At 41.4% G+C, this 249,446-nt stretch overlaps 1 protein-coding gene across 8 annotated transcripts; it reads right to left on the reverse strand.

Moving 5' to 3' along the window:
- Positions 1-107,641: 107,641 nt before the first annotated feature.
- CHD7 (chromodomain helicase DNA binding protein 7) lies at positions 107,642-240,916 on the reverse strand. 8 transcript variants are annotated; one of them, XM_068188001.1, is made up of 39 exons: positions 240,054-240,527; positions 237,887-237,990; positions 197,234-199,094; positions 166,859-167,280; positions 157,569-157,707; positions 154,071-154,208; positions 152,923-152,988; positions 148,030-148,085; positions 146,556-146,670; positions 145,108-145,191; positions 144,010-144,147; positions 143,792-143,913; positions 143,112-143,355; positions 138,161-138,337; positions 136,701-136,844; positions 134,188-134,443; positions 129,446-129,656; positions 128,773-128,968; positions 128,376-128,543; positions 127,558-127,737; positions 127,234-127,344; positions 126,932-127,137; positions 125,827-126,026; positions 125,076-125,235; positions 121,910-121,999; positions 121,218-121,321; positions 119,719-119,848; positions 119,368-119,440; positions 119,095-119,149; positions 118,149-118,377; positions 117,772-117,980; positions 116,954-117,631; positions 116,396-116,556; positions 114,545-114,772; positions 113,875-114,318; positions 113,097-113,318; positions 112,549-112,689; positions 111,970-112,074; positions 107,642-111,182 (listed from the first exon to the last, which is right to left on the reverse strand). In XM_068188001.1, the coding sequence occupies exons 3-39, from the start codon at positions 198,917-198,919 to the stop codon at positions 110,229-110,231; spliced, it is 9,042 nt and encodes a 3,013-aa protein (XP_068044102.1). In that variant the 5' UTR covers positions 198,920-199,094; positions 237,887-237,990; positions 240,054-240,527; the 3' UTR covers positions 107,642-110,228. The 8 variants fall into 8 exon arrangements, with proteins under 8 accessions (XP_068044102.1, XP_068044146.1, XP_068044161.1 ...); XM_068188045.1 differs by having other exon boundaries at positions 116,396-116,553; positions 240,054-240,509; XM_068188060.1 differs by having other exon boundaries at positions 112,549-112,656; positions 240,054-240,509.
- Positions 240,917-249,446: the final 8,530 nt, after the last annotated feature.

The following is a 249,446-nucleotide window of genomic DNA, read 5'->3' on the forward strand; positions in this document are numbered from 1 at the left end:
CCCCATAACAGTAAATAATTTCTTCCTAATATCTAACCTAAACCTACCCTCTTTCAGTTTAAAGCCATTGCTCTTTCTTCTATCACTTATAAAATGTCCCTCTCCGGCTCTCTTGTAGCCTCTTTAGGTACTGGAAGATGCTACAAGTTCTCCCTGGAGCCTTCTCTTCTCCAGGCTGAACAACCCCACCTCTCAGCCTGTCTTCATATGACAGGTGCTGCAGCACTCTGACCTTCTTCTTTGCCCTCATCTAGACTTGCTCCAGAAAGGTTCATGTCCTTAGATTCTTAAGATGGGGGCCCCAGAGCTAGATTCCAGGTGGGGTCTCATGAGAGCGATCTAGAAAGGCAGAATCACCTCCCTCGACTTGCACATTTCTTTGATACAGCCCAGGAAAGGGTTGACTTTCTGGGGCATAGATAGATAGATATAGATGATATAGATATAGATATAGATAGATATAGATATAGATATAGATATAGATATATTAGATATAGATATAGATATAGATATAGACATAGATGGTATAGATATAGAAGTAGACCGACTTAAAGAGTTCAGCCCACAACAGTCTTGTCATCCACATCTCTTGTTCTTCTCCACAAGAAAGGATATTTTGAAGCCATACAAGTTCAGAGAAGAGATATACTGGCATGAATAAGCTACGGTGTAGAGCTGGAAACAAAAGCAGGAAGACTGAGGGATGCAGGGCTGCTGAAATTATCTTTTTCACCAAAATTACAGCCTCATGACAGGGAGAGGAGAGGAGAGGAGAGGAGAGGAGAGGAGAGGAGAGGAGAGGAGAGGAGAGGAGAGGAGAGGAGAGGAGAGGAGAGGAGAGGAGAGGAGAGGAGAGGAGAGGAGAGGAGAGGAGAGGAGAGGAGAGGAGAGGAGAGGAGACTGCAGTCATCATGTGAGCAAGCACAATGGAGCTCTATTCTCCCAGAGCTAAGCAGACCATTATGGTGCTGTCCTTGAACATTTTGTCCTGCACCATCTTTAAATGGACACACTTCCTGCAATATTACATGGAGCTGACTGGGAACCTCCTTGTGTTCAACATTTTAAAGGTAGCATGGAAAAATACATACAAAAATGTTGTAACTGTCTGGGAGAGGTAGGGGGAAAGGAGGGAGAGAAGGAAAGAATGGTGAGGGAAGGGAGAAAATGCATTCGTATAATACTACATGTGCCTATGCTGCTAGCAAACATCGACATTAGGCTTCCATGGTTTATTAATATAAAATGCTCAATTAAAAAAAAAAAATAGAAGATATAGAAGTTGATATTGTACAGTAAATGAATGTGAGCAGGAGAAAAAAAACCACCCAAATGAAAATTCAGGGGCTAAATACCCCATCCCACTTTATAGAACATACAGCAGAGTAAGCCTCGGAAATATTCCTTAGGCTATAAAATTACACAAAGGACTAGAGTGTCCCATTTTTCTTTTTAATTTAAAGAAAATAGCCAGAGCCATTGAAGAGAGGGAATTGACCTTTTTGGGTCTCTCACTTTCTCAGAGACGTTTCTGGTCAATCAAGCCCGTACATCATTCCTGGAAGAATGACTGCAGCCTCCACACTTCTGGCCTCTACCCTGGAAGCCATTGCTTATATTTCCATTATCACACTGTACGTTAGACCTGTCCACAGCCTTCCTCAATGGTGAAAGGTCAGAAGTCTGCCAGACTTAGATATTGGCATATAATCTTCAATAAGTTAGACAGAAACTTCAAAATCCATATTGCTGAGTGATGGGACATGTCATTCCCCCTTTATGCTTCTTTTCAAGGGGTTACAGACAGTTTGGACTGTGCAGCTTTACAATCCATCCATTTTAAAAACAATTAAAATAATATAGAGTTGAATTTTTTTGTTTTAAGGACCACAGCTTGTAGGAGTGTTGAGTGTGAATGGCTCCTTCCCATATAACACAGCATGCAGTACCCTCCTGGGGTGGTGACCACAGCCACTGAGTATCCCTGCTTTGTAGGTGTGCCTCACTTTCCTGACACTGGGAATGGGAAGAGACAATGGGTTCCTGCTTGGGATCAAGGAAACACTGCAAAGCTGCCCAAGCTGCTCACAGATGTGACTATCCCCAAGATGATCAGGGAGACATTTCCTAGTGCTGGCTGTGCCTCAGGTTATAAATCATTTCCATTTTCCTTTGCTAAGGGTTTTTTTTTTCCCCTTTCTCGGGGGGAAGATAAGCTCCCCTGTGAGGGTGGCACAGCTCAATAAGAAAAAAGCCTCCCTCCAAATCCTCCGGGATCTTGGGTATGCTAAAGGGCTGCACTTAGCCTCGGCTCTCAGAGCAACAAGGGTGCTTCAGAGCCAAGGCTGTGCCTAGCTGGGGGGCAGGCAATTATCCACCAGGAAATATGATGGGGGAGACGCCACACACACGCGCACAGAGTGACAATGCGGGCCTGCTCTCCAGAAGTGCAGAACACTTGTGAGGCAGCGGACACTCTAACCAGGAGTAAAGAGCATTCAGTATTTTAGCAGAGTTGCTAAGCATCCCCAGAATCCGTGTGGGGGTTTCTACCTGTGGTCGGAGTCTCGGTTACCCTGAGATCCCCTTACACATAATTAAGATAAATCACAGAGAAATATACAAAGATGCATAATTCACCCTCTCTTCGACTGATTTAAGTGTATCCCTGCAGGGAACTACACCCATTTAACTAAAATCAAGTTAGAAATCAATTTAGTTACATTAGTGCATTTTCAGTATGGAATAGCCCTTAATTTGAATGGGAATAAAGACCCACTATGGGCCGATTGATTCTGTTAGGTGAAGGAAAAGCTTTTATACTCAATATAGCTGCAAACAAAATCTGTTTCAGAATGCTGCAGGATATTATATATAGGAAACATGGGGTTCTATGGGTATAGGCTTGGCTTTTTTTTGCACAGCTCTGAACACCTTCATTCCTCCTGTGAGTTCAGGCATTCCCACACAGAGTCATCCCAGAAAACCCTGGAAAGGGGAGCAGTTTACCTTCCAAGAACCATGGGGTGGTACTTTCAGTGGCAGAATGTGTGAGGGATCAGAAAGGTCTTTCCAATTTAATGTGTGAGCTCAGGAGACACAGGAGAAAGGAAAAGCCTGGCCTCCAGGAGCATTCAGGGGGAAAATGACACACACTGGCAGGGAAAGGAGTCAGGATGAGAAATCCCATCTCAGCTTGCGGTGTGCAGGCACAAGGACTGAGCATAGCATTACAGGTTGAAGGGAGGGAGCAGATCTGTTTGCATCCAGCAGGACCTGGCAGGGAGCAGGTGTCATGCATGGAACAGCTTGAGCAGCACACATCCCCAGAAGGAGGGTTGAAATACCCCTTCAGCTGGCTCACTTTCCTCCAAGGCACAGAGGAGGCTACTGGGTGCACTGGGGGAGCCTGGGAACACCAAATGGTCCTGAGGGCCTGTTTGCAGCCACCTCTAGCTAACACAATTCTGGCCTACGTCTGCTGTCCGAAGCAGACCCCACAGTGGTTGCATCCCATGGGATTTCCATTTGACCCCATTGCCTTCCCACATCTCTGTGTGTGAGGGAGAGATCAGGCAAAGGAGAGGGAACAGTAATCGGGGGTTTCCAGCAACAGTGATCTGCTCATCCCAACTGCTTAATTTTCACAAGTGTAATTTCCTAGACCTCTGAAGATATAGCTTGCTAATCTTGCCCCCACTATCCAGCTCTTGACCTTCAAACATGGTCCTGGGAACAATGTTATCAAAGATATATGAAGTAAGACTCTAGGTGGCACTTCAGGCTGCATAACTGTGACCTTGTCTATCAAGACATGCAGCATTTAAATCACAAGTTTAATCAGGTAATCCTTAGGCAATCAGGGTGATCAGCAAAAGTGTGTTAGCACTGTGTAGTCCCTGCAGCAATTTCCAGTATATGTTTCCAGTGTATCCAGAACTATAGCTTAGTTCCACTTCACTGGAAGAAATCAAGAGAAATCTCAGTCAAGAAAACCAAACTACTCACTGGAATAAATCAGATACAGCCCCATGGAGCTCTTGCAAGATCACAAGTTTGTCACCTATGCAGAAGCAAGAAACCTAAACATATCTATAAGCCTCAAATACTAGAGATGAATGCTATAGTAAAACCACAGGCAATTCAGCACTCCAATACCTGCCGAAGGGGTACACAGGCTGTATATTTTATTTCTGTTCAAATTGCTCTATTTTCTTCGCATTTCATCAGAACAGAGCTAGCAGTATTTACTTCTCCCCCTAAGCCCCAGTGACTAGTCAGTGGGTGCCTTGGACATGTGCTTACTTAACAATTTACTAAGAATGAAGAAACAGAGCAGCAGTGAAGCATGCTCCAGCATGTTTTTTGGAATCAGGGACCAAATGCCAATGCATTTCTCAGTGGACATCTGAAGGTGCTTTCCACACCACAATTATCTAATGGCAAAGCTGCCAAAGAAGGATTCTGCCTTTTCTCACCCACAGCTATTTGTTACTCTCCCTCCTCCTTCCCATTTATCACTCCTAAGTGTGTTCATACCCTTTAAACTAAATGAGTGAAATAGCTGGTATTAGCAAAACCAGAAAAACCCTTCTGGTCTGTTTTAGAGGACACCAGAAATAGCTGCCTTAATGTAACTGTGTCAGGGGACAGGAAACTGCAGTAGGGAAAGGAGCAGAGAGGAAATGCATTGGGAAGGACAAGGACCTCTTCCAACTGTTTTCTTCCTACAGAAGCACTAATGATGATTAGCAGGCAGCTGTCTGTACTAACTGGACAAAAAAAAAAAAATTGTCTGCTCCTTCCTAGCTTCTCTTCACTGGATCTGTGTTAAACTAACTCACAATTCAGTATCATGAAATCCCACAGAGTGTCTGGAAAAGGGCACAGAAGACATGTAGGTCTCCCTATGCATGGGGTCTTTTGTCTGCTGCAGCACTTCTCCAGGCCCTCCAATGCAATACAGCCCATGCCTCACCACCCTTCCCATGCCTCATTACCCTTCCCATGCCTCATACAAGGCCCCCAGGAGTGTTCATGTACCTGGGAGGGGAAAGCCTAGTCCTTTTGCCTCCAGGCTTCACTAGCAAGCAGCAAATCTGGGGCAGCTGCTGCAGGAGGATTATTACACCTTCTCCCAGTGGGCCAGTCCTTCCCCATTGGCTGTTGAACAGGCAGTAGGCAGTTGTCAGCTGCAGACAAAAGCAAAAACAATAAGAAGAGGAATCCCAGCCAACTTGTTGAGGATTTATAAAATGAGGGTCAAGTTTTGCCAAACTTCTTTTCTTTCATGGTGAAACTAGTGAACCCAATTCAGAGTGGTCCCCACAACAAGCTTTTCTCTATTCTCTCCTAGGGAGAAGGAGCATAACCCATCAAAGCTGACATCTCCATGCACAGGTTAGATATTCCCAGGTATATAGAGGTATGAATATACAGAGTAGAAGCAGAAAAAAAGCAATGACGTTTTCATTTTTTATCAAGTTCTCTCCATCTGAGTCCAGCTTGCCATAGCTGCAGAAGTCTTGAATAGTCATGGTACTGGCCAAAGTGAATTCACCTTTCAGGAGAGGGAACATCAATCAGTCCTGCCCTCCCCGCCTTAGCCTCTCTTTTTCAACAGCACCAGAACATTTCACCATTATTTTATTGCTCATTACCCTCAGTTTATTGCTCTCACAGTCTAACCACAGTTTGCCCCTAAGGAAGGTTATAGTGAAGGCCTACGTCACCCTTTGAGCAAAGCTATGGGGCAAAATCCACGACAGCTCCAATAGGCATTTTGGTCTCTAATTCCCAGGGAGGGTCAGGAAGGCTGATGTTCAGTAACACTGATGCATGCTCTGTGTGACATGCTTGTGGTCCTACAGATCATGTGCACTTTCTCACAGTGAAGTCCCAGCACTCTGGGGTCCCTTGGCCAGGTTTCTTCCAGAGAGTAGGAGCCAGAGGGGATGGAATGTCACTGGTGTCACTCTGCCCACTTGGGAAGCAAGGCAACCATCACTGATATCGGCTGAAGGATGGAGGACAACAGGTTCCCAGGATGGGCTCTGGCCACCAAGGGAGGACCACACCAATGCCCTGTTGATAAGACAGCCTGGCACTGCACAGTGTGCCCAACACTGAGAGTAGGGAGATGTCATTCTAGGGAAGAGGGGAGAAAGACAGACTAAATATGACAGGTATGAGATAGTAGTTGTAGCACTGAATCCTGCTTCACAGTGCTGGGTTGGTACAATACCCTGCTCCTACCATTGGTACCTACAGAACAGCCCTTCCTTTAAACCTATTATTGCTATTGTTTTTCTGAGCATGAGTGAGAGACTCAAACTACAGTTTTTATACTTGTTTTTATATATATGGAAGGTGTAACCTAAAAAAACTGGGGGATTTTGTCCTCTGGGCCAGCTCTGGACAGTCATGTCATAATGAGGAACACCATAAATGTCAGTTTGCCTTAGAAGACACTCATCAGGGATTTAGGTTCACCATCCGCAAACAGTATTATCTCCTGTGCCATAATCAGCCTGAAGGAGGAATGGATTCCTAGGACCTTTGGCATTTCGAGTGAAGTAAAGTTACACAATTAAACTCCAGTTAGGAAATATCCATAACTTACCAACAGGGGAGAGCAGTTAAGAGCATTACCAGCTGTCAGCACCTGGGAAACTAAATTAAATGGCCAGAGCACTGAGATATGAAAACTGAAGGAAAAATCACATGTGCCTACTTTCTTTACGGCTGCAATGTCATAGGTCATATGTTGTGCTAACCTGTAAGAAATAATAGGAACTTGGAGATAAAATATAGCTCCAAATGTGAACTGGGGCATGGCATACAAGAAGTTAAGCAAGAACGAACAGATTACTAGTATTCTGAAGTATAAAAGCACTGTCTCAGACACTTCTCTATCTGCTCTTAGTAGCTTCATAAACCAAACCAGCTGTTGGAAACAACACTATTAGATTTTTAAAGACATCAATTTCCTTGGCTGTAAATAGAAATACAATTTCTTTAAACTAAAACTATTCTTCCATGTAAATTTGTTTGGGGTTTTTTAAAAAATTGAACTAGTAACATATGTAATGACAGCTTTCCAGGGACATGTGATGCTTATACAGAGATTCCTGAAAAATCTTATAAATTTATCATTCCTTTCCTGACTATCAAATTATCTGAGCAACGTAAGACAAAACAGAAAATTAAGAAACCACAACTAAAGTAATTTGGGTGGGCTTTATGTGGGAGGAGCTGTGGCCTCACACATAGGAAAGGAGATCTCTTAAACCAGGTTTGTGAAATGGGGATAAGCAGTAGCAATAGGGACTGTTTCAACCTGAATTGGTGGAGAAAGAGGATGAAAGCATTGAAGTATCTCCTGACTGAGAAACTGAGGATCCATAACCACCTCCCATCCTTCCATGCAATGGAGCTGCTTGTGTTCTCCAACAGCAGCAGGTATGGGGCACCAACTATCACATGTGCAGAGGGGTTGTAGCATCACTGTGTGGCATCAACAGCCTGATTTGGAGGGTCGGTGCAGGACAGAAGCTTGGCATCATCCAACAAGAGGGGGTGGGAAGAGTGCAGGAATAGGTTTGGGGAAGGACAGCAGTAGCAGGGAAGAGGCTAGAGGGAGCTGGGGTCAAGTGTGGTGGGAATTAAGAGTCTGGCTAGAAGCAGGAAATGTTCACACTTCTCAGAAAGCTTTACAATCACTGCTAATGAAATAGCAACCCCCAAAATACTTTTGATCCTATTAATTTTTCAAAGGCATCTATCTGAGCAGCAGCTCCTGTCTCAGGGTGCTCCTGTGGAGCAATGGGCAGAGTGTGCCTGTGGCCTGAGAGGAGCACAGCGATGCTCTCAGCCAGCTCTCGCCAGCCACAGGTACCAGCCTGTCTAATGAGGCTCTCCATCACTCCCTTTCCTGCTGGCTGCACACTGTGGGTGGAACTGGCATGGATGCCTTCACCAAAATGCTTGCCTCATATCAGGGAGGTGCACCCATTTGTAACTCCACTCCTCTGGCTCCGCAGGTGCCTCTGGCCACACGCCATGTTGAGGGCGAGGAAGTGACAATGCTTGTGATAGAGCCTCTAAGGGAATGCTGACTCACCCCATCCAGAGGTTGCAAGAAACACCCAGAGGTCTCTCTCAGTGACTTGCTGCAGATGGGGAAATGTAGGCAAGAAGCACAATAGCTCACCAGCCTGCCATGGCTTTGAAACACCATGGCCTTGCACAAAATTGCTAAAACTAATATAGCAATTAAAAACCTCTGCACAGTGAGAGTCTGGTTCTGCAAATAGACAAATGAGTGGCAGTGGTGGCAATGACAAATGTTGCCTGGTAATCCATTTTCTCCATGCTACGTAATGGTAGCATCTATAAAGAAATAGTAGAGGAAAGGGAGGGAAGTACAGGAAATCCATTACTGCCATAAAAGAAAGGAAACAGAACAGGAGCCTGGACCCAAATCTGGGTCATCCTGGATTCCTGACCTCCTGCCAGGGTAAGATATTAGAAACCAATACCAGGGGTGGAGCGGTAACTGCGTCAGTGACTCATTCCCTTGGGAAAAGCAGAGCCATCCAGACAACTGGCACAGCATCTCACTGCGTGCGTGGCCTCAGAGAGCTCGCCCATCATGTAAGCAGCTGGCAAACTTCCTACAATGAACAAAAAATGCAGATCATTTAGCCTGGCTACCTGAGCGTTATCCCTATTATTGTCTCATAGAAATGGAAACAGAGTCATCCTGATGAGACTTTTATCCAAAAAAGCATGCAGTATTACGTGAGATATCCAGGAAATGGAAGTCCAGATGGAAAGAGATTAGGAATTGCTCTTTAAGTCATTTAAAATCACAGCTGACCTTATTATTCGGTGTTCAAGCAGGAGAGAGAACTCTGAGACAGGACAACATTCAGGCTTTCTCCTTCCCCTGCCTATCCTGCGGCTGCCCATACACGATTCTGGTCATGTGCTGTGTTCTCACAGTTCCCACACAATCCCACCCTTGTGCTCCCAACTCGGGGATGAGGAAGCTGTTTATCACACAGCATTCCATTTGTCACATTCGTTTCAGGCAACGATAATACCCAGTTGCAAGTAGCACATTTTACTGCAGCAAATATTGCAGCAGTTCTTCTCCAGATGGGGAAATGAAGGTTTAGAGGGGGAAAAAGGCTTTCTTTTGGCCCTCTAGTGAGTCACTGATCTTCCAATTTCCAGTGTAAATTTAAACATCACTCCCTAGGTTTGCTTTTAGATTTAGCTTGCCAATATATTCCTCTGAAGTCCATACATGAGAATTGTGCCTAACACCCACATCTAGAAATGTATTTTTCTTGCTGGGAGAAGACAAGTTGGGAAGGGGACTTATGCCTTGGTACTGCAGTTGATCACTCAAAAACCTGTATACTTTCAGCTTTTATCTAATCAGATTTTAATAGAATGTACATAGAACTGAATCCAATCTATCTATTTGTTAAAGTTGACAAATTTTTAGCATCAGCAATAGAGAAGCCCATGCACCACCATCTTTCCCAAACTGGGAATTTTGCAGCCTGATCCATGCAGCTTGCCTTCCTGTGCCTCACATGTCTCAAAGAAAAAGTTTTGCCTGTAACTGCCTCTCTGAACACCAGTGGGGAAGGTCTTTGTTGTGGTAGGCAATATTCCTCCTGCACATCTTTTCTTTCTCCTCCGATCCTTTATTCTGTACTGCTAGCCATAGGCAATGCCATAGAGATGCATCTTGACATTGAGTGTTATAGGGGATGATACTTGAGACAGAGTTCCTTCAGAGTTCAAGGCTGGCTTGCTATGTGTTTTGTTTGCTCCTTGAACCTTCTTAAAGCCACAGCTGGGAATTTTAATAGCTTTCCCAGCTGTCTGTCTGTGATGGGGGGAAACCCAATGTGACTAAAGGCGTGGTATGACTGTGCTTCACTCCAAAGTAAAATAAAAACACCTTCCTGAAAGCAGATCTGTATTTTGGATTTGAAACTATACAGCTGCCAAGATAAGCTACTGTTTAATTTTGGTGGCACCTAGTAGTTGTGTAGTGTGTCCTCCATCTGACCCATACCAAAATGGGTCAATTAAAGAGGGCTGCTGTAGAAAGACCCTCCCAGTTTTGCTCCAGGCTCCTGGGAATACAGCACATTTTCACCACCCATGGCATTGCTTCATATTTCCCCTACTTCCCAAAAGTGCTCATGAGCCCTGACTGGCAGGCTTAGCCAGTGCTTCACTGCTCCTGCTTCCACTGAATGTTGACATGCTCTAAGTGTCCAGGGTTTGATGCTACAGTCTGCTGCAATATTATTATTACTGTGGATAGGACACTTATTAGTATTTTACTAAGACTTTATTTTCTTGGTTCATCATAGCAAACAAACGGTGTGATCCATGGCAGTTTCCATTTCAAGGTCTCTGCAGCTCTACTGCAGAATGCCATCATCCACACCTCTGATCCCTGAGAGTCCTGTTAGCGCATCTTGTTGGCAGCAGAAGTATTCTTCCACTGCAGGTTTGATCCAAAACAGCATATTCCACCATCTGCAGCTACCTGCTGGTGTCCAAGACGTAGTGAGGTGGTTGCTTTCTTTATCCAATAGCATTCGCCAATATTTATCTCTGGCACCAAGCGCTGAGGCTATTTTTGCTCCTGCCAAGGCGGGTTAACGTGTCTTTCGTTACAGGCACTTGGTGGTGAGCAGTTTGTCATACTCGCAAGAGGTCGCCAGGCTTAGGCAAACGCAGCATTTGCCCGTGTGGAGGAGGGTGGCCCCCAGGTCAAGCACCTGGAGGGGGGCGCAGCACCTGCAGCACTGACACCGCCTCTCTCCATGCAGCGTAGCGGCTGCTGCTCCCCCCTCGCCCTTAGTGCCGTGGTTACACAGGTGCCATCCTGGCCAAATCTCTGTTTCAAGATGAAATATATCTGGAAAACATCCCAGTCATTTGAAAATATCTCGATAACCTTTCAGCAGTCTAGTCTCTGCTCTGACTCTTCATGGGCCAGCTTTTCTGCTTTACCTATCCCAACTCAAGTCATATTCAGGTTAGTTGTTAATATTTTTTTTTTCTATCTGGTATCTTACTCTGGAGAGTATTTATTCCCTTTTTACTTGTTTTCTTTTACAATTTTTTTCCCTCCTTCCACCTCCAAAACACAAGCTGAAGAAACACTCTGTCTTTGCTGTGGTTGTGAATTGGTGTGCACTTGCCTTCTATATAGCCACATGTCTCCCAACACCAGGATGAGCTGTTCAAGAACCCTCACAACAGCTACTGTTTCTTTCAAGTATACCACAAATTCCTTTTTTTTTTAATAAATTATCTGTTAACAAAAGAATCTGCCAGTTTCTTTGGCAGCAGTATTCTGATATATGTATGACTTAAATTCATCTATGTTCTTTGATTAGATTCTTTACTTATGTTTTATTTACCAAAGAGGAAAGCTTACAATATGTTGTGATTTCTTCTAGATCTTATATGAGTCCTACTGATGTGCCTGAAAGCCACTGCAGTATGTCTATGACTGGTACTAGAGTGGTTGTTACTGGTTTTGTTTCCCTCCCTTTTCATCTCATTTTCCCACTGTCCAGAAAGAATCTAGTTTATATATTTGTTCCTTTTCATACCTATCCTCTCAAATATGGGAATTTTGGATAATGTTCTTGGTCTTTCTTCCTCCTTCCTATCCCTTTTCCTTGTAAATAAGCATGATCACAGCCATCATTTCTGACTACCCAGATAGAGGAATCAGATCACCCCTGAAATTGTGCTCTCCATGAAAAGGAGATGAAAAGCAAAACAAGCAGAGATGACCTGGAAAAAAGAAAATGGAAGAACCATGGACTGCTGCCAGCAGCTCTGCTGAGGATTCAGCCTGCTTGCCAGCAACTGAAAAACTGCTCACCATTGAAGGTGACTAAACCTAGGACACGGTTTCAATGTCTGCCAAAATCAACAGTGGGCCAGAAGATGGCATATAGTGATTGCTGGACTTGTCTTCCAGTTCTGAAGACTGGCCAGTTCCCAGTCCTGTGCCTCAGTTTCCTGTTTCTGGAATGGGTAGAGCTGCTAAATTTTGTTACAAAAAGCAGAACACCCTTTATGTATGCCAGGAAATTAGCAAACACAGCAGCAGGAAGGGATCAATAGAACAGATCATAATGATGAAAGAACTAAACAAAATGTCTCTTCCTTCAAAAGCCTCATGCACAGCCAAGGCTGGAGGCTGGCAGAAATCTATGAAAAAATCCCTCTCCATAAAAAGTACAAAGTATTCAAATTATTTGCATTTTATCAGTAAGTGCAAATAAGTGATAGGAAACAGGTCCAGTTTCTGTCCGGTAACCCTTGCCTCTTGCCTTTCCCCAGAAGAATAGAAGAGTGTAAAGCTCTTCTATGAGGATAGTTTACAGGGGTGACACTGAACCCAAGATCCTGGCCTGGACTCCTTCTTGGGAATGTGCAACTTCCTCCCCTTCCTTGCCAGTCACCATGTCCTTTATTGGACCTAGTCTCAAGAACATGCAGATCCCTATTTATCAAGCTACTTCCCAGCTGTGTCTAAGCATATTTTGATGAATTAATTCATAGGACATTAAAAACTGTAACTATATAGAAAGGAACATAGCCCAAAATACATTTAGCAGTCTAAACAGACTGTACTGTGCAACATGGACTTTTGGTTCTACAGAGGGATATTTGCTTCCATCTCCAGCTGTTTAAAAACTAACCTTGTTTACTGCATTAAAAATTGTTCCTTTCACCCCCGTGCTTGCACACGAGGAGCAGCAGGACCACAGAGCACCCTGCTGCATTCACACACAAGACCACATCTGACCTTTACCTTAGCATACTCATGACCAGACGTGGCTCCAAATGTGGCTTTGCTGGCTTCACATCACACAGGTAGGGATCCAAGATCTGGCCAGATCCAAGGAGAACAGATCATGGATCAAAACCTCTTTCCAAGGTGCTGTACAAGCACTGGAAAGAAAGAGGACCTTGAGCCTAAAGAATAGGTAAGACACGTAAAACAAGAGATTTCAGCAACATGAATGTTCCCTAGATATTTCCACACGCTGTTTTATAAATTAAGACTTTTAACAAGCATTGAATCAAAAATGGTACCTCAGGCAGATGAGCCAAAGAATAGGCAAAGGCTAGTAAGAAGAATGAGTATTTTATCTTCCAGAGAGAAGATTCTTCTTCTGACCAAAGAACAAGATCAAACTGGTTTAATCACAGAATATATACTCTAGGCTAAAAAGCTGATTTAGTGTACCTAGAAAGAGGACAATTATTTAAGTACACCCAATTACTGTGTTCATAATAAAGTATCTTTATTTAAGATGATAAAAGACAGGCAATGCCCCAAGGCATGTTTCCTCTGAAACTCAATCCATGCGCATGTTCAAACTTACAGGTGCAATGATCCCCTTGCTTCCATGTAGTGAATGAATTTTGGGCAACAATTAGCCCTCATAGGGTTACTGCTATTGCATTTTCTTGCCATTTGAAACATTCAGTATTGGGATTACTTTCTACCTATTAAGTCTATACAACTTCTTCCATTCACTAGGTGTTTTTTTATTAAGTCATTAACCTTTTCAGTAAATTCTTTGAAAATCAGTTCCTTACAGTACTTTGGATTGGTTTTCTGGAAGTGGTAGATCCCAGTTTATGTCAGGGTCAGCACAGACAAGCAGAGTAGCTTCCAGAAAAATTAATTTGCAGTATTTTGTGTGCAGCTCAGAGCAGAAGAGTAAAAATGAAGTGAAGGCACTCACAATGACATACATGCTCATGAGAACCAAGATTCTGGGAATACCTGTTATATTTCTTCTTATGAATACTTTAAAAATTAAAATCTTCTTTATATATTCCTTTTCTCCCACTCTCAAGAACAGCTACCATCACAGATACTTTCTTTAGAAAGTTTATATTTGACTCTTCATTTCCAGAACAAAGCCTTTGGCCTCAGTTGTCCAGGCATCAGCACATGTGCATTGGTCACAATAGACTGAGCAGGATTGTGCACATGTAGAAAGCTATTTTTAGCTATTTACTTATGCAGCTTTTTTCAGGTTGATAGAAATTATTTCCTCCCAAAGAAAGAAATGCTTCTGATGGACATTCTATGTCTATCTTCTTGTGAGAGTAGTGTCTATGCTTCCTCAAACAAGTAGCTTTTTACATAGCTGAGGTTGACTTACTAGAAAAGATCATGTAGTGATCAGTGGTGCAGACCACGTTTCAAGAAAACATACTTACAGAAAGAGAGAAAATAGTGTGTTGCTACCATTGTCATCTGTGAAAATTTTTGCCTGTACCTCTTGTCCAGTTTTGGATTTAGTTTCTAATCCCCTTAACAGGCTTTCCCAAATCCTGAGTAGTTTAAACTATTACTTAATATGTTCTTTGCTAGAAGGATTTTCTGCCTGTGTCTATGTACATTATAATATGTATGCACATACACATAACATTATTATTCCCTTAGTGGCAATTAAGCAGCATAATCCACCTCAAAGATATTTACAACAATTTAAACTTCCCTGAATCAAGGAGTTTAGAGGATTTGAGATGAGATTTAAGCAGTTACTGAGAGGATAAATTTTACTATTCCTGTGCACTGTAGCACTATTTGACTTTAAGACTAGAGAACGGAGAGTTAGGAAGTGATTGAAGCACAGAAGGAAATGAATCAAAAGTTGAATACAAATCACAAGCCCAGAATAATTTGTTTGTTGAGAACTTTTAACTTTCATGTTTAGAGAAGGGTAGACAGCTGGCTCCTTGAACAAATCAACCGCCTTGCCATCTCCTTTCGTTGGTAAATTGGGGACAGTCGGTGAGTGTGTGTGTATTCCCACACCACCTCCAGCACCCTGCACATCTGTGTTGTGAGCAGGCACAGTGGGTCTGGCTTAAACTGAAAGCTCTGGTATCTTCAGTAACATATGGCATGTTCTGGGAAAGAGGGCACAAACTAGCACTGAATATTCAAGCCACACTGGATTTATCAAAGGAAAAAAGCACCCAAAGATAAAAATTTGGCCATGCTAAGGAAGGACTGAACTCATAGAGATTGAACAGCGCAGCTGTTTGATTTTTCCAATGTCTATGTAGTGAATCAGCACACCAGGATTGTTTATGGGCACACCCTGACTTGTATTTATATCAACACATTTATGCTTTTCACTCTCAGACTCCTCAGCTGAAACAGTGTTTGGCTGAAAGTGTCTGAAGAAAAGCTCATCCAAGGTATTTATCTCTTGCACAATCTGTGGGGTCAGTTCCTCCAGTCTACCTTGTCAATGGAATAAGACTAAACTCTCTGAAGCTACCCCTCTTCTGTATGTAACACCTGAGATATTGTCTATTTTCCCTCTCTCTCTGCCAGTGAGAAGTTACCACTAAAAAGTGATAAATAGGGAAAAATTATTTTTGCCACCTGGTGAAGTAAATATACATCCCACATAATTCCCCAATAAATTCCTTGTATTACTCTCAGAGGGCAATTTTCCCCCCAAATTTATTTTTTCATGAGTAGTATCTTGTATACAACAATACATCAAACCTTCCTGTCACACCCCAGGCGTCAGCTCCTATTATCCACTCCAGAGGAGAGCAGCAGAGTCAGAGCAGGAAATGGAGCTCTCTGAGGGTGTGGACTTTCCAAGCTGCCAATCTCCCAACTGTGACTTTGCCCAGCAGCCCAAGGGCAGCCTTGCCTGCAGTCCATGCAGTAGCCCCATAAAGATGTGGTTCTGCTCCCTTCCCCATGCAAGGCTCTGGCAAACTCGGGAGCAGCAAAAACCCACCCTCTGCACAGTCAATTTTGCATTGCTAATGAGAGCATGCAGCAAAATCTTCTTTCTGAACGGATGTTTCCTTCCCTTTCTAAGAAACATCTCCTAACATATCTGTGTTTACTGCTTACTAGAGAGAAGGGAGGAATAGGAAAATGCATGTAGAAGACATGAGGATGGAGAGGCCAAACACAAGGAAGCCTTGTATCATAAGTGTCATATCATGTGTTTATGTCAGCTTCACTTCCTGGAGATGTACACTTGGTCATGGATGGCACAAGCTCCCTGTGGTCTCCAAATGGCAACAAGAATTTCTCATTACAACTCCTCCTAGTGACTGTGGCTACTTCACTTAGAAAAGAGAATCATTGAGGAACAATCTATTTGCAAAACTTGTAGAAGTTCTAACTGTGTTTGTGGTGTTTTTCCTCTTAAAAAATACTAATTATTTCAAACTACCTTGAAGTGCCTGCAGCAGTGCCATGAGACAGTGAAATGCCCCATTCACATACCAGAAGGAGAAACAATCTTTTGGATATGGCAGTGGATTTCATGCCTGAAGTGCTCAGAAGTTTATTGCATTTTCTGGGGAGTGGGGATGGAAATTACAAAAATTATTATAAATAGCTTGCCATAGCCCATCTACAGATTTCACCTGCTGACATGCTTTAGTGGGCAGACACTAATACCACCCTTGGGAGGAAGAAGGAAACCAGCGCTGGGACGGGAAGGGGTTAGGCAAGATTTAAGTGAGTGTACAGGAAGCAATAAAGGTTGTGGAGATTTAGCTGGGTTCTGGTGAGTGTTTGATTGAATCCTTGGTTAGGGAACAAACTTGACAACATTCTCTGTTTTTGCTGTAGGAACAACTGTTCACTTGTCTAAATCCTGCCCTCAGCACTGATATATATCAGCCTTCAATTTACTCTCACTTCCATTCGAATCACAGTATGAATCAAGCACATCGCCCTTGCTACTATGCAGATGGTGTGCAGAAAAGACTATACAGTTTGTTGTAAGGATTTTTAATTTTTTTTATTTTATTTTAATTAGGCCTGATTTATTCTTCCATTTCCTGCCTAGGGTGAATTTAACACAGGTGGTGTCTTCCAGGGAAGGGCAGGGGATTTGGGTGAAACCTCAAAGCTGCCTGAACACGCTGTGCTCTTGGCTGCCAAGCTGAGCCCGCGTTTTACAAGCCCAAGTTTGGCAGAGAGCGATGCCAACGGGACCAGCCCCGGGAAGAGCTCTGGGAGCTCAGCCCCGGCGGCCAGCAGGGGAGCCGGGCCAGCCGTGTCTCAGCAGCCCGAGCCAGCTTCAGGTGCCAGAGTAGATCAGATCAGAGGCCCAGCTCGCCTGAAATCCTGCCTCTTCTGCTCGCCTGAAATCCGGCCTCTTCTGCTTGCCAAGAACACATGCAGAAGAACCACCCCCCGCAAAGGAAAAATGCCCATCCAAAAACATGTTCAGCAGTCCAGTTTCACTGCAAGAGGGAAGTACTCACTGTCACAAGCCCTGAAGCAGAGATCTGAGTTATTAAAATAATATTACATTAAATTATGAGTTTATAGATTAACTTTTACCCTGGATAGTTTAACTGCAGATGTAGGCAGTATTGATTGCAATGTCTAACATTTGTTAATCCTACTGAGCTTTTTACCTCGGTATTTTCTCAAGCCTATGGCAGAGACACTGTCTTAAAAAAGCATTTGCTGGTTTAGATTTAAACCTGTTGCTTTTATTTCTGGATCTCTTTGTGATATTTATTACAAAGGAGGGTGCATAGGAGTGACCATATGACCCCTTCGTACCATCTGTTATTTTATATACTGCAGTGACATCCCTTCCTTGCCACCTTCCACTACTCAATCGTCCATATCTTCATCTCAAAGTGCTTCCATACCTCTTCATCACAGGTTTTGTTGCTCTTCTCTGGACGTAAAAATATGTCAGCCATATAATCTTTTATGAGGTGAAGCTACCCTTACCTAAAAACAGCATTCTAGCTGAGGACATGCCATTGATCTTTCCATTAAAAGGCATTGTAATTCTCACAGCACTATCCTTTATGCCTTCCTTAATAGGAGGATAACCTGATTCTGGGAACCTATTCCCAGGGAGCAGCTAGCTGGAAAGAGGTTCAGGTTCTCTGAGTTTTGACCAGAACTTTTAATGATGTGGCAAAGCCCAAAGCTATGTCTGTCGGCAAGGTCACCTTTGCCATGCACACGTGTAAGGCTCTGTCCCACTGCCTCCACCCTGCTCCATGGGAATTTTGGATGCCAGGCACGGCCTTTGTTTGCCTGCTCAAAATAAAGTGCTGAGCACCACTGTTGGCTGGGCATTGTCCCCTGTGCTGTGGAGGTGGCTGCAGTGCAGGAACAAGCAATAGCAGCAGTTCCAGGGGGCCCAGGGCAAAGGTGGAGGTCATGACCTCTTGTGTATCATTAGGCAATTAGCCAGAGCCCTCTCTAACCTCTCAGAACACAGGGCCCTGGGCAAACTGTCCTCCCCTAGCCAGCCATGGCTGACCCTCTCTATCTGTAGCCACACCGGGAGGGTTTTGACACCCTCTTAGATATTCTTCTGTTCTGCATATGAACAACACTATTATATGCTTTTCTATCTGCATCTTGCAAAGTCGCCAGATTTTGAGGCACTGGAAGATGACCTTTTTCAAGGAATTTCATAGAACTGGCACTCTCAGAGCTGCTATAGAAACCGGCTGGGTATTTATAGGTTTTGTCCAAGGTGCTGTCCCATCTCAGGATCCTGCTGTCTGTATCTAATATTAAATGTTTTTGCCCAAAGGGGCTTAGAAAACAGTGGCCAGAACCATGTGTGAAATGAGAAGATACAGAAGGGAAAGATTTAAGGATTTATACATAATTGAACCTAGCCAACTCAGCTAAGCACACCCCATTGAGGTAATTCCTGACTCCCTTGAAAATCTACCCAGATTTGGTCATAATAAAACAGGCAAATCTCAAAATGCCTTTTTCTAATTTTAATTCTCTTCACATTTGCAACCTCAGTCCAAGAAGTTATGTGCCCAGGTACAGCTGGTATGTTTCTGACTGTACATTCAAAGGCTAGGTGGTCTGAATATGCCATTTCTGAGAGAGTGGGGCTTTCTTCTACTGTAATTGACACCTGTCAATGTCCTTTGCATGAGACAGTGAAAACAAAGGAAAGGGAGGATAAAAGGAAAGATAAAGGAAGGAAAGAAGGAAAGAGGAGTCAGTCTGACAGAAGAGGAGAAATCAGAACACCAGATGTATGTTACATGTATAGTATTTTATTAGATTACCCTGGAAGCAATGGTGTAATTTTGTGTATGGCAGCACAGGCCCTTCCCTCTCAAGGCTATGGCAAGAGAGAGAAAAGATGGTCTTGTTGTTAAGGTAGTGACACAGAATTCAGGAGATCTGGCTCCCATTCTTGGCTCTGACACAAACCTTGTGTAAATCACTTAATCTCTCTGTGCCTCTGTTTCCCATCTGTGAAAGAGAGATAACACATCCTTTTTCTCACCCCAGTCTGTCTTGTCTATTTAGATTATCTGCTTTTCTGGGCAGAGAAAGCTTCTTACTGCATGGGCTTGGGTTTTCACTTTGTCCTCAGCACTTTTTTGCTGGATCTTTTAAGACCAGAGGGAACCAGAGCAATCATCTGGTCAGAACCCCTTATACAAGACAAGTCCTGGGAGCTCCCAGAATTAATTCCTGTTTCAGGAGCTGACACTGACAAAAGCACAGACGTTAGGAGAAATATATATGAATGTATGTATGTGTGTGTGTGTGTGTGTGTGTGTGTGTGTATGTGTGTGTGTGTAATTTAAAAAAAGAAAAAATCCCGAAATCCAATGTAGTCTTTTATAAACAACTATCAGGAAGCTTCACTGATAAAAAGTGGTGCTTTATTACTTGCTTAGTTTTGTCTAGACTCTTTTCTCACTACTATAAAGATGCTTTTACCAGCAGCTGTTATCTGTGCTGAATTCAAGAGCTCTCCCTAATCAATGTGTATGTACTTATGGTGGGACATATTTTCCCTAACTTTTACTATGCCTGTAACCCAACCTAGCTGTCCCAGTGGTGGAAGAACCTGAATACAGGAATTCATGCCAAAGATCTTGGATAACTCTCTTGAAATAGGATACAATGGCCTCTGAATGGGTCTGTGTTGTCTTTCTTGTGCATGGACCTTGGATTATCTTATTATTAACTTATTATCCCTATTTGCACACTTAGGATAATTTTGGAGCAGTTACATGATGTTCCTCACTCTTGACACAGCGTTCCTCTGCAGAATTTATACTTGAGATTATTGCACTTCATGATGAGAGCACAATTGGGATTGTAACTCGACTTCAGCTGCGATTGTTGCTCCTGCTAATGTGTATTCAACCCCTCCTTTCTCCATCATCACTATACATCAATAATTGGTGACATCCAGTGAGATGACAATAATTGGTGACATCCAGTGAGATGAGTAGATTTGAAATATTTTCAAGAGAGAAAAGAATTCTATTTTGAATTTTTCTAACCTGGACAAGCTCTAACCATTGAGTAATTGAATAAAAGACCTTTTCCTGTGGTCATATGCTAAAGAAAGGCTGCATCTGCTTTTGCATTTTGTGCACAGACTGATCCTTGAAGTGTGCAATAAGCACACTCCTTGGATCAAGCTCTGTACGGGAAACAGATAGACAAATGTATAGTTATGACATTGGTACTGAACCGCTCAACCTTGTCAGGATTGAGGTGTCTTCTGGGAGTGCACAAAAGCAGAACCTCAGTTGCCTTGGAAACTTCTCCAGCTGAAAACCAAGGAGATTAAGGCAGTTCTGGGCAGCCACCGAGCTGAGCTTTCACAACTGCCATTTTAGATTCAGATGCCTAAACTCCTCCTAACTTCTCTCTTAAACCACAGTTTACAGAGACAGCCTCCATTTGAATAATCAAAATGTCAAGCCAGACAAATGCATTACAGAAGACTAAACCTCTTATATATCAAAACCACGAATTAAATCACCCCATTTGAAATCAGATTTTAAATTATATCAAGATAGTTTGACAAGAACCATCCTGATTGTCTTTAATTATATCACCTTTTTTAAAATTCCTTATTACTCAAGGTCCCTATCAGCCATTCCATTATTTTGCCTGGGATCGAAGGCAAGCTGACAGGCCTATAATTACTCGGGTCACTGCATTTACCTTTTTTAAATATTGGTACAACATTAGCTTTCTTGTAGTCCTCTGGAACATCCCCAATGCTCCATGGCTTGTTAAAAATCAAAATTAATGGTCTGTAGTGCTACTAGACTATCGATCTTAAAATCTTGGATGTAAATTATCCAGACCTACTAATTTTAATGTATCTAACTTTAATATCTGCTGTTTAACACATTCCCTTAGTTACTGCTAGAATGAAAAGCATTTCATCATCATTCTGTCCTGAATCATCTGGCTTTTCCCCAAATACCGAACAGAAGTATTGATTGAACACCCCTGTCCTTTCTGCATTATTATTGAGAATTTTACCAGCTAATAAATGATTAATACCATATCTAGGACATGTTTTATGCCCGAAATCCTGTAAAATTTCCTTTTGTTCTGTTTAAGCATTTCTACTTGTCTTGGGTTTTTTTCCCCTACTAAATTTTCTGGTGCTTGGTATATGCTCCCTTTCTCATTTTCCTGTTTACACATTTACTCCCCTGGTTTAGGGACTCATACCAGTTCTTTGTTTTATGAAACTGACCCTTTGGAAGGCAACATGGATGTATTTGTGCCCATTAAACTGAAAGGAGGATAAAGGACCTGTCTTTGCCTTTCTTCATCTAAACCCTTTTGAAACTTGGCCTCAGACACAAGTCTATTGTATCCAAGTCTGCCTTTCTTTGCATTCTTGGAATGAACCATTATTTTGTTAAGTGAATGAATTGGTATTTAGCCTGTGATCCAAAACTTCAGCTGATTAATGCTGTTGAAGAATTTTCTGACATTACAGGAAGAAATGAAGTGAAATTGTGGTCTTCCTAAAACTTCAAGCACGTACTGCTGACACATGTAGAAACGTTTCGGAACCAACAAACAGCAGCAGATACTCTTTATGTTTCCACTGAGGAGGCTCATACTCTCCTCTTGCAAAATCTCAGGATTCTTCTTCTAAGTGAGCAATGGACCTCAAACAACTTCCTACAATGCAGGGCATGTGCCATGCAGATGAGCAGCTTTGATTTTATGCAATAATGAGCAGCAATGCTTACGTAGACATGCCTTATTTTTTAAGCACTTCACAGGAAAATAAGATAGATGACTTTTTTTTTGCTCAATCCAGTATTTGAGCATTACAATTAGTCGTGAGTTAGGAGGAAAAGAGAATTTTCTAGAGGGAGGTAGCAAATTTTGTGTTGGACTTTGGGTAGCTCCCTTAATGTCCTTACTATGTAAGTACTTTAATAATCTTTATCATGGCATATCTGGACCAGACAATACACTGGAAGCAAACTGCATTGCTCCTTTCAAGTCACCATTCACATCACTGAGATGCATCACTAATTATTTTCCTTAAATAAGGCTGATTTTCTTGCATAATCATCTCCCAAAGGATTAGGATTGCTCTATGCTTCCATGGAAAGAAACCAGCACTTGGTCCCACTAGTACCTGCAGTGCTGATGAAGGGCGTCATTTCTTTCTCTTCATTAAAGCTACAAAAGCTGAGGTGCAATGTATGAGACTACATACTGCTAGCAAGAGGAGTGAGAACTGAAGGTGACAAGGTTCCAACAACTGCAAAAAGGATGCAAAAGTGAAAAAGAAATAGCACTTATTCAGAGAAGTTTGGAGGCATAGAGAAAGCTCCACTCTTGGCCTTTCCAGATGCATGAAGTATGGGAATTTCCACAGTGTGACTGATCTCACCACCTTCCACCCTGCAAAAGCAAGTCCTAGCGCAAGCTTACTATGGAGATGAAAATGGCTGTTGTGTAAGTAGCTGCAACTAATAAATTCAAAGCAAGGCAATACCATTTGTAATAAAATAAAATAGCAAAAATAATTTACACTTCTAGAGTAGCATTAGGAACAATAAACAAGTTGCAGAAGCTCTTTGGAGGCTCACAACTGTTCAAACAAAAGCTCAACACCACTGAACTTAAAGGGAGTGTTCATTTATGAACTTACACAAAGAGCAAAACGAACTTCTGCTGACAATACTTTGTTGTTTAAAATGGCAAATACACGGAAAGAAGAACAAGTCTGACGTTCCAGAGAGGTGTTAGGGCATGCCCACTTGTATCCAGATGCAAAGCTGGGGCCTTATCAGAAAACTCTTCAAGGCAGACACATTTCTTACTTAACCACTTTAAAAGACGCCAGCATGTTGAAGTTGCAGTCATTTCTGAAAATGAATGAAGAATTTGTTAAAGCACAAATTAAGGAAATAAAAACTAGGAATCACAGCTTCCTAATGTGTAGGAAACCTCATTTATAGGCAAGTGCTGGAAGGAAAAGGTTGGTAGCTTGCCTAATTTTAGAGTTGAGGGGCCTGCAGATGCTGACAGTGGTACATCTGCTTTGCTTGTCTTCTGATGGACAGGAATCAACTCCAGTCCAGTAGCTCTGTAGGCACAAGTCCAAGGTAATAATCTCAAAGTGGCACAGCTGTGGTTCTTGATCAGTTCAAGAGTGTTTTGCACTCATGATCAGCAACAAGACCCGACAGCCAAGGGGACTTCCAAATAATCTAAGTTCCCAGCTGTGGCAATAACCAGATCATCAAAGGATGATTAAGAAAATATTGCTTGGTTGCCTTGGGAACCCGACAAATGCCCAGACTTGTTCCCTTTGGTAACAGAGTAGGGTGATAAGTCCTTGTTTCTTCCCTCCTGTGAAGCGTTCCCAGAGCTCCTGCCTCATGAGTTATGTGGGATGGGATGTGTCTTGCAGGTTTTGGAGAGATGAGCATTTCAGTGCATGGTTTGTGTAATCAGAACTTTGATTACAACCTTGCAATAAGTGCGCTAAGAAGAGGGATATGGTTGTTTGTGTTTGGCACCACAAGAATGCAGCTCCTTCAGTGCTGGCCCACATGTGGCTACCTTGGTGTGTGGGTGAAGAAGAGGTGGGATTGCCTGCACCCATCAGGGCAGATGACGTTGGATGACTCAAAAGCAGATGTCGGATTTGAACCCCCTATATCTGACTCACAGAAATATCCTTTAACCACCAGCCACTTCTCAGAAAATGTGCCTGAATAAAATATTCAAACTGTATTCTTAGAATGGGGCGGGGGAAGAAAAAAAAGCAGAAGAATCTATTTTAAGAGAAACCTCAGGGCTCACCTGAAGGACCCTACCAAAGTTCAAAGAAACTCCCAGGTTTAAACAGCTCTAATCAGACCAGCAGCATCTGAACACAGGCAGACAAATAATCCCTTATCCAGGTATAAATAAGACTTGCATAAGTTCACTGTCTTGCACTTATTTCTCATTAATGTGAAAATTGCTTCTACTAAACTACCCAAATCAGAAAAACACAACACATGCATAGAAAGAAAGGGTCCAAAAATTCAATCCTACAGCTGTTGTAACCACTTAAACATTTCAACAGTGTTTATAAATGTATGCCAAACTGGAATTATTTCTCTCATAATATTATGATTAGTACAGTAAAGAACTGCAGTTTCAAAAATAATTGTGCAGCATCACTCATAAAGGAATATTATGCAAAGAACATTTGCCCTAATGTTTTGGTCCAAAGATTTCAGTAATGACAGTAGAAATCCAAACATTGACAGTAGTCTAATTTCTCTGATGTTATCTAACCGAGAGATACCATAACATTCCTCTGTCACAAATCATCATCAAGACACTTCAGAAATTACAGTAGTGTGGTTAGCTCTTTCCATTTTTGCATAAATTCTTCACAGACTTGAAGTGTAAGATCTGTAAAACAAGAAGCATTTCTTTAAAATTTATATTGACACCTAAAATAAAAACATCTTAGTAAGACTTCCAGCAACACCTTAACATATTCCATTAAAAAGAAAGGGGAAAAAAAACCCTAAATTAAGTGGAAAGCAAAGCGAAAATATTCTCTTAAGAAAAAAAAAAGTTATATATCAATAGTTCCAACAGAGAATAACAAATGCAGATTTAGGAAGACTGAGAAGAGGAAGTTTATTTATACTGACTGGGGAATATAAGAATGACAAGCAGAATACATACCTCAAGACATCAGAAATCCAAAAATTTGCTGCCCACTGTTGAAAAGGCAATCTCCAGCTCACCAAAGACTACCTTAGGTGTGCTCTGCAGGATGACATTTCTGACATTTAAGGAAACATCTTCTAAATATAAAACAGTAGGTGACAGAAAGTACAAATAATTTGAGCCTTCATATGAAAATCAACAAAATGCAGACCCACAAGACTGGTTGAATTTCTAAATATTTTCTAATCTCATTAATTCCTCATCAGTCTCAAAGGCAAAAGATTACCAACACTCAAGCTGAACAAGACTGATCTAAGTGATATTCAACAGGGATTCAGCATACTCTCTCCTTGAGTTTGATTTATGGCTGGTCATCTTTGCTTTAATGCCCTAGAAGTCTCTCCTACATAATATATGTTATCAAGGTTGAGTAAATTACAAAAGAAGCATCATGCATAATTCTAATTCTCTTCTCGCAACAGGATGTTTATTTCCTGTTTCACGATAGCAAAAAGGATTTCCAGTTATCATATTACAGCAATTTACAAAAAATGCCTGTAGGCAGGAAGTTCATGAAGAGTGAAACTGGCTCATAACTAGGTTAGCACATGTGAATGGACTCTGAAATGTAAATTTATCTTGTGAAAAAAAAAAAAGAAAATAAAAGAAAAAAAAGTAACATCAACAAATACACCCAGGTATTAAATGAACCAAAGGTCAGAGTGGCAAGATTAGTGCCTAGAACAAGAGGTCCCTGGTTGGGGATGGAACATCCAGACACCCATTGTGAAAGTAATTACAATAAAGCTAAACCAATCTTTTAAATAAATAACTCTTTGTGTCCTAAGGAATAAAGAGAAAAGACCTCATCTTTCAGTCTCTGACTTTTCATCAGCCCCTTTGGGCAGAACTGGATCCTCACTCTGACCTCCTGCAGATGCTCATGCACGTGCCTGAGGCTGTCTGAGAACAGGGTTTGGCCTCTGGTGGACTTCAAGTGAAGTTATGTGCATGCAGAGAAAATTCAGACTTGCAGAGAGGCTGCAAACTTACAGAAAACATAAGCCCCGGGAAAAATGAGTGGTCTGAAAACATTGCATACACTCTTCAGAAGATGCAACCTGAAGACTTGTTCTTTGAAGGTGAGATGGCACCCAGGGAAATGTCCTGGAGCTTAAATAGCCTGCTCCCTTTGGAAGGTTCAGTGTGGAGGGGTGGTGGGTGCTCGAAGAATGCTCTTCCTGCTCTGTACTTGGTAACGACCCAAACAGAGGCATAACAATCCTAAATTCCTTTAGTGTGTGGAAAGCCAGAGCCCACATCACCTTCTTTGTTGTCTCTTTCCTTCCCACCTCCATCCCACCATGTCCCTAGATGGTAGGTGTGGGCCCTGCTGAAAGCCGTTTTCCAGGGCTGCTGCAGTACCATGTAGAGTGTCCCTCTGGACTTCTGTGATGTATGTGGGTGCTGTAAGCAGCCACCTGCAGTCTGGCCTCCTCTCTTACTAGGTTCTGCCCTGGACAAACAGCACTCCCTCACTGAGAAAGAAATTATCATCAGGAAATCAAATTCCTCAAGCTTCAAGCGCATGTTCAAAAGAAACATTAATTAGCTGTGTGAAGGAAGGATGGATGCTCTGGTCCATTGTAGGCATACATGTAATTTGAAGGTGCAGTGCAACATCACAGATGCCATTAATTAAAAGAGCAGCCATTCTCTGAACTTTGAGCTCCTATTTCTTTTAACTGTATGAAACCCACTTGGCATGTGGCTTACAGATCAGGGTACTTGCCATTCTAATGATTATACCAGGCCATCAACATTTCCACAGAATTCTCTAGGAACACATGCCTGGGAAACTACAGGGGAGTGTTTAGCAGGTACGAACAAAGCCTCAAAGATAATTCACTAGAACCAGGGAGGCATCCATCTTTCAATAGGATGAAATTAAATACAGAGCAAATGTCACTAAAACAATCTCATCCTTTTCAGAAGTTGGTCCTCAGCTGTTACCAACTGAGAGAATTGCACCATTTTGCAAAGAGCAACCTCAGACCCAGCTGGGTATCTGGCTAAAGATTGCAACATATTAAGTACAAGTCAGAGAATTGGAAATAAATTCCTCTCACTGAAAGTGGTGTAAACCTGGAGTAATACCACTGATGTCAGCTGAGTAACACAGACTGCCACCACTGAGCTTTAAAGAACTTGATATTTGATCTCATTCTTTTTCATGAATTCACCTTAGAAGCCCATCAGGCATAGTCAGATCTTTTGTCTTTGCTATGCTGCTATTGCTGTAATTAATCTTTTTCCAACTACCCTATTGGCAATTTCCCTAATGCACACATCCTCCCTCTCTCTCCCTCCCTCTCCATCTCTTTCTCGTCCAATTCCTCGCTGCTGTGCACTTCCTCCCTCACCAGCCTTTTGGGAACATACCATCTTTTCTCTTAGCCTGTGAGCCAGATTGTCCTTAAACTCTTCCTATCAAGGTACAGAAGTATTTTACTCAGACGTATCTGTGCCCTGAATATGGGCTTGGTTATTGAAATGGTGATATAAATTAAACCTTCACATTAACATTAGTACTAATGTAGCTACTTGGCAGTGTGGGTTTAAGTAAAATCTTGTTAATACACTTTAAGTTCTGACCAGAGGGGTACATGTTATTATAGTAAATAATCTCTATTTTTTTCTATCTTAAAAACTTAAAGAAAGTAACTCATTTTGAGTCACACAAATTATTTGAAACTACAAATAATTTCTTAGTATATTTTTAGCTATCAAATTGAAGCTTATTTCAAAGCAAAATATTTTCAAGCAAATAAAATCAAGATGGGTTTTTTCTAAAAAAAAAAAAGAGATGAAAAATAATTTTCTAAAAAATACTGAGGTGAAAATTCTGACCAGTAAAACAAAATCGGCATCTGAAATGTAATTTTAATTATCCCAAACAAACAGGTTCATTTGGAAAAACATCTTTCAAATATTCTGCTCTGGGGGGAAAACAGTCCTTCAATTCTGGTTTGCTTTTATCATGTGTGGTAGGCAAAGCAAGGACTGGGGGCTTTTGCCTGGACTGGTGGGTCAGTGAACTCCTGAGAGGGAAGTGAGTGTGGCCAAGTGACACCTGCTCACCACTGCCTTGTGCTCTCACAGGTGCTGGAGTCTGGGGGACTTGCCTGCCACTTGTCCTTGCCCATTGAACCTTTTGCTTCTATTAGCAGTTGCCCTCCCTATATGAAAATGGCAGGGGTGTCTGTGCTTGTACAACCCACTCAGTTTCACAATCTATTGATTATGTGATTCTTCACCAAAATAAAAAGGCAGGAAATTTAAATGAAAACTTTTAATAAATTCTCATCATAGTAATAGTGTACAGACAGATTGATATGTATACTACAGCACTTTCCAAATTGCTTTTTTCCCTTACCAAGCAACCCCTTTGCTGCCCCTGTGATGACAGGTGAAGTCTCTAATTGCCTCTATCAGGCCTGTGAACCATCTAAACTGTCCTCTTCCTGAAGCAAACCCCCCATCCCTTCTTGATCCATGTGTCATGCCATGCACTGCACACCCTAACAGTACGAATAACATTACAGACACGGAGGTGGAACTGAACAGGCAGCACATCTCACCCACACAGGTGCACACTCCCTGGACACTGAGGTGACTGCAACCATTTTTTTCCAGGTGCTCTTTCTTCCAGGTCCATCTTTACAAGCCAACAGAAAATGTGGTCACTTGTCATTTGAATAGCAGGAAGGCAGACATTCCATTGCCATTCATGTTACTGTGGGATAACACTGATCCTCATGACTAGAAAGGTTTACTCCAGAAGATTTCACACCCTGCTTTCTGTAATGGGCACATCCCACATGGATGTTGGTGGTTGTCCAAAGACTGGATAATGGCCAAGTAGTATTTTCATAACTTTCAATTCTCACTCACAGTCAATGAACATAATCCTGCCTCTGATGTTCCCAGCACAATTTCTATTTCTTCAGTGGTAAGAGTGACTTTGGTGGAAAAAGCAGCAAAGCTGCTCTTCTATTACCCCACCACTGACATCTGGTTTGAAAATGATAGTCCAGACAGAAACAGATTTGGAATAGTGTGGCATACATTACAGACAATGATGGAAATTTACCTCAGGACTTCCTGAGGGTCTCAGGTCTGAACTGTCCTAGTGCTGAACCCCTTGCACACTTTCTTGGAGCTCCTGGCCCTCCTAGATCCATAGGACAGGCCTTTTTGAGACATTTTGTCCTTGTGCTTCTGTTCTGCTCTCAGTGACTGTTGCATAAGGACTCTGAAACCCTCATGGCCTTAAGTTAGAGGCCCCCAAGTGATCTGTATGATCCCCTCATCAGTGTGTGAGATCACCCTCTGAACATCACCAGAAAGTTCTATACCTTGTCCCATGTTACCTTGCCATTCCCAGCCTCACACCAGCTTTGGTCTCCCTATCTCATAATCCTTGGGTCTGCTGAAGGCAGTGATAGGATGTTTTCTTCCTGTAGTGTCAGCCCTGCCTGCGTTTGCTCAGCAGTTCCCCACAGAGGAGCAGGCAGTCACCGTTAGAACCACAGTATGATAGCGTTCAAAGGTGTGCTTCAGCTTTTCAGAAGTCAAAGTACTGTGACAGTACTTTGTGACGTCACTAAATAGGTATAACTCAAAAGAAGTATAGCAGAGTGGGCACATGCAAACAAGCTTGAATGTCCAGACCCAGGTAAACCCTGTGGTAAAGGGTCAGTGATGCTTTTCCTGCCTTCTATTTGCCTCTTCCCTGCTTTCCAAGTTTCACTCATTTACCAACTGTGCACCTCTCTTTAAATTATTTCTGTCCAGTGTTGACTTGTTACACTGAATGATTTTTTTTTTTTCCGAGCCTGTTAGGGAGATGCAGAGGCTGCCTTCATTCAGATTGTTCAACAATCTCATCCATAACCTCTTCCTAACAGGTGTTCAACACATCCCATTAGGATACATTTATCCTGAAGCTTCCTTACTGCTTTAAACAAAACCTCATATTCCCTGTGCCTTCCCTTTCTCCTCCCTTTGATCCATCCTTTTTTAAGCTTTGTTTGTGCTATTAATAATCGAGAGTTCAGCGCTGTCAGCACATTCAACACAGCAGAGAACAAAGGGCAGAAAACAGCCCCACCCAAAATGAGTTTACAGCCTAATGAAGGCAAACAAAACCCTCCACTTGGCTGGCTGCACAGGGTGGCAGGCTGAATGGGAACTCCTGGGCTAGGATGGGGCGGGGGGGGGAGGAGGGGGATGTCCTTCAAAAACCACAATTTTAAGTGGACAAGAGCCTGCTTATTCACAAAAGAAAAGAGTTTAAGGGGAAAGTTCCTGAAAGTGAAAATGAAAGCCTGATGAAGCAATTTTTGGGCAAAGGGATGCCAGACAGATGGAGATAGGGAGATGGGTGGGTGCAAAATGTAAGTGAGGAGAGATATGCAGCCTAAATAGCTAATCAGTAAGAGGGCAAAGGCACCCAGACACCCTGCGAAGACACACTCATAAAGAACCAGGGACAGATGGAGCCAGAGCTGTGCAGAGCCTTTGAAGGAGCAGATAAGCAGGTTGAATTTAATGGGGGAATGTGAGAGGTTGTAACTGAAGAGCTGAGGACACAGAGGATCATTAAGAATTTGCAAGGAGTATTGAGCACTGCATGAGGAGCTTGGAAAATCTCCTGCATTTGAAGGTTTTAAGGACAAGTTAGATAAACATCTGTTGGGAATGCTGTAGATGTGGCTGATCCTGCCCTGGAGCAAGTGATGGGTCCGATGACCTTTTGAGCTCCCTTCCTTTTTCTGTGTGGGTGTGGTAGGCCAGGAAGATAATTTGCCAGATGGTAAATACATTTTTGCCCAGATTGCGGCTGAATAAGGAGTACTGATTTGAGGGACGAGGGAGTCCCAGGCTGTACCACTGTGCAAAGGTATCACATGAAAGCTGGAGAGGAGGAGAAAGAATTAGGTTACTGCAGTCTTTTCTGCTGAGCATCAGCCAAGTGTATCAATGGGAGTGAATGAAAGAAAAGAGGAGATGAAAAATGGGTCAAAGATTGCAAGTGTAAATTCAGTTGTGTTCGATATGATGAAATCGTTCCTATAAAAACTATTGTATTGTTGAATGCCACTGTGTATTCACTCACAAGGCCATAAGTATGTCTTTCCCAGACTAGCTATAATAGAGATCCTCATGTCTCTACTCTAAACAGACAATGCCAATGAGGTCAGCAGAAGCAAGGAGAAGCACTCTACTCCAGCTAGTCTGCAGGTGAAGTAGAAAGGCAAGGAGAGTCAGCGGCAAAACAAAGAATTGGAGATTAGAACACACACACACATGCGAGACACTGAGATGGCAGCAAGACAGGGTTTAAAGCAGGGCACAAAAATATATGCTTTTGTAATAGGGAGACCCTCTTTATTGGCCAGACCAACTGTACTAAAGCAAGCTGAATGAAACTTTTGGTTTAAACAACAATTCAGTGTTGTGGAGAAAATATTTTCTACATTCTCAAAATGGCTCTGAAAGGAGCTCAAAGACTGCATCCAAAATGAGGAGGGAATTGAGGTAGTGGAAAGGCATGGAGGCACTGTGGTTTTATTTTATTAACCTTACCTAGATTCCCAAGCCTCTTGTACTATTTAGAAAAGATGAGTCAAATGTTAGACACTCTAGCAAGCTCTATGTGTGTGTACATACGCAGAGAAATTTTTACATTGAGTCCTTGAAGAAACAAAATGTAAACCAGATGAAAACCGGTATTCCTGTAGTGGGATACAAGGAGACATAACAACTACTGAGAACTGGGCAGAGAAAGTACCAGAGCTAGACTATTAGACTGAGGATTCCCTCCTGGTGTCAGGCATGAGGTTTGCTTCTGAAATGCGGGGTAAATGCTCAAAGCCAGGAGCAGGGTTTAGCCCAGGGCTTAGTTCCAGTAAGATAAGGCCTTTGGGCCTCCAGAGTCTGAGCACTATCCTAACCATCTGGTGAGAGTCCTGTTATGTCACTCTTGCAGTTCACACTGGTAATGGAGAAGGAAAATAAAAGAAATAATTAGAATACAGTTGATATAAAGCTGAGTTTGAGTTGACGAGTAGATCACAGCAATGTCAGAGCAATGGAGGAAGACTAGAAACAGAATGGGCAGGCAGTGGGTCAAGGACAAGGAGATGGCCAGGAGAGCTATCAGCAAGGACAGGGGAATGGGTTGCCAAGGGATTACCAGGCAATGAAAAAAAGAACAGGCTACAGACAGAGCGAAAATAACAAAGACTCACTGAATGATTAGTCATAAATGAAAGGCTGAAAAGGAGGGAAGCACACTCAACGATATATGAGGTGAAAATAATCAATGAGAAATTGATTATTTGAGTTATCATTGGTGACTTGGTAGTCACAGACTGAGGAAGATGAAAATAGCGAGAAGCCATGGCAGCAGCCAGAAAAGGTCATACTGACCTTGACCACCACCTTGTTAGTTGATAAAGATGCCTCATTTCAACCCCATAGCAAAGTAATGGATGGAAGATTCAAGGGAAGTCATGTGCACTTTCACAAGGTTTGAAGTCAAAAGTAGATAGAGGTTATTGAGGAAGAAAAATCTAGATTAGATTTTAAAATAAGAGATGAGGGGTAGGTCAGATGACAGAGGGAAAAGAAATTTACATGTTGGGAAAGTAAACTGTCTGTGACCTGGAAGACAGGGATGAACTCAACTCTTTCAGGTCTTTGTTCATGGTTATGTATGCTATCTCTTAGCATTTCTAAAACTGAAAACATCTCCCCTCAGAAGTAGTGGCAACATTTAGAGGCTACTGAACTAATGACAGGAGAACTCTATGCTATCAAGAGAACTCAGGGAGATTGCTACTGAAAAGAGGCTCCTGGCTCAACCAGGCAGCCACCGGCCAGAACTCTGCTGCTAGAGAACAAGCACCATTTAGGTGCTCAGCTTCCACATCCCATCTGCATAGCTTCAATAAAGTGTCCAAAGTCCATCCAGATGGCTTTGAAACAGCATCAAAATTATGTCTCCTCTCTCTATTTTATTACAAAGGAAGCAAGGATCACAGCTTTCTGACAGTGACTCACCACCCATACCTGCATGTTATTTCAGCTAGTTTTTCTGCCTCCAATTTGCCCAGCAGTAGGTATAATACAGTGCTAATCTCACTGAAAACCAGTAGGAATTCTCATCCAGCCTAAAAGTCACAGACCTCACTTTTCCATGCACCAGAAGAAAATCTGCTATCTTTTCTGTGTGAGTGTGTGTGTATATATGTGTGTGTATATATAGATATATATGCATGAATCATAAGTGATCTATCATCATTAATTCATTAGATATTCATTGTAATTGCCCTGCTTGTGATGAATTAATTTGTCATTAATTTAGATGTCACGTGTACAGTACTTTTGCAAGGATTGCCATATGATTCAACCTTAATTAATCTACCTCTGAAGCAAAATGCTAACAATCAATTCACATTACTGGGATGCTTAGGCTGTCAGCAGGAGCATGTTTATTATGATTATTATTATTTATGGACACAAGGAAGAAGACATTACAATATTTGCAATCATCTATATGTTCCATACAGTAGGATATTTTAGTCCCAGCATAGCTATATATCTGCATGGCCTTCCTTAGCCAATTTGTCTAATCGATTTGTGAATATCCTTATCTTTAAAGATGTCACCTTGTATTTACAATCATTGCCAGGTCATTATCCATAAAGATGCCTCAACTAATTTTTTTCTTCAGTAATGAATCCTATTACTTAGCCACTGTACACCAGAATCTCTTTTCACTCTCTTATAGTCCTTTTTGGGGGTGGAAGAATTTATAAGGATGTATCAAAGGTTTAAAAACAATCCATGAGATATTTGTATTCCAGAATGGGTCTGTGAATAATGAAGTGACACTCAATTTAGAGAAGGCTTTATTACTAAAGAAGGAAATCTTATTTCAATCACATCTTGATTCAGTTGAACTCCAGTTCAGTTTTCTCAGTGCTGTAGTAAGAACACCAAGTACAAACATTGATTACAGTAAGATACACGGAAGCATCAAAAAAGAACAAGCAATATTTCTGTTTAAATGCACCTTGTCCCTCACCATAAGAGATCACAAAAGCTATCAAAATGGGAGCCTTTTAGAATAGGTAAGAACTATGAACTCTATTTAAATTAAATGTAAATAAGTAAAACCAAAGTGAAGCTACAATACATAAAGAATGTACTGCAGGAAACAATGAGATATGGAATTTCTGCTTTATATAGGCTTCCATATTATTCTTAAAATGATTTTGGATACATCATTATTCCTTGTACCCCTCTTGGTTCTTCAATTTCCAGATCCTGGGAACAGTATACTTATGCCTGCTGAGTTCTTTTTTCATAAGTTTTGTTTCCATTTTCCTCTGATGCAATGTTGCACTTTGTGTAAAGGCAGTGAATAGTTTATTGTAAAATAGAGGATTAATATTAATGCACACTCGTAACAGCTTTTATCAGGAATAGAGTGTGAGCCTCCTTGAAAGATTTTTTTGTCCTTTTCTTGAGGTATGACAGTATGATGTATATGATCTATCATGCTCATTTCCTTCACGCATTCTTAGCCCTACTGGAGCAGCCTCGGAGTGATGGTAATCTTATGAAAACTCAAAATGATTTGTTTATTACTGAAGGTTTATTTAAGGCTGTCACCATGACCTATATCCATTAGTAACCTCAAGAATTCTTAAAGGGACACAGGTCCCATTACCTGCTATTTTCAGCTGTACTCCATGATAGCAGAAAGCTAAGGCTGTTGCTTCTAAGAGCTTTTGATAAATTATATTGCTATCCTTCCCTCCCCATCAACCTTCTGTGTTCTATAGATGTCTTGCTTGGAAAAATGTTTAATCCCTCCCATATCACTCAAGCAGGACATATAGGGGCATTGAAAGAAGGGAAATGAGGTAGCAACATCCATGTATTCCAGTGTATTGGCTTTCAGCAATTTGACTCCACAGGCGAATTGTTTTGAATAAAAAAGAGCAGGAGCCCAGATTTACTCAGAGGACATGATGACCTAGCTCAGCACCAAGGTCCACTACGTACATGGCCTTGACATTTACAAGTCTACACCCCAGCTCGCTTATAGATGAGCCACCTAAGGTACCCCCTTTCTCCCAAGAGGGCTGTGCAGCCACCAGAAGAGCCACTGTCCTGCCTCCCTAAGCTGGTCTGCCAGGCCCAGAGTATGGTCACACGAGGGCTTTGTGCAGCAAAGGTGGAAGAGAAAATGGCAGATTTCCTCACCATCTCTAGGCTTCATATTTAGTACCTTAATTGTCATACAGAAAAGTATAAATACTTTCTCACATTGTTTTGAACAATTACATCCCATTTCCCCAGAAGAAGCCCTAAGTTATGATGCCTCGCCACTGCAGTCAGTCCTGTCAAAGACATTATACTTTGCATTTCACTTACATTCAGGTGAGAGCCAGGGCTACATTCTGACTAGCTACTATGTGATCCTTCTGGCATACCTTTAGGCTGAATGACTGTTCCAGTTCATGACATCTGAGGTGCAAGTGAGGCAACAGCTTCAGGTTTTGGCAGAAAAGAGCAGGCACTAACCCCAGAGAGGACCTGCAACCATGAGTTCTGGGTAGTGAGAAGTGGCCACCCCCTATGTGAGCATAGTCAGGAGCTATTTAGGATCTTCACTAAGGATGGTCATGGATGGGGCTATCTTATACCACAGATATATTATATGCAACTGTACTACAGCAAAGTGATGTGGCTGCCACCTGCCCTGTGCTGAGTATTTTCGCTATTCTGGGAGTAAAAGACTTGGGTTTAGGCTCTCTTCAGCCTCAGAGGCACTAAACCCATGTCCCAAGTAAAAACCCTGTCCCCTAAACTGTGACAAGACAATCTAGACAATCTATCCCAAGCCTGCAGCATGGGAACAGTAGGGTTTTCTCCTAGCATTCAGACTCAGTGTTAGGGAATTCCAGAAAGAAACCCCAGTTATAAACACACAGGATCAGAGGATGACTGAGTAAGGGACTTCAGGAAGTCTCTCATCTCAGCTATGAGATCAGAATAGATTGGCCATGGCCTTGTCCATTCTGGTTTTGAGACCCTCCAAAGATGGAGATTACAGCCTCTGAGTGACCACTGCTTGGCTCTCATAATGGGGTAAAAGGTTTATCTTATACCCACCTGACACTCCTTTATGTCACCTCTTGACCTCCTGGCTTCCTGACTTGACCTCCAGGTTCTCTGTGGAGAACCTGGATTTGTCTCCTCAATAACATCCCTCACGGTTACTGTCAGGCTTCTAGGAAGGACAGTTTTGCTCCTTATGTTCTGACTCAGTCCACAGCAGTCAGGGTCCTCTGAAGTAACCATAGATTTTTCAGTCTGTGTCATTAGGTAGGGGACTCAGACCTCAACCACCTTAGTGTGCACAGTGATCCAACTTTGAAAGAAAGACAAGAAAACTGGAAAGTGCTGTCACACCAGGTATGCCATGGTGTGGTGTCTATTATGCCCTTCTAATCCTCAGTCCTCATAAAAGTGATGATAACTTTCTTGCCATGCCCTTGTGGTAGGAAATTATGTAAAAGATGGGCACTAGCAAAGATTGTCATAGTCACAGTCTTTGGCACACCTAGCTTTTCATAATTCTCCATAAATGACTCCTAAGTGGAATGCACAGATTCATCTAATACAAGGGTGACCATCTACACAGAGCAAACACTTCTGAGCACATAGGGAAATCGGAAAACTTCCAGGTTAAGATTAGGCAAAATCTACTGGCATTTTCCACAGATTCACACCTGTAGCTTCCTGTTCAGCATGCTGATTTCTGTATTTCCTATTCTCAGGCATCTAATTCTTCTGCACTAGATAAGCAAGTCTGTCATCTCACCTGGGCTAGGTTTTCCCCAGGATGATAGGACATAAAAGAGAGAAGGTTTACTGTATGAGTTCACCCTGAGAATGTAGTTCAAAATTACAGGGTTTACCTCCACAGCCCAGACTATCTCAATTAGCACATATGCTCTTCCTGTCTGGCTAAATCAACTTATTCCCCTCAGAGATCCCATCTCTTGTCTTTTCTCTCTGAAATCTCCAGGTTTATTTTACCTTATTCATGGACCTGGCTACATTGAGCTCTCCATAAATCTGCTGAGGAGTTAAAGAAATACTATTAAGGTATATTTAATATTCTAGCATGGGAGAAAATAAAATCCTTCTTCTCCTGTCTTCTTTCCTGTAGAGGGAGAGAAAAATCTGCTGCCCTCTTGTAATCTGGCTTCACACAATGCAACTCTTTACCTTTGAGTCCTGGTATAAGGGTTGAGATCACAGGCTTGAATCATCCCTTAGCTTGGTTTGTGAACTTGTATGTCTCATAGAAGACAGGCATGAACAGGCCTGTGACACAAAGTTAATCTCCAGAGTCAAGAGGCTGGATCATTTGAAGTCTGTAGGCTGTAAAGCTGCACATAAGGAAAGTACACACAAAGTAACTCTTTACAGTGATAGTGCAGGGTTACAGATAGACTTGATAATCTTAAAGGTTTCTTCCAGCCTTGATTCTGTGAATGTCATCCATGCATCCAGCTCAAAACATGGCACTGCATCCAAGTGGCAGAGGTAACCTGGCCAAAGATACCGATATCCTAGAATTCACCTTAGCTGATCAGCTAGCGAAGAAATGCAAACCCAGTAACTGGAAGGATCAAGGTACCTGACTCTCATTGCCCTAAGAGTTAGGAATGCCCACAACATGACTTAAAGCCCAAGCTTCAAAGTACCTTTGGGTGTAGAGGTCCCTGGATACTGGTGGTCAGCAAAGCAAACCACATAGGTTTAGGACTACAGGCCTGTGGCAACACTCTGTAGCTATGCAGAACTATATAATATCAGCAACAGCTAGGCCAAAGAAATTCATACACAATTACAAGCTTTATCCACACCCTTACAAATATTTTGTGTAGGTGTATAAAACAGAGTTATTGTAAAATTCAAGGTGGTAATTAAAAGAAAATCTTTTAGAGAACATTTTTATGTAAGAATTTTTTTTTTTTTTTGTGTTAAGACAAAATTTAACACAGGCTAATGTAATTACTGTGCTAATAAGGTGCATTGGTGGAGTATACAATTAAAACTAGCCCCTACAAATGTTTAAATGCGACAATGATATCAATAAATAACGAGAAGTGGAGCTACTTTCAAATAAATTACTATTTTAGTCATACCAAATTCAGGACCCAAGGGTACAAAGACAAAAATAAGGACTCCTCTATGCTGTGTCTTCAAAATCTCCATTCTTTCTGATTATAAGGGTATGATGGCCCATATGGTGAGAAATGATTTTTAAAGTTTGCAGATTTCACCCTTCAACTGTTGGGAAACATGTTTTCTTTAGCAGCATGGCAAATTGAGGCATCATTTGAAATACTTACTGGGTAAGGAAACTTAGACTCACTTTTAGTCATACGAAAGCGGCCCTTCTTTGGGACACTACAATTCCAATCACAGCAAATGGCCCACAAGGACCATCTGTTGCTCTGTTGAAATGCCTGAATAAGAGGGTGAAAGAAGAGGAGATAGCTGATAAATTAGACCTCTCCTGAAACATCTATGTGCATAAATGTTACATCTAAAATAGCTTCATGCTGTCAAAGGAGGATCAGCAACTCTTCTGGTACGGCTTGGTGAAGCACGGGTGGAAACTTCTAATGGAGTGCTGTGTTTCAAAGAAAATTTAAAGTCCAGATAGGTTGTTAGGAATGCTACATAGAGCTGCTTGTCTTTGGACTACCTTTCTATAAGCTGCGACTTAGCTGGGCTGCAAATAAATTGCTTGTGTAGATGAAGAAATCACAGTGTGAAATCGTATGCCTGGTGCTATGCAGGAGGTCAGAGCAGATGAACACAACAGCCTTTCTGGCCTAACAATCTATGGAGTCTACCAAATCTTGTAGGAGGTAGTCTCTATGCAGACAAGAAACATAAAAAATCACCTACGTAGTTACAGTAACAATATATGAAAAATGGGGAATCTAAAACAGCGTGAATTAATCAGAGGTCATTTTTTATTTACTGAACCATGTATATATGTGTAGGTGGCAGAGGTAAATTAAACTGATCCTTAGATTCAATCACCTACCAGCTTTGTCCAGACTATAGAGATTATTCCATCTAATTCCTTTATATTCATATATTTTGGAACAAAACTCAAACAGCTACATTGGTGGGTACTATCACAGAAAGGCCCTTCCAAACCACCAGCATCTGCCTCTAAACATTAACTGGCTTGCTCACAACTGAAATGCACACGAGAAAGATTGGCACCTGCTAATGAAAGTATTGCTTCCCGGCTATGTTGGGTAAACACCAGTTTGATTAAATCATTTTGGGTTTAATAAAGAAGAATGGGTTAGGGTTAGGAGAAACACTGCAGAAGTGGCTGGATCCCCATCAGGTGCAAGGGACATGAATATACATATATATTGATACATATATTTTTACGTGTGTGTGTGTGTGTGTGTGTGTGTGTGTGTGAGTGTGTATGGACTCTCCAGTGCATGTTTTTGTCTGCCGTGTGCTCGCCGGAGCCCTCGGCGGCCGCGGGCAGCGCCGGGGCCGGGCCGGGGGACGCGGGTCCGTGGTGCCGGTGTCAGAGCGGGGACCCGGAGCGGGGCCAGGTGGGTTCCCCCGCTGTGCCCGAACCCCAGTCTCGCTGGTCCGGGCAGAAAGCGGGGCGGCAGCCGGCAGATGGAGCACAAGGCCAGAAACCGGGCTGGGGAATGCGCTGGGGGGAAGGGGGGAGCTGCAAAACTACCCGGCCCTTTGATTCATAAAATACATAAATCCTCCGGGATGAATAATAACAGGAAAAAGCAGTGACTGTGCGCTTCCCACGAGACGAAAATACTCAAAAGTCCCAGCACCCACACAGTGACTGCCTGTCTTCAGTCTGGAATTCATGTTTGGACGGCAGTTCCGCAGGGTGATCGTCGAGATTCGCGCACCTTCTCAGTGCTCCTGTATCTGTTTCACTCGCCTTCGTGGAAAAGTGTGCTCCCATCACCACCCTGCAAATTAACAGCATAGAATGCCGTGACTGCTGCTTGGTGTTGTAAGACCTACCATGCACGGTCAATGAAAAAGATTATAAAGTCCACAAAGTAGAATAGTTCTGGTTTTTAAAAGAGCATAAAAGAAAAAAAAAATTCATTTTCAGAAGCCCTTGAAAAAAGTTGTTATATAAATGGCCCACAGGCAGAGACAAAGCCCTGAATTTCAAAGTCCTATAATTCTCACAGAAGCTTCATCATCATTGTCACAGCTGACGTACAACATTGATTTTTGTGCTATTATCCAGACCAGCCAGGATATAATGTGTGAACATCTACCACCTATTTTTCCACTGGCTTTTATTTCTAATGTGCCCCAGACTCTGAGCAAATGTGAATCTGAGCCCCTTAGTTCAGTCAAATTTATTATCCTTAAGGGAGGGGGACCAAAATCACAATTGTAAGTGCTCCCTCCACTCACACACGCATGCACGCACACACACACTAGATGTGCTGTCTGTGCACCACTCCCCTATTGTTTTCACTGTAACTGATTTTGGCACCAGCTCTTTAGCACTTTGGAAGGGCCTTCATTAGCACTGGGACACTGTCCAAAAGGAATCCAGAAAAATCAACACATGGCTGCTCTTGTTCTCATGATAAATGACAGCTTTGGCTGAAAAACAACAACAGTAAGGAAGCAAAACAAAACCCAAAAAGCAACAAGGGTAGCCATAATGTGAATAGGAGAAGTCAGACATGACTAACTCAGCCTGGATGAGGGAACGAGCTTGGCTAGGAGGGGGCAGGGGAATTCCTCCCTGGGTGCTGTATTAAAAAAGTGGTTTGGTTTGGCCTTTACGCTGACATGGGGGGTTCATTCTCGGAGGGGAGCGGAAAAACACTGCCAGACCAGACCACACCACTTCGATGACGTGAAGTAAAGGGCACCAGCACAGTGTGCTAAGGAAAATAAAATGTCTGCCATCCTCATGAGGAGAAAGAGGAACCCATATCCCTGCGTAAAGCAAAGCTTACAAATGCAGAGAATGTGTTAGGCTGCCGTATTAACCCATTTATTCCCCAATGGCTGTGTTTACACTCAAATCCTGAAGTGCTTACTCAGGCAAAACTCCCAGTTGACCTAGTCCTGAAGGCTTTAATCAGGAAGTATGCCCAATGACTTCAATGGGAGCTTTGTCTCAATAACTATTCAGGATATGGCCCATAGGGATCTTGAAACTAGAACTAATTGAATTTCTTGCACGACATGCCTTTTCCCTTGAAAAGAACCCCTTTTATCCAAAAACAATTCTTTGCAAAATGCATCAGTCATTTTTCTTTATTATTGGAAATTTTCTATCATATTTTACCAGAATGCTCTCAAATGTCTTACTTTGTACAGTTTAAAAAAAAAAGAGAAAGAAACTAAAAGCTGGGGGAAAACCAAATCCTTATGTCCTTATGGACATCTTTACTTTGTAGCCAAGGAAAAAAAAAAAACAAAAACAAGGAAATAGCTTTGAAACAATGTTGGTGAAAACTGTGGAAAACGCTAGGGAATGTCACAAGAAAAAGTAAAGTCCATTTTTAAAGCAAGGAAATATTACTTACTGAGTTTGTTTTGTTGCTATTGCTAAAAATGCATTCCTTGCATTTTGATTTCTTATATTAAGAACTACGGTACACTACCAGTGAATACACATGTTTGCATATGTAGTTATCTTAAATCACCACAGACAATTTTTAACTCATTTTGTAGCCTCTAAAAACAAAATGTCAGCCCTGACCTGTGAAGTCTTCCATACACTTAAGCATAGGAGCTATAGAGGGTGCTTTAAGTTGTACAAAATTCAACAAATATTTTAGAACAGACTGACATTCAGAACAGAAGATGGCTGTGGAAATAAGCACCATAAAGAAAATGTTAAGGCAAAAATCCACAAATATGTGAAAAAATGTACAAACCCACCCTAACTGGGACAAAATTCCCCTGGACTGCCAAAAAAGTAGTGTTTGTGCCTTTATTTTAAAGTCTGAGAATAGCCTGCTTTTCCAAAAATGTATTTCAGGGTCTGGAGTCCCATTCAAGAAAGTTTTAAAATACATTTTGATCTTATCTTTTCAAATAAGAACATCTTTTGAATTTCATGGGGGAAAGAAACAAAAGAACAAGTTGAAAATCTGCTGCATATAAACCAAAGTAACATTTTCCAAAAATCCTCCTTGAGCTCTGCACACCACGTATCTCATCCCAACTTGGCACACATCAGATGGCTGGTCAACAGCGACCCATGAGAATACACACAAGACCCTCACACATCAGCTGCATTACAACTTGTTCATTACCACGCACAGCATCCCACATTGATCATGAATATATATCATTAGGAAACAGGCTGTACACTGATGAGAAGGAGTTTGGAAATTGTCCTGCTTGAAATTCACATGAGAAGTACATTTCTGATAGATGCTTAGGCTGTTGACTTAATATGGCTAAAAGCTAAGCAAGTATTATATTGGAACTTGCACCTGGATCTCTATCCATTCAAAAATATTTAGAGACAAGTCCTACTAACTGATTTTTATTTTGCTACAAAGTGAAAGGCCTGATGAGATTTGCTGAAAAATCCCCTCCGGTCTCTGAATTTAAATCAAGCTTGGGTCAGGCATTTGTTCTGAAACAACGTGAAACAGCACACTTCAGTGTTTTCAGATGAGCTTCATGTAAAGCTAGATCTCTGTAGAGCTACAATTCAAACAAAAATTCAGGGACACTAGTAGACTTGAGTTTATGCTTTCCCATATCTCCCTTGTGAAGCTAAATCACTGGGAACAGTCAGTTGAGTGACTTCTAAATTCCCCTTCACACCCACCCAATTAAAGTTTTATCATATGGGTTGATCCTGTGATATAAAACACAAGCGTGTTTTAATGCAATTTGAAGTCACAGGCAGCCTTCTGGGAGAAGGGCAGATGCCTGATGTACCTTAAGCTGATGTATTGGATGCTGTTTTTTCCTGCTTTATGCCATTAGTACACTTGTTCACCATCTCCCCTACCACACTGCCATCAGGGAGATCTAAGCTTGGCAGCAGGCTGGGATCCCTGCCTCTAAGCTGAAAGAGGTTGAGCTATTTGCAGAAATAATGCTTTCCAGACGTACTAAACAGCACTCATCTTTCCAGATGGAGGGGCATTAGTGTTGCTTCCAGCCATCTCTTCACCTTCTGGTGTACTTGCCACTCCTCCTGTATGCACCACGAGCCTTATGCTTCAAATACCTCTCCTGCATGCAGAAAAACTCTGCGAGCTGCCTGCACCTTGCAGCCCTTGGAGCCAGCTGGAGGAAGCATATAGCCCATCCCGTTTTAGCGTGGGACTCCTGTCAGATGGGAAATGGGACAGGAGGGAAATGGGAAATGGGGGGCTCTGAAAGGAGCCAGAAGTTCAAGGGCCCTTTTTTTTCTCACGTGATCTGTATTCCTACTTAAAGGATTTAAAAAGGAGAGGATTTGGCAGGTAGACGATCTGCTGAAGAGAAGCATTGATAGCAGCCAAGCTAAAGGGGAGGGGAGAGAGAGAAAGTCAGTGATGAAGAGGTAACGGCCCCACTGCTAAACTAAAGCTTTTAATGGTCCCACAAGACCTGCAGACTGTCTGGTCCAACGACTAACGGCTAAGAGCCAAGCCTTGAACATGCAGATCTTGGATCTGTGGCACACCAAGCTACATCAACCCTGACGAGGTCATCTGGATCACATGAATGCTTCAAGTCAAACAGCTGAAAAAAAATTTATTTTTTCTTTTTTTTCTTTCTTTTTTTGTTCTTCATGTGAATCCCCAGTGGAAGAAATCCACCGAACAAGCATGTTGATTTTGGCAAAGGCACACACAGTCACTCTGTTCTAAAGATGAGCTGACACGTGCAGATTCACAGATTAGCCATTTCTAAAGGTTAATTAAATATTGCCATTGTTTTCCAAGCTATTAATGTATGTTATTCTATTTTTCTCTGTTAAAGAACATCTGGGTTTTGGAGTTAAAAAATATGCAACCCTTCGTCCCCCTTCGAAAAAGGTCTTAAAAAATACACACAGAGTGTCTCCTTTCAAAATATGGCATGACCGTCTTCAGAGTCACATTACAAAGTTGATAAAAAAAATCTTTGAAAAAATATTGGGAAAAATGTTCTTCCATAGATCAAAACATTTGATGTGCATTCTCGTCTACCGAGCGTGTCTCAGAACCAGCTCACACAGTAAATGAGCTGTAGAAGAGGCTCTTGGTATTAGTCAGCCCGTCGCTATTTGTTGAAGTTACTCAAAGTGATTATATTCAGATATGTTCCTGCTCCATCCTTTGGTGCCAGGATGTATAACAGGCAGTTTTGTTTACAGTGCTGGCACTGCTGGGTAAATTAAGTGGATCTGCACAGTTTTCCTTATCCCTGTCCTGTGTCCCACCTCAGCAGTTTGGACTCAGTTTGTGAACAGACTTGAGGTGAAAGGAAGAATGAGTAGGATTAAGAGAATGGAGGTACACAAACACTGATTTAGTAGAGTTTTCTTGGCAGGGATGTAAATGACTACAGAAGACTCAAGTCAGTCCTACCCAAGTGATCAAGCTTGGCAGCAGAAGCAAAGGAAAGCTGAGCATTGCTTGCAGCTTTACTCTGCTGTTCCCATGATACGTGAGACAGACCAGGTTCATTCCTTGCACCAAAACTCCTTCATTACATCTCCATGCCTCCACATCTCTATGTGCTAGGCAGTCTGAAAAACCAACATGATAACATTTTGCACAGATAATAATAATTGCTCAAGTTGCACATAAAAAAGGGAATTCAATCTATTACCTTCTGTGCCTCCATTTACCTTTCTGTTGAGAAATGACAGTCACATGCAGGTAATTCACGGTTGTGTCAGAAAGTTCAAGCTATTAATGCAAAAAAGTGCTTGAAAATTCTTAGTTCTAAGAAACACAGAAACATAAAATATTTTTCTCAGGATGAGAATGTGATTTGTCATATTCCATGGCTACTTCTCATCAACTAGGCTTTGAGCTTCAACTCATGCTGTCTGTAATAATCAAAGTCCCTTGCAAATCCTAAAGAGATTAACCCCCTCTCTTCCTGATTCTGGCTCCAACTCTGTTCAGGTCCCAGTCACCACCTAGGGTACAGTTTTGACAACTTATGAATTAACTAAACCTGCTGATGCTACAAATCAAAGATCAATGATGATCTAACTCACACTCTTCTGCATGACCTTATCATCTTTGCAGCCAAGCTGTAGTAGTACCTGATCCCTTTTTCACCCCTGCTCTAGAATGTCAAACTGTGATGGATCACTTCCCCTGCTTACCTTGCCACATTAGCAAGAGATGAAGGGAACTCTGTACTGTCTTCTGCATTCCTCTATAGGGATCAAGGGCCAGAAAAGCAAGGGCATAGAACTCATGGTGGGAGGTAGCCCTGGCTTGGAGCAAGACCAACCAGCATTTGCAGTGTGTCTGCCATATCCTGTGCTGCCATGGACTCAGCGACCTGTACTCTACACCACCAGGTGCAGTTGGTTTCCCTACTGCCCAGTGCTATTACATTCCTGCTGGGATCACAACAGTCAGATGAAATGAGAATAACCCTTTTATTTATTTCTGTTGTGTTCTTCTTGGAAGAATTGACAATTCCTTCTAACAAGCATTTCATTCGTTGACAAAATGTTATCCGTATTGCAGTCCCTCTTCTGACCTGCAAGTTAGTAAACAATAAATCTTAATTACACTTAAATGCTAGAAATTTGCAATGAATGGGGCCACATTAGTCAGTTGTGAATTGGTCCTGACTCCTGCCTCTGCTTTGGCTGGAGATGCAGCTGCAGGAATACATAAATTAGTTTTTTATTTGTTTGTGCCAGTACAATCAGTTGTAGTTGTTTCTTAAGAGCATTTCCAGTATTAGTGGGCTTACTGGCATTCATCCTATTAACATCTCTGATGCAGGTGCCATCTGGAAAGTTTTATTTTAAAAGACTTTTAGTATTGTACTTAGGTTAATAAGAAAGCATTATTTTTAAATATCGCGGCAGTTTTCCAGAGCGCAGCTCAGTCTCATGACATCTGCTCAGTGGATACTTGTTACCTTTGGGTTTATTGAAAGAAACCCTCTGAATAACCTTTTTGTTAGCAATCTGCTTTATAGGCCCTGCAATGGAATAGCGCTGGAGTGCAAATGGAGTTGCTAGCAGAGGGGATTTTCTATGCCGTAACAAGCTCTTTGGTATTCCAGCACTTACATGTCATAACGTTCAATAAAATCACACAGACCTCCTCCCCACTTCCCTCTTTGTGAGATTCTGCCATCTTTATTCAAGAACTGGAGTTCAGTTGACAGACCAGCCAAGCTCCATGGATGTCGTGCAGTTCCCCCTCTGGAAATGGGGGTCTAGGGCAGATTTCACCACGGTGGCACAGGCAAATCTATCGTGTACTGTTTTAAACACTTCAATGAGGCCAGTCTTAAGTGACTGCTCCTACTGTTTGGGAGCACTGACAAATTACACCAAATGAGTAATGACTCATTCGCAATAAATTAAAAGAATCACCGACTCCATTTCCAAATTTCACCCATTCCGATATTTAGCCTTCAACAGGAAAATGATTCAATGGAAATCCTGTTGGTGAACAAAAGAGTTTCATTTATACTGAGCAAAATGAGTGCCATTGCCAGAAAAAACCCTCATACCCTTCATGAAATTCACCTTTATTAGTAGCTGACAGAGTATGGCTGGCAACCCAAACTAGCTATTCAGCAAATCCCATTAATGAAACCAGAGCAGAAACATTTTTTACAAAATCATCAGCTGAAGCTTGTGCTCCTGTTTGGAGACATCATTCTCAATATATGAAGTCAAATTTTGCAGAGTAAAGAGCAAGAAAGCTGCAACCATACACCAAAGTGAAGGAATTGAAATGGTCTTTTCCTATGAAACAGTGGGGTAAGAACTAAGTGTCACTCAAAGACTTAATCAGGGCCAAAACTTCTGACTGGGTTGGTTCTGGTGTGGCCCCACAGAAATCAAAGCAAAAAAAGTGCAGAGGCTGAGCTGGTTCACAATCCTTATGTGTTTTTTCTGCAATTCACTGTAATTTCTATTCTGGTATAAGGCCTGGATCTTTTTAAATATGGTTGAGTAAAAATTAAAGAAATAATATTCTCAGAAGCTGTTTCAGGTCTTCTGTAAGCACTAGGAAAATGTAGTGATTCTAACTGAATGAAATGGAAACTCTAGATTTGTGAGTGTTCCTAGCATACAAACTGCAGAAATCAAATATAACCTTAGGAGGCTCCTAAAGGTGCACCATCTATACTAAAACAGCAAATAGTACAGGAGTCGCCATTGGACAGACCACCAAAATAACCAGGTTCTGCTTCAGCTTCAGTCAAAGAACACAGACTGAAGTCATAAAAATTGTCTTTGGGAGTGGCAGTGGATAGTTTTCTAGCCAAACCTTGGATTTAGGTTCATTTCTAAAAAAGGCAAAGTTTAGTTAATCTTGGAAGAAAGAAGATCACCAGTCAGCTGACACCAGTGTGATGCTGTCATTCTTTTATATAGTTCTTTTCTTCTGGTGCCATACCTGACTTTATGGATAATTTGCAAGATAAAAGTTTATTGACAAAGTCTAGAAGAGAGAGTTGAGTTCAGCGTTGATGGTTTAGACAATAGCTGCTAGAAAGATGGATTTCAAAGTGAGGTAACAAACAAGTGATATAAGAACGATTACAGGAGATATTTTAGAAGTCTTGGGAACAGTAATTCTGGATGCAAAACCAAAATGTTGTCTCTAGCCACTGGGCAAGAGCACTCAGAAAAGATCAAGAATAACTAAAAGAGCAGGTGGAATATGCAAATCAGTTCAAACAGATGAATAAAGGCAGATCGTTTTAAATAGAGAGAAATACCTTTGGTAGCAAGGTCATATCAATCACTTTTGTACTGCCTGTAAGGAAAACTTTCTCCACTTGGACAACTATATTCCCTCTCATGCTTTTCCACATAGTGTCAGGATCCCTACAGATGTAGGGATCTGTGTCTCCAAGTGCTACTCAGCCAAGCAACAGCAGTGTCATCAGGTGCAGTTATTCTAGGTCTGCACAGAGTATCTGGCTGCAGGACAGGGAGATCAGGTCCAGGCAGTCCAGGAGCTGGATCAGAGCTGATGACCATCTGTACTAAGTCTGTCAGCCAAAACTGTCTTGGCCAGTACAGACCTGGAGAATGATCATGTCTTTGTCTCTTTTTGATCTTTCAGATTACCCTGGGAATCAGTGGAGCTACTGGAAAGGCACAATACAGGGCTCAGAAGGAGAAAAACAATCTGATAAAAATCCTGGACTTGAGCCTCCTTGGATCAGAAGATCTTATTCTTGGAAGCAAGCAAATCTGTTCTGGAGCCTTCCCACTGTTGCCTCAATATATAAAAGTTAGTATTTACTACTTATGGATTGCCTCTTCAGGTGGATTCTGCATTTTTTTCAGGCTCTCGAAGATTAAGGACCGTTTGGATGCTCCTGGTAGATGTCATCCAGGCCTGATTGTGAAGCCTTCATGGAAATGGTCTCTCATAATATAACTCAGTCACAACTCTGTGAAGTGTCATCCTGCTGAGGTTTGAGATCAGAATGCTCTTCAGGCCACTTTTCTATCTCCGACCTCCAGGAAATTTGTATCTAATTTCATAACATAGTTCTTGGGCCAAAGTTCTCTGACTACAAAGGTCATAAAAAATTAGTGGCAAAATGTTAGTGATGCAGCTGTGATTAAAGTCCTTATCAAGGAAAAGCTTTCCCATGTACTTTTATGTTCAAGCCACCAAACCAGTTCTGCAACAACATGTGGCACTGAGAGTTTCCTGTATATCAGATGTCTTATCTGAGAAAAGACTGACTTGACTCAGAGCTAATGAGGCTGCAGACTAAGTCCATAAGGCAAATTCACATATATTAGGCTGGCATGAGATCTAGTAATAGGGTGTTGGAATAATTTTGATACCCACAGGAATTGAAGCACTTGTAATAAAGGAAATATGCCAACAAGGAACTAAGATTTTACTGATCTGGAGGTAGTCATTAGCCCCATAGGCTGAGAAAGAATTAGCAAAAGCTAATAGGATGCAGAGAGATGTGCATATTTATGTGATCTGAATGCCATGCCTTCTTAGATGGGTACTTGCCACTGCTGGGAATTTTATAACAATATTTTTGTTTATGAGGGGGCCAAATAGCAGGGGGTTTTACATACAATCATTTGACCTGCCTCCAATCTACTCTGCTCTTTCTTGTTTTCTTGTCTCTCAGTCAAGAACTGACAAATCTGGCACTCAGTACAAACAGCAGATGGGACAGCTCCCAGTTTTTGTTTCAATGTCACCAATAGTCATCAAAGGTGAGGAAACTAAGCAAGAACCACAAACACGCACCCATTCTTTATTCTTTACTAACTACACAGAGACACATACAGCTCAGGGCTGCTGCTGTTTAGTAAAATCCACACGCGAGTATAGACACAGTAAAGTAAGATCCACTCTCCTACAGACCTGAAAAGCAGCAGCATGTTTACAGCTGCTCCTCAAGTTTCTTGGGGGAGGAGAGGTGAGAGGAGAGGTGAGAGGGACAAGTTCTGACCTGCTCCAGGAACAGGGGCTGGAGGTGGTTCACAGGGACACTGACAAGGCAAGGTGGAAAGAGGGAAGGAACAAATGAATGCATTTCCAAATGCAGAGCAGTTTCTGCCAAAAGCAAATCCATTAGCAAGAATCCTTTGAAGAAAATGTGTAGGTAAGAACCATTACCACTCCTGGGAGATAAAGCATTGGCATTGAATATTTACTCTAAATAGAAATGTGTTCCTATATTCCTGACATGGTAAAACAAGCCTAGGACTCCATCTCACTTATTATCCCCCACTGTTATTCCCTCTTTTCTTATGCTCACCCAGCTGTGGGGAAAAAAAAAAAAAAAAAACCCTAACAACTCTATTAATGGAAAACATCTTTACTCCAGTGGAACAAAGAGGGGTGCACTGTCCCTGAACTTAGCTCTGAGGGATTGAAGAATGCAGGTAATTTCCAGCTGTCCAACACCCATCTAAGTTTCTTTCAGTCTGGGTGTCACAGTGGTGACACCACAGTGACCTTCACCCTGGCACCACTTCTGAGCTGTTCTCCGTGTATTAACAGTGGTTTTTGATACAGGATCAAATGCTAATGATCCCACCTAGAGTATGCCAGTACCACCTAACTCTACCAGAAATATATCCAAAGTTACAGGCTCTGACTGCAGATCCCAGTGATCCTTCTGAGTGAATTTGAGTGCCAGCCTGAGTTCCCACCATATCTTCAGACTACAAGTCTGTAGGCACATGTCTGCATGGCTGGAGCATGTCCTCCAAAGGATGCTGAGATTCAAATATCAGGTAGGCACTTGGTCTCAGACTGTCCACAAGACATCTGCAAATAGAGCAGGTGGACATGGTACAGCACGGGCCATATTTATGGAACCACATATATTTATTTTTCACAGTCCTCTGAAACTGCCTAGTCCAAAGGAAGACCCATCAGTGCTCATCTCAAAGTGTTTATTTAGCACTAAGTCTCAGTTTATTTTAGCTCTTCATCTGCAAATTTGCTACAGCACACCACATAAAACACCTTTTCTCCTTTGCAGCTTTTTTCCCCTAGGCTGACCTCGAGATGTGTAGATAGGGGAAATGGTGGCAGAGGAACAACGCTGTGCTTATCCGCTTCCTGCTGCTGACAGGTCTGTATGGGTTTACCTAAGGCTTGACCCCTATCTCTCCTGCACAGCTGCCCCAGCAGATGCTGTGCCCATCATGGAGATGTGCTACTCATCAAGATAAAAGGAATAAGAATCTATCTCAAAGCACTTAGGTATGATTAAATAAAGGAGGCCATTTCCTGTGCTGCTAATCTGGTGCCTTTCAAAATCACTAACTTCACTTTTTTTTTTAAGTTACATCTTTTAATTCTCCTGGGTCTCCTCTATAGTTCTCCTCCTCCTTCCTGGGAAGGGGTGATCCACTTCATGATACGAGAGTGGCTCACGGGGCTGATTAAACTGAACTCTGTGCAACACAAACAGCAATTTTTCATGTACAAAATGAAAGAATTGTACTGCTCTCTCTTTTGAGTTTTGCCTGGGTCAGGATACCCAATTAACCTGCAGGCTCTTGTACTGGCAGCTACCTGCTCTTCACTTTGAAATCAAGTCACTCTCCTGTTTTGGGAGCTCTGCTGCTCTGGAAGTCTTCCTGTCCTTTAATATGACAGAACAAAGCTGAAGTATCTACTGTGGAAAAGTGAAAAAAACAGACTCATTCAATATGGCCTCTTACTTTTTGTTTGAGTATTGCAGTCTAAAGTTCAATAACATCTTAACTGCTTGGCCACTAAGAGACAAGGTATTTTAGGACTCTAATATCTGATGAGTATGTACAAAGTCAAGTAAACCTCTAGGTTGTATCTTCCTACAAACAAGAAACCTCCATACTTGTCTGGGTTTTGGTTTTTTTTGGTTTTTTTTTTTTTTTTGTATGTATCATTCACACAAACTCAATCAGATTACAGACTTTGCTGGGCTTTCATCATCAAATACCAGATGCTACATACAATTTCCTATGGAAAGCTCTAATGTTTGGTAGTCCTTTCTTCTTTTTTACTAAAACACCTCAGAATTTGCATATTTATCAACATGCAAGCATGTGAGAGTGAAGCAGTGATTGTGACTAAGCTGACTGTCATCTGCAATAGCCACACCAAATGTGAGGAAGGACTGCATAGGCAGTGAAGTCCAATCTGTTCTAGGCATAATACAACCCCAAAGCTACAACCATGGGGCTTGACACTTGAAGTGCAACAGACGTCTGACTGCAGTGAAGGCATCCCTTGCCTTTGCTTTGGAGTGCTGATCTGTGCATGTGTCTGCTGAGCAAAGACATAGGCAAAAAAAGGGTTGACTGTATCTGACAAAGTGTCAGATGCAGGGAGCATGTGCTACATAGAGCACAATCCCTACCTCCACCTCAGCCTAGATGGGAATGTGACTGCCATAACTTGTTCAGATCCCATATTTACTGTGACCTACTTAGGGTCACCACTAGTATGTGGGTAGTTAAAATCTACAGAAACCATATGCAACTGATATTTCTCTGCTGCAAAGTTTAGCACAGAACACAGTTATTTACACATTGAGCCTGACTTTCCCTTACCTTATGCCATGAACAGCCTTTTACATTTGTGCAAAAGAGTGATAAACTACCATCAAGTCAGCATGGTAATAAAAGGTGCAAGAAAATGGAGATTGAGATTGCTGACTCACAGAGATCTGTGTCTTTCAAAATTATTTTCTTCTCTATAAATACAGACTTTTAGCCAGAGCTAATTAATGATTTGAAGCTGGAGATTTGGGAAACAAAGGATCAGCTAAACCAGTGTTCTTTTCTCTTCCTCCATCAGACTCTACTCAGTGTGATTTCAAAATACATGCAGTGCTTTGGAGTGGACATTTTTGCCCCAGCCTTTAAATTTGCACAGATTGTAAGGCTGTGCCATATCTTGAAATGCAGTTGTATGTGTGAGAATATCCTGCACTGGCTGCATGGAAGCTGATTGCTAAATCTTCCAGGAACCTTAGTTTTTCTGCAGCCCAGAGCTTCTCATCATTAGAATTCCCCAGGTTTCCACCTCCTTCCTCGACAGCCATCTGTCCTGTCCACACTCCAGCTGCAGTCAGACATCCCTCACCACTTACACCTGATCTTTTGACTCTACGCACCTGAAACAATTCTCGCTCAATCTATCAAGCAATATACATTTCGACAATCAGGGAAGCTCTTCCAAAAGCTATGAACAAATTGCCCAGTTTAAAATCACCACTCCCTTTCCATGATATCCCAGGCAGGGTTAAAATGGAGGGGAAGATTTATTTGAGGAAGAAAATTCCAGTGCCTTTCAATACTACAGTGCATCCTGATGGAATAGTGTTTGTGAAAGTTTGTACTTCTCTGACAGTTGTTCTTTTGATACTTGATGCTTGCTGTTGGGATATTCTTATGGAATCATAGAATCATTAAGGTTGGAAAAGACTTTAAAGATCATAGAGTCTAACCTTTGAACAGCACGACATCAACTAAACTAAAGCACTAAGTGCCATTTCCACTGCCATTTCCAGTCACCTCTTAAACACTTTCAGGGATTCCACCACTTCCCTAGAAAGTTTGTTCCAACACTTAGCCACTGTTTTGGTGGGCAAAGTTAGCAGATCAGAGTTTAACATGCAAAGGAAGGTGGTGTTTATGCAGAAGGGCATTGCAGAAAAAGAGACCAGCATGAGGAGTGCTCACATGGCCATCACAGAGTCACTGAATAGTTGTGGAATGTAAGACTTGGAGAAGAAGCTGCTGTGATTTGAGCCTACCTTATTTCAAAGCCTAAGGACCTTATAATATGTCTTTTTTTTCCCCCCTCTTCTTTCCACCTTTGTTTTCCATATTAAAATGCATGCTAGATTATTTTCAGTATTTTGCCCACAAAACCCCATCCAACTTCTTTTTTGATGCAATCCTCTTTAAACCCTTCCAAACAGCAGTCTTTGGTTAGTTTATAGCTCAGTTAGGCTAGAATGAGCTGTTCTGTATCAGCAGGAAATCTGTTACAAGACAGATGCCAGCATGATTACAAGAGATGAGTAAACCTCAAAAGGCCTAAGATCTGGTTGGGTTTCCATGAAGCCGAACCTCTGGGGATAATTTCTTCCTGCTGGAGAATATGGTTTTGGAAACAACAAGAACAGGGAGTATTGTTTTTAGTGCTATTTTCTGCTCCTGGTTTTAGGCCAAATTTGAGAGTACAGAGGTGTTCAATTACTTTAACGAAGAAATAAAACAGCTTTTCAGCCTGGAGATAGATTTGCCTGTGGTTTGCTTTCCATACTCAATTTTAATTTTATCATTGAACAAGATGGCCTACCTCTAGAAGTCTGTTGCATCATAGACATATCAGAGCATGCCAAATTGAGAAAATCTGACTCCTTATACAAGTTTGGTCACTGCCCCAGCAGCCACAGTTTCTATTACACACTTTCTATTAATAATTTTTTTTTGCTCTCTATTAATTTTTTTTTCCTTTTTCAGTAAAGGACAGTGTCTGTTATTAATTCCTGTTAAACTGCCATCAACTTCCATGGAGCAACTCCAGATTTGCATTGGTTGTCATTAAGTGCTGTTACCAAGTTCTTAGTAGTAACCTAATTAAAATTAGTTTTGCTAATGTTACTCCTCATTTTTTTTCCAGTCAAATAAAAGAAATCATAAAGAAGATTTCTTTAGTGGTCAGCCTGGAGAGCATGCATCTGCCTCTCAGATCTTTCCTCTCTCCACCTTTCTTGCGCCCAGTCTTCCCTCATCAGTCCCTCTCACACACATTGTTATGTAGTAACGGGGTCAGTAGGAAACATAGAGTTCAGCACTATAGAAGTGGAAACAGAAAGCAGCCATGGGCAATTAACCAGGGCTGTGACTGCTTATGTTTGGTTCCTGCTTCCATTTCTGTTTCCATGGAAATGGACATCAGATCATTGGAAATAAAGTAAATTTTCTACTTCTCCTCACCTTCATATCAGCCGAGCTATACAATCCAAATAAATCTAAACTTATCTAATTAAATGTGAATTTAGAAATATTTTCATTTCATTGAAATAGATTGACAAAAGCAGCATTGCTTTTGAAATAGTCAGATGCTGTTGGCTGTCCTTTGGGAAAGGAGTAGGTAAGTTTGCCCAGCCCTTTTTGCTTTGTAAGGTATGGAAACATGCAAACATCCATCTTACCCCTTGCTCTGTGCTCCTGCCTGCCCATTAATATTGTTGTGCTGAACAGTACTCATCACTTGCCCATTAGGGGTCATTTAAGCATAAATGAACCCCCTTACAGAAACTGTGTGGGTTAAAGACCTCTTCTTTGTCTGGCTGCTGAGGCTTTGAGGTTCATTTGTATTGCAGAGCAGCTGCATAAAAAAGGTTCAAGCCCACCTTTAAAGGTCATATGGTCTCAGAGGAGAAGCTTTGACCTAGAAGGGTTTCCCAGGTGAAAAGCTCAGGGTTTGGGAACAAAGAAAAAAAGTGAGTTTAAAGCTTTCACATGTGTGTTCACTCAGAAATATAAGACCTGTGTCTTTTGTGAACAAACATATTGGAGACGGAGTGCTTCATTTCTCCTCTAGAAGTGAAGATGATCTGCAAATCTGCCACACCTGTAAAGGAGTAACAATAATTTTCAGTTGGGCTTCTAAGAGAATAGATCAGTCGCACAAAATCTCAAGTGCCAGCTTCAGCAGAAATGTCCCATGTCACAAATCCATATTTGCCCAGAAATAGCAATTGCTTTTACTGGTCAGACAATGAAGGCTTACTTTTGCCATCATACTTTTCATACTTCATGCATGCTTCCTACTTTTTTCTCAAAGAAGCTCTCTAATTCTGTTAAACCCAAGGAACTAATGAAAACTTCCTGAGACAAAAGAGTACAAAATAACAACTCTGCTTGAATTGGCATCACACTTTGCAATTTGCAGTGATTGAAAATAGAAATATTACAGTATTAATGCAAACTCAGTGCCAATAAATTACTTGTTTTCTAATGAGGTTCATTTTACGGCAGGAAGAGGGAAAAGCTGGCTTCCCCAGCACCTACCAAAGTGTTAATTTCTGAAGTCCAGTAACAAGAAGAGTAAGAAAGCAAGCAATCAAAGTGAATCTATATAGGATGGTAGATTTAAACTGTTTAATTACTGTAGCTGTAGCTGGCTATTGCTAATGTATGGATCACAAAAGCGTCACTCCTGCAGAAATCAGTCATGCGAGGGAGATCAGGAATTACAGATACTTCACCAATGTGAGGGATTTGGTCTGGTTCTTTAAAGTGATTTCCTCCAGTGACAAAAGCCTCATGCCTGATACAAATGCAGAGTATGTGACAAATTTACTTTAAAGAAAAGCAGCCTGTAACCTAATCATAGTCAGTCCTAAAATATACTTTTTTAAATGGTTTGTATCAAACTGTTCAGTCATGTAGATTTTTTAAAATTTAAATCCACCTCTGTCATATGGATAAATTATAGAAGCAGCTTTGTCAGATGCCAGCATGTCTTGGGGAAGTGGAGAAAGCCAGATAAAGGGTACTTGAATGTAGTCAACAGTATAAGGTTCAATTTTTCCTCTCTAACCAGAAGGCAAGCTTCAAACTCTTTTTCTGCTATAATCCCAATCATGGCTGCCATCATGAACATGAACACAATCTCCTGGACTGAGCTATCTGTATGAGTTTCTTGCCCCCAAAGGCATTGCGCATGCATTTAAAACATAAAACAAACACACAGACCATTAAAACTGCTATGATCACCCACAAAACAACATGGATTGGGATCTAACTTCACATCACTGGAGTCACTCTTAAGGCACTGGAAAATTAGAGCATTACAGAGTGTATGGAGAAGCCCATTAAGTATTACTTTGGTTTGCACAGAAAGGCAGGGACCAAGGTGCAAAATATTTAAGGAGCAGATTAAAAGAAAAAAAATAGCTGGAATTGTGGGTTGCAGTCTAGCTTACAGTAGAAGGTTTTCACGGACAGGACTTCCTAGGAGTGATGTAATACATGCTGATGAATAAGTAGGTACAGGTCATATTTATTCAAAAACTCTCATAAAGTTATACAAGACAATTTTTTTTCAGACAAAACTGCATCTATACTTTAGCTTTTTCTTCAGCAGTTTAAAAAAATGATAATACCCTCAATCACTGTTACATTCAAGCCCCTAGTTTTAGATCTTGTCTAATTGTCATTTTGTAGATTAGATCCCCAGAGACCCTTCTGCTATTGGTTTTGTTCATATCTTAGGAGACTTTTTTCAAGTAATAAGAAAGATTTAAAGTAGATGTCTCTTAAATGATAATAAATACCTGGAGAAGAATGAGAAAATACATTAAAGCTGAATCACTGTTGTGTCACACCAATTTTCCTCTTTTACTCCCAAGATTCCACTTAAATCAATGAAGTTACAGTTACTTAAAGCTGTAGGACTACATAAGTGAACCAGGTACACCACACTGCAATGACTAGAACTTGCTGGCAGACTTGCTTGGAATCAAATATGTCCCCTTAAATTTCCTTCTATTTTCACAATCTTGTAGCAGCAAAGCAAAACAAGAAGTACACTGTGCAGTCAAAACAAAATCTTTTTCCTCTGGTCTAAGTATTTAGCCAATACAGTATCACAGAAACATTGATTCCTGTTCCCCGCCTTAGAATCCTCCTCATAGTTTCATCCAGAACCAAAGACCCAGCACAATCTCTTCTTTTATGGCTAAGAAAATGCTAGGAGAATCGTTATCCCTGGGAAAGATTTCTCTGATGGACGAGGAAGGACTGTTCATTAGTGTCATGAATGATGCTGCCTCCTTTTTATGCAACTTGCATTCACTGATGCTGGCACTGTCAGAGCCTCCAACTGTGTGCACAATTCAGTTCATCGAACAAGGCAGCATCCTTTCCAGATACACTCAACGTGCGGTATTATGGTTGGGAAATTCATTCCACAGAGGAAAAACATGAATTATTTCAATTCTCACCAAAAAAAAAAAAAAAAAAAAGGATACAGTCTGTGCCTTCTTTTTCCATGCTATTAGAAAGATTATCAGAAAAAAATAAACACAGCAATTGCTCAAGGTCCCACACAAAAAAAAAACAAGGACTGCAGGCCACTCCATACACAGTGCTGAGCAACTGCTCTTGTTTACTTTTAAGATGTAAAATAACATTTTTTCAATTATTATTTTTGAATAATTATTCTGAGCTGACAGAGCAATTTTGCAAAATTTTGAGCAAGAAAATCAGCCCCAAATGTTCACAGTTTTACGTATACTCTGTTTTCAGCTCCTCCAGTTCAGCCATTTCCTTTTGGTGTATTTAGTGTGGCAATGACACACCAATTTGTCTGCAGGGAATGGCTGCCTATCACTGATGCTGAATGTAGGTAGAGGCCAGTCCCACGCTCCTGAGTCACCTGCAGAGCTCAAGGTGCATGAACAAATTACATCTGGTCCCTAAGCATCAAGGACCAGATCCAAAAAACAGAGCTACAACACGTGTCTCTGTATGTGCCTTGGTGCCTGCCATACGAGAGAGCCTGGAGTTAACGGCAGGGAAGCAGATACATCTACTCTGAGAAGCAGAGAGCCCTGCAGAGATAATAGCTCACATCCCAGAAGCTGGGTAGGTGCTTTACATCAGTAATGCTGACACAGGGCAAAAAGCCCAGTTTTTTCCTTAGGGATGACACAGTACCCTCCCAGCATGGTGCCTGGTTCCCATTTGGCCAGGAATCTGCTGTTCAGGACAGGCAGGGCTTGGGGATGGGTTGGTTTCTGTATTCCCTTCACCCTCGCCTTCTCCAGAAGATAAGGAAAATGTGCAGCTGGGGCATAGAATTTTTGAGACAGCAGCATTTGGCCCTGATCCACAGAGCTCCATGCATTCACTTTAAAAGCATTGGACTGAACAAGGAGCAAACATAGCTTACCTCCAGGAAAATCCTGAGGATGTGGGATAGGAGTACAGCTAAAGTACCTCTCCTCTCCAGAGCTTAGTTATTTTACTCTGTATTTTCTCATTTTGGATGCCCCTTTCAGAAAGATGTCTCTTTCCTGCAGAACTGAGCAGTGACACAGAGGGTGTTCAGAAAAAAAAACCCCATGTCACTGAAATCCTCCATCTTTTGCAACAGTTGAATAGTCCCACCCAAAGTGCTTTGCCTCCTCTTCTGCCTGATGATATTTGCTTCTCTGTGTGGAGAACTCTCAGTCTTCTCTATTGGTAAGGCATTCAAGGTGAAAAAAACACCCTTCTCTTCTTTACAAAGCAGTCATGCCTCATAGGAAATATATACCTATGTATATTTGTTAGCTAAAGTAGACAAAACATGAAAAGAAAGAAAAAAACCTTTGGCCTACTGGCCAAAGAAGGATCAGATCTGGCAGAGCACAGCAGGCAGACACGAAGTGTCCTTGTGAGACTGAGCCCTGCAACAAGATAAGTGGATGAACACACTGTTCATCGTTTCTAATCCAACTTAAATGTCAGATAAGTACCCTGCTGCACAGCCTGGTCAAGGCAGAAGCACTGGTTAGGCATGCTCCAAAATGGCATTAGATGCCTTAGGAACTTTAATGGCAAAGCCTGAAGGACTTGCATGGTCTAAGTGCCTCTAAGGCCGTACAGGATCTGAACATGAATTTCAGGGAGCTTAACACTCCGATCCCTTATTTCATTCCAGTTTTAGTTTTATGATGCCTAATTTTCCTCCTTTTTCTGGTGCAAGATGGTGCTACACCTGGGATGGAGAATTTATACAGAGGCACATTCCCCAGCCTTTTCTCACAGGGAGTCTTACTGAAAAGAGGAGGAATATCTGATAAACCACTTGAGAACCACCTGATAACGACTTCTTGGGGTCCTTTGAGACAGCTGCCAGCTTTAAAAAACAAACAAACAATCCAATGAAAACGCATGGGACCAACAGAGTGGACTGGAATGTGGAGCATTAATTTTTCCATTATCAGCCATCAAGGTAAAGGGAAGGAAGGGAATAAATTATATGCCTGAAACATTTGTATGGAAACTTTTCCAAGCTAGATAAAAATTCAATTATTTATTACTCCAGGAAATACTCTAACATCAACCAGTGACCCCTGGCTGGTGTCAATGCTTCCCCAAAAGGATTGCCATTCAGAAAGCTTTATGATTACCACATAAAGTTTAATCAGTGCATTAAAAATAAATTAAAGATTTGCTAATTGTAATGTAATTAGCTTAATATAATTACATTGCTCAGTGACTGAGAATTTTATTGTTATTGTGAGATCTTTTCTCATCTGGGGGGCCTGAAGTTAAGTGGCACGATATTGACAACCGTTTTTTCCCTTAATAGTCAGTTTCAGGAATGGTCTGAATTTTTTACCTGAATCTTGCAATTTATCACAATCAGTATCATCACAAATTACAGAAAGCATCCAGTTACATGATAACTTCTAAATGAAGTGTCTGTAACCAGGGCAGTAGCAGCCTCGGCTGTTAATTTGTCATATTTCATAGCCAGCCTGACACCCTGTCCAATTTGCTTGTAAGCTTTATCACAAAGACAGCTATGAGCTGCCTCTGACTCTGAGCAGGATGGGGGAGACGGACAGAAATTCAGCAGCAGCAGCTTTGCTCTTCTTCAGGTTCCCTGTTTTTGCATACAATCCAGATGCAAAATAAACACCCCTATGTCTTTATGATGTTTGTTTTCTCCATTAAAATCTCTCCCTTCTTTTCCTTGCTCCCCCCTTCCTCATTAAGACAACCAATTTTTTTCTTTAAGACTCCCTGCTGACCATAATTCAATGGTTATAGTAATTCATTAGCCATTAGAGGAGTTATAAGAAATAAGAGGGATAACAGTAACGAGCATCATTACCTATCTCACACAGGCTCTCAATTTCAATACAAAGCATGTCCTCCTCTCAAAATGACCTGCAAGTTTATCCTTTTGGGCAGAAGTTTTGCAGCACTATAAAAATGGCCATGAATATCCCTTCAGGATATTGGTCTCTCCTCTCCTGTTATCTTCCAGATGCTCTGAAGCCCTCAATCAATTTGCATTGATTTAAGTAACATCATTCAATACATATTATCAATCTGATCTGAAGGGAATTGTGTGAAGAGCAGGTCTTCTTTTCTGTTCCTGACATGCCAAACACAACACAAGATGCTACAAAACACCAAAAAAAAAATTGTTTCTAATAGACCAACAGGTGTTAAAAGATGCCTGGACTTACAAAATGCAAGAAACCACATTTTCATTTGTCTAACACTTTAAAGTCAGGTTGGCCAACTTGGAGTGCAGAGCAAATGTTAATTTGGATGAATTTTGTTGATAGTATTGGATCCAGGAATAATTTTTAAGATCCTGCTCTGAGTGCCTGCAACACCAACCACTTCATACAATATCAGGGTACAACCAATACCAGCCTGACATCCTTGGGTTTTTCTGCATAATGAAAAATAAGCCTCTCCTTGAGACAGGAGATATTATTCTCCCTTCTACACTTGCTCCATCAATACCTGTCCTTCTCATCCTGTTGCTGGATGCCCAGCTGTGCTTTTGGGCTATGGACTCCACCAGAATATCTAGCAGACAGGCTCTGTGGAGAGCCTGTCTGCTAGATATTCTGGTGGACCTCTCCCGCCTCTAGGTGGTTTTGCAGATCTGTCCCCTATTACACTGGCAACCAAGAGAGAATGAGTAAGAAATTAGAAGAGAGAATTCCAGTGTTTACAGCTGAGCTTCCAGAGGGGCTATAAAACCTCTCATGCTGTTGGGGAGTCAAGGATAAACAGAGAGCTTGTGGTATCTGCAGTTAAAATGAGGAATTTGAGAATGGGGACTGCCCAAGGACACAGATGCTAAAAGGAGTCAGAAGAATGACAGGACAGAGAAGAATCAAATAAGGTAGGAATCAATCAAGAAAAGCCACAACTGTAAAAATGGCAGAAAGAAGATAAAAATTTAGAGAAATTTTCAAGTTTGAAGGAAATTATTTGAACCAAGTGACCATATGTCAGTCTCCTGAGGTTTTGCCTTTCATGTTGAACTGCAAGCCCACTGATTCTGTAGGATGCAGTCTTCAGCACACGGCTACCACTGTGAGTGAGTCATTTGGTACAGTTCCTGTGGCAAGAATCCCAAATGTGTCAGGCCTGGACTAAAAAGCAAGATGGAGAATGAACACACCTGAAGGCACATTTGGCACTTTAATTCTGAGCAGATATCACTTCTAATTATAGCTAGCCTTATGCCAGCTTACTACCGTTCAAGCGCTTGTGGGTTCGCACATCGAGTGCCAGATTTAATCCATTCAAGGTAAAGCGCAAGAGAACCAATTGCATTTTGCATGCCTTCTACCTGAATGATTTGCTTTGTTGTTCCCAGTTTGCAGTTTGACTTGAAGATTTGCACCCCTCTGGTTAGTTCTGGTTGGCTTCTCTGCAGCCACAGGGGCATATTTTTCAGCTGAATGAAGCCCAGCTGGCAGGCTCAATTTGCCCCACCAATGAGTCATATCTTTCTCTAATTTCACCTGCATGAGCGAATTGCAGCTTCCTCTCCTAATTCCTTGAGTTCAAAATTCTTCCTGCAAAAAGAAGGCTCAAGCCCACCCTAGCACACTGAGCCGTAACCCTGCTTGGCTGGAGGACAGTGGCAAAGCTGAAGAGACACCCACTAGTGAACATTACATAAACAGTAAGTTTAGTTAGGGGAAGCCTTTCCCAGTCTGATCCTGTATCAGATTTTGATATTATATGGTGCCTAGTGCTTCACAAGGACCAATGTTCAGGACCCCACAAGGAAATGTTGTTTTCCAGCATGATTTAGGGCTTGGAGCAGAGGGAAGGTTTAATACAATCATGCATCAGTTTCCTTTCCAAACAGCACTGTGAAACACAGAACAGAAGGAGGATTGCCTCTTCACCCCATAAATCCACTTAAGCTTGGATTATGAGCCATATTCACCCAATTTTTGCTGGGAGCTTAAGGTAGCACCATGCTTCTGTTGCTCTGAGGGATGCTGGGAAGCTGGGGTGGGATTCAGGAGGCTCCAAATTTCCAGAAGTGCAATGGCCACATTCTTAGATGTGCAGAGGTCAAACAGTGTAAGATCAGCTACACTCTATGTATGGAAATGGATGAAGTGCACCAAGAGCAGGCAGAAGGGTTTGTTTTAGTAAATAGTAGCCTTCAGAGCATGTGTTTTTTAGCAGCGCTGCCACACTGAGTTGACAAAGAAATAAAAGGGAATACTTCCCCACACACAAATCTATATTGATCCAAATATGGATCTTGTTTCAGTTTAGAGAACAACTAGCACTGATGCTGTCAAACAGACCCATCTGGAATTATTTCAGAAGCTCCATTTTCCACCTTTATGCACAAAGAGAGAGAGAAATTGAGAAAGGAGAGAAAATAAAGGAAGGAGGGGAGGAGAAAATAGAAAGAGGAAAAGAAAAAGAAAAGGAGAGGAAAAGGGAAAGGGAAATAAAAGGAAAAAGAAATAGACCATGGCCAGTGGCAGGCTGTGTGAAACCTCTGCAGACATCACCTGCTCCGAGCACTGTCCTTCCCTCACTCATCCCTAATGAGCGAGTTCAGTTGTGCAAGGTAGTTCCTAATTACCTCTCTCTCCGGTTTCTCTCTTTCCCCCCTGAGAATGGCCTTTCCAAGAACTTACTTCACATGCACACACCTGGTACTGTGAGATAGGGAGCCTCACCATGGATACCAGCCCCCCATCCCCAGCCGGACCCACACTCTTGGGATTCGAGCAACTATCTCCAGGAGCTGTAAACTCCAGATGTGCCTTACCCACTGCCTGGAGACACCACATGCGAATGCTGCTCACAACTAAAATTCTGCACTCACACACACACACACACACACACACACAAACTGGCTATGCAGATCAAGCTCTGAGAAATGAAATAAAGCAAAATGGTAATCTTAATCTTCCCTTTAATATCCTACCCTGTGCCAGATAAGAGCAGCTGTGCTCACACAATGTGTCCAACTGGACATGATAAATAGCCTGGGAGAAAAGAAAAATACACACAGACACACAAATATATATGTGCATACACACATGCTCTAAGGAATTTAAAATATGTTTGTTCACAGAAGTGGTGGCCTCCAGCTCACAGCTTCCTCGATTAAGAAAAGGGTTTATTAGAAATAAAAATGGCCTGCCAGGGTTGGAATTGTACACAAAATCATAGAGTAAATATCTGCATGGGTAGCCTCAAGGGTTAACCTTACCAATGCACAAATACTGACTGGCTCTCCTCCTGTTACCGTGTAAATGCTGATTGGAAGGAAGAGAGCATTCTAGGTCAGTATGTCCTTTACATTGTAAATAGCTTGACAGGGGCTAATAACTCCTCTGCCCATGGCACCAATAATTTATTATATATTCCTGGGCACCACATGCAATTTTTTTATTTATACAAGTATAATTGGTTGGTTTGATTTTAAAGAGGTGAAACAGGACAATCTGGGTCAAGAAACATACTTAAGCCAGAGGATGCCAAAGACTCCAGTCTCCCAGTCTTAACCTGTGGTGGAGAATAGCATCCTGGTTGTTGGTCCCTGCACTGCTGCCAGGACTTTACATGGCAGCTGGGCATCCGCTGGGTCCGCACAGCTGACTTCTTACAGGGATCCAAAGGGTGCATGTATGGCTACCCACTCATGCTGCAAAGCAATCCCAGCTGATTTGAGCAATTCTTCATTAATTGCTCATGACATGACTGTGAAACTAACAGATTTCAAGTTTCTTTCCAGACTGGTCACTGCTCTGCAGCCTGCTGCCGAGGGAGCCGTGCCCCAGAGCAGCCTGCCTGCTCCTGCCTCCACTGCACTGCATTTCACACCGATGAGGTAATTCCACTGCAGATGAGGTAACCCTGCGAGTTGCCCAGCAGCTAGGAGAGGCTACCATATGATTCCTCATGTAAACACGCAGCACGGTCCCCCCGGACGAGAGCTGACAGCTGCGCTCTACCGATGCCGAGCTGGTGGCCAGCAGCGGCCCCGGGGAGCCCCCAGCCTGCGGGGCCTTCGCGCCTCAGTGGAAGCTGCCAGGCGCTGGCCACGCGTGTGCCACACACTCGTCACAAACACGCCGGGCAACACTCGGCTTCCACTGTCTGACAGGGGACCCTGCTCCTCTGGCACTCCTGCAGCCAGGTTCACCATTCACATGGCTCTTTGTCTTCCCACACCAGGGTTTCAGAACGCGTGTGCCTTCTCACACCCCGGTGAGGAGGTGCATCTCTTCGGAACAAGTTCCTGCTGCGGCTGCAGGCGTTAGATCTGGGGGAAATCCCTCCTCCCCTTGCACAGGAGGTGCAGGGGAGAGGGCGGGCAAGGGTACTGCAGGGTGCCAGCGTGGGGAGATGCCCTGGCAATCCCCAATGGTTTGGTGTGCAAGCACTGCCGTTTTGTGCGAGTGCACTTTGCACAGGTGATGTTCCTAGAAAGTCCCCTAATTTGCAAACAGCATGAAAAATTACTTTTGTGGTTAGGCAGTGTCAATGGCTGCAACCCTCTTCCACCTCCAAGTGTACTATCAGAGGATCTGTAGGCCTCTGCTCACCCCGCTGGCAAAAAGCTAAAGCCGAAGCCCCCAAACCCAACAGCTTGTCATCAGAGTATGGAATCATTGCCATTTACAGTTCTTTACTAGCCAAGGAACCCTACTAGCTCTTCTGTGTTAAGTATTCCCAGTGCTGTTTCCTACCTGGGTGGTAGGCAAAGCAGACCTGTGTGATGAATGTGTGAGGAGAAGGAGAAATTCACAAGGAAAAGAGACCAGGACACAAGCTTGTCAACTCCCTAAGCTCATCTGCACCCTGCTCAGTGCCAGGAGTTTTCAAAGCCTCCTTGTGACTGACAGGGCAGCTGGGATTCAATCATACCACACCTTCCAGTAACTACCTGTGTCTCCATGGTCTCTACTTAACCACAAAAACTGTATTTGAGAAGATTGTTTTAACAAACTTCCTCTCAGCAGTGGCAGTCACTGATCTGGAAATCTGTTCTGGGCAGATCTCAATCCAAACTGCATGTGACAAGTGACCCAGAAAAACCCTGAGGACTAACATGTCATTAGATGTAGGAAAGCAGCTAGGATGAACAACATCTCCTGTTCCATTCCCTGGTTACAAACCTCAGGTCCCCTGGTCTGTCCAGTCTGGGGGAGGTCTAAACAAGCACTTCTGGTAAGTAAAACATGCCTCTACCAAGCACCCAAAGGAAGATGTTACCTTCCACCCTGGGGGTATGAGGATCAAGGAGCTCCTGGCAAGAGGGAAGGGCTTTCCATCACCCTCTGATGAGTTTATTTTGCTAGAAATGGGAACTACTATGTGCAAACCCTGGAGGAAGTCAAGTCTCTCTTTCCCCTACCTCCCAGAGCAGATGCTTACACAAGTAACAGGTCAAAATGAATTACTGTTATAACTGGAACATATGAAAGGACACAAATCCATTACTGCTGGAGCTGAGCTCACCTCACTTTGCAAGGCCTGAGGTCAGGAATCTTCCCTCTACTCTGAGCTCACAAGATGCCAGAGGGACAGACAGATCTCCTAAAGTCCACCCAAAAGGGATTCAAAGTGGGGCCATCATATTCCCATCCCCTCCAGCCTGGAAAGCCAGCAAGCTCTGCACCAGCAAAAGTGCATCACAGCCCCAAGGAACTGTGTAGTGGGACATGTGTTGGACTCCAGACACCACAGCTAGATTTTTAAAAGATGTGGCTAACTTTATAAGCTCTAGCAGTTGCTGTCATGCATAATAAGATACAGTTGATAATTTCTTTGCCTCATGCTGTAGCTGGATCATCTGCTATGGATGACTTTCCCCTTCTATAGGGAAAAGCAAAATGCATCAGGTTTTCTATGTCCCTCTCTCAGTCTGGGTGCCAGTCACTGTTCAGTGAACACCAAGCCTGGCAGAGTCAGAACTTCCCTCTGCTTCAAAGGCACCTGTGAACAGCAGATGGCAGGGGCCTAGGGCATGCCTGCCATGGCAGACCCCAGCTCCTTGTCTGCATGCCACCCACACCTTTCAGATGTGCACTGGTTTAAAAGGCAACACATAGCCACCTCAAGGTAGCCTGAGGGGCTTGAGCTCTCCCTGACCAGTATGTGAGCAGCTCTGTCGGGGTCGGGTTGGCAAGACCCCAACAGTATGAAAGTCCTTTTTCCCTAGCCCAGCAGCCAAAGAAAAGGTCTGGAAGGTGTGAAGCTGAGTTTTCAAGTTGTTTATTTCTTCTTATCTAAAATATTTTCTCTCTGACCTGCTGAGGTCCACCTAGTACAGAAGCCATGGCAGTCTGCCCTGAGCCCTGGGCGTCTCCCACATTATACACTCAAAATCACGTGCACCATGTTTACAGTTCCCGTACCAATACCTAAAATCTATGTTGGACAGTGTGTCCCTATTCTAGATCAACAGAAAAGTGTCACTATCACACAGAGGCATGGAGGACAAGAAGAAGGAAGAAAAGGCTAGGGCACGCCAGATTCCTCCATATTGTATCCCTGAATTACATTCTAAAAAACCCCAAAATTCTACTTTTTTACCCTGTGTCAATTCCCTTATTACACTACTCAAACCCTTTAGGCTTGTAATTCCTCATATAAGGTTGACAGCCTCTCCCATGGGCTAAAATCGAAGCCACAGGTGTTTTTGACTTGTTGCCAAGGCCCCTGAGCCCCCTGCTAGGGTCTTGAGACATCCAGAGCAGCCAAAGGGATGCTCTGGACTACGACACAGCTCAGGTGGGATTCATTTCTCTGACCCCTGCTTTCAGTGTAAATTTTACCTTCCAAGCTTGTCATTCCCCCTCACAGTTTGGGGGACAAGCAGGCATCCTGTGGGCACAGCCATCTCAGAAATGGTTACAGCCCAGGATGAACCACCCTTCAAAGGTGCCATAAAGGGACTCTAAGGTCATTAGCTAAGGTCATTGCCAGAGGAAGCCATGTGTTTGGTCAGACCAGATCTACCCTTTGAACCTGCTTGGCAGCCAGGTTGGCACCCCCAGCACTGCCCATGTGGAACAGGTCCTCAGCCCCAGGGCACAGATCCCAAACCTTTGCTGCTCTGCCTTGGGACGCAGCTTCCCCTCTGAAGGCCTGAATACAGGTGCTGTAAGGCAGGCAGGGCATTAATTATGGCAGAAACTGATGGAGAACCAGCAGGAAAAGAGTTAAGAGAGCCAGGGCTTGTTGCTATCCAGGAACCCAGGCTACCTCACCTCCCAGGATAACCATCAGCCAGACCTTTCTCAAGCCTTTTCTGGCAAGCTTAGTTGTCAGAAAACCACCTGTTACTTGGGAGAGATTCAAATGCATAATGAATTTAAAAAGCATATTGTGTGTTACTATCTAGCCCCCAGACAGATGTGTTATTTAAGTGTGGGTATGATCTGTGCTGTTAATTTTAAACAACATATGATCAAAGATCATGTCTGGCTTTGTGCTTTGCTTCCTTTCAGGTTCTGGCTTGTGTGTCCATGCCAGACAGTTGTGGTTTCTGTCATATGGCAGGAAGAGCTTATTTTACATGTTGCCTAAATTTATATTTTATTGCACATTAAAGCAGCTCATTGGAATTAAGTTATCACATTGTTTATAATGGTAAGCGAATCGTGGCTGTGGAAAAGAGTGTACCACACAAAGGGATTTTTTAGACACACGTATTCCCTACACTCAGGACTTTCAGCCATTTTAAAGACAACAGCAGAGTGAAGAGCAAGACTGAAATATATAAACCACATCACCACTCCTATGGGAAGGCTGGAAACTGTTGGAAATGGCAGTACTGCCAACCAATCAGTCCAGAAGCACCAGTTAGGCCCTTGGCAGACAGGGAGACATGCTTAACAGATCATGAGATTTTTTTTAAAAAAATAATACAGTTGAGGTTCTTTTATTTGATTCTCAGCCTGAGCCTTCAGGCTTTGCTGCCCAGCTAGAATAGCTCGACATTTGCCCTGGATGAGTAGCTAAGTAAATAAACTGACCAAAATAAGGAAGAGCAGCCCTGTGTGATTGTTCAGCTCCACCTCAGAGGCAATGCTTGAAGATGTCAAGTAAAGCAACAGGAGCTCTGGCACACTCAGAATGGTAGAGGGGTAAATTTCTTAGTGTATGCCTAACTACACTGCTTTCCAAAAAACACGACACAATTTTGGGCAGATGTAAAACACAGCAAAAAAAGTCATCCTTGCTGATCAAGAATCACTGTGCAGGATAGGGGTTTCATCACCAGCATTTGAGGATACAGAGATAATATCAGTTCAGACTTTCTGGATAAACATATGAAGCGAGATTCATCATAAGAGAACTGAAAGTGAGAGTACTGGTTTAAAATCAGTAAACAGTGAGCCAGACCCAGCCCTCATCTGCACCAAGGTAAGTGCAATGCTGCTGCCATTGCAAGCAGAGGGGCAGTGAGCAGACACTGCCAGTTGCCCACCTCAGAAATGTGTTGGGTTTCCAGCCCTTCTTTCACTAAGAGAAGGCAAGCAAAACTTCTGCCAGGCTACAGACAGCTGCTAGCCTTTGACCACCCTGCTGGGGAAGCAATAATCCTCTGACACACAAGTTACTCAGGTTCATTACAGGAATCAGTCATCTCTTCTGCCCAGGTGTGCTGGGAGTACTGCTCTGACTAAAGGCTAGAGGCATTCTGCCCCTGCTCCACCTGGGCCAGGGATTTTGGCCCAGATTTCCTTCCCAGCCTTTTCATCTGCTAAGAAACTGTTCTTTCTTTGTTGCAGGGTTTCAGCTCTGCCCACTTCAGGTGCAGAGGAGGCCTCACGGTCCCCCAACACCAATGTGCTCCCAATCCCACACAGATGCATGAACAGGGCCAGCCACTGGCTGCCACTGTCCCTGTGAGATGCAGGCCAGCCCTCAATCTCAGCTGTCACAGCAATAAATAAAGCTAAAAGACATGAACTCTCCCCTTCCAAGGTTGTATTAAGAGTGGCTTCAGCCAGCCAGCCAGCCTTCAGCTGAAGTGCTACTGTTCTCCAGCCACTTTCCACCCATCCTCCCTGCTGGGGAGAAAACATCGCCCTAAAACCTCTCTATGGAGGAGACCCAGAGAGTAGCACTCTGGGTGCCAGGCTGAAATGCTGTGCGGAGGCACAGAGGTGAAGCCGTGAGCATGGGTTAAAGGGATTGCACTGTGCTGCTTTAACATAGAATAATCCTGCTCTGGGGCTGCTACTGTTTGAAGACCTGAAAACACCCTCATCCACAGCACTGAACAGGAGACTGTAAGGGGTAACAAGGGATTGTTTGAACAGGAGAGTATAAGGGGTAAGAAGGGATTGTTTGAGAGATGATACCAGAGCTGAGGAGAGGATTTTAAAGAGCACAAACTCATTTCATATGGCTGAGTGCTGGCGACACTAGGAGAAATTCAGTGGATTATGTTGCACCAGAGGTCAGAATATAATTGTCCCTTCTGGCCTTTAAAACCTGTGAATGTATAGAGGAACCTTGAAATGACCAGATTCCTCAGGAATTTGATTCCTGGGGTTTATTTATTTATTTTCTTACCAGCTGCCAGACACAGCATGCTCCTAGACAAATAAGGAGGTGGTAGCTATGGGGTGGGTATATCAGTAGTGCTAATCTTTTGTGGGGTTTCCTTGTAGAATATCTATCTGCCTCAGATGAGACAAGGTTAAGGGATATAAGACAGTTTCATCTTAAAATACTAAGAACCACACTGCTGTTTCAGATGTGACTGCATGTTAGGGAGAACTAAATAACTTGGGAGCACAAATATTCTCCTAGATTTTTTTTAAATAGAACTTTCCCAGCCCCCATATTAAATTGCTCTCTGTTGTCCTTGCAAAGGGCCAAAGATCTAAAGATAGCTCCACTAATTGCTGCTTCCCTTTGTCCCTTAGCTCTAGAGATTCCCAACTTCTATATTATTACTTCATCATTTTAATTGCGCAAGAAGCTTTTCACAGAATTAATTAGAATAAAATAATACTAATACAAGAATAAACAGTTATTAGTATCTAGGTAGCACCATTTTTAAAGCAGGTACTTTGTGAAAGACTATTAGTCAACACTTCTGTGTGCACATGCTCATGCTGGGCAGCCTCATCCTGCAAACCAGGGACACACCCTGTGACCTGCACTCACACCAAGGAGCCGTACCTCTGCTGAGACATGCACTAAAGAAAGGACAGAAAAGTAAGTAAATGGGGGCTGTTCCAGCTCTGAAACAGGAAGAGAAAGCCAAGAAAGTTTAAGATGATTTACAGCCACTGTTGCCTTCTCCACAACCCTGGAGGTACAGGACCCAATCTACTCTATAACTGATATCCACATGGGGAAGCAACTTGGAAACAGCTGACCCTCTGATATTACACAAAGACATTCAGCAGACCAATTTACCAGTGTCATTCATTTGCACCTTTCAACTTAATGATACCTTACAGGGAAGAAAAATTCAAATTAAAAATTGAAGCTATTAATATATCTTGGAAAATGGTAACGGAACAAGATTAAGACCAATAGGAGGCCACTAATCTTGGCATACTTCTGATTTTGTACCCTTTAAATAACTGTAATACCTTGTTCAAATTCCAACATAAATAGGATTTTTCTATGAGGGTATTTGTGCTCCTGCTGCATCAAAAGCCATATTATATTTTACAAGTCCTAGAGCTGAGAATCCTCACTCCCAAAATAGACCTACTCACCAGATGATATTAACACAGCTGACAAAATAACATTACATTGAAAAATACATCTGTAGAAAGTGAAATAGAAAAGCAGAAGAACTTTTCTCCTACAAGTTTTTGAAGGGTTCAAGGGGCTTGCAAGGTAAGTAGAATGCATTTTACAACCTTCTAGCACAGATACTGTATATTGCAAGGTAACCATGTTCGCTTCCTTCTGTACTTCTGCCTTCCTGGTGACTACTAACAGGCAGACTCAGATGTACATAACAAGCATCAGTCAAGAACAGGCAGCAGGAGGGAACTGCTCCCAACCACCTAACTGCATCTTTAAATTTCTCTTCTCCCTGTCCTCCATTATATCTGTCTGCCTGTCTTTGTGAATGCCTGTTTCCCTGGAGGGAGGAGGGGACCCAAACAAACCCTGAAGAAATCCCAAATTTCCTTGGTAGGGGGAAAAAAAATCTATTCTCTGGAGATCAAACCTTCAGTGAATCATTTTCCACTGCTCTGACATGTCAAATACTCCAGTGATTCACCAGTCATGGAACTCTGATTCACCTGTAATAAACAGGGCTGATTGCTTCCCAGAAGCACTGGGGTTTGCATCATTCTCTAAAGGTTCCACTTCCTCCACACAGCTTCTCACCTCCCTGCCACACACCAAAGCCACAGCAGCAGCCAGGGCAGTGACAGGGAGCAAGAAATCCAGACTACTGGTTTTAGATCAAGGGGACAGGAGGGAAGACAGTCTTGAATAAATGAATGGCACAAGGAAAAATTAGGAGGGCCCATGGATCTTCCCTTGTTCCTGTTTAAGCATGAAAATGGGAAGGACAGAAAAGAAGGGACAGAAGGAGTTTGGTATTTATTTGTGGCTCTCATTGGGTTCATCTCCCTGCCAGCACAGGCCAGAGTTTCTCCAAGAGGGAGCACCAGAAATAGAACTGGCATTACATGTAATGAGCTTTTTGGTGGCATATTCATTAAGCTTGTAGAAAGGGTAAAGAAAGGCAGGAAGCTAAGTCTTGGAAAGGGTCCAACTGGACCCTTTTGACTCATTAAAGGAGGGAGTAAAATGAACCATGCCCCAGGGCAATCGTAAAAGGATAAGTAGGAAAGCAGGAAAGGGTCAATTCATTAAGGACTGTGGGACCCCAGCAGTCCCTGGCTGGGCAGTGTGGGGATAAGGCCACGGGATGGCTGGGGCATGATGGAGCCCAGCACCAGGGATGTCCACTTGCCCTTGGCATGCTGGAGGAGCCATTGGTGCTTTGTTCTGACTGAGTCCCAAAAGGCAGCAGTGCGGGGATCTCAGAAAGCCCTTGCTCCCCACAGTTGCCATGAGTTCCCCATCCACCACCATCAACAGCTTTCCTGCCTCCATCTCTGGCTTGGACTGGCCTTCCTGCCTGCCAAAGGGAGGGGGAAGGGGAAAAAGTCATGCAGACCCTCCCGAGTCTTGCAGGGACAGGGGGAGGGAGGAGGAGGCAACTCAATTGAGCAGCTTCACGGGGGGCCCCAGATTTTCTCAAACCAGTCACGCCAGCTGCAGCCCAGCCATGATGAGAAAGGAAAGGAGACAGTGCGGCAACGGCTCCTACGACCCCGAGGGAGGAGGAGGAGGAGGCGGCCCAGGCTGCTAAACTGACACCAGGCAAAAGTTGGCCACGTTTTCCCCCAGCCACGGAGGAATAGCGCAGGCAAGTCAGATGTGACCGTGCTACAGGAGCCAGGAGAAAATAAAAACAAGTGACAGCTGACTCTTGAGGACTTTTGTAGGGGGTGAAGGGGGGAGAGAGGGCGAGGAGGGAGGGGGAGACCTACAAATACTGGGGGAAGGGCAGAGCGCAGCCCAGGAGCCTTCTGCAGCAGCAGATGGAGAGGGAAGCTACCGCTGATTCCTGCAGAGTCAGGGAAGGAGAGAGACAGCATTGCACCGAGGTGATCACATGAATAGGGAATGAAGGCGCAGAACAAAGAAGGGGTTTTGGGGAGAGGGAGCAGGAATTTTTCACAGGACCCCCAGAGCTGGGGCGTCCCAGTGCAGTGCCCTGGGGTGCTGCGGTGGGGGCAGACCTGCAGGGGAGCTTGGGCACGGCCAGCTGAGGCTGCTGGAGGACGGTCAGTGTGAGCGGAGGAGCAATAGAGGAGACATTCGTGCAGTTACTGTGGGCTGAAGCTCACTAATACCCGACAGAAGAGCTAATTCCCAGATCAGGACGCAAGCACATGGTGGAAAGTCTAAATTCCCTTGCTCTGGGCTCCTCTAACCTGCTGCAGGATGAAGCCGCGGAGGCTGTGAGTAAGTGCTGCCTGTCTTTCTGCTGGTCCTGAGGTCCCCGATGTGCCGGCAATGATTGTTATGACAGTCATTCTGGATGTGATTGGCACCTCCTGGTTAGATCAAGGTCACTGTTAGAACACATCTTTTCATTAAAATGGCTGAGAGCCTATCAATGACCACAGGCCATGGCTAATTAAGGGAGGACCCAACACCCCCACAGGAGTCAGTAATCAGGGCTGATGCTGAGCCACCCACCAGAAAGGGAGCCGGCAGAGCAATCCTTTCGTGCAGGGAGGACATACTCACCCCCGGCATGCTGGGCCACCCACCATCCTCACTGCTGCCACACCTGAGCAACAGCATCACCTCCTGTCGCACAGCTCACAGGAGCATCCTGGGCACCTGCAGATGGCCCTTGTGCCCAGCTACGTTATGGATCCTTGAAAGGGGAAGGATGGACGACAGTAGACTCCTTACAGTGCAATCAAGTGCACATTTGAGAGACAAAGACCCATAAACAAGCTTTAGATTTGAAGAAAATACTTTTACAAAAATGTCGAATTATCACCACAGTGTAATAATAACTAATTCCTGGGACAGCATGAGGTTGTCTCTGTGCAGACCTTAGCAAACATGACAAGGTCTTCTTAGGAAAGGACATGATGGGAGTAGGTTCACACTTCTAGGATAGATTTGCAGCTCAAACTCCAACACAGGTGGGATGCAATACACTGACCAAGGAATTATTTGGTGTCAAACGCTATGGTGAAGCCATACACTGCCGGAGATTCTACATAATTTGGATAGTACCTCCCCATGGTCTTAGTTTGGCTAAATAGCTTATCAAAAAGTGTCAGTTTCTTCTCCAACTAAAAAAAAAAACAACAACAACAAAAAAAAACCCTAAAAAAACTAAAAAATATATATTTTTTGAAAATTGAGGGAAAACATTTTATTCCAAAGGCTGCTGCCTCTTTCAGTTCTGTGTCACAGCATTTCCGTCCAGATTCTTTCCTAGGGCTCTCTTATTTATTTTCCCACTACTGAACGATAGTGGAACAGTTCCTCATCATGGGAAAATGGGCCTCTGGGCTGCCTCCAGACTGCCACGAATAATATCTATTTACTTTTACTATCAAGACAAGCCATACTGCCTTGTGTTCTCTTGCTGCCAAATTCCTCCCAGTTCAACACTATTTGTACCTTACAGACAGGTTGTGCTAATCTCAAGCGAGCTGTGTGAGCTTCTTGCAATGCAGTTCCACACAAGTCTGTTTGATGATGAGTTTTCCCCGATTTTGGCAAAATATTTCCCCTTTATGTCCAGCTCAGAATGAAAAGATGTTTTGGAATTACTGCCACGTCCAGGTGTGCCTTCCTTGTTTTGTGTCTGTGGAGGCCCAGCCCAACTTCCATCTAGAGATAAAAGAGAACTAATTGGAATTTGGCAATAGGACAAGGGGGAATGGCTTTAAAGTGACAGAGGGCAGGTTTAGATTAGATATTAGGAAAAAAATTCTTCACTGTTAAGGTGGTGAAACACTGGACCAGGGTGTCCGGAGAAGTTGTGGATGCCCCATCCCTGGGAGTGTTCAAGGTCAGGTTGGATGAGGCCTTGAGAAACCTGGTCTAGTGGAAGGCTCTTGTCAGGGGCATTCAAACTGGGTGATCTTTAAAGTCCTTTCCAACCCAAACCATTCTATGATTCTATATGAAGCCTATTCTCTGTGATTCTATGGTGTCACACATTTCTGGCCCCCTGAATATGGGAAAGAATTTTTACTTCCTAAACACCATCTGATATACCTTCAACAGGTTCCTGGTAGAGAAGGAGAGGGAAGCTCAATCCCCTTCCCCTGCGCCCAATAAACAAATGTTTTTTCAGCCTTCCCTTCAGTTTCTCCCAGCCACTGTGGTTTACAGTTTCCATATCAGGTCCTGCACCTGAAGATATTTTTGTAGAATATCCAGTCCAGTTGGGGTCTGACCTCGTTGCTTCACACAAGGTTAATAACGATAACAGTGATGTTTAATTTTGACTGTGATTGTGGGTGAATGGCAAAAGACACAGCAGGGACTTACTCCCTTGCTCGGGAGATGTGCTTTCCAATACAACTTATTAAAAGTGTGTTTTAAAGAATCTTTTTTTAATTGCTTTGTAAAGAAGGTAAGCCATGTGTAATTCAGTTGGAATCTCACTCTGATCTATAACTACCTAATCCAGGCCAGGACTTCAAGAAACCCATTACAGTGACACTAGGCACCTACTGTGAGAGCCAGTCTGGGAGCTAGACAGCTAGGAAAAACTACAGCTTTGGTCTGTGTCCAGCAGCCTAAATAAAAAGTTTCCTTTCCATGCTTTGCATTCATCACAAAAGAGCACTAGCTATCTCTTTTATACAGTAAATATGCACTGCCACAGAAACATATCACAGTAAAGTCACACTGGTAAAAGCTCATGCATAGAATGTTAAAAATGAGGTATTGTAATTATGTTATCTCAGATGAATTTCTCCTTTTTAATGACACGTGATATTCATGCAGAAATGTCAATCCCAAGCATACAAAGAGTATTTGTTGCTTTCTCCTGTCCATTGTTAAAGCATCATAGAGTTGGCTTTCGAAAAATGGAGTTGGCTTTAGAAAAATAGAGTTGGCTTTAGAAAAAATTATTTTGGTATAAATGTATATATTCATGCATATAAGTGTGTGTATAGAATTGTGATTGTTTATTTACTTTTCATTGTCCTTTTGCACTTTGATGATGTTTTATGTTCTTTTCAGAAAGGTGTCAATGCTAAAACTGAGATTTTTCTGTTATTCACGAGACTCCAGAGGCTTGGGCTTAAGTAAAGTGCCAAATGTTATGAGTTCATGATGAGGTACAACCTTAGTAATATTTTACAAGATAAATTATATATACTAAGCCAGCAAAGCAAGAAATACTTTGAAAACACAACTCACCTGAAATGCCTCTGTGTTACCATTGCTAGGAATTGAACAGCTGCATCTTCTGACTTCAGTATTAACAGTGCTTTTCTAATAGTTTGCTATGCACTCAATCTTTTTGATGCTATTTAAAAAAAGAGAGAAAGAGAGCAAACTGAGCATTGAAGTTCAGCAGTCTCAGAGGGGAATACAGTGGGGAGTAGCGAATTTTGAGCAGTGCTAATTCCCATGCTGCTAATTGGACAGAGGCCATTTCCTGCACGCTGAAGTCAAACAGGACAGGAGCATATGGGCTTTCAGAGAGAGAGCTGGGTCTTTGCAATGGATAAGAAAACACACACTAAAAAACCACCCTAGAAGCCCCACAGAATATTGGTGATTGCAGAGAAATTACAGACAAATTACAAACTTAAAAGCTATATGCACAGATGCTGCTCCTATTGCTTCTGGGAGAACTGTGCCTTTGAAGAGATAGTACTTGTTCCTTGGGGATATGCTATTTTCAGTGCCCAGTATTATCCCTTGGCCTTACTGTTAAAGGGAATAGGGTTTGATTTGTTTTCTTTATTATTTTTAAATTTTTTTTCACTTTATCTGCATTTCTTATAGGTTTCAATGGCAGGATGAGATCTTCATTGGTAAGCTTTCCTGAGAGAAGCCAGTGTAGTTCTCATGGGCTGGAGGGTTGCAAGCTCTGTAATGTTGCAGAGGGGACAGACCTGCCCTACAAGGCTGAAAGTCTCAGACTCCATGTCAGTCAGCCACAGTTTTTTATTAATCTGGGTCATATTCAGCTAAGCAAAACATTTATTATCAATCAAAACAGTATCAGGACAAGTATCAAACATTACCTGCTCTTCTTTAAACATGTTAAATCCAAGCACAAAAGACTTGAAAAATTATTTTAGGACAGGCATAAGGAGGTAATGCTTCAGGGATGTGACAGAGCTGGGTTCCTAGGAGTGAGAGGGATGCTCTAGCAGGAGATGCTGACTGGCTCACTTCCCTGCATCTTCCTGCAAAGAAACTGGTGTAGGGCAGGGTCAGAAACAGGGCACTAACTAAACATTGTTCCGATCCATTGTGGCAAGGATGTGATGGTCCAAAAGAGTTGATTTTCTTCTATTAGCTGCTAATCAAAGACGCCCCTTTTACTTCGTTTGACAGTTTATTCTGCCTACAGCAGTCTCTCCTACACAACACCCTGCCAAATACAGATGCACAGAAGGTGCTGTGCAGGGACTGAGCATGGAAAATATCAGCTGCCAGAGTGGGGGGTTTAAAAAGTCAACGGCCACGGAACAGAGGGACACAATGGCTCTCATGATGGAGCCAGTCACAACGGGCAGCACAAAGCAGCAGCATCCCTATTAGAGGAGTGAACCTGCTGCATCTCCATCCAGCTTCTGCCTGCAGCCGCAGCTGCCGGCTGACCGCCTGGTTTAGCTGCTGCTGGGTCTCCCTCAGTGGCTGTCACACCTGCTCTGCCCTCCCTTGGAAAGCTGCCAGAGGAGAGAGCAGACAAAGGACGAGCAGCACAGCTGGAGCTGCTGGAAGCTGCACGCTACCCGGGTTGGTTTAGCGCTCGCTCAACACCCCTCTGCCGTAGGAAGCCTCTTTCCTGCCGCTGAGTTCGGCTCTTCAAGCTCCCTCGTGCTTATCCCTTGCCGTCGTTTTTAAGGCATTACTGCAGAATTCCTTTGTGGTTTTCGGTATTATTATCGCTGTTTCTCACTGGTTTAGCCGCTGCAGACGATACATCTTCATTGCTGGCTGTGCCCACAAAGCACATTTAGGTGGCCTGCCTGGTGCCCGCACTTGTTTCAATGGCCCAGGACAGCAGGGCCCTGCTGGAGCACATGGGCACCAGAGCAGCAGAGAAGGGGTTAATAAAGGGTTTAATACCAAGAGGCCACACAGCAAAGCCCAAGTTAAGGCCAGCTGCACCCCTCCCCCCGGCCTCCATGCTGCTGCAGGAGCCCTGGCAGGGATGCAGCACTCAAGTGCTTCTTTTCCCACTTCCCTCCTGCCCCACTTCTGTGATGTAAAGCAATCCTTTTGTTTCCTCTTTAAGACATTAGCCTCAGGGGCCATTACAGGGAAAAAAAGGTAGCTGGGGCTCTTTTATCTGAAGGAATCCATTAGGAGTGGGGGTCTTTTCCTTCCTGCATGCCCAGGGAGCAACTCCTGCCTTTGCACTGCTCCAGGGACATCTCGTTGCTTCATGGTCACCTCCTCCCTGCCCCATGGCCATCTCCTCCCTGTTCCAGGGACATCACATCACTGCTCCAAGGACATCTCCTCACTGCTCCATGGCCTCCTCCTTGCAGTTTATGGCCAGCTGCTCATCGCAATCCAAAAATGGGTCAAAGAGTGTCACTATGCAGAAAGGATGAGTCTGCTGTTCAGAGCCCCCTGAAAGGAGAGGCTGAAAGGAGGAGGAGGACGTGTTTTTAAATACACCCCAGTGTAACAGATTGGCTTTCTCTTTGCTGACATTTTGGGTGACTGAGGGGTATTTAGTGCTCTGGCACGTTTTTGTGGCTATAGAAAGCAGAAACTCATTCTTGCTCTGTTTATTCTTGCACTGAAAGCAGCAGGCCCTGTGCACTTGCAAGATTCCAGGACCTGAGGCTTTAAATAAAACCCCTGATATTATGATACTCTTAATAAACTTGAAACCACTGAAATAATAATAAAGAAATGGAAAAAAAAAAAGAAAAAAAAGGGAAACTAATTAGGTAGTGGGGGGGAGGAGTTCTTTTTGAGCATACCCTTTGCACTTCCCCAAATCAGGAATCACAGAACAAACATTTGTGCTGTGCAGGCCACCAGGACCCACAGGGACCTACCTTAGGCTAATATAAATTGCCTGAGTTCCAGGAAAGCATTAACAACAGATAGGAGCCTGCTCCAACCTCACCGGAGACCAAGCAGCCGTGGTCAGCCCAGAGCCAAAGCAAGCCCGACAGCCCAACTGGGTGTATTTACCCAGGCTTGGTGCTAACTGCTAACACCATTATGTGGCTTTACCGCAGATAGGAGCTGGCTTGCACGGCAGTGATTCAGAAGACAAGCAGGGCGAGGACACCAAAATAATCCTAGTTAAATACAGTGTTCAGCACAAAAGATGCAGATTAGGGTAGAAAAGGTGCCAGCGTGCTTTGCTCCTGTTTAAGTTGTGAGATATTGGATGCGTTTGAAAGGCCTTACTCAGCACCTGCCTGTATCCATGGAAGGGGAAGCACCTCTGTAAACCTTCCCCATAGGCACAATCGTGATGGGAACCACCGAATAGTTAAAAATAGAGGGAACAAATGAGAGCAGCTGCCAGACCCATGGTGGGAGTATGTGTGTGAGCAGAAATACATGAGAGCCCTCAGCCAGAGCTGGTGGGAGCAGGAGCGTTACCATGTCTCCTTGTCAGAGTCATCGGGGAGAGAAATGCCAGTGGGCTGACAGCAGGAGATCACCTCCCTAGGCCCTGCCCTGTCCTGCCCTGCCTTATGGTGGCTTTAGGAGGGAGGTGGAGGGTGAGGGAAGGAAGGAAGTACAGGCTTCCCTCTCCAGTTTTGTTATTTAGAAAATGTGGGGTCATGGGGAAAGCCATAGGGGGGGATTCACACTTTGCTCTTCAAAAATCAGTGTTTGTACATTCCTTGAACCAAAATATTTCAAGATCACCCAACAGGCCCAGAGAATAAAAAATAAATGTAGGAGGACTCCTGCCAGCGAGCACCCATGGGAAGGCCGGTGTCTCTGCTGCTGCCCATTCTGACAGGTCTCCCTCTGCTGTATCGAAAACGTCCTCCCCATTCGCCATATGTCACACATACCCTCCCTGGACTCACCAACACAATTATGCTGGGCCTCAGCACAGCCAGGGGACAACATCACTTTCCCATCAGTTCAGCGCTGTTGTCGGTGGCTGGGGACATGAATGACCCTCAGCGAGTTCTGTCACAGCCAGCAGAGAGTGGGAACAGGGTTGAGTCCAGTTACTCGAGGCAAGACAAGTGGAAACACAAAGGTACAGCAGGAACAGCACTGGTGTGAAAAATATTTAAACGTGTATGATATTGTAGAAGCGACCTCTTTTGCTATGATGATCCTAGTTCAGCACAGGCTAGTGCCACAAAACAAGTGAAGATGTGTGTTGTCTGCTGGTAGGACAGCACATGAGCACTGACCTAAGCAGCCCCTCTGGTAGGGCTCAGGCACCAGGATCCACAGCTCAGGTCTGGTGTCCCGCTGTGCAAACTCATCAGCAAAGTGTCTACACTAATCTAAGCAAGTGTACACAGGGTCCTACAGCAGGTATGTATTTTGTATTAGGGTTTTGTGCCAAGGAATAAGATGCAGGAAGAGGGAGGTGGGTGCCTCACACACCCCAGCTGCAACAACAGCCTGGTGGGAGGCGAGCACCAGCGAGCATGCAGGCCTCAGGACAGGCCCTGAGCACATCCAGTGATGCCTGCGAAGATGTGTTAAAAGCAGCCTGATTTCCAAGCCTGGGCATACCCCTGCAGATTTCCTTCAAGGAAGGAAAGTGACTAGCAAGCCCATAGCTGCCCATTAACATGACATCCTGGCTGCACATTTCTCAGGGCTGTGCTGCCAGCCCCTCAGCACTTCAGGGTGCCGTGGCTAAGCATGACTCCACCAGGCCATGAAGTGGGTGTCTTCTGTCTGCTGGCATGGCAGAAGCTCACTGATCAGCCACGGAGCTACATCTGGTGCTGCAGGTAGTGTAGGTGTCTTGCTCATCCTAGGCTGATGTTCCCAGCAAGGCTGGTGAGCAAACAGAGGTTTATTGCCTCCAGTCAGGGAGGACGGCTGCTCAGGCCTGCCCGGCATTGTGCTCAGCCATGTAACTATGTGCTCCTCGAACCATGCAAGTCAGGCTGATAAGAGCCAGGGAGAACTGCAAGGGATTTTGAAGAGAGTTAATACAAATAAAACAGGTAATCTTTAGGAGAATTGCAAAAAAGGCTTGTCTTTCTCTACCTGGAGAGTTATTGCTGACACCAAGAAACTGTCCTAGCAAAGAGCTCCCATAAGACATTAGAGGAATGTGATGGAAACCCCACCATTTGAGATGTGATTGACTGGACAAAACATTGAAAATATGACGGCTCCAAAGCTGCCAGAAAAATACATCAGAGCTGATCTCATCTATGACAAGTGTATTATGTACTTACGGATGGATCTATACAATACCCCACATCTGACCTGGGGTCACAGGCATAAAACAGTGGGAGTCACTATAAACACACTTATAATTATTTGAGAAATTCTTCTCTTCCTTCCATTCATTAAAGAATACTATTTTGTTTCTCTTTCCACTACTTTACTCACAAAGAATTTGAACCTCAACAGATTAGAGTTTGCAGAACTTTGTGGGGTTTGGAAAAGACTTTAAAATTCAAGCCACTTACTGGAGGAATCTGCTATGCCAAGATGTGGAGAAAATGTACTCCTTATCTTTGGGAATCGCTTCTACATCTCATTGGTGTGCAAACAATAAACAACACTAAGGGTGATGTTTCTGACAGTCCTTGCAGCCTCATGAGCAGGATTTATGCTGGGTGCCCGTTACACATTGCTGTCACAGTCCTGTTGCTTCATGTGCAATATACTCAATCTTGGGAAGGTACACCTGGCATTTTTACCGAACACTGCTCTGTGCAGAGGCCGTATGAAGATGATGCTGTGTGAAGAGATAAGAGAACTTTTTTCATCTGCTTCCTGCCCCAGTTACAAGCATTTCCTGGGGCAGAGACCAGACATACTGGGAAAAAGTTAGCCTAACTGATGGGCTTGCACACCTTGGCAAGTAGAAAATAACTAATACACAGAATTTTTTTAACCCAGCATGTTTTAACCTGTTTGGGTGTCAGCTCTGGAATCTGACCTTGGGTGCTCCCAACCCTCACAAGAACATTGTACTCTTTCTGCAGTGATGCCCTCAGCTGCAAGTGCCCAGGGCTGAGGTGGCCTGCGAGAGGCAGGTGGGCTTTCCTCAGCCCTTCCTCAGCCACTTCACCCTTGCACTCACAGAGGCAGGAAAGTTGCTGCCAGTCTAATCTCCAGGCATTGCAGCAGCTGGGGCTGGACTGCTTTGACCTAGACTTTGTGTCATTCTTTTCTCCTGCACTGGGGAATGGCTCTCTGGGGCCTTCGACATTTGCTGCCTCTTGCCCAGGCTGCAATACTAATTATTGGAGCTGGCATGGGTTCAAGAAGGGACTACAATATTTTATTGTGCCAGTGCTGGTTTTCTGAAACCTACCCTAGAGGCTAGGAGGATGGATGGATAGGGAAGAAGTAGGTAGACATGGTTTTCCATAACTCTGTAGCATGGGCGGGGGGGGGCTCCCATTCCCAAGGGTGTTGCAGCCAAAGTGCCAGTCTCCAATAGGAAGAGCATTTTGCTTGCACTTGGAAAGTGGCTGTGTGAGGGGAACACATCACTATGAAAGGGGGAGAAGATGTTTTCCTTGGCTTGGCTGGGGAGGGCTGGAGGCAGGATTGGGAGGAAATCCTCCTGTCAGGCAGAAAAGTAGGCAAGGGAGGGAGATAGGAAAACCAGGAAAGTTCTTACAGGAAGGCAACATCAACAGGCAAGCAGCACAACAGAGGTCACCTGTTGGAAAAGCTCCAGGAAGGTTCCCACTTATTCAGGGAGTCAAGAATGTGTTGAGTAAAAGTCTATTAGGAAATTAATCTAGTGGGCTGAATGGGAGGTGCTTGCCTCCATCTTACCCTCAAAAATACTTTAGATAGTGTCTCACAGCTACTGCCCTGAAAGGCCAAGAAACCCATTGCAAATTGCTGTATGATCCCCAGGACAGCACTGCCCTCAGCCAGGAGTGATTTGTCAGCAGACGGGGAATGGTGGTGACAGGAGCCACGGACTCCTTCCTAATTCAAGAAGGAAGGGTTTTCCTAGCAGGAGGTTGACAAACCCAGCAAACAACCCAACAGCACACCACTGAGGCTGTGTCAGTCCGCAGTCTCCCATCCCACACTCACACATCTTGGGGACAGAGTCCTCATCTTTTGTGGGTGTTTTCTCAGCCCTAACCAGGTAAAACCTGAGGGACACATGAGATGGACCCATAAAGTCCATTGCTGGGATGAAAGTGGCTGCATCCATGAGATGCAGAAGAAGGAGGGCTGGGGCTATAACAGCTCATCCCATGAACACCACTGCAAACACCACACCAGAGGATTAAAGTCTCCATTAGATGGTTTCCCAAGGCTTTACAGATCAGCTATAAAACTGTGTATTGGGACAAATGTTGGCAGCATGGGAACAAAGTTGTGGCATCATTTTTCCTCTGCAGATTTGCCTCAGCCATTTCTCAGCCTGCACCCTGTCAAGAACTGAGCTGGAGTGATGACATTTGAGAACTGTATGGCCAAAAAAACCTACATGTGCAAGGAGAAGTAGAAAAGCATCCAGTGCAGGATCGGCATTACTGAGGTGTCTTGTGCCTCTGGGATTGCTCCGTGCTGAAAGAAGGCAATAAATAACAGTGACTGATGGCAGTAGCAGCATGCCCTGTGCAGGGGGCTCTGTGGAGGATACCAGCGGGATCTGCAGGCACAGGGTCCTGAAGGCAGGAGGGTGGCTTGAGGTGCCCAGGTGGTGCCCAGCCACACACTCTGTGGGCAGGCACTACCGCCTCTCACAGAAGCAAATTAATGCTTCCCCTCCCTCCCTCCTTCCCTCCTTCTCTGCTTCCCACCCGCTCCTCACACCACCCCAGTGGCCACCGGCGAGGGAGCCCGGGGGGCGCCCGGTGGCTCAGGGACACAGGTGCCTGTCACCTGCTCCCGGCGCCAGCTGGGGTAGAGGAGGATGGGGCCAGCAGCCTGGTCTCCCTCATGCCCTTTTCCTGCCTGACTGGGGGAGAGTCTGAAGCCTGCAAGAGGGGAAGTCACTTTGTAAAAACCACAACCATTTGCAAGGCGTATCAGGTGGAGGATTTGAAATTGCTTGAAATGTTTTTTTTTTTTTAATGGGGAGGGGGAGGGGGAGGGAGAGGGAGAGGGAGAGGGAGAGGAAGCAGAACTGCAGTGTTCCAGGTGGGAAGCAACAGCACAGCAGCCCTAGGTTCAGCACACTGCACTGGCAGGAGATGAACCAACCTGCCAAGGCCACATGGTGACATCACCACAGCGGTTTGCACCCTCTGACATCCCCTGGGCTGCAGGGTCCCCACCGCCCCCAAAGCCATGTCACGTCCAACAGTGCCCCAGCACAGGGGCAAGCAGGGCTTCCTGTCCCTGTAATCCATGGTGGGCTTGGAAACCAACACCTCACTGGCACTTCCCCAGCCTCCTGCTTCTCCCTGTCAAACTTCAGCTTCTTTCCCTTGAAATTGAGTTAAGGGAGGCCTGGGCTTTTCCTTTTGCACAGATGAGGTGGGGGGTGCTGCGGGGGAGGGGTTGCTATAATTGGATCACTCGCTGTGTGACTAATCACAGTGCCGGTAACCACAGTGACTGTGGTTTTAACCTTACTTGGTCATTCCCAAGCCACCGGATGACCCAGCCATCTGCAGCAGGGCAGGCAGCCATGGCGTGGGGCTGGGGCATGCACCCCACACCCTCACTGCCAGCCTGTGCGTGGGTGGGGCGGGGGTGGTGGGACATTGGCACCAGTCCTTTCGCCATCTCTGTGCTGGTGGCCTTCTGGACAGGTGTGGGTAGGTTGGGAGCGTGGCCACAGAGCAGACAGGTCTGGGAGCTTGTGGTTGGGATGGGCTTCAGCCAAAAAATCCAGCTCCAGATGTGAAATTGGAGTGTTCCCCAGAGGAGGTGCTCAGGCTTGGCACAGAGACAAAACCATAGCTCTGCACTTCTGTGTTTGGATGTGACTGGTGACATCCATCCTTGCTGCAGAGGTGGCATCTGACTGCCCTCAACTTGCCCTGGTGCATCTATTTCTGGCAAGGGAGAAACAGCTAGATTATGGATGGTAGATCAGATTAAGTTTGATTCTTATTCATTTGAGTAAGAACAATCCCTAAAAGCCATTATTAACCTCTTTACCTTTAATTACCCAGCCAATTGCTGGGCATCCTGGCAGTCTTGCTTTTACCAGGCGACCTGGTGAACCTGAATACGGATAGGGGCAGCACTGTGTGGGCTGCCACTGTTTGTTGGGAAGCAGAGCTACAGCGAGGTGTGTCAGGGCACTCACCTTTCTCTGTAACAAATACAGGGCAGCGAGGTGAGGCCAGGGCACCCCCACCTGCCCCGTGCAAACACAGCCGCACGGGAGAGCCGGGCGGCTGCTGCCACCGTCTCTCCTTTTGAGCCCTGTGTTCAGTTTCTCCAAAGGAGGATGGAAGGAAGCAACAAATGGGAAGGAAACGGGTCTGGATTGGTGAAATCCAAAACCGGATCGGTAAGAAAAACATCATAAATTATGGATCCTCTGGAGCCGCTGGCAGCCTGTCACTGTGCATGATCTGTCTCCATTGTACTTTTCTGTGTGGGTGAAACTGTTGTAAACTAACACAGGGCGAGCTTTTTCTGCTGAGGATCGTTGCCCACTGCTGGAAGAGCCCTCTGCCTTCCAGCACAAACAGGCCATTGCAAACCAAATGTTTCGTGTAACCGATAGCGGCCCCAGCGGATAGGCAAGCCCTTGAAGAGGGTGAAGGGGAATGAGGCTTTCAGCTGATCCTGCTCACTGGAGCTTAGCACCGGTGGACGCGCCAGCTGCAAGGACGGGGACGAGCAGCCTGGGCCAGCACAAGGCTGTCCATTGTTTCCCAATGGCTGCTGGAAAAGACAACCGGATAAGGGGAGACGAGTAGCAGCACTGCAGTGCAGGACACCCATGCTGGGGAGCCAAGGGGCTCTGTCCCGACCCCAAACCCTGGCTCCCAGAGACGGTGTGGGGGGCACATGGGGAGCATCCAGTGTATGGTCCTCCCAGAGCAGCAGGGGTTACGGGTTGTGGGGAGGGGGATTTTCAGCCCCCCAGCTGCATCAGCCTGTCTCAGATACCAGATGCAAGCGGGCAGGGGGAGGAGGGGAACGGGAGCAGAGAACGAACTCAAGGTCAAATAGCGAGGGGAGGGGAAGGAAGAGGAGGTGGCGGCGAGGGGAGGAAGGGTGTCCCCCACGCGGGTGGAGAATCGCTCTTTATCCACCCTCCTTTGCCCTTTCCACACACCAACCACAGAGACAGCCTCTCATTAGGATATTTATGAACACACACACAAATGGGAGGCTGAGGGGAGGCAAAAAAAAAAAAAAAAAAAAAAAACACCATCAACCACCCAACCCTATTTTGCTCATTCTTTCTTCAAAGAGCAGATGTGCTGTGGCCTGCAAACCGAGAAGGACACTCCCTTGCTGTTAGCTAATTTAGGCTGACATGTTAGGGTTTTGTGGTTCGAAACAAGAAGTTTAGTAATCAGCCACTAACATTAACCAACACCTCTCACACAACCACCCGCACTGGGCTCAAGCATCCTTATACGTAATGGGGAGAAAAAAAAAAAAATTTTTTTTTTTCCCATTGCATCAGACAGTGCTGTGGTACTGCCGGCAAGTCCCTGGCCACAGGAGCTGATCCAGCCGCCCGCTCTCACGGAAGCCCAAACAGCAGCAGTGGCAAGGAAAAGGCTTTCATATCGCCCTGGTGCTCGCCAAATGTGTGCCACCCCCATGGATTCAAAGAAATAAGTCTTTCTAGCAGGTTTATATAATTTTAATGGGTCTTGTCTCTCCTTTTAAGCCACTTTTCTGTTTGTTTTCTCTATTTCTGGCCATGGTTCAGCAGCTCATCAGAAGGTGGGCTAGTCCCTCATTGAAGATTCAAATGCACTTCTCTGCCAAATTGACCTGCTGTTATCCCTCCTTTCAGCTACTGTAACCAACACCGCACAAACAATGAATTATGAGATTAGAGTTACAGAAAAATGGCCTCATTCTGCAGATGTTGTGTCTGGAACCGGCTGCTGCGGACTCATGTTTGTTGTGTCATCTTCTTCGCTTCCCTCCCCTCCTTCTCCTCCTCACAGTCCCACCTTCACCAGGTGATGGTGGGAGCCAGGGACCCTGTTATGCAAAGGGTTAGTTAACATCTTCCAACTCTGATACACACCCCCAAAAAAGAAGGAAAAAGGGAAAATGAGTGAGAGAGAAAAACATCATCGATAAGAGAATAGCCGTTGTACAGGCAGACAGGCAAATAATTGAACTGGAATTTAAAAAGCCATAGCAGAATTATTTTAAGACATATTGGAGTTTCACATGGAAGCTGCATGGAGGGGACAGCACAATGCAGGGAGGCTGGAGAGGGCACATAGGGTTCCTTTGTTGTGTGGGTGTGTTTTGGGAGAGGTGGGGGTGTGCATGTGTATGTGTGTGAGTGCACACGTGTGTGTGGGGATGTCACACACGTGTGGTGGAGCTGGCACGCTGCCGTCGGTGGCTTGGCATCGCAGCACCTGTGGACTGAAAGCCCCACGCCATGGCAGCATCAGAATACAGCCCTGCAGCCTCCAAGTACATTTGCTACCTGAGGAGCTTCAGGGTGCTCTGGTTGGTTTTTTGGGATTTTTTTTCCCACAGTGGATCCAAATTTTCAGGTTAAAAAGTGGTGCTTTTAAAGGACATTTGGGGAAAAGAAAATATAACAAAATAAAACAAACACCTTAAACTCCCAATGCTGCTGAGAGTTTTGCTGTTGACTACAGCTGGGAAAGGAATTTGCCCAGCAAGCCAATGACTGATGTGGATTGAGCCTGGCAGATACACTTCATCATTCTTCTTTTTCCCACTATGCAAGGATTACACAGCTCAATAATTATATCTTATGTGCAATTTTTAATTCACATTAGGGAGTGATGAATGGAAATAAAAGCTTCCTGCATGCCGAAGGACCCAAGTTATGCTCTTGGTTAGTGGTGGGACAGCTTTGTTTCAAAGTCAGTTGGAGCTATTTGCCAATTTCATCATATTTTTAGGTGAATACCTTTGACAAATAAAAGAAAAATTCACCAGCATTTAATTTGGAATTTTCAAATAAAAGTATCTACAATTTTCAAAATGAAAAAAACTCAATTCTGTGTTTTAAAATTATGTTTCACTTTGAAAATTATTTATGTTTAAGGACTTTACAAGGCAAAACAAAATGAACTTATCTTCTTTGGAGTAAAATTAATCTTTAGCTATTTCCTGTGTTGCTGAGCATTTTTCCCAGTTTAATGAAACCTTTTTGTGTTGTTGTTTTTGTTAAATTTATGTAAGACAGAGCGATGGGTGCCCCAGCCCACCTGGCTGGCTCCCCCAAAGGAGAAGGAGAAGGAGGTATCACTGCAAGGGAAAGTAATTGTCCACATGGTGACAATAACTGTGAGTTCATCAGGATGCAGCCAGGTATCTCTATGAAATCACAGGTCAGGCATCATGGAAGTGGGATGAGTGCAGTGAGGCCAGGAGAGGGAGGAGGGCCACCAAACCTCCCCTTCCTCCACTACTCACTACCCAGTCTGGGTATCCCAGCCTGCATGGAACATCCCCTCTTCCTCTCCAGAAAGAGCCAGGAGGTCATCTTGCACCAGGAATCTGGGAGTTTCTGCATTAAAGAGCAGATGGCTCCTTTCCCCAAAGTGGGGCAGTCCCCATGTCCTCCAGAGAAGACACAAGTGTGTCTCTGAATTGCCTCGGGTTGCATCCATCCTTCTGCTGCCCCCCATGGGCACCGTCTCTGGCACGCTGTGGTGCTGCCGTGTGCCTTTTTAGTAACTGGGACTGCTGTGACACTCCAGAGGATGAGAAAGCACAAGACAGGGACAGGAAAGCGGCTGCAAGAAGAAGCCCCATGGAGATGCTGCATCTGCTCCATCTCTTTCTTTTCTGCTGGTATTTTAATCTCTCAGCAAAAACGAACAGCAAGTTGCAGGGTTTGGCTTGATCTTTTGTGTTTTCTGCAGATTTCTCAGCCTATCATCACATCCTGTTGTGCTCCAGGCAATGTGTACTTCTGGGCTTTGTTTGACACCAGGCTGCACAGGCTGGAGCTATAGGTAGGCTCTGGTATATTAAGAATAGGTAGTGCTCCTTGAGGGGAAACACTGTTTTCTGAGAAGCTGCAGTGCTGTTAGCCAGCAGGTTCAAGATCCTCTTCTCCCTGTGTCTCTGATCTCAACTTCTCAACAGCATCAGTTCTCTTTCCACTCAATGCTTTTGCCCATTGTTTTTATTTCTATTTTTTTTTTAAGGCAAACTCATATTGACATTCTCATCCCAGTCCTGTGCTGGTAAGACAGGTTATAAGCATCAGTCTCCCTATTAGCAAATTCAACTAATAATATGACAAAGCAACATTTGATAAACACCAGTTATTAAGACTCAACAGTGACAGAAAAGGACATTAGATTCCAGCAGCCTGAGGTCCTTATCCCCTCTTTAGTTCCTTTGTCTGTATTCACAGCAAGTGTTTTCTTCTGTGCCATTGAGAGGTTTTGTATCCTCCAGTCCATTTGCTCTGGACATTTCAGTAGAGCTTAAGCTTATGTGTTTCAGTGGAGTTTGAAATGATGCTGAGAGGCAGCCCAGGAGAAAAAGATGGGGAGGAAAAAAAGTAGAAAGGTGCTCAGAAGCTGAATATGTTCACAGTTGTATGGTAGCTGCTCGCCAGCCCATTAATCTGGTATTGCCATGTCTATACAGAAAGAATTACTTCCGTTTTCTTGGAATTTGGATTGTTCCACAGAGATTTATGAGGTTGTGTTATGGCTGAACAAAATCTATTTGGTTTCATTTGAAATATTCAGGTCAAATAGTTGCATTTGGTTAAACCCCTCTGTAAGAATGAAAAAGGAGGCTGGATTTCTGGTTGCATTCCTGCTTTTTTTCCCCTCCTCCACCCCTTCAAACAACAAGTCGCTCATGAGGAAAGCTCGAGCAAGAAAACCTAGAATTAATTTGAGAAAGTTACAGGGAACGATAAAAAGGTCTAGTAATGGAAATTGCATTAACTTGAGTGCTCAAATCCACTATTAATCGCAATCCCCATGCTAAGAAGCCGCCATTTGGTGCTACGATCCTCTCAGCAATACCCACTGATAGGTCAGAGGGGTCATTCCCAGCAAGGGGGCTGCTGTGGTCACAAGTGTTTTGACCGAACGGTGCCGGGGCTGCTGTGGTCACAAGTGTTTCGACCGAACGGTGCTGGGGCTGCCATGCCATCACCTCGACTCTGTCTGCTTTGTGCTGTAGCTGTTTTCCTTCATTCAGGTAATAGATAAGCATTCAGGCACCTGGCAGCATCCATTGCTTGATTTTATATCTATTTTTTAAAAAAATCTGCATTTGAGTTACAGCTCTAACCTTTGCAGCAGCACCTTTTTTAACCCTTTTCAGAATCACCCCATGGCTCACACATGGCATCTCTGCTATTTGGTATTCTGTCTCTTGGTTGCTACCCATATGCATTTTAATCTCTCACTGCTCATATTGTCCTTATATAGATGCCATACCAAACTCCTCCCCATCAACTACAGCAGTGAACACCTGTTCTCACATCATTAACTTTATGTGCTTAAATTCTTCAAGAATATCACTCCTGTCCTGTAGCACTACTGCGTGTTGAACCCTGATGGATAATCTGTAAAATCTGCAAAATAGCTTCAAGGATATAATACAGAGGATTCTCCATCCAGATTCACCTGCTGGTTCCCAAACATGCCATTTTAATTTGTAATATATATGCTTGTCTGTTTGGGAATAAGTTTATTAAGCATCTGAGGTAAAAAAAAAAATAAAAAAAGAACCCCAGTTTATCCATCCATTATTCTTCCACTCAACTGGTGGTAAATCAACAGCCTTAATAAAGTGTTGAATTTTCCAAATGAACAAAAACTACTTCAGAACTCCTGGAGGACAGCACAAAAGTCTTTCCAAATCTCCATACAGCCAGCATCAACTTCATCACCTTCAAGGCTCCCAAATTTTTTTTTACTTGGGTGGCAATTTGCGCAGGAACACCTTGATGTGCAGCCTGGTTCTTGCTTGTCCCTCATCTGACATATCTGCTTCCTGTCAACAGCAGTATCACAGATCCTGGGGCCAGTCCCCTCCCTCCCTCCTTCCCTCCCTCCTCTTTCCTGAGCCTTCCCCAGGAGGTGCCGAGTGGGCTCTCTCCACGTGACGGGAGCAGCTGCACTCCTGCTCAGCCCCCCTCACTCCCCCTGTGTTGCAGCTGCAGCCCATCCTGCCTACAAAGGACGAGGAGCTAACTTTTTGTGGCATATGCTGTTACAGTCGGCTTTGCTGCATCTTTTGTCTGGATTTGTTGTCTTCAAAATAGCTGAAGCCTCTTTGCTTTCTCAGCATTCACTGAGCCTGAGCATTCAGCCAGCATATGCATTAGTATTTTGTCTTTGTAAGCACTCGTGGCTGCTGTGAATGTGGCCGGGAGTTGTTAGATCTGGGACATCCTGGCACCCTCTTCCCTTCTCTCACATCACAAACTGGTGCTTCCTGCTCACAGAACTGACCTCAGTCAGCCATCTGCTTGACTACCATCCCATCCCATCCCATCCCATCCCATCCCATCCCATCCCATCCCATCCCATCCCATCCCATCCCATCCCATCCCATCCCATCCCCAGGTCATCACCAGGGGCTTGCACCTTCGCCTTTGTTGTGCTGGGGTCCCTGTTCATCCCTCCAGACCTATGTGATGATTAGTGACCTGAGATGCTTTCCTTCCCAGCATCTCCCTGAGCTTTGCCTTTGCAGTGTTGCAAGGACTCCATGGTCAGCAAGAGCAAACCTTTTTCCTCTCCTTCCATCTGCAATGTTCCCTGAAAGGTTTAGGAAGACTTGCTCAAGAATTATTTAGGAATGACAGATGTGCCTTCTTCACAGCCTGATGTGCAGGGAGGTTTTCCCATGATGTAAAGGTCACCTTTACAAAGAGGACTGGTGCTGGGCAGCCCTCTGGCATGTTCAACAGCCTCCCAGGGTTTTGGGCATGTGGGTGTCAGGGCGCTCACCAGGAGTCCTGAAAGCAGCACGCCACCTGAGTTGTGCACACAGGGGGTTTTGAAAAGCTTCCAAAACCACAGAACTCACTGTGACTTCTGGTGAGAGTATCTGCAAATGTGATCCCAAATTCTCTATGACCTCAGGTATTTTTTAGAGTACATAGAAAAATATTGTCCTTTTCTAAACTTCCACAGTATTCCAAAATGCAACTCTTGCTTTTCTCAGATCTGTCTTTAAAGCCAGAGGGAGTGGGAAGGCTTCCTTACACCCACAGACAAATGTGGCTCATGCGTAGGAAAAGAGAGACTTTACAAAATAACACCAAAACACCTCATGTGGTGTTGTCACATATGAGAATACAAACACAGCTTTGGTGCAAAACTGTTTTATGCCAGGGAGTCTGGAAGTAGATGGTGTAGATAAATGAGTTTCAGAGGTGGTTAAGTATGTGCATATTAGGTGAGAAGTCTTATGCTCAGGAGAACCTTACAGTGATGCATTTCACATGTTGGCAGCTGCAAAAATCACGAATGTGCATTTAAAAACAGGAATTGGAGGAAACTATTTTTTTTTCCTTCATGCATGGAGAAAATGAAACATTTTTCACTCAAACTTTTTCTGATGCCTCGTTTATTCTGCATACTCTGTGCATAATACCAGTCTTATTAACCTCTGCCTCCTGCACTCACCCATCAAGTACAATAAAATGGCTCCTCTGATGTCCTTGGTCTGCAGGGAGTTTCCAGAAATGGCATCTGTGCTGACATTGAAATAATCTGCAGTCTGAGGCAAGTATGCAAGTTATTGACGAGGCTGCCTGGCAGTGGCGGTCAGCTCTGTGAACTGCTCTGTTCTTGTTTACTTAAAATCCTTTTCCTTCCTCTCTTTATTTGAGAACACAGTATGGCATGCCACAATGCTATCTCATAGCAGTCCCACACACAGAAGGGCTGGCCAGGGACCGTGGCCCGATATTCATAGTGTCACAGAGGATTCATTGCTCTCTGCTCCTCCACCAGAAGCTGTGGGCTTTCAGTGCCTCTGAAAATCTGGTTTCTGCTCTTGGTCTCCTGGCATCGGTCCCACAACAGGGTCACAGTGAGAGCAGATTATACCCACCACATGACAAGAGTCAATTCCTACTGACTCCAGGTAGCCGGCACTGCCACCGTTTCAATCAGTGTGCTGGTAATTAAAAATTGGTCAAGATCCAGCCACTTCCACCTGATACATTGGGCAAAAGCGTCTGGATGAGATGGACGAAGGGGTCCCGAGGCACAGATGGCTTTTCACAGGTCCCGCACAGCCTCCGCGGGGAGCTGGAGCCCTGTGGAGGCTGTGCACAGCTCAGCCCGTCTCTTCCAGCAGCCTGCAGGGTAGGAATGAACCCAAAAAACTGCACACTGGGGACCGCACCACAGTGAGGGACTGCATGGACTAGAGCAGAGCAGGACACAAGCAGGCATGTAGGCAGCAGCAAAAAGTCATGGGGCTGAATTTGGCCATCCTTCAGTTGATACAGACCACAGAAAGAACAGCTCTATCTCATAGTAACTCCCTGCACTTTTCAGAACAACAATAAACATGTACTTATACAAAGACATCAGCATGAGACTTTTCTCTGATAGCACTTATAGTCTGCTATGGCTGAGAAATACAGAGCATAAAGTTAAATAGTATCTGGCCTCTCAGCACACCCCTAACTGCTCCCCAGTTATCCCTTACAGAAAGAGGTACAAAGCCAAAACAGGGAGCCACTGTTGCCCAGATCCTGTACAGCCACTTCCAGCCTGTCAAAAACTACAGCTCAGTCACAGCATATTGAGATAAACCTGGTGCTCCAGCTTTGAGCCTTTGATCTTCAGCTGGTTTGCAAAGAGAGAAAGAAGAAAAAGGTTAATCACAAACAGCTGATGGAGACGTTGCTGGTCAGAGAGAAAAATGGCAGATTCCCCTATAACCACACACCTCCCAGAACAGGAGCTTTCACCAGAAAGCAGTTGCCTCCCCATTGCAGGAAATGGCTGCATGACAGGTATTTCCAGAAAGACAAGCAGATTAAACTAGTTTTCCACTTAACTTGAGCATTGGCTCATTAGGGATACCAAGGAAGGATATTCCTTGGTAGGAGCTCACAGCTGTAGTGAGTGTTTATAACACGTGCTGTGTGATTTTTCCAGCTAAGCTGCAATTTCAGTTTCTACCCTGAGGGTTACTCCCAGAGAAGTTAAAAGGGATGCTGAAAGGTCTCTAAGTACCAAATGTCTGCGTGTTTCCCCTGGATCTTATCCCTTTTTTGCATAGGCTCATACACCTCTGGGTAAACGCAGCAGCCTGGCCCTCACTGCTCCTTCCATTAGCTCTTGGCTCAGCCAGCCTGGCCAAACCTGTGCTGGGTGGCATGTCAGGGCTGTCTTCTTTACCATGAAACCTTTCACCAGTGCCTGTGCCACGGCTTTTTCTCCATTATATCCTTTTGGGGAAATGGTGACATTTGGAGCTTAGTGGCCTTACAAGAAAAGTGAGGGTCACCCTTGTTCCCAGCATGGTGCCCAGCTGCCAGCATCAGCTGGTCCACTCATGGCGGAGAGGGGGGAAAGCTCTGCTCACTCCAGTGCTCACTAAAAATCCTGTAATGAGGAGAAAACCTGGACTTTGCTCCAGGCTCAGGCCTTTCCTGGTTCCATCTCAGTTTGCCGCTGAGATAGGCAGCACTGGGCGAAACAAAGAGGGAGCAAGAGCAGCTGCGGGAAGATTTCCAGAGAATAAATATTTCTATTATTTCCCAGCCTGACTGGAAGCATTCATGGGCTGTGAGGGGATGGTTACTCCCTCCACTGCCTCACTTATCTCAGCCGCTCTAGGTGGTGGTTGCAGCAAATGGCACGCTTGCGAGATAACAGCGGCTTTAAAGGGCTGCTGCCTCGCAGGGAAAGGGAGATGCTGACTCAGCTGCTGGAAAAATCAAGCAAAACATGGAAAAGGCACAAAAGTTTGTTCACAGCCAGAAGAGGAGAAAATAAGGGAGGGATTCTGAGAATAGGAAGACGCTGAATTCAGGGTGCATCCGCTGGCGAGGGGAGGGGGGAAGCCGGGCCAGCCAACAATGGAGCAAAACAAAACAACACAAAGGCAGGAAATGCAGAAGTTCAGGTTCACACCAAAGTTCAGGTTCACACAGTGTAGCTGGGGCAGCTGCCCCACACACGGCAGAAGTACAGCAGCTCCTGTGGCCACTGCACCCCACAACTTGGCTGTGCCCACCTGGGGTTTTGGTGGGGGGCTGTCTGCACACACTTTGGTGGTGTTGGTTTTGTTTTTGTTTTAAATAAGCATGTAACACCTAGTGAGAGGGCTGTGGAGCTAAGCTGGTGCTGTGAATGGCACAGCATACAAAGTACCTACACAAAGATGGTTTTATAGTACACTGGAGAAGCAGACTGTTTTATTCAAAGACAAAAATGATTAAAACATCAAAACAGTGGATGTCCCCTGTGACTTCTGCTTTCTGAAGATTTGTTAACTCACTAGACAAGATTTGCAGTCCAGCTACTTTAGTTCTGATGAAATAACCAGACTAGTGTATAAGGTGAAATCTACAATATTGTGCATATTCAGTGCTCATATTTCTACAAGCTTTTAGGGAGGTAACATTAAGTACCAAAGCAGGGCCATATCGGCAGTTAATTTTCACTCACTACTAATTCTGTGTGGGGCTTTGCTATGATGTTCATAGTAAATAATATTTACCGAGGCCTCTTAACCAGACAGTCTTCACAGTTTTATTTCCATTGCAGAAACCAGCATCTCTGGACACTGAGCAAGGAAGCAGAGAAATGGCTGCTGGCATAAGGGACAAAACCACATGAAGCTCAGCTTGGTTAACAGGTGTAGTTAGAACCAAAGATAAAATTGTTGATGTAGACTTCCAAACAAAACATATATGGGAACTGAACTCATCTGCATGGCTGGGGGCTGAGCTTCGAATAACTGCTCTTGGCCCTTGAACACAGTGACAGTGGTTCCCAGGGCCACGCTTTGTGAAAGCTCTCCAGTCAGCAGAGAGGAAAGGACGCTGGATGCCCTCAGCCCACCGGGACCCACTCTTGTAGAGTGGCATCACCCTGCCAGAGAAGTGGGTTACAGCTCTCAGAGACTGAGCAGGGGAGGGCTGGTTTCCATCCCGGGGATTCTGTCTGTCCTTTTGGAGATGCCGTTGCCAGTTTTTGGGGCCGCATGCAGCTCGCAGCTGAGCCCCCCCGCCCGGCTCTGCTGCTGCCAGAGCAGCTGAGCTCATTAGCATGCAAAGGAAACGAAACTGCAGCTCCCGCTCTGCTTTGGGTGCAAAGCAGGGCACCAAAGAGCCACGTAGGAGACACGCAGATAGATCCCTGTGCGACTCAGACCGCCGTAGGAAAGCAGGAAGCTGTGACCATTTCTCATGGGGAGGCACCATTTGCCGAAGAGACCCTGGCAAGAGAGAGATGCTTTGCTCCCGTTTGGCGCCTGCACTGCCACTGGAAGAGGGGGGGTAGAGCCCTGTGGAGGCGACCCTCTCACTGCAGCCAAGCAGCCAAAGTCCTCTGGGCAGCCGGGGGTCTTATCCAGTGTCTGTAAATCTCCACATAAATTTATGGCACTATAAAAAAGTTTAAAAAAAAGGAAGAGGCTTCTGTTCTGCAAGGAAAGGAAGTGGTGGGGAAAGGAGTAGAGACAGGCTTAATTTGTGCAGTAGCCTGGAAAGAGTCCATAGGGAGTTTAAAAAGCAATTGTATTTTGGATCCTGAAATTAAGCAGCAAGCCGCTCGCTGTTTGGCTGAGGGTGAAGTGGTCAAATGTCATGACATGTGAGGGAAAACAGCAGCTTTCCATCCCCTGTGGGAGTGCTGGAGTGAGGGGTTTGGATGGGGAGGGAGGGTTACTGCACCAGAGGAATAAAAAGAAAAACGAAACAAAAAAAAAAAAAAAAACCAACAACAAAAAAGAGGACAGGAAGGCATGGACGGAAATTTCAGCAGAAGGCCCAAGCCTACCACAGCAGCAACACACACAGAGGCTCTAACGTGGCTGGAGAAAGGAAGAGGATGCATGGGGCAGAGGGGGAAGGGTGAAGGGGAAGGAGGGCTGAGGATTATAAACCACTGTCAGCTTAATTTCATTCCCCAGGAAAATAAACTATTTGTAGGCACATAGATGAGAAGATGAGATTCAGCCAAGACAGGTTTGTTAAGAACATATTGCATCAAATCAAATTAATTTCCTTGTGTGGTAAAGTAATAGGCTTTGTGGATATACTTGAGGTTAGCAAGGCTTTTTGACAGAGTCTTCCAAACATCCTCCTAAGCAAATTGGGGAAGCACGCTCTAACTCGAACTCCTGCAACAGAACGGAAAGTCAATTTGGAAACTGTATGAAAGGATTTAGTTTATAGTTAAAAGCAGATTCTTCGAGGTCTCTCCCAGGACCTGGTAAAAACAGCGTTCAGCAAGGAACAGAGATCACGCCTTCATGGGGATGCTTAAAATATTTTGAACAGCAGTGTTCATTTCATGTTTGAAAAAGCTCTTCATTCAAAATAATGTAGTGGAGAGGTATCCATGCAATCTGATGAGAAGAAGAACAACACTGGAATCAGGCAGAAATAAGACATGGAGGGTGACCAGCCAGGGGAGCACTGAGAGGACATTCTGGGAAGCAGGATGACAAGGTGATCAAACAAGGATCACAAGGCGATCACAAAATGTCAGGACATCATGGCAAAAGAGGAGAGCTGGTTAACAGGAGGTGTGAATGGGAAGAGCTGAAGTCCCAGATGAAGCAACCTGGCTACATGAACAGTCCTGGCCCAAACAGGGGGCAGTGCCAGGACAGGCCTGAAGACTCACTAAGGGAGAAGTCTGGAAGGGACAACCTGTAGAGAGAGACTGGGCCAACCATGGATCATTCTGAAGACAAAAGACTGAGGGGAAACACAGATAATTTCCAAACTAGAAAATGCTGTTGCCAAGGAAAAACAATTGTTTGGTTCTCAGAGAGCAAGAGCAACACAAATAGCAAAAACTACAGCAAGGAGAGTAAGGTAAAATGCAAGGGAAGCACAGCACGGTTTGTGGGATCTCTGTCTCTCAAGATCTTTAAAAATAGGTTAAGTGAATATGAACAGAAGAGCATGAAGGGTGGTTGGCCCTCTTTTAGGACATTGGGTTGGTTAAACCTCCAAAGGCCCCTGCCAGGCCAATGAGAGGTCAACACACTTTGACATAGTAGTGAAACAAAAGGGTTGAGCACAAGCCCTTCAATAAGAACTCCAGGTATGCAGTCTAATAGCTCAGTAGGATGCTTTAGGTTATTTTGTTTAGGACCTGGATGCTGTAAGACAAGAATCTATAGTCAGGAATAGTTTTACTTCTACCTTCAATATGGTTGAATTTTCAACCTGGGTTTCCAGCTCCCTCTGCCATCTTCTGCAACTTTCAATAAAAAGTTTATATCACCCATTTTTATTGGCTTTTTCTCTACTTCCTGGTCAGTTGCTCTGTGAAATGCCTAAGAGAGCCTGGCCCCTTTAAAGTCACACACAAACATGTAAGGGCTCAAACAGCTTTTCCTGCACCCATAGGCACCACTGCCAACACTCAGGTCAACATATCCTATTATCTTCATGTTTTGCTTTGCTGACATTTATAAATGCCATTGCTTAGTTAAAGAAAATTTTATTGGGCTAGGAAAGCATGATATGGTGATGTTCATTACTGATACAACTTCTCCTTTCATTCATCATAGCCATAATTAATTTTCTAGCATGGATATAGGCTGAGATTTAAAGCCATCCTTGTGAAATGAATTAGCCCCTTTTCTCATCTTATTTGGAGTTCCCTATTGTGAATATACTCCAAGTGTAATAGAGAAGCAATTTATGAGAATGAAATCTCATCTGTGTCCTATTCTTTGCCCTCTCTGTGGTGATTTTATTATGCCAGGGTGCCTCTTGCCATTTGTTTAGAGGCCGGGCTGCATTTGTTATTATAAGTTCAACAGGTTGTTTCACATAGATTAATGCACAGCAGGGAGCAGAGGCAGACCTTGGATGTGTGACTTCAAACAGTCAAAGCATGCAGTTGGGGTCTGTAGTTGAGGAATGTTGCTGCATGTAACATCCAGCACCAAGAAAATCCTCAGTGAAGGCCCACAGCGGTCCAAAACTCAAATCCCATTAAGCCACAGATCAGTCCTGGAGGAAGAGGTGGACACCGCAACTTGTGGGCATGAAGCTTGACCTGACCCTGGCACCAGCACACTATCATGCCCAGTCAGGTGCATTCACACAGCTGAAAATGCAAAGATGGGATGGATCATCTGTTTTCATCCAAAGTCTGCTATTAGTGCATCTGGTAAGATTTAAAGACATCTCTCTGAAATGAATTAGCCCCATTCCTCATCTTATTTGGAGATCCCTGTTGTGAATATAATCACAGCAGTGTGTGGAGAAAGCTGCTGACTTCCCAGGGATGAGCAGTCAGCTCCAAGGGAGCTCAGGAAAGCTGAATGGAAGCAAAGGTTTTTACAAAGCAGTGCACTGCAGTGGCAATTCTCCGAGGCCCTGCTCAGGGACTCTGGTGTCTGCAAGCAGCTACAGCTCCCCAGGCCTCAGCAGAAGAGCTCGTACCTTTGGCTTGTGTCAGAAAGTGCCAGTTCCCTTGGTAAATCAAGGGGAAACTATTCAGCAACTTTAAAAAGGCCTTGTGGCATCAAATGGCGACTTCAAGCCTTTAAACAACAAAAACCATCTTGCATAGAAGAGCAGATCCTGGCAATCACAGTTAAAAGGGTTCTCTTGCAGGAGGACATGTGGATGTAGCTGGATCCAGGGAGGAAACAACCATGGCCACCAGCAATGCCCCTGCCAGTGGCTGGAATTTCTGCACAGGGTCATGTTTTGTGACTGCCATGCTGAATTGAAAATAAAAATTAGCCTTGGTAACTTTTCACACATTTTTTACCTTTGGAAAGTGGCTGCATTTGATTTTCCAGAAAACTGGCATACAGCTAATTAAAACTGCACATATCATCCTAACATCATATCCTCACTACTGAACTTCTAACCTGACATAAATACATTGCATACTATAACCTGTTTCTCCTGATTATTAACCTTGAACATGGCAACCTATAAATCATCAGTGAAACAGCTGGTGCTCAGCATTGCCCCAAAGGTGTATGATTACGATCATTTTATATATATCTTGCTATGCAGACATGAAAAATTCATTGAAGAGCTTGGTATTGTAAGACTTATTGTAATGAATTTTCTTTAAAACATAGATCATACTTAAAATAGGTGTCTGCTCATTATAATGTAGCCATTTATATCTTCCTGAATTACTTGTGTGGAGCTTGGCTGATTTCTAAAATTTAAATGTAATTCCTAAAAAAATTCAGAGTGGTCAGTTTGCCTGTACTTCAGGATGACATTTTCATTTTTAGTTTTATGACTTTATTTCTACGAGGGTAAGGACTCACACCCGCAAAAATATTGAGGGGATTACGGTTTTTTTTTCCCTGCAATACTTGGTGTTATATCCATCACTGCTGGGATTTCATCAGCTGCCATTGGCATTTTAGCTGTGGGGATGGTAGCGGTAGATTCACCTGAGGTTTGGTGCCAGCAAGCACATGAATCATACAATTGTAAATCAGTAATAGAACCAAAGGGAATAAACATAACATAAAACAGGATATAAAGCCAGAACCTGAAAATAAACTTATAAAAGCCACAAAGTCGGATGACCAGGAACACAAGGAGGTAGTCCAGAGGTAACAGGTCATCTGGTGACATTTTGGTTTTTGGGATGGCATCTTCACCTTTTCCATCCTCCCAACAGCCATGTCCATAAACACAGCCTGTGTCAGCTAAAAATGTGCTCAGTGATTTAAAGTTACCCAGCACTCATCTAGTGAGCACTGAGAAAGAAGCCTGTGCCACATGTTCCCATCCTACACACATTTTACAGAGAGGCTCTGTTTGTGTCTAAACTTGAGTGGTTGTTGGCAGGTGACAGGAATCATGAGAGAGGCCCTGCATTTTGCTACTGATTCATACCATCAGTTTATCATCTTGCTGAAGAAACCATTCTTTTCCATGAGGTTATGAGAGGATTTTATCCCTATGGCTCCCCTCCTTCCTGCAGCTGCTAAGCCAGAAACTCTGCTTAGGATGGGATGGTGCGAGAGCCGCTTTGTGCCAGCCCTTCCTATACATTTTGCTCAAGATAACAGTTTCAGTTGAGGGAGGCTCTCCCTGCCCTTGCTGTAGCCTCCATTCACAAAGTTCACCAATACTTGCAGAGCTCCACCAAGGACTCCTGCACTACATCAGCCACAGAGCCCTTCAGTCTTCACCATGCACCCCAGGGACATCACTGCTGCCTCTAAACCTGGCAGCAAAACTACAGCATTCCCACAGAAATCTCAATTTTTCTCCTTGAACTCCTGGTTCTGATTTTGCCTATGACAGTTTTTGTTTGCTGCAAGCGGCAGACACAAAGACATTTGCATGCAACTTTATTGCACACTGGTCATCAAAGAGATCTGTGCAGATTTAATTTGCTTTTGCCTGCTCACAACATATTCTCCCTTACCTCTCAGAAAGAGTGAAGACAAACATAAAAACCAGCTCCATAATTGCTTGCAGATTACTTCTGTAGTGCAAACAGTAAAGGCTCAACAAGAAAACCTGATACTACTGCACGTGAATGTTACTTGGGTCACCAGAGGCATAAGGCCTAAGAAGAGATCTAAAAAGCCACCTCTCCATGAGGAATAATCGAAGCACATGGCAGAGAAGCATAATTTGTTCCAATTTTGTTAAGATTCTCTTGGCATGTGAACTCACAACTGCTTTAGGAAGACTTCATTAAATGGTGTGCAAGGAAGCCCACTCATCCTTTAACCTGTATATAATGAAATCCACTGATAGAAACAGTTTTGCAAATCCCAGTCCAAATCCCGGTTAAAAGCAGCCACCTCTGAAATGGTTGTGGTGAAATGCTGCACACATTGGAGTGCTGTTACTGAATGGCGTGATCCCTACTAGCCATCAACAGCAGAGAAGCTGATCCAAAATCATTAGAGTTACATAGGAAGGGTGCCAAGAAGAGCTGACAAACATGAGGTATTTAGCAGCACATACTGAAAACAGGCTGAAAGATATTTTGGAGCTTGCCTCTCATGGTTTCTAGAAAATTGCTGTTTTCCTTTGGATTAAATATAAGTATACAGTAGGCAAGAAATTATGGCAGTTTTTCACATGGCAAGGGAAACTAATAGAGCAATGAAAAGCTTGCTCAATTCAAACACTGAGTGTTAAAGCCAGCAGATACCTTTTTCTTTTCGTGAATCAATCCTTTTCAGTGCAGTTGTATAGAGCCAATGACAGGTGCTCCTTGGTAGAAACTGGTATTTGGAAAGCTAGACTTTAGGCCTTTTTAAAACTACCAGTTTCTGCTAGAAGACCAATGGACACTGGTCTAAACATCCTCGAACCACTTCTTGCTATCTGATAGGGGACAAGGATGGAAAATCCAGGAATATTATCTTCTCTCTGCCTGTCCCCGATGTATCCACAAGCTCCCTTACTGAGGCAGCTGTAAGCAAAGAAAAGGAAGCACTAAGAGAGGGCTTTTCAACACACCTGGATGACCAGGGAGAAAGAGAAGCTTAGAGTATACTAAAGCTTTAGCAATCTACCATCTTAATTTCAGATCTACCCTACCAGCAGAGTAATGTGCACAGCAGAAGCCTTTTGAGGTGAAGCAGTAATGATGCAAATCTTGCCTCTTAAAACCAGTGCTAAACTTGCAACTTCACTTAACTGCATTAGTCAGATGAAGCAGCTGCACCGTCATATCCAGGGATGACCAAAGGAATATTAAAGAAACATGAACTACCACCATCCTGAAGACGTCAGTGTACTGATTTATGTTCCCATTTCTGTGATGTACTATGCAGTCAGAACAAAAAGCGGCCCCAAGGTCAAGTGTTAGCAAGTTGTGCAGCGAAAGCAATAGCCATGGCCCTGCCTTGACAGTGGGAACTCAACGGGACAATGAGAAGCGAGACCCACAGCTTGGCACACAGTTTTCCATGGAAGTGGGAGAAAGAGAAGGTAGCAGATTTGGCACCTCACAGCAGGGTAGCAGGTTTGCCTTCCTACCATGGCAGCCATTGATTGAGGGGGGCCATACTAGAACAGCCCAAGATGTAATGAAGATTGTCATGTTCAAGGATGAGCTGGAGTTCTACCCAGGCAGTCCTAATCAGGGTGGTTTGAGTGCTGCATGATTGTTGCTAACATTAGCCTCACAACATCTCTGTGAAGAAGGCAAGTGTCATTCTCCATTCGGAAGATTGGAAACCGCAATTAAAGCAACCGCCTCAGGGAAGCAGACAGAATTAGAAATTGAATCTGGAGTCCTGGTCTGCTGATTCGCCCACGGGTTCACCTTTCAAACTTGGGAGCGGGCAAGGTAAAACAGTCAGAGGGCACCTTTTACCTGCAGCCTGAGAGACGTTCCCTCAGACTCCAGCAACAGCTCCAGCCTAATCAAACAGGCACAAAAGAGCAAATGCTGCTTGCAAAACAAAGCGCATACCCCACTGGTCACTAGAGTGCTACAAGCTGGAATCAATGCGATGATTGTGACAGCTGAGAACAAATTCAGCTATGTTTGACAACTTCCAGAAAATATTGGCAGAGGACAGGGAGTCTGCACTGCCCAGCAGCACCTTTGTGAATTGATTAGCCATATAGCAGATGGCAAGCCTGCTGCAGACTGAGACAGCAGAAGATGGCCAGTCTGGTTGAGAAGAACTTGAAGACGACTGGGAAGAAAAAGCATGTCCTTACAGTGACAGCCCAAAATGATATTTCAGAAATGTCATATGCATGGCAGATGAGGAACAGGAGTGATTTTTAACATTTTCTTCAGCTATTTATTACCAGCACCTGTCTGGCTCATAAAGCAAAATTATATAGCTTAGTTTAAACCCTTCAGTTTCACCTCTTTCCTTCACAACAGAATCCTTATTATTAAAAAATATATTTTTTTTTCTTATAAAATATTTTTCTAAACAGGACTCAAGTAAGTCCTCCCAGAATCAACTGATATGTTTGAGAGAATGTCTATGCTTTCTCTGAAAGCAGGCATGCCTTGAAAGTTTCATTTTAGGAAAATATATTCAGGACAAAGAGCGAAGACTTTGCTGTCCTCCTCCTGCCACATATTTTTGGGAGGGGTTTGGCACATGTTTTGGGAAAATTCATATTTTTTAATGGTTTTAGGAAATGCCTTAGGCTATTCAGAGTCTGCACAGCTGCTCATCAGTAGCCAGCCATGGCTGAAAGAGCAGAAACTATGGTTCAGAAAAATATGCTATCTTTGTCTGGTGCAGAACAATGCTGCTGCAGTGAAATACAATGGCCGTCTCTTATTTTCTACTAGCCCTTAGAAGGGTGGGGGGGGAAGATGAGGGGGAAAAAAGGGAATGATCACGGAGTTTCCTTGCAGGGCCTCTGAGAGGAGGGAGGGAACATCAGCTCTGCACTCACAGATATGCAAATCTTTCCCCAGGCCCAACAATAGCAGAAACCCTGTGGGAGGAGGAGACCATGGCACTGCTGCTCCCAACTCCTTTGCCTGCAAAGCCCACAGGTTCCCGGCACTTCCCGAGAACTGGAAGGCCAATGCATCATCCAAGAAGAGGAGAGCTGTAAAAGCTGTGGTATCAGAGTTGACTGCTCTTTGTCCATGGAGTTGTGCACCATCACTGGACACTTTAAGACTTACAGTTTGCCTGCCATTCAGTTCATGGGTGCAACAGCCCAGAAGATTGATGAATCCATGGTTAACATCTCCATATTGCCCCTTACGTTAATAAGGAACACATATAAAAAGGTGGAACTAAAAGAAGAAAAGACTTTCTGCAGCAAGACCCCAGTTAATAGTATTTGCATCAGCATACTCCAAGCAAACTTTCTAAATGAAGGGATAGGGTTTTTGTTTCTAGGATTTAATGAAGTCTCTGACTTCCAGCTGTAACAAATATCTAAATATCTTAAGCAAAGACTGAGGGAAGACAAGTAACAGATTGGAAACTACCTGCACTAAGCTAGTGCAACAGAAATAGCTCAAATGACTAAGTTTTGATGGTTTTACGAGTGCTAATAGCAATCCATAGGATCTGGAAAAACAAAAACATCCAGTGACATGGATTTATCCCTTCCTAGAAAACACATATTTTCCACTATAGCTCCTTATACTAGAAAGTGTTTGCTCTTTTGCATCAAATCTGTTATCTAAAGCTGCATGCAGACTGAGCTGGGACATTTACCCTGCATTCCATGAGAGGTCTTCTTAAGTCCCATCGAAGCTTGATGCTAACAACTGTCAATCATATAATTGAATTTCCTTCACACGTTCTCCTCAGAACAGCTGACTCAAGCTACTGATTAGACTAGACGCCTAAAATATCACCTATGTAAGAAGCCATCTCCAAGTCTCTCCAAGGCATCACTTGAAGCCAAAGGGGTACAACAGGTTATTTGCACAGCACGGAAGCAAAAGCTGTAGCCAGCACTCTTTCCCACAGAGGAGACAGAAACATTCATGGGCTAGCACCTTTCAGGTGCCCAGAAAACAGCGGGTCTGAGGGCCCTCACATATCCAGACACTTCCTGACCCCAACCCTGATGTTAAGGATTCAGAGGTAGCGGAAATGTGAGGTGCAGAAGCAACAGAAGTCTTAAATGTCCCAAGCAGTTTTGTTCACGAAAGTCAGTGGTAAGCTTAATACAGAAAATACAATTGAATACCCCTCCCTCCTTCCCCTCAATCTAAAGCCCTTCTCAAATGAGGTAGTGCTCAATGGCAAAGGTCCTCAAGAGAAGTGTGCAATTCCAAAAAGCAATACACTTTGATATTTGACATCAATACAAAACAGGAGACTGAAAAAATCTGAGACTAGTTTAGGAATTTGTCCACTATTTCATCAACAACAGTTTTCAAGACTCACACTTGAACTGGTTCTCCTTTATAGTTCCCTAATTAAAAATTGCCTTTGTAGCAGCCTGAGCAGATTTGTTGCTGTTCGGTTCTTTCCCTTGGCAGGGTTGCACACCACGCACAGAGAACAGGCAGACTACTGCTGTACTTTGACACAGGTACTTTCTTTTTGAAAGCAACACAGAAAGTAATTTATATTCCTTGATAACCCCATTAACATTTCCATGGCCTTTAGGAGGTCCAGCAAAAAATGGTTGGTTGCAAACGAAAGGCTCCTCATTGTGAGAGACAGAAAGGGTGCTCCAAATGTGAATCAAGTGCAGATTAGTTTCTGATCTATGCATCTTACTCACGTAAGCTTTTATTCATTTAGACACACTTTTAAAACTCCGTAAGAATCTTTGCAATAATTAACATGTAAAAACTCTTGTCAAATCAAAGAAAAACCTTCATATTTTCATGTAATACATTTCTCGGACATTAGATGGCAATCCCCCCACTTCATTTTTCATACCAGTGGCCCATATCCCTTCCAAAAATCAAATGTCACCACCTTTCCAACAAGTGAAGGGTCTGTTTGGCTTCTAGAAAGCAAGGCTGTGTGGGAAACACAGAGCATGGAGGCTCTCTCATTCCCATGGCATTTGTTTTGTTGCAAAAGTTCTCCAGTTTTCCTCTTTTTTTTTTTTTTGAGTAGGAAAGGCAGATGAGTAATGCCATCATAGAAGATGCTTGTACTAGGGGTAAGGCTCACTCATTTGTCACTTGGACACCCTATATCATGAGTTGGATGTTTCCATGTCAAAAACCTATAGGCAAAAATAGAAGTTACCACAACTTCCCCATTTTGATAGAGGAGAAAGGGACTAAGTACGGCATTTAACAATTTCTAGTCTTGCCAATTAAAAAGGTTTCTCCCAAGGGATATCATTAGTCTCTGTAAATCTCTTCTGGAAATTATAAAATTGAGCTGAAAAAAACCCCACTATGTGGTACCATGCGTGGAATACACACAATTGGAAGCACCTACAAACTCTTACAGTGAGAATTTTATAGGTTAAAAAAAAATAAGACAAGGCAACTTAAAAAACAGCTCTAATGAATTCAACAGAGTATGTAACACACCTGCCGAAGTCAATATACCTTTGCTTTCAGCCTCTCACTTTTTGCCATGGTCTACATGTGATGTTTTAGAAAGAGGCAGGAATAACACACCTCATCAACCATTCAGTGATGTCCATGTAGGGGGGAATCCTTCCTGACCTTCATTAACTTCCTATGATCTATTTAAGTGGCAGTACAAGACATCCTGACATCTATTCATTTCAACAGTGTGTGCCTGTGATTCATTCACACAAAAATCACTTCCTAAGCCTTCATTTCTCATCTGCTTTCATCATCCATGAAATATTCTTTTCAAGCCAAGTTCACCCTTTTTATATATCCCCCTCGGGACCAAATTTTGGCCTTGCAATACTTGCCCGTTTGAGCTCTCGTGCAAATTCACAGTGTACATGAGAGTGAGGTTTGCAGCTCTCCAGCATTCCAAAAGCACAGTTAATATTAGTCCTAAAGACAGGGGTCCACGCACAGCTGGCTACTGAAATAGCTAATTTTTCATGTACTCCACTGAAAATCTAACCTTTTATCCTCACTCTGGAGCTTGTTGTGTATGTGTGTGTCAAGGTGACAACACCATGAAAACAGAAGTTCTCAAACAGTACATTATCTCGAATATCAAAAGGTCACAAAAGGGTACAAATCGGTAGCTCTCCAGAAGAGACACTGGTTTTGATAAAAAGTGGGTCAGTTTTAGTTTCATGTAGCTTGTTTGACACAGTGGTTTCTGGCATCACAAGCTCTGGTCTACAGGATACCACAGAGCCTTTGTATCCCTTGCTGTCACTACAGCATTGTGTTTTTCTACCCATTAACCAAGGATAAATGACCTAGATATTGTGCCTATTAAAGCCTCATTTTTCTTTTGCCCTTTTGTTCTTTAGTGTACCACATTATCACATGCTGAACACATTTAAAGTATTCTCAGTCTCTCATGCCCCTTTGAAGGAGTAAAGTAGGGATTTTAGCGTGCATTTCTGTAGAGTTACTTAGAGTAGAAAATATGAAGGCAATACAAGGTTTCTCTTCCTGCCTAGTCCCCTGAAGACGATCAGTTCAGCATTTACAGCCACTAATCTATAAAGAATATAGCAGGAAAATGCTATAAAAAAGCCACAAATACAAATACAGAAAGTGAACACCAGTTTGGTTGTCCCTAAACACTACATTCTATAATTACATCTCTGCATATCATGGGTCACTTTTATTAAAAGCATCATTACTACAGTTGGCAGCAATTTACATCTTATCTTACATGATAGCAGTTTCCAAAGAAAAAAAAAATAAAAAGACATCACAACAAAGAAAAACAATACATTTACAAAGTCATGTCTGTAAACTTCAAGGCTAGTTTAGAGTTGAGGTAATGCTGTTTAGCTTTGTGGCTAAAGTAACAAAGTCCTTTAATTTAAAAAAGGTACCTGATTTTTTTCTTTTTGTTTATACCAGTGCATTACAAGATCACGAGACGATTAAACTGTAGCTTTATCCTGTAAGAACCTTCTCCGCGGGTTAATTTCCAAAAGGTACTCTTCACATTCAACAGCTGCCTTATTATTGCTGCGTCTCAAGACAGAGACATTCACACTATCATGAAGATTGTCAGAGAGAGAGTGTGAGTGTGGGTGTGTGCGCGCATGCGAGTGGGTGAACTCCCATACAGTCAAAATGAAGCGCGAGTACGATATGTATGGTAAATTTCATCTTGACCTTCACAGCAAAAAAAGAAAAAAAAAAAGGTAAAAAAAGAAAAAAACATTTAAATATATAACTTCATCCTTCCTTTAAGCAGCACTCCCTTCTATTAGTGCCACTTGATTACAAATTGCTGCTTAATTCATAATACCAATGGTACCAAAAGAAAAAAAAGCAGAGCATTATGTCAATTTCCTTAAAAAGACATGATCACCTCTCAAATTTCATCTCTCCTAGGGATAATAAATAATGCACTGCACAATACTTAATGACCAAGATACCTTTTGACACATCTGTATAACATGACTTGAACTTTTTTTTTTTGCTACACTATGTTACAGAACAGCTTATAAAAACTAAGTATGGACATTAACTGTGAGTGTAAACAGTAGGACTACCACTTGTCAAAAGTTTAAAACACTTTAACTGTAACTGGTACTGGTTATTCATCGTTTTCATTGTTTTCTATTTCTTCCCCCCCATCAAGTGAGTCTAATTCTTCACCCTGTGCTATTTCATCTTCTAAAACGGAGGAATCTGCAGTTTTATCAAGGCTCTCCTCTGCATCACTGCCTTCGAGATTTTCTTCATCTTTAAAGGCAGCTCCTTCAGTTTTGTCAGTAGCCTTCTCTTCATTGGAGCCCACTGTGTTTTGAAGTCCTGCTAGTGCTGGGAAACCGGGCAGAGTCAATCCTCCCAGTCCTGGAGGTAGAAACATAGATGGATAGAAGAGGCCAGGAGCCATGGTAGACAGCAGGAAAGGATTGAAGGCCAGAGGGTTTGTGGGCAATCCAGTGTTGGTGGTGGTGGTAGTGGTGGCAGTGGCGGAAGTCGCCGCAGTAGCAGCACTGACAGATCCATTTGCAGAGTCAGTAGCAGAAACAGTGTCTGTGCTTTTCTCAGAGTCTTTGTTCTCCTCTTCATTCTCATTTTTCTTCTCTTCAGTTTTTGAAGTGCCATCCTCAGTCTCTCCTTGACCGGAAGCAGTAGTGGCATTTCCAGCAGTAGCCGTGATCGGGTTATTCAACAATCCGCTTAGTCCAAACATATTGGGCAGTCCTGCCATCCCTGGCAACATCAGAGGCAACATGGCAGCTGGATTTTTAGCGTCCCCCCCAGCAGCAGCAGCTGTTGCTAGCCCTGGTGGAAAGCCCATGAGGCCTGCGAGCTGGAGAGACTGCAGGTTTTGTAGGTTCTGGAGGCTTGTGAGGTCCATTCCAGCAAACAGACTGTTCATTAGTAGTGGGTTGATTCCCGAAGTTGATGCTACAGCAGCAGCTGCTGCAGCTGCTTTGGCAATTTCACTTTTTGGCCTTCTTCCTCTTCTGCTTGCTCCTTCCTCCCTCACAACAGGTCCAGTGAGAAGACGGTCAAACATGGACTCTGGAACAAAACCCTAAAAAGGGAAGGTGAAAAAACAAGCTTTAACCTCAATTGACTTTTTTAGCTTTCTGCAGTTAACTGATGAGGACAGAAGAAACAGAAAGGATTTCAGCATACTCCAAAAGTGGTTTGTTTTTTCACCCTGGCAAATGGTGACTAGCTTAGGACTATAGTGAATGGCAGTAGAACAAGTAAAGAAAGCTGAAGAAATCGAGATCACAGATTTTTTTATATTTAAACACAACAGTCAAATAATACATGCTGAAAACTCTCTAACTTCATTAAAAAAAACCCCACCCTGATATGTTGCAGTTACAAGTTTGTATCTTCATAATTTGCACTGAATTTCAGAATAGTAATATTCTATTAGAGTTCTTGCAGAATTTTACCCATTATTTTCAAACAAGTGTTGTAATATAAAAAGCAGAAAACCTATTTCTTTGATGCTGCCTGTTATTGAGACAATGAAGTGTATTTCTGTTATTAATATGACAAATATTTTCTTAGTAGTTCCTAATGTACAAATACCTGTGCTTTTTAAGGATTGTTACTTACAAGAAAAATAAAGCAAAACAAATGCTAAGGCTGCCTTAACTGTAGCTGATTTTCTGAGTGTATTTCAATCCCATTCTGCAGCAGCCTTCTATCACCACTCCCCCCTAAGCTGCGTAGCTCCTACACAGACACCACGATTTTCTCAAAACCAGCCATGAGATAAAGACTTAATAATCAATTTACACAGCCTTCAACTTTTCTGTGCAATAACCTGCAGTGACGCATGGAAAGAGAGTTTCACTTACAGACTGTTTAACAATGTCAGTCCAATCTGGAGCAACAGCAAACTCAGGATTTTCTTCCAGCCATCTTGGCAAGTCCTTCATTGGAGGGGCCATAGCTCCACCCATCTAATGCAAAAGACAAGGTTATGACTTTAACAAAAACCGGCCAACAAAACCAAACAACCAGTTAGATGGACATTTTCTTTCTTTCTATTTCATCTCTGAAGGACAGCAGCAAAGACTTTCAGTTTACTGTGGAAAACTACACAGAAACCAGCTAGCGATAAGTCAATTAACAAAATAATGTTTTAAAGAAACAGTAAAGTGCTGCAGCCTAGGCAGGTCTGATAATAAATTTTGAATCTAAGAACAAAATGTGCTACATAGGTTCAAAAAGTGAGGGTTATTCACTCAGGTGGTTAATATGAACATATCAGAAGAGCAAAGAAGGAATTAAAGGAACCAAGGGACACAGTCCAGTAAGAAAAACTGCTGGTGCCTAATTATTAAACTTTTAAAGAGAAAGCTTGGAGTAGAAAACATGCTTTCCACATGCAAAGACATTATTAAAGACCTTGACTGAAGTAGCTTAATTTTTACCTTCTTTCCATTTCGCTTATTTACAACAGGTACCCTTTCTTCCCCTGTCAAGGTGTTTATATCCAGTTTATTAGGGTTTCGACATCTGTGTCTTTTTTGTTTCGGCTTCTGAAATGGGGAAAACAGCACATCTGCACTCTTCTAGAAAGAAGAGAAATTTATTGCTTTTTATTTAATTTATTGACAAAAATAACCAATCACAACAACAATTCTCACAACATTTTTAAGAAGGGATCCATTACTTTATTCTCAGATTACATGCAAAGAAATTTTTTTTGTATCAGATGGAAGAAATTCTGCAGAACTTGACAAACATGGTTCTAGCATGTTGTTACATACAAGTGTTAAGAAAGGAAAAGCAAATCAAACACCCCAGTGTCACTTGGATGTGGATAAAATAGGAATGGTGGATAAAGAGAAAACTTCTGTTGAAAAGCAAGGTACAAAATCAAATTACTATGACTATGTGAGGGAATTCAGTCTGACGTCCGTAAAACTAACTTTTGTGTTAATACAATAGAACAACACTTTTAGAATCACATACTTACTGGTACATAACTTGGCATATCTACAGTGTAAGTAGGATGCAACTTAAGCCATTCAACTAGATCCTTGTTTTTCGGGGCATCCTCTCCCACCAGCCTAGTCCCATCCTCTAGATTGATGACAGGGATGCGAGTGTCTGGGTCTAATTGACCAGGAGATGGAATGTTCCTTGCTGGCAGGGCTTCCATATCTTCATCAAAAGCTTTGGTCACTTCTGCATCCTCCTGAAAACAATCACATCTGTATTAGTCTTCCCTTCACAGGAACACCTGGAGAAATTATTTCAGGGACTGGCTGAAGTGGAATGTTCAAGATTTTGCACACACAAGAGCTAATGGGATTAAATACTCATACTACATAAAGTAGTATCATTGTATCAGGGAATTTTGAAAATTTTACATCCTTGAACAATAAAGAGCATAAAGGCAAAGCAGGTTTTTTTTTGCATTTCCAGTACATGACCTCCAAGATTCAAAACCCTCCCTTTTCAAAACATGAAGAACTTAAGCCTCAAAATGTATATTGTTAGAAATACCTTTTGTAAAAAAAAAAAAAAAAAAAAAAACAAAAAAAACCCCAAAAAAATCTAAAACTCGGTTAGAGTAAAATCTTGATGTGTTCATTTTGTTTGGTTCAAAAAGAATTAACAGCTCTAAACAAAGAAAAGCAAAAACTGTATGTTTCTATCAGGCAGAGTATAATAAGACTTAAAACACATTCAGGAAGTACCACAGACAGAAGAGCAAATATGAGACAAAAGGAAAAAGGTTGTGGTCTTACTACAGTCAACGATGTCCGTTTGTTGCTCATAAATAACAGATCAAGCCCTTCTACATTTTTCCTCCTTCCTCTCCTCCTCTTCATGGGTGGTTCTCCATCTATTAAAGAGCCATTTAGTAGATGCCTTGTGGGTGTGCGTGAAAGACCTGCTTGCAGCAGCTCCATTTGAGTTTTAAAGGCATCAGACACGGGTGTGGAGACATTAGGCAAGATAAACTTTGAAGTAACAGATGAAAAATTTGAGGTAGAACTTGTTGCCTCTCGTGAGGCCTTTGATAAATCTACAACCTTTTCTTGTCCATTTTCTGAGACCACCTGAGACTCACGTAACTGGGCAACCATTTCCATAAGATTTCTTCTCTTGGCAGCTCTCTCAGCCTCAATTTCAATCTTTCTTCGTCTCCTCCTCCTCTGACGTGGAACTGATAAATTGAGTGCATCTTCCTAATAAAAAAATGAACATTTCCAAATTAGCAAAGCTCTGTTGGCTATGCTGAGTTTTATTTTAAACTCCAAACATATAACTCTGAAAACAAAGCCTCCATTTTATTCAAAGAAACACTCTGATGTTTTTTCCTATTTTATTCATGCTGGTTTATTTTCTAATTCACAAGAGAAGCTCATGCAGGATAAAATGTTTTATGTAAAAAAGAGAATGCTGTAGCCTTGCCTTTGATAACTGAGGAGAAGCAGTGAGATCTTCGCTGCCACTGACACTGGCTTGACCAACCATGGAGAGCTCTGCAAAGCTCCTTTTCTGTAGAGGGCTGTCCACAGCTGTTGGAGTGTACCCAGGTATGAGCCCCTGGAAATCAAACATCTGGCGCCTATTTACTGGCCACTTCCCTTTCAGCACTGCTTCACAGATGTTGTCTAATCGGTTGATCATTACTCGGTCCTGCATAAAGGAAAAGTATGTAATGAATCCTCAGTGTAAACGTCACCTTTTAAACTCAAATGAGTCTTATGACACAGTCCAGTTTCCAGAGCTTAAGGAAGACATTCAGAAACAACTATTCTTGCATATTAGGAATAAACTGATCACCTTGCAAGAAGCTAACACAATTTTGTAGAATAAAACTCTAATAGGTTTTAAAAGCTGCATTGATATTGTGAGGGGAAGGAGAAAAGACAGACCAAGTTTTCTGTATGACAATGCACTAATTAAAAAATTTAATAGAAACTCACTGTTGTTCTACAAAACTTCAGTAGTTAGCAACATCAACAGTTAGGAAGGGAAAATAAACACATCTGCAATCAGTATCTTAAAGCTGCAGTTCTCAAGATCCAAGAGGCTGGATCTGCAATTCTGTCCTAGGAAGTGGATCCTCATTAGCGTCACTATTAATAAAGTTCAACATTATGAAATGGGCACCAACCTAGGGACATCTAATGAATGTCAATTTTCATTCCACGCCCATTATCACTTCAAATTTCACTGAAGCGTGTACACTAAAAATCTCTAATTATGTTTATTAGTCTACTTATGCTGAACCTATACAGATGAAGGATTTTCTGTTCTACTTTCACACTATGACTGGAATAAGATTTTAGCCCATGTTTCCAAAATACTTGCGGAAAGCAGAGAAGATGAGCATTATTTGATTTTCTTCCATTTCACTATTCAAGCACATTCTAGAGAAGCCTGTCTGAAGTAGTAGAAACTTTGGGACTCTAAGAAATACTGCTGGTTAGGGAATATGAGCATCAGTTAGCTTCCTGAAAAGCAAAACAGTGCAAAAGCCACTAGCAAATCTCAGCAGCTGCAAGAGACTGCTTGCTTTCCCCAGAAATAAGCCTATTAAGAGCAAGGTCCTCTTGCCCTGCTACCCCCTTCCCCCTCCCTGCCCCAACCAGATGGCTCTGTTATGGTGATTAGTAAGCTTAAGACTATTACTACTTTATTTTTCTCTCTCCCCTTACTGCAAAGCAGAGTACTAAATTAAGTATGGATTTATTACAAGGTTACAGTTTTGTATTTTTAAAAACATTTTATATTAGATAATGTTCTGTACTGTTACCAAAATAAGATACACCTTTATTTTATCTAAAACTGCTGCTTATGTTTGCAGGATACCTTAGTACAATTACATCTCTCAATATTACATAATGGCTTAGATCATGTAGGTCACCAAAACTCTTCCCTACAATCTCCTCACCCCAAAATAAAAAGGTGATCTTTCAAAGTCTCTGCTCTCAATTCTGCAGATTGCTCTGCAGGAAAAATTTCTAATTCAAAACTGTACAGTGGCGCAAGAGGTGGGACTCTGCTGACAAAAAAAAAAAAAAAAACAAAAACAAAACAAAAACAAAAAACAACAAACAAGCAATTTCTTTCATTTCCACTGCTAGTTTCTATGAGCTTAAAGAAAAAAGTGCCATCCCACAAATCATTCACAAAAAAAGGTCTCTTGCCTGCTGGAAGTGCAGTACCACACAAAGCTCAGTGTTACTTTTCAAGCATATTTCCCATATTTTACTTAAATTAAAAGAGACACATGTCTTTCTACCCCTAACCAACCTTAGGCCAGAATGAGAAGGCAAATGTTCTCTCGTGTAGCAGCTGAACCACAGAGGGATCCCCATCTTCCATGTAGAATCCATCACGTGTTTCATCCCTTGCGGTACTCATAGAGGCATTGCTTTCTTCATCAAAATTCTTACCCTGAGAAACTGCTCCTGCTGAATAACAATCATGACCAGGCATTAACATCCAGTGTCTACCCCGCTACATAGGCTAAGGCAACCAGGCTTGACACAACATCTCTAACTCGGGCTTTTGTTCAGTAATTACTACAGTAGAGCCCCAGCCTCCCACATTTGGCACAGAGACTATTCTTATTGACTCAGTGAGCTTTCCTGGAAATCATCCCTTGTGGGGGAATAGCCCGCTGATGCTGGATGGTTCTTATGAAAGCTTATTTAGCCACCTGATATGTGGAAGGGCAGAGGAACTGCTACATGTAGCTCATCCCATACTCCACAATAGCACCCCATGTGCCACTTACCAGCTGGCATGAGCTACAAGAGCTGTGGGGCTTGTGCTAAGCACACAGAACTGATCTGACTAATGTATTACCTTCAGGTTGGGAGGATTCTTCTGATTTATCATCATCTTCCAGTTTCTCCTCTTCATCTTCTTCTGAACCTTTCTCAGAAATAGATTTCGGATCTACATCTGTATTCATCTCTATGTCTTTCAATTCACATTTAACGGAGCCAGGCTCAGCCTCAGCATCACAGTCTGGTTTAGTGTCCTTATCTGTAGTATCTGTCTCCTCTTTGATTTCAGACTTTTCTTTGGCTGCTGGATTTTCAGACCCTTCAACTTTAGACTCTGTTTGTTCTGTAGTCTTTTCTTCTTGTACTGGTGTGGATGGGACAATTGGGGGTGTTTGACTGCAGCCAGCGCCCAGAGGGTTTACAGAAGAGACAATATTTGCATTACCTGTCCCTCTGTTTTGAGCAAAGTTTTTGTGAGCCTCAAGAAAAGAGAGTTCAGGATCATTCAGAATGTGATAATCTGTCCTACTGACTCCATGTTTAGCAGCACCAATCAGTAAGTCTTTATCATGTTTACCACACTCCCACCACTCTGGCAGGTCCAGACTTGGCTGGCAAAGCTTTAGCCTCTCCCCCAGCTGCGGGTGATGGAGAACCTGTTCCCGGATCTTGCGCAGCAGCTCGATGCGATATAAAGTTCTAGAAGCACGCTCCTCTGTGATCGGCTCAATCAGCATGGAAAGATCAGGAGGTTCTGCAAGGACACCAAGTTGTACTGTTTAACATGGATTGAATGCACATCCTTTTCAAAATCATTACATCTGGGCAAGAAGTTTCAACGGTCCCACGGTCTCACAATATTAATGTTGATTTCCAGAGTCAGCTAAAACTTACCATCATCTGGTTTGACTGGCATTCGGCACACTCGTCTACACATATTCACAAAGCCATTAAAATACTTCTCCAAGCTTTCATCTGACTTTTTGTCAAGCCTGGCAAATGCTCTGAATTGATTCCACTCAAACTGATGTTTTACAGGATCAAAAATAACTCCAAAAGTAGACACCACACGATAAAAATCAGCTTCTTCTCTTCTTGTCCATCTAGTCAAGGAAGAAGCAAGAGAAGTGAGGCCACTGGATAGATAAGATTCCAAACATGTTTAGAAGCCCCAAAACCCCCTTAGTTTATTCTTTCAAAACAAAAGAGTTGTATGGGTAACACACAAGCTCATATAAGATTTAAAGAAAGATTATCACTGGGAAACTCACTTTTGTCGTTTCTCAGTTATTATAGCTTCCCTTTCTGCCTCCAGTGCCCTCACTTCTTCTCGAGGCCGACGTCTCCTGCGGTCAGTCTTCATTAGTGCCTCTTGCCTCATTTGTTGCCTTTTATAGCTGCGCTGATAGGCAGTAATGAGGCGACGCAGACGGGTAGTCAGGGTTGAAGTGTTGGGCCAGTAGAGTTGCCCTAACTCAGCATTGCTTTCACTGTGCTTGCCTAGAGAACAGAGAAGTATTTGCACTACAAAACCAACACCAAACATTTCAACATTTCTATGGCTATAACTGGGTTCCTGTTTTATCAGATAAGAACATGTGCCTCTAATACTGGAGCTTAAGGAATTAGAAATAGGATAACTATGGGTAAGAGATAGAACATAAAATCAAACCATCCAACTCTAAGAACTCAGAAATGCTTGCGAAGCATTTAGAGATAACCATCAAGTAAAATGATTCGATGTTATGAATGCAAACATATTATGAACACCGTAAGTATTTAAATTAATGCAATGCATCTTTAAATACATTACTAAGAAGATCATTCTGCCTCTGAGGAAACACCTATGCTTATCATTTCCCGCTTTATTATTCTCACTTAAACTTGGCAATTTTCCTCCATACTGAGGAAACAACGTATTTGTAACTTCCAAGATTATATCGGCAAAACCATCAACGGCTACATTATGAAACATCCGGTCTTTATCATCACGGTTTCTACTATGTAATTAGAAATCCAGAGAACCCTAATGTGGATTATTCAAAGACATTATGCAATTGGTTTGAAAAATGTGAAGCATGAAGAAATTTGGCAGCAAAAAGCTTTCTGTGATATTGTCCCAAAACATCTCCTATCCCCTCATGTGGTAATATAAACAGTTCACCATTCACTAAACAATCCCTTTTTGCCTTTTTAATTTTTTTGCTCTAGACTTACTTGGGTGTAATTCTATGGACTCCTCTTTGTCTTCTGGAGGTGAGTTTGCGAATTCCTTGGCGAGAAGACAGAAGTTATTTTAGTTTTCAGTTTTGACCATATGTCATATTTTGAGAAGAAAAATATGTTATCTCTCAAACATAGCAGCAAACAATCTTTGTAAGGAGTGTTTATCCGGTAGCTCTCAAACTTAAAAAACACACATTAAAATAAATATGAAGAATCAGTTATAATTGTACATATTTGAAATTACAGAAAATTGGGAGTTCTTACATCAATTTCATCCTTGAAGGGAGTTCTGGTTGGCTTATATTCTGGATCTTCATCCTCTCTGTCAAATTCACCCCTATAAAATATTTTAAAACTATTTTCAAGAAAAATACTGGTTTTGAGAGTGGGCTGATTTTCTGGACAAAAGCAAAAAAGCTACAAAATCCATCAGTATGGTGTACCAAGTTACACATCTGTATTTCATGCTCAACTGTGTAAACAAATCTATGTACTTTGTACATCATATGATCACTTCATATCCTCAGGCAACATGTAAGTATAATATGACATATGAACCCATGCCAACATATACAATGCTGATAAAGTTTATTAATTTTTTCATGTCCTCCTTACCCATCACCACCATCTGCTAACATGTCTGTCCCTCTCTGTTCAGCAGCTATGGCCTTTGCATCAGGCATGCCAACCCGTTCCAGAAAGCACAGTGCTGCATCAGCTCTCATAGAATTGTACTTCTCATAACCTGTGTGCAGAGTGGGAGACAAATGCTTTTTTAAAAGCTGTGACCAGCTGTGAATAGAACAGGTCTAGGCAGTAGAAGTACAATTTTCTGGATTCATTTATTTATTATTAAATAAAACAAGGGAGCTATCGCCATGCTGGAAACAATTAATATAAAAAAACTGTTCATGTTGGTAAATTCCAACACCACGGAAACATTTTCCCATCAATAAAATTAACACAAAAAATAGTAAAGAAAGCATCAAATTTCATGTTGCTATAAAGTAAAAATCTTTCACAAGTGAAAAACTTCTTTAAGTTTCCTTTATGACTTTCACAGTGGTTCTTGACATTCAATACTCGCCAGTGGAAACACGCAGACGCAAACGGGAGCGCACAGACACAAACACACACACACGATATTTTCAATAGCTCTAGCTCTGCTGGAACCCTCAATATAGGCTGCAAAAATGCTGCATACATGGGTTATACGTAAGGCCAACGAACCTGTCTTATTAGGTTTAGGATGATGCATGTCAGTAAGATGACACTGTTCACTCTATGGTTTTCAAACTGCTGTTTGCTTTTTTACTGCCCAAGTTGACTAGATGGAAAATGGCAGATCCCAACAGTGCACTGCAGGAAAATGATTTTTAGACTAGACTTGCCTCAGCTGAGCCCACAACACAGAGCTGCTGTACATAGGCAGAACAGCACAATTCAATTAGGATTTGTACTACAACACACTGCTCCTAACTGCTGTAGAGCCTCAAGCCAAACTGTAATCATGAAAGGTTTTATAAGCCATCATTCTCCCCTTTAGTCAGGCTGGGCTGCTGAGAATACCTCTGCGACCTCCAGAGAATTGGGATTATAATCAGGAATCGCTCACTGTATATATCATGCCAGCTCTGCATCCCCAGCCTTTCAAAGTTAACAAGGCTGCATCCCACTCAAGGGAGCCGGGAGTTCTCAACACTGACATTTGTGAAATATTGCTTGGAACAAAGCCCAGGAGGCACTTGTACAGATTAATAGCAGAGGTTAAGCCCACCGTCCACTTTGACACTGGTTGGCAGAATTAGCAAGTGAAGCAGTGCTGGAAGCAAAGTTTATGGAGATCTATCTTACTATTTGGCTATTATTTAAACAAATATGGCTTTGTTTTATTTACAGCCAAGAAAGTAATGTTTTCTTCTCAAATGTTCTGCAAACATTTAAAAACAGCATCTGATATTTACAGCTCATATTAAGTTTTTAATGCAGGCAAGAAAAAAGGGAGATACAAGCCAACAGTTCTTTGGAACAATACTTGTTAATATTATGACTGAACAGTCCTACACACTGAAAGCTTTACAACTGAGTTTTGTTGCGAGTGAGACACCACTTACCGTGTTTAAATACTCCAATTAAAAGGGATTTATCTGCCTCCTTATCCCACCAGTCTGCAGGAACTTCGGCATGGAATGGCTCAGGTATCCATACATCTACTTCACTGTGAAAACAGCATTATACACATTCTCAAAGCTATTACTCGACAAAGATTAAAAAAACAAAACAAAACAAACCATCCTAAAAAAAACCCAGTGGTTTACGCTGTTCTGTAAATATAAATTTTGAGCTGGAAAACCACCCCAAAACTCAATACAGAAATTGAAATACCCTTAAAAATAATTCCGATGGTTAAACAAACAAACAACAAAAAATAATTAATCAACCAAAAAAAACAACACGAACACCGCCCCCCCACCCCCCCACCCTCAGCCAACATTAGGCTATTTTGGGAGTCAAATGGTTATCTAAATATGATTCATTTAAGGTCTTAGTATTTTTTTAATTTTTTAAATTGAGATAGAATAATCCCTCAATATTAGCAGAGCTGCAAATCCACTTCTGTCATTTCCCACATCGTTTCCTCCCCCAAGAAAATTACCCACTGCACTTCATAAAATAATAAGTTTGCTTGAGAACAGACATATAAGAGATACAGTGTGGCCACCTTTAAATGCTGCATTATTATAGTATGTGTACTTTACAAAAGCCAGAATCATAAAGCAAAAAATAAACCTGCACTTGCACTAACCTTGAGTCAGCACCCTCTAAGATCTTGTCTGCTTGGTCCCCTATAACTTCTTGTCGTAGATAGTAGAGCATGCGGACACGCAGCAGGACCCTGGAGAGGAAGGCAGAGGGGGGAAAAAGTTCTTAACTTCAGGACTGTTTGCCAACAGTGGCTTTTGGCAGCTGCTGCTGTTCATCCATCATCCTGCCAAGGCTGATTAGCCATGCTGTATGGTAGGCTTGAAGCGTGACAGATGGTGGCACATAATCACCTCTGTGTGGTGCTTTCTGCTGGCTTCCAACAGGCCTGCCTGGCAACTGCTTACACTGCACAGAGAGGGACCCAGCTCAGCCCAGCCCCGGCGCATTTCATTTAGTTCTACCTAGTGCAGCTTGTGAAGTTTAGACACGTACTCTACCACTGCCTCTGAAGTATTGAAGCAAGTTTGTAAACAACTGAGCAGATGGCTTTCAGTAACTGTTCTGCTTCATTATCTCATAAAATTTCCTCAGCTGCTGCCTTAATACCATTTTTGGAAGCACATCAGAAGTTGTAGGAATAAACGAGATATAAAATCTGGTTTTACTACCTTACAATAAACCCTCAATATGGAATGTCAGGTTTTTCAGATTATACAACTTTTTTGCTTCTGAGAATGGGGGGTAAAAATAATCCCCCATTTCCCTTGGGAGATATTAACTATTTTTACTCTTTATAGTTCAAACTGCTATTAAATTTTACCTACGTACAACCTAACTGTTACAAGGAAGTGAAAAATCTTTGTTGCCAAGTTTATTTTTCCCCATTTCTGTAATACTGCAGTCGTTTTTGGAAGCACTGTCAGGTGGTGTGGTCACACTCAAAGCTGGCAGGAGAGAGAATGGCAGACTGGCTTTTTAAGGAGACTAGAAAAGAGGTCATCTCTGTAGAAAAAGTATCTACCTGAAAATAATCCTGCTGTCCTATGTTTACCCAATTCAGGGCACCCCCTGCTGCCTAGTTCATGAAGTAAAACCAGTACTAGCTAAGATGCAGATGACTCAGCCTGCCCTCTCACTGTACCCAAATTCATCACAGCAATTGTTGAATTGCTGCTGCTGCTGAACAGCAAGGATGACCAGGGAAGCAGTAATCTGATCACCCACTTGCATGAAAAATTTAGACCACCACCAGTTTTGAGAGGTCCTTGTTAGAGATCAGATACAACTAGAGCAATACCCGGTTTCACACGTGTTATTCAATCAAACCTTGGAAGAGCGGGATGTGAATGAAGGTCATGTCTACAATTCAAAACATGTCAGACATGCTTCTTTCTGTATGCACAGTAACTGGGACCAGTAAGATGTCCCTGCTCCCTGTGTGGCTATGTAAATAAGCTGTTGAAGGTCTCTATCATCTTAGTATTAAGCAATAACAGCTGTTACATCAAGCCAAAGAGGAAAAGCACGAAATAAAACCCAAGATAAACCAAAAACCAGAGGCTCTTTGCACCTTCCAGGAGTCCTATGCATTAAATCAGCATACACAATACTCAAGGAAAGGACACCAATTCTTAAAAAGCCAACTTCAACTGGTACCTTTTGAAGGAAATTACTCAGATTATTAACTGGCTTCACCTCTGTTTGATTTTACCTGTGCTAAAAACATGTGGCTTCTACAATTCATTTAATCCTGGTGAATCTGGGAAGTGAAGGAAAAAGATAGCAACTGAAAACATTCTTGCATGTTTACCAGTCTTCCCAGTCCTTGTAATTGTTCTATTGTATTATTAAAGAAGTAGTATTTAAAAAATTAATTTAAGTCAAATTTGCAAACTGATATAGGAAGTAATGAAGACACGTTACCTGAGAGATGAAAATAACGTTACAGGAGATGATTTTATTACTTTAAGAGCAAGTGAAATATAATAACAGTCCTGAGTAACAGTTCAGAAAAATCAGAAAGCAGTTTATTTGGAAGTGCACTCACTAATGTAATTCTATGAGTATCTGTTGTCATCAGCTAAGAATTAAGCTTGGTTAGCATCTGGAAATGAGCTAATAAACCCCTTAAATGCCCTTCCTCCTTCACATCACACCCCCTATTGACAGCCCGCAGGTACTTTTCAAATCAATAATATCTTTACACTAAACAGCATTAATGAGACACAACACATATTCAAACCACAAAAGTAATGATGACCTTTCAGTAACACTGCATTACAACTGCATGATATATATATACAGTGAAGAGTAGAAATTTAAAAACAAAACCAAACATCCCAAGATCCCAAAAGCAATCAACCATGTCCCCAGCTCTAAACCAAGGTATTTTTGGGACAAGGTTCAGTGTCTATATGGAGACTATAGTAAGCAAAACTGAGATGGCATCAAAGAAACCTGACACAAAAATAAGATATTATAAAACAAAAGCCAGAAAATATGTAAGGAAGGCTCTTAAGAGATATTCATGAAACAATAAAACATTTTATAAAATCACCTTTATCCCCAAAAGCTTTTGGTTTAGTAACATGTTTAGAATCTCAAAAATCAAATCAGGACAAATCAGTTCAGGTAAAAGAGTTTGGTGAGACATTTCATCTCAAAGGAGAAAGAATAAATATTCTGTATATTTATTGCATACTATATTATTGCCTATTTATATAGATAATTTATATATACATAAATATTCTCTGAGGAGAACAAGAGAGGAAGGGAGAGAAAGAATGAGGAGAAAAGATACGCACACATATAGGTGAACTACTACATGAAACTCCCAAAACTAAGAATTGGATATATGAATTCAACATCTATGGAACAGAACTTTAAATACCAGCCTGAGGGACTCCAGAAGAAACAAACAGCTTTTGTTTAAAGATAACCAACTGTCAAGTGAAGTAGATTTAGTGTAGGAATATAGTCTTTACTTTCTATGGTAAAAAAATAACCTTATCTGATTCCATTCTTATTTAATAAGTAGAGAATAATTTTCTTCAGAACTGTGCTGATCTGTCACAAAGAGATTACAGAAGTATCCAGATATCTGTTAAAATGATTATCCCCAAATTAAAAAGTAATAATGGCCTTTACATCCTATTAAATGGCCCTGTGTTCTATCAAATATATCCAAACAAAGTTGTGGACTTTTCAAGAGCATGTAGTAAAAAAAAAATACCAAATCTCTAAATGAAAAATTTATTAGTACTTACTTATTACAGTGATGTTTAAGATGTTTCCTATAGCTGTCTTCTTGAAATAATACATCTGGATTACAGGTTGTGAGCCAATCAGCATCTTGCAGCATTGGCTGTGAACTCTGGGCTTTTACTTTCTTCCCTTTCCTCCCTCTGGGCACTGGTGCAGACAGACCTAGAAAACCCCCCAATATTTCTTACACAATCTGAATAGAAAAACTCTCACCCCAAACAACATTACAAACATATGTTTAAAGTTAAGTATTCTATACGTTGTGGGCAACACAACCACCAAAAACTGAACAGCAACATGACTCAGTACAGAAAATTGCAAGTAACAAAATCAACCAAAACTTTCATGCAAATTTAGGTGTGAAGATTTCAAAAATTCAGAGTGCTAGCCAGAAAATGGTGTTATATAAATATTTCTTGTAAAAACTCTCATGAATCTAAATGGCCGTAAGGAAACAAGCTTTCTGATTAATGGCAATTTAAAAGAGATTAAATCCAGCAGTAGGTGCCAGCAAAAAATAATGCTGGAATACTTGTTTAAAACAGATTTAAAGGAAAGAGCACTGCATTCTACTAAGTGTCTGAGGGAGACTTCCCCTTTAAGTAAAGACCAAGTCAAAGCCCACCTTACTCATAAAATCTGACAAGATCTTACAACATGTCAGAACGGCTATAGTTTAAACCAAATACATAGCACGACTGAAGCAATTCTTTCCTATTTACTAGCATCATTATTTGATTGTGGTAGACATACCGGAATGATTAACCAAAGCTCGAGTTTGCCCATCTGCAGTTGGAGTGATTAGATCCCAGATGAAACTTTTGATATTTTCATCCCCTTTGTAATGATTAAGACAATACACCAGGATAGTCCGGCAGATGGTTTCCACATCTTGCTCTGTTAGCTGACGTTTATAGCGCCCATGTGAGAGGATGTCAGTCCACCGACCCCAGCTATAAGGAAAATATGTTCAATACAACAGCCAGGGTACTGGTATTTTAATTTGCAACTTTCAGTTTAACTCCTGGTATCAAGCAACTTGGGACCTCCTGTGTTAGCACTAATGCATTTTGCATTTGCAGGTTATGTCAGGGAATCCAACTTCCAGCACCAAAGAGTTAAGAATGTTTATTTTACAGAACAGGCAATAAGTTCACTGCTCGTAAAGCTGCAATTGAACTACACTCAAATTAATAAAGTACATATGTTTAACTCTAAAGGTCCCAGTAAGGTACAAATACGAAACTCAGCCAATTCCTACAATCATGGGATTTGAGGAACCATTCCTATTTTGAACCAGAAACCTATTACTAGCAACTGTTGTACACTAATGTATAAAATAAAGACAGTCATTCTGAAGGCCACCATGTTAGCAGTCAAATATAGCTACCTGCTAGCAAAAAGATAAAATTCAAATTAACACACTTAATGGGAAAAATATCAAGTATCTGAATTTAAGTGGTGACAAAGTCTAGATTGACTGTTGATTTCAAAACTACTTTGTTCTTTGCAAATACACTATTACTCTCTTCACCACTTAGAAAAGAGAGGTTGAAACTCATTAATTCAAGAATTCTTTACACTGAGAAACCAGAAACAAATATTCTATCATCACAAAACCACTTATCTTACCGTGAGCTCATAGCCATCTGTGACACACTCAAATACTTTAAACTAAGTAAAACATATAAGTGCAATTTATATATATAGCAACCAAAACCAAATCTGACTGGCATATATAAGCATTATACAGTATGATAGTATGTGAATATGTCCAAGAGAAGGATGAGCAATTACTATATATAATTTATTTTCAGATCTTTAACCACAATTAGTATATTTTATTTGCATATCTTACCCATAAACCAACAAGTTCTTCTCCACCCTGAAACATTCACTTCTTGCATAACCTTGTGATTTGTCCTGAGGCCTGCGGGGCTTTGTGCTAGGCTTTTCTTCAGAATCACTTTCTAGGTCTGAAAACTCCATCAGTTCATCCTCTTTGACTGCACTGTAGAGTCTGGTTTGCTTCCTTACTCTTGGTGTATCAATAACTAGGTTGTTCTAAAATGATAGGGAAAACGTATAAATTTAGGGGTGGGGGAGGGGAGGGGAGGAAATCTTTAATTTAATTGTACTAGAAAGAGTCATAAAGCTTACCCTTCCATTAAGAGCATCAATATCCAGCTCAGCTTTCTTTGCCCACTTCTGCCAGAAATTAGGGTCATCCAAAGAAATATCTGTCCTGTTCCCAGATGCAACAAAACTAGCCTAGTAAAAATAAAAACACGTAGATTGGTTTCTTAACTGCATGCTATGAAGAATACCTGTTTTTCCCTAGCAAATACAATACTTAGGAAGAGGTAGTGTCAAGAAAGAAAAATGACAAGTACACTAAAAAAAAATAAATTGACACGGAAGGCAATTTAATATACATCCATCTATTCTGGTCACATTTTATTCATTTTTCCTCTGAATGCATACCTTTGCAAATGTTGAGCCTTTTCCTTCAGATTCAATAGTAATTGTGTGTGTTCGCCTTAAGAGAATCTGATCAATATCCTCTTCACAAAACTTAGACCCTTCATCTTCCTCATCCATCAGAGCACCATATGCCCCCTTTCGAAGAAGATCTTCTATTTCTTTTTTAGACAGCTGTTGCACCTGTAACACATAAGAGGGGCTACATTTTTGGGTTTTTTTGACACCAGCCAATGTGTTCATCCATCCCCTTATTTGGCATTTGAAGAACTGAAACTCTGTGATAATGTGGTGGTGATCAATTAAGCATTCATGCTGAAATCACCTCTTAAAGAAGAATACGAACAACAAAATTCTCAGGGTGAAGTTATGTGAGTGGTTTAAATGACTTAATAATTCATTGTCATCGAATCCCTTTAGCTTTGATGGCTGCTAAACTCTCTTGGGAGCAGATTTAACTTACTAACCTGACAAAAAAACTAAAGCAAAAATAAGTCCCAAAGCAAAAAGACTACACCAGCAAAAGCTAACTAGAAGAACTCCATAAAGCTCCAGGATCAACATAATGTAAAGGGTGAAATAATGAGAATGGATCAGGATTGAAGGAACATGACTCCACTTGCCCTCTTTTGGCAATAAGTGAGCCATTAGATAGGCTGAGCCAGTTCATGGAGCCCATGCCCTTATTTAACCCAACTAAACTATCAGCCACACCCCATCTCAAAAAACCACCGTTCTCCAGCTAAAACACAAACAGGCAAGCACAGTGTAAAACGTTCATAGCATTTGTTGATAATGCACCTTAAGAAACTAATCCTTACCCCATTTGTAGCATTTTCTCTTCCACTCATAGATTGTAGCACAGCCTTATCAAGGCCCAGCTTCAAGCTAGCTTTGTCAAACATTTCCCTTTCATAAGAATTCCTTGTTATCAACCTGTAAATTTTCACTGATTTGCTCTGCCCTATTCTGTGACATCGTGCTTGAGCCTGAAGAAACAAAGCCAGATATTCAATTACAGGTTATAAATGGAAGAAAAAAGAATTTGAAATAACCAATACAAAGAACCTACTTTAAAAGTTTTTTTTTTCCAATATAAATAATATTGTTTATGTTTTCAAGAGAGCAAAACCAGATAATTTCTCTTGTAGGTAAAGAAAATTTCACAGTAAAAAGGCAAAGGGAAATTTTCAATAAAATCAACTCTTGTAATATTACCTGGAGGTCATTTTGGGGATTCCAGTCTGAATCAAAAATGATGCAGGTATCAGCAGCAGTAAGATTAATGCCCAAACCTCCTGCCCTTGTACACAGCAGGAAAACAAACCTATCAGAATCAGGTCTTGAAAACCTGTCAATAGCTGCCTGACGCAAGTTGCCTCTCACTCGACCATCAATTCGTTCGTATGGGTACCTAAAAAATAGATGCATTACAGAGATTGCTTTACTGCAATGGCACTGCTTCTTTAAAAGAATATGCAATTAAAAACAACAAAGACAAATATGCTTCTATGGGGTTAGAAGAACTACAACAAACTAAGAGACTAACTTCATCAGAAAAGACATACTAATTTGTCTCTTTCTTTGGTAAAAAAAGACTTTCACTCCAAGGAATTCAATAAAAATTTAGGCCTAAACTAAAAAACTCTAGAGCCACCAAAACATTTAACTGAGAGGTTTAAAGCTCTCCATATGAGGTCATTTTGTATTCACTCAAAAGAAAGGGCTCAGTAGTTGCAACCTCCAGGTTTGCTCTTTCCCTTAGTCAGATCACTATAGAAAACACCGGTTTAATTTCTTCCCTTTCTATATGGATTACTCACAGGTTAAATGCAGTGGTCACTGAGGAAGGCACAGTTTATTTATAATTGTATTATATTGTTGCTCTCACCGTCTTTGAATGAGGTAGTCTTCCAGTATGTCCAAGCAGCGCACCATCTGGGAAAAGATAAGCACCCTGTGGCCACCAGCCTTCAGTTTTGGCAGCAGCTTGTCAATCAGTACGAGCTTGCCAGCAGCCTGGATCATTGCCTGGAGCTGAAAATCTGGAGAGTCGGCATTGTGTGTTTCTTTAAACTCTTCCAAAATTTTCTCTTCAGCACCTGCAAAGATTGGACAGCAATACATGAACACTGCAAAAGGTTTTATTAATAAACAATGAACTCGCCTTCAATACCCTATAGAAACTGCAGGAATGTTTTAAGCACTATGTGAACAAACATTTATAAAAAAAATAAACATTTATAAAAAATACTAAGCTTAAATTTGAAGCAAACATATACACAAATACAGCATAAATAAAAAATAGCTCTGAGAATTCATTTTTTTTCCCTCTTTTGAGCAACACTAAACTCTTTCCTAAATAAATTCATAGAAGTATTGACACATTCAATTAAATGAAAAAAAAAGAAAAAAGGTGAAAAAAAATTAAACCTATTTCAACTGATAAAATGGATTATTTTCCTTTTTAAAATGTAACATGAAAGAAAACAATGTCTTATTTCTACAGGAAAATACAAGGGACACAAATCACATTTAATATCTGCCTCTAAAATCAGCCTTAAACATCCACATGACCTCAGCCTGCTGCTTTCATTATTAATTTTAAAATAAAAATCCAAACAAAAAATGGGGGGAGAAGCAGCTATGAAATTATTATTTTACCTTATTAAAATTAATATTTTACCCTAATAAAATTAATTATTTTATTTAGTTTTTTCTCACTGAATGTATTTTTTTGTTCAGTTTGATGAAGCTATTCAACGTATTTATTCTTTCCAGCATTAGTCAAAAGTTCTCTCTTGCCACTTGCTTTGCCTATGAATGATATGTGCAGCAGCAACTATGTCCTTGTTCTGCTTACTATTGGAAGACTACAGACCAAGTTCAAGCTTTGTCTTCAAACTCTCCTGTGCTTTTAATCTGTTTTTATCTCACTTCTACAAAGTGGGCAATTCCAAGAACTATCAGATTGCCAATCTTGGCATGTAAAATGTTAGGAATTTTTGTTCTAAGCTTATTTCACCTCCAAAGAAAGGATGGCTCCTTTTTTGAACCATCTTTCCCCCCCCCCGCTTTTTTTTTTCAACAAAATGTAGTTTATAAAATATTTCTAGTTTGTCTAATATTCAGCTTCAATACTGCTTTCAAATAGCACAAGGCAAGATGGAAGGGTTGGGGGAGGGGGAAGAACTGCTTACTGCCAGGCTTCTGCTGAGCATCCCTCTCTCAAATCCCAGCTCTAAGGAGATGCCTGTAAACAAACACGGAAGCGCAGCCTCCCTGTGCGATGGCTGGTTCAGCGCCTGCTGTAACGCGGATCTGAAGCAGATCCCAGCCGGGGCAGGCTGCCTGACAGCTCCGTGCTGCTCCATGCGCTCGCACCACTCGCTTTTACAGATCCCCACGGACTCAAGATGTGACCCTATTTCATGATAGTTTTATGTCCTTGGATTTTTTGATCTGGACTTTCTGAATAATCCTAATGGTTTACACATAAGGAAAGTAAGCCCAAATGAAATGAGTGTAAGCAGACACTCAAAGTTCCCTTCAATCATATCACCACCCATCTTAGTAAAACAGGCAGAATTTTGGGCACTAAATCTCCAATTCTGTACTGAACTTTGGCAATTCCAGGATACAGCAGGCTGTCAAGCAGATCCTATACAGTAATTTCCGTCATCTTTTCAGGTTAACAGCAATTATTTCTGACTCAACTGCGATATCCAGATGTAAGTTTCACTACTGTGAAGCAACCCAATATGCCAGAACAGCATCTCCAAAAGCAAACCACACCACAACAAACCCACAATCTGGTCTATTCAATGGTGAATTTACAGTATCAGAGCTTGATCTCAGCAAGGCCCAAATCCACTACAGATAACTTCAAAAATCTGTTCTTTCAATAACTCTGTCCTAGCTAAATCATGTAGAAGAATATTTTTTTTATTATTTCTACTTCAACTGCTATTACATCATGTCCATCAAGCAGTCTGTTACCCAAAAGTTTTCTGATGTAGTACTTGCAGATCTGTAAAATTACTTCCTATTCTAGCTGATATTTAGCAGGGGATGAAAGGAAGGTATTTGAATGTGTGGTTGGTCAATCAAGGAAACCTCCACGTCTACTCTTCATTAGGAAAGGCTTCCAGGGCTCAAGAGGGCACAACAAAAAGAGTAAGGAGTCTTTTTGGTGTTCAACACTAAAATGTGTAAGTATAGAGGCATTCCCCACTGCTGGTTCTTGGAGATAGAGAGAGGAACAATGTATAAATACTTGAGAATGGTTGCTATGGAGAAAAAAAAAGGAGTCCAGCCCTAAGAAAAATGACAGACAATGCTTTACCCAAGTTGGCTGCAGAATACCCAACATGCTGTAACTACCTCTAGAAGCCTACTCCCAGTCTCAGCAGAACACATCTGTCAATCAAGAAAGAAACAAAAACCCCACTTTACATTCAAGTCCTACCATAATACTTCCACCATATAGCCTTAACTGAAGTTATATAGAAGACTTGCTTGCAATTCTTACACAAAACAAAACACATTCCAATATTCAAATACAAATGCTTGCTCACAAACCCCACAAACTGGGAAGAAAATGAGGATTCAGAGACACTTTTATAAAAGCAGTTAAGCTTAGAAAACAGAACTTGTTACTGCAAGAAATCATTCATCAGGAGAATGCTATGCAAACGTAAGTACTAACACTGCAAAACTCTGAGCAGAAATAAAATAAACTTGTTTCATTACACTAACTACAAAGTTGTTAAATATCAATCAGCAAAATAAAACCTTGGGCTCAGATGACTACACCATGTAGGAGTATCTTCTGTCCTAAAACTACAAAGCATGTATTTATTTAGTTCCGTCTCCACACTAACACATCGGGATTTCTTTTTCCCCTCAAATCTGAAGGCTCAACCCACCTGCCATATTGCTGAATGATAGCAAGCAAGTCCAAAGCTTCCAAACATTACAAAAAAGTTTGATAAAGGCAAATGCATTCAAGAGACAAACCCACCTCCCTTTTTTAAGATTAAGATACAGTAATAAAAAAATATTTGAGGTTTTCTAAATTAACACCTGAACTTTATCAGTCTCTTAATAATATTAAATGATACAAGACTTCTGAGGAAAAAAAAATCACTGCTGTAGGCAACACTGCAAACACTGTTCATAAACTCTATTTGACAAAGTAGCAGCAAAATATTCTTTTTTTTTCCTTTCAACAAACATGAAATAAGGAAAAATAATGGCAAGGTTAAAAACTAGCTGAAAGCCAAGAAGCATCAATTCAGACACCCATAGCCTGAACAGCCTATACTATTCTGAAAAATTCATTTAGACAATGGATTAATTTAAGCAAAAAAATCATGTAAAAAACCTCAACAAACCCTGCACCAGAACCACAAAGCTACTTTACTGTATGTCATATGAGTTTAGAAACTGAACAGCTACCAGCATGGACAAGTCGAAGTACTTTGGAGTAAGCCTATATTATGTCTTTGGAATAATTACTTGTGCATTAAATGTAATTAGATGTCATTTCATGAATCAGTTTAAGCATTCCCCCCCCCCCATTTAAACAAAAAATGTCAAGGAAAAAAACTTAAGTACTGCAATATGGAAGTCATACAATAAAAAAACCTGCAAATACACATGGTTCTGGAACAAAACAGTCTTTCATCATGAAGCCCATAACCAGCACAAACCAACCATAAATCATATCTAGTAAGAAACAGGAGTTGGGAAACAAGAAACTAGGAGAATGCAGCCCTGTATGGAGGCTTGTGTTACACCCTCAAAGGGAAGAACTGACCAGCACATACAAGTTTAGCATACTACAGACAGAGCTGGCTGCTTCATCACAGGATTGGTCACTGGAAAAGCCTCCCCAAGGAAGTGGTCATGATACCACAAGCAGAGTTCAAGGACCATCTGGTCCTTAAGTTATATGATTTAATTTTAGGTAGTTCTGTGAGGAGCAGAGGGTTGGACTCAGTAATCCCTGTGGCTCCCTTTCAACTTAAGATATGTTATGATTCCATACTATTTGCCAAAGATAATCCTGATCTAAAACCAATACCAGAAAAAGTCACTGAAGTCTAATGTGACATTCTCCCTAATCCTTCTCTTACTAGTCAAATTAAGAAAAGTAACTGACAACAGGTGGTCATAAAAGCAGGCTTGATCAAGATTTCTTACTCTGCAACTTTATTCAGAAATTTTAAGTTACTTTCTTGCTGTCGAACATCATAAAGGAGTAAGTAACAGCTAACTATAAGTGAAGAAAAAATTACCATATTCATGCCAGCATCCAACAACCTGCATGATAACTGAAGTCTTGTTTGCCACAAATAACAGAAAGGAAAACTTTATAATACCAACATTAACTCAGTCAGGGCTAAGTCTGTCAGGAAGCCTTGGAAAAAAGCAGCACAGAAAAAAGCAGCTGCAACAGCAAGCACTGTCCTGGCTAGCAGCTATCCATACCTACGAGAATCTAAAACATTATCTCACTATTCTACTTAAAATAAATGAATAAATAAATAGACACACTAAAATAGAAGTTATACCTAGTGAATATTTTTATAGCCATTTTTCAAATGAGGAGAAAAGTAGGCAGCCTACCATTAATAAGGTATGGATGATTGCAGCATTTTCTTAGTTCCATCATAGTGTTTAAAAGATTAGGTACATTTGCCTGACCTCCACCCTTGGAAAGAAATGTGAAATTCTTTTCAAGAATAGCACGATAGTATTTCTTCTGAATATTTGTCAGCTCAACTTCAATGATGGTTTCCTCTTTGGGGGCCAGGTTCTTTTCCACATCCTCCTTGAGACGTCTCAGCATCATCGGCTTCAAAATAGCTTGCAGTTTTTGCACCTGGAAAACAGATGTTTAATAAAATAACTGAATTAAAACTGCTAGAAATCAAATATTCATTTTTCAATTTCCTTAACTGTAAAAACCTTGTTTTCTTCCTCAAATAGAGAGGTATAGATGCCAAGTAGAAAGCATTGTAAAAAATCTTTCCTCAGTGACTCAGCAGCAAGGTCTCCTTTTTAACTCAGTGACATACAGATTTCTAAAGTCTATTTTTGGTGTGTAAATCTTCTGTTTATGATGTCTGTTATTAAACAGACCTCACTCAGAACTATCCTTCTAGACATGGACAGTAATGCACACAAATCATGCAGAGCTAACCCTTCATTAAATTAGCAAATCTGACACTTTAAAGATAATTTTGCTGTTCACTTCTAATTACTAATCAGTATGTAATGCTATTTTCCCACTTTAAGTATCTGCTTCTAATTATTCTCTTATTTCCCTAGTTTTGACATCCAGTGAAGTAGAAAACTATCTAGGACTGGTCTAAAAATGAAAATGCTGTATTTCTGTTGTATTTTTATGACATTGATAATTTTTAGTGTTCTCAGGTTTTGTGGCATATTCATTAAGATACATCCTAAAGGGTGGGAGGGGCAAAGAAAAAAATGTCAGTTTTCCTAAAAAAAAGAGGCTAAGTTTAATTTTTTGTAAAGTCCCTTAAACAAAAAGCAGTAATGTATGCCATATTAAAAAACCCCAAACCACCTGGCATTTAGATTATTTTAGGCCATGCTTCGAAGTACAAACCATCTCAGTGCTGAAGAGCTAATAATGCATCCTGAAATTGGCCATCATCTCCTGATGCAGAGCTGCACAACAGAAATATGAACAAAAGACACTTTCTCCTGAATTTACATAATTCCCTTAGTAATAAAGCAACTTCAGAACAAAAAATGTAATTAGCACAGAGAGATGAACAATTGAGAAAATATATGGGATACAGCTGTAAGGAATGGAGAGAAAACACCAAGCCATTAACATATAACCTGTCCCACCACTTGAAAGACAAACCCAATTCCAAAACATCTGAATGTCAACAGATAAAATAGTTCTCCTTAACTTGTTGAACCAAGCAATCCAGGCTCTAATTCTGATCATAGCCAATGGCATTATTTTAGTAATAGTTCCATGTATGGCTTCAAAAGCTTCCAGTTATTTTCAGCTGGCCATACAAAAGCTATGTTGAGAGTTTGGATCTATTAGCTCCAGTTCAAACACTGCATTACCAGGACTACATGGCTTCTGCATCAGAGCTGTCTCACTTTCAGTGAGGCCAGTGTCCATTCTGACTGACATGTAATAGCATGCACAACCTATGGAAACCTATCCTATTTTGGCAGGAGGCCAGGGGCTAGAGGAAGAGATAGTTTCTAATTTAGACTGTGTATGTGTGAAAGAGTTGCTCTCAAAGAAAGTCAACAAATTCAAGCAATCAAAACTTGAAAGATATCAAAACTTGAATTTTCAGACAAAGCCAACAAAGTTACATACAAAAGTACATGTAGTTATTACCACAGGAAGCAAAGGGCCACATTAAGATGCCTTGCTTCAGTTAACTCCTAATATTAAGGTGGTTTGGCCTTTTAAAACATTTTGACCCCTGCAAAGAAACATTTTACATTTGAGATCTAAAACATGTTGCACCTAGGGTGTTTCATTTTGTATTGATTTATGCATTTCTTCTCTTGGACAGCTCGAGAAATCTATTTCTGAGTTAAAAAAAAAAACCTCCCTACATTTGATTACCTCTTGCTAAACTGGGTTTCTAGTATGTTCCTGTTTGCATTTAAGCCACTGAGAAAACTCTCAGATGTTAATTCCACAGACAGGGAGAGTCCCTTCACTCTGATGCTTAAGGAAGAATGTCAACTGACAAGTTAATTCTCATAGAAGTATTTTCATCCCGAAACATTACAAGACACCCCACTTCTATTTTCAAACACTCCATTTTAATAAAGGGAATTTCTTCCTGTTTCTGCAAGACCAATGGACAAAGGACTAAAAAAAAACCAAAAAAAACCAAAAAACCAGAACAGTGAAAAGACAGAATTACTTTTGGCCAAAAGCAAAAAACCCTCATCTAAATGAAAATAAACAAAGAAAGAAAGAAAAAAAAAGGGATAAACCCACCATTGTATTCCAGGAAACAAATAGGTATTTTTTTAAAAAGCAAATAATTAAGTTCAGATACAATAAAATGGATAAATTCACAATACCTAAATAGAAAAGTAAGCGTGCAAGATAACTTTACCTGCTCCTCAGTTTTAAGATCCCCAAATTCTTGCATGAAAGTGGTTTCTGATGGAAAGCGACCTGGTTCCAAGAAGTGAAGCAAGCTAAACAGCTCTTCTACTGTATTTTGCAAAGGGGTTCCAGTAAGCAGCACTTTATGCTCCTGAAAGGTTAAGAAACAGTTCCTTGGAATCCATCATTTTAATTTCCAATGGAAAAATACATAAAATTCTTTCCCCTTGTCACCATATGTCTGTCTCACCTTTGCTTCCTCTCCCCTCCCCCAGCTACTTACATAAGACTCTTCTCAGGACATTTCTAACTGGTACTCTGGTGTTCCTCCAGTGATAGCCCAGAAAAACACTTTACTACTTAAGCAGCTTCAAAAGTCCTCCAAGATACAAGAACAGATTTTACTGGTCCACAGTGTTCCAACCCTTTCACAAGTACAGTGAACTTTAGATGGCAAAGTAACAGTTGAACCTAACCCATGATTTCCAGTAAAATTTTATTTATTTATTTATTTTAATTGACCTCAGTGCACTGATCTCCTCAGGCCTGGAGATCAACACAGGACCTAACAGGAAACCTGAAGCCGACTTCTAACTTCCTACTACATGCTAAAGAGTATGAGAGTGGCAGAGACAAAAGCAGCATATTACTTTAGAGAAGGAGCCCAGACAGGTTCAGCAACTAGCCCAGAGGCAAACATAAATTTAGCAGTGTAACAAGAACTAGTGTGAAAAGTCCCATATCTCTGTCTGTAGTCTGTAAGACTATAAGCTCTGCTTTCCTCTAACAGCAACCACAATAAGAAAAACAAAAGGTACACAGCATTTTTACAAACTGCATTACAGATATTAGCTCAGCATTACTGCATTGTTCTCACATTTTCAAAGAATATTCTGCCAAGATGAAGTAATTATTGTATCTTTTAAATGGTAAATATCTTCACATTATCTAATTTTTCTCTATGAGTTTAATACACCCATTTTGTAAGCATAAAATAATACATATTTATGTAAGCATCAGAAACCGACTCACTTGCCCTTCCTTAGTCAATATGAAAGAACATCCTTATGGCCACACAACAAATTAACATTAGAGCTGATATTAATGTCATGGCCAAATTGGGCCACCTGACCACATTACACTTTTAAATAAATGTCTATGTGAAGAAGTGTCTATGGATTAAGTCACATGAAGAGGGAGAAAGGAAAGAATAAATTTATGTCTTAGGAGAATCCACATAATTCTACATCTAAATCAATGAAAAAACCTTATTAAATATCAGCACTCCAAAACTGAAGGTATGCATATCCTTCCAGGTATTTTATACTTTCTCATCTGCATTCTCTTATTCTTAACACTTGATGATTTACTTGAGAAAAAACCCTTTTATTTTACTTTTTGATTAAACCGTAAATCAGAATTAACAAAACTACAGAAGACTCAAAGATAAGAGATGTTCACACTGACCAGATCCATCATCTTGAGTCCTTCCAAAAGCTTACAGTTCCTGTTTTTCAGCCTGTGGGCCTCATCAATGACCACGCAACGCCATGGAATGTTACGCAGCTCTGGGCAGTCAGTCAGGATCATTTCAAATGTTGTGATAATGGCATGGAACTTGTAGGACCCCTTTATCACACGACCCTAAAAAGAACAGCAAATGTTAAAGTAAACTCCCTGGCAAAGAAAGGAAGCAATTTGTTTCACCTTCAAATTTTATTTTTTAAAAATACAAACCAGTTCAATTACAAGACATTTAAAGCAAATTAAGTCATTGTTCCTGACTAAATGGGGAAATACAATTCAGTAAGTTTGCTACTGGCTTCATGATAGCTGTTTTTAATCCAGTAAATAAGCCACAGAATCACTGCACATTGATTACCAAGAAGTTATACAAGTATTTCAGTTGTAATTCATATGGATTATACTAATGCCTTGAGGCATTAATGTATCGCTGCAATACTGAAATAAGGTTTTCAGACTTCGTCAAGAGAATTCTCTTTTTACTTCTGAATTGAAGTACATGAAGGTCCTCCTGAACAATCCAAATACAGCAAAAGTGCATTAAAGTTTCCTTTTTATAACTATTTGAATATTGTGCTGACTGTTATAATTTTTTCCCCCAGCAGACACTCAGAATTCAAAACACCTACACTTCATAGAACGAGTTGGGTTGGAAGGGACCTTGAAGACCATCCAGTTCTGACACCCCTGCCATGAGCCTTCCACTAGACCAGGTCACTCAAAGCTCTGTTCCATCTGGCTCAAGAACATATGCTCAAGAACATATACATATATTGCTCAAGAACATTTCCAGGGATGGGGAATCTACAACAGCTGTTCACTCTATTGAACAGCTTTGGAAGAAGCAAATATCTGATCTTTTAAATGAAGAATGTGCATCTCTGCATACAATTTCATAATATTTTTATAAGTCTGTGTTAAGCAAAGTTCAACAGGACAATTAACTTGATGTCTGACACCATATTCACTGGTTCATTAGTTCAGTCTTATTTTCAGCACTGATACAAAGACTGTTTAAAAAAAACCCTGAATAAACTTTATTCAGGAGCATGAAATGAGCATCTTTCTGACATTATGCTATGCTTCTTCCCAATGCTGTGCAAAGAAAAATGTGATTTGGTACCTTCAGTGTCACTAGGTCTGTGAAGAAAAACTGTCTCTGTAAGGATAAGCATTACACAAGTTCAAAGCTATTCCACATTTTCAAAGGACTCTTGTCACAGGTTGTATATTGAATACATTTCAAAAGAAACACATATTTTACAGTAAGGTGACCATGTCTTCCTTTAGACCTGTGCAAGACTGAATCCTTTTATAAGTGACCTGCATATTATCCTCTCCAAACCATGAGGATCAGAACTGGCTACTGACTCAATGAAATGATTGAAAACCTGATATCCTGAACTCAGCATTAAATCTGCCTACTCAAATCAAGAACATTTCAGAGAGAGTAATGACCTGCTCAACAATGCTTTCTCGTGGCATAGTCCAGAAATATTTATCTTGTTAGGGGCAAAAAAAAGCTGTTACTTAACAAACAGCAGATGAAGATACACTAAGTGGGCAGCATTGAAAGCCAGCAAACTGAAATGCTGTATCCTTTTCACGAGCCAAGTAAATTTCCATCACAAATCAAGCCAGCTCTTTTCCAAGACTCTGTCATTAGCTGTATTTGGCACATATAGTTTTTGTAATCTTAAAGCAGAACTTCTTTTCAGAGGTAGGACAGTACAGAAAAAAGCACATGGTTTGTTTGATATTCCAGCCAGGGAAGGGCCCCTAGGAAGACCTTTCAGTTATACTGCTCAAGAACACCAGAACAGGCTTCTCTATGTGAACCTCACAGCAGAATGTCTCTGATAACACCAGGTCCTTATTGTTGAAGTCACACCACTGCAGAAACTTACTTTGTTATTGATTACTCTTTAGCATTTCACAACAACTTGACTCTGGTAAATGGGGCTGACTCTGAAAAATCACTCTATTGCAGATGGGGTAGGTGCTTCTTATGCATGTTCTCTGTTGTTACTGCTCTTCAAAAGCCACTCCCACTTTCTCAATGTTCAATTGTCTTTTTGAGAAACAGCTCAGATTGAGAAGCCTCTTTTCATATTAAGACCTAAAAAGCCAAAGATGCCTGATGTCTGGATTGATGTGTCTGGCAAGAGAACTAGAAATTATGCTGCTAAATCATGTCTCCTTTCACTCCCTTTTTGTCTTCCATCATATTCCCAGTGAAAATACTTTGGGGAATACCAGAGTGAACACTACATGGGGACTCTTTTTCAGAACATGAAGAGATTTTTTTCCCTGTAATTTGGTTTCTACCATGTGCTTCACAGCTGACACTCTTACAAAGAATGGAACACAGAAGGTGATTTTGTGACATATCTAAGATAGCTGCCACCAAAAGGATAAGTTCTCTTCATTTCTCCTTTATCCCAAATGCAGTTATTGTTTGACTCAACTCTTAAGACAGTTCAGGGAGCAAATCCAGCAGGAAATCATTCATTTTTCTGTGCCATGAGTGCTTTGTCATTACTCGCTATGGGGTAAAATGACTGCCATGCTCACGGCAAGAATTAAGTTAAGAATATGGCAATGGGGGAACAAAACTTTCTGCTGCATCTTGCTGTAGATCCTTTTAGTTACATTTAAATCAATGAAACAACATTGCCAAAATAACTTAGAATCTGCATAGTAAGTGGGATTTTTCAGATGACATTCCTGCAGGCTTCATGCTAAGTAACTGCGAAGGGGAAGAACATGCTGAGAACAAGCACCACTCAAATAGCAAACAAATATGATTTTTAACACAAGAAACAATTCAGCAGAGACAGTATTTGTATAAACCCAAATTTTTAAATTATATAAGATATCAATCTCTGCTAAGAAATTATTTTAAAATCAGAAAAACTGATTTCAATCCCACTTCATTTGTGTGTTATACATCTAGCTAAGAAGATGTGAGAATTATCATAAAGAATATTAGATATTAATAGAATGGCCTGGATTGGCACCTTAAAGATCATCTAGTTCCAGCACTCCTGCTGTGGACTGGGACATACAAAACTTCTCTGAGCCACTAGACCTCAATGAAGCAACTGTTACTCAAATAAATCTTCAATAAAAACAGATATGATTTTCATGTAAAAGTTTCTTTGATAAACTGCTGAGAAAACAGTTGTTTTCTAGACTACACCGCTGTAACGTCTCACTAATATAAATTACTATGTGTTTCTCTACTATATTTAAATATACACTGTATTTAAATATAGTATACTGTATTTATATAGTACATTTATATTTATATTTATTATATATTTATTTATATATATTTAATTTATATTTATATATAATATATACTATAGTTAAATATACTATATTTAAATATGTAGTTCTTTTTGTTTGCCCTAATGGCATGTCAAGTTGTGCCACAGTCATCACCTTCAAAACAGTTTTTAATCAGTTTTTGACCTGTAAAAGCATATTTTATATCTTGCAATCTCTCTCATAGCTTTGCTCTAAGACTCTGGTTTTTCAATGCACTTTGAGGACATGAAGTGAGAACTAAGCAGACCTGGACCACTCATCACATTACTGACAAAGAGGAGAATGCTTTTCTCATCTTTATATTAAACATTTGTTTCCTCCCATGCACTTGCACTACACTAGCCCTTTTAACCACTGTGTCACAGTGGTTTAACTGGTCATGTGCCATGACAAAAAAAAAAATCTGCTTTTGTCTTACAGCCTTCCCTGAGCTGAGCTCTCCCAGTGGTAAGAATCATCTTCATTCCTTGTCCACAGACAGCCCCGTATTTAGCTATTCTAAGTATTGCTAGATTGGATCCAGTTTATTAAGTAATACAGCTTACTCTGATCCATCAACTGTCTTAATCATTTACCACTCTCCACATTTTTATGTTATTTGAAAACTTCCTCAGTAATGACTTTATGTTTTCTTTCAGGTCATTGGCAAGTTATAAAGCTTGTGGACATGAACCTATCCCTGAAGAACTATGCTGGAAATGCAAATCACTTCTCATTAACAATTACATCAAGAAATATCAGCTAGCCAGTTTTAAATCCACTTAATGTGTGCCATATTGATTTTATATCCTTCTAGTTTATTAATCAAAATGTCCAGTGGTGTAAAATGAAATGCTTTAAAAAAAATCTAAATTTATGAATTCACCACTATCACTTTTTAAAGCTCACTTGAAAATAGTACTGCACAGGTTGAACTTCTACCCTTTTTCTCTCTTATGCAAGGCAGATTTCATTGTTCTGCAATAACACTCAATGTATGCACATTTTATTTTCCCCCAATTCTGTCTACTCTGGGCAAAGCCATGCACTTCGGAGTAGGGATCTGCTGCTCTTCTTAGCTTCTGTTTTACAAATAATTTTGTGTTTCTACCCCTAGTCCTTTCTGCTTTCCTTCACTCACAACTATTCAACCTAAGCACAGTAACACACATTCAAAATATATCTGACTTACAAAATTTGATAAAGAGAGATTGACAAGTTTAATTTCTACAAGCAAGGTTTTCCTGGAATGGCAGGCAAAGATTGATTTTTAAGCTTAGTTCCACTTAAAGGAGTTTCTCCATTAAGAATCTCTTCTGCCAGCTCCCCTCAAAAATGCAAAACAACAAAAACCACACACGAAAGAATGAAACTCCAAACAGAAGTTGCACCATTTCATGGTGCCCCTTTATTCCCAGAGAGATACTGGCCATTATTAAAAAGCATTCTTAATATATGTATCTGTATTTCTAACTGAAACCTAACATACCAGCACTGAAAAAGTAACTGATGCTTAAATTAATAAACAACTGTAAAGCATATACAAAAAAAGGGAAAAAGAAAAGTCATGAAGAGCTTTTACCTGTGCATCTTTGAAATACATTTCATACAACTGAATGGTCCGCCGACTCGCTTGACTCCCATGATACACAACCACATTCAACTCTGTCCAGGTGCGGAACTCCCTTTCCCAGTTGGGAATTGTGGACAATGGTGCAATAACCAAGAAAGGACCATGGATTCCTTTCAAATATATCTCATAGAGAAACGTAATGGACTGAATAGTCTTTCCCAACCCCATTTCATCTGCTAAAATGCAGTTTCGTCTGAAAATAAGAATAAAAACATGCTGAATTATTTATTCCCAACTTAAAACATAGACAATAAGTAAGGCAACAACCTGAATAAACCAGGTATTTCTAGAATGAAAAGGCATCATAACATTTTGCATTTAAAATAAATGTTATGATTTGTGATGCAGTCAGCATGGATATATCCCTTCTATGTACTTCTCAAGTTCACAAGGGGAAGGAGGGAGCAGCAGGGGCATGCATGAACCCAAAGCACTTGCCACAAGAATCTATCTGAAATATTCATGTCCCACCCCAAATTAGTTTGTATATGACTCCTGCAGCAAAAAATGAGCTATGTAAATGATTCTAAAGTCTCACTTTAGCAGGTTACTTTAAAAGGCTGCTATTTTAAATAAGCCATAAAAGCTTTTCCAAAGCAGGATTCAGCAGTAAGCTATGTTTTACGTACGTGTTGTACCAATTGAAAAGAAGCCAGTTTACTCCCTCCAACTGGTATTCCCTGAGTTTGTTATTGTTTTTATACTCCCTGGAACTCTCCGATTTCTTCCAGTCATCGGCAGGAGGTCGCTCCTGTTTCAAATACAGCAAATCCCATTAGTGGTTTCTAAAAGACCACATTACTTTACTATTTTCAAATAAAATCCTCTATATAGAGCCAATTCTTACCACACGCTCCATTTCTGGCTCCCTAGACATCAGTTTCTCAAATTCTTCAATCTTGGCTTGGTCGATGTCTTGCTTGAGCTCCCAAGTGCTGTCTTCGTAAGGAAGCGAACACCACTTCACCAGATAATGCACTACAGGCTTTATTAAGACAAAAATTACATTGTATCACAATACAGAAAGAATAAAATTGTACCCTTTCTTACAGGAGATCTGCAGGCTAGATGAAATTCAAAAAGCTTGATCAGACCTGAATGCCTGACTCAGCCAGAAGAATAAGCAAACAGCAGGCTGACACCTTGACAACCTAACCAAGTAAGATGAGAACCTGGAGAATGCAGGCTTACCACCAAAACAAGCATAACACATTTGAAATCACTAAGGTTAGACAAATTTAGAAGCAAAACAATATTCACATTTCAACCCTTACAATTCTGTGCTTTCCTACATATTTAAAAATCAACTTGTTTTATCAGCGTCATCAGAAACTTCACAACAGACAAGTCAGCCATCACCATTCACTGACAGAGCAACATGGAAACAGTGACACTGCCAGTGAAGCTTTCTATTCTCCTAGGACCAAAAAGGAATCTCCTGGAAAACAAAATCATCTTTTTTTGCATAAAAATGAAGAAACAGCGAGTTCAGGACCTCTTCTGTAACAGGTAGTCTAAACAATGTCTAAACCATTATGACAATTAGCTAAAACTCTTTCTTGACATTTTCATTTAAAATCTGCATTACATGCATGAACATCATATTTCTGCAATATTAAATATCACTTCTTTGTTGTTGCTTTTTGGTTAGTTGTTTTGTTTGCTTTTTAAAATATAGGTAACTTAAAAAAAGTTTGGAATTCTCCCTTAACCCCCTTTATTTAAGGGAAACTGCTACATTAGCCAATGTTTTCTCAAACATGTTCCTATTTTTTAGGAGCCAAGTACAGGTATTTTTTAGGAACCTACCTACCTATTTTTTAGGTCCTACTACACCGTGGTAGTTTCTGTAAATGCTTAATATATTCTAATTAATATATTTCTAAACAATAAATTCTAAACACAATATCTATATGACTAGAGATGCACCAGAAGTTTTTTTTACCTCTCCGTTATCATCTGTGCTACGTGAAAAATCCATGATTCGATCAACTTCCACATAATCTGGATTAAAAAGCTCATCATCAATCTGTTCAAGGAGAGAGGCAAAAATATAAAAGATATCTCTATTAGCCCTTCCTGAGAGGAAAAATTATTATATATTTCACCAGGCAATAATATTTTGGGTCACAGTGACACAGAATTTATATTTGGCAAACTTCAACATGTTAATTGAAATGCTACAATTCAGCAAGATCATTCCCCGTGAGGGAATCAGACTTCTCAGACTTTGTTAACTGGGCCTCTTAATTACTGTGTGAAACCTTTTACTGTGAGAGAATGTTTAAGAATATTTTAAATGAAGTGTGAAATTACAATTCACTAATGAGCAATCGAAAAGGCTTATGGCATGCAATGCATTTAGCATTCTTGAAAACTACAGCTCGCAATAAAGAAATTAGAGCCTTGTACATTAAGTGCCTTTGGATTATTTTAACTACTAACACTTTACAAGTAAGATTTAAAGATTATTATTTCAAAAACAGAGAAAACACAATGCATGCATACAGAGTTTCTCCAAAAAATCACAATTTGTCAGGTTCATTCTTATGCTTTAAACAACTTCCAGGATTCTCTTCCATACTAAAGCATTGCAGTTCATTTTACAGCTTTAAGGTACACTCTAACAGAAGAGAGAGCCAAAATGACTGAAGACTGTATGTTTTAAAAGCTTTTTCTGAAACAATTACAAATTCCAGTAATTTACAGTAACTTGTGATCCACTTGGAAACAGATTAAGAAGAGAAAATGGAAACAATTCCAGGTATCTTCACTTAGAACAGGTGAAAGTTTTCAATTTGCAACAGGTTTTTATTTCAGATTGAAATAAATATAAATAAATAAACACAGTAGTTCATGAACACAGGTTTTTTGTTGTTTTTTGTTGTTTTTTTCTTAAATGAGAGCATTTTTCTAAAAGGTAATCTTTCAGAGACACAAATCAGCAGACCTGGTCTTTTATTGACAGGACCCCTGCCACATTACTGCTTATGGCTCTAAGTGAAATTAAATTGATGATAAAAAGCTTTGAATCCCTAGTGAGCAGCAGTCCATAACATAGAAAAAAGGCATGCATTTCTTATGGCATAATCAGCTCCTGAGAAAAAAGACATGGTAGTGATTCAGTCAGGCTTACAAGGCTAATAACTAGCCACTCACTTCAAGAAAAATGACCAACCAAAACAAGAGGAAAAAGTATACAGCCAGGATAGATCACTTGACTTTCATAAACTTGTAGGACTTGCATCCAGAACCCTTTGTGCTTTATACAAGAATAAGTACTACTGATATATCACACAGTTATTCAAAATGTTCTGCTTCCATACAGAACAAGAATTCCTAAGAATACTCCTTAAATACCCAAAAGAAAAAAACAAACAAAAAAAATCGTACTTCAGAAAGGAATTTATTCTGGCCCTGTTTTGCCTTAAACCGCTTAATCTTCTGCTGAATTCTCTTGTCTTTGTCCAGCTCTTCCACAGACGCCCACTGACAGTGAAGGTAAGAACTAGAAGATGAAACAGAAAAATCTTACTCAAAACTCTGCTTCCATTGCACTCCTGATGTATTCCACTAGTATAACTAGATCTTTCCAGCACAGCGTGGTACTATGCTTGGAAAACCTGACACTATCTTCTTTACCATACAGGTTATTAACCAATCATCTTTACTCAAAGTAATTATACTTACTAATAGAGAAACTCGTCAGGAAATAGAAACAACTCCAAATGAAAATTTGAATACATACCCTCTATACTTAGTTTGGCACAAAACTAGGATGATTTTTATTGCACATGCTTGAAACATAATTCCTATACAAGACACTTATGGTACAGTCACTACTTAGCATTATATTCTAGCAAAGAGTAGGATTTTCACAAGTTAATCAAAAGATGCAACTATTTTAAGTACTACCATCCTATATAATTTTTTGTGATAACAGCATTGTAACTCAAAATTACTTGTGAGTTTTTTAAGACTGACAGAGAGAAAACGCCCTTGTAAATGCAGCTCCACAGTAACAACATAGAAGAAGGAACAGTATCTCTGCCAAAGTGACTTGTCCCACTCCATAAATTTAATCTGTCAAAACCTAAGACAGCACAGTTAACACAAAAATTATGTCTATGTAATAGAACTAAACAAAGCATAATTAAGCAATTAAACATTATACAATAAACAATATAGTGCAAAGGATACCAAAATGACAGCATATTTAAAGTGAAGTCAACTATGTGCAGTTAGCTGCCAAAAGCGCCTTTAAAGATTTCTGTCTCTCAGGCAGAAAATTTGGTAAAATACACAAGGTGTGCTATTTTCCTACAAGAAAAGTGAGCTTATCCAGCTATGAAGTGTTTTATTTTAAACAGTGATTGCATTCCAGCCTCAGTGTCCAGAAGTGAAACAACATGCTGCTCTCACCACGATTATATTCCTCTCATGGAGGGGTAAAGATCTGCTGGAATATTGAAAGCCATCTCATATTTTGTTATCTTAGACATTTTGTTCAACATAAATCTTGTTTTTGATACAACATCAAGGGTTATTTTTGAGTAGTTTGCACACACTCTACAGCTGCAGTTAGACCTACACAGCACAGGTGTGTGTCCATGAGCCTGCATGCATAATGTGCCTTAAAGTATGTAATAGCAAAGCAATTTTACCTATGGATTTAATTTTGGAGAGAACACAAATTAACACAACACTGCCAAACCCTGTACCACCAATGTAAGGTATTCCCCTGTTCATTTGTCACTGTTTTGGATTAAACATTAAATATGTTTAAAGTTTGATAATAATTTCTATCTGTTACAAAACCAGTTTTGAAAGCTATTTGGATAGCAATCAAAGCTGTAACTTTACTTACAAGTTTTTGTACTTGACATAGAATTCCTCTACTTCTATTTCCTCTCCGTTCTCCATCTAAAAGAAAAGAAATGTTGAAACGTGAATTAAATCTCTAAACAGCCCAACTTAGTAAACAATTTAAAAACTATCTGAGATATGGACTATGGTCCCCACACAGAGACACAAGTGGAGGTGTAGGAAAAGGTTTGTGGGGGAGGACATGGGTGAGGAGTTTCCTCCAGCTGCTTACCCAAGTACATACTGCACTGCTTACTACAACTTCCAAGACATGAATCATTTGAACTCCTCCCTAACCACATGCAGCTTCATTCACAACCTCACCCCAAATCTGGCTTTCTGCCAAACCCACAGTGTTAAGTAGAAGCCAAGTGTACCATTTTCTCAGGCAGCAGCCAATTAGCAACTGCACTCCTGAATGCCATATGTATTATTTTTGGCTGGCTCATGGCAACTTTACATTGTGGGTTTTGTAATGTTTTAAAAAAGAGTTTTAAAGGGGGTTTATTCCTCCATATAGTTAATAACTCCAAACAAGAAGCCATATAAAACTAAACCTTATACCTCTGCTAGAATTGTAGTGCATCAGTGTTCATGGCTTTAGTTTTACTCAATGGTGCAATTAAATTCACTCAGGCAAGATGTCTCACATACAGAGCAGCCAAATTAAATTAACACCCAAAAACTACATTTAAAGCAAGGTTAAAGTTGTGACATAAACCAGCAAAACCAAGGGCATTCAGTGCTAAGAGTTGAGCTACCCTTAACTTATCCCTGGTGCCAAACTACTGCATAACATATGGCATGTAATAAATACTTTGTTGAATTACTCCTTAACCCAGCCATAGGACAAACTAAGGACAGTACACCAGGCACACATTTAGAATTCAGTTTATGTCACAACATTAACTGTTTGTTTTTACTAATGAACTTTAGGAAAATTTTAAACAGAGCAGCATTTTCTGGTTCATACATTTCATCAGGACAACATAATCTGTAATAAATACTGTATATGCAGCATTAAACAGGCAAAACTGTTGACTGCTGTATAAATCAACAATTTTTGTATTTTTATATATATATTTAAAATATATATACACATGCACACACAAGAGGGACTACTCTAAAACTTGAATTGCCATCTTTAGTTGCTGGCTAGATTTTACCTCTGCAGCAGTGCAATTAAAGAACAACAGTAGCAGCTGCATTAAACTGTGTTCTAGCACAGTGAAGTTCATGCATTCCCAGTCCCTGATTCACACAGCATTCCTTTACTTCCTGAGTAGCAAGGAAGTTTCAGTTTAGCATTTACATCATTCCAGTACAGTCTGTTTGCATTCCTTCCTAGAGAGAGAAACAATACTGGTTTCTACCTATTTTTCCCTAAAGAAGTGGAAGAAGATTACTGGTGCTACCTCTTGATCTTGAATCTTCCATCAAAGATAAGCTCTCCAAACCATCCTCTAAACCCAAACACAGTGGAGAAATTCTCTGACACTTACAAAGACACTGTCAGAGGAAGGAATCTGGAGACCATAAAGATTCTTTTTAAACAAAAAATTCAGAAGAGTCTTTCTCAAGATGATATTAATATTTAGAGATCAAAACTGCACTGAAAAAAGAAGCTGGAGATCACATTATCGGAACCTATTCACTGCCCTGAGGCAAAATTAGTCTTTAAGAAGTCAACCCTAATTTTAAGACATTAACTTCTTTTATTATCTAAAATGTATTACAGCCAAGTCTCTTTGATTACTATTAAACCAGAATCCTTTGAGATCCATCAGTATTACAATGACAACATCATTAAACACCTTTACATAGAGGTTTCATATTAACCAGCTTCACTCCCCTCAGCAGCATTTCAGTCAAACGTATTTTCTGTCAGCTGCCAACTTAATAACAATAATTCACAATGCACATCTTGATAAATTCTGTAACTCTCATAAGTAAAACACAATTTTGTATTGTCTAATAGGCAACTGGTCTATGTTATTAGATGCTCTACGAGAGTGCATCAAAGATTCACCTAAGCAAAAAGTACTTCAGAAAAAATATTTTAAAAATCTTAGCCTGGTATTCAGCACTCAAGCAGAGGTTAACAATACATCACTTTAGGGTATATGAGACAACAGCTTATGCCTCTGATGTCACTGTGCACTCCTCACTACCTGTACACTTACATTAACCACATAAAAAGGTGAGATAGAACATTTATGCAAAATTCTCCCCAAACTGATTACACAGACATCCTAAAATAACAAACAGCAGACTTGGGCAATGCAGGACACTTCAAATTACCACTTCCAGGTGTGGCCAGGATCTGATTTACAGTCTCTGCAGATAATTGAAGAAATAAATGACCCCTTCATTCAAGCAAATACTTAAAAGCACATAATCTTGCATGCCATTGCCACAGAGGTGATACAGTAACACTACTAATGCAAAAGTTAGTTGTATAAGGCACTCAGGTGTAGAATCAAAAGCTTGGGGGAAAAAAAGCCAAAAAAGCAACCAACCAAAAAAAACTAAGAAAAAAACGAACCATGAAAAAAACCCAAACCACCACAACTATCAACTACCAGAAAAATAGCAGACAGAACACATTAATAACAGATGCAAAGCACCACAAAAAACCCAATCACCTCAATTGATACACAGCACAAAATCATAAAATCCATTTGAGGAAGACATGCAGGTATTGCACACATTTCAATTAATTCTAATTCTCACATGTACTAGTAGGCAAAAAGAGACATTGACACGTTTAAAATGCAGGTACAGGGTTCTACAAACTCCCTATCTTTCCAAAATATGTGCTATTTCTGCTGGATAGCATAATCAGTCCTAGCTATTCCTTTTCAAAGTTAAGAAGTAGGAATTCAAAGGGGACTGAATGAAAAATTTCAACATCCAAACTCATCAGGTTTGGAAAGAGAGTGACACATGTACTTCATACTTTCTGCAAGAAGAAAGAGTATTCAAGGGAATTCAACATTCCACATTAGAAACAACTGTGAAAAACACCATCTTTTTTACTTCAAACAGGAACTCGGTTCTACCTTTTACTCTACGTTTCAAAAATGGCTGCAAATACAGTGCTGCATCCTATCTGGTAACTCCAGAGCTACACTAAGGCTATTTCTCAGAAAACCAGCATGATTTTATGATAAGCATACTGCTCCAAAAGCATACTCATTATCTAATGTCCTTTACTTGAATGCAACATCTTTGTTACAACCTAATGCACTGAAAGATTTCCTAGTGAATCCTCTCCTCGTGTTTATTTTATGCACTGGTCCTGATCGCAGCAATTTTACTTTGATTAGTAATCTAACAACCAGGGTTTTGATGACGTTAGTAAGAGTGTAAAAGACCTTTAATAAAAGCACAGTTGGATACTTCAGATGTTAAATATTAACATCCTGAAATCCATTTTTTTTTGAAATTTGGAGAAGAGGGTTGGGGAGAAGAGCAGGGAAAGAAGAGACACCCCTCAAACCTGCAAATACAATCCATAAAAAACATTAAAGAAAAAGCTCAAAATAGAGCTTGCCTCCAGCAGAGCTTGCAATCAAAGACATGTAGGCAGCAGACCAACTACTTCCCACAAACTGCAGCAAAATACACACTCCCCATGAGTAATCACACCTTTGTTTGCAGGGGAGAGGAAGAAGGGAAGAATAATTGGTGAAAAACAGCTTCCTCTGTAAAGACATTTATGAAAGGACCACATCCTCCTCTCCTGCCTAGTAGACCATCAGGACAAGTAAATACTCACTTTATATTACCTCAAGTTTATCTGAAAAAAAAAAGCCTGTGATTTGAAACACAAAATAGAGCTCTAGCCTTAAAAAAAAAAAAAAAAAACAAACAGAAAAAACACTCTAAAAAGCCCTAGAAGCTTATGCTGTAAAATGCCTAAACAGGTCAGATTGAGTCACCAGAATTCATAACATTGAATGAATGTAGGTTTACAAAATTGTTAATGATGTTAGGACAGTAGTAATAAAATTGAATACATACATCCCACCCTGCCCAAGAAAACCAAACAAAAACCCAAAAACAAACACCAAACCACCACAACATTGAAAAAAAAATCCATTAGTAAAGGCAAACTTCCTTTCTCCAATTTGAAAATTAACACTGAGGCAAAGATGAATTGCTGGTTAACAAAGATCAACATGACGCTGTATCGGTCTAAATCAGACAGTTTTCTGTCCAGCTGTAGTACAAGTCAGAGAATTAGCTCCACAAAAGAGTCTATAAATACAATCATGCCCTTTTTGGAATAAGTTCTTTTCTATTTCCTTCTCAGAGTTCTAATACTTTGGAAATGCAAAGGCCAATCAAGTTGAGAAGCAGATTAGAAAAATGTGTAAGCAAAGTAAGAACTTAACTAGGAACCAGGGCAGAATTATAATGGAACCACACTGAACTTGAGTGTTTCATTTACCATCTTAGCATAGTAACAAGGAAGATATTCATCACCTCTGTATGCATCATACTTGGTCATATGTAAATTTGTTTCAGCTGCTAAGCACAACTGCCATCAAAAGATGCAAAAATTATGGGCAAGGGTTTTGGAGTTCTCTCATTCCCCAAACTCCTATGAAGAGCACCACAGATTTCACCCAGGCATGTATATTTGCAAAAATCAAATTTTTCATCCAAAAAAAGCAAGAAACAAGTAAAAGATTAAACAATCTGTTTTGTGTATGACTGTTGAATAACATGTTGCATACCATCTGAATACACTTTCAGGGAACCTCCTCTATTCAACAGAACAGTTTTAATTGGGAATATCCAAGGCATTTGAAGAACTCAGTAACGGCTTCAGCAGAAATATGCTTAGCCTGTTTAAAATATGGGGAGGAAGGGTATTTGGTTTTACCTTTTTCTTGACTAAACGGCTACTCATGATTTTCTCCACAATAGGACCTTCAGCATCAGCAGATTCCTACATCATAAACAGCATACAAGAGTTATGGGAGTGCATCTTTGCTAAAGACTTCCTTCGTTAGAAAAACTTTAAAATATTTTTTTGTAACAGAAGCTTAATACCAAGAGGGCATTCTCCTCCTAGCATGAGAACTTTGAGGACTCAAAGAGATTTTATACCATAATAAAGGATCGAAGGATACTTGTTTGAGCCCATTTTTAAGACCTAGTGCAACTCCAGCTCTCACAGTTAAGAAGGCTGATGTGCACAGATAAATAGATATAACAACACGAGCAGTTCCCCTGTGCTAAAATAATACATGCTTTCAGCACCATACAGTCTAAATAGCAAAAGATGTTCAGAAGCTCTAGCTGGCTGAGCAGGTGTCCACACGATCACTCTCAAAACAGCCTGCAATTCTCTATTACATTAATTCACTATTACAACGGGAGGCAAACCATCCCAATTCCCCTTCTGATAAGACACAATTAACAATGGAGATCACATACAATATTTCACAAGGCTTAACAAATTGCCAAATGAAATACTAAAGAACATGGATATATTTCCAATAGGTCATCAGTTAAATGAAGTAGTTCTTTGAAAAAGCACTACAAAACAATGAGATTGTTACAAACAGTCATTCCTACAGTATTACCCCTCATCTTATTCAAACTATTTTATCCATCATTTACATTGCACAGAGAATAAAGTGTACCCTGCTGAGTACTACAAGGCAGTAATTTCATAAAGGAGTTCTTATGGTGCCTAGCAGCAGGGGACAAGCTTGAGTGGTTTATTAAAGTCACAGAAGCCAGACCACTGAATTCACAGAAGTACATTCTAGATTTCTAGCAGTACAGTATAGGTTTCCTTTGGCTAGGGACTACTAATTTCAAAGAACTCAGCTTGAACTTTCAAGCTGTGTATCATCAGCTTGCAAACAAAGCCATGAGTTGATATATTCTTTAAGAATGTAAAAATGAATGCCTTCTGGCACATTCTATCAATCATGTACAAATGTCGTTCAGGAAAAGGGCCCATATTTGATCTATGAATGCTGCAGTTATGGCAACCTTTCCAGTCTGTTCATATCTGACCTGTTGCTCTGATTGAGAAGTATTTGAAGGAGAGTCTCTTCCAGCAGCATCAGCATCATCAGCCTCCTCATCTGAAATCTTGAACTCCAGGTCTTCTGTATAACGCTTCCTCTTCACCTGCCTGCTGGAGCGTCGTTTCTGAACAGAAAGCATTCATATTTTTTCATGAGAAACAAAGCTGATAAGAAGCAGAGTAACCAAGAAAACTTCTCTGTGTCTCAAATACATTAGTGTGCAGTAAATGCTGTAATTTCTACAACACCCTGGTAGAAAGAGTGGACTCAGGACACTACTATTGCAAATTCCTGCCTCTTAGCCGTTCTTCAATTCTGTAAGCAAAAATCAAAATAAACCTAAAGTGAAACAAAAATCAACCACAAATAAAAATCGGCATAATGCTTGTTCCAAGTTGTAAAGTTGGGGGGGGGGGGGGAATTCTTCACTTTTTTTAACATTACTAAAACAACATTAAAAAATTAGGAAGCCTATCTCAGAAAGCAATTAAAACCCAAGAAGCTGCACCTCTCCATTCACATCTGTAACAAACTTTGACAGATGGCCAACACAGGAGCCAAACCCCACCTTTCCACAGCGTGGCCCACTGCGTTGCTAAGCAGTGACAACACACTTTCTTCCTCTCCCCATCCACCCAGTTGTACCGGGATTATCTTGTAGGGGAAACACAATGAAATACGATTTCCTCACTTCACTGACCCAGCACTGTTCAGAAAGGCATCCTGCAGCACAGCATGGGAAAAGACCCCAAACTAATAGAGGAGAATGGAAAACTTGAACCACCCCAAATTGAAAACATGATTTCTGTGCTCCCATATCCTCACCACCAGGATGAGATAAAGCTTCAGCAGTACTGAACAAAATAACCAGTAAAATACAGAAGCATGCATTTGACAGAATTTGCAACTTGATGTCCGGTGCTGGGTATTGTTTTTACAACAATAAAATTCAACTTCCCAGATAGTCTGCATCAGTTTATGTATTTGAAAAGCTGTAAGCATATGTTGCTGAAGAAAACTGTCAACTGAGCTTCAACTATCTTAATGTATACATTAAAATTATGTTGACTATCAAGTGTTAAAAAAACCTCCACCTTAATGACTTGAAACACTATTTATTTATATATTTTACATTACTTATTTATACATCTTTCTCAGCTACTGCACTTCTTCACTGATACATGCAATTACTTATGTAGCTTGTTTAACAGACTTACACACCTGAGTCTCTCAATATACATAGACAAAGTCAAATACTTAACTTTTAGATAGCTAATCATACGTTTTAAAGCATAAATACCTGGTGCACTTTACAAAATTAGAAAATATTTATTTAACTGAAAATGAAATTTTTGAGCACAGGTCAAGCTTACATTACCCTTTTAAACAATGGTGATGTGACATCTACCTTTAACGCAGTAACTTATGGGGGTTTCCACAAAACAATATTTTTATGCTTCAAAATAGTAACACTTGGCAAATTTGCATCTTGATTTACAGGATCACTGATGGGAAAATACCAATTTTCTTCTGACTTGGTAAGTAAGTCTTACCATTATTTTTGGTGCCAAAAATATCTTCTTCCATTTCCCTAACAGAGAGAATATTTAAAACATAATGGTAGCCTTTACTTGATATTTTTTCAACTTGATGAACTTCCTGTTTCCTCTTACATTTATATGTGGTTTTGCAATATTTATGCACTGTTGACAGAAACTGCACATATATTTACCTGCATCTGATTATCTTTAACTTATTAACTGATCTACAGGTAGGAAGGTGAGTAATAGGTTTGATAAAGGAATATAAAACACCTGCATAACACACGGGTATTTCTCCTCTTTAAAGAAAACAGTGTATCACTGCATTACTACATAGTATCTCTACAGAAGGCTCAGGATTTTACCCTAAGAATGCAACTGTGTCTTAGACAACCGAACAACATCAATCTCGGTTGAGAAATGCATAACAAGCTTATTAATAGTAGCTGTCCCAGTAAACATGGTCGGAACCCTTTCCTAAGTTCATGCAAAAAAGTGCACTATAGCATGCACAGTATGAGAAAGTACTAAGAAAACAGTTTCCTGAAATACTTTTTTACATTTAATTAAAAAGTGATGCAAGTGCCCTAGTACTTCTATTTCAAAAAACAAAAACAAAAAAAAAAAAAAAAAATTAAAAATCAAACATAATGTTTATCACCCAATTGTGTTTGACAAAAAGAAAGTTTTTGTTCCACTAGACTGAAAACAAGCAAACCATGGAGAAATGCTGAATTGTAAATGGAATATAATCACCTACAAATTAACCCAAAAAACCCATCCAAAGCCCTGAAGTTGCTTCATCTTTTGCCACTGTCATTAATCAGGATGGCAGAGATTTGCAGCACAGAACAGAAAACTTAATTCTTCAAACATTTTAACATCTGCATGGTTTAACACAACTCCTCTAATTCAGAAAACACAGTCTGAAGGAGTCAGGAAGAACACACTCTTCTATTGCTTCTTTTGTTTTTAACTAGAATATACTAGATCGCTCACATTTCATTATTTACTATATTCTTCTTGAAAATATTGGGAGGAAGGGCATAAGCCATGCTTTTGTAGGACAACTAGACTTTTGCCAAAGTCTTCACAGGCTGCTTTGACCATTCCCAATTAGTCTGAACATCTCTCATAACCAGAAGCAACCCATCCACAACCTGATGAGCAATGGACAAATGCAGTGGATTTCATGTACACTGGTATGACTACGTAGGAGTCTCATACTTTCCCCACTACAATTTGCCCGTACCTCTTCATGAGGGGATTCTTATTTTTACTGCCTGCTCAAAACACTCCCAGCAGAAGCAAGCCAGGAGCTGACCACTTCTTAACATGTCAAATGACAAAGCACACAAAACTTGTCATATATGCTACTCCATTTCCAGATTTGCTTTATGTGAAACAAAGTTTGGATAGAAGGTGATAGGAATGCAGTGGTCAAGAGAAATTAATCCATGTGAGCCCATGACTGGTAGTCCTGCAAAAGAAGCCTTTCATCCACTAAAGCAGTGTAGCTACAAGTGCCTCACATGCATGTTTCCAACACTCTGCTCTGTCACGTCTCATTCTTGATTTCACAAGGTTTGCAAAGCCAATGCAAGAATGAACACCGAGCTTATAAGCAAGACCTGGTAATAGTGCATTAAGTCTACAGAACAGAACATTCAGCATCATAACTGCAAGAGTAATCAAAGAGAATGTGTCAAAACTCAGCAGCACCATTCACATATCTGCAAGAAACAAGACTATAAAGAAAAAATATGATGAAAAATACTTGGTTTTGTAAAATATTCACCACGGTGATTTTCATTTCTCACCTTCTTTGTAAACAACACAGAAATTATCCAAATACCTGTATCTCTATAACAAAGACCATGAAAACTATTGCTTTATGCTTCTAAGTTGGCAAAGTCTACAATGAACTTCAACAATAGCATTACCTGAACCCCTGGATCATCTTCATCTTCAGGATGAGGTGATGGTGGTGGAGTTTTTTCCAAATCTGAGTTTTCAGAACCTTCCTTTCCCTTGTTAACCTTTTTCTTCGCAGCGCTGGCTTCTGAATCTTGCTTCTTGCTACTGAAACAGAGGTATTAATCAGATTTTGTAGAAAAATATAAGCAAGAGATATTTAAAAAAGAGTTGATCTGTGAGATGTTTGCTTTGAGTGACTATATTTTCAATTGCCTTTCTGAAGTATTTCAAAGTAACTACAAAATCAGTGATGCATGGGCCATCACTACACATGCCTTAACAACAGACACCTTGCTTCTTTCCTTCAAGACCTTAGACAGCGACACTCGATGTGTACTCAACAAGAAATTAAAATGAGATGGGAAAGGAAGAGCTGCTCTCTTCAGAACCTGCACTTTCTGAAAGCAGTGTTTGGACAATCTGACACATGAGAAGAGAAACAGGATTACGCATGTGCTTGTCTTCTATTAACCATGCAGCCCAGGTAAGCAGAACCAGAGCAAGCATTACCAAAACAAAGGACTGAATTAATCTTCTTCTACAATCCCTGCTATTTCCAAGCAGGAAGTGCTCTTGAGGGTCAGTGCTGAGGGCATCCATACAGCTTCAATGTGTGCAACTACAGCTTGTACAGGGGGAAAAACACCATACTAGCATCTCAGCATCTACACAATACTAGAAAGCTATATCCACTGACCATGTTTTGAGGGTTGGTCCTTCCCTTCCTCCCCCATGAAAATGTTCATCACCTGAAGAGCTGGGATTACATGTCTCCAGCTGCACTCAGAGGCTTGGAAATGGGTAAAGACATAGGTACCAAAATGCATTTAAATACACCTTTGAGCATAGCTTTAATTTCACCATCACCAAATCACAAACTGAGATGATCTGCAACATGGCAGAGGTGAAATTTTTAAATGGCAACAAAAATCGATGGTAGAAGTTAGTATTTTAAAGCACATCTAGCCTTTAAGTCTGAGGCAGGTTTTTACTAATTTTTTTGTGGTCAGCTCCCAGCAGGCCATTGCCAGTGTGAGTGGCTTGCTAAGGGAAGTTGCTGAGACGGCTGACAGCAGAGCAGAGCCGTGTGCTGGTACCTGACACATGGCAAGCACAGGTCACCAAGCGCTGTATCAGATACTTTTATATGGCTTCTACATTCTCATCATTTTATTTTCATACCTGGGAAACTGCCCAGGCTTTGTTTTTTCTTCAGGATCCTCATATTTGTAATTTCTCATTTAAACATCAGCTTTAAGTCTGTTCATTATGATCAGCATATTAGCCCACCAACAGTGTATTTTGGAGCTGTAATTTTAAATTTTCCAATAGAGTCACATGTCTCTTCAGGACTGCAACAACTCAGCTACAACGTTTTCTCCATGCAGCCTATGCGTAAACTAGCACTTCCAAATTTTAAAAACTAGCATTTCCAAATTTAAAAAAATAATTAAAAAAAACACATTTACATATGAAAAGACTGTGAGTTTTGAACACAGATTTGTATTATTGCAAAATTGTCTCTACTTAGACCTACTGAGGCCATATCTGGAGTGCTGTGTCCAGTTCTGGACTCCTCAGTGAAACAAAGACAAGGAGCTAGTGAACATGATACAGAAGAGGGGCACAGTGATGATTAGGGGTCTGGAGCATCTCTCCTAAGAGGAGAGACTGTGAGAGCTGGGCCTGTTTAAAGAGAAGACTGAGACTAGATAATCTGCAGAGGTCACTTCCATTCCTAACAATTCTGTGATTCATGAATGCATATAAGTATCTCAATAGTAGGTACCAAGAGGATGGTGCCAGACTCTCTTCAGTGATGCACAGTGACAGGACAAGGAGCAATGGCCAGAAACAAAACCAGAAGTTTCACCTCAACATGAGGAAGAACTTCCTTACATTGAGGGTGGCAGAGCACTGGAACAGGCTGCCCAGGGAGGTTGTGAAGTCTCCCTCTCTGGAGACATTCAAAATCCAGCTGGACACCTTCCTGTGTCACCTGCTCTAGGTGACCCTGACTTGGCAGGGGGCTTGGATGAGATGATGTCCAGAGGTGCCTTCCAACCTTACCAACTCTGTGATCCTGTGAAATTAAGAGGAGCTTTTTTGACACAGCTCAAAAAAAGCCTACCTTAAACCGTGACAATTAAAAAAAAAATTAAAATGAAAGGAGATGTGGGGGGAAGAGTTCGACACGGCGCAAAGAGCGCGGGCACAGCGGGGGCAGAGTTTGGCACGGCGGGAGGAGCGCGGGCAGAGGGCGAGCCCCGAGAGGCGGCGGGGCCGGGCAGCGCGCGTCCCTCCCTCCCTCCGTCGCTCGGTGCCCGGCGGGCTCCCCTCCCTCCCCGCCGGCGCTTGTTTCCGCTCTGGCTGCCACCAATGGCACAAAAAGCCGCAGCTGAAGCGGGGCCCCCTTCGCCTTTTCATCCGCACGCCGAGAGCGCTGGCGTCGCCCCGGCAACCCGCGGCCACGTGACCAGCACCTGCTCCGCTGGCCGGCGGCCACCGAGCGCTGCCATCTGCTTCCCTCAATCAGCGCCCGCCCGCTCCCGGCACCTGCGCGGCCGCGGCACGGGAACCCCCGCCGCACACACACCGGCTTTCATCAAATCACCGCCAAACCGCTTCCAAAAACACCGACTAAAAACTGAACACCAAACAGCGACCAAGCAAAACAAACACAAAGCACCGCTTTACGCGTTTCTCGAACTTGTTTAAATGGAAGGTGAAGATCGCCGCCAGGTGAAACGCGCTGACAGCCCGGCGCTTTTCCCCCCTGACCCCCGTAAATCGGAGAGGGGTGCACAATTAAAGCTCAGCCGTCGTGCCGTGCCCCCGGTGCACGGCCGCCTGTGAATAACAGGCTTAAAGCCGGGAAGAATAGCGTGGGCTAGGCGGGATAAAACACCAGCCTGCTGAAAGGCCGGGCAGCGCTAACGAGGGCCCGCCGACCCACCGACCGCGCCGCGCTCCCGGCCGGCCGGGCGCAGACAAAGAGCCCGGCGCTGCGGGCAGGTCCGCCCCGACACGGGTTCCGGTCTGGCCTCCGAGAGACCGTTCTCTGTCCGAGCCATGACTACTTCATGACCTGTATCTACCCCGAGCCGTGCGCCTCGCTGTACACAGGCACTCTCGGCAGCGGAGACGCGGTCGAAGCGATTCGGACAAAGTTTCAAATCACTTCCCTGTCCAGTCCAGTTATAAACACACACGTGAAAGAGAGACCAGCTTGCGGAGAACAAAGCCCGCGTACAGCTCCACCGGGAATTTTAAGTTCTAAATTCAGCAACAGAATTGCTCTTTTTAAATGCACAGCTACAACTTCTTTGAAGGAAAGGGGGAAAAAAAGTGAAGTAGAAATAGAACAGCACCACCCCTCTAAACGCAGGGACACACGGCTTCCCAGGGCATCACACACGCAGGAGCTTCATCTGGCCAGTGAGAGCATCAGCTTCCTTGCATTGCCAGCAACTGTTCTTCATCTTCCCATGGAGCCAGTGTGATTTGTTCCTGACAATTGAATGCACCCACTGTTGACTCAGCCTTTGCACTTTCCAGCAGATCACACTCAGGCCATCCAGCAACCGCATTACCCTGGAACAGAATTACCTGTCCACATGAAGAACAGGCAAGTACTTAAGAGATTGTTCTCAGAGACTCTGCCATTAGGACTCCTTGTCAGTGCTCAACACTGGGTGCACATGATTAGTATTTTCCAAGTCTGGCAACAAGGAAGGTAGACTGTAACATACATATTTAGACAACTATCTCTCATATTTGTTTTTACATATGCATGAATGCAAAATTTAGCTAAGGCCCACTAGTGACAAGGTAAGTGTTCAGTCCCAAAACAAGAACTATAAACCTAGGACAAACTGGAGCAGTATTTGCCACACAGAAAACTTTTAAGTATTTAAAAACTGCCAGTTAAACTCATTCCTCAGTTCAAGTGATATAAATACAGACATTTCAGATTAGATGTTTTACAATCTCACTGTCCAACATCACTTTCTGGTTTCATCCTCTTACCCCCGAGGACTGCACACCATACTGACCCAAAGGGGATCAGTATGAAGACAACCTGCAGAAGGTCAAACAAGCAAAAAACATGAAGAAAAGGAGGTTAAATAGGAAAACAGTAAGTAGTACAACTAAAAAGAGAGCTTGATTTACAATTTGAGAACGATATCCAAACTCCGACAAGGTGTTTTGTGTCAGCTCAGCAGCCCCCAAGAAAACTAGATGAAGCTCCAGAAACTTACAGGGGCAAACCATTTGACTCAAAAGTTATCCCAAAATCATGACATGCTTTGCAGGATTAAGAGGGGAATTAGCCCATATATTCACCCTGTGTAACTACTTCACCTGATCTGCATAACTGATAGATCTGTTTATTAGTACAATTTCTGACAACTATCATGACTTGGATGACGGTTTATTCTATAATTCTATGATCTAAAGGAAGTCAGATGCATTACAATTTTTATTTTACCATTTGGGAACATTGTCCTGTAACAGATTCACGACTGGAACCTAGCTTAGACAAACTTTACACATTCACTGTGGAGCATAAAAAACATTGAAAAACAACCCCACCTTCTCAAAAGGTCAGAGATGTGAGACTTACACTTTACTGCCTTACCCAAGGAAAACAATTATTTTTTAAAGCTCCTAGTGTAATCAAAACTTCTTTTAAAATCAGTTTTTACATATCACAAAAGTAGGAAAAACAACAGACAACAAGGTTTTTTCCAGCCTGAAAAGTCAGCCAAATTACTAAAAAGCTTTGATAATAGTGAAGCCTACAAGGCCTGCCCTGCAGCATAAGCAAAGGTAAATATCAGGCAGCTGGGCTGGTTCAAAAGGGAGATGAGGACAGGTGTGAACAGGAACAGCCTCAACGGACACATGCATGGAAATCTCGCATGATTTCCTGTTCTCTCCCAAAGGCAGCCCCTTCCTGCCTTGCTCAGGATGATCTGACCCTGGGAGTGGAAACTACCACCACTGCCTCGGGACCTCTCTTCCTGTCCTACAGCTCCCCAGGGTGCTGTGTCCTGCTGTCTGCACTGCTCCCCCACGCAGCAGCCTCTTCCCACTTCCGTGGCCAGGAGCCATCCCCTTTCCGATACAACAAACAGCCAAACCGTGCGCCAAAAAAGCTCTTCTCCACCTCCCTCTAAAAACTTTATTACGCTCATGTTTAGCACTCCCCTTGTAAGCAACAACACACTCGCTCTACACTGTGTCCCAGGCTGCTGCTCAGTGTGTGGGGAAGACAAAGCTTTCCCTGCCACAGGGAGGGGAGGAAGCAGATATGAGCAGCCCTGCAAAGCACAGCACACCGCTTTGAGGAGATAGGACAAGGCAAGAGCTCCTGCAAATAGCTGCCATTTGGCCCTTGCAAATGGTTACTGCTCCTGCCACCATAATCGGTGGCCAGTCTCTAGGGTTTCATAGGAAGCAGCAGGAGAGATATCAGCTGTGCTGCAGCGTGATCTTCTCAAACAGGTGGTCCTCATCTCCTCCAGGGACAGGCACAGGAGGAACAGACATCTGAGCCATGACTTTGCAATTCAGTAGGAATACTTGCCTTTCCCTGTCCCTCTACTTTTGGAAAAATCTGCCTGCTTTGCATGTGCCTGAAGCTGGCTTCATGAAGTTTAGAGCACACATAATACTCAGCACCCACCCAATTTAATGAAAACCTTTCACTCGTGAGCCTAAGTTAGCCTACATTTTGCTTTCAAACTTGACTAATTTGGTCCACAAGAAATTTGTTTTGCCAGTGTTATGTTTTTTAGCCACCACTGTATTTGTCTTTCACTATTGGTAGGATAGGGCTAATATCTATTAAAAGTGTAATAGTACACTATAAATGTGTGATCTTTCTTTCACTATGCAGTGTAACATACTAGCAGCTCATTTGGGCATTTTCTTTCTTTTTGAGATCCCATGACACAATTCAAACCACCATGAAATGAATCAGGTTCTTCTATTTTCCAATCTGACTTATCCCTCACATGAAGGTGCATTTCAGTGAAGCAGGCTGCTCATTTTGTCACAACTTACACCAAAGGTAACAGAGATGTGAAGGACAGAGTTTCTGGGGTTTTGTTTTTATTTGTTACATAAAAGGATTATACTTTTAGTTGAAATTGGAACTAAAATAACAGGGTTATGAGCTATATTAAATTACAAAATGGTTAAGATAATTAAACATCACATTTTTTCATCCATGTGTATGCTCTAATACAGCCTGTGTCAAACTTAACTATTAAGGACTTGTTATGCTTGATGCAAAAAAAATTGCTCTTCAATAAATACCTAACTTTATTGACCTTAATTTTATATGATTGCAAAACTCTTCCATTGAAGCTGATCATCTTACTCAGGAATGAGGACCATTAGTTACACACAGTGTTTTTAGATTTCTAAACTACACTATTCCTTTCAATGCTTAGAAGCAAAATACTAAGCAATATAAGCAGTAGCAGTAAAGACATGCCAGACATTAACTTTATCAAAATATTTTACTTCTACATAATCATCCATAATCTGTATTAACATACATTAATCTCACTCATCTAAGATACTGTACTATCTCCTTTCTGGAGTTAGTGCTGCTGAAATACTGTGACTTATATGATTTGGACTGTTGATTTATTTAAAAAACTTGATTCAGTGATCTCTCACTGGACAGGTTCCCCAGTCTTTGATATTGCCAAAGTTTCTTTCACTGATTTAAAATTCTTTGGCAGCATAGGATCCCCACACAGTCTCTGGGTTCTTCAAAGAAGCTTAAAATTGAAGCTGACAAGACCACAAAATGAGAACAACCTTGTTTTCAGGAGAGCATTTGGTAACAAGAGACACAAGCCCATTTTGGCAAAAACAGGACTTTCTCCACAGCCCTGAGCAAGCATAAGGAACACCGAATGCTCTTGCTGTTGCTCCAAACACGTTTCTCTCAAAGGTAAAACAACAGAGCTTAGAACTTACTAGAATACAGTAAATCACCTAGCCAGCCAGGGACAAGAGTCATTGCACGGGAAAGCAGATAAAGACTCTCCTATAAACACAATTAAGCAAGCAGTGTTTAGTTCCTTCAGAAGAAACACTGCTCCTTTAACCTGCACGGCATGCCCCAAGATTTGAGAAGATGCGCATAGAGGTATTAGGATTGAATGGACAGGACAGACCAGCTCTGAGCGCTGATGTCCAGACCATCAGCCATGGGCGTTTTTGAGGCAGACTCCTCCAAGGTTTATCAAACAAGACTTCAATGTTGTCAACTGTGAAGTCCTGCAGTAAACAGTTTTTTACTTTTGGCAGCAAAAATCTGGGAAATGCTCAGTAACATTTACGATGTAGCCTGGTTAGCCTTTAATCCTGTGAGTCCAGGGACCTGGAGTACCTGTCATTAGAGGAAAGTCTGAGGAAGCTTTGCCTGTTTAGCCTGGAGATGACTGGGAAGAAATCTTACCAATGCATACAAGTATCTTAAGGATGGGTGTGGAAACAGTGGGGCCAGACACTGCTCAGAGGTGCCCACTGACAGGACATGGGAGAGTGGGTACAAACTGAAACACAGGAAGTTCCATCTGTCTAAAAAGAAAAACTTTACTTTGAGGGTGACAGAGCACTGAACAGGCTACCCTCGGGGGCTGTGGAGTCTCCTTCCCTGGAGATACTAAAAACCTGCCTGAATGGACCCCATGCAACCTGCTACAGGTGAGCCTGCTTTAGCAAGGGCATTGAACTACATGATCTCTAGGGGCCCCTTTCAACCCCAACCATTTCATGATTCTATGAAAAGGCTATTTTAGCTGATACAATACTTTCATTTCAAAAAGACATACTGGATGATATATAACTTAAGAGATTTTCTAAGCTGTGAATTGCTGCTGTGTATGTAAACTCAATCCTTAGGACAGTCTGGTACACAGCCAAAGTAAATGCTGCAAAAGGGATAGGCTGATCAACTGTAATTTACTGAACGGTTAATATAACCTGTGCACAACAACTCTTGATTTTACAAGCCAGTATTTATAAATTCTTCAAGAAACATCATCTCTGCTAGTACTGAAACTTTTCTGTCTTGCTAAAGCATCAAATAACATCTTACTGCCCATCCTCATTTAGCTATAGAGCTGTATCAAACCTAACCAATAAATAGTCAGTCTTGTAGAATATATGCAAAGCTGATTCATTAAGTGCAATTTTTAAACCCTAATACAAATGGATTTTGCAAACTGATTTGGATTAACCAAGTCTGGCTGTGCTTCCATCTGGAAGTTATATTTTATAACTCTAGCCACATCTTGAAAAACAGATTCAGATGTTTGGAATGAATTCAGAACAGTTGTAAGAAATTTTAGGTACAAATGAAAAAAAATATTGAGCTTTAATGTCTTTGTGGTCTCAGTTTTCTTCCAAGTAGGCATTTATAACCACACTGTTTAGGGACTTGAGGGACAAGGAAAGAATCTGTGTTATTACCTATGACATATTTACTCATGTGTAATGACAGTTTATTCTTTCTTGTACTACTCTGTAACATTTTAAGCCTATCCTGATAAAGGTACACAATGCTGAATGGCAAGTTAAGAAACCCAGTTAAGAAACATGGTTGAACCATCTGGTCTAGCCACAAAGATTTTCTGCTAGGAAAATTGTTTTTACGTGGAACAGGAAAATGAATATCATCCCTACAGTGAGGACACATCAATATCCATATAAAAATGCCTTTTTAACAGCAGAGCTTAGAGCCAATGAGTTGTGTTAGTATAAAACAGTGTCTGTAAGGGTTGCACAGCATACAACAATGTGAAGCACCTAACTTCTTTATTTAGGGAAAAAACATCATCAAACCATTTTACTCTCAGCCTTCATCTCTGAAACCCTACATTAATGTTGAAGCAATTTAATTTCTTAACACAAAAACCACACAGATGAGCATTAGAAGAGAAAGAGTTACTTTTGAAATCTAACACATCCAGAAACTTTTCTGCCTTGAAAGGAAAAACTAACCCTCTGCCTTTCCAGCTTGCTTAAAATAACTGTGAAGCCATAAACAGGAAAGTCAAACAAGAGAAATGTGCCCAAGCTTCTCAAAAACATGATGTTGTAGATGGTATAAGGCAAACGACAAAACAAGATTTCCTCTCCACCCACGCCATTTAGCACAGATGCTCTAGAAATCCCACAAACACAATGTTTTTCTCTCATTGCATATACAGGTTTCCTGACTTACCTAGCCTTTTTGCTGGTCTTGGGTTTTGGCGTGGTATTTTTTGCTTTCTTTTCCTTTGGCTCTTTAGGGGTCTTAGGGACTTTGGGGGTCTTGGGTTCCTTCTTTTCCTTGGGTTCTTTAGGATCCTTCGGTTCTTTTTTTGCCTTGGGCTTTTTCTTTTTCTTCTTGTCTTCTTGGGAGCAATCCACTGAGTTTCTGCTTAGATTCTGGCTGTCAAGTCCCCCAGGAAAGTCTTCCTTACCAAAACCTTTACTGGGACCTTCTGCAGCAATGTGATTGTTTTTCTTTTTCTTTTTCTTTTGCTGTGGCTGCGGCTCAATTGACGGCAGATAATCATCGCTTTTCACTAGCTGGGTATTCGGTCCACTAACCTGAGTCATATCCGGCACTGGTTTCTCTAAAAAGGGTTCCGACGGAGAATGCTGAGAGAGATAAATAGAAATAAAAATTGGAGATCTGAAACTTTGATTTCTAAAACTTTGCTCTTTTGGAGCATGAGGTAACAGAGGGAGAAAATATTAAGCACAAGATTAACCTACTAAAAAGAGTCAGTATATCTGAAAGACTGTGAAGTAATACAGCAAAGAACAAAGCTTTTTGCAGTCAGAACAATAGCAAAATGACCAGAGACTCTTGTTATATCAAGGGTAAAATTATTTGAAAGCTTGTGCAAAGTGGAAATATAGAAAATATTTAGTCTTCAACATGTCAATGCAAAATAAAATCAATTGTTGCTTCACACATTTCAAAATAATTGTTAGTAGAATGATTAACTTATTAAAAATTATTAAGCTGCTCTGGAATTCTGTCCTTTGGGGAGAAAACTGTTAAAGTTTGTTTCTAGACATTTGAAAGAGAATAAAGGTGTATTCACAGGCTATATTGATAAAAAATTAAGGCAATTTACATTGGCTCATCTGTGACAGGAGGTATTTTGATCAGCAAGTGAAGGATTAAGCCACTTGAAAATGTAATACAAGGTTATGTTTTATGTCCAAGATCCACTGCTTCCAGCTTGTACTCGAAACAGATTTGTTCCTGCTCCAGACTGGGCAGAGAACTACAGTAAGTGCTTATGAACATGCATAAACGTCCTATTTCAAAGTCTCTGTAGTGTATCAGGTTTACACCAAACTTACAAACTACAGGATAACCTATGCATAATTACACAAATGTTAAATACCTAGACTAAAATATATTGGATATATCAACAACTATTTTCACTTCAATGGTTCTGTTCTACACAAAGATCTATGAGTCTGCAGTCAAAAGATATCTAAGCTCTACCATGACTCTGCAGCATAACAAAGCTCTGGCCTGCTTCTCCCTGCCTGCCCATGGTTATAAATGCAGGACGACAGTGCTTTTCTAGAAGAAATGTAATAGCATGACACTGTACTGATGCCTTTCTTGCACCTACATATATGGTCAGATCATTTCACCCACCCCCTTTCTCTGTCTGTTTCTCCTCCTTTTCTGTTCCCTAAAAATTAAGTCAGGATGACTCTAGGTGGATTAATCATGGTATAAAAGGGCAGCTATTTGAGGTATTTGATTTGTTGAACTGTGGAGAAGAAAAGTTAATAACGAATAATAATTTTACTTCTACAAAAAGCAGTGCCAGTGTAACTGTAATGTTCTTTGCATTTCCTTTTCTCCACTTTTTTTTCCAATGACACTTGCTGAAAAGTGGCAAGCATGCAAATGAATGGCTACAAAACTATTCCCTGAGCATAAGGAGAACTGGTGGGCATATACAGATAATCTACTTCAGCTACCTAGATCTTAATACAATTTTCTGAGTGTAAACAAACTGAACCAGTGCAGTTGTAACTACTTCTGCCATTTCTTCACAGTAACATAAACCCACCGAACACACTCACATACTCAGAAGCAAAAGGAGCAAGGTTTTTAGGAAGGTAAGACAAGAATGCTGTCTGAGAGAGGTCTGAATGGTACATGCTACACACTACAGTTCTTCATGGAAGAGACAGAGCAAGAGGGAAGGCCTGAGTGACAGACTGATGGTCTGCATCTCTTGGATTAACCAAGGACTTCCAAGGGTGACTTCTGCTTGTTTCTGTCCTCCACATGTTTATTAAGATCCTTTTTAGAGCAACAGGATCTAAGTTGCAGTGGAAATGCAGCTCTAATGAAAATCCCATGCACTCATTGCATTAGCACTGCATCAGTCAGCCCCACTTCAAGACCACCTCATGCTAGGCATCATGAAGTATGAATCAACACCTGTTCTAGAAATCTGTAGTCACCACTGGCACGTACAGCTCCGTGCTGGCAAGTTCACAAAAACTGGGTATCTGTACAGAAAACACTATCCCACAGGGGCAGTGGTAACAATGAGTTCTGCAGTCCAATTATACATTACATAAAATGGTGATCTTTAAAAATGTTCTGATTGGTTGTGAATTTGGTTGAATGAATTAAGTGTCTCAGATTTGTTATATGACACAGAATAAAACTGTCTTCTCTGTATCTTGGACTGATATATGCTTGTACTAACCATTATTTTTAGGCAGGAAAATATAGGGACATTACTGAGATCACCTGTAAGTACTTCTTATCCCTGAGTTTTCAGAGCAGCACTTTTAACCTGTATTTTTGCAAGACAGTCAATACATTTCTGCATTATCTGCTATTTGGTATCTCATGCGTCCTACATTTTGCAGAAATTCCTAGTACAAGTTTCACCAATTTTTTCACTGAGCCATCCCCTACCATACTCAACCCTGTTTTGAAATACTGCTCACCTGCTATATATAACACATAAGAACTTCAGGGTTTTCTTTCCATTATTTGTAGATTTTGTATTGAGCAAGTACCTTGAATTTGGCACTACTTTATTAGTTTGCCATATTATGAGAGACTTTTACAATTACCTAGAAGCTTATAGATAAGGCACAACTTTCTAGGACAGGTCAGAATCGGTAGTTTTATTTTTCTTCCTCTTGTGCATGTGAAACCGCCAAACCAACAAATATAACAAACCACAAGAAATCCAGTAATGGCATGTATATCAAATTTTACAAAATTTTCAACATTGCAACTTCATTAGTGGTATGACCATCACTGAAATCAATATTTTATAAATGCTTCAGTATTCAAAAAAATTAATCCTTGCTGCCTTAGTAAGACTTGTGGGTTGTTTTTGTTTGTTTAAGTCTGAACAATAATTTTCAGTAGTCATAAGCACATCTGAAAGCAAAGCTTTCCAATCTCCACAACAGCAGTGTCAGCCCTTCATGACTTGACATTTGCAGTTTTAATATAAGGTCTGGCCAGAAGGCAAGGCCCTGAGAATGGCAGTGATTGCTGCCACACTGTAGCACCTTGTGAAATTTCAGATTCTTACTTTTCAGAAACCTTATCCACAAGAGTCATTCTCGGGCTCTAAAACAACGAAAGACTATACATTAGACTAAAACATTATGCCTGAAACAAATACTAAAAAACCCCCAAACTTACTGCCTTTTATTTAAAGGATCAAGTTGTGTGCGTTACCAAGCATAATAATACTATGGTTTTGGTTCATATCATTCAGAATCTCTGGAACATTGGAGCTACAAAAAGACAATTCTGCCCTAATTAGGCTTTGTAGGCTGTATTTGCTATTACTTGAAAATATATTACTTTTGCCACGTGCCACTCCCCTTGCAGTTTGGCACGTTTTGTAATCCACTTATACATGATTTTCTAAATTATGGCACTCTTTCAAAGAAAGAGCTGTGAATACTTTCCTTTTTCTAGGAAGTCTGTGGCTGTACGTCTGCAATATGCTAAAACCGTTTATCCCTAACTGACAACCCCACATTGCTCCCTAGTGTGAAGCTGTGTAGAAGCAGCACAAATCTACTGAGAAGAGACTGGAAGCAGCTTGAAAGATGCATTTTCTTACCCCAAACCAGTTGTCTGCTCTTTCTTAAGTAGGGAGAAAAGGAAGAACAACAGGCTTTCACTATAAATATTAGATTAAGCCTACCACAGGGAATTATTTCAAATAGTTCTACTTCTTTAAATCTAGAAAGGATTAGCTCTAGTTACAGGGTCACAATTTCTAGTGAAAGAACCCCATTTTCCATTTATAGAATTAAAAAAAATATGTATATTACAAATTTTTATCAAAAGATTGAAAAAAATTATCTGCATATTTCACAGAAATTGCTTATCCTGCTGCTTTTAGGAGTAACAAAGCCATAATTTAGTATGTTTGTACAGAATTTAATCTTCCATGGGAAAGAAACCAGTGGAGATTAAACACAAATAGCTATTCATCCTATTTGATATTGCAGCAGAATTATTTTTGGTATTATTTGAAATAAGGTGAAAAAGGTGCTCAAAAATATTGGTGTGTTTACTAGACCCACATCTCTTTAAATCTTTTAGAGAAAAGCTGTTTTTGTAAACATTTAACAAAGAACAGATGGCCTGTTTTAATCATGTGAAAAAACCTGGAGCTCACATTAATACTCCTACCAGCGACTACTGGGGCTAGTCACCTCCCTAACCAGCAGCATGGTGCAGTCTTCAGTAATTCCATTTAATTTTACAATGGACATTTTCTCATCAGTTCCCACTGCTCGACAGTTAATCAATGCTATTAACATGCAATATCACAATGCAGGATACTCCTAAAGATTGCAGCTTATTAGAGAAAAACAGAGATTCTTCAAGAACTCCGAAGTGTTAAAACAATTTGTGGCACAACAGGCTATACAGCATTGTCAGTAAGAGCCAACAACACCCAAGGAAATTAAAAAATGAAAATGCTATTAGAGAAATAGAATTGTTGGATTCTAGACTGCAAAATTTCTGGAACTCAAATCTATTTTTGAGCTTCCAAACAGGTATCACCAAGACTTGAAAAATTAAACCAATTTGCCCGTGTTTCACAGCTGCTTACATTTATAGAGTGTAAGCTCATTCTCCCCAGACCGAAGCACAGAGAGCTGCCTCAAACCAGGCCTGTTACGTGAAGTAGAAAGATGGACAAGATGTAGGATTAATCCAGTGAGGGTGAGTGGCAGGGAGGGAGGTTAAGGAGGAGAGTTTTTCTGTTGCTTGAACAAGGACTGAACCACAATCAACTGTAGTGAAAGCAGCTGAGTGTCACTTCCCTAACAGAGCAGCAACTGGAGTCAATATTGAGCTTCACAAATTATGAAGCAAGAGCAGCAAAGTATGTGATGTGACTCAGCTAACTTTGTGAAATTTAAACATCAGCACCAAATAACAAACAATGGAAAAAAACTCCAACTTTTTACCAGAACTACACTTTAATTTCCCTCGTCGGTATTATTTCCAGATTCCATGGTCTTTTCCATATTTAAATAAAGATCTACAACAACAACACTCCATTTAAATTTTCTTGAATGTTGGTTTACTAAGTCATCTAACAGTACAGCAAGTGCTCAGTCAGTCCCCACTGACTTCAAAATACAAACCACTTTGGTATGATCTCTATACAATGGATAATTTCACTTTAGATAAATCATTGCAGAATATTCTCAACTGCAAGCCTGTTCAATTATCACCTTCACTCTGGAGAAGTTAAAATAGCAACCTGTGCGAATTCCTTGAAAACTGAACACACACTACAGCATGCTTCCAGCAGCAGCTCTACCTAGTGCCAGAGATCATTCATTTTGAATTTGTATCCTTCCAGATGGGATAGCCCAAGAGGTGTTAAAAGCCATCACATAACCAAATTGCTCCATGATTCTTCCTTTCAAAGGTTAATGACAGGATTTATCCTCCCTCTGCATTATTTGGAAAGCACTACTCATCTTGACTAATTTGGGAACTTTCTGAGTCATGTCTCTATACTTTGCTTTGTCCCTGCAATTCTCAACTCGTCTTATGAATAATTTCAGCGTTAGGCCTCTCTTAGTGCCCCCTCACTGTGAAACGTGTCACCCTTTCTAGACCTCCATACTTTCCTGACATTGTCCATATGCAGAGCTCACATATCAGTAAAAACCTTAGAGTAAACAGGAATCAACACCACCAAAACTCCGGCCAAATGCCAGTGCCTACATTCAGCAAAAGCTGTACAGTATTTTTTCTATAGTAGTTGAAGTTCAGAAACATCCTCAAGACTACATTCACACCCGTAATTGTTTAAAAAATATGTTTTACTGATCAGTTTCTTCTCCTTTATTGTGAATGATGATCCCTTCCCTTTTCTGTGAAACTACTACCTTGAAGATGTGTATGTTTCTTTTACTGTACTATATGAAAATACTTAAAATATTTTGGGGAACATGATTCTGTTTAGAAATAACTGGTATCTCAGTAATTCAGAAACGCTCCTAAGAAAATTGTAGTTCCAAAGTGACTACTGGGATTTATAAACCACCATACGATGTCAGTGATCTCTGTAATAAAAGGAAAGACATCACACCAGATGAGAATGAAAGTAGACTTGAAAGGAATCTAAATTTCTTGACATACAAGTTCAGAACACAGATGAAAGTGTATAGAAAATAGAAGTTCTAGTAATACCTTTCTAGCAAGACAAAACTACTGTGCATGAAAAATGTTAATGTTTTAGCGAAGTGCTGCTGCAATACCATTTTGTTTCTTTATCAAGTCTTATGAGAAAACAGAATAATCTAAGACAATTCTAAGTCATCCTGCTCTGTTACTGCTCCTTGAAACCTGTTTGTAAGTTTCTGAAAAACTCTGCACCAAAAAAAATATAATTCTGATGCCAACACCATCCTAACATTGGAGTGGAAGCGATTAAAACCAATCTTAGTGCCCTCTGCTTACCACTGTAAAACTGCTACAATTTCTGATTTGGTGGAGCTGAAAATATCACCCAATAATAGTATTTGGAGGAATAAAAACATGCTATGCAAAACACAGAGTTTCTTAATTGAGTCTCAGCCTAGCAATAGAATTATTTATTTACTGGTTGTGTACTCTGTGAAGAAACACAGATTACAAAAGATGAATTATACTAATGTGGCCATCCAAAAAGCAAATGTCCCATTATAATTTCAAGCAATTATATGTAGTGTTTTGTGCTCAAAGAAAAAGTGAGATATATTACTAAGCTATGGAATATCAGCCAATGAAATGAGTGCTGACAATTTGTTCATAGCTCAAGAAACAACAAGCTTGTCCCATAAGAGATGTCCTAGGCTGCTGTCCATTGATCAGAATTGATCAGAATCAGTGTTGACCAGGCAATCTCAGACAATTGCCACTCCTACAGTAATGAAGCACGCATGCTCCAAATTGGCTCTACATGTAAGACATTTCAACAGCTTTCACAAGGATTGTATGTAACTGATGATGTGATGGTCAACAAGACAAACTTTTATTAATACTTTTTTTGCTAGAGATTACTTTGCAATATAGACTGACTTAGCAGTATAAGGTTACCCCTAATGCAAGCAGGACAGGTCCCAGGTATTACACAACAGCAGCCTGACTCTCTACTCTCCATCATCACTATGTAGACTGGTTGAGGACTCATGATTTTGGCAAGTTTTTACTAGCTGTAGCTGCAGAGACACATAACAAAGGGTGTGACGATTAGGTGCTGAATTCTACTAGTGAAAGCTTATTGCTCATGTTGACAGCTTGTCCACCTCAAGTTTGTCCTGCATGCCTGGTTCCTAGTAAAAGGAAACTTCGCTTTGCACATGCTCCACTATCAAGCAGAAGACGTGCCAGAACATGCCAACATGTCTTACCACAGAAGTTGTTGACAGTCAGACTTGAGGATCTTAAAGGTCTTTTCCAACCTTAAGGGTTCTTTGATTCTGCCATGTAACATTTGTATTTAAAAATGTGTGTATTCTCTTTGTGAAGTTATGTCTGTGAAGTTATTTCCCAGGCACAGCTATCAAGATTCCTAGTGCTTACTAGAGAATTCCTTGGATTAGAGAATATCCAAGAGATTTACCAACAGTCTTTTCCAACCCCTCTAAGACAAGGCTGCCCATCACCAGGCAAGATAGGGAAGTCATAAAGAATGTGTCAGGATGAGTCTCCAGAAAATATAGTACAATACTTCAACTTCTCCAGTAAAGGGGTAATATAGGGGAAGAAATATCCACACATACTCAACCAAAACAGTAATAATTAAACTGCTATTATTAAATAAAGTAGCACTCCTAAAGACAACTCTAACATTTTAGCCTACATACAGGCTGAATTGCTGCTCTTGGGCTTGCCTCCATGTTCCCCACAGCCCCTTTGCTTCACTGTGACAGCAAAGTAGCTCCTCCAAAACAGTCAAATGCAAATACCCTCCTTCTATTGGGCACAGCCATGATTTGGAATCCAAGGTCCTGAGGGGAGAGACAAAAGTGTACTGCCCTGTACATGCAGCCTCCTCTCTCCACCAGCAGAATTCTCTCTATTCAGCTACTGAACATCAAATGCATGGAGATCCATCCTCTCTGAAGGGTAACCTGTTCCTACATCACATTGTATTGCTATCACCATAGTTCATAATGCTGTGGTACCAACTATGATTTCCACTAAACACCCTGTTCCCTACCCAAAAAAGAAAATGTAACAAACCAGTTCTGGCTGACTTGGTATATTAAGCACTTAGGGCCTGCCCACAGTAATAAAAGCAATAAATGCCCTCTAAAACTTTGCTTTTTCTACAGAAGACTAAAGTTGCTCAGAGAACCATTTTCAGAGGGACCTTAAATAGATCGTATCTACTCTTATCAATAATCTTTCTGTTATCAAATTTGAATCACAGTGACATGCAGCACACTGCACCAGGTTTATGAGAAAATCAAAGACAAGCATACGTGGCACAAGCACTGGTTCTTCTGACCACAGGCAACTGAAAAAGTTCCATCTGTGCTTTCACTACTGCAAGTAATAGTAGCAGTAATAGCATTACACACCACAACAGCAAGAGAGTTTCTATTCTGGTATTTTTTTACCCCCCACCCCTTCTAACACCCAAGAGTTACAGGAAAACTTATTTAACAGGCTATAAATGTAAAAAAAAATATAAGGTGATGGGTAATAAGATACTATATTGTATGTTTACTTGATAAATACATACTATTAAAAATTTAAAATACAAGGTGTATGTGTTAAGTCAGAAGAAATACTTATTTTTTGATTTGCCAAACCTCTAATAAAGTATGCTTTATCTGAATTCAGAATAAGTGCACTTCATCTTCTTATTTATAATAAAAAAGTTTACTTTAGTCTAAGGAAAGAACAACTATAGAGAGACAGGCAGTATGATTGGGGTGGGTTTATTCATTAGATTAAGCTGAAGACTTGTAGGGCAGGAAACATTTTTCTCCTGTGTGCTCTGCAGCACTTAAGGATCAAGTAAATACAAATAAGAGAAATGTCCACCTGTCTGATGAACATCCTGTGAGCTCCAGCTTATTATTTGTAAGGACAACACTAATGCTTTTAAACAATGAATCACTGAATCATAGCATATCCTGGGTTGGAAGAGACCCACAAGGATCACCAAAGTCCAACTCCTGGCCCTGCACAGGACACCCCAAGAGTCATATCATGTCCCTGAAAACATCCAAATGCTTCTCTGTCAGGCTGGGGGCTGTGACCACTTCTCCGGGGAGCCTGTTCCAGTGTCCAACCACCACTGAGGAAAAATCTTTTTCCTAATATCCAAACCAAACCTCCCCTGAAACAACTTCATACCATTCCCTCAGGTTCTCCTATTGGCCACACCAGGGAGAAAAGGATTAGTGAGTGCCCCTCCCTACCATTCCCTTCATGAGGAAGTTATAGACTGCAAAAGGACCAAACTGCAACAGACTGTAAGGAAATCCACTGGGAGCAGATGGGCACCATGTGGCTACAACTGCATATTGCCCCAATCTAATTACTTGGCACCACTACATGCCTCTGTACTTTATTACAACAGCCTGTGCCAGAAAGTCCTCAAACTCAGCCTTCAGGGTGTCCTTGCACCTGCTTGTGTATGCACACCTGAGTGGCCTTTCTTCTGGGCTTGTCTTCCAGTCTTGGGAAGCTTTAGAAAGACACCAGTCACAGCCAGTCCTTTCAGCCTTCCTGATGTAATTCACACTCTGTTTTGCCATTCTTATCTGCCCCAGGGCAACCTCTCACCCCTCTTCTGAGGGCACTCTAATGCAAGGGTCTTCAACAGGACTAGCTCATCTTTGAGAAAGCCATCCCAGAGACAGCCGAGGGATCACAGCTGCCCAGTAAGTCCTCACTCATAGACATGACGGAGTTGCTCTTCAGCAACTGAAGAGCACAACACCAAACATTCATAAACAGTAAGATACAGCAACAACCAGTAAAATGCTTTCAAATGCATTTTTAGGCCATTACATTTATTAGCGTATGAACTTTGTTCCAATACAGTAGGAATAGATATAACTTCTCTATCACTTTCCTAACCCTTCCTTATATACCTAGGAAAACAAAAGCCAAGCATTTTTCTTTTAAGAGTTCCCTACCATCAGCTTCTTGTTAAACATCCATGTTTAAGAAGCCTGCACATATAAAAAATATACCAGTCAATTTAATGACAAACATGCATCAGATGACAAGGCTGGTGAAAAGAGGATGCAATTCACAGAGTCTTTACTAAGAACTTTATCACTTCCTCTATCTGCCCGCCCCAAGAAATAACAAGTTTTCCCCAAAGGTATAAATATGTATATCACATTCAAGGAAAGGGCAATGGCCTTAAATGTTAAAGATTTCAACAGATGTGAAAAGGACTAGAACTCCTGAGTTTTTACTCCTGTCCATAGAAAGCAGTAGTCCATTGAGGTCCCAAGATACTTCCACAATACCATCTCCAAGTATTTTTATTAAATCACAGAGTACTCTGAATTTTCCATGGTTTGCAATAAGATATTTTTATAATTTCATCAAGATATGTTGCAGTTAAGAATGTATCAGATCAAGAAGAATTAGCTGAAAGTATTAGAAGAAACACTACCAGCACAGATAGTACACTTTGGTTTCAGTTTGGAGCTGACAAACATTCACTTCAATGATACTTTATCTGGATGACTGGAAGAGACCCACTAGGCAAATCATGCAATACTCTTTTTATTCCCTTGCCATCTTCCCTCTGTGCAAGGTGAAGTTGAACAGTATCCACAAGCAAAAGATGCAATCCTTTTCATTCATAACTTGTGCTGGTGCCCTTTTTTTTTAAAACAACAAAGTTGTACTCAAGTCTTTTCTGCTACGTATTTAAAAAAGCACAGAATTCTCTGATCGCATGGACTTCTAATACTCTAAAATACTGAGGTACCACCAAAGAAAGAAAGTTAAACCACTCTAAACCTATTATTATTATTATTATTTAATTATTCTAACCTTTACATTTGCTAACTTCCTCTGAATAAAAGAGCCTCATCTCAGAATTTTCTCACAAAAGACCATATTTGATACATGTTTTCTGATACCACAAGATTACATCCACCATATCTCAATCAAGCTGTCTCTACTTTTTATGTCTACTCCAAATCTCAAAAGTTTAATTGCTGCTGTTTCAATCTCATAATAACGGTGAGCACACTTAGTACTAGGAGATTTATAATCTAAAACTATAACTTTATATTTTGACAGTCTAAATGCCATTTCCTTAATCACAAAGAAATACCACATCATGAGAGAAAAAGAAACTCCAAAATCCCACTGCCACCATCACTTTTACTTCTATTAGATGCCCCAAATAAGTTGGAATTACTTTTCTAACTCATTTTATCCAATATTAAACTGTTCCTCTCCAGCAGAAATTCAAAACCTTTCTTCAGGCACTAACCAGTAAGTCAGCCTGCAAGTGGAACAGCAAATATGCAATGCTGTCTTGGAAAGATTACTTAAAGTTCATTGTAACCCTAAGAAAACACTCCGTAAATTATAAACATATCTTTATTTTTTTACATTACAGTCTAAATTATTTAAATATTTCAGATACTAGAAAACAAAGAATAATTGTTGTTACTAAATGCATTTTATGCCCTACTGCTTAACTTTCTACAGTAATATCTCTAACCTACAGTGTGACTCTTCCCTAGTTATTCTACAACTGCTGCCTCACGCAGTTCACAGCATGGATGAGACTTCTAGATTAAATCAGATCTAAATGACTATGACATTATCCTGAAGAAAAGACTCATGTTATCTTGGGGAAGACTATGACAAGTGATGAAAGCAGTTAACGTCAGGAAAGATATGTTACTTCTTCCTACCAGCCTCAACTCATTATGATACTTTTTTTTCCCTAGATGGGCTTTTGTTTTGTTGGGTTTTGTTTTTCTCTTTTCTTTTAAATTACATACTCATTTCTTACTAAAAGGGGTTTCTGGCAAAGGACTCGCCATGGACCTTCTTGAAAACTGCTCAACGGTGAGCACCTACGTGGATAACTACTGGCTTCAGCTTCAGGGCAATACAGCCCAGCATAACACACACAAAGTAGCTCCAAATCCCATTACTATCACTCTTGCCTCAGGCAATTCCCTATCCCTCTGTACTGGTTTACTCATATGTAAAATGGAGAATACACATTATAGAAGACTTAAGATGATGAATGAATTGGTGGTTGGTGAAGTTTTGATGTCTTGTGAAGGCTGACCTAGAACAGAGACCAGACAGTTAAAGAATAAAGCAGGTATTCATTAGAAAGCTTTAATGGATATACCTTGGGCAGCGCAAGAGCCCAGCCAGGGCAACACCCAAGATGAACCCAACACAGTCACAAAATGGCCAACAGGTCACAGGGTCTCTCACTTTTATAAAGTTCTGGTCCATTAGCATATTGGAGTTAATTGTCTCATTATAGCTTTAGATTATGAAATCCCATCCTTCTTGGTTTTTTTCTCTTCAGTCCATGTTGTTTATGCTCTTGGGCCTAAATTTGGATCAGCTGTCCTTGGTTCCAAGCTGGAGAAGGAATTGTTTTGTCTACCTACTCTGTGAAGAAAGCCTACTATCCCCTGATATGAAGCTCAGATCTACACACTAAAGCAGCACAGAATCTGAAAAATACGAAAGCTTAAACCTGAGGCATCAATTTAGCTATTTTTACAAAGATATGAAGAGAGGCACTGTTTGTAGGAAAAGTCTGCCTGGTTCAAGGGATTCAGTGATACTCATTATCAGGTTTACTGGATAATATACAGTCAACAAATTATCAGGCCATACCTCAAACAATAAAACCAAAGTAATTAAAAAACTACTTCTATCACAAAAGGTTACATACACAGATTACATCCTATTTTATAGGCATCAGGAACATGTAGTGTCAGTCCTACTTCAGATCTTTTTTAACTACAGCTTTGCAGCTTGCCATCATTCCCCAAGCACAATAAGATAAAGTTTGTGTTAAGTAACATAGTTTAACATTTTTTGTCACTTACTTCTTTCTTGATACTTACTTTCAAAAAGTATATATAAATGTTACAACCAAACCTTCTTGCCAACTAGAGACACAAGGCAGACTCCTCAGATGGTAACAAACAATTACAGCTTTCCAATGCCCTCATCACACCCTTCTTTCAGAGCCACTAACGCTTACACCAACATAAATACTGAAAAGTTTTAAGTGTCCCATATTAAATATGTGGGAAAACCACAAAAGAAGATTTAAAAGCTGCTATTGCTCCTCATATACATGCATTTACTAATATATACATATGTATTCAAACATTTAACTTTCAGTGTTTAAATTGTTTCTAATGATGTCTGACTCCCTTCCCAAGGTACAGCTGTTTCAATGTTCACTTTCCAATATTGTACAAAAAAATCAACACAATCAAAAATGTGCCAAACCAACCCCAAAAACAGCCTGCAACATGGGAAAAAAATCAACTACATCAAGCCAGTTGTCCCCTGGTTATATGCTCAAGAATTAACTTCTCTCATCCTGTCATGTAGAAGATACTCAGTCTTCAAGTTAAATAGCTTCTATGTTGATAAAACATAATGCAAAGACAGGTTTTTCCTTTTCCCTCTCCTGTGTCTAAATAGAAAAGGAAAATAACCTGGAAAGTAATGATTTGTGCAATGGCTCTCTTACATTTTCTTTTCAATACACTCCTAAATAGTTAAGCAGTAATTCTAAAAGTCTGATTAGCCAGCCTTTAAGCACCTATGGTTGATCAAGTCACAGAAATCAGAGAGCAAAAGGTACAATATATCTTCAGCAGTGACGCATTTTATACCAATGACACCTATATATTATGAGAGACATACTACTAAAGATTTAATGGTGCCAATTAAAGAAGCCAAGAGTTTGCATGGCTCAATGGCTGAGTCATAGACCTTTTCCCCATAATAGGTTCCATTATAGTCCTGAGCTCAAACTGTGGGAAGAGGATTACAAATGAGTAAGAGGAATTAGTATTTTTAAATGTTACTGCCAAGGAAGGTGTCCTTTAAGCCTTACACAGCTGAAGGTCTCTCCTAGAACTAGAGCACATTGTGCTTACTCACCATCCTAGTTGTAAGTGAGATCCTCAGAACTGTGGGCCACCTCACTTCAAAACACTAACACAGAAATTAAGCCCATCAGTGTAGAGCCCTCTGAAGTTTAATCAGTATTTCATAAACATTTCCAAACTTGAAATATTTCAGTACTTGTAATTTTTGTGCCATTCTATTACCCCTGATTTTTAAAAATTCATATATACTTACATAAAATGATGTAAGAATGTGTAGCTAAAGACCAAAATAGTTTGTACTTAAACCACAGGATTGTCTGTAAACAACTGGTGTGATGTACAATGAGGAAAAGAAAATTAAAACAGTCAACTGCCTCTCAAGATTACTTCCAGTAAACTTAGGGAAGTATTTGTGCCAGAGTACAACACTGCACAAAATTTTAATCATCCACATCAACAACAATTACACCTCAGGTACAACTACAGATTATCCTGAAGGAGAAGTCCAAAGGGAATTTAACTTACATTAGATAGCTTGCTAATTATCAAAACACTGACAGATCCTAATACAGTAAACAAAAATAATTAAGATGGGTAAAATTGACACCAGAGCAAATTCAGTATGAAACTGGCATCTAATAAATTTAGAACAGTCAGATTCCTGTTCCAACATTCAAACTGATCTGATCTGACTAAGAATTTCAAAAACCAGGAATACTGGAAGCAAAAGCCAAGTGCTCTTTGACTTTGATGAGGTTTAGAAAAGCAGTTCATAAGATGGCAGATGTGACAGCTGGAAGCTCAACTCAATGGCCCAGACAACCTTTACAAATACTTTCCTTCTAATGACTGGGAACAGTAAAAATCAAGAGCAAAATCTTGTTTACATTAAAAAATAAATGCATTTTAACAAATCCAATTTGGAATATGACAAACATCGAACATACTAATGAAGAAAACTAGAATATTTAACTAGAAAAGAGTTAAATATGGTTAGAAAAACATTTATGCTTAATTTTCTAGGGGAAGAAAGCATCTATTAAGCAGACTAATAGGGCTGGTAAAACAAACTCCTGGTCACAGAAATTTTATCTTCAAACCTGAGAAAAGGTGTTGGCTACCTAAAAAGCTTTTATAACTACACTGGCCAAAATAGTGAGGAAAAACCCTGTAGTATTACCTGTTCTATAAGCTTTACATCACACACATCCTTAAGTCACCACAGCTATAAATGTGATTACTGAGATACCCCCCAAAAAATCTCTGTGATTTCAAATGTATGTTTTTGTAAATTTTTTTCTTCAAAAAGTAATAGTCTTTGTATCATGACTATCATATAAAATGCAACAATGTTGTTTAAAATAGAAAAGGCTCCTTATTAAATAATGATGCCACAGTACCAGTGTTCTTATGCAGTAACTTTTCTATTCCCTGGTTTGGACAATTTTCCCCAAACAATGCAGAAGTCTTTTATTTTCAAGTACTCCAGACAACAGAGACTTGAGAAAAGCAGAATTATGCAATTTACTAAATTACTGATCATCCATCATTTGTTCATTTATGCAGTTACATCATTTCAGTATTAGTGATATACTTGTAAGGAGTGGGTTAGTGCAGGAGGGAGCCAGCATCCAGTTGCTGGGCCTGTGTCTTAATCTGCCAACCAGATTTTTGCAACTAAAAAGACTCCTGAGAGAATTTCACCTTTTTCTATGCTGTGTTGGAAAACTTGTTCTTCCTCAAGAGCTTCCTACACACATCCCTAATACAAGAGATCAGAATCAATGAGGATAAATGAAGGTAGAACAAATTCTTCCCTCAGAAAAAGAGGAACCTTTTCCATAGAAATTACCCCATAGCTCCCAGCCCAGAAGTCCACACCCTGCTTTGAGGGTTCTCCAGATTAGTTAATCAATAATCCAAAACCCCTTCTTCTATCCCCACCCATTGGGGCAACTGAATGGTTTATAGAACTGTTTTGTTTTAGGCTAAGTTTGATACAAACTGATGTAGAGACACTTGAAAGAGACAGAAAGGAGCAAGAGCTTTTATCTTTTACACTTACTAGTAAGTCTTACACAGTTGATAACTGAAAAAGCAAGCAACCCGCAGATCATACTTCATCTACTTACAATTCAAGTTTTCTTGGATATTTATTTTCTCCCCCACAATGTTTTCTTTGCTTCATTTATGAATACAAGCATCTACCTCTTCAGCAGCTAAACTCACAGAACATATTTCTGACTTGAAAGATATTGATCAAGATTTAAGTAATTCTGTGTTTTTAACTTGCAAGAAATAAACTGGTGGTTTTCTAGCATTGAAGCAAGGTCGGCATTTTCACATGCACTGCTAGTGTGCTTTTTGTGTACCAGTCCCCACAGTTCTACATGAGAATCTCTGATTATCCGATTAGACATAGTCAGTAAAAACCCTTTAAATTGAGGAAATCACATACTGAAGCTGCAGAGGTTATAGTCTAGATCTGTTAGAAGACAAAGTAACACAGAAGACACCCAAAGGCTTTTTTGAGAACATGTAAATCCATAGAAGTCAAGCTGACATTCGAGAAAGTGGGCAGGAGCTGACAAACAAGCAGTGCTAACTCAAGGTAGGGTTTCTGAGGCAGGCACCCCTCAGAGCAGAGCTCCAGGCAGATGTGGAGGAGCTCACCCAGGATGGTGGAGGTGGAAGACGGAGGAGGTTTGTGGTCACCTCTATAACCCCAGGCATGTTAGCATCTGCATAGCTCCGCCCTTTGAAATGGAAACAGTGATCATGTTTGTGTGACCCACCAACAAATTCCCACTGATTCAAGTTACACAAAGATTTTCTGATGGAAGAAGTTACATATCACAGGAGGGTACATATCACAGGCTAAAACCACCTTTAAGTGGCTTACTAATACTGACCTGTCAAACTCAGGTAACTTTGGTTTCATGCTGACACTTCCCACTATAAATCTTACAATCCCCCAGAAAAGGCTCAGCTATGTCCAGATCCCTTCAAAGCGAAAAGCAAATATAACGCATAACAAATATAACACTGGTCCTTTCATGGCCTTTCCATAAAAGGTGGCACTGTACAATCCATAACTTCCAGGTGAGGTGTGGATACACCATCAGGAGCCAACAGAGAATGCCCTCCTGGAGAGATAACAGAATGGCTTGGGTCAGAAAAGACTTTAAAGGCAACCTAGTCCAATGCCCCTGCAATAATCAGGGACATCTTCAATCAGGTTGCCTATTCAACCTGACATTGAACATTTCCAGGGATAGGGCATCTACCACCTCTCTGGGGAACCTGTTACATTACTTTATCACCCTTACCATTAAAAAAAATGTCTTTCTTATATCTAATCTAGACCAGTCCTCTTTCAGTTTAAAATTACCCCTTGTCCTATCACAGCAAGACCTGCTAAAAGGTCTGTACCCGTCTTTCTTATAAGCCCCTCCTTACGTACTGAAGGACTGCAATAACATCTCTACAGAGCCTTCTCTTCTCTGGGCTGAACAACCCCAACTCTCTCAGCTTTTCCTCATAGGAGAGGAATTCCAGACCTCCAGTGATCTTTGTGTTCTTCTCTGACTTCACTCCAAGAGATCTATGTCTCCCCTGTGCTACGGACCCTGGAGCTGGATGCTGCACTCCAGGTGAGGTCCCACAAGAGCAGAGCAGAACAACAGAATCACCTCCCTTGACCTGCTGGCCTCACTGCTTTTGGTGCAGCCCAGGATACAACTGGCTTTCTGTGGTGCCAGCACATTTTGGCAGATCGTGTGCAGTCTTTCATCCACCAGCACCTTCAAGTCCTTCTCAGCAGGGCTGCTCTCAATCCCTTTAACCGCCAGTCTGTAATTGATACCCTAATGGAAGTGTAACAGCTTGCACTTGGACTTGCTGAACCTCATGAGGTTTACACAGACCCACTCCTCCAGCTTGTCCGGCTCTCTCTGGATGGCATCCTAGACCTCAGGTACGTCAACATCCACACCCAGCCTGGTGTCATCTACAAACTTGGAAAGGGTGCACTTGATCTCCCTGTCAAAGTCACTGATGAAGACATTGAGCAGTACTGTCACAGTTCTGGGACAGGGGGTCTCTGCAGTTCGCTTTACACTGAGATGCAACCACTATCATTTCAGACACCAGTCTGAGCAGATCCCATCAGAAGTGAGATTTATGTTACACCATAGAATTCCGTTCTGTCAAATTTCCCTCTTCATTTTTTTTTTTTTTTCTGTTTTCAAGATCTGGAAGTTTCTAGTAGTGGACATGTAATTCTCCTAATAAACTTCCCACATGCAAATTGCTGCTTATCATATAAAACTGCTCTCCTTAATCAACTTTCCCAGGCCACATAAAAGTAGTCTGCAAGGGACTTCAGAGGCATAACAGACCATGGTTTGGAAATACCAAGTTAAAAGAAATATTAACAGATACACACATGATAGAGAACCAAAAGTAATCAGCAGTAATCAACTCTATTTTTCATTTGGGGTGGGAAGACAGCAGTTCTCCATATGGCCTTTTCATCGCACTATTTTACTAACTTCAATATGACAAACTGGGCTTGAAATCACAGACTTGCTAAAAATCCATTGATGTTATATTTGCTGCTAAGATCCACTTATGTCAAAGAGCCCAAGATACTTCTCAAACTCTATAGTCACAGCAACAAATGAAAATAGCCTTTGAATATGTCGGCTATGGCATGTCAAATGCAGGCCTTTCCCCAACTCCTCTAGTAACTGAACTGATAACTAAATCAGAATGTGTCATTACAACTGGAAGGGAGGAGGGGAACATGGAAAAAAAAAAGTGAAAAAAAAAACAAAACCAAAAAAACTCCAAACAAAACTCCCCAAAACCCACACACAAAATCAAAACAAAAACAAGGAAAAAATAATCCTCACCAAAAATCCCACACTTCATTTTCTGTGGACAAATACCTACTTCATTTAGCAGCACCCACTGAAGTAACTCTTAATTTAGATTCTCCAACCAGTTTGATTAATATTCTTCTATGAAACACCTTATCTTTAGTGCAAATATCTTTAACATTCTTGCTCCAAACATTCTTTACACAACCTATAGTAAAATATAAAAATCCCTATAGGCAGATCTTAAATCAGACATGCCTACAGCAATACCAGGTCCAGATTTGGGGTTATATAGTAATGTTATATCACAGCTGCAGAGCTGTGTCTAAAATAGCCCTTTTAACTTACCCCTGGCTGCCACAACAGTTTCTGAGTTACATTTTTGGGTGATGCTGTACAGAGCAGCAGGGAACTGCAGTAACTAACCACTGCTGCAAAGCACCTCAAGCACACCCAACAGGATCACTGACAATACTGACACCAAGTAACCAACCTGTGTCAGTCAGCGAAAGTTCCCCCAGTCCCAGTCTAACACCCTAGGTATAGCATTATTTGGTTTTCAACAAGTTTTCCTGAAGTATTTCAAAGGAGGCCCACCTAGAGAAACACAACCAAGCGGACTTCCAGTATTGCAGGCATGTGTCCCAATGTCCATCTCTGACAATGAGTAGACATCAGCACGGTCCCATTAACAAACAGATACAAATAACTATAATGCCCAAAGTTTTAGATTGGTTTTGATGACTCTGTATTACACAGCTGTGCAAGTAAACTGTGATGTCAACTTTTTAAGGTAAGGTGTTGCTTTAAATTCAAACATGCACTGTGTATTGTAAGCCTCCCAATATATTTAGCAACAATTGGCTGGTACAGAAAGATTTCTTCCAAAAATAAAATTAAGGACTTCATATCATCCAGTGCTCACATGTAAGAAAAATTACAGTATTATCACACTTATCAGTATCTTGCAGGGCCAAAAAAGATATGAAGTACCAGAATGTAAGTGGATGGAGGGCCATCTGGAGAGAAAGGAGATGTAAAAGCAGAGTGGAAAAAACAAGAGTTCATACTGACTACCAGACATTAGAAAGTTTGTTATGAAGCTTGTTATGAGTCCTCTCTTCTCTTCCAGGAAAATTACATCCAAAAATCTGTGGAACTATTAACTTCTCAGTCACTCTGGTCATGTTATTTTGTTTGTGGGAGTTACAGAGACATAACAGAATACAATTTAACTAGCACAATTAACATGGACTATTTTTTTTCTGATTCAACCAATTAAATTATTTAGTCTGTTGTAAGAAAAGTCTGCTGTAAGTGGGCATACATTCCTTTTGGGAACTCATGTATAACATGAAAATTTCCTCTATGACTAAAATAACAAGAGATTACATTTAAGAAAATATAGACAAATTTATATTTTAATATAAATATTAAAAAATAGAAGTTGAAGCCTAAATAAATGTTTGACACTTCCTACAATACTATAGCAATATATCAGTCGTACATTTGGGTTTGCATACCGAAGAATAAGTGTTGCATTAATGAAGACAAATACCTGCAATTTTCCAAAATTAAAAGGTTAATACTATGCCATAGAAACCTGCCAAGATTCAGAAATCATGACTTTAGAAAGTTAAGAGTGTGGACTTTCAGTACTTAAAGGGGGCTTATAAAAAAAAGCAGAAGAGCAAGTTTTTAGGCAGATAGGGACAGGGCAAAGAGGAATAGTTTTAACTAAAAGAGAGGATTTAGATGTTAAGAAGAAATTCCTTCCTCAAGACAGTACAGAGGCACTGAACAGGTTGCACAGAGAACTTGTGAATGACCATAGAAACATTCAAAGCCAGGTTGGATGGGGACCTGAGGAACCTGATCCAGTGGGTGGCATCCACCCAGGGTCAACCCACTACAGCATCCCTGCTTGTGGCTGGAACTAGATCCTCTTTAGGGTCACTTCCAATGCAAGCCATTCTATCAGCCTGTGATTTCTTAACATTTAATTTCTACAGAAGCAACCCATGCAATATGAACCCATTCCCAGAAGTTCTTAATATTTGTGCTTGCTCAGCCTAACACAAGAGCTGCTGTCTCCTAAGCTTGGCTAACACAGTAAAATCACTAAGAGTACAGGAAAGAGCTGCATCCCAATCCTCGATACTGAGGAACAACAACAGCAAAGGAACAAAGATTCCTCCCAGTCCAACAGTGAAAAATCAGAGATCCACTTTTTTTCTTCCACATCTTTAATAACTGCACTACTCTCACATTAACCTCCACAACTACCAAATTCCTACACAAGAAGTGGGATTTTCTGCTTTCAACTTTAAGACTGGTCGTCTCAGTCTTCTTGAGCTGCACTCTAAAGCAAGAGTAATACTGGAAGGAGTGACAAAGAGCAAAGAGGTGGCACATTTTAGAGTAACAGACACCTGACTAGGAATTTAAATTGGGGGGTTTATGAATTTTGGTTTTGAATAAATAATAAAATTTAAGGCCATCATCTCTATGTTCCTCTTCATAAACAGAGGCAACACTATTGTTGGCTTCACCAATCTTGCCAGGAACAGAGAAAATTCTAACTAAGTAGGTAATCTATAAAATATGGCAAAATGAAAAAGAATGATTTGTAAACTCTGGAAAGAGCAAACATACACTTAGATCACTTAGTCATCCTGTCTCTCAGTTCTGTTTCCTCAAAGATGACTAAAAAATTAATCTGAGTTTTATTTCTAATTTGCTATGCTTTTAAACAATGCTCTATGCTGAGGAAAAAAAAATCCCATTCAGTACTCAAAGAAGACAATTCACTAACTGACACTGGAAGCATCCTCAGTATGACACACACCAAATGAAATTGTGCCAAGCTCTTTGGTAAAAAGGGGATATTCTTTCACTTCTTCAATTACAAAACAGTTGCAAATACTTTAGTTGGAAAACAGCCCCACTTTTCCAAAAAAGAAAACACTCCTGAAATCAAATCAGTCATTAATATTTGTGTGGATTAAGAGAGAAGTTGGGAGATGCTGCAATGTGGCCTGTTTGTCACTAATTCAATTAAGACAAAGCCTTCTTAGACTTCTAAAGGAAGTTTTAATTTATCAAAATTTGAGGGAGGACTCAAGGGCTGGTTACTGAGGGTAGGTACTATTATAAAAACACAAGCTGTATAAAGGTATTAAAGGGCCTGAAAGCTTACTGCCAGAGGAAGAGGCAGTCCCCATTCTGCCTCAGCAAGCATTCCCACTCCTACACCACCAACTTGGGTGATTTTGTGGTCACACAATGGAGACCTGCCAGGAACATGACATGGCCAGATAAGCTGTTCACTAAATGATCAGGCAGGTTGATGCAAGGAAGCAGAAAAGATTCTGTATCCCAGACCACAGCCACCTTCACCTGCACATTTTGTGGGGTTTTTTTCTAAAGCAGATTAGATACTGGGAGTTACTGAGTTCACACAGCTTTGCTGGATCTGTCAGTGGGCTACTTGCCCACAGCAGGGAGACACAAAGGTACACCCTGAAGCAGTGTGAAGAGCAGTAACAGGCACCACTGTACCAAATGGCTGCCTCTGGCAAGGGCTCAAGAGGCAGGTGACTCAAGCAGAGAGAGGTGGAGTGACTCCCTAAACTTCTCTGTCCCCATTTTAACTCAGATGTTGGCCATTTCCTCTCTGCTCCTACTGTTCAGCACTGCTCTGTCCGATCAGCTCAGCCTTTCCCTGCCCCTTCCCTGATCATTGCTCCTGCCCACACTTCCTACTCTGCTCCTACCAGCACCCAAGAAGTAGCTTCATTGTCTTTAAACCACACTGGCAAACTTGAGAATATTTATAAAGAATAGATGTACAAGCAGATGCTTTAACCTTGCTCTTTAGTTACCACAATTTACAACTCTTTTGAGAAGTCTATAAATGTTTACAGATAGCATGTCTAAAAAAAAACCAAACTAGTGTTTTGTTTGGTTTTTTGCCCCCAAATCCAGACTACATTATCACCAGTAAAATAATGTATCATCATACAGTTAAAAGAACTGAAATCTGAAAATTCAAAAGTGAAAAGCACTGGCTTACTGAACTGAGAGAGAAAACAACTTCTACAGACAAAAGTTACAAATTACACTTCAAAGTGATGGTGTCCCATCATGGTGGGAATTGACACTCCACAGTGTCAATTTACTCCACAGAGGGAAAAAAGAACACTTATGCAAGTTAGTGACACATGCATTCAAGATACAAGCAAGGACAGGATAGCTTAAAATAAATGGATGCCTCAAATTCCATGAGAAAGAGCAGGACAGAATTCCAGGAGAAAGATCCATAGCAAAAAGATAGGAAGTTATTTCTTCATCTGCAACTTGTTCCTTTTTAAGACTGACACTGTATTTAATGAAATTAAAAAATAATTTTAAAAAATCAAGCATTTTCCTTTCATTTGCCCTGATTTTCCATCCTTGTGTCTGTAGGTTGATGATGACACAGACATGAAGGTTTTTATTAGATTATCAACTTTCAATCATGAAAAAAGCTGCTCTGAAACAACAAACATAAATTTGTTCAAATAAATATAAAGCAGGACAACATCTTCAACCATGGGAAAGTAAGATAGCTGTCAAGTCCCACTGGAAGCAAGCATCAGCAGCAGATAACACAATACTGAAGTACTAAACAAGCAGCATAAATTAAAAAAAAACCAACTTTTCTAGTTGAGTGATTCCTCAGAAAATACTAACGACTTCAGGAAACAACACATTCAGGTCACCAACATCTCACAGAAACTTTCAAAATACCCACGCTGAGGAACAAGTTGGGTAACTTAAACCTACAACTCACTATGCTGATGCGGACTTGTGTTTTTATGTTAATGCTACAAACTGGCTTTACCCAAAACTTCAGAGCACGTAATTCAATGGCACAAATTATTTTCATCACAGTCAAATCATGGCACCTGAGGGAAGAGGTATTCTTGAAGTAGCTTGTGCCTCCTCAACAGCAAAAAAGACCAAAAAGTTCATAGCAAAACCACCTCAAAACTACAAATCTTTGGCCCAAAGGCCTATTCACTGAAAAATCACTGCAAGCACTTTATTTACAAAAGCACACATAGCCTTTTCAAGGGTGAGGAAGAAATAAGCCTTTGAATATGTTAATATTAACTGTTAGACTGGAATGCAACTGAGGAGTTTTAGAATATGAACTTTTGTTGGACACAGTATTTCATAATATTATATCCTTTGAGAGACCTGCATGAAAACTCACTCACAGATGGATCAAGTTATCAGTGTAACAGAAAATTCTACTTCACAGGGGTGAAATAACTTCAACACTTCTGACCAAAGGTAGATTTTACGGTCTGTTTTTCTTTTAGTTGGAAAATTTTAGTTAATTACATTGCTTACATTGCTCAAATACAAGAATTCTTCAGACCCCAAACAAAATACAGCAGAAGCCTGTAAACTTTTAAGAAAAAAATACTGCTATCAACCTTTACTTTAATATGAATTCTATGGGTTTTCTTCCCTTCTTCTCTCACATTACTATCCACAGCCTCTTATTTTGCCTACATTTTCTGCATATATATTATATAAATACACACACACTCATGCTTATCTATACATAAAAATAATATACAATCGTAGCTAATTAAAGTTCACTATTATTGGGTTCTTAATTCCATTTATTCTGGCAGCTTCAAAAATCTTGCCAACATACACTGTTTTGCTGGTCTGTGAATACTTGAAAAAGGAAACTAAAATTTCTAGGGGCAGGCAGCCATGAGACTTTGCTGAACTTGCAGCATACACAGTACCCCAAAAGACCAGCTAGCAGTCATGTGAAATAGCTTCTGCATCAAAACAAAAAGTACCCAATGTGTTTCTAGGGTTTTTTTTTTAACAAATTGGATTTATTCTACTTAACAATGGGAAAATAGCCCAAAAGTTAAACACTTGAGGGATTAAAAAGCCAGCAGTTCTCTCTGGAGATGTGGGAAATTGCTTATGAGTATTATTTATGGGAATAATCCTAACTATTCAAAGTGGCATCATTTGCTACTATGTAAACTTACAGGAAACACTGAAAGATAATTCATGTGAAGACAGTAAGGAGTCAATCTCTTCTTACTACTCTTAGGCATTAAAACAAACACCCAGGAAATAATCAACTTCATTTTTGTGTGCCAGCAGAAACTGATTTAACCTTTACTTTTTGCCAGGTTAGAATATTGCATCAAACCAATACAGCTGATTATATTTTTCATTAATATCACTTTCCATTCAGGTATATCCAAGCATAAATTAAACCAAGGCAGCAACACAGAGTTTGACATAGCAGGAAAGGCCTGTGAAAGGGGTGACCCAGCTGGTGACTCAGCAGGACTTTCCCTGCCTCCTCCCCTGCAAGGGAGGGCAGGAAATTTCAAAAGAATGTGTTCATACCAAACACAGCTATGAGTTATGATTTAAAGCAAAGTCACATGCCCACAGATAATAAGGCCAACAGAATAAACCTGGCAGTGAACTGGTAACACACACAAAATTAGTTCCTTCTCCACCAGAACTGCAACCCAGAATCCTTCAACACTGTTTGTGCCCATTGTTGAGCTCTCCCATTTAGTTGGGCATGGAGGCTATACCATACCTGTTTGCCATTTAAATACTCCTGTGTTTGACTATAAATAATGCAGATTGCATTTGTGGAACATGATTAATGAACATGACTCGAAACTTCAGCCCACACAGTAGCTGTGGGTAAATAAGTTGTGTGTAACAACACACCCAGGACAGCCTATTCTTGGCAAAGAAAACTCCTACACTTCCTTTATCACCAATAAAATGCTCTGAAAATAAGAACAACTGCATAGCATTAGGCCTCCAAAGGCCTATCTAACCTGATATCACCTCTGATAAAGTGTGTGGAAGAGGACAAGAACCAGACATGCATACAGGAGATGCAACCCAGTAACAAATTCTCAGTCATGTATGGCACAGATCTGCTGAGCCAAATGTGGTGCCTTTATGTTTATCAAACCATGATGCATTTTTCTGTGAAACATCTCAGAGATCAGCATCTTAATGTGCAGTTCTGAACTCACCACTTGACAACTTGCTGAATACCTAAAAAGAATTCAAGGAGACAAAAACAGGTGACAAACAACCCTTACTTCATATTCATCCTCTTCATGCACCTGTATCACTGACAATTTAGAGGCTTTCACCATCTCTCTCCTTCCTTCCCCCACTAGAACACCCCCCTTCCCACCATGCTTTTTCAAGTACTGCTGTATTTTCTGAGGCCTGAGGAAGGGACACAGAACTTCACAGCACTTGCCTCACCAACAAACCATACATACAGGTAATAATCTTTGTTTTGTTCTCTACTACTTTCATTACAATTCCTACTGATTTATTTCTTTAACTGTTATAGCTCATTTTCAGACAGCCATCTGACACCAAGACCTGCTCCTAAGAATATGTTTTTGCCTGCCATTTCACTGCTCAAGCACCATAAAATCATTTGGGTTGGAAACGACCTTTAAGATCATCAGGTCCGACTGTAAACCCAGCACTGTCAGGTCCACCAATAAAGCATGTCCACATGTCCCTAGGCACCACATCTATACATCTTTTAAATACCTTCGCAGATGGCAACTTTGTACCTTGCCTGTTTCAATGCTTGATAACCCTTCCTGTGATGAAAATTTTCCTAATATCCAATCTAAACCTCCCCTGGCCATGTCTTGACTCACACAACTTAATATATAAGCAGTTGACTCTCCTATTATATTTCTGATTATTTAATTTCATTCTTATTAGGTTCTTCATCACATCTGCATTTGGTACTCTGCTTTGGGTATATCAACAGCAGCAGCAAATTTTGCCATCTGACTTTTCACTCTTCTCCAGATCATTTATGAGCATATTGGAGAACACAAGCTCACGAACCCAACACAGTTGCCTTGCTGTGAAAACAGACAAGCCACTCCTGATCCCTGATTTGCCCCTTAGTGGATTGCTCTGCCACAGCAGAACCAGCCTTTTCACCCCATGGGCACCAGGCTCTTCCAAAAACCATTGGTGAAAAGTGTTTCAAAGGAGTGCCTGACAAACCAAGCACACAGAGTGAACATCCCAACACTGCAGTGGTTCTTATGGATCTATCAAACTCCACTGAAGCCAACAACTCACTGCTAACACGGTCCTAATAACCATGTCTAGTTTTCAGCTATTAATCAAAACCAGATGAATTGCCAATCACCAGCTTCATCTCACAGCCAAAATAATTTGCAGTTTTCCACACAAAAAAAAGAAATAACAAGCCTTGGAATCAACACAGCAATTTATTTCAACTTAAAAGCAAAAGAACTTCACTTTCTTTCCAACATACCAAACAACAAAACAGTAATTTGGTTAACCACAAGTATTACAGCCTTCCCATGATAAGGCTAGCTTCAAATCGCTGAAAAATAATTACTAAGATGACTTCTGTTGATTTTAAAGTACATAGTGATTTCCATTTTCACTGACTATATTAATTTTGTTGATTCATTTTATACAAATAAAAACAAACTAATAATTTAAATAACTGCACTTCAGTGAACACTTTTCTGCCTACTGACATGAAAGGAAATCAAGACACAGGAGAGCTACCAACTCTGTATTCAGGCTTAAGAGCAGGGGTTTTGCACATCTGCATTTTTTCCCCAGGGGGTGGGGAGGGGTTAAGTTTTTGTTGATTTGAACAATACTCATTTCACCCAATCAGTTTTCAAGGGGGAAACGCCTGCCTTTTAAGAGTTTCATTACTACAGTCAAGGCTCAAACTAATTACTTAATGGGAAGGTACTTGAACACTAACCTTTACCAGATAAAAACTTAACAGAAATAAGCTAACAGAGAAGTTGCTTGGCTTGCTACAACTGTCTGAATTACTGATTTTAATCAAATAACTGGAGTTATCATGTGGTTTTCCTCTAATTATTTAGTTTCAGCACTTACCTTTCTTCAAGCTATTCATCTGCAGTTCAGCTCTCTGTAATAGGTTGCTTAGCTTATTTAAGGGTTGAGCTCTCTGGGTTTAACCTCCTCACTAATTAAAGTGAAAAAAAAACGCCCCAAGAACATTTAACAAGCTTGTACATTTTTCAAGTAAACTTTCTTCTCCCAAAACACCTTTTAATGCCAAAAATAGGCTTACTGGATGGTCAGATGAAAACAAGGAATTAATGCTGGTGAAGAATACGACTGCTTTAGGGCACAGTCTACCTCAAGTATTTCCTCCCACATTCCCACCATCACGGGTTATGAAATATCCTAGTGACACTGGTTTTTGTTCCTTTGCTGTCTTAAAAAGTCTTATGTTATTTCTACAATTTTCTTTCATTTTTTTTTACTAGATGCTTCAGCTCTCATCTTCACAGTAAAAAACATGTCTTATACTTATTTTTCTCATTCCAAACCTCTCTGATGTATCCATGTACCGATTTCTCTGTGCTGTCATTACCCCCTTCCCAAATACTCACTCATTCTTTTCTTTTTTTCCCTATAGTCTTGAGCTCTCTCCTTTTCATCCTGCTTACCCACACAGTTGGTAACAGGAGGCACTGGCAAGAGCTGCTGTCTCAGACAGGAACACACAACTCCACGTGCATGCAAGAACTGTAATTTAAGTTCTCCAAGCAAAGTCTGTGTGTGGAAATGCAGAGAGAGGAAGGGCTGACACAGGCATCTAAAATTTCAAACCAACTTTGAGGTAGGCAGGGAAGAGAAAGATGGTCTTAAAGATATACTTTGACTCTTCAAGAGAGTCTCCTCCTCCCTCAAGAGAAAGACAGTGCACTTTTCCCCTTGTCCAGTTCAGTCCCCTCCTCCTTCTCTCTTCCACAGGGAATGTGGAAGCCTGTCCCAGCTGCTGAGCTGCTCCATCTACCACTCCTTGTCAGCTGCCTCTCTGCAGAGCATGCATCTGACTCCCAGAGCCGGCTCACGCTGTGCGGAGCAGCGAACAGGAGCAGCCGGCAGGCAGCAGTGGAGGGGACGGCTGAGCAGCTGCTTTGCGCACTGGCCCAGGACACTGCCCAGGACAGCTGTTTTTATGATTTATTAAGCGTATTGTAGCGTTGTGTCATTACGACTGCATTCCAACAATTGTCTCCAACTATTTATGGGCAGAGCTAGTTGGTATTAATTACTGACTGATCGGAAAAAAACAAAAAAATTAGTAAATCTTTGATATCTTGACCACTAATTCATCTGGTATCAAAACCTCTTGAATTCTGATTGACCGAGTCAAACACAGCAAATGTGAAGATTCCAAAAAGTACTTTTTAAGCTGAAGCTTAACATACTAGCATGTAGCCAAACCTGTTAAGCCACAGAGGATCAAGATATTTTACCATTTTTAGCTTCTAATTGAAAAATTACATGGAAGCAATACATGGCCATAGAAACCTGGCAGATCAAAACCTCAGTAAAATAAAACTTGCATTCTATTTAACATTTCACTTGAGCCTCAGAAGATTTAATTTCAGACTGATTCACATTGTATAAACTGTTTCCCCATCACTTCTCAGTTTCATTACTTAGTGCTAAAGAAGTTCACGCTAGAAATTTTTTTCGCGTGTAACAATTTAAGCTTTAATTTAAAACCACACAACATTCCCTTAGAATTAAAAAAAAAAAGACCTTGGTTAGGCCAAAACACATTATTATACACACTTCTTCCTCCAAGTTGCAAATAGAAAAATTGAATAATTAAATGATAATTCTCATACATGCTTTCCATCTTCTCCCCAAAGGAACCAACATGAAAAAAACAGCATGTATTCTGCTTGTCCTGTTGTTGTATCATATTTTGATCTATCCATAATGTTATCCTATAAAAATTACTGTAAGAATGTTAGAAAAATACCTGAACCTCATTTTACCTTCAGTCTCTGTACACTAAAAAAGCCACGTAACCAATAACAAACAAGAGAGTTGAACAGGGGCAACAGTTTTGAAACCATAGTTCTTGTGTATCCTGAAAGGCATTTACAGTCACTTAAAACATTTTCTACTAATTGGAAATAGCTTACCTGAAGGACAGGCACTTTTTGTGGTGTGTTTTGTGGTGACTGGTGAAGCTGTGCCCAAGGCTGATGATGAGGATGTGGGGGTGGTGAAGACTGGTGATGTATCCCTGGATGAGGCTGCATGGGAGGACAGGTTGGCATTTGCTGTTGAAAAGACTGCTGTTGACTAGGAAGCTGCTGGCCAGATATTAGTCGCTCTTGTATTGCTTGGGGATCTGCAAGGCCAACACCTGGACAACCATTTGGTCTCATGTGCCCACCCATCTCCCGTGGTGTTGAAGACATACCCATAAATGGACGATTCTGTTGCATGTTTCTGGGGCCCATATTCCTTTGTCCAATTCCCATGGCACCAGGGGGCTGGTGTGACGGCTGAGGATGGGGAATATTTGGGTAACTGCCAACTTCCATTGGTATTCCAGCACTACCAGGTCTAACCTGTGGAGGAGGTGTACCTGCTGGATTACTCATTGCTTTCATAGGTGACATGGGAGGTGGAGAGGCATAAGTTCCCTGAGGCTGTGAAGGGTGCATAGTTTGCGTGTTCATTTGGTTAAGTGAGCCACTAGGGTGGATGGGCTGCTGGTGCATTAGTCCTTGACCACTGTTTGATGGAAATCCGACAGCATTTGGGTATCTTGGTACAGACTGATTCATTGGAGTGTTATTTGTAAGGCCTAAATTCTGATTCATCCCTGTATTATTAACTAATCCCTGATTAAGGTTACTGTAAGGATATCGAGAATACTGCCCTGAGTTGTTTATAGTAGGTGAGGGTACCGTCTGGCTCCGAGAACTAAAATTAAGTGTTTGTGGCCTAACAGCACCCTGCTGGGGAGGATTAGGGGAGAATCTGGGACTGTGGGCTACTGATTCCCCATGGAGAGCAGTAGGGGGATGGTGGTGAAATTGCTGGACTGAGTGTCGCAAAGAAGGTGCCATACTGGGATTCTGCTGGGGCACATGAGACAAGTGGCCAGGTCCTGAGGTGGCAATGAAAGGGTTTCCCTGATTGAGGCCTTCTTGGCCTTGAGAAAACTGGTTCATCCTCTGCTGCTGCGGCTGACCGTGCTGCTGCATTGAAAAATCACCACGAGCCATGTAGTTTCCCATCTGCTGCATGTGCTGAGGATGGCCCTGCCCAGGGGGTCCGGAGGGTGCCTGTGGCGGCTGTGTCGGTTGTGGCTGCTGCTGCTGCTGTTGCTGCTGGTATGGTGCTCTTATCTGGTCTGGCACTTGAACTGCCCGTGGTCCCCACATGGAGCCACTGTCTACGAAGGGTTGGCCATGTCTTTCGTTCTGCATGCTGGGATAGACTCCCATCTGACCACCAGCACCACTGCTGTGAGGAACCTGAGGAACTGGAGGGTTGTGATACTGCGAATGAGGAGACGCTATACCATTCCCAGGGGCATTGCTTATCATCCTGTTCGGCTGATCCATCAGGTGCATTTTCTGCTGTTCGTATTGATTATAGTGATCAAAATGGGTCAACTTGGCTTGGTTTTGATTTGCCGGAGGATGATGAAGAGATGACTGTAAAGCGGGAAATCCTTGATCCATGGGCATTTGCTGACCCATAGGATTCACTGTATTTTCAGGATATCCACATTCTCCAAGACCTTCCAACCCTTCACTGAAAATATTCCCATCTTCTCCAAACAGACTCATCATTCCTGGATCTGCCATCTTTTTTCAGCACGCAGCTCCTTGGAGCTACAACCAGAATGTTAGTCTGTGCTTCACCTCGGTGAGGTGTTTTGTCCTCAAAGCCTTTAATCCTCAACTAATCTCCTTCATGTCATTCCATATTTCCTTAATTCTTTTGGACCACGCAGTGTCAGGCAAAGTCTGGTTACTGCTCCTAGAAAAAGCAGGGGAAGGGGGAGAAAGAGAAGAAGATATTAAAATAAATAGCATCAGGCAACATAAAGAAAACATACTTGACTGTTTTTTAAATGCTAGCTACTTTCAGCCCCCTGAAATACATCTTAAAAATCTAGTTCACATTACGAAGGATTCATTAGCTTTATTATGCTAGAGAGTTAGGAAGCAAGCAAAACACTAGTCTTAACCTTAAATTAATCCATTCACTACACTTCCTAGTGCTCCTTTCTTGGGTGGAACAGAACAAAAGAACACAACACGCAGCAGCAGCAGCTGCCACAGCAGGTAGGCAGATGTATGAATATAGCTGAGCAGCCCATCTGCTGAACTAAAGCCCTGAAAATGCTCTAGTTACCAACAGCATGTCCTTAACCTTATTCCCCTGAGCTGCGTAATCAGATGAGCAAGCAGAAGCACCAGGTCCTAGGATGAACTAAAGTTAGTTATACACAAAACATTTTTCAAATGCATACAGAGATGACCCACTCAATACAGACCAAACTCCAAGACTTAGCCTTTAGGAAGGGATTTTTTTTTTAAACACACAGTTTATCCTAATTTAATGAATCTGTACACTGAAAGACACAATGCTTCCCCTTCCAGCAAAACTATATGTCCAGTTTGTCTAAGAAAATCAAATTTAAAAGCTTCATCATATGATAGGGTGGATTTCTCAATCCTTATCCTAATTTCCTTTATGATGGTTACATAGAATAGTATCAATGCAGTTCATTACTCATCTTCAGGTTATCGTGCTACTACTGCAACTACAGCACTTTGGAAGATCACACTGAAGTTCTGATGTCTCCAGAACTTGAATACTCACTCAAGAGAATTAGTAATGGCAAAAGGACTTAACAAAAAGCTAACTTCACAGGGTACACATTTGGACTTGGGGAATAAAAAAGCAAAAAGCAACAACGCAGTAAGAGAACAGATTCAGAAAAATTCTCATTCAGGTTTTCCACAGGGAAGACTGATATATTCTGAAATGTGTCCCCTATCCTTTTCCCACAAGAACTCCAAAGATTTGTTTGGATCCATTTTTATGAACCAAGGTAGTTTAATGCTGTCTTTTTCTTCTTAAAAATCAAAATTTTAAACACTGTGTCTTACATGCAAAATTAAATTTAAGACAATAGTCAAAGGAGCCCATACACTTAGCAAGTAAAACTATTTTTGTATCTTGGTTGTAATTCAGTGGCGACTCTGCTTGCAGATACCAACTACTCTTAACCAGCAACCAAAGTAAAGAAGATTTACAAGTTTATGCTTCCACATCTTGCATTCTTTTGTGGTAGAGAGATGCTTTCAGTCACTTTGGACACAAAATGCCAGGCCAGACTGTTTGACTGTTTGATTTGTCCCAGACAAGTTTTAGGGAGAAAATATCAGCACATTTATTACCCTTCTTGTAGCCACTGTCAAAAGGACCTCCTACAGCATGAAGCAGAGGGCAAGAGGAAAGGCACAAGCATTTATCACTCCTCTTAAAATAGCATTTGAATGTCACCTTTAAAACCACATACTTAAATCTCTTTAGTGCTCGGCTGGGATATTAACACTTCCTAAATCACTTGGAGGTAAACTTCTATGAGCCATCTTCATAGCTCTAATATCTATTTGGTTTTATTTCATTTCAATTATTAGGCAGAAGCCACCTGTAATATTTACCAACACATTCAGTTTATTAGAGTACACCATAAGGAAGTTTCAACAAGGTGAGAAGGAACTCCCTTCACCAAAAGAAGCTTTTGCTATTAGACTGCTCCAGAGCAGACCGCAGTCATGGTGAAGATCCCTGACTGCTCAAGGACATCTGGCACTGCGACTACTGATGCTCATTGCCATCAGGAGCTGTTAAAGCTGGACTTCAGTGTGCACTGAGAGTCTCCAACAGAACAGTCTCTTTGCCTGGAAATGCTAAAAAGCAGAGCACACAGATACTGTTACCTTCCAACTACTGATGTAATCTGGGCAATATCAAACTGGAGCCAAGTAGATCTCACCCATCCACGAGAAACAGCCACACAATTATGAACATGTAAGAATTTCCACTCATTTTATTATATAAATCATGCCTGTTAACCATTTTTTAAGCCAAGCAGGCTCTACTCTCCTGAAGCACTAATGAAACTTTATAACGAGCTAACAGAGCATCTCCAGAAACAAGGTTACAAGCATCAAGCAAGCATTTGAATCTGCTTTGTTTACTGTTTTTCGGCTGACAAGTGTCCAATAAAGTTCAGGCCAGTCAGCCACTGGGAACAGTGAACATTAGCTCACAGTAGCTTGGATCTGCTACTATACCCAAAGAACCAAATTAAAATAGGGTAAGGGTTTTGTTTTACTAAACACACATTGTTTTTGTTCAGCTCACACCATCCCGATTTGCAGGTTTGGGCTAAGCACTGTCACTCACATCGCAGGAGATGTGCTAGGGAACACAGCACTCGCCTGGCTTCCTGAGCACACACTCTTTCAAAAGAAAAGTAATCTTTAAGTTTATGATGCAGCTTGTAAACAAACAAATCCATCATCTAAATTAAGAGCAAAAACGCTGTTTGCCATCACGTGATTTTAGATCTGCATTTTTATCTGAGGTATGAATCAACTTCACGTTTGAGCTCTGGATGCTCAAGTTACTACGTCTGAAACACAGCGTAAGGCCACGGTAAAGAAGTCTCAAATTTTAGGGGTATTTCTTCACATTTAAGTCCAGCCTCAAATTTAATGACCACAGCCCTTAACAGTCAGTTGTGCTCTCGCCAAACCTTATTCTACTTTCCCCAATAAAAGTCACACCTCTGATGTGATATATGGCTAACAGCAGCTGTTGAAGCATGAAAGACAGTAGCAGCTACAGCCTGATCAAAATAAATTAACCAATGTTTTGATAAGGAAATAGTCAATACTGGAATTACCTACTAACCTCTCAACCTTCTATTCTAACAGGGTAGATGTCTAGGTGGTTAAGCAAGTCACAGGAGTCACAGCTTTATTTTAAGTTGCAACTGTGTCTGCTTCTTTCAAAACAAAAGAAAGCCAACACACAAATAAAAGTAGAACCTGCATCAAGCAGTAATTCTAGTTAAAATACTCATTCAGCATCACTGTTCACTTCCCCATAACGGCAGACATACTAACAGCAAGACTAACTGTGATAAACTCAGCTTACAGTCATTTTTTTTATTAAATAGTTTAAAGTAAGGGATTGCGCATCTTCTCTACACTCCTGCAACTTAAAATCAACATACATAAAAGCAGTGACTGTTTTTTGGGTACAAAGTGAAGAGTATCTGAACCCTTAGAAAGGTGAATAGCTGAAACAAAGCATGAATGTATGAAAAGACAGTGATTTTTTTTTTTTATTACCATCTTAAATGACACAGATTCTGCTATAAAATTCTATCACTTTTCTGTTCCTGAACAGGAAAGATGGCTCCAAGAAGACTGACCTAAAGAGTCAATGAATATATTTCATTAAGGCTGCCTAGACAGCGTGTTTCTGTTCAAAGCAGTGGTGTGAGCCCAACCACCAGGACACAGTCAATTGCTTAACAACCCTGTTGTCTCAACAGACAAAGCTTACATTTACTCCAGTTTGCAACATTCCAGTCTTAAACAGCTAAATCTCAAATTTAAGTAGTAGCTAACCATTATCCAGCTTAATATTCCAAAGCTGCATGCACTCAGTTGTCTTCAGCAGCTTCCCACTTTTATAAGTTGAACTAAACTGCCTGCTGCATACACATAACTTATCTAGGGCTGCAGATACTAAAAACCTGAACTTCATTAGTTTTGCTCCCAAAGCAGCAGATCCAGGCAGTCAAGACCAGGAAGCAGCAAGGGCAGCACACAGATGCCCATGCTCTCCACACCATCCTCACATTCAGCTGTTCAAAAGAACCTTTTGTAAATCAACAGGTTCCTTCAACTATCAGCTATCAACCCTTCTATAGAAGAAGTTCAGCAGCATTTGGCCATGCAGCAAATAAACTGAATAAACAGAAGGTGAAAAGGCAACTAATACTGACTGCTCCAAGCTCGAAATGACATGTGTCATGCAGAGTTATATTTTTACAGCTATTAGTTGATACCTCTGACAAAACTCTGAAGTACTTGACAGACACAAACAAACCAGCTACTCACATAATGGAAGTATGCCCGTACATGCAATGCAATAAACACCACAAATGCCGTGCTATTTTGAAGAACTAGGCTAAAAAGACCTCTCGTGCTAAAAACAACACCATGCCAAAGGTCATTTTGAGACCAGAGCCTCAAAATGTAGGATTAAACATTAGGCTACTAAATCTGCATTTAAACATTGCGCATTTAAACTGCTTTTCAAAACTGCTAAGCTCCTGCTGGCTGTTAGGGGTAGTAATTTAAGCATTTGCCGCATGGAAGGATATGACACAGATGACAGCAATGAAAGTCACATTCTTATTTTACTCACAAAGTTGAAGGAAAACATTCACCACAAACTTCATAAACACATGTAACACCATGACAACATAGAAAAAGTCACGACAAGACATTCAAATTGAGCAAGATGGCTGGTGAGGCCTCTACATTTCACCTCATTCACCTACTGAGCACACAGCACTGCTGATGCCAGGACAGTTATGCAAGTGCCTGACCATGTCTGTGGGAAGCATGCCTCATCTCCTACGTGCTTAATGCTTACTTTTCATTGCTGTCACAGATGCCATGCATGGTGCGTTCCTCCTGCATATAGATTAGCCAAAATATAAGACCATACCTGTAAAGTGATTGCAACATCATTTTTGACTGCAGCTTCCAAAGAAACTTGGTTTCCTGAATGTCTGAAGACCTTTTTTTTCTTTTTTTAATTCACTTAGAATGCTTTCCTACTCTGCACTTCACACAGCACAGCTGTGTTAAAAATTAAGTTTGTACAGTTCAGACATCAAAGGATGGCAGGAATCTTGTTCCCCCTCGTCCCAGGAAAAGAAGACAGGACTTGCAAAGATGAAAAGAATGACCTGATGCACTTCAGGAGTATTCTGACTTAGTGGGACGCATCAGCAAATATGACTTAAGCACTTCTTAAAAGTTTGGTTTCACCTTTATCTTAGTAGAATTCTGTTAGTTCTTACAGAAATACATCCTCACAAGAATTTGCAGTAGCAACTTAAAGGCTGTCAATGTCTCTTGTTAAATTAAGAAAAGGGTGGGGGGGGGGAGAGAGAAAACTGTAGGTGCCTTTCCTCAAAGGTCGCAGGTTTTGCCAGTGTACAATCAGCTAAAATGCCATGAATGATATTCAGTAACACTTTTTGGCAAGAAATCCATGAAATCCCACATTTCTCATAAAATCATTCCACAAAAGCCAGATTGAATTTTACTTCCTTAATGTATGATGTACGTTGGAAAAAACAGGCTTTCACTGAGGCAACTGAGGGCACTACAGCCTTCGAATATTTGGCAGCTTGCTGCTGTCAAGCAGCTGATGCAGGAATGACCAGCCCAGAGTTCAGCCTGTGCCACACATTTGGAAACAATATCCTACGTCATTCAAGTTCACAGGAGCTCTGATATGAGACCACAAAAGCGTCACTTAGGAGGACTCTGATGCAAACCCACTGAGCCTCAGTGTTACATCACACGAAGGCATTCGCCACACCAGTTGGGCTGCAAACTCTTTGCCCTAACATGGGAGCACTGCTAATTTTAAGTCAGCACCTATAATATTACAGAAGAAGCCTCAGCATGTCTTTTCTTTCCTGATGATAAGAGAAATAGGAAAGTTTAGAGCCATTTATTAGAGCACGTACTTGGAGGCCTTTGATGAGGTAACCAGTGGAATAAAAAAAAATTTTAAAAACCCAAAGAAAAAATAAGAAAAGCATTTTTTTACATTTAACTACATTACAAACATGAGGCGAGAGAAGAGGGAACAAGCCTAATCTAGAAATACTTCAATTTTGATGTTACGTAACCTGGAATTTTAAGAGGCCTTTTTCATTGCATGACCACCCTGTCTCACAATGTAAGTTTAAAACATAGATGTGAGGTGGTTCATCTAAAAATAGCCCCAGATAAGTAAGCGAAACAATTGCGGTCACAAAAGTATTTCAGGAATACTCTTCAACCATTTGACAGAGGTGTTAACCTCACAAATAACTTCATAAAGTGGAGCAGTAGCATGCTTAACATGACCCCTTAATGAGCTTTGACCATGACAAGGCAGCAGTGTAGTCAATATTAAAAAAAAAAAAAGAAAAAAAAACAGAAAATTGTACGGCCTGCACGGCTGCCTTGTTTCGGTGGGCTGGGGCCATGCAGCTGAGCGCTCACCGCTCCGCGGCTGTGCGATGGCCAGGCGAACACAAAGCGCTGGCAGGGCCAGCGGGGCGCTGGTGTCAGGGAGAAGACCTATATTGTCGCCATCAGTCACCCAGAAATCTCCCCGCAATTACATTCCCTTCTCAAGCTGACACTAAACCGGCCCGGGTGTTCAAGAGGTGGGGCCAGCGGCGACCCCGCTGGGGCGCTGAAAAAACAGCCCGTGCAAGCGATGGCTCCGGGCTTTTTGTGCACCTACTGCAGTTGTCACTGATTAACCAACTGATCTGGCAATTTCCTACATTCTTTTGCATTTAAAAAGGATCTGAGAAGCCCGAGAGTCATCCCCTTGCATATTCCCGGGGGAGTGGGAGGCTGCGCCCCGTCCTGCTGGGCCAGGGCGCGGAGGGGCCCCGCCACCCTCCTGCCTTCCTCCCCCAGCCCAGGCCTGCAGCTGAAAATAATTTATCTGCTTGCTCCGCCGTGCTCCCGGCATATGCGATTGGGAGGGAAACGTATCCATCATGGATAAACTTGAGCACAAAGACAGGCTGAGTGTCACAGGATACAAAAGGGCAGAGGTCGCCGCGGCGAGCGGGAGGGTTTGCGCAGGGCAGGGCAGGGCAGGGCGGCATGGCCGCCGCACGGCAGCGCCGAGCCGGGCCTGCCCGGCCGAGCACGGCCCCCGAGGTAAACAAAGCCCGAGCCACCAACACCGCAAAAAAACCCGCTGAAAACAACGAAATAACCGGCGGGTGACGAAGCTCTGAGCCACACGGGGCCTTTCCCCGCTCCTTTCGCCGAAAGCAGCTCATGGTGTTTACACCCAGAAAGTTGGGAACTGTAAAAATTCATGAGGTGGAGACTCAAATGTTTCCCAGAGTTTCTGAACATGTGATTTTCACCGAAATGTATTTTTTTAATCACAGTCAGGTTTTAAAACTTAAATCGTATCCCAAAAGGCTATTTCCAGCCATAGAATTATGAGTGCTTTAAAGTAGCCAGACCCTATATTTTACTTTACCTGTTACCAGGCCAATACAATCATGTTTCATTCATAGTTTATGAAGTCTGAAAAACCACTTGATGAAATTACAGTCTACCGATACCACACATGGTATATTTGTCCACGTATATTCTATAATCATTTCAATTTATGACTTGTACTTAAGAGTCATTTTCCTGTACATGTGTTCTTCATAAATACTGGTAGATCGCAGTTGCGCTCGTAAGGCAACCACATATCCACACTCATTTCTGTGAAGATAAATACACCCTGTGCACCCAAAGTGAAAAGCCAGTTTTCACATGACTAGAGAGAGCACACTTAGGACTCAGGAACAAAATGGTAGTTCCCCCTTAAGACTCTTTACATGTGGCAAGGTGAACTATCCTACATCTGAACTTAAGCTCTCACTCAACTTCCAGTACTGATGATCCTTTTTGCCTCATACACTTAAGCATACCGTCTTGACCCTTTCAGCAAAGACAAAAATTATTACATACTACACCAAGAAAAGATTACAAATAGTCTCTTAAAGAAGAAGATTACATCAGCATTTTATAATGTATTTTAAATATGAACGGCTTGGGTTTGAAGGGACCCTAGAGACCATCCCAAGACCCAAACACTGGATTTTACAAATTTTAACGAATTGTGTATTTTATCATATGCTATAGACTATTTAAAAGAAATGTTAAATTATTTCACTAACTTAAAATCGGCCACAAAGAAGAAGGGTTGGGGAGGGAGGGTGTGAAGACAGACTGCAGGACAGAATACAGTACATGGAGTAAATAGATTTCAGAAACCTTCATTTAGTCCTTGGACCATCAGGTAGGTCCAGTAATGTCCCACAGAATACAGGGGACAGCTGAGATACAGGGCAGATATTATCCAAATGATCTTCTGCAACTACTGTTAATTGGACTACTTAAATTGGAGAGGTTTGTTAGTTTTAACAAAATTAACATATGCACCTTGAACATTCTGTTGTTTTTTGGAGAAGGATATGTCAGAAAAAAAGGGTTTATTCTTGGTCAGTGCCATGGAAGCAGGCTCTTGCACATACAAATGAAGTCTGATTTTTTTGGGGTCGTTTTGTTTTGTGTGTTTTTTGTGGGTTTTTTGTTGGTTTTTTTTAAACATAACACCTGGCTCACAGTGATCATCAGTTCTTATTCAAACCACAACATAAACAGGCTATACCAAGCTGTTCTCCCCAGTGGACAGTGCCAAAAGGAAAAGTGTGTGGAGCTCTCAAGAGCTTCTAGTGTATAAGACAAAGACACTTAAGAGTAAGATCAAGGTCACTCAAACAGGGAAAAGGGGTGCCTAGACAGCATAAACAATAGTGCCAGAAACTTAAAAACTGCACTGGGGACTGTCAGATGAGTGCAACCCTTGCCAGTCCTCATGTGCGGTGTGGACCTTCTGTCCAAGGAGGACTGAGCTCAATGTTTTTCCTCTATAAAAGCAGGTTCAAAGGGAAGACAACCAAATTTTCTTGTGGAAAACTTTAAATGGGACATCAGTTTTTTCTTCACACAGAAGAAAACTAACTGGGGTGTTTTCAAGCATCTTGCTTAATCAATTTGCCATTCTAAAATTACTCCAGGATAAGTTCAAATGAACAAAAAGAGACTTCCAGGGGAAAATTTGTCATGTAAAATTCTAGAACCATGCAATCTCACTCCCTTCTCATCAAGATTTTGAAGAACTTGGAAGTAACTGTCTTTTGATGTGCAAACTGCTGACCCAGAGCCATTCAAACTACTGCAACGAACAAGAGAAGCTGACATTCATCAACCACAATTTTTTACACCCAACAGGAAAGTTCTTGAGCTACCTTCAATTCCCCACAAGCTCTGCAGAGATAAATGATGAACATCCAAGATTAGTACTGCATTCACAGATGTGAAAGAGAATTTTTACTCATCTAGAACTGAACTTGGAAACCTTCTCTCAAAATGCAGGGAACAACTTAATTTTCTAATAGAAAGCAGTATCTTCACTGTTCCTAATGATTCACAGTCTATTTAAATTACCTGTTAAGCTTATCAGTTTTACTGCAGCATCTGCAGAGAATTAAAACTTTCCACATACTTTTCAGTAAAATAACCTTTAAAAAAAGCTCCCCAAAACCCAAACAAAAAAACCAACCCAAAACAAAACTTTCCACATTGCCTTCACCTCAACAAGCCCAAAAATGTATTTCTACTCACAAAAACTGTGAGGTTAAAATTTAGGGTAGAGGGTCAGTAGGGTTTTGTGTTATTTTGTGTGGGGTTTTTTTTGTTGTTGTCATTGCCTTTGTTGTGATTTTTGAAGTAGGAAAAGCAAGAAAATTAAAGGAGTGGGCAGGCTGCCTAAAATATTAGATTAGGCAGCCTAAGCTTGTAAAATATACAAGCATAATATTTTTTGCTTGTATATTTTACAAGCATAAGAAATAGGAAGGCTTTTTTTGATAATTTTGGAAGAGTTTGATTGCTAACTTTGCTTGACTAGCAATTTCTTTCATGTTTGTAAATACCTGGAAAAGGAAAAGTATGACCAAGAAAATGGCACATTAAAAAAACCCAAGCAAACCCATTTAAGTAGCAAGGATCCTAGAACAAGAGAATTGAGGACTCAGTCTTAAGTACTATATGAACCATATACCAGTACTATATGCTACCAGACAGATTTGTGTGAACAGCCACGTTTAGAGCTATTTCACCTACTATTCAGAGTGCAGTTCTCAAAACAAGACTTACAATGACTAGTGAATTATATATGCAACAGTGCAATGAAGAAACACTACTAGGAACATCTTTTTCCTATCAAGAGTCAAAAACCTGCTAGTTAAAGGTGAATAAACTCCAACAGCTAAAAGTGTATTCCTTTGCTTATCAACTACGTAGAGAGGACAATTATAACAGGTACAAAGTACTCTGAATTTCCAGTGCTAAACATTTCCAAAGTTATTTTATAGCTACAAAAAAAAAAAAAAAGGAAGCATCATCCACAATAAGATAGCCACCAAAAGACTGAAAGATTATACTACTTTTTACTTAAGCATTATAAAAGGCATTATTGTAGCACAGACTTAGATCATCTGAACCCAATAATGAAGTGCACAGCTGAGGAAAAAGCATGGATGAGGTTCCGCTAGAGATCAATAGATTTAAAAGTCACAGGAATTACTGGCAGATTAAATACTTATGCTGTATTAGCAAATATTATTTGGATCTACAGCTGAGACTCAGGTAACTGTTTAATTAATTATGCTTGCAAAGCAATAAAACCTAGTTCCTTGTCCCTTCAATTACATTTACTACATAAAACTAGTTATGAAAGAGGAAGTACATAAAACTACTTGAAAGGGAGGATCAACTGCCTGCTGTCACTATACAATGAGCTTTCCTGACCAATACTTTACAGTACCTTTTAAATTACTGTATCTGATCACAAAGCATTATCCAAAAATCTGAAACACATAAAAGCATGATTCTTCCTTTCCTATCCTGCTCAGCACCTGAAATCCATGAATCTGTGTTTTCAGGCAACAGTTATTCTGAAGTTTAGACTTGAAATAGAAGCAAGAGAGATCACCTCAGAGAAGCCCATATTATGTCCTCAAGTGAGACTGCAGCTTCAAAGCAAAGCAAGCAATGAACTAGCATACCTCAGTAACAGCCAGTCATCAGAATCATTCTCCTCTTGACACTGTACACCAGTGTGCCAAGCCTGCACAGGAATGAATTGTTCAGGAAAAAAATGCTATTTGAGAAACTTCAGTGCTTACCACTCACAAAGAGACGAAGACTTAATAGACTGATCTTCTACCATCTGGTCTTTATATGAACTAAAAGTATCAATTCTTTTGCCTGCATTTCCCTCAAAGACAGGTCTTATTTCCCAGAGCAATGGACACCAACACCAACTGCAGCTATTGTATCTCCACAGTACTCAATACATTCTGCGCAGCTCAAAAACCGAAAGTGAAGAGTCAAGCAAAAGGTACTGGAACCAGCTTCACTGAGATGACTACAAGGCAGCAGCAATAGCAACAGCTGTCAATCAGATTTGCTCATTGGGATTGTCAGGAGTTCCAGCCTCCTTTTGAGCATCCAGGTAAGCCAGCTGCCACCTTCCCTTTCATAGGCACTCCTCACTAGTCAGCCATGCCTCTCACAGCATCACAGTTACACAAACAGGCTGCACTATGATCACATTCAAAAGCTGTTGCTATCAAAAACTAGAAGTATTTATTTAAAATTGAGACTTCTTTGTGTGTGTGTGTGTGTGTGTGTGTCTTTTTTTCCCTCTGGGGAAGGCTGCATTTGACTTGTGGCTGCTTATAAATTAACTTTCTAGGGGCAGGCTAAGTGTAGGTATTATTGAACAAATTGTAAGCTTTAGACTTGACAATATTGACAGTCTCTTATCAAAAAAGAGAGTAACTATACTTATATGCAAAACCATAAATGGCATCAGACCTTTTTCTGATTATTTAATACCTACATTTTTAGGCATTATAAGTGCACTGCTTATGTGTTAGTAACACTAAATGGTGTATGTATTCTAGTAACTCTTCCTGATGCCTCCATATAAAATGGATTCTTTAGAATGAATGGAAGATGCTATGAAACAAGAATTACTGTGTATTTATAACCTTTTCAGTAATCAGTAATTGAAGCATTAGGTAAAAAGAAAAACCATCAAGAAAACCCAAACAAAACCACTTCAACATTTGTGTGCTTAAAAGAAAAAAAATCCCCTATTCTTTAGGGATCTCAAGACTGTAAACAGCATCACATACAGGAAGGATTATTACATTTTTCACAACATCAAGATGCTCTACAAAGAAACAGGTGAAATCACTTTTTCTGTCTTCAGTAAACATGTAATTCAATTTAGTTCATTTAAACCAGAAGAGTCAGCTCCACACTATCAGCCTGGTCCACAAATAGCCCTTGTTGATAATCTAAGAATTTGAGATTGTTGCTATGGCCATGACATACTGCTTTACCTGAGGATCAACAGTTAATTTTTCATGTCTCACACCTATGCCCTATGTCTTCTTCACAACAAGGACAAAACGGAGTTCTCTCTCACACCTTCTAAAACAGAGTGAGGTAACAGCATTAAAGCTGGAGCAGATTCACAGTAAGGCCCAGAAGAGTCAAAAAAAAGCCTTTTTCTGCAGAGTTGGAGCCAACTAAAACAAGTTTAAACCAGAGTTTCATTTGAGAGGCAAGGAGAAAGTATACATCAACAAAGCAGCGATGCAAGGAACATCTACAAGATAGAAATCTATGGAGCGCCCTTATTTCAAACCTGTGATGGCAATATAGTCCAATAATTTATACTTTGTTGGAAAAGCGGTTTCCATCTTATTTCACCAGAGACATGCTGCCTTTTAAGATAACAGATACAAATTAAACAGTGCTATAGAACACACTGACATCTTCTTACAGTTTTGAGAACTAGATTGAAAATTTCAGCATTTATCACAAACTTCCTATTTCACAGGAGGCAGAGACCATTCAGCCAATTTTCCCTATTTTTCTAACCTAGGCATCTGCAGTTTCGAATGAATTAAAACCCAGATAACTACTAAAGCATCCATTTAAATTAATTTCCTATTTCTGCTGCACCATACTGTAGCTACTTAATCTGAGAGCCTTGTAGCCGGACAGACTAGCATTCCAAATAACCAAACTTAAACCATCTGTAGACACTCCACTGTTTGTTGTCCCCAAACTTCAGAAATCACAAGAAGCTGGATTCCCCTTGACCCTGATCTCATGTGTTTCCCAGGAATGCTCCAAGTGCAGAACACAGGGTGAGGAAGCTTCTTCCCAAGACATTGCAGAGCCTCTTCACTGACTTCTCCATACACACTTACTGTTCAGCTGAACTCCCAAACTATTAACATGGTAACTGCTCATGAGTGAGCACAGCTGAGAGGTTGAGTTGTGCAAGTGTCGTGCAGATCAGTGAAAACACTCCTTCTCACCCAGTCCTCCCTTCGTGGTCAGTGTTTCATCTGCTCCCTGTTTTTCAGGACAGCAACACATCTCATGAGCATAGAGCTTCTCTTCTCACTCTGCATGGAACAATGTGTGGCAGCTGCACTTGCACAGAACACCATCCAGAAGTATATTACACTTATGTTAATGCAATACATCTATCATCCCAAAATGCAAACAGTTGCTCCTATCAGCAACTCTGTAATATTTTATTTCTTCAATATCAGCTTCTGCCAACATGAAGGTAATAAATGCATGATACCTAGTTAGAAATCAGTGGTTAAGTTACATATACTGTATTAGCCAGGATGTGGGGGCAGAGGGGGGCTAATTTGAGAAATATTGAGGATATTATATATATATAATATAATATTGAGAAAACATGACTTTCAGGAGAATGAGAATTAGCACTTTTAACGTGCTCTGAGATTTCAAGTTGAATGTCTGAACCACTTCAAAAAAATCACTTTACAGTAATTTCCAACTGGTTGCCTAACACCCATCTCCTAAGTGACTATCATCAAAACATAGCCATAACACTAGCAATGAATTAATATTAAAACCCTTCAGTGAGATCACAGAAGTCCTCAAAAAACAACCCAAGTTGTCAGAGCACACTTCTCCCACAGAGTAGTAGTCAGGTTCTGGAAATAAAAGCTTTGTTCAATTACTAAAGTGGGTGCTAGGTACACTTCTCATTTACACATATAATTTTGAAATTCACATCAATTTGATGGTGTCTAAACAGATTTTAAAAGCCAAGAACAACTACTTTCAAAAATAAGATGATGCAGTAGTCAGAAAAAGGGAAGCTATGCTCACCCACCACAACAACTTGACTAGCAAGGGACTGCTCTCTGACAGTGCCATATACTTTGGCAGGGATAATTAACAAAGTTTTGCAGGGTTTCTGTGTACCAGCAAGTCAGAAGTGGCTACAGTTCTTCACTTATGAAATGGACATTTTGTTATCCATCTATTTTGCTTTACATAAATACTCTGTTGCAGGCCTGCATTGCCACTATCTACTGATGTTAGTAACTCACCAGTGTCACTCATTTAAGAGAGAGCAACAGCCCAGCGATCTGTGAAAGGCATAATCTAAGTGACTGCAAAATGGAAGTGCTAAAGACAAGAGCAGCCTAAAATAGCAGTCTGAGGATGGGCAGCAGGCATCTGCCTGCCAAAAGCAAAACACCTCCCAGGGTAAAGTTCCCCAGCTCCTGGGCCAAGAGAGTGATGGCCACTCCAAGGTTTCTTAACACCTCCCTTGGCTCCCTGCGACATCTCACAAGTTGCATATTTTTGTCTTCACAAATAAAGCTTCAGCTGTTTCTCTTGTCTGTGTACTGCAAGTTAACATTTACCATTGCTGGACATTTGTGAGCCCAGCAGACAGAAGCACAGTGACCCTCCCAGGGCAGGGGGCAACTGCCACGTTGGGTAGGTCTGCAGCATCACACATGCCTAAGATGAGCATACACATTTGCTACAAAGAAATGAAAATGCACCTAACAAAGTTTTTTCAAAATATTAGATGTCCATGTGTTACATGTTGGGTTTCTGGGAAAAAAGGAAAATAAATATGCAAGCCATTTTCTCCAAAACCACAACCCCTTAATTCCCCAGGTCAGCGCAGTGTCTGGTCCTTCAACATTGCACTCGGCTCAGCAGATGAGGAAACAGTCGCACCAGAAGGCCCTGTAACAGATGGAAACCAGAGCAGCTGGAGAGCAGGGAAATGTCTGCGGTGAGGGGGTGGGGGCAGAAAGCCCATCCCCACTCCCGAGCTTTAAAGATGCGTGCAGCCATCACGCCCTACTGCAAACTCAGCCCACGGTTCTGCTGGGGAGAAAGTTGAAGGAAGCAGTATGTGGCCAGATGATTTACTGCTTCCCAGACTTCCCATCAGGAGAGCAATACTGAGCCATGGGCTGCAAGCACTGGGTGTGAGCCCCTCAGGGGTGCAGGAGATAGTGGAAAACAGCAAGCTGAGCATTTGCCTTCTTCATGGAAAGCACAGCAGATGAAGAACTGCCAGCTGGAGAAAGCCTAGAACTAGAGCAGTAAGGAAGGAAACAAAACTACACATGCATACTGGAGAAATGAGTAGGGAAACAGTGATATCAAAACCTGTCAAGGTTTGAGGGATCTTTTTTTCTCTTTTTATAAGTAAGAGGTATTACCAAAATGGCACAGAGATTCATTTTTATGGAGGAAGAAAACATGGTAAATGTGGAAGAATAAGAATTGATAGTGGCATATGGTATAATTATTCCACTACAGTTTAAATTCACAGCTTTACACCACCTGTGCAGTTAATAACCATATTAAGTCATACATGATGTCACCAGTATTTCCTTTCTTTCTCAACTTAGTTAGCTATTAGGCAAATACCTCTAAAAGCAGTTTCTATACTTTTGGAAAGACAAATGACTGTCCATGATTAAGATGTCCATCCCCTGACACAGTTACCAGATGAGGGAAAGGGACCAAGCCTTGTGAGAGAAACCCAGCCACTAGGCAGAGATAGTTTATTATAAACAGGATGAGTGAGGTGGGGTTTTTTCTTCTTTGTTTCCCTTAATTTTGGTTGGAACTACCTTCTGCAATCCTTTTGGTTCCTCAAGTCAGGAGACAAGAAAAACTGATCAACTTGTAAGACGGAAGTTCTCATATTAGAGCAGGAGATTACAGCGTTAACCCAGATAACGCGAACAAGGTCAGTCAACGCGTGTAAAAGGCACACAGAAATACTCCATTAGATATACACACATATATAAGACCGTTTATTACCTGGCCTACCACGTAGAATTAGACTTTGAACATTGATTTCCAGCAGCTGTGAGCAAGTGCAAAATTAACAGCGCAGTGGAAAGTTTTCATGACGATACTTCCTCCTTAGTTATTCCTCTTCCTAATCACAAGCATGATGCTTTTGTTCTACTATTACCCCAGACAAGAAACTGTTCAGGTGCAGTCTGGCACCAGAGGTAAACTGATCTAACCATTAGCTGCCATCAGAAGATCATGACCACAGGGGTAGCTGAACAGCAATGACAGCACAAGGGAAGAAGCAAGAGTGGTACGGCTGATTTCAAGCATCACAACACATTGGATCAGCTTATTACTATACCATGCATTCAAACTGCCTTCAGGCCACAGCCAGGTGGTTCAACAACTTAAACTGAAAAGCACAGCAGTAAAACAAGCCAGACATTTGCTGCACAGAAAGATAGAAGAAAGATAGGAGAAAACATATCTGCTGATATGACTTGCAGGGAAAAAAAAAGTAATTCTAATTTGGTCAAATATGTGAAAAAATATTTTTCATCCAACTGATGAAACACAGAAATCAACACCAAAGACTACATAAAGTATGGAAAACCTTGCAGTTACTTCTAGCTACTCCTGCTGACTGAAGACTGCTGACTTAAGAGTTATTTCATACCAATGCACAACTCCAGTGAAGGATGTGCAAATATTCTGGGATCTGGCATTAGAATTTCTTTTAGACAAAAAATGTTATATCTCATTGTGATTTACAAAAATAAAGGCCATTTGTGAATACTACGGATATTTGTCAAGAGAGTCACATAACGAGTTTTAGTTAAGACATTCCAAAAGCAATTAATCCATGGGTGCTCAGAGGACAGCCTCCAGCAGTTCAAGCCAAGTACACACACAGTCCCTCAATGAATGGCTGTGATGGATAAACATGCTACTTAAAGGAAGAATATTTCATTGACATCCATTCAACACCTAAGAAGCCTTCTGGACAGAGAGGTAAAACTTTCTTAGATTTTTTCATTACACTTCTCTTGCTCACATTGTACTTGTCTGCAGTCTTTCCTAAATCCCATACTAAAAGTCTATTAGCATAAGATTGGATTTTACATATTCGGGGGGGGGGGGGGGGTTTAAAACATATTCACCACAAGAATTTTTAAATATATCCCACTATTGGAAACACTTTTGTTCCAAGAGCTGACCATTACAGACTATTTTCTAGATATGGCAGGACAAATTCCTTCCTGTCTGAGAGTTTCCATGGTAATAAAAGTCCCCTTTAAACACATTCACGGTGGTTTGGGCAGGCCAAACAGGCAGCCTTTGTACTGAAAAGCTCCCTCTTTGTACTCCTCTGTGCTGATCCTGCACAAACTACCGTAAAAGTGTATTTTAGTGGAGGCAGAGTAAAACTAAGGCTCACATCAGTTTCACACGACAACTGTTTATTCCACAGCACGCATACAATCTCTGGAAGATTCCCTTCCCCAAAAATTTTGAGTGGGTGGAGAAAGCAATCTGCAGGACAGTCTAGGGCATATTTCAAGCAGACCTAACCCTAGAAACTTTGCCACTTCCACTATTAAAAATGATGAACTGAAATAACCACCCTCCTTTTCCCATCCTCCCCTCCCCTCCATGTAGTCTCCCTGGTATTTGGAGATGGCGTATTTACACCAGTGCTTGCATCTCTAGTCAAACCACGAACTGGTCTCAATTGACACCTCCACATCAGCATAGAGATCTGTCATGGAAAGGAACTGGGAGAATGATCTAATGTGGCTCAGAATGTTTGGAGGAATATATGGAAACAAAAGAAAACAACATTTTTCTAATGTTCAAAAAAGCACATCTCTCTAAATTTCTATTCATATTCACACTTGTGTTTCAGCACCTTTGAGTACTAGCAAAAATTTCAGTACATTTAGGTCTTGTTACAAGTGAAACTTTTTTTATTAGGGGTTTACATTTTGGTAAATCTCACAGTATTTCAAATTTAGAAAGACTTTTTTTTCTGCTGCCATTACAGTAGACCTTCTACAGATGCCAGATCAACTCCACAGACAATGACTTTCTTAAAGAAATCTTAAGCAAAAACATGCAACTTGAATTCACTAAGAAGAGTTACATAGCCATCCCTTAGATTCTTCTTTTATTAATTTTCAAAAATTTGCATGGAGATCATTTTAGATAAAAGGTCTCTATATCCTGGTCAAGTTTGTTCACTAAAGTTTTCTATGTTGAAGACTTCTCAAACTCTTAATTGCAACTCAGTTCCCAAGCCACTTTCCTTGCTTATAATAAAGGAGAGGAAATTTAAGCATCTAACTTGCACAGTGAGCTTTTCTCCAATGCTACCATTAAAATTTGTAGGGTTTTTTTCCTACTTCATCTAGTGGAAATTTCAGCATAGCACAGTCAGTGTAGCATAGAACTCTCTTATCCTGGCTTTCGAGAAAATGTATGAAGAAAGAAGAAAGAACAGCAGGAATAGCTCCAAGAAACCAACGTAATGCTTCATTATCTCTCATCTCCACGGTTTAAAACACCCCTCAAACACACACATACACATCCCCTTTCTCAGCTCCCACGCCTGCCACGTAGCTCTGCTGGGTGCCACTGCTCCAGAGAAGTCTCATCTTGACTGTGGACTCTCTATGCTTCCCAAAAAGTGAAGCAGTTTGTATGGCAAGCATTATCCAGATGAGTGAACAAATCAGGCTTGAGACCACTTTCACATGCATAAGGATGAAAATACCTGATCTTTGTCAGATCCAATTTAGAGGCATTTAGAGCTCCTTTTTGGCAATAGAGGAAACAGCCTTAAAATTACAGCAAATTTCAAATTGTGGGAAGAAATGCAGCAACATTTAAGGCAAGCAGACTGAATAGAAGTTGTGAGAAAGGCACATTATGCAGAACTATGTGACCCATAAACCCAAGCTACAGCTGTAACTTTCTGGAGAAGCTTTCTGGTAGGCAAATTTTAAGAACAAGATCAGACCAGATACAGGAAAACCAGGTGACAGCAATGTATTCATTAAATGCTTTTCAAAATAAGAGGTCTAGTAGCCTACAGACTACTGACAACTGAAAAATTATGGGTTCAGCTTCAGCAAAGCTAACAGGATTTTTTTTTTTTTCCAATAGAAGGTTTCAACTTGGGAACAGAAACTGAACAGAATTTGTTTTGGTTGCCAGCAAAACCTGGTCTATCGCTTTCCTTGAAACTAGTCCAATTTAAACAAACATCAATGTAACATCCCACATTTCTCATGCTAGCAAATCTTACCAGGAAGACTTTCCACAAACACATGGTATTGATCAGTTATTATCAACAACAAAAAATTAATATGCAGTCCTTAAGGATCATTTGAAGTAAATCCATCTACTTCAGCAATCTAGCCATAAATCTATCTTCATAAACAGACGCAACACATTAGACGATTTTCGCTGTGGGTTGTAATATTTCTGAGTATGTTTAAATTGCTCTCAAATTATGCTTTATCAAGCCATCATGCTGATTGTAAGATAAGTGAATATAATCAGAAAAGGTAAACTCCAGCTTCTATTTCTTATGCACCCTCTTCTTAAAATCAGAGTCATTGTACGACAAAGATTTCATTACCACCCAGTTCTGACAGAAACCAATATTAATTATTATTTGAATTAACCTTTGAGCCATAGTTTTCATCAGTACCCGGTAAAGACACAGACAATTTCTAATTACATTCTACTCTCATTATAAGTCACTAGGCTGTAAAGCTGCATCTGTCAAGACTGCTATACTTGGCCTTGAAATGCTTTGGACTTTGCTATAAATCTTTCAGAAACATCCCAGAACTCATTGAATACAAGAGCTACCACACAGGATGGTTCTCCAACAATTTAGAGGCTGTTTTAAAGGGATAGCAAGTGTGATATGACTGGATTGCAATACTACTCCTGAAGCAAAATAAATTAGCAGTGTCTTTATCATTCAGCATCATTACATAGATGATCTTTTACCAAAAGTTAGATACAGTGGATTCACTCAGTCTATCAAGTGCAATTATTCAGTGATCATCAACTAACTCATAATTATATTCAACAAACAGTATAAGAAAACTAAAAATTTATAGACTGAGAAATCTGATTCCAAAGCCTACAGCAAGTATCTACAACATAAGCCATATTTATTACAGACCAGAGAGAAAGGTTTGATCTGCTAGAGAGTTATTAGTTCTCTAGCAGGAAATATGGATTTTAAAGGTCATAAATGAATAATAACCTGTAATTAATATACAAAAATTAGTGCAAGTGGGCAATTTTTCTTTTGTGATTTTTCAGCTTTACCTCACATAATCACTTTGCTGCAGTCAGTTATGTAGCCAGGAAAAAATGAAATATACACATGGATTTAGGGAAAGTGAATGCTATTCTGGAGAACAGGTTTCTACCCTAGAGTATGCCAAATCTCTTGAACGAACAAATTAAACTTCTAACAGAGTAATTTCTGGCTCTGTAACCTGAGCCTCACTTTTGCAACTTCACAAAGCTCACATCTATGACTAACTCCAAATGTCCAATCTCTGAGTAAAAGACAGTTTTATTTGAAGGAATACCAGAGGCTGGGATCTATCAGATTTCAAAACCAGAACTTGACTTAGCTGCTGACTCAAGACATATTTCAAGATAACAGAAGCATATTTCAAGATACCATTTTTAACCTTCCACTGTTGAAAATATCTGTATCTTAAAACAGAAGCTTTAGTATATAATCAGTCTAATTCCAGTAAATGACATTTCATGGTAAAGAAACCTTGACTTGGACTAAGTTTCATAACATGTATTACTTTAGATTTTGTTCATCTCAAAAAAAAAAAAAAAAAAAAAACCAAAAATACCAGCCAATGATCTTTCCTTCAAAGATCACTTTTATAGATGCTGTTAATTACTCAGAAGATCCAAGGTACTAATTCCACAAACGTTTTAAAGAGATATTACAAGACACAAGGGAACCTAATATGAAGGTTCCAGGTTTTAACAAAGAAAATGCCAGTTGTTCATGTACTTAAACATATTATGGATTCCATTAGGCAATGCACAGCGACTTCGTAATCCCACAGTGTAATGATGTTCCATGACTAGAAGAATAGGTAGATTTAATCAAATTCATCACAAGACAGAATATGGTAAGAGAATTCAGATCTCTTGATTTTTGGAAATGGCTAGAGATGATGGATGGGACTCCAGTCTATAAAAATGCAGTGTTTGTAGCACTGGTGTCAACAGTGTTACCAATTCTAAACATGCCTCCATTAATCCTGTCCACATATTCTGAAACTATCCAGGCCTTTCACCTTAAGGCCCCAACTTGCTTACCCACTCAAACTAGCCATACTGTTTTGTTGCCTTTTTCTGTTCCTTGCAGTCAAATGCTTTTCAGAAGTTACTACAACATACAACTTCTCTGTATTACATTAGAATATACCTGACTATTCAGGCAATAATTTATCTTTTATGTCAAATACATTAAATGCCCAGATTATTCTTCTACTTCTCTGTGAAAAATATTTAACTGGTAGCTTGACTATTTCTTTTCTAGACATACATGGGTAAAAGGAGACTAGAGGAAAGAAAAATCATCGTTCTTGACCGTACAGAAACTGTGCTTACACAGAAACAGACAATTTAATTCTACTTCTTATCTTATCTGTCTCATTACTCAGAACATGTGGCCAAGGGATGGGCAAATATCTGATTCAGATCAGTAATCACATGGAAAAGGTGGAAAGGAGGCATCAGACCCATGGTGGGATTGTCTGTCTTTATGAACATTTTAAAGTACTTTCCACATAAAATTTCCAAGAGCTTGCTACTGTAGTTAAACTTAAGGGTAGACCAGAAGGACAAATATATATCCAAGCCTTTGAAAAAGCAAGGAAAACAGACAACTTTCGGTCAAAGAGTCAGTTTTGATTTTATCCTACAACAAACCCTACATTGTGACTCTATTTTGCTAAGGCATAACTGTTTCCCAGATCACAGAATCATAGAATAGTTTGGGTTGAAAGGGATGTTAAAGATAATTTACTTCCCGTCCTCTAAAACAAAGCACATGATTTCATCTCATGCCACTGATCAACACATACACCTTTTTGATTAAAATAATACTAAAAGATCATTACATCATCAACACCAAACTTATTTGAAAGATTTATCTGGTGAACAGAAAGGTGGCATTTTAAAATTCCCCAAAAGATATTGCTTTATTACTGGGGGTGGAGGGAACATGAGTGATATAGGCCTTTGAGAAGTATCAAAGAAATAGGGGCAAAAAACCTAAGATCCATAGCTTTGTTCATGTTACTAGATTAAGATCTTCTTCCCCTTCCCAGTGCCACTTTCAAAATCCTGTATGTAGGGGAGGATAGGGGACAAGGAGGTTAAGAGAGAAAACAAAAGCCTTACAACACCTCATTTTGCTTATCAGCTACTATTCGAAGCCCATGACAAAATCCCCAATAGTGCTCATGCCATTTTTTCACTTCAAATTTGCTAGTGACATTTTTCAACAAGCCTATAAGCAATGCATTCTAATAAGTCAGCCCATAAAAGCACCTATTCCACTTAAAATTCAGTGCTAAATGACTGACATCTTCCAATAGCAGAGATACATCCTACTATTGCACAACTACTCAGCTTTTAAACAAATTCTAGATTTCCCCTCTATTCTTCAAAGTTACTTAGGAGGTGAAATTCAAAATGCATTAGTTAGGGAAGAGCTACAAAAATGAATGGCAAGAACAGCCATTCACTAAACATCACCTAAGAGAATTTACCATGCCAGAACACGCTGCTTTTAATTGTGTTTTGGCTGGATTAGTTTCAACTCTTGTTACTTCAAATTCTGTTACCAACCTTTTCTTCGCAAACAGAAAACCACCTCTCCATCTTCTTTGTGGTGCTTTGCTTGTATTAGTTGAAAGAAGAAATGACCACATCTTGAAATTCCTCTAAGTTCTTTCTTAAAACAAACCCTGTATTTCTGCATAGTTCCTTTTCCTGTTACCCTCAACAAATTCACCTGTACAGATGTTGATTGCAATTTAACTTTTAAGTAGATAACAAAACAACTGATGAATTTATTTTGTACATGTGGCATGCTATCTAGAAGCTGTGGTAGGTTTCATGAGAAAGCTTAAATATTAACTTAGCAAAGTAGGATCACGACTCCTCAACAACTGAAATAGGCACAAGCCTTTCATGACACCTGCATACCTGTTAAAGAAAAAATTAATTTTATAAGATCTCTTTTAAAATTGTTTATTTCTTCATCTTATGAACTCATACTTGGCACTCTTCAGAGCATCTATTTTGAAAATGTAACTGCTGCTTCTCTATAAAACCAGTTCACGTACTTTCATGACCATAAGTTCGTAAATATTTCATGTTCTTAATACAGCCAATGTTTTTTCCCATTACTTTAGCATAAAATTTCTCAAATTTCAGTTGCTTATGCTAAAATACAATGTAAGTACATGTCACAGACTACTTTGAAAGAGCAAGTAACTTTCAGGAGAGCCTCTTCCCTAACACAAGTTATCAAATGAAACACAGAAGTAACAGTGATGCCCATGTCTTCATATTTACAGACTTACAGTCTTTACAGTCTTTCCAAGTCATTCTCAGCTAAGCAAAGCAACATAATTCTCAAAAATCTTGCAGTATGAAGTGGTTATTATTTGTGCAAAAGTTCTTCTAAATATGGTGCTTACACAGCTATACATGAAGACATGAATAAACTCTTACTGTTCCACCACTGCTTCAAGCACCAAAGGTTTTTATACAGGGTGGTACTGTAGCATGTCACATACTATGATAAAACAGAGAGACCTTAGTACTAAACAATTAAATAATATACTACAGTACAGTTTTTTACACAGAGAGCCAAGAAAAAGAAAAGTAGAAGTTATGGCTCCCATGATAACTGCAGCTTGATTGTACTACAGTTTTATACTGTATATTTGAACAAACGCATCAATTTACAATTGATGGGGAATTATAACTGAAGGACACAGTCACATACTTTGTCTCACTCCTAAATAAATCAGTGGCATTCAGAATAAATTTCCATCCCATTTGTACAGTTTGGTAAGGTGACTGGTTTGCTGGCAAGAAGAATCTACAGTATAAAAGCATTTAAACAGTATGTATCAAACTATTTTTATGAAGTTACACTGAAGCACACAGGGCAACACTGCCACATTTTAACTAGAACATGGACTATTTAAACATCTACAAAACTATATTACAATTCAGATCTGTTCCTGTCATATTTGACTTAACTTTATCATGATTCATGGCTATTGTTAATGAAATCCATTAAATATATTTAAGCTTAGCATTCCTAAAACAGGAATAAACAACAAAAATGCATCATTGGAGTGCTTACTTTCAAAGAGAAAAAAACATTAAAATGAGGAAGAGCTTGGTAAGAGAAACAAAATCAGGCAGTTGGACAAAACATTTACAGACAACAGACAAAAAATACTACATTGAAAATGCAGAGACACAAGGAAAAAATGCATCACAGTTAAACCTCAAGCTGGGGAGGCGATGAGTAAGAACATTTCTCAAGAACTAGAAAATAAATTGGACCAAAGGGACTAGCAAGTAAAGTTGCAAACAAAGATACGTTCCTAGAGGACCAAAGTCATAAAAGGTCCTTTCACAAATGCCAGGTATAGGGAGCCTGCTAGAGAATCCACTGGACTAACATATAACCAAGATAGGAAAGAATTATTCCAAGAAAATAAAAATTACAAGTTTTCTGCATCTGCTGTCACTGAAGAAGCTAAAGCAAGCTTTCATTTTTTTTGGCACATTAATCCACAGAGGCAGTTTTGGTCAAACCAAAGCAAACAGCAGCAGTCACCAATGCACTCACCAAGAGTTGGATGGCATTCACCAAGAGTTGTGAGGAGCTGAAGGATAAAACAGCCTATCTGTCCACTATGCCACATAATATCTCACATTCCAACACTGCCTTGTTGCCAATTGAGCATCAGTTTTGAAAGGTGGTCATACCTTTAGCCTGCCCAGAACTACAGACCAGCAAGTCTAATGTCCCAGCAGGGCAAGTTAGTTGAAAATAGAAGAAACACGGGCACATACCGAAGTACAGACCACAGAAGTGACACCGATGCTTTCCCACAGCAAAGTCCTGTCTTACTAGTACAGGAGATTTCACTGAAGCAATTGATAAGTGGCCAAAGTCTGAGCTAACCTGGATGACCTAAACACATGCCAGCTGCTGAACAAAGGTCCTCCAGCAATGGTTCTTAAGGAAACTAAGCTACAACAGCAAAGGAGGGAAGATCTTCACATGGATGAAAGTAACAACTTCAAATCAGGAAATGAATGTTAGGAAACATCACCCAGCCCCCATCCAGACCTGCACTGACAGCATGCATATAAAAGATCCAGAAACAGGTGAACTTTGAAGTGAGTTTGCCAATAGTATTAACAAGTTCATTTTGCTAAAAATTAAAATAAACTATGCAAGAAACAGCAGACCTTCATCACACCCACTGAAGGTGTAATAAACTGCAGATGAGATGCAGTGAAAGGAAATAGATATCAACACACATGAGAAAATACAATCTGACTGTTTTACATACATTTTACTGAGCCCTGATTAGGGAGCTAGAATAAATAGTCTAGGAAAACAAGATTTGTAAGAAGAGCAAACAGAACACTAAGAATGTTTAAGAAAAAAGAGATTAAATAAAAACCACACAGAATTGCACAAGAAATGGGATGCACAAGTCTATGAGGTTCTTATATCTTGCTGCAGTGACCGTGTTTGCTCTTCTCACCTCCACTTCAAAATTAAAATTACTGATGGACCAGACAGGGGTGACAGGCATTTGAATACCCTTCAGTATCTTCAGCCTCAAGAAGGGCCAACTAGGGAGAGAATAAAAAAGTTTACGAAATCAAGAGCAGCATTGAACAGGTATGCAGTGAACCACTGTTCTCCTCTTTTAACAAGGAAACTAGAGAACATCAAACAAAGCCAGCAGCTGGTAGGTTCAAAATAAAACAAATAGAAGGAAGCAGTTCTTCATACAATGTGTATTTAAGCTGCAGAACTCATTGCCACAGTCCCAATGGAAGCAAAGAGTTTACACAGACCAAGAGAAGACTAGATGAATTCATGCAAGAGAAATCCATTAAGCATTACCTATCACTTTTTCCAAGACAATTCTGAGCAGCAGAGCTCTGCAGGCTAAGGGGCTTGCTCTGTTTCTGGATAGCCTCTACCCTGGTCACTATGAAATAGGATTCAGACCTCTGGTACTAAAAAAGAAAGATGATATTCACAACATGGTTTTAATAGGTGTTGACAACTATGCCACTTCAATAATACACCATTTCCAGTATAACATTTCACCTTCCTTTCATGAAGATACTGTATTTCAGTCCATGTTACCAGTACTTCAAGAATGTAAGTCAGATTACAACACTTTAGAGGACCACAACATGAGAGAGACAAGGACACCCATAACTGCATTAGAGTCTGCTGAAATTCTACTGATCCTGTATAAAAGATTATCCCTATTCCAACAACAGATAATTTAGAGAGAGTTTATGATCTGGTTGCAACCCTTAAAGGAGTGAAAAAAAAAAAAGAAACAGAAACACTGGTAATACTAAATACTGTAGCACATACAGTACATCTCTGGAGGTACTCAGTACCTACAGTGCATTTTAAGTTCATTTTTTAACAACGGAAAAAAGTGTGATTTTAATAAATCAAAGTTGTGTTATACACTGAAATATTAGGAATACTGAACTTTTATTACAACAGTCTTTTCATGTTTGAAGGAAAAAAAGACTTAAAAACAGTACCAAGTGGTGAAAAAATTAAAATATTCATACTTTTCCTGATTTAAACAGCAGTTGTAAAAGATAATATCAGCTCAAAGCACTGGCCTGAAGCTTTACAACTGTTATAAAAAGGTACTTAAAATAACTACAACATATTTAGGTTAAGCACTTAAAGGAATTACTGGAAGACTGAATTCAATCCTTGGTTCCAATCCACAAGTCATTGTGCAACATCTTAGCTGCTGAAAACAAACCCTCTCTATTACCTATATAGTGGGGACCATGCCCATCTCCTGAACTAGGGGCACAGAATTTCCCCTCTGCAAATACAGAAGTCACAACAATTGCTTCTGTAAGCAATGGAAGAACCCAGTCTCTGTACACCTTCCAGCCTACCCCTGCTTTCTCCAGTCCATGGAAGGTGCTGATGCCATTCTGTGCTGAGCACAGACCAAGCATGAAGGCAGCAGCATATTCCCAATGTAGAACAGACTTTCTGCTAGACCTCTGTCAGAGACAAAGCAGAACATGCCAATGGTTTATTTTCAAGGACTTTAAATGATTACAGTTTTCACAGGTACAGTAAAACTCCCATAACCCCCAGATCACAGCCAAGAGATAATCTGTTCGGCTTCAGTTTAGTTTAATCAGGTTAAATACCTGACTTGATATGGAAGAAAAACCTGACAGAAAATGTGAATCAAAATGGCTACTAGCACAGAGTACACTCTCTGAACTCTTCCTACTGCTAAGCCAAAGCTCAACATATTACGGCAGACTATTTGGCAGAGTTTGTTTAAGAAACTGTATAGGACAAGGAGGAAGCTTACGGTCCCTAAACTCAATACACAAAATACAATTGTTTAGAATTTACTACTAAGAAAAATATTTTAAGGAAGAAGGCTAATTCTGAAAAATAGTAGTCTGTTTAGACACAGACTCTAAACACTTAAGACAGATTTTTTTTTTTTAAGTGCTGAATGTCAGATCAACTCTCCTTTAAAGGATGGCATTTATCAACTTCATGAGAGCAGTAGCAAGACAGAATTAACACTTGGTAAAGAACCAAGATCCTCTGCCTAGTGCTGCTTGGTAATCAGCAACTATTACACATCCCAATATGGCAGACACAAAGCACATCACTATGAACCTGGCACACCAGTTTGGAGTAGCACTTTGTGTCCTGGCTTCCAATCACCTGCTCAGGTCACTGGCCTTGAAAGGAAGAGAAACCATCCAAGCACTCAGAAATGCATGAACTAAACAGATATTTTGCCTTCTAACGCTTCCATGTGTAATTAAGGCAGGGAGCATCAAATTCACTCACTGGAAGTGAATGTACTTTTTCTTATGATACAGCAGAACTATATGCTCAAAATTTCTCCTGCTCTTTCAGAGAAAGCCTTGTCCATATACCAGCAACAGCAAGCATCCCAAAGTGGAAAAATACCCTCGCTACTGCTAATCCAACACCTTGGGTTTTTATTTTTTTCTGTGGCAATGCTTAAGTTCCTTTTAAGCCCTTCCTGTAGCAATGCCTATCACACCAGACACCTCCAAATGTAATCCACTGGAATAAGCAGCCTTTAAATTAAGGTGTTGTAAGGTCATATAGCAACAAGATGATCGGATTAAAGAGGAAGTGGAGTTAAGTTAATACTGAGTCACTATTTTAAGTTCTGCGTTCAAGACAACAGCATGATAGCCTTTCAAGTACAAACCAGTCTTCAAGCAGGATGGCTGAAGAACTTTTCTATTAAAAAAAAAAAAGTTTTATTTCTTGTGTAAATCTGAATATTAAATGAAGGACAACTCATCAGACAGACAAGATCTGGTCCCAGAGACAGATGTTTTACAGCTGTGCTTTGGGCTTCCTAAAGCCCATTAGAGCTAGCACATACAATTCCTAATGTAAACAAGCTGCTTTTAGTAACTACAATATTCACTCTGAACACAGACAACACTAGTCAGGGCCACCACTACTCACAGTTTGCATCAAATGCAGCTTACAATGCCCATAAGATAGAATCTGTAAATCCCCTCTCCTGCACCTCCTGCCATCCCTGTAGACCCTGAAGATGTAAAGTCCAAGGAAAGGAATCTAGAAGGTGCACTACATGAAGGTTTGGGTTTTTTGTAACTATGGCAAGAATTCACCTTCTATTAACACACATACAATTGCCCAGATCTTGAGAAAAACAGGAAGGACAGCATGAGCTTCCACTCTTCCACTTGCCAAGAAGTCCCTTTCTGTCACACTGCAGGCAATATAAACAAGTAAGCTGACAAAAAAAGCCAGGGCTCTTCAGAAATCAAGCAGCTTCTAATGCCATGTTGCTGCTATGCTGAAAGAGTCAATCACCTCAAGCTGACAGGTGGATTGAACAGAAGCTGCAGTCAGAATCCCTGACTTTTTGTAAGGTGTTTATTTCTCTGCTAAGGAACACAATGTAAACTGCCCATTTTTCTCTCTGGAGAGCAGCAAGAGCACAGTATTACAGAAGTGACTAAGCAGCATGTTATTTGACTTGCAATGTACTTTTTTTTCCACCAGTTTTAACAAGCAGGAGTGCATTCATTTCACTATCAGAAAGCATAAGACTATGATAGGAAGTAACAGCCTCAGCCACCTACTAGGACCAAGCACTCATTCCATCTTGAACCAGCAGGAAAATGTAAATAGTTGAGAATACTCTGAATAATGGAACCCACTGAATTACTAACTGATGAAACTTGATGACACTGAAACAACACTGACTTGATAAAATTTGAGATAAATTGACTCCAAGCTGATGAACCTAATGGAGGATTTCAAACTCGCAAAAAAAAAAACAAAACAAAACCAAAAAAAAAACCAAACAAAAAAAACCCCACCAACCCAAAACCAACAACAGCCCCCTCCTCTCCTTTCTTGTGAACAAATTGTTTCAAAGATAAAATACTTCACATTTGAAAGAGCAAACAAGTTATTTATACATTAGTAAATATTTTAGGCTTTTGTTTTCCTACCTGAAGAGGAAAACTGATTTCTGGTCAGTGGATTATTACTTCTAACCAATTTATAACATGCAATCCATAGCATCAACTGAATAAACAAGTAACAAATTTTAATATCCATTTTAACTCGGGCCAGCACATTTTTCTTTTCATGTCCTTTGCCTCACAGATGATTACTCTATTTCTCTTTCTCCCATGAAGGTTCCCAGGCAACTGATCCAATCCACTTGCTCACTGCCACCAAAATGAAAAGATGAAAAGGGCTTGCTGCTCTCCAATCCAGCGGCCCCCCTTGTCCTTAGTACCAGCTCTGGTGTTCATCAGATCCTTTTATGAGCTAGTTTGATTCATTACAACAGCAAAATGCTCTCCATTTTACAGAGTTATTTTTCTGCCATTTTGGTGAACTAAAGTGGCTCACAGAAAGACCTGACAAGCACTGCTGCCAGAAAAAAGTAGCAGAGCCATGTGGTTGCGAGTTGGGGTGCAGGGGGACAAAGGCAGAGAGGAAACTTCTCCTTTCAGAACAACGTCCGGTTGAATTAGCTCACTGCATTTCTCAAACCATACCCTGACTTACAAATTATTAGATGGACCAGAAGACAACATTCAACAGTTTTCAGCTATCTTCAGAGCTACAAAAAAACTTATCATACAAAAAAAAAATACTCTTACACAGATTTAAGTATAATACTCTATCAGAAGAAAAAAAGTTCTTATAAACATAATATCAAGGATACCCTAGACAAGGAGGATAAAGAAAGCTTGGCAGATTTCACTCTAGTTTTTGGGGGGGTTGTTTTTTAATTTTAAAAATGAACAAACAAAAATCAAAAACCCTGGGAACAGCCACCAATCTCAATAAACATTATGATGGAGAAACAAGTATTTTGGATAAGCAGAAAAGAACAACTTTTGTCACCAGTATCCAAAATAAACCTACCAGAGGACATCTTATGTGCCTAAGAGAAAGCACCTTGAGGGAAGGAGGCAGTCAAGCCAACATGGTGGAAGCAGGTGCTACAGCTGCCTAGTCCCCAGGTTTTCTGCCCAGTGATTTCTGTCCATGGATTAATCTGCCTCCCAATGTGATGGATTGCCTGCTGCAGATGTGCTGTTTCACTCCAGACGAGAGAAGTCAAGGTGTACCAAATGTATCACTCCCACAGCCACATTGAATCAATCTCGCTATTCAAAGTTCATTGCCTGCGTGGAGGCTCCTCAACACAGAAACAGCTGCTTCCAGTATTTGCTGAAGAGAAAAAGCACCCTGCCCCAGAACACCCCCAGTGTCACACCTTGTCATATTAGAGAAGGGCTTTTTAGCCTTCCTGACCCTACCAGCTTCCTACCTAAAATCTTAATGTTTGGCAGCCACAGAACACACCACCAAACTCCAAGTGACACACAGGCACACAAAGGAAGACAGCAGCAGATCCCAGAAGCCCCACCATGGGAAGAAGTTCAGGCACACAGCCTGCCTCCCAGCTGGCACTAATATCCACCTCTAAGAACCCCTCCTAGTCCAGTTCCTCAGACAGCCAAAATCTGCGTTGCCCAACCAGCCCCATACAGCACAGTCCAGTTGTGCCACTGGTCGTGCGACAATCTCAGGGAAGTCACGTGTGAACCAGTGACAAGCCAAAGGGTGTCCATCCAGAGAGGCAGGCCGAAAGGTAAGAGTCCTGGTTTCTATTGAGAGAGGAGACAGAGAAAGGTGAAGAAGAGAAAGAGATTAAGGAGATTAATCTTTTAAATCACACCATTAGGAAAATTTCTAATGAGAACAGCAATGGAAGCAATTGCTTTCACCTGACATCTTTTCTGTAGCCAATTTTTTAACCTCACAAAATTAAGTAGTCATGCTTTGGGCAAGGGTAACAAGGGGGTGTGAGGCCTTAACTTACTTCCCTGAGAACTCACCGTTCAAGAGTTCAGTAACCTTAACCACAGCATTTATCTAATTCTAGCCATGGTAAGTGAAAATCCACACAAACACCCTCCTTCCATTCTTCTTTTTTTTTTTTTAATAGTTTCAGTGCAACATCTAATAAACTCAACTTCTAAGACTACTACATACTACAAAGATTCTCGGACCCAAGCTGTAAGATATGTTTCTGTCCTAGTGCTGCCCCTAACAAGCTGATTCTTCCAACAGCCGTGCCATTTCCACGAAACAACCCCTTCCTTCAGCATGGCTGCCACAAGGTTCAAATCCTGTTTGAACTGTGAAAGTATGTTCACCAAGAGTCACTTCTGTGAGAGAAAACAGCACGGTCTGGAGAATACTGCACAACTGTAGTAAGGAGAAATGCCGGTGAGATAGGCAATTTTTTTTCAGTAACTGCTGTAAAGATTACAACAGAATTAAAGAAGCACATTTCACTTACTTCTGTACAAAAAAAGAACAAAAAAATGAAAATGACAACATACCTTTGTAGAGATCAATACAGAAATAAGAGGGAAGTGAAGCTGAAGCCTGCTTATTCACTTCCCCTCAACGAAAGAGTGATGAATAAAGTAAAGAGGAATGAGGCTGTACTCCACTTACAGTGAATGCAAAGCACAGCAGACACCTCACAATGGTACTGATAAATAAACTGAATTACTTAGCGGTTCTCTCCCAGACTAACATCCTGAGGCAGTCCAGAAACCCCTATTTAACTCACTTTCTGAATGATTCCTTCCTAAATCAAGAGAGATAGTAAACTGCTCACTATAAATTCTCAGTTTAATTCTTCATGGTTAAAACAACTCAAGGCAAGAATTATACTCTTAGTGAGAGTCCCCTCATCAGAGTTTAAAGGAATCTCTGAACTCACATAGGCACTGGCTACTATGTCAGAGGGCCTTCCTTTAAGCCATCCTGACACAACTACACCACCCAGTGAAGCTGCCTGGTCTTTCCAGGAACTAGCAACATAGTCCCAGTACCTTTCAAACCAAGAACTGGAGATGATGAGCTGCCGCCTGCTTTTTGCCTCGCAATAAACCAGTAAATCCAACAAGCAGCTACTTCAGTCCAGAAGCAGCACAAACCAGAGCACATTCTAAAAAATCCACAGAACTTGCCTAGATATATGCCAGACAGTTGAGACAAAAAAAAAAAATCATCATCTTAGATCTCATGTCAAGACAGTAACTGCAGTTATGGTTGTTTCAGTATTTCTTATCCCCCATGAGAAAACAATACACATTCAAATACAGAACTTCAAGCAAGAGGATACTTAGGATGCCTGATTTCTGGACTTCAGATAGGCTCTCCTGTCCAGGAAAAGGTAAGGTTTTGAAAACATTTGTTATACCCTGAACAACTAATTAACATGCATCCTTGAAATTTACCAGTCTCTCACTGTTATGCACTTTTATCTCAGCCTTATCAGAATTAGTTTTGAACATCTGTTAGCCTCATCATTACTCTCCTTCTCTCAATCCTCCTTCTATCGAGCATTACAAACCAGGTCAGTTGTATTGCCTTTCTGGCTGTTAATCTTCAACTTGAAGAAATACTAAACTGCCTTTTTCTACAGTACAGACTGCCACATGCTTGCCTGCAAGACACTTTACCAAGTAGCATTTCAGCTTTGGATTTCAATCTCAACAGCTACATTGATGGATCCTCTTTGAAGCAAAGAATATTTTCTCATAACTTGTCATCAACTCAGATTTCCCACTTACTAGTTCATCCAAGTTAATACCAAAGACTTGAATAGAGTTTCTCAGTTTCTATTATATAAGAGCTTGTTTCACATTTCTACCAGAACAGCACTACCTACCTCAATGCTTTCTGTGATGAAAACTTTCTCCATGTTTTGTCCTATTACTGATGTCTAAACTACTAAAATTCCAGCTTTCAGCTCAGCTTTAGTCTTCACCTGAATTCTCTCATAAAGAATGGCCAGTATTCCTTTGCACATAGTGACTACCCACTTAACAAATCCTGTTTACCCTGTAAATAAACCCATAGGCTTCCTATTTTAAGGTCGAGGACAAAAGTGCCTTTATTAAAGTCTTCCTTGGCCTTGCTCCATGTTCTGATCAGCTTTACCACTGGTCACATAGTTCCTGGTCTCCAAAGCTCCCCTATTTCTTTCACAATCAGTCAGGAGTCAGGAGCTGCTCCCCACACCCCAAACTTCTCTGCTTGGCAAGGGATAGCCCACAATGGCTATGTCCATTTCAAAATTGTCATGGAACTAGACCCTCCCCACTCACAACTATTCAGTGCATAGAGCAGGAGAAACCACTACAGCCCTATCTATCCACTATTAAAAGATGGGGGAATGTCACCTTCATGAAAACAAAACTTGAAACAAGAGGATTTTCCTCTTCAAAGGGTCATGAAGAACCTTTGGGGAGCTGCCAGCACACTGCAGCAGCCCCCTGCTCTGGCTGTCTGCTGCCGCTCATCCCCTTGCCATGACAGCATCCAGGGACTAACATGAGACTTCATCAAGCTTTGGTGCAGCCAGCCAGCCCCCCCCACACCAGCTTATGCATCCTCCATGGTTTTGGTAGAAAGCAGCATTAGGAGCTGAAACACATGTTTATTTTGCCACATATCCTAATTATCTAGGGCTGGCAAGAAAACACAACTCCATTAAGCAAACAGAAAGCAGTATGAATTGGAAAAAAGATTAAAAACCCAACAGGAAAGGCACAACCTGAAGAGGAACAAAATCTATGGGAAAGCTGGGGGGGAGGGGAGTAGAATGGGCAGGAAGGAGAAATAAAAAGTTTTGTTTTCAGAGCAGGACTGCCTGTGCTGCACAGAAGGAATCCTACTTTGTACATCTGATGTATACCTCCACAAAATGTTTTAAGTGACACTTGCTTTGTAGATAGAGATCAAAATAAACTGTGGGGAGGTCAATTTCTTTCAAAATCACCAAGAAACATTAAAGCCAGCTACCTGTTGAAGTTCTAGCAGTAAGCAGAAAGCTCAGCTGAACAGCTTAAAAAGTGACTCAAGGACATTAAAATAAAGTGTTTCCAAAACTATCCAGCACTAGATTTGCCATATGCCAGCTACTCCTAGGCAGGCAAATTGCTGCATTGGTGTCCCCAAACACAAGCTCATATTTAAATGAAACCAGAACAGAATAAGCTCTAGGATCAGGACCATATAAGTGAAATTTTATTTTCCCCTCAGAACCATTAGGAAGAGGGCAGACATTTTGGCTGCAATGATTTTTTCCAGACAATTGATTCCCAAAGTTATTTATTTCCCACCATTCCCCTCAAGGCCCTCTCGTCACAGCAATTGTCTATGTCAGAGGAAGGTTGGACTCAGCTACCATGAAAGCCAAGCAAAACCACACCCAAAATAGCTATATAGGTCACTACAGAGCAAAGCGAGCCCTACATCATGTCAGCAAGGGCTTCTGGTTAGTTCTCACATGGCAATAAGCTTTCAAAGTCATGTGTTACAATGTTTTACTAAAACACTAGCTTATATGGTAACTAGCACCCTCTTATTGAATATCAACGTTTAAAAGAAAATGCTTAAACTAAGTTGTATCCTTCATTATTTTCCCCCTTTTTTTAAAGAGAATGCATTTAGCATAAGGGCAGCAGAACAACCAGAGTGTTTCAAAACAGCTACAGAACAGCATCCAGAGAAGAACCCAAGTGGCAGCACAAAGATCCTTGGTTTTGGCTTGGCTTCTTCTAGGTACATGTTTACATCTCAGAAAAGTCACAATGTTGGAAGCTAAGAGCTAATCAGCTTTTATATACTTAAGAATACCCTTAAGAGCTTTGTTGTCATATTTGGGCTCTTGGAATGTGTCCTTTAGGTCATAACCTCCTTTTTATTTTTTGCATCACGCCTTCCAACCTCACTTTCCAAGACAGATTTTTAGTGCACAACTACGGCGTGGCATTTCCATGACCGCTGATCTTGGGTAAGATGCAAATCACTGAAAGTTAGTCAGATTGTGCAGATGGAAAGAAATCGGGAGGAAAACTTCCATCAGGTTTTAGTATCTCATCAGAACCCTAATAAAAACATGGGATGTTTCTGCATATAGTACTTCACTCCTTCCTCTGAAAGAGTTTTAAAAATTAAATCATAGTTGGAGTTTCCCTTTGCCTTTTTATCACTGCTACAATATAGACAGTATTTAAGACTTTGTTTCATTAAAATCCAATAGTTTGTATTTGTGCTAACAAGCTATTCAAGGAAACATAAATTATGAGAAACGATGGAGTTAATGTCTGTCTTAATGATGAAGCTTAATTGATAGCTAAATGGTGAAGCTAAATTAATACAGTAACTTTTTTGTTGGAAAAGTGAAGGTTAAAGCCTCACCTATACACAAAAGACTCACTTGTCAGAAAGGCAGTTTAATTATTTACTAAAATTTGCAGTTTTCTCTTGTATACAGGGAACATTAAAGTAACATAAAAATATCACCCATGTTACTTATGGGCATCAGTTAACCAGCTCATAAATCTGAGCAGTTAGATTTGTTCACAGCAGACAAATACATAAGGGTTTGGAAGTGAGGATTTAAGGGAATTGGGGGAAGGAAGACCTTCAGACACACACACACCACTTGTCACACAGTTGCCTGCACCCTTGCTAGCCACACACATTTCTTTGAATAATGGCAGATTCACAAGAGCAAATACCAACCAGCACATTCTAAAGGCTTTCCATCTGAAACTTAATGTAAAAATGAATGGGAAGTAAGGGATACAGGTAAGGCACAGGATTCAAGGAGACACCTGCATTTATTTCCACCCTCCTTCTTTCTGGTTACTGTCTCCCACCTCTTCCATCCCACCTTAGCAACCTCTACCTATCACACCATACATTGCAAACAAACCAAATCCCCAACAGCCAGCTGCTATAGGATGCCTTGGACATGGAAAACACAGCCTCACTGCCACACTTCAGCAGCTCTGAGAAAACCTGAGAAGCCCCTATTACTCAGGCCTTTCCAGCTTGACAGAAAATCATGTCCGGGTTGCCTTTGTTCAGGTTTTGTTGTATCCTCACAGTGCAGGTTCTCCAGCCCGCAGAGCCGCCGTCTGTGGGGCACAGACCTGGCACGGAGCCTCCCTGTGTGCCAGGGCAGGACAGGCCCGCTGACCACAACACCCAGCCAGCCATGCCAAGCCCAGAGTGAGCAGCACATCCCTCTTCAGTACCTGCTTGCAGCTTCGCCATTGGCCTGATCCACCTGGACTCACAAACAACTCATTTCACTAGTCTTATAAAATCCCAATATTATTTGAGTGTTAACGGGAAGTACTGCAAACGTTCATCAGAAGCTTTTCCGTTCAAAACAGCAAATAATTCATGCAGAAAAGAAACTACACTCAGGTTAACTGACCCCTCTACACAGACAGGGAAACCTTTACAGTGCTCCTTTGACACAACTCTTCAGGTTTCAGCGTTAACCAAAGCCAAGAGGAACTGGTCACAAATGAAATTTCCAATCACTGCACAGAGTTTTGATTGCAATAGAGAGTGTTCCACTAAACCTGCTTTTTACTGATGTTACAATGCAAAATCCCTAGAAATTTTTATTTTCCTACAAGGATTGTGTGATCCTTGCCTGTGATCAAAACTTTCCTTCATTACTGAAGAGGCGACAAAATAATTTTGGGTTACAAATATGAGGATTTTTTCCCCTGTTTAAATAACCTAACCAAGATTTATAAGCAATAACAGAAATGTCATCACATTGTTAAATATTCAGTAAGATATTTGGTCAAATACGATTATCCAATTAGTATCAGTGAATCAATAATTGAGTTACACTTGCAATCACAAGCATTTAATACTTTTCCAAGAGCCTGTGCAATGGCTTTAATAATGATCTTTATAAAAAGTTCTTACTAAAAACAGCTCAAAAGAGACTGAAAATAAGCAGTTCAGATCAACAGAAAGACAGGACAAGATGTGTAAATCTGTGGCATTCACCAGTATTTTAGTAGGGGAAATTTTGTTCCATAAAACTGTTTCAAACTTCACATTATGTCTAAGACCAAAAATAATTACTTTTTCCAAGCAGCTGTGGTTTTAACCTAGAGGAAAATAGTACACTATCATAAGGATCTCTGCAAAACCCTGAGCACATTTACAACACCAAACAAGACGAAACAAGCAATACTCCCCACTTTTGGTAGCTGGAGATAGGAAAATATACAGAATGTAATTGTTCTGATCACCTGTTACAAATCTCAGAAAGAAATGGTTAATTTTCCCCCAGACTGTATCTTATTTTAGAAGTGATTACTAGAATTTTTCTGCTGCTGTTATAAATGCAGACCTCTTCAAAGGAGCTCTCTCTAACTATCACCTCACCGTTAAGTCTGAAGCAACCTGGACACCTAAAATATGGTCTATGCTGAGCAACACGGGGTTTCTATTATTATTTTTATTTTGTTAATCAGAAAAAAAAAAGTATTGGAAACTTTCACGGTGGAAACTAGAGAGCTTGGAAGTTCCTCTCTTAGCAGTGCCCAGCAATGGAGAGGAAAGTGTTCTGCATACGTGCCCCAAGCATCCAGCTACATTTAGCTTTCAGCCTTTTTATTATCATTGTCAATGAATGGGCCCCAGTCAAATTAAAGCTGCCATTTTAGGTTAAAGACTGGAGAGCCTCTGTTGTGCAACAGCGAGACAAAAACACTCCAAGCGACAGATGCAGCACTCTCATTGGAAAATGATAGATTTCAACTTTCATAAAAAAAAAAAAAGAATAATAATTACGAATCATGCTTTTTTAATATAAATTATATATTGATACTCACACATTACCGCAAACTAACGGGATTTATAATTGGGAAAAATCAGCTACCCATGCTGCTAAGGTCATAGTCATTAAGATTTTTTTGCCGTCGTTAGAATGGATGATCTGTGAGGAAATGAACAGAAACATTTTTTTGTTCAACTTGCTTGTTTGTACCTCCGCTAGTCCCGCATAACACGAGAAAAGAAAAAAAGGAAAAGGGAAAAAAAAAAAAAAAAAAAGCTAATACATTCTCCCGAAAGCCATCTTCCAGGATAAACACTGCCCGCGATCTGCTTTGATGAGAGTAAGAACCGAGACGAACATCGACACAGAAACAAACTTATCGCACCGAGGTTATTCTGATATTCCCCAACCAAACATCCGCGGAAGCCCAAGTGGCACGGGAAATTAAAAAAAAAAAAAAAAAAAAAAAGAAAGAAAAAAAAAAACTACTCGCAAATGAAAAAAAAATGTCCTTTTCTCTAGTGGGGAGGCACGCTCGGCCCCTTCCCAAACGAAAACAAAGGCAGAAAGTGGGTAAGTGCGGGAGAGTTGCGCGGCGCCGCGCGGCCCCGCAGCGGACAGGGAGCTCCCGGGCATCCATCGCTACTTTCCTTTTGTCCATTGTCTGTTTAAAAAACAACTACTTTAAACCCGGGCGTGAGCGGGCTGTCGGGGGGAGCCGGGGAAACCAGCTCCATTTCCAGCCCGTGCCCCACGGCCACCCCCTTCCCCAGCACCTCGACCCGCCCCCCCCGAACACCCACCCGCGAAGACCGGCCCGGCAGCGCGGGGCGCGCCCGGAGGGGCTCCCCCGGCGTGGGAGCGCGTCCCCTGATTTAGCGCTACCGGGATAAATGAAGGCAACGTAATGATGGCTGCTCATTGCCTGCAGCGCCTTCTCCCTGAGACTCACTAACAACCCTGCCCCCCTCCCCCCGCCACCGCTCTCTCACACACACCCGCGCACACGCACAGGCGCTGCCCGCTCCCCGCCGCCCCGCACGCAGCGCCCGCCGCCGGCCCCGCTCCGCTTCCCACCGCGCCCCGCGGACCGAGGGCGGCCGGCACCCCCCCAGCTCCGCGCCCTGACCGCTTTGGCCTCAAACCACCTTTTTCCGCTCACCCTCAAAATGGCCCGGAACGGGGTGGGGGGAAGAGCGACGAGGGGAGCGCCCCGGCCCCGACCCCATGTGCGCGGCGGCGTTAGCGCCTCCCGCCCGCCCCGGCTCCGCGCCGGCGGAGCGAAGGTACCCGGCGGGGTGAAGCCCCTATTATGCGGCGTCCGCCGGCACCGCTCCGGCTGCCTCGGGTAGCGTTCTCCCTTCCCTTCCCGTCCCCTCCCTCTTTCCCCCGCTCCCCTTTCTTCTCCGGCCGCCGGGGAGCGCCGGCCGCCCCCTGCCCCCTCCCGGTGCCGCCGGGGCAGGACGATCCCCCCGCCGCGCGCACCGGCGGCCGAAGCGGCACCTCGTGCTCCCGCCTCCCTCCTCCTTCTCCTCCCTCCCCGCCCGCCTTCCTGCCGCCCGCCGCCACCCACCGCCCGGCCTCCGCTGGGGGTGCCCCCGCTGCGGCCCGGGCCCCGGCCCCAGCGACCCATGTGCCTGCGCGGAGCGGGGCGGTGCCGGGCCGGGCCGGGCCGTGCACGGCAGGGAAGCGCCCTCACTTTGTTAGCGCTTGTTGTGCCGACGCGGCCGCCGGGAGCCGTCAGCGTGGTCAGCGGGGGAAGCGCTCCCGCGGCCATCCCGGCCGGCGCTGGGCCCAGCCGCCCCCGCCGCGCAGTTTTACTCAACTTTTCCCGGATTTTTAGTCACCCTCCAAACTTGCGGAGAGGAGCGCAGGGGGGAGAAGAAGGGAAGGGGCGCCGGCGCTCCGGCTCCCCGGTGCCCTCCCCTCCCCCGAGGCGAGGCAGGCGGCCGGCCGGCCGCAGCACAACAAAAAGCCATTTACACCCGGGGAAGTGCCCCGCTGAGACACCCCCCTCAACACACACACCCCCCCGCCCCGCCTCGCCCGGAGCCGCGGCAGGGCTCAGCATCCCCCACCCCCCCGGACCGCCGCCGGCAGCGAGCACCCCCGCGCCGCTCCGCTCCGCCGGGGACAGAGACCTGCCGCGGGTCCCCTGCTCCATGGCCGGCGCCCGCCCTCCCTTCCTCCCTCCGCGCCCAGTGAGGTGCGGGGTCACTCACCGGGCCGGTGCGTGGCCGTCGGGGACCGGTGTCCCCCGCTCGCTCCCTCGCTGCCCTCCGCCGAAGGGCCGGGGAGGAGGAGGGGACACGCTCCGGAGTTGGTGCCGTCGGCCGGGGGGGGCGAGGCGGGGTGCGGGTCTCGCACACAACACACACGCACACAACACACACGCACGGAGTTGCTCGCTCGCACCGGGGCTGGGCTAAGAGGGGAGGAGGGGGGATCCCTGACCGGGGCGGGCAGGCGAAGGAGGGGTGGAAGGGAGGGGAGGGAGAGGAAGGGTCAGCGCGGGTCTCGGGTAGTTTCGGGGTCTCCGCCGGCTCCGCTTCGCTCCTTTGTGTAATTTCACTCGATTCAAGTTTAATCCGATAGTTCCCGAGCGAGCGAGCGCGCCCGCCGGAGCCGAGCCGAGCGCGACACCAGCCAGCCAGGCGGCTGCCGCCCCCTGCGCCCGCCCGCCCCCGCCGCCTCCCTCCCTCCTTCCTCCCTCCCTCCGCCGCCACAAGGCGCGCCCCCGACACCGCCCCCTCCCCGGGGGCGAGCGCCGCCGCGCGCCCCGCCCCCGCGACGTCACGGCCCCGCCCGGCATAATTTATGCAACGAGGAGAGAAGGGGGGAAAAGGGAAAAAAAAAAAAAAAAGAAGAGGGGGGAAAAAAAAAAAAAAAAAAAAAAAAAGGAAACCCCCCCCCCCCCCCGCCCCGGGCTGGGGTCACTAACCTGCCTGCGCGCGGCCCGCCAGCGCCCCGCCGGGGCTCCGGCCGCCCGCCGGCCGAGGGTGCGCTGCCGCGGGGCACGGCGGGGCACGGCGTCTTCCGTGCGCTCCCCCGCCGCTGCGCTCCGCCCCGCCGCACTGACCGGGCCGAGGGAGGGCTGCTCTGCACCGCTCCGCACCTCGGGGTCAGCGCCGCGCCCGCCCGCCCGCCCGCCCTGGCGCGTTCCGTCCCGGGAAACTCCCGGTGAAGCCCGGGGGGTGTGCTGCGTGTGAGGTGTCACTGTGTCACTGCCGCTCTTCAAACTTCCCAACCGCGGCGGCGAAACGAAACCGAGAGGCGTCCCGGGAGGCTGCCCGGCCCCCCGCGCCCGTCCCGGCCCCGGCCTCTGCCCCCGGACAGGCGGCGGGCACCGCACCCCCGCCCGCCTCTCTCATCCCGGCCACCAAGGCGGGGTGGGGCGGGGCGCGGGTAGGATCGCCCGAGACCGCGGTTTAGGGTGGACTTTGTCCCGAGCGGGTCGGGCTTTCAAAGGGAAGCGGCCATTAAGCGCTGCCCGCCCGCTCGCGGCAGCGCCCCCGTCCCGGCGGAGCCGCGCTCCCCCGGCACCGCACGGGCACCGGCTCTGCCGCTGCCCTGTTTGTAAGCGACGCGTTCGAATTCGTGATACAAACCGAAACAAACTCATTCCGTAAGTAAATTAGACAAATCCCACCCAAAAGTGATTACCAGTAGCGCGCTTAGCGGTCCTCCCCGCACTGCTCTGGAAACTAAATAAGCGTCTTAAAAGTATAAAGAGATTAAAGCGTAAACCCCATGCAAAGATACTCGGCATTACAGGAATTTTCAGCGAGTCATTTGACGAGATAACTTTTTACCATCATTGTTAGTGGCAGGTTGGAGAAGGAAAAACAAACTCATGTGCTTCTGAGCAGGGACACCCTCCCCCTCCAGCTCCTGCCGCCCCTTTTAGGGGGCTGTTCACTGCACCCACCCTCGTATCTTTTCCGTGGGAAAGAGGGGAGGCGTCCTGTCCTCGCAAGATCTCACACAGCTTTTCCTCTACGCTCTTTTAACACACAGTAAGCTCAGAGCTGGATCCAGACAACGCTAATGTCAAAAGCTTCTCGGGTTGTTGGCTCCCTCAGTCCAGGTGTCCATGTTGATTCCACAGCCATGAGGGCCACTACAGCTGCACAAATATTTCAGGCTTCTCCAGAGGAAGTATGACACTCTTCCACATTATGTCATTCATGTCTGGCCTACTCAGTCTCTCTTGGGTTTAGGGTAAAGCGCCTTTTGGGAGAAGGGGAGGTTAGCAGTTTGAGGGGCATCACCATCTTCCACGCAGCTGGGCCCGTGCAATCACCCAGAAAGGGGCCAGCAGCTGGGGTGGTGTTGCTCTCCCAGGTTTTCAGCTGAAAAATGCTGATAGCACGTGATGGTGCAGTAGAATACACTCCCTGTTCTTCACCAAGGTCTTCCATGAAGTTAAAAATAGCAACTGGAAATAGTATTTAAAAACAAAACACTTTGAAGCAGCACATGCCCCAAGTATACCTTCACTAAATTTGCCCAATTTACCATCTTTCTATTTTTATTTGCATTTCTATACCCTTTGAAAAAACAAACAACAAGACAACAAACTTGCACAAAGGTATTTTTGCAAGTTACTAAATGTAATCAGTTTCAGCTTTCTCTTGCAGTATGTTGACAGACCAGAGAGAAAACAGCCTAGAAACACTTACCCCAAGCCTGTTTTTCTGCATGTATCATTTAAGTGCGGCCAAAGTCTGACAGCCAAGCACCCTGGTGTAGTGTGAGCCTGCCTGGAACTCCCCTTGCTTTCAAAGATTTAAGTTCTCCAAGATTTAGGGGTGCGAGAAACTCATTCTGAGACCAACTGCCAGCAGCCTCCGTGCTCCCTCTAGAACTTGTTTCAGTTTCTTGTTGAGCAGAAATCAGAGCGCAAAGCTGCCGAGCATGAAAAGTGTTCAAAGCATATCGTGGTGCCAGGACAAGCCAACCAAAGAAATGCTGCGCTTCTTTACAAAAAGAAATATATTAGCATGGCAGAAGCAGTGAGGGGGGGCATGGATAGGTACTTGGTTAAATGTTTGTTCCACAGGAAAAAAATGCCCCAGTCTCTACTGCATGTGTCCTGTAGAAGGCACAGAACCAGCTCCTCAGGTGCCATAAATCATCCTCACGCCGTGGCCTATGGAATCAGCTGGCTTACTACTCAAGTCATAAAAATGTGCAGGGAGTCTCCCAACGTTTTCCAACATCAGAAGAAACAGAATCTGCAAATAGCACTTTCACAGAAGGGGGAGAATTACAGCCATTCTCTAACTCCTCCATAACAGGAAATAGAGAGTAAGGAAAAGTGCTGCAGTGGTTTCACCACTCCAGGCTGGGACACTGTCGCAGTGTGGCACAAGTTCACACACATGCACACTCAGTAGTAGTACCAGACGTGGACAAAATACATCACTGAGCAGCTGCTACAGAGGAAAGGTTTTTGAAACCTTAACTTCTGTTTCAGCCAGTCCCCAAAGAGAAAGCTGTAACTTCATGAATTACCAACAAGGCAGCTTCACAGGAGAGAGGAAACAGCAACATGGCATCTTCATGATTAACCTTATTGGTAACAGCTTATTAAAATACCCAAGAGATGACAGGGATGAAAATTCACTTGTAGCCAGCCACCCAACCCTTTGTGTGCTGTTGGGAAGAAGTAATCCATCTGATGTAGGCAGCCATTTGGCTCACAGATTAGGAAGAATTTGCATTAATGGCTGAGAATTTCAACAGCAGTTGCAGAGCAAGGATATGTGTACCAACAAAACCCCAGCGAATTGCTACACTTTACCTAACCAGGTAAACTCTCAAGTCTGTGGGGATAGTTTGTACCAAGCTGAGCAAGTCACTGTGTATGACAGGCATAGCTGTACAGAGATAAGTTAATGTATTCCATAGGAAGTACAGCACTGAGATTACTGGGCGGCATTCAAACCTGTTTTAAAATATCAGAATTACAAAATGCAAATGATTTAGCATCACATGAAAATGCAAAGGCAGGTTACTTATTCAGTAGATTTTGAAGAACCAGCATCTGTTTTAACAGCCACATACAGCAAAATGTGATACAGCAAAAAAAAAAAAGATCTAGACATTGTCACTACCGCAGGTAGCAGATGACACCTCACAAAGTCGTGAGTCCCCAGACAAGCTGTGCACAGGGAGGCCTTCAGGCTACAAGGGCCAAGCAGTCTGTGCCTCATTCCTGACAACCCAGTCCAGGTATTGAACTTGTTTGAGAGCTGCTGAGGGCTGTGCAGAGAGCTCAGAGCAGCCCACCCTGCTGGAGAACAGCTCTGTTAAGCACATCTGGTTCCTCACCTGCTCAGCACTGTGAAGGTCCAAGCCATGCATCAGTTCCGACAGAAAGTACTTGTGCTGCTGCCATGCCCTCCAGGTGGCTTCCTCTAAAAAGCTTTTTTCTTTGGTGAAGGAAGTTGCAGCTCCCGAGGAAATTCTGTACAGATGTACCCAAAACTAAAAAACTTTTCCTCTCACAGGCTTGCTTTTACTTTTATTCATGCAAGGAGAGATGTGAAACCATACAGTGAGCCCAAGCTTGTGCTTAGAGTAACTGCCTTCTGAGCACTTCAGGTTCAGCATTCAGGATGCCATTTCAGAGCCTCAGACCAGCAAAGGCATCATGTTTTGTCCCATGGTTGCTGGGAAGTGGTTCCAAAGTCACTCAGCCCTGACACGCACTCATATTTTATTAATCTTTGAACAATGTTTCAGTCAAATGAAGTGAAAAAGTCAAATGGTTACTTTTTCTTTCACAAGTGAAAGTTTTACTCAAAGTTTCTCAAAATTTACAGAGCAATGGAAGCACACGAGACAGAGTGTGTAGTGGCCAACAGAGCGCAGGTGATAGTGACATAAGCTGAAGGAAAACAATATTTTTTCTGAAGAAATTGTTCACTAACCCATAGCACGCTGAAATACCAAGAGCACGTGGATTTAGGTAAGTACCAGGAAGCAACAGACTTGTGTCAGAAAGAACAACTTTAACGACTTCAGCTGAAGAGCTAAAAGTGCTGGAAATATAAGTGCTACAAGGAGCCACCCTGTGGCACCAGCAAGCTAAAGGAACAGAGGGCAAGCCAGGGTAGTCACTTGTGTGGGTTGGTCGGGTTTTTTTTTTTTTTTAATTTTTTTTTTTTTTTTGAAACTCAAGCCAGCTATAGTGACAAAAGCTGGAACTGGCCCAAACAGCCACTTCTGTGGCAGGGAACTCTTTAACTGAGGAACTGAACCAGAAAAGCAGAGGGGCAGTGAGCTCCAGCAGCTTTTGCCCACATGCCACTCACCTGTCAGGCCTCTCAGGGGCAGAGCTCTCTGAAGGGCATCAGCATTCCCTGATGCCTCATTCTTGGGAATCCGGCAACAAGAGGGAAATACTACTCCCAGAATTTATTCTTTTATGTGGAAGTGTTCTGATACAGCATTCTCTCTCACATAACAACATACAGCTCTCTCAAGGCTAACTTAAGGACATAACCAAAACTTTTAGGGGGGAATAGGTGAAAAGGCTGTCTGACACAGCACACTGTGACCCGTCACTGTGGGTGGCATGGGTGCACACACAGCTGTGGGCAGCTGTCCCCAGCCTGTCTGCACTGTCCCACTCAATCTCTCCAAAATGCTGCCCGGGTTCTGCCACTTACCTGTGATGATCTGGATAGCTGGAAGGCAGCACCCACCCAAGTGCCAGCGGCACAGAGGTGACAAACAACTCACTGTCCCTCCCAAATAGACTCATCGCTTAGTTTGCTGGCGTATGAGGCAGGATCACTTTGCTTTCCATCTAAATTCTGATTTAACAGGCTAGTGCCTGACTGCTCACCTCAGGCTCCTGGTTCCCACTACTATTGGAGACAAGACCAGGCCACCTCTTTAATCAGGAACAGTAGTGAATTCTTATAAAAACGGAGCAATCCCACACAACTGACCTACTCCACATCATCCCTGCTGGTGAGAACATTTTTTCTTGGACCATTACATGAACTGACAGCTTCACGGTCGGTTTTGTTTTCACTAATGTGCAGGAGCAGCATTAAGGACTCCCATTTCCATCTTTGACGGCTCAGCAGAATGTGCCTCTTCTTATATGGAGAGACACAGCTATCGCAGCACTGGCAATTCCTGACCTTTGTCCTTAATAAATGCAAGGCATCATATCTAAGAATGAAGACACACCCCTGCCGAAAGTATCAGCTGAACTAAAAACACAGCAACTCATCTGCTTAGCAACACGGGCTGCCACCAACATCACTTCCTCCTAAAATACAAAGTTCAGTGCACGGGCTCCACCCTGACTCAGAGCCGCCCGTAAAATTGGATCTGACTCGCTGAGAGGTCACGTCTCCTCGCTGTGAACAGGACTTTCCACAGCAGCAGTATTTCACTGGAACTTCCCAATGCACAGGCAGGGAGGGAGGGAGGAGACGCTGCCGCAGTCACAGAGTTCACCTGCCAAGGAGGCAAGGCACTGACTTTCACATTTCCATTAGTCTGTCCTTCCAGACAGATTTTTCAGAGCAGGTACTGAATAACTTGTTCCTTCTGTGGACTGGTGAGCAAGAGTGATTTCTCACCATTGTTTTCTGGGTTTGCATATGCAAGGAGCACCTAGGTGTGACATCCTCGGATGTAACTACTGATGTTGTCATTGTTTGTTTTGAAATGGGAAGCAATGTAAAACCTATGGCCAAACACACACTTAAAATATCCTTGAAAAATATTTATAAACTGTTTTTCCTACTTATATTCATTGAGAAAAAGATGCATTTAAAATTGTTCCATTTTATAACTTTTTTATAACTTTTTAAAAACTTTTTTCTATAACCATGTGTTTGTTTTTCTAAATGCTTCATAAAACTGCAAGTCTACAGCAATTGAAAAATTCATTACTTACATAGTTAAGTTAAATGTGGTTTCTTTCTGATTCTTCTTCTATTCTGAAAGAGGATCAACTAATAGGATGATACCGTTTTCTCATTAAACTCAGGTCCACTCCCCTCCCCACTTGGTAAACTTATAGGAAGGGGGCTGAGAGGGATCTGAAGAGACCATCTGGTCCCCCCAGGCTGCACAAAGATAGGATAAAGTAGCCCCAGACAATCCCCAACAGATGTTTGTCTAACCTGTTCTTAGAAACCCTCTGTGGAGCAGAGACCCGAACTTCCTAGGTAGCTTGTTCTGGTATTTCACCAGCATTCAAAAACAATTGATCAAATCTCTTCTAACCTTTCACACATTGGAAAATTTATCTGATTCCCTCTGAAAGTTATTTTTAAGGCTCAATATCCTTCCTTCTTTCACCACTTCCTTTTGTATTCCACATCTCTTATTTGCTTTCTCTCCCTGTTCTGTACTTTATTTTTCTGCACAGACCATGAAACCAAGGACCATGTGGCAGTTGGGAACTTACTGGCACTCAGTGGAGTCATCTTTACATTGTTCTTGATGACTTACATATGCCACCTATTGATAAATCCTAAGAGAGCATTTTGCAGGAGCACTGTGTCATCCACTGCAATTTTGTTAGTGATGCTCTGCAAACTCCCTATAACCATCTACCCTGACTTCTCCATGAAATTGATGATTTTTCCTATATGAAGTTCATTTTGATTTCTGTACTGATCATCTACAGTGGTCACTGTCCTCCTAGCTTGGTGCAATTGAGACTTTTCACAAACATACTCTGCATTACACCCGTTCAGTTTATTCTTTGTCTTTTTGTACACTGGCTTTATTGTGGGACTATCCTGGTGCCTTATAGCAGAGTAATCTGTGACATCTCTCCTGTCTCTTTCCTCCTCTGTCTTGTCCCTTCTCTCTCTAGAATGGCGTGCATGGAAAATTTGGTTTCAGAAGGATATAGGGACATAAATAAAAGCACTGTATGTTTATATAGGAAAAAAAGTATGATAAATTGTTCCTTCTGCTATTTCAGACCCAGCTCTGAGAGATCAGTCTCATACATTGTGAAGCTGATAAAACAGTCTCATACATAGTTAAGTCTAAAGCTTATGGAAATTTTTTTCCTTACAGAGTAGCAAAGGTGCCAGCTGTGGTCTTCATTTCACTGACCAAAACAATTTAAGGGACAAAAATTTAAATATGAATCAATACTTAGTTAAGGAAACAGCACAATTTGGAGGAAAAAGAGAATGCACCCACACTTATTGTGAGTATAGGGACATTTAAAAATTGTAAGATATATTCAGCAAGTGTGTAAGGACTTAAACTTACGTGTATGATCTTCACGGTTCCTCACAGTCCAGACAAACATGTATCCCTAGTGGAGCACTTCACTGCAAGAAAAGAAACAACTGATTGGCTAGACACAGTTTGGTCACAGAACTAATGAATAGTTTGTGTCAGAAGGGACCTCTAAGACCCGTCTGGTCCAACCACCCTGCAATGTCCGGGGACATCTTCAACTCAATCAGGTTGCTCACAGCCCAACCCAACCTGACCTTGAATGTTTCCAGGGATGGGGCATCGACCACCTCTGGGCAACCTGTGCCAGTACTTCACCACCTTCATTGTAATAAGAACCCTTCTAATCAGCGAAGTATTTAATAGAATACACCATTAATTGAACCTTTAAACAAAAGGTACTCCGGCAATACCAACTCCCAAGTAAAGGAATACCTCACTTCATAGGAGACATGTAAGATCTGACTCCATGAGGTGCTGCATACTCATCATTTGTGCTGATATAATTTGAAAGCAGAGGTGTTCTCTGATGTGCCAGAAATAAAGCTGGAGCTACAGGTCAGTGTTTGTTTTGCATAAATATCTCAAATCTGTTTTATCCTTTAAGAGGAACACCTTGGCTCTGCAGTACTGAGGGAACTCCCCTGAAAGCTGGCCAGAAACTCACCTCTCCTATGCACAGATTTGTTTATACTTTGGGTATGACGGGCGACTTACACAATCATTGTATTTGCTGGTACACTCTGATGAACAGAACAGAACTTTGTTTCAGTTAAGGTGGAAGATCCTGTGTCTTCATCCAGTGGTGGCCGAGAAGGGAGGGCATTTGAGGCACATCTGTAATGTCACAGGTCCCTCTCCAAAGGCTGCCCACTTTGGCAGCACTGCACGGAACAGCACAACTCAGGAGCAATGGACCAATTGTTTTCTCTCTTAAAAAACACAAGTCAGAACATGCTGAATATTCTGCACTGAGGGCACAGATTGTATCACGGCTTCCAAGGCAGCAGGTTTTTACCTGGAGCTTGTCTATAACTTAACAGAAAAGCTATAAAGCAGTTGCTAAAAGATAAAGATAACAGATGCAGTGCTGGCACGAACATTCATCTTTGGTGTAGCAGGTTACTAACATGACTTGAGTCAGAACACTGCACATGCTCTCAGGCTTTTTTATTTAATAAGTAACAAACCACACACCGTGTCCACCTTGCAATCTGTTGGGAAATAAGAAACGTTGACATAGTAGCTAAAAAATCCCAAATGTGATGGCAGTCATGTTGATGCCAACTTCTTGGAAACCAAGTTTCATGATGCATAAAAGCTGCTTACTTTCTTCAGAGGTAGGCTTAGCTTTTTGAGTTATATTTGCTGTTGTA

The sequence above is a fragment of the Anomalospiza imberbis genome, chromosome 1, assembly GCF_031753505.1.
Source record: "Anomalospiza imberbis isolate Cuckoo-Finch-1a 21T00152 chromosome 1, ASM3175350v1, whole genome shotgun sequence".
NCBI lineage: Eukaryota > Metazoa > Chordata > Aves > Passeriformes > Viduidae > Anomalospiza > Anomalospiza imberbis.

What these genes read in the sequence shown, in the direction of transcription:
- CHD7 (XM_068188026.1), bottom strand. Translation starts at nt 198,919, where the DNA reads ATGGCAGATCCAGGAATGATGAGTCTGTTTGGAGAAGATGGGAATATT. An exon ending in TCATCCATACCTTATTAATG is followed by an intron (nt 129,657 to 134,187) that starts GTAGGCTGCCTA and finishes CAATCTTTGCAG; the next exon opens with GTGCTGAAGAGAAAATTTTG. An exon ending in AACGGACATCGTTGACTGTA is followed by an intron (nt 113,319 to 113,874) that starts GTAAGACCACAA and finishes GATTGTTTTCAG; the next exon opens with GAGGATGCAGAAGTGACCAA.